The sequence below is a fragment of the Lemur catta genome, chromosome 10 (assembly GCF_020740605.2).
Source record: "Lemur catta isolate mLemCat1 chromosome 10, mLemCat1.pri, whole genome shotgun sequence".
In the NCBI taxonomy this organism is placed as follows: domain Eukaryota; kingdom Metazoa; phylum Chordata; class Mammalia; order Primates; family Lemuridae; genus Lemur; species Lemur catta.
In genome coordinates, this window is record NC_059137.1 from 62,680,877 (window position 1) to 62,969,234 (window position 288,358).

Consider the following 288,358-nt stretch of genomic DNA (forward strand, 5'->3'; position numbering starts at 1 on the left):
ATTGGAGTAAGATGGTATCTTATTGTGGTTTTAATTTGCATTTCTCTGATTAGTGATATTGAACATTTTTTCATATGTTTGGCCATTTGTATATCTTCTTTTGAAAAATGCCTGTTCATGTCATTTGCTTCCTTTTGAAGTGTTTTTTTTTTTCTTGTTTGAGTTCCTTGTAATTTCTGGATATTAGTCCTTTGTTGGATGCATAGTTTGTGAATACTTTCTCCCATTCTGTAGGTTGTCTATGGATATGTTTGATTATTTCTTTTGCTGTGCAGCTTTTAGGTTAATTAAGTCCTGTTTGTCTATTTTTGGGGTTTTTTTTTGGTATTTGCTTTTGGGGTCTTAGTCATAAATTCTTTGCCTACACCAACATCCAGAAGAGTTTTTCCTAGATTCTCTTCTAAAATTTTTATGGTTTCAGGTGTTACATTTAAGTCTATAATCCATCTTGAGTTAATTTTTGTGTGTGGTGAGAGATAGAAATCCAGTTTCATTCTTCTGGATGGGGTTATCCAATTTTCCCAGCACCTTTGATCAAATAGTGTGTCCTTTCCCCAGAGTATGTTTTTGTCTGCTTTGTCAAAGATCAGCTGGTTGTAGGTATATGGTTTTATTTCTGGTTTCCCTATTCTGTTCAATCTATGTGTCTATTGTTATGCCAGTACCATGCTGTTTTGATATTACTTATAGTATAATTTGTATATCAGGTAATATGATGCCTACAGTTTTGTTCTTTTTGCTAAGGATTGCTTTGGCTATTTGGGCTCTTTTTTGGTTCCATATGGATTTTAGGATTGGTTTTTCTGTGAAAAATGACATTAGTATTTTGATAGGAATCGCATTGAATTTGTAGATTGCTTGGGCATTATGGTCATCTGAATAATATTGATTCTTCTGATCCATGAGCAAAGTTAGAATATAAGGTTGTCTTGATTGACTTAATTGGAATTTGGATTCCCTATCTCTGAACTCAAAGTTATTTACAGTGGTCAACGAAGAGAAGTCACTTCCACATCCAAAGGGCAGGACCGCCAGCTGGCACACACAGAGATAGTGGTGACGCATGGACTGGGAGGCTGTTAATGTACTTGCTGGCCTTGTTCCTGGCTCCTCCTAGGTGATTTCATGTACCTGATAAGTTTGTGTTTTACAGTATAAGTAATGTTTCACAAACGTCATTCCAATAGTGGGATAAATAATGACTTAGAAGCATGGTGAAATTGGAGATAGGGAGAGCAGTTAGGAGATTATTGTATGAGCACCTAACACCACGTAGGAATGGAGGCTCTGGAACGTAGAATTGGTGGATCTTGGGTATTGATGACATACTAAGGCAGGGATTACATCCCAAAGAGATATCCCAAACACCTGGCTATAATAATTTAATTTTTAGCATATGCTGTAATAATAAACATCCCCCAAATCTCAATGACTTAACACTATAAAGGCTTCCTTCAGGTTCATGTTACATACCAGGAGATTCAAGCAGAGCAGCTTCCTCCATCTACTGTCCTTGCATCTGCAACATGTGGCCTCTAAGATTTCCCAGAAAAGGGGAAGATAGAGATGGAGGAAGGATACCAGCTCTTAACATTTGATCCAATCTCACTTCTGCCTACAGCTCATTGGCCTGAACTAGTCCCACGGTGAAACTTAACAGCAAGAAAATGTGGGAAATGTAGGGGAGTTCGTGGAATACTTGAGCCCTCACCAGCTTACGGGTGTAGATGTAGTTATTTTATTGCCAATTTTTAGTAGCTCTGAGCCTAGATCTCTTTAACAGCAGTATTTCAGTCTCACTGCAAAGTCTGAACATTGGTGGTATCTCTGTGGCCTCTGGGACAAATGTGCCCATGTTCTCTGCTGGGCACATTAAGGTGCCTTGTAGCTGCCCATGTGCCTAGTGGAATCTCTGCTCTGTTAATTGAAGCCATCTTCTGTCATAGGCTGACTGTGTGCTCAGAGTTCCCAAAAGGGCAGAATGCTAGAAGGAGCAGGCAAAACAGCCCTTTCCTCAACTCTGCATTATACTTGATTCCAAGTCCTGATATGGCAGTGCTTGTGTCTAGAGTCTCATAGAGTCTTATAAGCCTCCTCAACTCTTTACTCTCTCCCACAGGGGTGAGGACAGGTGTGGGCAGGTACATAAAGGCCTGTCCCAAATCATTTTCTTAATTGTCCTTGTCCTGCCCCTCTCTCTTCCCCATTTGACCTCTACCTCAAAATCTCTCCTTTCTCCTTCCCCAAAGACCAGAAGTCTCCATGAATATGAATGGATCCAAATAGTTATGGGGAGGGGAGCTAGCCAGTTGTACTCTCCAGAAGAACCTCAGGCCTGCCAAGGTAACTGACATGGAAACATAGGTATTCCACAGAAAAGGCCAACTCATTTCAGTTGCTAAAAACTGCATGGCGAGCAAGATGATGTATAAGGCAAAGCAGCCCCAAATGTGGTGCTTTACATTTATTTTTGAAGTGTGTTTTGTAGACCCTGCAGCCTACAGAGCCAAGGTTTTATTGTCTTCAGGTCACCTCTGGTTTTCTTCTGTTGTCTGGTAAGCTTCTGTTGTTGTCTAAGACACTACTCTAGTGTGAAGATGGCCTTAAAAAATAACAAAAATAAGTAAACATACGCATGTAATGTTTGGTTGAGAGGGTAGAGAAGGATTGCAGGATAGCTGCAGTTCACTCTATTAAAATGGAAACTAGAGTCAAGGGTTTTTCCTCCTCTAGGTCACCTGTGCAACCTCTGGGAGAGTCTGATCTATTGCTGCTGCTGCTCTTTTCTAAGAGAATATGGAATGTTAGAATTGAGAACGGGTTTAAAGTTCACCTAGTCCAACCTGTCCCATTTTACAGGTAGGGAAACTGAGACACAAATGGCTTAAATAAATTTTCCAAATTATAGAGCTTGATAGAACCAGGACAATGAAATACCTAGTGCTCCTCCTTCCCCATTTCCTCTTCTATGCAAATCCTCTCTCCCCTTCTTCCTATCCTCTCTTTTCTCACACATTAAAATCTCCTTGAGACAAAGAGTATGAATAAAATAAACAATATAAAAAGTAGCTAGTCATGCCCCCTCATAACTCAAATAAGTTTAAGGCATTATCTGTATATCTTAGTGTCCATCGGCAGACGGGTGTTCCTGGGGTTGTCAGCAGATGTAGGAAATGGGGGTCTTACTCATAGTTGAACATGTTTTCAGCCCAGTGTACTCTCAGAAGAAACAGCCATGGCATCGCAAATTTCTTCGTCATTGCTTAGTACTGAGCTCTCGAAGCATGCAAGCCCATGTGTGGAGACTCGGTGCAGCTTTATCAGCAGACATACTGAAGAATCAACATATAAGAGAGTCAACAGGAAATTAACATGGCATATCTTCCCATTCTGTGTATGTAGTTCCCTAAATCTCACCCCAGAGCAGTGTGCTATCCTTCTTACTGAACGATGGAACACTGGACGCACATCCTTAGACAATGTGCTGTGAAATTTTTTTTTTTCCCAAAAGTGACAGGGTGTGTGATGATCTGGGGTTAAAAGCAATGCATAGGCATAATTATGACGAGGAGCTAGTCACTTAACCTCTCTGACTTTCTTTTTTTTTTTTTTCTTTTCTAATTATAAAATGGAAGAATTGAATTAGATGACTGCAAAGACACCTCCTAGCTCAGAAATTTCAAATCCGTAAACATAAAGCCACCTGCCTCACATTGGCATTAAATTCATAATTTTGCCTCATTAGTGATCTGTCCTAATCAACCCAGAGAAAAAGAGTGAACAGAGTTTTTATCTGAGGTGTAGACACTAGGAAAACCTAGTCAAAATTCTTAGGGGATTCTTAGTCAAAATCCCCTTCCTCAGAAAATATTTTCAGTTTGCTTTGTGGCCACAAATCCTCTTGCTCCTAACTTGCTGGCTTATTAATATTTAATTTTAAATCAAATGAAAAATAACTTAGCTTTGAACAGATAACCTACATTAGAGCTGAATCCACAGCTTTGTTAAAAAACATTTTTGATTGTACGTGAGAATCATATTAAGCTCTACATATCCCAGGGACTAAGACTTCTAGAAGTGATGTGATGTGAAATCTTGTCTTAAAACATTGACAATCTCCTAAGATGAGGGGTATAAATTGGAGTTTTTATTGGAGCCTTTCTTTTGTAAATATAATAGCCAGTTGTGGGAGATAATGTTCATAGTCAAGTCTGGATGAATTTATCTAGGAAAGAATTTAGTTGGCTGGTTCTTTAAAAAAAAAAAAAAAAACATTATTTTTAACTTAGTGTATGAAAGCCTGTATAAACAGACGTCATCTCTGTGTGAAAGAAGATGCCCTATTCTCAGAACTAATGGAAAGTGTGATCCGTGTAGAACAAGAGTTATCTCAGGCAGTTCATTCATTTCTTCAACCACACATTTTTTGAGTGCAAAAAACCTGCTAGCATCATGTGTATATATTTTGAATATAAATAAAGATGGTGTGTGTGCTTAAGGGACTCATTTCTACTAGGAAGACTAGCAGGTTCTGAATCTGCACCATCTATAATATAGACACAAGAGATGAGAAGGACTGGGGAAGACCACGAGTGACTGTCTCAGCTTGGGAGAGCTGGAGGTGTCACTCAGAGGGAACACATGGACTTTGTCTTCCAAGAATGGATGATAGCCATGGGCAGTGGAGATGTCAGGGAAAGACATTTGTGGTGAATGTCCTCCGGTTGCCCCTTCAGATCCCATCCTTCTCACCTCTGCTTTGTGCTGAGGCCAGGGGACCAGCTGACCTGGATGAATCCTATCAACAGGGTCTTGGGCCCTTTAGCTTTAGTTTTGACCAGTCAGTTGGTAGCCCCAGCACGCATTTGCAGGAGGAGGAAAGTGAGGTCAAGGTATTTTATTCCCCTGGTTTCATTCCTCAGAAGTTGCTTCAGGCTGGTTGTTTCTCAGTCCAAAATTAAGCCAAAGGTCACTTCTCCTCTCAAGGTGACCTCTACAGAGCCCTCTCCTTTTGGGTCCCAGTAAATATCCTCCCCTACTCTCTGCCAGCATATGAGTGGCAGCTTCCCTACTGTGGCTGACACTGTGTCACTGCATCAGCCCTTGAGGTTCTCCTACCCAGTACTTCCCCTTTGTAAGCTACCTTTGTACATAAGTCCCTTTGGACATCAACTTAAGTGTGCCACTTCTTCCACGTTGGGACCCTGACTAATATAGCATTCAAAACTGAGTGGACAGATGGAGCAAAGACAAAAGATTGACGAACTGTTGTGTGTTTGGAAGTCACCATACAGTTCAGAGATGCTGGAGTAATAAGGGGCTTCTCTGGTGGGGCAGGAAAAGCATTAGATGTTTATGCACTGGGACATGAGAGATGACAGGATCAGATCTGAGTTTAGAAAGCCCAACTTGGCGTCGGCGTGGAGAATGGACTGGAAGGAAGAGAGAGTTAAGAGACTCCCCTGTGGCTCCAGCTGCCTGCAGACACTATTGCTGTGGTTCCAGGCTTTCTTGGGTGACTTCAGTCTCTGGGCTCCCAGAGCACACCTCCTTTCCTCTGGCCCTCCAGCCTGCTATTGCTGGTTTAGGTTATCTTGGCATCCCATATTTGGCTCTCAACTCCGCCATCACCTGGGTAACCAATGCCCTGTAGTAAATTCCCTCTTTTATAAATACTTGAAGTGTTTTCTGTTTCTCTTGTTAGACCCAGATGAATACAAGGGCCTTAATAAGCCAGGACAATGAGGTACCGAGGAGAGACATATTTCAAGGGGATGAGCTCACTGGTGGCAAAGAGTTGTAATCTCCCCGTAATCCAGAAAGCAGTTACTATCTTTAATGAGAGGCGATATGGTGGTTTTTACACAGATTCCAGAGCAAGCTGCCTAGGTTAGGAAGCCTGCCTCATTGATCCCATGCAAGGTTTTAAATCTGTGTGTCTTGTTTTCTCACATATAAAATGAAGATAACAGTACCTCTTTTATGGGGTTGTAAGCATTAAATGAGCTAATACGGCATGTGTAAAATGCTTTAAAAAGTTCCTGGTGGGTATTAAGTGCCAAACAAACACTAGCTGTTGTTATTTGCTTAGAGACTCTGGGTTGGCGCATGAAGGGCTGATGCCTCCCTGAGTCTCAAACACCAGTAGTCATCCACATATTAGAATCATAGATTTTAGCTGCCATATCCCTTTTAAGGATCACAGCTTGGAAGTTGGAGGAAGCATGCACTGATTGACAGGGATGCTGTAAGGAGAAATAATTTTCCAGGGGCAAGCAGTGGTTACCATGGTTTCCAACTGGCAGAAACTTCAAGGTCAATTCCCTGAAAATATTTCACTGCTGATATGAGCAGGGTGGTTCCTCCACATTCCTACTCACTTCCTCTGCAACAGGACGAATTGCTCCAATGCTGAGCCCTGCTTTCAGGCAGGGCAGCAGGAAAGAAAAATATGAATAAGTAGAAATCAGAAAACATAGCCATCCAGCTGACCACTGGCTATGAAGGCAAATAGAGCCGATTCCCCGGGGGAGCCAGAGAAGGGAAGTGTCATGTGGAGAAATGAAATTTTAATAACTACAGGGGGGGGAGTAAAGCATTTTATTATAAGACTCAGGTCTGCATTGATAAAGATCACTAAGGACAACTTATACTATTTGAAATTTTAGCTCTACTCTCTGAGTGATTTATTTCTACTTCCCCATAAATGCATAGTACCAAGGCACCAGAGGAAATCGCAGTACACAAAGCTCTGGTAAAAGCCACAGCACGACCAACCACCCAACTTAACTCGGTACCCTGCATGCATTTCATCCTCAAATCAATGAATGCTCCGTCCTTTGGAATTAAACTCCTCTGACAGCCCAGCTGCAACATCCATTAAACATTTTCCTCGGTGGAGTATCTGCAGTTGTTTCTAGGAAGCTTTCCCACAGGGCAGGGGATTCCTTTCAGAAGCCTGTTCTCAAAGGGAGTAGCTTCCCCACAGGTGTTCAGCATTCTGGGGCAGCCCCATTAGCCAGGCTCTGAAAGTGGGTGTGTGCATCGTGGCCAAGCAAGAGGAGTCATTTTACAGAAGATCTAAAAGATGTAAGTTTCCCCACTACAGAAGCACTCTGCCTAACTGAGTAAAATACAATAAAAAAAAAGGAAAGAAAGAAAAAAATCCTTTACCAATCTGTAATGACTCAGAAAGTACCACTACAAATTGACCAGTCATTCAAATGCTTTTGAAAATGTTTTTAAATGGCAACTTAGAGAAGTAAAAGCAATGTTGTTTTCTACTTAGGCAACATTAAACTCTTTCTCTAGGGAAGCTAGGACCTAGCCATCTACTTAGCTATATTAGAGACTAAAAAAAAAAAAGTTGTGATTAGGATTCATGATGTTTTTTAAATGGCCACAAATTCTTTGCTGCTGCTCCTTTCAAGAGATGGAGTCTATTTACCCTGCTATTTTATCTGGGCTGGTCTTGAGGATTGCTTTGGTCAATAGAATGTGTTTGAAGTGAAGTTGTGAGACTTCTTTGTCTGGTTTCAAGAGGCCTGTAGCTTCCTCTCTAACCCTCTTGGATGCTGCCCTGAATGAACAAGTTTGAGCTGGTCTGCTGGGCAGGCCACTTGGGGGAGAACTGAGGCACCCTGACTAACATCTACCAACCACCGGTAATGTGAGCGAGGCCGTCTTAGACCACCCAACCCCTGTCGGGCCACCAGATGGCTGCAGCCTCATGAGTGACCCCAGGCTAAAGCACTGACCTGCAGAATCATGAACAAATGAGATAGTTCATTGTTTTAAACCATTAAATTTTGGAGTGGTCTGTTACACAGCAATAGATAATTGCCACAGGTTTCATTTCTGGTTTCGTGCCTGATTTACCATTAATAAATCTTATAGACAATGTTAAGAGAACTGGAGAAATTATTTAGAAAATGTACACAATATGCCAAACAATGTGACTCCCAGATATTTTTATAAAAATTATCTATAAAACTGACAAATTCTTACTTACCCTAGGACAATATAGTTATAGGCTTGTTGATCATCTATTATTATTCTATTACTATTATCTTATTAATATTATTCTGATCATAGGTTTATCTAAACTCTCTTCCTACGTAGTAAGAATTCAGCCCAAAGAGAGATTATAGGAGGTCATCTCTAAGCCCTTGGAGTATCATGCAGGAGCAGAGTGTCTTTGTTTGCCCGGGTGTCTTGGGTCAGCCATGTAGTAGTAACGTGATTTAGGGTTGGAGCTTTGAGCCACAACAGTATAATTTAGGGTGGGGACTTTGGATTATACAATATCAACTTGGCTTCCTGAGGGGCTAAAAATTGAGGAAAGCAGTCACCTGTGCCTGTGTGATGGGGCCCCAGGAAAGACTCTGGGCATCAAGGCTTGGTGAGCTTCCCTGGGTGGCAGTACCCCGTGCATATTGTCATACATTGATGCTGGGAATGTAACACTTTCCATACTCCATGGGGAAAAGATAACTAGAAGCTTACCTTTTGGTATGTTTCTTTGACTCCACCCTATGTGCTTCTTCCCTTGACTGATTTTAACCTGTATCCTTTGCCTGTAATAAACCCTAACCATGACTATATAATGGCATTCAGTGAGTTACATGAGTCTTTCTAGTGAGTTATCAAAACTGAGGGTGGTTTGGGGAATCCTTGAACTTGCATTTGGTGTCAGAAGTGAGCATGGTCCTATGTGGACTGTTCTCCTAGCCTTGCAGTTGGCTAATTTTTGCACCTTCCTTCAAGATACAATTCAACTCTCCCTCTAGGAAACTTTTTCTGACTACATTAATTCTATAAAAAAAACAAACAAACAAAAACGTGCGTCTGAATTCTTAGGTTGTGTGGGGCTCACCTGTACTGTCTCATGGTACTTGGAAAATGGTTTCTGGCTTTGCTATTGATCATGTAAACCTAGCATATGTCAAGTACTAGATTTTAGTGCCTTGAGGACTCAGCCTATTTCTCACACCCTTTCTACTATCCAGTACATTGTTTTTAATTAAACATTGAGGAGTTCAACAAACAAATTGCTACCTGTAATACCAACCAGCAATTTCTGAAATTTAGGTTACCTTCATAGTATTAATAAGGCTAAAATAATCACTCATTTATTGAGCATCTCTGAGCTAGGCTCCAGAGCTTGGCAAAAACCAGTAAACTAAGTCCCTACTTTCAGAAGCTTCTATTCTGGGAGATAAAGATAACAAATGAATTAACACATGTATGCTATCATATTAGATAGTGATAAGTGCTAGAAAAAACAAGCAAATAAGAGAAAAAAGTGTGATGAAGGGTAACTAGTTTAGAGAGGGTAATCAAGGGAGGCTTCACAGAGGAGGTGACATTTCAATGAAACAAGGGAGTGAGCCATGTGGATAGGTTTGCAAAGCTGGTCTTAAAATGCCAATTGTCTAGTGATTTCAATAACCAAATTTGTTTGGGACTGTGGCTATCTAATTCCTTGAATGGTGGATGACTTTTTTTTTTTTTTGAAGTTTTTTAATGAGTAAGGAATCCTAATCTAGTCATAATACATAGATACATCTCATAGTGCCTTTAAAAATAAATTACTGACATGTAAACAGTTTGCATATGCAAAAGGAAAAAAAGCAAATTGACAGGTGACTGAAGACAAACATAATAGTCTTTATGTTCCAAATTTCCTGAGGAGACCCTTAGGGACAACTTATGTCTAAATAACCATCCCACTGAGGAAGAATCCTTAAATCTTTCCGGATAATAGCCTTCGGTAGACTGAGGCATGTGAGGCTGAAGCCTGGCAAGATGTCACATGTTCTAAAGAGAACTGAGTGATTCAAATAGAAGGATCTTAGGACAGGTTCATGTAAAGAATAACTTTGTGAATGTACATCGTAAAATCCAGAGAAAACTCTCCTATACATTTTCACTATGTTTAGTTTCAACGAACAAACCAAGGGCCACTTTTTTTTTTTTTTTTTTTTTTTTTGACAGGAGGAAATCTCATTACAAGGAGAACTGGGGAACGAACGAGGTACTCTGAGAGAAGGAAGGTATGACTTTTAAAGATGGCTATGGTAAGAGCCGCCAATTTCTGCTTTCTGATTTCGCTTGGTCTCTGTCATTGCTCCGCTTCCTTGTGATGAGCAAGGAATATATAATGGGCATCCTGTCTGACTATGAGAATCTTTCTGTGATCTGGAATTCCTCTCTCCACAAGACTCTATTATCTGGCAATCTTGAACATACGTCGTAGAATAATTAAATGTCACAAAAATCCTAAAATACCTTCTGAATCATTAAAAGAGGTTTAAATTATGTCAGGGCAGCTGTGGTGTTGACTATCTTAGTGGATTTTAGTTCTTCAAAAAATGATGATCCGGGTATTATGTGTGTAGTAACTCTTGACTAATCAGAATAATCATTTGCTAGGATTACCATTCCCCAACTATGCTGCGGAACAAAGAAGTTCTCAGGTAAGCTTTCCTAGAGTTTACATTTCTTGATGTAAAGACAAGATGTCTTGATTTGAGCCCATCTGGACATGGCATTTTACAGCTGAAGTCGTGTTTTTAAGTCTCTAGAATGCCACCTTTCCTTAATGTTTTCTCTCTTCCTCCTCACTTGTCCAGAAAAGTGGTGAAAGTATTGTTGGGAAATGGCACCATGAGAAAAGTTGAGAAAATAAGAGGCAAATGAGGCTTAGAGAAGTTGCTGTGGAGCAGGAAAAAAGAGGGAAATGCCTTGCCCTTTTCTCCCCCTTTTCCCTACCAAACATACACGTGACTGGTATTGAATGTGTTCACAGCACCTTTATAGACAAATGGACATTTTTCCTGGGTACCTGGGGAATGAGCATGCCATAACTATATTTGTCAAATGGGAGTCATGCTAAGAAACCCAAAACTATAAATAATTTCAGGGTAAAATCTTAGGAACTTATCTATTTAGCGTTAAACACCTCTATATGCCCTATACTTGGCTAAGTGCTGTGAAAGACTAAAAAAGTATAGCAGATAGTCCCTACTTAGAATTTAGCATTGAATTTAACTCACATACTTGGCTAAGTGTGGTGAGACATGGAAGATAATGCACAGATCTTGCTTTTCAGGAGCTCATGGTTTTGTAGGAAATGAAAAATATGCACCTAAAATATTTAAACTGTGATCCTAGGCAGGAAATGTAAGTGCCAGAAAGGTTTGCATAGAGTCTAAATAGTCGCTTATTGGAAGGGAAAGCAAGAGTGGACTACAATGAGATCCATTGGTAAGGAAGGACTTAGCTCGTACCTGTGGGATCTTTGTTCGTAAACCACTTTAATTCATGAGGAAGTATGCCTACCATAAATCCACAAAGAGAAATTGAGGGAAACAAACATACACAGGACAGCCATGCTATAAGATGGGCTAAGGCACCTCTTGAAAATATAATATAGCCTAAAAGCTTATTAAAATCTGAAAAGAATTTCAAAATGTTGAACACAGAGTTACCATATGACCCAGCGATTATACTCACAGGTATCTACCCAAAAGGATTGAAACATATGTTCATACAGAGACTTGTACATGCATGTTCACAGTTGCATTATTCACAATGGCCAAAAAAGTAGAGACAAATGTCTACCAACTGATGAATAGATAAATTGTTATATCCATACAATGGAATATCATTCAACAAGAAAAAGGAATTAACTACTGATACTATAACATAGATGAACTCTGAAAACATTATGCTAAGTGAAAAAAGCCATACTCAAAAGGTGCTATATTGCATGATTCCATTTCTATAAAATATACAGAATTAGACAAATACATAGAGTCAAAAATCAGATTTAGTGGTTTCCAGTGGCTGGAGACACCAGGGAATAGACTGTGACTACTTAATAGGTACAAATGGAGGTTTTTTTGTGGGGGGAACGTGCAAATGTTCCAAAATTAGATAGTGGTGATAGTTGCATAACTTGGTGAATATACTACAAAAAAAAAAATCACTGAATTGTACACTTTATTTAAAAGGATTAATTTTATGGTATATTTTATCTTAATAAAGCTATTATTAAAGAAAAGAAAAGCCTGGTAAGAATAACTCTTTCAAAGTTGCTAAGAATGCTAGCTCCTAAGAGTGAAATTATGAAATAGACACCTTAGAACTAAAGAAAAGACATGAGCAGAATATAGGAGATTCATGGAACAAGATTCTGTCTAGAGAGTTTTGCTTTTCTTACGGTGTTACAAAGAATTACAAACAAATCCTATAAGATATGCCTGAAGTAAGGGGGAAGAAATGTGGGGTATTACATGTCATTTCACACTGGTCTCTTAAAAGCATGGAATCATTATTTGTAAATGCCTTGTTAAAGATATGTCAGAGTTATTTGATACTTTAAAAAACTTAGAAATAATTTCAAACATACAAAAAAGTATACAATTATTACAGAAAACATTCATATATATGCTTTACCCAGATATACTGATCATTCACGTTTTTCTCCATTTGCTTTATCACCTGTACTTGAGTGCTTATGGACTCTCCCCTTCCCTCCCTCCCTCCCTCCCATTTCTCTCTTCTTTCTTTTTATTTATATATATGTTTTATATATTATATATAAAATAATACATATTTATATAACTTCATTTACATTTACATATATATCTCAAATATACACAATTATGGATATAATTGAGAATAAATTGCAAACATCATGTCCCTTTACCTAATAGATCATTGTCCAGTGTATATTTCCCAAGAATAAGGATATTATCTTACAATGTCATATACCCAGAATAAAGTTATCAACTTCAGTAAATTTAACACTGACACAATACTATTACATAATCTACTGTCCTATTCCAATTTTGTGAACTAACACAGTGTATTAGTTATCTGTAGCTGTATAACAAATTATTCCAAAACTTAGCAGTTGAAAATAGCAGACACGTATGATCTCAGTTTCTGTGGTTAGCAGTCTGGGCATGGCCTAGCAGGGTCCTCTGGCTCAAGGTGTGTAGGTTAGACCTGTGGTCTCATCCGAAGGCTCGTCATGGGGCGGATCCACTGTGCTGCTCACTCACACAGCTGTTGTCAGGATTCAGTGCCTTGCTGGCTGTTGACCAGAGCCCTCAGTTCTTCACCACACGGTCCTCTCCTCAGGGCAACTCACAGCATGGCAGCTGCCATGGTTTCTTTGGAACCTAATCTTTGAAGTCACACTCCATTACTTCTGTCATATTCTATTCATTAGAAGTGAGTCATTAAGTCTAGCCCACATTCGGGGGAAATGATTATACATGGAGCTAATACCAGGAGGTGGGATTATTAGGAACCCACTTAGTGGCTATATATCAGACCCAGGGATGTTTTCCAGTATAAAACCTAGTCCTAAAATCATATGTTGCAGTTAGTTGACATATCTCTTTAGTCTTTTTTTTTTCCTTTAAGACACATTTTTGAAAAAACAATTCCTCTTTTTAAAATAGAATTCTTCTCATTTGGGATTTGTGTGATGTTTCCTTATTATTAGATTCAGGTTATGCATTCCCAGATAAATATTACATGAGTAGTGTTGTCTTCTCTTCAGGGTCTCACGTCCAGAGACACATGATGCCTATCTATCCTTCTATTGGTGGTGTTAATTTTGATCACTGGCAAAGATGGTATCTGATTTCTCCACTGTATAATTACAATTTTTTCCCTTGCAACTAAAAGGCAATCTGTGGGGAGACACTTTAAGACCATGCAAATTGCCTGCTCCTTGCCAAAAATTTTCTCTAAATTTAGCTTCTGGATGATTCTTGCCTGAAACAGTCTTAACTACACAATGGTGGTAAAATGATGATTTTTTTTTTCCAACTCCAGCTCTCCTTCCACATCTACCAGTTGACACTAGCTGTGTGTACTAGTCAGCTCAGGCTGCCATAGGGAAATACCACAGACTGGGTGGCCTCAACAACAGACATTTATTTCTCACAGCTGGAAGTCCAAAGATCAAGGTGCCAGCAGGGTAGGTTTCTCCCGTGGCTGCTCTCCTTGGCTTATAGATGACAGTCTTCTCACCATGTCCTCACGTGGCCCTTTCTCTGTGTACACCCCCCACACACACCAGTTTTGTTAGATTGGGGCCCTGTCCTTTGACCTCATGTAGCCCTAATTGCTTCTTACAGCCTCTATCTCCAAATACAGTCACACTGAGGGTTAAGGCTTTAATATGTGAATTTTAAGGGGACACAATTCAGTCTATAACAGTATTCTGTTTAAAAAAAATTCCACTCCTTCTCACATGTTTGTTTCTTTCTTTCTCTGCTAACTAGTATATGGAATGAATTCATATTTTCTTTTTCGATGGTTTAAAATTTGCTACTATCCTTAATTATTTTGGCATTCAAACTGTCTCAGCCTTGGGCGGGGGAACATCCCCTCCAGGTTGGCTCCTCTGTCCTCATGACACACCTCTTATGTCCTAGAGTAACAAGATGTTCCCGGCTGTCACTCAACAGAGGTGGTGGTTGCGCAACACTGGGAATGTACTAAGTGCCACTGAGTGATACACTTTAAATGGTTAATTTTGTTATGTGAATTTCACCTCGATTAAAAAAAAAAGTTCCAGGCTCATCCTGAATCTTTCCTGCCTCAACCCTGGAAACAGTTCTTTTTAGTTAGAACACTGCATTAGAAAGCAAGGTCCGGCTGCTCACTGCTACTGGCTCTCTTTGCTTCAGTAGACCGAGCTAGGAGATAGATAGAAATCACATAAATACATATACATATTTCAGAAATCATGAGTCCGCACTGCACTTGGTATTCCTCTAATTGCAATCCATTCCTCTCAATCCATGTGTCCCCCTCTGCATGTTTATAACTCTCTTCTCCCACATTGAGAACTCTGGTTCCCAACATCAGTGTATTATTTGCTCAATACTATAAAATATCCAAAATAGCTTCAGAATCACTCTCTCCATGCTGCTACAAAAACAAATCTATTAAAAAGAGTTTACTATTTGTTTACAATTATCCCCAACTCCCACCCTAACTAAGTCTAACAAAGTATCATCTAATGTTTGCTCATAAATTACATGGATTGCTTGTTTTTCCTCTTTTCAGTATGACCATTCATTTGAAATACAATTGGGTCCATTTTTTTCAGTTTGGTTTTAATTTTTAGTATTTTTTCTCCTTTCCCATATTTGATGGTTTAATTTTTTAAATATATAGAACATTGGTGAGCTTCTAAAAATCAAAATCATACAAAAAGCTGTACCACACTCCCTCTCATATTCCTTCTACCCTGTTCTCCATCTACTTTTTATAGTTGGTTCATTTCATCCGACTTCATTATTTTCTGGTTTATTCCTCCTATATTTCTCTCTCTCTAAGATATGCAGATATATGTATTTTCTCATTTTCCCTTTTTCTCGAAAAAAGCATACTATATATACTCTTTTGCAGTTTGTTGAGAAGAAACAATTTCCCTGAGCTTTGGAGACCAGCAGGCTTCCCTGCAGCTTCACATTCATGCTGCAGACTTGTGCCTTTCCACACAGAGCCAGTGGGGATCAGTCAGCCCCAAGTCTGCAGTGAGCTGGGTTCATGGTATAGACCTTTCTTAGGTAGGCTCCACGCCTAGCCCCGACAAAGGGCTGGGCCCCAGCATTGCACTCTTTTCTGTGCCTTGTCTACACCCCATGGTTTGAGGGTGCAGACCAATGCCTTAGCTGACCCTTGCAGTCCCTCATCTCCTCCCAGCACAGACACATGACCTCACTTTTCTTTGTTGCCTGGTTCTACCCTCCCTCACACAATCAATCCTCCAGGAACAAAGCTTCCTCCCATACTATGGCACGGTGCTCAATGCCTTCCCTTCTCCTCCACCTCCCAGCTCACCTTAACTAGCTCCCTCCCTCCCTCCCTCCTCCCTCCCTCTCTCTCTCTCTCTCTCTCTCTCTCTCTCTCTCTCTCTCTCTCTCTCTCTCTCTCTCTCTCTCTCTCTCTCTCCACCCTCCATACACACACACACATTTTTTGAAAGGCTTAAATCTTTCCATAACAGTGGGGGGCTCCTAAGGAAAAGAGGAAAAAAAAATTTAAAGTCAGCTGCCTGCTGGGTAATTCATCATTATTAAACATCAGGCATCATTCTAGTAGAGGGTGGCTCTTAATCCCTTCACTTCTAATTTCCAGCGTCCTGCACAGCCCCCGGGGAAAGCTGCCTCTCCCAGATCAGCAGCTGGGGGTAGGGGGTGTCAGCCAAGCCAGGCGGAGGTCCCAGTCGGTTGGGTATGATGACCACAACGACTGTAACCACGTGGGCTCCTGGGCCAGGTCCTTGGGCGGCAGCGTTTTGCCTTCGCCCCAAGCCCCCACACTTCAAAGCTCGATAACTTCTAACAGTCCACCTGTGGCTGTCTTACAACAAAACTACTTCCAGGAAAAGGCAGGGATACGTGACGGCCCGAAGAAGTCAAGCTACAACCGGAGGACAGCCACAAGGGAGAAAGGAAAGAGCAAGCTAAGGGGGTCCTCATAGGGTTAACACAGCCAAGCACACACAAAGGATGGGTGAGGGCGAGGCAAAATGAGAAATCGGGTGCAAAAAAAAGAAAACCTCCACCCTTTCTGTTTGCATCTGGAGGTACATTTCCATTTCAGAGTAAACCCAGCTACAGATGAGGGTAGCTGGGAGCATGTCCCTACTTAGGCAGCTGAAAGAAGGGATGAAAGACCCTCCCAACGCCTTTGATGCAAGATGCATATCCGAGCACATTTTGAGACGTGCCAATGTGGCACGTTCTGCCTGGGAACCCCGGCGGCTCTGGGCTGGCTTCGGGAGGGTGAGAGGGAAAACGGTGCCTGGCGTACCCCGGACCTGGAACGGGCTGCCGGAGCAGCGTCGGGCAAGACCCGGAGTGGATCTTGGGGAGCAAAGCAGGCGCTGCTCCGGTGCTCAGCACGGCCCCTCGGGCTCCTACCGCCTGCGCACGCCGCTACCCCCGCCGCCCCCGGGCTCGCCAGCGGTGGGAACCTGGGAGGGGCCGAACATGCTGTTCAGAATAATTTAGGAGGCAGAATATTCTTCCTGCTTGGTAGTGTGAAATCACTTATTTATGGCTTCCATTCAGACTCCGGTTTGCAGATAATCCCCCTTTCTAAGCGGTAGAACTCATGAATGTTGATCTTGCAAATCAAGCTGACACTAGCAGCTTTTGTCCACCGGGGCATACATCAAGGCCTGCCTTCTCCCCAGCACGTTTCCCCCTCATGGCCCCTTGCGTCTCAGCCTCCCGGATTCATGAAAGGCGCGCTCCGCCCCGAGGCGACCTGGGGTCTCCAGCAACAATCTGGGGGCTTGTCTGCCAAGCACGCGGGGCCCACTCAGAGCGTCCTGTTATGGGCCCCCAGGAGAAGTCCTCAAGACAAATGGCCCCGACCGGAGGAGGTCACCCGATGAAGGGCTGCAGGAGCGCTAGACACTCACCCAGGGGCCTAGGAGTTCGTCCTTAAACACGCAAACCCGGACAAAACCCAGGCTCCAGAAAGGAAGCCATGAGACAATCACATTTATGTAACTGGAGGATCGAGGATAGAGAGAAGACAAAGCCAGCCAGGATGCGTGGATCTGAAATAATGAGATCAGAGGGGGACGGCAATGTCAACTATATCCACAGAAGCCATCAATAAAACAGGCTTTGCTAAAAGCCAAGCAGATCGGTTGATTTTTAGAGTGGCTCAGTGGTAACTCTGAATCATGGGGTGATAAGATGCTTTTTTATTAATGCTAATGAGCTAATGTTTATTAACTGCTCAAGGCTCCAGAGGAATAAGTGCAAACTCGAAACCAAATATGCATTCGAGTGTTGTCTGATGAATGTGACTGCCGAATGAAATGAGAATATAGTCATAGGCACCCTCACTCTTAGGAATCCAGACTCATGAATAAAGATAATTCATGCTTAATTTTAATTTTATTATGTTGCAGTCTCCAAACTGGTCTCTATAACTGAGACAACTTATTAGGCTTCATAAGGGCTCTGTTTACCTGTGTTTTTCACCATTCAGTTAAGAGCCATTTGGGTGTTGAGGTTGAGCTGGGGGAAGGATATGCTTATACACACATTTGTATTTTTAAAAATTATCTTGGTTGCTTGGTACAAGATGAGTAACCAAGGTGGTCAGGATTTCTACTGGCCTGGTAATATCTCCTGCCTCTCACCCTTCACAGTCCCCCAATTTACAAGCCCTCTTCCCTCCCGAACCCGAATGAAGGCCTGGAAGGAGTTGAAGACCTGTAGATGTCAGGCCAGTCCTCCTTCACCTCCAGGTCCCAGCAAACAGAAGCACTGATTCTTGGCATTTCTTATTTGACTTTCGGTGCTTTCCTGTGACTCTGACCACCACAGAGCTCACCACAGAGGAGTTCATAAAGGATGGTTGAAGTCTAGTTTTTTGAAAAGGAAAGATGATCAGAGTGACATTTTTTGGTTGGCGCACATTTCTCAGGCAGAGGGAATATGGTGAGTTTGGCCACCGTGGGAAGAATCTTCTCCCTGTGCCATTGTTCACTCTTTCTCATCAGTTACTCCAACTCCGGAATCCAATGGTCAATAGAATGCAACAAGTTAACTGCTTTCCTTCTGTGGGATGAACTCTTCAGGAACAATTAAATTATCGTCAAAGAAACAAATCGATCTTGTCTTTGCTTGTGATTCTTACCTGCACAACTTCCTGGATCTTGGTGTTTTCTATTTGTTGGCTTTGACAGTGACCAGATTGTGGGTTATTTTCATCTGTATAATCTCGCCTCTCTCTCTCCCCCTGGCCTTTGAAGAATTGGCCTCTGCCTGACACCACATGGCTCCGGTGAATCAGGACACATAACAAATAGAGCACATGACCAGGCCAATTCTATTCTCTTCCAGGGACTGGGATCTTCAATGGGGAGATCCAGGATATAGGAGGGTAGAGCAAATCATCTAATGACCACACCCTGAGGAAGGAGTTCTTTAGGGCTTTGCACCCTAGAGCTGCACTGTTTCTGGTACCTTCTAAGACCTATTCTTAAACTTTTCCTTTTTATTTTGTAGGCTACTCCACTTCCCCTTCAAAAACTTTTTTTTATTGTTGCTTAACTTAATACATTTATATACATAAAAGAGCAAGTTTAAAACCAGATATTTTTTATTGTGAAATACAACATGCATCCAGAAAAGTTCAAAAAAATGTATTACAGATAATTATAGAGTGAACACCATGTATGTGATTACTACCTGGGTCAGGAAATTGAATATTACTAGTGTGCCTGGACACCCTCTCTCTGCCTTTCCTTAATGGTAACAACCACCTTGCTCTTCCCTGACCACTCTGCTGCCATTCTTGATAATCATTTCCTCGTTTTGCTTTATACTTTCATCACTTATGTATGCATCCCTACACATATTGTTTAGTTTTGTCTGTTTTTAAAATTTGTGTGAACAAAATCTTTTGGGTCTTTGTTCAATGTTATATTTGTGAGAGTAATCCATGTTATGTGTAGAAGTAGGTTATCATTTTTATTGCTGTATAATAGTCCATTTGTAAACATAGCACAGTTATTAAATCATTCTATCCCCCACCTTGAAGAACATTTGTATTGTTTCCATTGGGGATATTACAGACAATGCTACAGTGAGCATTTTTATGTCTCTTGATACATGGGAGCACATTCTCTAAGGGAGATCCCTAGGAGTGGAATTGCTGGGATGCAGGTTTTTGTATATCTTCACCTTTACTAGATATTGCCAAACTATTTTTCCAAAATGGTTGAACCAATTTATAGTCCCACCTGCACTATATGGGAGATCCTATTCTTGCACATCCTCTCCAAACTTGTTATTTGCAGCCTTTTAAGTTTTTGCCCATCTGGTGACTGTTTTTACTGAAATTACTAGATAAATGATGAAGTACATACCTTTTCATTTATTTATCAGCAATTTTGTACCAAAACCTAATTACCTTCTCTCTCTCTCTCTCTCTCTCTCTCTCTCACACACACACACACACACACACACATAGTAATATATGAATAGTTCAATTTATATAATCAAAATAAACATCACATTTCATGTTTTATTAGTCATTAAATTCAAGGAAAATTATGTTCAAATTTTCTTACAGAATACACTTGTTTAATCTGTATTATCTCAGGTATTTTTTTTTAATTTTGGGGGCTAATTAGAAGCTCTTACTCTTGAAATGATTCATTTGATTTTCCACTTGAAGATCTGCCTAACTTCACTAAAACTTGATCTTAATCCCTGCTCTTAGAGATACCTATTCACTTTATGCCTACTGAATGATATACATTTAACCATAGATGCTAGCATAAAACTGAACAACTGTCTTTCAAAAGAGGCCTGCTACAAAAGAAATCTTCTGGAATTATTCTTTGACCTTATAGATTTGTCTGTTCACATCCAATGAATGTAGTATGAAAATAGAACATCAACCAGCCCCACCTGGGTACAAGCAAATGTACTTTTTGCACAACTATATTTAGACATTCAGCAGACTTCCTCTTCTCCCCTCGCTCACCACCAATTTTTATTCTGTGCTTTCCTCCCTGATCAATAAAAGGATAATGAGGAAACATAAGGTATAACGACACTTAATGAGACACTTCTGGGTGCTAAAATATTAGGATATGGGTTTAGAGTCTGCTCTAGCCCAGGAGACCATCTAGAATAGAGATGGCAAATAGGTTTCATTTCATGTGTCAACTCCAATTTGCACTAATGTATGGAAAAAATTCCAGAGTGCCACCTGGGCTTAGGAAAGGGTGTCATGACAGTTTAGTCACGTCTGCCATGATGTGGGTAGATAGTACAGTCACCTGTAATCTAGAGCAGTGGTTCTTAAACTTTGGCTGCCCTAAAGGGGACTCAGTCTGAGGAGTCCCCAGAGTTTTACATAGAGTTTGTACATACACCAAGCCCAGGCTCCAACCAGACCAATTGCATCAGAAACTCTGGGAGTCACCCAGGCATCAGTATTTTTCAAAACTCCTGAGGAGTTTCCAGTGTGCCCCGTGTGTGAGAAGCACAGGTAGAGGGCCGTGTTACTTATACTGTTTTCATTATGGATACCCACCCCAGCCTTCCCAGGAAAGCTTCCCATATTCCTTTTAAGATAGGTTTTTTTTTTTCCCTAATTGCCTCCTCATGAAATTTCAATACCACAAGCATACTACATATGTGTTTATGTACTGTATCTGTATATGCACTTTATACATAAAAAGGATAAGACTTTGTCACATGCCTCCCCTCTTCTAACCCTTAACCAATTTTCACCCCCCTTGGGAGCAATACTGGCCCTAGTGAGAATATATGACCTAAAGAATAAAAATGAGCTTTTAGAGAATTGTTTATAATGACAAAAATAATACTTGGTACTGTTTGAGATTCGGGTATTAATAATTTACTATGTGAAAGCAAACATGGCACCATAAGAGTGACGGTAGAGGTACAGAATTCAGCTTTGTGGCCACTGATCCACTTGGTTATGTTGTCAATAGTTGTTAGAAATAATTGAGGGATAATGTTAATTGAGCAGGGCTCTATCTGATGTGATGGTCCCCTGCTGCTGGATAAGTACTGCAGGAAAAGTGGAAATGTTTACTTTTCTGGCAAAAACAACTGCTTCTATGGTACATATTCCCAATGACTCAGTCATTATTTCTGTTTTCCATTATTTAAAAATTTGATGTTGTTTTTTTTTTCTGTTGGAGCTTTGTGCCTTATGGTGATGTCTGATTGCTTTACTGTTACTCACCAGCTGTGTAAAACTGTTAGCATGAGTTTTAACCTAGAAGTGGGCATTTGTTCATCCATAACCTATAGTGATCTTTATGTATTTTCACTTTTGCTTTATAACTAAAAAAAACCCTCAATATTTTATAAGATACTTCAAATAAATACAAATTTAAAGCCTTATAAGTAAGGCAAGGGACACATATGCAGGACCTGGGAGACCTAATTCCCTTTCCTAAAGTGTCCCCTCATCTTGGCAGCTGGCTTAGTGCCAACCCTAACACTCACTTGCTTTGTCATCTTGGGCAAGTCACTTAACCCGCCTGTGCCTTGGTTTCATCTCCCACTTAAAGAACTGAAAAATATCTGCTCTACCACAAAGGCTTCCAGTAAGAATAAACAACATACAAAGCTATTTCATAAAAGTAGAAAGGTGCTACACAGATGAAAGATAAGGGTGATTTAATGCCATTTAACAATGATTTATTAGTCCCCTGGGTTCCAGTTGCTACCCTTAATTGTGCAGCCCAAAGCCAAGATGCTCATTCAGCTCTCCGTGAGATCCCGCTGACAGCCCTCCTGCCAGGTCTCATTGGTGGTTTTCACTATGTGTGATTCTTGTTCCCAAAAACCAGAGTTGGACAAGCCGTCAGTGGGAATCAAGTGGGAACTATTCAGACACTGAATCCTGTGTATCACAGATGGGTTGCAGTTTAGAGCTGTCTTTGGTTTTAGAATCACCAGCTCTTCCTTGGCACTATGATGTATGAGCACGAAGCTGCCTCAGCGTCTCAGTGTGGTCACAACTGGGCTCCGCGCACTCCTCCATTGACACCAATCGGTCGGTGCTGGGTCCTTTATTGGAGAGGAAACACCGTGAGGGCAGGACTTGCAGGCTCCTCAAGGGGCCCCTGTGCCCCCAGATTCCTGATCCTAATCACATGCTGGCTGGTGGGAAGAGGGGGCTGAGCGTGGGTATTGGATAGTTCTTGAGGCAGAGGAATCAGCGCACACAGAGCTTTATTAACGCCAATGTCGTTATTAACCAACTGTGTCATCTTAAGCTCTCCTCTGAAATGAGCGGTTCCCACTTTCCTTCTGATTTGTCCTCAGCAAATCCTGCCCGAATCCAGGGAAGCAGGGCTGACATTTTTCTCTCTAACGTCCCAGTATCTCTTTGCACTCCTGCCCTCACCCCTTTCTGCTCTCAGAAGCCCCATGGCAGTGACTTTTAGGACTTTCACGTAGTGACACACACAAATGCAATGACAATGCCCAAGCTGAACCTGCCATCAGAGCACACTGGGCACAAGAGAGATGAAGATTTCCCCGGCTGCTTGAGCCGGTGACCAACGACCCCTACTGCAGCGGGGAGGACTGCCAGTCGATGTCCAGCCTGGGCTCAGCATTGACAGGCTTTAGAATACATCTAGGGCCCTGAGAAAGGACAGCCAGGCACAGAAGGGGACAGCTGAAAGAGTGACTTAATAAAGAGCCACATGAGTTACCTCAGCCTTGGGGAAAATGAAGTTTGCTGTAGGAGGCTCCCTTGGCAGGGGCTCCCAGGCGGCATGCCAGCTGCCTTAAAAACCCTTTCTGCTCCTTGCAATTAAAAAGCAACATTCTTGTGTGCCACACTGTTAAAAATGCAAGCAATGTATTCCAGCAAATATAAGTGGCAGGTCCCCCGATCTCGAGTCCATCTGTGGTGGCGCTTTTCAAACCCTGCACTAATGGAGAGATGACACAGGCCAGCTGGTTAGAGCCGGAGCCTGAGAAGCGGGGAGAGACGGGGGAGTCACAGCCTTGCTGCTGGCAGCAAGACCAACGTGTTTATTTTTTAATGATGAGCACTTCAACACCAGCGGCCTGTTTTCTGCACTCAAGGCCTCCGTAAAGTTCAGCTCCTCTTAATTGAGCGAGACAGGCAGACTCATGTAGCACGGAGCAAGAAACTTGCAGTAGTAGTCTCACAGTTGTTTTAATTTAATTTACTTTATGTTCTTGAGAGAGTTCAGCAAATCGCACACAATCCCAGGAAAGAGAGCTGACACAGCAGTTTCACTGAGCTCAGAGACTCTTCAAATTAGAGTAACTCGCCCAAGTACCCTCCACATTTCATTTTTCAGAGATCCCAGTGGCATTAGGTGCTACTCTAAAAAGGGCAGCCACTTCCTCTCCCGATTTAATCATCAGCATCACATTTTTATAATGTAGATAAATCTGGTATAATCTTCGCTGCACTTAAGGTTGGCTGTTGACCTAGAACACTCCGGTAATTTTTTTAGGAGATAAAAATCTTCTAGTGATGTTGCAAGTCCTTACAACAGGTATCAGCAATGAGAGCTACTCCCTAAGCCCAAGCCCATCTAAGGCACGGCCACCCTTCCCTGCCCTGACACAAAGTGTTACCTGCCCCCACTCACTGTCTTCCACCTTTCCTTCCCACGGAGAACAGGACATTCACATACTCCTTCCCGAAATCCTGCCCCTCACCTTAAATCACAGCAGATCAGAGACATAGGCACCTCAGTTTCCAAATGTTTATCTCCTCTAGTTGAAAAATAATTTTCTAAATTATTGCTGAAACATAACCCTTATCCTCAATCCTCATCCATTGGCATCCATGGCAACTACCCAGCTAAACATGATGACTTATCCTGATATTCACCGTGTTGATTCACAGGAACTATGTAGGACATCTCTGAACATGCCCGTGCATCGGCATCCTGGAGCCTTTTGAGTAGAGTTTAGCTCTGGAGCAGAGCTTCCCAGCCTGCATTCTGAAGAGTGCAGAAAGTGTTAATATGTGTTAACAAAAGTTCCTTTAAAAAAAAGGGTTCCATAGTTTAATAGGTTTGGGAACCATTGAATATCAAATGTCTCTTTTGGAAATTCTCAATGCAAATAACCATAGTAAAAACCTTCAAAGTTCCCACGGTAAAGAAAGTTTTCCTCTATGCAGCATTTTCCAAACACATTTGACCCCAGAGCACCTTTTACCCAGACACCCTGAGAAAACACAACTGTCGGAGGGCAGGAATAGGACATAAGTATGCCTTGTTAAATAAAGTTCAGCTATGGAGTGTGCAGCAACATCCTGGACCTGACCTTACAGTGTTAATTGTAGCTAGCATTTACTGAGTTCATATGTGCCGAGCGCTGTGCCAAATCCTTTACCTGTGCATGACCTTTTCTCTATTTTAATCCTTACAACAACCCCACAAGGTCAGTAGGTCCTATACACATTCAATTTTATAGCTAAGGAACAGAGAGATTGAGTAACCTGCCTAAGGTCACACAGTCTTTAGTGAAGGGAAGAATGAATACTGGAGTCCAGGTCTCTCTGTTGCCAAAGTCTGTGTCCTTAACCAGAAAGTTCTGTTTCCCTGTGGAGCTCAGGGCCACCTCCGCAGAGATGTGAATGAGGACTAGTGTGGATCAGGAAAACAGAAGTTGTCCGGAGGGAGCCCTGGAATTGAGAAGGCAGAGGCTTTCCTGCTCCAACTCCACCCAAGCCCGCCATCGTGACCTACTTAGAATGAGTAACTACTGCCGTGAGGCTCCGACTTGGTCAGTATCTCCAGTGATGAGGCCCGAGTTGAGAATTCGGAGCTGTCATTCTTGTGTTTCTCTCATGGGTCTGTGTTGTTCTTCCCACAGTAGGGGCAGAAGCAGAATTTAGATTCTGCTTTAATCGTTCAAAGCATTACTGTGTGCCCAGGACCTGAGCCCCCAGCTAGCTCACTGTTACTCTAAGTGTGGTCCTCACAGCAGCAGCATCTGGGTACTTGACAGAAAGCCACATCCTTGGGTCCCACTCCAGACCTACTGAGTCAGAACCCGTGGGAGGGAGGTGCAAGGAATTGTTTTAACAACATACGCTAAAATTTGAGAAGCCCTGATCTGATTAGCCCAAATCTCTCATTTTGTAGATGAGAAAACTGCATCCCAGAGAGGTCAAGTGACTTTCTCATGGTCCTGGCGTGAGTAGGGGTAGAGCCAGGTGGAATAGAGAGCTGTTGGTTTTCCCTGCCTAACATCCATAGCCCTTTGTTTTGGTAACAGTACCCAGATTCTACTTGGGGCATCCCCCTCCTCCTCTTTCTGTTCCTGTGGTCTGAATGGGGCTAAACCAGTGCTTTCAGATTCAAAGATGGGACATGATCCAATCTGGCCAGAGTAATTTATCCAAACTCTGACCCCAATCTGGCCACAGACACATGCTTCAGATATGGGCATGTGACTGAGCCAGGCCAGTGAGACTGAGTTATGGGAATTTTATTGGAATCTCAGGAAAGGGAAGCTTTCTTTCCATTGAGATTGAGGACTATAAAAATGGCCTTGGTATCATGAAGCCTACCGTAAGAGAAGTCTCATAAGGAAAGCGTTTCTGGCCTTGTTTGCCCTACTCTGAGCTCCAAAACCTTGACTGGGTCTGTCAGCTAAGCCCCAGTTAGTCCAGGGGTACCTACTCAACACCTAGGGGAGATCGTTAACTCAGTATTTTATGATGGCAGACTTGTTGATAATGGTGACACCTTGCTCTGGATTGAGAATTGTACTAAGTTTACTAAACATAATGATATTCACTGAACACTAAAAGCCAAACTGTGGGCTCTAATGGGAATCTTTCAATCCTCCTTATATAGTGATAATTCTTAACGAATGTGTCCAAGGTGACAATTCTGGTCTGGACTTCCCCACTAAATAGAAGTATGGATGCCAGGTATTATGGAATTCCCTTCAACACGCTATAGAAAGGAAGCAGTAGTTCAAGGTTTTTCTGTTAATTATTCTATGTTATTATGTAAATTATGGAAGTACTTCCAAGTATCAAAATATTTTCACTTTGAAATAAAAATCTTAAGTACTATTTCCTCCCTGATCTGTAAATGGTCTGGATTCAAGAAATCTATCTCCTATCTTTGCTGTAAAACTAAGAACACATTTATTGAGCATGATGTGCCAAGTACTATGCTAAAACTTCAGTAGGTATCATCTCATAATCCTAGAAAACAGCCCTTGGAGGGATGAGTTATATTAGCTAGCATCCTATGAGCACTCACTAGATGCCAGACACTGTTTTAAACACTCAACAATGTGCTTAAACACATTAACTCACTTTATTTTCCCATCCTATTACAAGGATTACGTATTATAATTAGCAGCAGAGAGGAGCTTCAAACCCGGCCAATCTAACACAGAAATTGTTCACTGAAGACTGTATAGTACTACTTACAAGGTGCCAGTTCAGGTGAACAAAACAGGCAGGAGATAAGACAGATACTCAACCTCCTTTTGGTGCCCTCTTCAGGTTAGTGAACCAAATACATTCTGGGTTAGAATCTTTACCAGTAAAAATGTGGGTGGCCTAAAATCTTTAAAGTTTGTTTTGGATCTATTCTAAAACACTGGGAATTTTTCTTGTACATGTTTTTGAACTACCTCCAAGGCTGTGAGCCCCCTGAAATGTCTATGTAAGAGGATTTCAGAAGTGTCAGGCATACTGTTTTAGATGTGAAATTAGGAAATTTGAGATTCTAATTTCATGGCCAGTATGCTATATTTATTTGGATTATGTGCTTATTCAGAGCAGATTTTAAAGTCTGGGGGTTAATAGAAATTATTATAATGCCCTCTCCCAAAAGGTGCCCCTGGGTGTCCAGATATGCACCATTGTTTCAAGAGTGTGGAAAAGGAAGAAACTGCTGCTCTTGGAAAATCTGCATCAGGTTTGGTATGATATTAAGAGATTTTGCCTTTCCTAAATTGTGGAGGTCATCTCACCCTCCAGATAAGCCCAGCAGAGGCTGACAGTGAAGCCATACATGACAAAGAAGGTACCTGTGCTTCAGCCCTGGATCTAAATAATTTAGCTAAAAGCATTTCCCACTTGTAATAAGATTTTGGACTTTATTTTAATCAGCAGGTTTTTCCTTTGAGAGGAATCTCAAATCTCCCTCTAATGAAGGCCATGCCATGTTTGCCTTGGGAAAGAAATAGAATTCCCCGGAAGAAGCTATCACTTAAGAAATAATTGATTGACTATTGCTCTGGATTTGATTCACTAAGCTAAGAACCTGCTACACGACTTGCAGGGGGTACAAGAACATGAACTGTGTGTGGTTTTTCGAATTTGGTAGCCTGAGCAAGGTGGAGATTGTGTAGCAGTGCGGCAGTGTTCTTAAACCCTGTTTTGATTGGTTTAATGTTCACAAGCCACAGAATACGGAAATAGAAGAGTCATGAAATGCTTTTCTCCTTTGGAAAAACTGTTTCAGTACCTACAGATATCACCACCTTCATTGTACCCTAGTGGTTCAAAATAGCACTTTGGTTACAAGGACAGTCCCCAGTAAACCTTCTAGTTCTTCCAGCTGTCGTTGCTCTAATAATTGTGATATTTAACTCTTGAGCTCATCTTTTTGTTTTATTTGGTTTTTAATGGGATGCAGCAAAAGCAGTTTTTCTTAAATTTATTTTTTAATTGGCAAAATTATTTAATTGTGTATGTTGTATACAACATGATGCTTTGCTTTGTGTACACTGTGGAATGGCTAAATCAAGGTAATTAACATATCTATTACCTCACTTATAATTTATTTGTGGTAAGAACGTTTCAGATCTACTCTTTTAGCAATTTTTAAGTATACATTATTATTAACTATAGTCATCATGTTGTATAATAGATCTCCCAAACTTATTCCTCCTCCTATCTAACTGAAATTTTGTATTCTTTGACCAACATCTTCCTAGTCATTCTCACTCCCTGCCAGCCTCTGGTACCACCATTCCACTCTCTGCATCTATGAATTGGCTTTTTTAAATTTTACATATTCCACATATACGTGACATCATGCGGCATTTTTCTTTCTGTGCCTGACTTATTTAGCATAATATCCTCCAGATTCATCTAATTTGCCACAAATGACAGGATTTCATTCCTTTTTAGGGCTGAACAGTTTCCCATTATGTAGATATACCACATTTTCTTCATTCATCCACTGATGGACACTTAGGTTGATTCCATATCTCGGCAATTGTGAATAGTGCTGCAATGAACATGAGAGTGCAGAGATCTCTTTGACATATTGATTCATTTTCCTTTGGATATATAGCCCAAAGTGGAATTGCTGAGTCACATGGCAGTTCAATTTTTAATTTTTTGAGGGATCTTGTACTATTTTTCATAATGGATATACTAATTTACATTTCTACCGATAGTGTACAAGGGTTCCCTTTTCTCCACATCCTTACCAACTCTTGTTATCTCTTTTTTTATATTAATAGTAGCCATCCTAACAGATGTAAGGTAATATTTCATTGTGGTTTTGATTTGTATTTGGACTTTGATTAGTGATGCTGAGCATTTTTTCATATACCTGTTTGCCTAGTGTATGTCTTCCTTTGAGAAATGTCTTTTTAGATCCTTTGCCCATTTTTTTAATCAAGTTGTTTTCTTGCTATTAAGTTCCTTATATATTTTGGATGTTAACACCTTATATGATATGGAGTTCACAAATATTTTCTCCCATTCTATAGACTGACCCTTTAGTTATTGATTATTTCATTTGCTGTGCATAGCTTTTTAGTTTGATGCAATCTCCTTGAGCTCCTCTTTGAAATTGTGAATTTTCCCAGACACATGATAGATAAGGGAAGAACTGTCAGAGGAAATGACAACTGTTATTGACATCAATATACTTTGCACAGTTTAGTTATGAGAACATTGTGCGGAGAGATCATGATACCTGCTCTCACTGAGTCTTTTGACTTTCCCACGTTTCTGTAAAAATGAAAATTTTACTTGCCCTATGTCCTGTGGGGACATGTTGGAAGGAACAATTACAATATTTTGTGTATTCTGGGCTATTAATCTTTTGAGAGGACTGTGGAAAGACTGAATCATCATCTAATTCTGCATAACCCACTTGGGTCCAGTTTGTATGCTTGCAAGTAAGAGTCTTCCCAGAAAGTTCAAGTTGAAAGGATTGCTCCAAAGGGGAACTGGAATTTTACTGGCGATCTATAAAAGAGACCATTCTATGGCCAAATCCCCTAAAAGCTGTGACTGTCAACTATGTATTCTAGATCCAAGTTTACTTCCAAGGTCTCAGTGGTTAGGAGTTCATTGATCTTCACACTAGCATTCTAGTAAGAATGAAACTCATTCTCTACTTCTCTTACCATGACTTCTCAATTCTTCTCCTGCTTTCATTATGTTTCCTTACTTTTCTCTATTTCCATTAGCACTTCCACTTACTAATGTTTCTCATTCCTGAAAACATGGGCTTTTTCAAAACTTTAACTTGTTCATTATCCCCATTCTTATATCCTTTCAGCATCAATTTCTGCTTCCACCTTGTTTTTTTTATATTTTTCAATTCAAATTCATGAAAGAGAGCAATTGTTTACCTGGTTCCTGTACGGGTAGAACTTTTTAGCCCAGGCCACACCTCATAAGCCATTGTCTCACTTGCATATACCTTGACCTTGAATCAATTGCCCACTTTGGCTTCAAACAAATTAGTTCAGATGGGAGAAAGTTGGCTTTATATGGAACATATGGGCCTATCCAGAGGCTTCCATATAGAGGAGATGTCAAAGCAAAGTGTCTAGTTCCTGTGTGGGGTAGGAGCAGCAATTTAGAGATGTAGGCACCTGTCCTCAAAACAGGGACTCTCTTTGTCATCAGATGGGTGCTGGGAATAAAAGAATAATAACACTAAGGCCTGTTCTAATACAATGAGTCATACTTAATGAGGTTAAAGTGAAAGAGGATGATGATAAGAAACTCGAAGTAGTGATTGCAAACTACTCTTTTCCAAAAGTTTGGTTGATAGAGGGAAGAGTAGTTTAAGGTGATTGCAGTGTTTGTTTGAGGATAAGGGATGCCTGAGCATATTATTAGATGGCAAAGCCATAGAGGATGAGGGAAAACTGTTGGTGTCTTTCAAGGTACTTCTTCCCATGAAATTTATACATGTGTTCACACATGGATTTATTGGTTTATCCCATGCTCCCTATGTACTAGGGTCAGTACTAGGCTCTGGAAGAAAATAACAACCTCCTCCCACCCCCAAAAATCTACCTTTCACTCTCTCTTCTTCCCTGAGCTTCTTCCCCCTAAACCACTTCTAGGTGTGCTTCTGCCTCATGCTCACCATCACTCAAATCCAGGTCTTCCCAACTTCATCACTGTCTTTGTTTTGAAGAAGGGTCAGAGGAAGTGTTTCTGTAATGTGTTCCCTGCCCTAGGCAGAGCTCACAGGAGCCTGATGATTGGTGCCTCCCAAGGGTACCAGATTGGTCCCCTCCCTCCTCAGTGATGGATAAGGGGAACTGAGGGGCAGAGTGAGGCTGGCAGCTACTCTGCCCAGCCTGAATGACAGACTTTACAACCTGCCCTGGAATTTTCTCATAATAAGGGGTCAGGGGAAGGGGAGGCTGCAGCCCCTGGAAGCTCTTTTTAGTATAACTGACATCAGGAGGTTAGAGCCCTAAGACATGAATTAAAACCTAACTCTGCTCTTCCCTAGTCCCGTGACATCAGACATGTGGCTTACATTTCCTCGTTTGTAAAATGGGGCTAATAATATTTCACTGGAGTGCTTCTATTAGAACAAAATTAGACAGTGCTTTAGAGGTGAGCTTCAAAATGGCCCAGAGAAACTCATAGCAATCCATGTTCTCAGTCTTCAAAGTCTGGAGGTTCCTTGCTGTCTCGGGGAGTGAGGAGAGTCGAGACCAAGCCATTACTAGCAGTAGGAGTCATTTCTCATCACTAGAACTGAAGCAGGCCCAGACACACTGCAATGGCTCAGAACAGGGGGTCCTCGTGTTGCTAGGTGCCCAGCAGCCTGGATATGAAATCTGGGGTCCCCGTGGTCTGCTGATCCCAAATGCTTGCTGACTGGCTGGCCTATTCTCCAGATAGCTGTTCAGTTTCGGTATCTCAACCCAGCATGATCCAATAGGTAAGGACATGAGGTTCTAGCTGTTTTGCTTTTTACTTTGTCTTTAATCATTGAGTGGGAGTCAAAAACTCACTGCCTTGGCAAGAAACCCCAGGCTTTGTAAGCAGTCCTTCCCTGAAAATCGGGTCACAGTGTTTCAAAAGACAATTTTCTAAAGAAAGAGGTATTTAAAAGAAAACACCCAAACTTGCTGGCATTTTCACAAGGATAGTATTGATCATCCATGTCAACCTTCCTAAAAAACTGTTTGTCTACCTTCCACTATTGCTATTTGCAGTATTGAAGTGGAGGTATGGGGTGAGACTGACCTGTGTAATAAAGAAACCGAACAGAGCTTCAGAAGCATTAAGCTTCCCTTGGGGGAAATAAATCATCACTGGGACTTAGGGCATCAGTAGAAAGATGAGCTGTCTGCACTTATGCATTGGTACCTTTCATCATAAAAATCGTAGAATATTAGAGCAAAAAGGAGCCCTAGAGCTTCTGTCAGTCCAGCCCCTTCATTTAAAGGGCATGGTAGAGACTCAGAGACAGAGGTGGAATGATCTGCCCAGGGCAGTTCAGAAAGTGAAAGCATTAGGACTTTGAACCCATGTCTTCAGACTCTCAAGCACAAAGCCCTCTCCACCACATTTGTCTTATTGGCTAATTCTAGGAGACATGTTGAGCTTTGTAGGATGAAGGCAAAAGGACAATCCTCCCCCATGTTCTTACACCTGGGGACATCACACAGAGGGGCTGAGCCCAGTGGAAGTGGGAGGGAAGCATCAGGAAGTTGAGCAGCTAGCAGTTAGCCTAGGGCAGATGTGTTGGTCAGTAGGGCAGAGCTCTCTGGGGTGTAGGACGTCTCTGGGAGGAAGGACAATGACTGTGGTTTTAGGACATTACTTCGGAGAGGCTTGATGACAAATTTCTGATCAGTCACACTCCTCAGACCAAAGAGTGTAGGGGCAGCGAACAAGCGTGCCTTGCTCACTTGTGTGCCTGGCATGCTCATTCATGTATTTACCACGTTTATGGAGTGTGGCGGCAGACGTGCCAGGCCTATGCTAGGTGCTAGGGAGAAGATGAGGAGCAGATATTGCTGTTGGCTTGGTCCTTGTGGAGATTATAGTTCAGTGGCAGAAGCAGAAGAGGAAATTGTCACACACATAAATGTCAAATTACAACGTGATGAGAAAGCAAAACTGTACATTTCCACTCATGCATCATTTATGTGTGTGTGCATGTATCGAAAATGAATAAGGAGAAACACACCAAACTCATTGTGGGAAGGAGCCTGAGGGACTCGTGCTTTAAGTGAATTGTAGGAGTTTTTAAAAACAAAAATGCACTGACATGTTAGAAATCAAAATAGTGGCCGTTACCCTTGGGAGGAGGTGTCGTCACAGGAAAGGGGGCTTCTGGGATGCTGGGAATGATTTGTTTCCTCGCCTGAGTGCTGGTTACACAGGTGTGTTGATCATGTGAAAATTTACGGGGCTGAATTTTCAAATATGACTTTTCTGTATGTGCTACGTTTCCATAAATTTATCCAAATTGTGTTCATGTGATGTTTTGATACTAATAAAAATTTGAAAATTACCATTGTGTGAAACGCTGCAAAGAAGCTTTGCAGGACTATGAGCATGAGTCACTAGTGGGCCGTGGAGTCTCACCTTGTCAGGGGGATTGCGGAAAGCTTTCTGAGGATGTGAGTTCTGAGCTGAGATCACAGGGTGGGGTCTGTGTGAAGAGGGAGTAGCATGCACAAATGCTGTGTGGCAGGAGGGGACATGGAACAAACGAGGAACTGAAACAGCGTAGGTCAGACAGGAATGTAGAAACTGAGACTGTAGATGCGAAGTGGGTGGGGCCAGATCATTCAGGGCCCTGTTGCCTGCTTTAGGAATATCAGTGTTGGTCCTAAGAACCATGGTTAGCTGCTGAAGTGCTTTCAGCAGCAGGTGCCATAATCAGGCTTGTTTTTCAAAATGACCTTTCTTGCTTCTGTCTAGAGAATGGATCGGAGGGGCCAAGTGTGAACAGGGGAGAACCGTTAAAAGGCTAATGCATAGTAGACCAAGGTGTTGGTGGCAAATGAGATGGTGAAGCAAATCCAAGGGAAGGGACTCAAGAGATACTAAATGAAAATAGCACTGGGACTTAGTGATGGAGCGAAATGAGAGAGGTAAGGATGACAGCTATCAAGAAGGATTCCTGGTGATTCAGGACAGGGATGGCCTAGAGCTGACATGCAATAAATATTCACTGCATGTTGCTGAAACCAGTGGGTGCTCCTGGGCTGCCTTTCTGCAGACCCCATACGATGCTTTGGATTTGAGATGATGGCTCCTGAAAGCATTTATCAGCTCATCACTTCATCCAAACAACTCCTTTGGGAAACCTGATGTTGTTTTATTCTGGGCTGTTCTACCACATACTCAGAGACTAAACCCATATTAAATTGGAATACAACGCTCCAGAATGAGACTGTACTTCTGAATTTTATTTTCAGTTTGGCCATCTTAGCTCCCACTTTGACATCAAATTAAAACAAAACAGCCTGTGGCTGATAGGATTCTCGGGAAGAGAAAGAAAGGCTGGGTGAGAATCTTCCTAAGACCTCACTAGGAGAGCAGTGTCCTGGAGAGCTGATCCGAGGGCAGGGAGCTGAGGTGTGGGGACCACCAACCCTGTAGGGGTGTGGGAAAGAGCTGTGATAAGGAGAAATAGAGGCCAGGGGAGTGGTTGAGGAGAACAGACAAGTGTAACCTAGCTGCCCCGACTTCTCCAGCCTTTGGTGGTCACATTTCTTCCCCTTTAATGCTCAAATGACATGAATCTAAAGCCTCATCCCACTTGACCTCTGGAAATCCAGTTTTTGTTTTTGTTTTTCTAAATTTCTTACTCAAGGTATTTCTAGAACTTTTTCATGATGCATCCCAATGCCACACACATGTCCTGGTTGCCTATTGACTGTGCCTAAAGACTCTGTCTTTTAGGACAGAGGCTGCAAGTTCACATTTGCAAATTTGAAGGCTTCACATTATGGCATGTGGGAATTGTACCCCCTGCCTGAACTTGAGCAGTGCTCAGCTACTTGGACACATGTAGTGTCCTTTTCCCAAGCCTGGATACTGGCCCATTCCTTAATCACCCAAAGCACAGAAAATAGGCTATAATGTTCAGAAAAATGTACCGAAGGTTTGGGAATAAGTTGAGGAATCACGAGTAGAAAAGACTTCAGTTTAGACACAGGATGTTGTAGGTCCAGGGTCCTCATCATAAAAATCTCTACTTAAGTATTTCTCTGCTTAGAGCCAGGCAGATTGCCATGTTGCAGAAGATCCCCTTCTTTCTACAGCAGTGCCTTAACTGTACCTCTTCTACCCAGAATCCAAATCTCTGGGCTTTGCAGGTAGGGAATAAAAAGTAAGGGAAGGAAACTTACAGTTTCCAGTCCAGCATGTAAGAAGCTTGGAAGTTGCCACTCCATCCTAACAATAGGTAAAAACCTGAACAAACTAAAAAAATCAACAACTGTTCTTAGATCCGTCAGAGATGTGGGCAAACTGCCGCCCCCAGAAAAGGAGAGACCAACAGGTGGAAACAGAATCACATCTTACAGGAGCAGAAACTCACGAGCAGAAACCTCAGTGGAGACCAGTGCTGGGGTAGAAAAACCTGAGCTGCAACTGACAAATTGCCAATGGCTCAGTGTAAGTAAGTCTGAGAGTTAAAAACTCCAGGGGGACTCAGTCATGGGGGAACCCCACACTTTTGTGAGTTTTACCTCCAGGAACTTAACTGGGTCTTCACAGTGAATATCAGAGAAAAATCCCTGTTGCTTCTGGTAAGCAGAGAGGAAACGTAATTATTTCAAAAATATACCAGGGCGTGCTATTCTAAATAATGCCTGCCCAAAAGAGAAGCTATTTTACCAGAGCCTACACTATTGGGGGTTGTCAGAATCTAACCAACTTATGAAAAAGTAAATACCCAATCCTAGTCCATGATAGCCATCCCAAACCACCTAAGGGGGTGACGGTGGACTAAGAAGCACTGGTGACATTCACAGTCCAGAGACACAGGCTCGCTTAAAGATTGAGACCTAATCATAGGACTGAACTGTACAATGCTACAGAACACTTCCCCTCCCCCTACGCCTTACCACCACATTACTAAAGTCCTATTTACCACAATTTATTTTGTATAGTACATTATGTCCTGCTATCAGGAAAAAATTACAAGGCATATTAAAAGGCAAAAATTGGAGTCTGAACAAACAGTAAGCATCATAATTGGAGTCAGATATGACAGAGATGTTGGAATTATCAGATTGGGAATTTAAAACAACTATAGTTAGTATGTGAAGGGCCTCTAATGGATAAAGTAGACAGTATGCAAGAACAGATGGGCAGCATAAACAGAGAGATGGAAACTCTGAATCAAAAAGAAATACTAGAGATTAAAAACACTAATGGCAAAGTTAGTCCAGCCCAAAAGTTGATGGGCTGGACATGGTTGAAGAATCACTGAGTTTGAGGATATCTTAATGGAAACTTCCAAAACTGAAAAACACAGAAAAAAAGACCAAAAAAAACCAGAACAGAATATCCAAGAATGTGAGACAACTATTAGAAGTGTAACCTACGTGTAACTGAAATACCAGAAGAAGATGAAAGAGAAACGAGCAGAAGCCATACAATCATCCGTCAGTATCCACAGGGGGGCTGGTTCCAGGACCCCTCACAGATACCAAAATCTACAGATGTCCAAGTCCCTTATACACAGTTTGCATATAACCTACGTACATCCTCCTGTACACTTTAAATCATCTCTACGTTACTTATAATACCTAATACAATGTAAATGCTATATAAATACATATTATACTGTATTGTTTTTTATTGTATTATTTTTTACTATTTTTTTCCAAAGTATTTTTGACCTGCAGTTGGTTGAATCTGCAGATGTAGAACCCATGGATATAAAGGACCAAATGTATTTGAAATAACAATGACTGAAAATTCCCCCAGATTAATGTGAGATACCAAACCATAGATTCAGAAACTCAGAGAATACCATGCCAGATAAGTTTGAAAAATAAATTACTCTTAAACATATTATATTCAAATTGCAAAAAATCAAATGAAAAAAAAATCATGGAAGAAGCAAGAAGAGAAAGAGTTCATATAAGGGAGCAAAGATAAGATTATATCCAACTTCTTCCAGAAACCATGCAAGCAAGAAAAGAGTGGGGTGAAGTATCAAAAGTATTGAGATGAAAAAAAAAAAACCCACTAACCTAGAATTCTGTACATTGTGAAATTATCCTTTAAAAGCAATGGAGACAATGTACACTATTTGGGTGATGGATACACTAAAAGCCCTGACTTCACCACTTCACAATTTATCCATGTAATAAAATTACACTTATGCCCCATAAATTTATACAAAAACAAAGGTGAAATAAAGTCTTTCTCAGACAAACAATAATTAAGGGAGTTTGTTGCCAGTAGACCTGCCTTGCAGGAAACATTAAAGAGAAGTTCTTACGAGACAAGGAAAATAGTTAAGGGTAGAAAGTCAGATCTACATAAAAGAAAAGCACTGGAGAAGGAATAACTTAAATAAAACAAAAACATTTATTTTTCTTATTCTAAATTGATGTGACAGATCATGCTTTGTACAAAATAATAACAATGTATTGTATTATGTATGTTTATATAAGTATGATTATATGTGTCTATCCACATATGTATGTGTATGTATAAGTGAAGTGAATGACAACAGCAGTACAAGAGACAGAAAGTAGAAATAAGGATTTTTTTTTAAATTATAAGGTATTTACACTACCCATAAAGTGGTATAGTGTTATTTCAATATGAACTTGGATTAGTTATAAATGTATATTACAAACTCCAGGGCAACTACAAAAAAAAATATAAAAAATAAGTATAACTGATGCCTTCTTAAAAAGGAAAGACAATAGAATTATTTAAAATGTTCAATTAGAATCACAAAAGGCAGAAAAAGAGTAGGATGAAAACAGGAACAAAGAAGAAAGGCTATGAATAGGGAACAGTAACAAATATGGTAGATAATAATCCAAGTATATCAGCAAAAACTATTAAAATGGCATTGGTCTAAATATACCAATTAAAAGACAGATTATTGTAATGGATCAAAAAACAAGACCCAACTGTATGTTGTCTACAAGAAATTCATTTAAAATATAAAAACACATACAAATTAAAGGTAAATGCACAGAGAAAGATACATCATGCTAACACTAATCAAGAAAATGGAAGCACCTATATTAATTTCAGACAGAGCAGAATTCAGAGCAAGGAAGTTATCAAGGATAAAGATGGACATTACATAATGATAAAAAGGGGTTCATTTTCCAAGAAGACACAATAATCCTCAATGTGCATACACCCAAAAACAGAGCATCAAAACACATGAGGCAAAAACTGGTAGAACTGCAAGGAGAAACAGATGAATCCATTATTACAACTGGAGCTTTCAAACCCCCCTCTACCAGAAATGGAGAGATGCAACAGCTGGAAAATCAGTAAGGACAGAGGTGAACTCAGCAGCACCATTAATCAACTGGATATAATTGACATCTATTAACCATTTCATACAACATCAGCAGAATACACATTCTTTTAAAGCTCATAGAGAAACCAAGACAGACCATATTCTAGACCATAAAATACAACTTAACAAATTGTAAAGAATAGAAATTATGCAATGTCTTCTTTTAGACCACAAAGGAATTAAACCAGAAATCAATAACAGGAAAAAAAAGTTTAAAAACCCCCAAACATTTGGAGATCAAATAATATATTCCTAAATAACACATGGTTCAAAAAGAAATCTCAAGAAAATTGTAAAGCATTTTGAACTAAAGGAAAATGAAAATATAATTTATCAAAATTTGTGAGGTGCAATGAAAGAAGTCTTTAGATGGAAATGTATAGCATTGAATGCACTTATTAGAAAAGAAGAAAGATATAAAATCAGTAATCATATAAGTTTCCACCTTAGGCAACTAGAAAAAGAAGAGCAAATTAAATCAAAAGTAAGCAAAAGAAAATAAATAATAAAAATTAGAGCAGAAATTAATGAAATTGAAAATAGAAAGTCAACAGAGAAAATCAACAAAACCAAAAGATGGTTGTTTGAAAATATCAATAAAATCAATAAGCCTTTAGTCAAGCTAACTAAGGAAAAAAAAGACAATAAGAATTACTAATATCAAAAATGAAAGAGGGGACATAACTACAGATCCCATGGCCATTAAAAGGATAATAATGGAATACTATAAACAACTTTATGCCCCCAAATGTGATAAACTAGATGAAATGGACCAATTCTTTGACTAATACAATATGCCAAAACTCACATAGGAAGATATAAACAATTTTAAAAGTCCTATACCCATTAAATAAATTGAATCAGTAATTAATAACTTTCCAAAAGAGAAAGCATGAGGTCTATCAGGGCACACTGGTGAATTCTACTAAACATTTGAGAAAGAAATTGTACCAATTATCCACAATCTCTTTAGGAAGATAGAAGCAAAAGGAATACTTTCTAACTTATTTTATGAGACCAGTATTACCCTAATATCAAAACCAGGCAAAGCTATTACAAGGGGAAAAAGCTACAGACCTAATATCTCTCATGAACACAGATACAAAAGTTGTTCAATAAAATATTAGCAAATTGATTCCAATAATGTATAAAAAGAATTATACATCATGACCTACTGCATGCTGAGGTCCTTTTCAATCCTCAGATGCTTGAGGACTTTAGATAAGTGAATCAAAAGAGTATAACATAATTGGTTTTCAAAAGATGCTATGGAAATCACATTTTTTTTTTAGCATTATTTACCTTTGGTCCAACTAAAATTCCCCTAGATTGGAAGGCTAGCACTTGTCATTCATTCAGTCAGTCAGCAAACATTGTGCCCTCAGTTCCAAACACTGGGCCAGCTCCTAGGACAGAATGATGAGCAACACAAACAAGGGTTACTACGTTTATAGTCTAGAGAACATAGCACTCTACAGTCTGACACTGAAGGACAGACTGGACAATTACTTTGTGAAAAGACTCTTGACAAAGGAATGTGAAAGGTATTTCTTCCAGGGTCACTTGAAGGTAGATTGACTCAAACTCTGTTACTAACTATAGAAGAGGGAATAATCCAGGGTCAGAAGAAATGGACAGTCCACACTTTCTCCTGCTCACTGATAATTCCTAGCCTCCCCTCCGCATGGTCTGGAATTATATCATTATTCTATAACTTATAAAGTCTATCCGTTGATTCAGGAGTCAGGTTAACATGCTTCTTTAATAATACAGAGCAGTGTCTAGTGAGGGCTCGCATTCTAGTACCAAGAGTGATGCTGAGGCAGGACTATAAATTATCAACGCTTGAGCCTTGGCCTTTTTAGTCAGTTCTATTTTTCAAAACAGGAAAATAAACTATTTTTTTCTCATTGACTTCGATCCCTCTTGGTATTTTTTTAAATAGCAGACATTAAGAGACTTTGCATGTTGCATGTCTAGTCACCTCTGTCTGGTCTTGCTTTGTCATTAATTCTCAGTTTGGGAGATGGATGGGCTGTATGGCTATCCTAATTCATGATACAGTACTGTCACTAGCCTATAAATAATTAATGAAAGGGGACTTTTCTAGTGAAGGAAACTGTCAGGCGCATTAGATTTAAGTCCAATTTCAGTTCCCTTCCTGTAACTTTTTATTGAAATTTTTACAATGTAGAATCAACTTTCAGTAATGCAATAAAATGACACTAATTCAGACAATGGGGGCTTGGGAGGGGGAAGGCCAGTTAGAATGAATGAAAAATATATTTTTTGAAGTGAAGATTTATTCCTTTAAAGAAATACCATGAATTAAACTCTGCTACCAAAGGTTTTTCCAGCGGAACTGTTCTAGTAAGAGACTGCTTGGTTGCAAAGAGAGACTCACTCTAGCCTAAGTAAAGGCATATGGATGGATATAGCAGATGTCCTCAGTGCCCTGCCCACATTTCCTTAGCATTCACTGATCCTACATGCTGATGGCTTCCTTTTCTATTTTATTTTATTTATTTATTTTTTATTTCAGCATATTATGGGGGTATAAATGTTTAGATTACATATATTGCCTTTGCCCCACCCAAGTCAGAGCTACAAGCGGTTTGGAGAGCTCCACCTAGCAGAGTGAACAGCCAGGTTTTATAGGACAAACATGGAAGCAAAGTAGAGGAATCATCTGATTGTCTATAGTGAGGCGTCTGCCTTATTTGGGCTTGGTGTGGTGATTTGGCTGCCTGTGATTGGGTGAAGTTTGGCTGTTTGTGATTGGCTGAAATGTGGCTATTCATGAAAAAAACGTACTTTTGAGTTAAAATTTATCAAAACTTACATACACAGACACAAACTATACATGGTACTATTTACAGTCTAGAGAAATGTAAAAAAAGTAAAACTGCAATATTCAATTATAACTGCATAAAATTAACTGTAGTGCATATTGTACTACTGTAATAATTTCATAGCCCCCTTGTTGCCATGGCAGTGAGCTCCAGTGTTGCAAATATCCGCTTAAAACACCATGCGATGCTAATCATCTCCACGTGAGCAGTTTGTTTCTCCAGTAAATTGCATATCACAGTACAAAGTGATCTCTTGCAATTCTTGGGTATTTTTTTATTGTGTTTAGCATGATATCAAAAACCTTGAATAACACTATGGAACCCATACAAAGTGCCACTGGGAGAGCCTGGAAGTCCTCTATAGAAACAGAGAAACCATGAGATCACAAGAAAAAGCGGAATTGCTCAATATGTACCATGCATTGAGGTCTGCAGCTGCGGTTGCCCACCATTTCGAACAGATGATTCATTTTGTAAACAGATGACATAAACTTGAGGTATTGATAAATACAATACAGTGCTGTAAATGTATTTTCTCTTCCTTATGATTTTCTAAATAACATTTTCTTTAGCGGACTATGTTTTAAGAATACAGTATATAACATATGTAACCTACATCCATATGTATAACTGTTTATGTTATCAGGAAGGCTACGGTCAATAGTAGCTATCAGTAGTTTTGGGAGAGTCAAAAGTTATACACAGATTTTCAACTGCAAAAGGGGGAAGTTGGCATCTCTAACCCCTGCATTGCCCAAGGATCAATTATACTCTGTTCATACCAGGAGCTAAATCAACTTTTGTGGAATGAATGAATGATAATATGTAAGATAATATTTGATTTGTTAAGCCCTGGCTTCTCTTGTGGGAACTTGAGCATATGCAGGAAACAGGGAGATACTGACAGCTACAGGTCAATCAGTTTATTTGTATTATTGAAGATTTACAATCATTCTGAAATACTCTTTCCCAGAGATAAATCTCATCTCTGAAGTTGACAGTGAATGGGCTTAGGTGTTTTTGTGTTTCTGTTGATTCCAGCCTGATTAATGTCTTAGATCTAGGTGCCATGCACGTAATGAAGAGTGACATGTGCACACTGGGAGGTAGCCTTGCAGAGGGATTAAAAACAAGGAGGGGCTCTGGCACCACACTGTCTGCTTGAGACCTGGCACAGCCACTTGCTGAGTGACCTTGGACAAGTTGTTTAACCCTCCGTGCCTGCTGTCCTCGTGTGTAAAGTAGGAATCATAATACACTCTGCTTTGTAGCCTCATTTTGAGGATTATTTCCAGATTGTTTCTCTTTTGGGCCTGTGCTCAGGACATAGTGAGTCACAATAAAGTTAGCAAGTATTATCATCATTTAGTAAAAATTAGGTGAAAAGCCTAAAAAAATACATCACTATCTAGTAAACATAGACTGTCTTTTCCATGTGCTTTACATATTTTCAAGAAAGATAATTCTTAAACCTCGTAGTGAAAATGAAAAATACCAGCAAGGTTTGCCATTACACAGATAGACTAGGGTGAGGGTGTGAAAGAAGAAAACTAACCCTCTTTGAGGGTCGTCTACCTGCCAGGCACTTTGTGTACATTTCCTCGTTTACTCGCACAGTCCATGTCATTCAGTCCAGATCTGTGCAGCTCCGAATCTCACCATGCCACTCTCCCTCCCAAATAAAATGAACCCCCTGCTCCTCTTCATCCAGTGAATTCTGTAAGAAAGCAGGACCATGGGTTTGAGTCCATCTCAGCCATTGTGACCTTGAGTGATCTCTCTTCGGTCCTCTATCTCCTCCCGTTTTCCATCCTAGCTTTCTTTACTTTCCTTCTGGATGAACTCGTCTAAGAGCAGCTTCAGACCAATCAAGCCCTTAATTGTCCTGGTCCTATTTTGCCTTATCCCTCGGCCCTGCTGGCTGTGGCTGCTTCAACTGCCAAACCCAATGTGAAGCAGCTAAACCAGTGCGTGAGCTCGGAAGAACAGGCAGCCCAGCCCCTGGGTGTTCTCTGAGCTGTACACATCCTCTTGCCTCTGATTTGTTTTCATTCCACGGATCAGAGAGAACACTGTATTTTTACTGTGGCTCCAAAGGAAAGATACTGTGTCATTACTGCTTTAGGCATCCTACTGTTTGGGAATCTTTCCTATGTTCTCAAATTGCAGTAAAGCAACTGACTTTTGAAAATAACAAATTAATTTGGGGTTTGTTACGTCCATAGGCTTGCTTCTTGAAGAGTTGTTTGATGGAAGTGTGGGGAGTGACTCCATCTTTGTCCATAAGTGTCACTAAATATACCTGGTATATAGCCAGGTTAAGCAAAATATTGCTGGTAAATAAAGTTGTGTAGGGGTTTTCCAGCGAGTTTTTATCACCTACCTGATTCTGGGCTATTTCATTTGTTGGCATATAGCTTACAAGCAATATCCTCACTAGTGAAGAATAGGTGTTAAGTAAACAAAGAAGTATGCAAATTCTGGTCATGCTTACCAGCAAAGGCTTTTCTCTCAATAGACTGAATTCCATTTTTCAGGATTCAGTAAGCTGGACAAAATATATCAGCATGTTCTTTCCTCTTTTTCTCCCCTTACCTAGTCAGAACTAATGAAATACCATTTATTTAATGACATATGCATTGCCTGTTTCCATTGCTCTGCGGACTTAGTCAGGTAGTCTTCTTTCTTTAATTATCTGATTCCAAAGAACATTTCAATAGTCTTTTCAAGACATTCTGAAGTTATTATCTCACTTTTGAATAAGAGTTACTCTTCCCCTCCAGACACATAATCTCTAATCATTTTCTTCAGAATAAAGTTGACAATTCATTTGTCTCCTAAGCAATAAGACATGACTACCTCTGTGCATAATGAAGGATTCCCAAGGCTGAATTTATCGTGAGGCACATAGCAAAACTAATTGCGTTTAACCACAAAAGTCTAATCAGCATAAAAAATTAGAATACAGACATTCATTGAATGATAGCACCAGAAAGGACTTTAGACATAATGTATTACCAGCTCAGCTTGCAGATGAGAAAACTCAGGCCCAGAAAGAGTAAGAAACTTCTGAAGGTTACAAACTAGCTACTGGCAAAGCTGAGTCTAAAATCTTGCTTTCTAGGATCTTTATATGGCGTTCTTTTTTCTTAAGCTCATCTACTTTCTCATGTATTTTGCACTTTGAAAATATATTTTTGAATGTACTTCACAATAAATATAATTTCTTGGAGGACATATATATTTTAAATTTTGTTGCAAGACCAGGGCAAATGCTACTTACACCATGCAAGATTCCCAGCTCTCTCTCCAAGCTGGAAGAGCTTTTTCTTTCTGAATTCCCATATGTCATTCTTTACCTATCACATGCCACTTGTATCTTCCTCTCTTTTATTACATTTCCTTGGGTCCATGTCTTATCATCTCCACTAGACAGTGAGCTCCTTAAGAGCAGAATTGGTCTTTTACATCTTGCAATTCCCTGAGTGCCCAGTACACTGGCTATGTCAGTGTGGATATGGAATCTCAATCTCTTTCTTCCTCTTTTTCCTCCTCTCCTACCCCTTTAAACTTTTAGTGCCAAATTCCAAGAGTCTTTAATATTGACTCTTTTATTCTGAGGAAAGAATTTGCTGTTTATTTTAAGCCAGTAAGATAATGGTGCAGTGTAGATGATATAGGAGTCTGTAACTTGGTAATGTAATAATATTACACTTTATTTCTCTATTTCTGGTTTTCAGTAAATTCAAGTGGGGTGAAATGAAGCTCAAATTCAAACTAGTGGAATGTTTTAAATAATAGAGGAGTTTTTTTTTTTTTTGCACCACAATTTTAAGAGAAATTTAATTAAAATTTGCAATTTGCTTTCTTGTTATTGGTTCTAGAATTAGGAATAACGCTAAGATTCTGTTGCAGCCACCTAGGAGAAAGTCAAAGGTTTTGGCAATATTATTTAAAGAGCTGTTCTGGCTTCTAGCTGTTTTATGTCTTTATTCATTCATTTGGTCAAGAAATATTTATTATATATCTGCCATGTGCCAGTCTGATACATGAAAACACAGCTGTGAGTAGGAAGTGCCTTCCTTCCTTCAGGGAACTCCTAATGATGGGCAAGACTCAGAATGATGGGTAAGAAAGATGAGCTAGTGACAGATTATAGTCAGGTGTGAGAGCTGTGAGGTGAGACGCACAGGGCTCCTGCGAAAGCACGTAGAGGAAGCACTTATCTCAGTCATGAGGACAGTGGAGAAGGCTTTCTGGAGAGAGTGACATCTCAGCTGAAGCCAGAGGAGTAAGTGAGAATTGGACAGGTTGGAGTAGTGGTGTTGGTAAGAATGGAAGAGAGAGAGAGAGAGAACCACACCTGTAAAGTTTCAGAGGCAAGAGAGGGCTTGATGCATTTAGGTACTGAGAGGAACCCAGAAGGTCTGGGATTTGGATTGGCAGCAAGTGGGCCTTCTTGACCTTTCAAGAAAGGGCCACCTGCAACTTAGCTCCTACTGCTCAATACCAGGCAGAAATTTAGCCCTATATTGTCACATTTACAAATTTTCCAACAGAATCTTAGAGCCTGGATTTTTATGAGAAATCTGCCTATTTTTAAATGTGGGTAATTCATTTAAAAATTTTAAAACACTGTGGTCCAATAAAATGATCTGCCAGTTGGATCCAACCTATGGCGATCAGTTTAGTCTGTGATCCAGAGCCATGATTCTCAGAGTGCGGCCCAGAGACCAGCAGCAGCATCACCTGTGAGATTCTCAGAAATACAAATTCTCTGGGCCCACCCCAGACCTAACGAATCAAAAACTCTGTAGGTGTTAAAGTTCAGCAATCTGAGCTTGAAATCATCCAATATGATAGCCACATGTGGGCACTGAACACTTGAAGTGTGGCTAGTCCACATTGAGATGTGCGCCACATGTAAAACACTATTTTTTAAACTGTATAAAAAATATAAACTGTCTCAATTTTTTGTATGTCCAATTGTCCTGGTTTTTTTAAAAATTTTATTAATAATAGATTAAGGTAGTACAAATGGTTTGGTTTTTGTAATGATGAATTGTATAGTGGAAAAGGCTAGGCTTTTAGTGTACCCATCACCTGAATAGTGTACATTGTACTCAACAGGTAATTTTTCATATTGTATCGCCCACCCAGCCTCCCCCTTCTAAGTCTCCTATGTCCATTATGTCACTCCATATGACCAGCATCCCCATTGCTTAGCTCCCACTTGTACGTGAGAACATGCAGTGTTTGCTTTTTTGTTCCTTGGGTTACTTCAAGTTGCTGCAAAAGACATTATTTCATTTGTGTGTGTGTATGGTGGGGGTGTATAACATTTTCTTTATCCACTCAACAGTTGATGGGCACTTAGGTTAGTTCCATATCTTTGCAACTGTGAATTGTGCTGTGATAAATATGAGTGCAAATGTCTTTTTTATAAAATGATTTCTTTTCCTTTGGGTAGATCCCCAGTAGTGGGATTGACAGATTGAATGGTAGATCTAGTTCTTTGAGAAATCTCCATACTGATTTCTATACAGGTTGTGCTAATTTACATTCCCACCAACAGGGTATAAGCATTCCCTTTTCACCACATCCATGCCAACATCTATTGTTTTTGATTTCTAAATAATGGCCATTCTGACAGGGGTAAGGTGGCAGCTCATTGTGGTTTTAATTTGCATTTCTCTGATGACTAGTGATGTTGAGCATTTTTTCCTTTTTTTTTTTTGGCCATTTATTTGTATCTTTTGAAAAATGTCTGCTCATGTCTTATGCCCACTTTTTTAATAAGGTTATTTTTTTCTTGCTGATTTATTGAATTCCTTATAAATTCTGGATATTAGTCCTTTGTCAGATGTATCATTTGCAAATATTTTCTCCCATTCTGTAGGTTGTCTGTTTACTCTGTTATTTCTTTTGCTGTGCAGAAGCTTTCATTAATAGTTTATTTAAGTCCCATTCATTTATTTTTGTTTCTATCATATTTGTCTTTGGGATCTTAGTCATACTTTACCTAGGCCAATGTTGAGGACAGGTTTTTCCTAGATTTTCTTTTAATATTTTTATGGTTTTAGATCTTAAATTTAAGTCTTTAACCATCTTGAGTTAATTTTTGTGTATGGTGAGAGATAGGGATCCAATTTCATTCTCTGCATGAGGCTATCCAATTTTCCCAGCACCATTTATTAGATAGGGTGTCCGTTCCCCAGTATATGTGTTTGCTTTGTAGAAGATCAGTTGGTTACAGGCTTTGCTTTATTTCTGGGTTTTCTATTCTGTTCCATTGTCTACTTTTATACCAGTTCCATGCTGTTTGGGTTGCTATTGCCTTGTAGTGTAATTTGAAGTCAGGGAATGTGATGCCTCCAGATTTGTTCTTTTTGCATAGGATTGCTTTGGCTATTCATGCTCTTTTTGGGTTCCATATGAATTTTAGGATTGTTTTTTCTACTTCTGTGAAAAATGACATTGGTATTCTGATAGGAATTGCCTTGAATCTGTAGATTACTTTGGACAGTATGGATGTCTCAACAACATTGATTCTTCTGATCCATGAGCATGGGTTGCTTTTCCATTTGTTTGTATCATCTATTTCTTCATCAGTGATTTGTAGTTCTCCTTGTAGAGATCTTTCACTGCCTTAGTTAAATTTATTCATAGGTACTTTAATTTTTTTGCAGTTATTGTAAATGGTATTGAGTTCTTGATTCTCAAACTTTGTCGTTATTAGTGTAGAGAAATGCTACTGATTTGTGTACATTGATTTTGTAACCTGAGACTACTGAATTCATTTTATCAATTCTAGGAGTCTTTTGGACTCCTAGTGTCTTTAGGGTTTTCTAGGTGTAAGATTATATCATCAGCAAACAGATGGTTGACTTCCTCTTTTCCAATTTGGATGCCCTTTATTTCTTCCTTTTGCCTGATCTGGCTACAACTTCCAGTATTATGTTGAATAGAAGTGGTGAAAGTAGGCATCCTTGTCTTGTTCCAGTTCTTAGGGGGAAGGCTTTCGACTTTTCCCCATTCAGTGTGATTTTGACTGTGGGTTTGTAATATATGAACTTCATTATTTTGAGGTATGTTCCTTCTGTGCCTAGTTTGTTGAGAGTTTTTATCATGAAGGCATGTTGGATTTTGTCATATGCTTTTTCTACATGTATTGAGATGATCATATGATTTTTGTTTTTAAATCTATGTGGTGAATCACATTTAATGATTTGTGAATGTTGGACCATCTTTGCATCCCTGGGATGAAACCCACTTGATCATGATGAATTACCTTTTGATGTGCTTTTGGATTTGGTTTGCTCATGTTTTGTTGAGGATTTTTGCATCTTTGTTCAATGAGGTTATTGGTCTGTAGTTTTCTTTTTTTGTCGTGTCCTTTCCTGGCTTTGGTATCAGGGTGATACTGGCTTCACAAATAAGTTAGGGACGAGTCCCTCCTTCTCCATCTTTTGGAACAGTTTCCAAAACTGTTAATTTGTACCAGTTTTTCTTTGTGGGTCTGGTAGAATTCAGCTGTGAATCCACCTGGTCCTGGGCTGTTTTTAGTTGGGAGATTTTGTATTACTGATCAATCTCACTACTTGTTATTAGTCTGTCCAGGATTTATATTTTTTTCCTGATTCAAGTTTGGGAGGTTGCAGGTTTCCAGGAATTTATCCATTTACTCTAGATTTTCTAGTTTCTGTGCGTAGAGGTGTTCATGTTGGTCTTGGATGATCTTTCGTATTTCTGTGCTATCAGTTGTAATGTCTCCTTTTTCATTTCTGATCAAATTTATTTGAATCCTCTTTTTTCTTTTCTTGGTTAATATAGCTAATTGTCTATCCATTTTATCTTCTCAAAGAACCAACTCTTTGTTTCACTGATCCTTTGTATTTTTTACTTGTTTCAATTTCATTTAATTCTCTGATGATCTTTGGTATTTCTTGTCTTCTGCTAGCTTTGGGTTTGGTTTCTTCTTTTTTTTCTAGTTCCTTGAGGTGTGATATTATGTTGTCAATTCCTGTCCTAACTTTTTGATATAGGTATTTAGTACTGTAAAATTCTCCCTTAGCACTGTATTCGATGTATCTGAGAGATTTTGGTAGCTTATGTCATTATTATCATTCATTTGAAAAATTTTTAAATTTTCATCTTAATTTCATTATTGACCCAAAGATTAATTAATTCAACAGAAGATTATTTCCACTGATTTGTATAGTTTTGAGATTTACTCTTAGAATTGATACCTAGTTTTATTCAACTGTGGTCTAAGAGGATACTTGGTATGATTTCAATTTTTAAAAATTTTTGAGACTTGTTTTGTAGACTAATATTAATATATGGTCTTTTTGGAAGATGTTCCATGTGCTGATGAGAAGAATGTATATTCAGTTTTTGGGTAGAATGTTCTGTAAATGTCTGTTAGGTTCATTCATTCTAGAGTTCCATTTCAGTCCAGTGTTTCTTTATTTTTTGCCTTGATGATCTGTCCGCTTCTGTCAGTGGAGGGTTTAAATCTCACACAATTAACGTATTTCTGTCTATTTCTTTTCTTAGTTCTAATAGTATTTGTTTTATGATTCTGGGATCCCCAATGTCAGGTGCATATATATTTAGAATTGTTATATCTTCTTGTTGAATCAATCTCTTTATCATTGTATAAGGACATTCTTTGTCTTTTCTTACTGTCTGTTTTATCTGATACAAGAATAGCTACTCCTGCTCACTTTTGGTTTCCATTTGCATGTAATGTTTTTCCCACCCCTTTACCTTGAGTGTATGAGAATCTTTGTGAGTTAAGTGTGTCTCTTGTAGACAGCAGGTTTTTTTTTAATTCACTGTATCCATTTTTATTCATATTGGTGTTTTTTAATCCATTCTGCCAATCTATAATCTTTTAAAAGGGGGTATTCAGGCCATTTACATTTAATGTTAATATTGATATGTGAGAGATACTCTTCCAGACATTATGTTGATTATAACTTAGTTGCTTTGTATTCTCCCTTGTGTTATTGTTTTATAAAGTGATTTTTTGTTTGTTTGTTTCTTTCTTTCTTTGTGTTGGTTTTCAACTTCCTCATGGATCCCATTGTGCCATATCTGAGTCTGGTTGTGATGCTTCCTCTGCTTCTTCAAAATGTGTTTTTTATCTTTTAGTGTGCTTTGTAATTTTTTTTTGTTGTTGCAAGCTGCATATGAGGTGCAGGGTAAAAATAATTGAGATAAATGGGCCTTAGTGTGAGTTTTTATGTTTATCTGGCTAGGGGTTAGGCTGTGTTTACTGTTTGCTGTAACTATAGGTGTCAGAAGCTAAACTTTCCTCTGGTATCCTTGTTTTTCTCCTGCAAAAAAATGAGTTTAAACTCTGTTTACTTGGAGGAGAATATTCATTGTACTGTTAAGTGAGCAAGGCAAGTTTCAGAGAATACTGGCATGCTTTAAAAAACAAAAAAACAAAATACCTATATTATCCTTAAAGTAGAGCAGAGAACTAAAGCCATCTACTCTCACACAGCTTATACTGGCTACATTAAAATGACTTTACTATTCCATTATCTTCATTACCACTTTAGTATTCCAGGAGACTCTTGCCCAGGCAAATCGTTCAATATAGGGGCTTCCTGAAAGACACATCAAACCTTCAGTAGAAAGCATCAACTGATAGTTATGCTCTAAGATTCTCTGATTGCTGTTGAAAATCCTCACCCTGCCATTACCATCATAACCTTTACCCAATCCTAATCAAATCCCTGCATTGAAAGACACACTTTAAATTTCAATAAAATCTGACCTTGACCTTCTCCTTCAAAGAAACTACCAAACTCCATCAAAGTGGTGGTCTCTTACCGCAGTAAGCAGTAAATCCAACTTAATCTTATTAACAGGTTGTATTTGTAATAGTTGCAGAGCTGGCATTTTGATGGACTACATGCCTGTATGTGTTGATGTGGGCACAAAGAAAGGTGCAGAAGTAACCACACCAGACTATTAAAGCCTGGTGGGGGGCAAATTCCAAATTAATTTTCTTTGTATTAGTTCTCTGGTTGTGGTGGACACATGTCCATTTTATAATCCTGGAGGAGGAATTTAATTAAAATTTTTACAAGAGAATTAAAAAAAAATACATATATTTGCTTGAGGGGCTATGAGTCCATTCTCTTTGAGGTTTATAATCCCACAGTGAGCCTTGCTTCATAACTGCTCTTGGGTTCACAGATGAGGAGGACTATTTTCTTATACATAACAAAAAACAGTGTTTAGAAGCAGGAAACTGGCTTCCCTGTAGTCTCCAGACTTAGTTGCCTTGCTTTATTCAACTTGGAAAATACCATTGGAAAACCCTTACTGAAAGTGCTGTAGAACACAAACACCTTCTTGCATAAAGGGGCTCAGTCATTTAGAATATGTCACTTGCCTTCCATTAAGTTCAGTGTCCTAAACACCAGGGATGAATACAGCTCACCTAGGCCAAGGTCTAGCAATTCTAGCCCTATCAGTCATTGTTTCTCAGCCTATGCCCATTATTTTTCATTACCCTCCCCCCAAGCAAAACAGAAATTCACACACTTTATGACAGTACATATAGACTGAAATTGTACTTTATCTAGTTTGATGTAGCTCTTATTTAGTAAATTTAAAAAAAGAATTAGACTTGCCCATTCCTCCAAGATATCAGTGTAGTAAGATTGATTGCTAATATAATGTTCTTGTGGGAAAAACATTTATTCATAAGGGGAGAGTATGTTTCTACCTTTCTGTTAAGCAAACCAAAGATATTTCCCACAAGTATTACACCGTATCAATCTGAATGAGGTTTAAGTCAAGCACAAATGAAGATTGCTGCTTTGTGACATACATGACAGAAAAGCTGTTTCAGAGAGAGAAAAAATATTCATCTTTTTCTGTTATTCCCTTTTATGTTGACTTTCTTTTCACTAGAATGACAACTGGGTACTGGATGTATATCCATGTACTAGTGATCTAAACCAAGACCACAATATGGTCTCATATGGTTCCCCAGGAATGAAATAATAGAGATCAATGCTTGAAGGGCACTTAGAAGCCATCTCTGGTCTATTTCTTGATTTTTGTGAATCTTTCTGGATTTTTTAATAAAATTTAATTTGCAAGTCATTTTTTCTAACATAAAACCTTTGACAACATAGAAGTATACCTCAACTATAAGGCTTGGAATTATAGGACAACTTGCTTATTACTCTTCACATTTTGTAGAGGAAATTGAAACTCAGGTAAGTCTGTGGCAAAGCCTAGAATAACCCACATACTTGATTTCCAATTCAGAGTCATGATCATAGTCTCTCATAAAAATCAGGTCTTTAAAAAGTCTTATATTCCTGCTACAGTGCATCTGGTTCCAGTATATTCTGACTATATGATATTTTTAATGAATATCAAGAAGTTCATATTTAGAACATCCCATTCTAAGGGTCAGACCCATGAAAATAATCCCATTTAAGGTAATATTGCTAGTTATCTGGGCACAGCCGTAATGCTGGCAGACCCAGCCATGATATATGCCAAATCAATTGCAGAGAAGAGGCAGAAACTAGAGCTGAGGGACTGCCTCGGCTACAAGGCCAGGCTGGGGTAGGGGGCAGTCAAGACATTCTGTTGGGATGTGGAACTGGAGGACTTGGCTTGAAGCTATAGCTGTACACTAAGCATACCCTGTATAGCACCTGTGGAGATCACAGGGTCTAAAGAACTCTTCTTAGCAAGCCCTTGGTCCTGTCAATGGGTGGGACACATGTGAACTTGATCACTACCTATACTCATGGCAGACCCCCATCTGGATGGGTGGATCATGACAGTAGTGATATCTAAGGTCAGCTGGGTCTTAGTAGCCTTTAGGATCCAAATGTAGCTGGGGTCTAAGAGCCAGGGCCCTGGTGTTTGCGGAAGCTGGTGAAAAGAGTCCGGGTAGCAAGGTCCAGCCAAGAAAAATGGGTCTCAGAGGAAAGCTCCATCCTTAGCCATGGGAACCAGATGACTGAGCCAGGACTTGTCTGTGAGCCAATTGTGTCAGCAAGTGCTAGGTGAAGGGGTACTGAGGCTAATCAAAAAGATCATTTCCAAGCCTCACTCACTGGGGGAAGGTGGGGAAGATGCAAGGCATGTGAGTGCTGGAGTCAAACAAATCTAACTTCCAAATCCAGCTTTTGGTGCTCAGGCTATTGCTATTTAATCTCTCCTATGCATTATCCTTATTTGTAAAACGGGAGCAAGAATTACACCTTCTCTAGGACGGCCTGCCTCTTGCTGGCCTGTGCTCACCCTTTGCAGCCACCGCACACCGTGAAGGTACCTGCCGATCTTCCCCAGCTCTCGTTTCCACTATAGCCAGGGAGAACAATATACCAAAGACAGCAGCAGAAGGGTTAGAGAACATTCTTCACACAACAGAACTCCTGATCCATAGTTTTGATGGCTTTAGAATAGCAATGCCTCTGAGGCCAAGACAAGATTGCAAAGAGCACAAAAAAATACAGAAAATATAGAAGTAGAAGCAGGGAAGGAAGATTGCTTTCTTTGAACTGGTATGAAATCATTGCAGCCAGAAAAGCTAATATGGTTTACTCTCTTGTGGAGGTCTATCCTATTGCAGTTAGCAAATCCTAGAAACAAACCAAGAAGGGAAACTCCTTGATGTTCAGATTAACTGGAAATTCAGACAATGAGAATTGACATTTAGAAAGACAAAGGAGTTTCTCAGGAGTATTGTACTCTGTATAGATCAAATTTCCTTCAAGATTCAAATTAGGATACAGCTTTGGGAAATCCTCGTGTTATTTAAGCCAGGATCCTGGAGTTCTCCTCAACCCATTCTAAGGAAGGAAGTTTTTACCATCCCATTAGTGATAAAGGAAAACTACTTGATCCTATCACCATCAGTTCTTTAAGAAAGAATGTGCCAATCTTTGTGCCGGTTTTTTAAGATACTGAGACAAATATGACGATCAAATGTAAAGTGTTAAACTTGATAAGATCCTGGTTAAAAACAAAGAAATGTAAGACAATTTTAGGACAATTGGGAAAATGTGACTATGGCTTGGATATTAGATATTAGGGGACTATTGTTCACTCCTTTTGGTGTGATAGTGAGCTTGAGGTTGGCCAGCACATGCTCTTACTCTTAGGAGATATATGCTGAAGTATTATGGGTGAAGTGTCCTAATGACTGAAAGTTATTTTCCAATGGTTTGGTCAAATAAAAGAGGGGAGGGATAAAATATTAATTTTTATTGTTGAATCTCAGTAGGGAGGGTATAAGGGTGTTCACTAAGCCAGTCTTTCAATTGAATCTTTTTGAAATCTTTCAAAATCAAAAGATACAAATAGCTGTATAGATTTTCTGGCTAATGAGTAGAGTTTAAGCCATTAGAAAAGGCTGAGTAGGGACTTCATGTGGCTTGATCCATGGAAGTATTTCTCCTGCTGTTTCATAGTTCAAAGTCATGGATCCAATAGACTCTTCTCCCTTGTGACCCACTGGGATCATCCCAGGAGAATGGCTCTCCTTCTTTTTTTTCCCTACCAAGTGTTCCATAGCAAGAGCGTGCCCAGCCCTCTGCAGGAAACTGCCACTTCAGGCACAAGGGTTTCAATCCCCTAGAACTCAAAAATACGAGGTAGCATTTATCGAGCTAAATTATCTCTTTATTAGGAAAGCACCAACACCACATTCTTCGAAATTACTGGAATTTTATTTGCCTCAGGCTTATGACTTGCAACCAAAGACATTGTGCAAAGAAAGCAAAGATTAAGTACACTTTAGGGAGGAGACGATACACATTGGTAACATAGGAGATCGGGTTGACAAAAGAAGCCATCCAATACACTATATAGATTGCAATATTCAATAGCGTTTTCAACAAAACTTTTTTTAAAATCAAGAGCAAAAAAATTAAGTAATGTTTACAGTAGACATAAATCTTATACAATTCAAAAAGCATTTTTTCCAGATCATAGAGCATAAAATGGAAAAATGTATATGTAGGTGAAATCTAACTACTGTACATTTATCACCTATTAAATTTGCTTATATGTACCACAGTGTAAAAAAAAAAAATACCGAACAAATAAAAACCTTGAAAATTGCCTGATGAAAAATAAAATAACCAGTGGCTTTTAATGGCTTCTCCTGGTTATCAGTGCTACAAAAGACAAAAATCTTCTCATCTGAACAGGTGATAAAACCAGGCACAAGCAAACCGTTACCAAATTAGACCCACCCATAGAAATATACTATCCACCCACATATTTTCCATCAAAAGCTTTTTTTGTTTGTTTTAATCTTTGAGGCCCATTTGGTCACAATATGTTACAAATATTTGTGTGTGTGTGTGTGTGTGTGTGTGTGTTTTTACACCATGATATCATATGTTTGTCTGGCACTATCCTAAAGCTAGTTTATAGATGAGGATGATATAGAAACGACCCAGTGCCCATATGACAAATGCACTCACTGGGCAGAAATGAGACGGGGGAGGAAGGAATTCAGTTCCATCAAGGAAAAAAGGTCCATACTGATCACTCATCATCAGTCCCACTTGCTTCTGATTGTTCCTAGAAGTAAAAAGACAAAATGAAATAAAATCACATGGGAGCAAAAGGTATGATAACAAATCATTAAGAGACAAAGTAGTTTGGAAACAGTTAACCCCCCCAAAATCTTTCTGTGAGAAGATAGGAACACATTAATGAGGCATCAACAGCCTCTAAGCTTAAAAGGGAGTTCCTTGTTGAAAATCCCAAAGCACTACCCACCATCTATGCCAGTGTTTGCACTCTTGCTTGAAACGTTTATGGCTAAAAATTTCTACTTTTAGCCCTATGTTTTTAGAAATTCATGGGAGGAAAAAAAACATGCATTTGATGTCTACGCACTGGTAAGTCTTCTAAAAAAAAATCACAATATTTTAAATGTATTTGAAAATGCCTGTCTCAAGAGTCAGTCTGGGGTTGGGTAATAATTCTGAAACTTTTCCAAAATGGCACTGTGTTGAAGAGAAATCAAACTAACATATACAGTAAAATGAAAAATTATCTTTCCAGGAAGAATAAAGTATGGGCAGCAAGGAAACCCAAGAAAGTGAAATGGGTACAATGCAGGGTGCTTTAAAAGGCAAGGTATTAGAAGTTTCTGCCTACTGTTCTACCTCATTGCCCAGTCAGGGATGGTGAACTAGACTGAGTTATAATTCAGCTTCTGCTGTTTACTTGCTACATGACCGGAGCAAAACACCCACAAGCTAAGTACTGGTTTGTATAATAGGTAATATCTCGAGAGTGACATCTAATGATGCTGATATAAGCATTAAATATGCTACCATACAGGAAGGTGCCTGTTTCAGGGTTTAGCTCAATAAATGCTCCTTGAATTTTCCAAATATTAAAAATAACACCTCTAGGTACTTAAAAAGTCATTTGAGGCTTTTTTTTTTTTTAAATGACCCCTTAAGAATCAACTCAAACCCAAAACTCTGACATCAAAACACTTTTTTTCATTCTTCCATTTAATCGACTGCTATATGCTAGGCACCATGCTGGGTGTGGTGGATATAAAATATTAACTGGCCATGGAGAGAACCATATTTATAAGTAAGCATGTGGGAAGATTAAAAATGGGGGAAAAGGGAATTTGATTTAGTAGTCTTTCATTTTTGAAGACTATTAAAAAAGCAATAAACAGAGCCCCGAATTCTTTGTTCTAAATCATGCAGCTCTGTTTATATCCCTCCATAATGAAATCTCACCAAATCCTGACATTTCCCTCCCCAGATAATAAAACGAAAAGGCGGAGAGGGCATGGCAGGGTGAGGGGCAGACCAGCGGCGGGAGGACTTCTCTGCCTTCGGTCTGCGCCAGCGTCACTTACATGTTCATCCTGCTCCTCGTCGCTGTCAAAATCGCTCACTACAGGTTTGGCTTTTCCTCGATTTGGCCTTTTCTTGCCTTTTCCTTTGTCCCGGCCTTTCTCATCTTTTTTATTGAGCTTGATTTTCACCTTAACAGATTTCGCTACAACAAAAATACATGAAACAGACACCAATGAGGCATCGCAGGGAAATCTTTTTACAAGCAGTGAAACAATCGCTGACCTACAGGCAACGAACCCAACATCCCAGAGTGCCTGGCACAGAGAGCTTTTACATTAGAAAATATAAAGGTAAAAAGGAGACCAATAATTTTACTGTGTAGGTAACTCCAGCTGACTGAAACAAAAAGAAAATTCAAATACTTGAATAATATTTTTAACAACACAGAAAGGTAAAAAATGGAAAGTTAAAACAGTCAAACACATGAATTTATAAGCCTCCTTTCCCCCATTTCTAAGTCTCTCTCCCTGCAGTTCTCTTTCTGGCGATTATTTCCAGAAACAAAATGTCCATACCTGCAAATCCATCCATTTCTCTGTGGGTAGTGTGCATAATTCTATATATATTCTATAAAAGTCTCTATAAAGAATTCAGGTGTATATGTATACACACACACACACACACTTGAGTTATTTCTACAGTTATTCCAAAGGGATCTTTATACATGCCCATATTCCACACTTTGCTGTTTACTCACATATGTGGGACATTTTTATGTATCGCCTCATACATATCTGCTTAATTCTTTTTGACACCTGAACATTTTCCATCATATAGTACACTATAATTTATTTAACAGTCCCCCCGTGTTAAAGTTTCCTGAGTTTTTGTCAGTATAAACAAAGCTGCTATAAACCTATTTGTCAACATACCCTGGCAGAATTTGAGGGAGGTAGGGTGGACATATCCATATGGTAAATTCCTAACAGTGCTCTGTCAAATTAGCCTTGAGAAATACTGCAGCCACTTCTACTGTCATAGAGCTAACCCTTGGAAGAGGTAACAGTGCGTATCGCAAGGAACAGAGAAAATCTGCTCCAAGGTATCTACCGAGACAGGCATACACAGAATACCATTTTTAGTATGTGATGAGGAAGTCACTGAGAATGTGGGTGTCTCGCTCAAACCAGCTTTGCCTAGAATATCATGTTTGGTGGTTCTTAAGGCTCCTAGAAATAGATACTGCCATGGAAGGAATCAGCTCTAGAAGGAATTAGAATTTTTCAGACTTCTTTTGTGAAGTGCCTGGACCCCCAAAACATTTGCAAAAATGAAGTAGTTCATAGAAATGTAAGCTAACCAAAGACGTGAGAGTGGGGCTGTTACAAAGTGTAGTGGGAGCAATGTGCCCTTCCTCACCCCAGGTGGGGCAAAAGCTGGCAAATCCTACTACACAGAATAGTATTCCCAGTCCAGGCTTCTATCCCTTATGCTTAGATGGCTGCTGCTTAATGAGCTACAAGGTGGGGGGCCCTTTGCTTTGGGTGGGGTAACTCAGGACACCAAGAAGACCGGTGATGACAAGGCCTAACCTGTTAATGGAAATGCATAAAGATGTGTGGGGACCTCTAAAAAAAAGATGCCAGCAGGCAGTCATACTGGGCATTTCTACATAACCTGGAAAGACAAAGTAAAACATCTCTGTCTACATGGGTGTGGCTCTTCCTGACAAGGAAGTACAGAAGGGTGTGAGAGGGCAGAAGAATGGCAGTAAGGGCAAGAAAATGCATCCTGGAGACCATAATCCAAATGTGCGCTGGAGTGTGGGGCACTCAGTTGTCAGGCCTGTGTCCCTCAAGAAGCCTATCAGGCTGATAAACTGGACCATCAGGTGAGCTCTACAAACAGCTTCCTAAGGTTTTAGGATATGACCATAGGCACCCAGGAAAAGTCCTAATTACCAAGTGTGGTGGGCTCTCCCCACAAGATGTCCTAATCTTGAACCTGTGACTATGTCATCTTACATGGCAAAAGGGATTAAGATTTCTAATCAGCTGACATAGAGATGGGGAAATGATTCTAGATTATCCAGGTGGGCCGACTCTAATCACGTGCATCCTTAAAAGTGGAAGGAGGCGGCAGAAGAGAGGGTCAAAGAGACGCAACATGAGAAGGGCTCCACCTGTCACTGCTTGCTTTAACGATGGAGCGAGGGGGGACACAAGCCAAAGAGCGCTGCCGGGAACAGCCCTCAGCTGGCAGCCAGCAAGAAAACGGGCACTTCAGTCCTACAAACACAGGGACTTGAACTCTGCTAACCACCAGGCTTAGCACGGAAATGGATTCTTCCCTCGAGCCTCCAGAAAGGAACACAGGCTGCTAACATCTTGATTTTAACCCAGAGAGACCCATGCTGAGCTTGTGACCTACAGAACTGCGAGATAGTAAGTTGGTGGTATATCAAGCCACTAAGTTTGGGGTAATTTGTCATAGCAGCAACAGAAAATTAATACAAGTCTTAAGGAATTACAGAAAAGCTAAATGGGATAAGAGGGCAGCTATGTGAAAACAGGTTAGAAATCTGGCTCTAAGATAATGAAATATATAGCAAAGATAGATTACATAGATGTATTCACCAAATGCTAAAACTTAGGGAATAAGCAGATGAAATTGAGAAACTTTAATAACAAAAGGCAGAATCACTAAGAAGAATAATAGATGAAAATGTCAGGAAAGAGACACTTGTATATATTGAAATACTCATTGCTATGGGAAAATGTTCATAATAAGTAGGAAAATCATGGCACAAAATAGTGTGCTATATACTTTTATAAACAATATTTATATAGAGAAAATTAGAAGGCAACTTCTGAAAGTTAAATATATATCAGGATAAGGAATTACAGAAAATTTTTTACTTTTTAAAAACTATTTTCCAAGTCATCTGTACTAAATGTATAATTAGAAACAAACCTGATACTTTTTTAAAAGCAGGTTACATAGCAGAGCATACCTTACTTTGAGCGGAGGTATGGGGTAAAAACAGGTAAGAAGAAATTTTAGACTTCTGAAAGCAGCCTTAATCTTTGGAATATTAGTGCTATATCAACCAGGGCTGGGACTTAGGGAAAAACAATGGAGACACCTGCCTTGCACATAAACTTAAGGGGGCACCAAAACTCAGTAATCAATTATTCTAATGGAATATTTTTAAAAACTCAAAATTAATGCCAAAAAAATCCATGATGAACAAACTATCAACATTTTAAATAAAAGACAGGAATCAGTATCATTGCATACCAAAAAAACCACCAAATTCTCTGATAGATAAAGTAGACCACAGTTCCAACTCAGTTTGAATCACTGCTTTAGAAAACAATTGTCAAAGTGTGGTTGCTGGCCCAGCAGTATCCCCTGGGAGCCTGTTAGAAATGCCTTTTCCCAGGTCCCACCACAGGCTATTGAGTGAGAAACACCATGGGCAAACCTAGAAAGCCAGGTTTGCAAACCACTGTGCTAAAGAACAGATAGGTGGTATTAGCAGTAGTGTTGATAGAAAATGTGTATTATACTAACATTCAAAGGTAGCATTAAGAGAGGATTTGCCACGAGCCTGGCCCTGTGCTCACTGTTTTACATGGCTGCAGGTCATTTTTATTACCCGTTTTACAAATGAGGAAACTGAGCGTGAGCAGGGTTAAGTAGGTGGCCCAGCCAAGGACAAAGTGGACTAAGGACTCGAATGCAGAACTGCCAACTCTAAAGTCTCTTCCATTAGCATCTGTGGAAACTGACGCAGGCGGGAAGGGGCAAAGACAAGGAAGAACCAGATGCCTGGGCTTACCTTCAGACTCTGACTCCTCTTCATCTTCCTCTTCCTCTTCTTCATTGCTTTCATCCTCACTCTCTTCCTCTTTGGCAATTTTCTGCCGAGCACTCTTAAACACTGACTGTAAGACAATGGAGTCTTCGTAGATCTAAATGGTCAAAATGGCATCTGTTAAAAACTGTGAGGCGAGGGCCTAAAACTCACCACCGCAGCACCCTTTTCTCTTACGCAACACACCAGCTTTGTTTGACATGAATTTTAGTTGAAATGTCATCATTGGCTTTTATGCCTACATGAAAACTCAATAGAAAAATACCAGACCCAAATATAGACATACATATTGTTATAGGAGAAAGTCCAAATGTAGTTGAAATTATTTCAAAGTGTGTGTCTGTGCTCGAGCATTTGTACTTGAGGGAGAATAGTGGATAAGATATCCTTCATCTTGACTACAAAAATAGTATTTATAAAACCACATTTATTCGAATTGTTCTATCAAATACTGTAGTAATACTGCGGTAAAGCAACCTTCTTTAAAATGCAATTGTGAGGCTATTCCCTATAACTGAGTTTCTCAGTACTAGCCAATACTTACGGAATCAACACTTTTTTTTTTTTCTCAGTATATGTACATACCTAAGCATAGCCTGGGTAGGTGCTGAGATAGAAAGTTCAAAAGTGGTCCTTTTCCCCAAAATGTTGAAAACAGAACTACTATATGATCCAGCAATCCCACTTCTGGGTATATATCCACAAGTAGGGTCTTGAAAAGGCAGTTGCAAACCCATTTTTATAGCATAATTCACAATAGCCAATAGGTGGGAAAAACCCAAGTGTTCATGGATGGATGAATGGATAATCAAAAGGGGTATATACATTTAATGGCATATTATTCAGCCTTAAAAAAGATGGAAATTGGATGAAACTTGAGGACATTATGCTAAGTCCATAAGTACGTAAGCCAGTCACAAAAAGACAAATACATAGAATCTGAAAGTAGCATGGTGGTTACCAGGGGCTAGGAGGATGAGGAAGATGAGAGTTGTTATCTAATAGGCACAAGAGTTTCTGTTTTGCAAGATAAAGTTCGACAGATCTGTCATACAACAATGTGAATATACTTAACACTACAGAACTGTATGGTTAAAAATGATTATGATAAATTTTATGTCTTTTTACCACAATTAAGAAAATACTTAAAGGAAAAAAAAATGGTCCTCTCTAAGAACATATTTTTTTATTGTAAAGATGACCCACACTCAAAAAGGTGACTGAGCGATTTGTGGTAAGCAACAAATGAATAAAGACAGTGAGCATGAGAGGAGAACAAAAGCCCCCAGAGAGAGAAAGCACTGATATGTGGCCATGGGGGCAGCATTTGCCAGAGACCTCAGAGGTGAACTGGATCTTAAAGGTGAGGAGGATTCCATCAGGGGAGAAAGGAGAGGGGGGATTCACAGGAAATGAGAATATGAAAGATGCATCTGGGATTGTGTCAATGTCAGTTTCCTGGTTATGATATTGTACCATGCTATGCAAGATGTCACTACCTTGTGAAGATGTACAGGGTCCACAGGTCTCTCTGTATTTATTATATCTTACAACTGCATGTGAATCTACAATGACCTTTAAAAAATTAAAAGAAATGCATCCGAGGAGGCAGGTGTTTTATGGTATCAGTCTGGCTGGACTATGGACTGTTTGGTTTGAGGAATAGCAGGAAGTGACAAGACTTAGGTTAGACTTCAGAGAACAGTCTACAGAGATGAAAGTCACCCTAGACAGTGCATGGGGGACCTCACAGCTGGGGGGCAGTAAATGGACAGGGTAAGAAGGTGGTTCAAGAAAGACAAACAAGTATCCCAGATGGACTGGGAAAGAACCTAATCAATAGGCCATGTATCAACCCATTTCAGCTGTGAGACAGTGAGGACAGAGAGGTTGTGGGGCTGGATGCATATCATAGTAATGCCATACTGCCAACAAGAATCCAAAAATCTATCCACAGACTAAAGCGGTCATTCACAAAAGACTCTTCTCCATACTCTCTACGTCCTGGCTTTCATCTTAACTTTGTCTGGGGAGTGTCTAGAATACCAAGGCTTTCTTTCAAGACCTACTATTTTGGTCAAGGTAGAGTCTGTTCAAGAAACATTCTGACAATTCCTATGTTCTCCAATTTGATGACTAGAATTGACATGAAGGCAAAAGAGTAAGATCAGAAAGGCTTAAGGAATTTTAACAGTGTTTTGACACTGCCCTGGCTGGGGGACATGCTGACATGTTGTGTTCTCTCTTCTTCACAGGTAGGAGAGCATTAGGCCAGATACACAGATTAAAAGACAGTGAGTTCCTACAAAAGGTGACAGTAATTGAGGTGTAATTAAAGTGAAAGTGTCCTCCCCCTTGTTATTTTAATAAATTCAGTTCACTTATATATGCTTAGACTTGCTAATTATGGAGAAAGGGGAGTAAGAAGAATTGCAGTTGGGCTAATAAAAAGAATTTTTTTAAAGCAATTAGAGGTAGTTTTTTTTTTAAAAATATATATTTTGTTTTCTCTTAAATCACAGTAGTTTCAACTCCTGATGCAAGGTTACAATCAGAAAAATGTAGGTAAATATAATCAAATACACCATCTCTACACAATCAAAAGTGGTGCTGCCAGCCTCTCAGCATCACCTTAAATGATTTACTTGAATTCCTCCTCTATTAGAAAACAAGCCTTGAAGGAAATAGTTAGGAGCCAGTACAGCGATAGTACAGAAGTAATCTGAAACTGCTAAAGCTTCAATTTACTTACACAGAGGTAGCATGGAAATACAGGCTTTTGTCATTTTCCTTCTGCCAGTGTAGTAGCAATGATTCAAAGGGTAAAAAATGAAATATTTTACTTAAAAGAACTGAGCACGTTTAAGGCTAAAAACTTTTTAGACCACTGGAGACAGACCTGGGATCCCTCCAAGTTGAACGTCTGAGCGTTGTGACAGAGAAGCATGACATCTTTCTCCAGGTCGCCTAGGCTCCGGTACTTATGATTACGAATTCTTTCCTGATGGAAATTTTGGATAAGATAGAGAAAAAGAAAAGGAAGAAGAAAATGCAACAATCATTAGTTAATAAAGACTGATTTTCTGTTTGTGTTCACAGAATACAGCCCTGCCAGGGACGCGGGACTACACCACCCCAGGGAACAGCATTCACCGAGACCACCCTCCCACTAGTATTCCTTCTGGGGGGGGTGGGAAGGAGCACATGATGCAAAACAAGAAGAGCAACTGGGGGGAGTCTGAAAGGTCCTCAATAAAATGTAACACAGTATATGAGCTCTCAACATAATGCTTAAGTAACACAAGGAAAGGCGTACGGACATCCAACCTTTCTGGGGGCAAGCCCTGGCTGGGTGGCAGGGGTGGTCAGACAGGATGCCACGCTGAGTCCCAGCTGTAACCACTTCAATGAATTTATGCTTTTCCTTTATTTGCCTGAATAAAGTGGGTAAACAAAATATCTACCTTTATTTTTTTGAAATCCACTGGTTTCCTAATTAATTCATAGTATTCTGGTAATTCTTTCCTTGAAGGTAACTGAATGAAGACTTCACTGAGCTGTCGCCCTGAACTGTAGGGTGGGGGAAACAAAGAAAAACAAACCAGATCAAACACTACTGAGGAAAGGTTTTATTTCAGAAAATGTCAACAAAACAAATTACATCCCATGCATATTGACATGGGGCTCTTCGAGTCAAGGAAAATCCCACAACTGTACTGGAAATTAATGCCCCTCATGCTAACTTCAAAGTCATGTTAAAATACAATCTGGTCTCCACTTCTGTCACATAGATGATATGGGAAGTCCACTGTGGATTTCTCTTTCAGACCCAATATATCTCTTCATTTTGACAGAAATATTTAAAATATCCTATTCAACCAAAAATTTCATTTGTAAATGAATTGGTTAAAAAAAAAACCCAGACTTTATTTCCATACTCCTTTGTCTTCAAATTCACTTTATGTTTACAAAGTAACTCAAAATAATGTTAGAATATCCTCTCAAATGAAAAGCTTCTGTATGTACCTAGTGTCTGAGTATTTTACACACCGTGAGCCACACACACTTTTATTATTATTTGCCGGAGGAACCCCTTCATCTTGCCTAACTGCCCTTCTGTGTGTGTGGAGCAATTTGGGCAAAAAAAGAACGCATCTATTTAACAGGTGTGGATGCCTTGGGATTAGTGCTTGTACCTTCCCCCAAATTCATGGTAGGTTTACTTGAAAGCAGGTTTAATAGCAACAAATGCTTAGCATTTTGTAATTTTGAAACACAGGCTACAAAGCACTACAAGCTTTTAACATCACTTAATGTTGGAAGCAGACATGGTTAAAGGAACAAAGACATTCATAATTTAGGTTCAAGATCCTAATGTCTGATTTGGCCCACCCAGATCAATACCAGTTTGTGATGTATGGTTCAGTCATTTTTCACAAAAACCTCGCTCCCCTTACAATGCCGTTTCTACTTCCTTTGTGAAGCCAGAGATATCAAAAAATCATAAGTCACTGCCATGCAAATTTCAGAAGGTGAATCTAGGAGTTTGTGAGAATGCTAGAAGGCAGTGGCAAAGCATAAGTGACAATATGCTGTTTTAATCCACAGTCCCAGTTGTATAATTAAAAAGTAATCATAATGACAGTTATCATAAAAAAGGCATGCGCAGTAACTCAAATGGTTGCTTAGCAACCAGTGGGGAAAATGCTGAAGTGCAAAGGGGCCTGCATAAATTAACTGAAAATCCTCTGTCAAAGGAATGGGCTAGTTTTTCTTCTACACTGGGTCACTGTTTTTGTTTTATGTTTTAATGCACGTATAAGCCTCATGAATCCTAAAATCAGGCAAATGAGAGGTTTAAGAAGACTGCAGTTTACTAGGGCATTGGATTTTTAGATTATTGTAGTAAACGCCAAGGTGTTCTCTCAACCACTCCTACTCCCCACCCCCCTCCTAGGTCGAGAAATGCATTTGTGCTGCCATAACTTATGCCACACGGTATATGGGAAAAACTCTACTGTCACCTTCAATACCATGATTTCTAATCTATTCTTTTTCTGCCATTCTGAGATTTATACATGCAAACATTTTACCTGTTTAAAAAGGAGCATATGAAATGCAAGGGGAGTAATTTATAGATATTAATTTTTCTGTTGCTACGAGTGACTTTATAATTAGTGCTCTTTATAACCTAGCAACAACCCAAAAGTCAGATCTCTTTGTAATTGCGGCGTTAACACCTGATCCTCCTCCAATAACATCATGGTGTCATTTTCTACATTGCCAACAGATGGTGTCATTTTTCTATTGACGGATTACAGCACATCTTTGCTTCGTACCCCTGTGATGGACATACTCTTAATTCCAACTGTGCTACTGGCAAAATAAGAAAATAAGCGGTTTGGACCAATAGTGCAATAAAGCTCTAGGGGGCAAAATGGCTGAAACAATCTTGATCTGACATCTCTGAACTCAGGCCCTAGAAATTCTATACCCCACCCCATAGAGACAAGTCCAGAGTTGTCTATGCTCATAAACAAAAGACCTGAATGCTCCGAGACTTGGGGCCAAAACTGTAAAATAAGAAACAATTTATTCTGTTTCAAAAATAAAAGCTCACTGGACTTAATATCTCTACTCCACATTTTTTTCCCCTTCCTAAGAGTAAAGGACAAGGGCAAGAGGAGGGCCTGGAAGCTATCTAAGGAAGACTTCTTGGGACTGCTGTGTTGCTTGCATCATCACTCAAATATCTCAATCTGGCTTCCAAAGGCCTCCAGGATATGTCCTTAACTCTCTGCAAACCCAATCTGTACCACTGACCACCTCCTCTCCTAGTCGGGACAGCCTCCCTTCTGTGTACCCCCACATATGTGGCCAGTCCCCTCTTATGACCCATTCCAGGTCTCTAGCCCTGATCCGTCTCTCACTCCATGGCTGGAAGGTTCTCTGTGCTTTTTTCCCTCTTGACATACTTCACTATCCATCCAGGGTTAAGAATCTATTCTCCATAAAAATGGAGGAAGGAAATTCTTCTAAATATTACACTAACTCTCAGTCTCTCACTTAATTCTTCTACCTATGTTGTTTTCTCTCCTCCCCACAGGGTGGGAATATCTTACACACGTCAAACCCTTCCCCATTCCCTACCAGAGCAATGGCAGCGCTGGGCAGCTTCCCCAGGAAAAGTCGGGAGTCAGCTGCATCCAGCTCTTATATCACCTATAGAACGCACTGAGGTAGCAGGAGCATGCACTGCTACAGTTCTTTATTTTTTTCTTAAATTATAGGTTTAAAAAGAAGCAAACAAACAAAAAAAGGAAGTGAAACAGCTTGATAGAGTTTTCAATTCTTGGCATTTCTATTTCAAACTTGAGCTGAGCAAAGGCTTTTTTAATATACCTTTTCAGATGTGGTTTTTTTTTTTTTTTGCAGTTAGAAAGTGTTTTTTCTTTTTAAAGTAGAAAACAATGGACTAATTGTACAATGGTTTACAGAAGGTGTTCTGTTTCTGTTGAAATGCTTATCCTACTACCAAGGTATTTTCCATTACGTCATTTTACACAATTGGAGGCCTAAGCATAAATTGGTACCTCAAAGTACACTGCTTCCCAGGACAAAAGGGAGACCCCTCTCCCCGAGTCCACAGATGGTCTGTGATTTCAGATCGATTTTGCACAATTATCTATCTCAGACTGAGTAGGACTCTGATAAGATATAGGGTAGGTGGAGGAGGAGTGCAACCTGAAATACGAATTTGAAGGAACACACTGAACTTAAGAGTTTACAGGTGACGGTGGGCACCTTTTCTCTCCACAGACGCGAATGGGCATAGGGACATGGCCATGATGTCATAGCATGTGAGATGGAAAAGCCCTACATACCACTGTGTAAATGGTGGTCTGCAAATCCTGCACGCATAACTTACACATACACACACACAACTGAGCTTTAATTTGTTATGCTTCATCTGGGAAACAATTTTTTCCTCACTGCCTCCACAAACCAAAAGGAAATAATTCCACATCTATACTACTGTGACTCTAAAATGGTGACCGCAGACATTATAAACTTTCCACAGACGTCAGCTTTACCTTTGATTACATGTTAGGCTGAGGGGCATGCTGAAGACTGATATGCTAGTTAAGAAGCCTTTTTCTTTCAAATACTGCCTGTTACATCTTTGGGTGATTTTTTTCCAAGCCCAAACCAAGACTGATACTGGGTGACGGTCTTTTTGTTTTTTCCTGTTTTATGATTTTTCTTTTCACCTGCACAAGCTTGACCTGTTGACAAGAATTCCTACTGGATACTTCTGAAAAAGAGATCTTAACCAAAGCTGAAATCGTTTTGTTTATATTAGTTAATAAAGGTAGAAATGTGACTGCCTTGCCTCCATGAGAAAATGATGTCATGATTTAGAATACCCACTTGGGGTTGGAAAGTTATCACAGTCTTAAAGGAATTAAACATAGGAAATCATTTGGGAAGAAAACTTTAAAAATTGGGCCAACATTGCAGGGCAGTAGGTTTCAGGGTCAGGTTCCTGTGAAGTTTAATTACACACTGAAAAATTTCCTTAGCCCATAGTAAGTAGTATCTCACTTATCAAGGGAGCTCACAGAAATCTGAGCCAGTCATGAACCAGGTGTCACAAGGATCTGAATTCCGTGTTCACTACAGAAATCTCTCATCTCAGTCTTAATGAGTATTTACTGGTGATAATTTCTAAAAAGCTTGGAAATCTGATCTCCCAGACTCCTAAAGCGTATAAGAAGCAACAGCAAAACACAGTGGGATGGGGGTGGACTTGTTTTTGGTAAGGAACTGGTAGCTGTTAAAATCGCCCTAAGGGTCATGAAGAACTGTAGATATATAATGCCCCTGAGTTATCAGGAAAAACAAGGTTGCACCAGACTAATGCAAAGTAAACACCCCCAGGTCAGGAGACTGGAAAGGACTCTCTCTGCCCAGTAAGAAAAACAGCAAGACTTTATCCAGAGTCTTAAATACAATCACACTCTGATGCATGATTTTACTTTTGGTAATCTACTCTAGGCTGAAACACAGATAAAAGATTTATATATAAAGATGTTTATTACAGAATTATTTAAAATAATTAAATAATTCAAAGTAGCCAAAATGTTTAGCAGTTGGAGAAAGGACAAGTAATGGAATGCTGGAGAATCTAAAATTACGTATTTTTTAAATTATATGCTTTAAAAGAACGGAAAAATTGCTTGTCATTAAATAGAAAAAAAAAACAACAAACCCAAAACAGGATATCAACTTGTACGTGGAATATGACTTCAACAAAGTTTTTAAAAGGGTCAGAAGGAGCTATGTCGAAGCATACATAATAATGTACTCTTACTCAACAAAATGAAGATTTACAATTGCATGTATTAATAATTTAGTACCATGTTAGCCATAAATAGGCCTCAAACACTTCAGTTGGGTTACCTTCTTTGACAACCTAGTATAAGTCATAAATCTAATTTTATTTTTCCCAGAAAAATGTCTCAGGGTCATATGCCCAACTTTTATTTATATCACCATAAAAAGCATGTTTTACCAATTGGCACTTTTTTTTAAAACTCTACCGTATAAGGCCAAATAAATACAATAATTATATAATTTTTTTAAATTTATTACAACCATCAGAATCTACTATACAAAGTTCCTATTTATTTCTCTAGGATTCTCTCACTGCATTTATTACTACAAATCAGAGGTGCTGGCAACAGTACATGAGATTCAGATAGTTTTTTTTTTTTTTTACCCCCGGACAAGCATTTTGAAGAGAGATCTTTGAAGACTTCCCAGCATTCCAACAGTTTGACTTCTGGAAATACTGACTGAGGACTGGTTTCCTGCCCTCTTTTTCTCACTTGACATTTCATAACAGCAGATAAAGGTACGGAATTCTCACTGCCCATCTCAGTCTGACAGCTGAACAGCCTGCTGCTTCCTTGGCCAACCATTTTACCAACTTTTGCCACCTCACCTGCTCATGACTCAAGAACGCCTGCCTTTTGAAACATAAGAACCTACTTTCCCTTCCACTGCATGGTCCTTTGATCCTTCCTGCGTCCCCACTGCTTAATGGTAAAAATGCTTCAAAGCTTTTGGCTGAATTGTGGACCAAACTCAAAAGCACAAAGCTCTCGCAGACAAACAAAATCAAATGCCTCTCCATCTGTGCCCGGGTCCCACACGTTGCTTTGTTAAACAGTGGGTCTTGGCAGGCATCGGAGCACTCTGCTTCCTCCTACAGTGGCCCTTTTGGTAAATTCTTAAGGAAGACATGTTAGGTATGATTCTAAAGGAATGAGACAGATTTCTTCCTCCATGAATACACAAGGGCGTACATATCCAAAGAATTACTATCTTTCAGGGCAATTCATTTTTGATTAAAATGTTTATACAGTGGTTTGGAAAACAATTCGTCAGCCTGGAAGAAAACCCCGTTTTTGTTATTTCCAGCTGGGACTCCCTCCCTTCTGAGAGAAGGGTTATTTATGCTGGGGCTGGCCTGGAGCTTGGGAGGCAGAGACTCTGGGGAGGGGCACTGGGGGCCAGGCTAACACTGGAAGCTGAGGGGAGGCCTTCTGTGCCACAGAAAGCAGACGGACAAACTTTATTTGCGGGTTGCCCACCTGCTGTGTGTGGGTATAACTGGCTGAGCACCATAAATAAGTGTCAAGTCACCAGGAGTCACAGCAGCCTGTTCCAGTAAACGTTTAAAGTATCAATATTTGTAATGAGGGCAAAATACAGTCCTGGAATCCACACCTCCTGCAGCAGATTCTCTCTGGGCTAAATGTAATAATTGAGCTCTAATTCAGCATTTCTCAAAGTGTGCTCCATGGAACACTGGCTGAATGGATTATTAACAGTGTTTCCTGAAAAGGGGGTTCATTGTTCAAATGAGTTTGGGAAACAGTGGGTTACACAATGTTTAAACAGCTTACTTTACAGCAAGACTTCCCAGAGCCTCTAACCCTACTGGGAATTTTCAAGAAGGAGCTGTAAGGCTCAAGTTGGAAGCCCACACTCCGGAAGTGCCATCCCAGACAACGCAGGAGGCCTCGGCCTCACAGGCTGCTGCTCCACAAGATAAACTGTCAGCCCGGACGCGGGGTCCAAAGTGTGGGAAACAGAGAATGAGTGAAGAAAGGCTCTTCACCTAGAACTAAAATTCCTTAAAAGTGGATCTACTCGGTCACACTGCTATTTCGTGGCAATTTCTCTGTAATCAAATAATTAGAGCCACTAAATGTGAAGGTGCTTGGGCTTGAGAGCCATTGTTACAGTCTTTCTCCCTGGCTTAAAGAAATATGGAGTGTCTGGTGCCAAGGATGCTAAAAATAAATGTTGTCTAGAAGAGCTCGTTGGCTGGTCCTGAAGGGGCAGTCAATACTAACAACATAATCACAATGTTCAGAGCTGTTAATAGCCACGGAGGGAACTTAGCTGTGCTGAGTCTGAGGGCCTGGGTAACTGCATAGACACACGTGTGAACACACATGCACGCACAGTACCTTCACGCATGCCAGCTTTCCTTCCACCCGCACTCTGTAAATGGCACTGCCGCTCGCTGATCACTAGGGCAGAGATCCAAGAGCTGTCTGAGTTCTCCTCCTCCTCCTCGCACATCCAGCCTGCCCCTAAGTCTTGTCAATCATACCTCCGAGTATTTATTCCCTTGTCATCCTACCCACTGCCACTTCCTGATTTTAAGGACATCTCCTCCTACACCTAACAACAAACATCCTCCTAACTTAGGCCTCCTTCAATCCGTCCTTCACATGCTACCAGAGTGACATTTCCAAACAGGAATCTGCCTGTGCCCCCACTATCCCCTCTTGGCTCTCTATTTTGCCCTGCTGGTGTCGCCTCCCCTCCCCCATGTGACAGACATCACTGGCTGGGCACTGCACGCTCACACCCGGAGCTCAGGTGTGCCCTCCGTCGGTCCTCTCAAAACAGTGCTCTTAGCAGTCACTGCAGTGATTGACTGACCTTGAGACCCCAGTCCTAGAAGAGAACGTTAAAATTCCTCAATTTAGTGTTGGAGGCCTCCGGGATCGGCTCTGTTGCTTCCTTCTAGCCTCACCTGGGCTGTCCTCCTCCTTGTCCCCAGTGACCTGGTCACACTGAGACGTGCTTTCCACGCCTCCATGGCTGCCCACACACTCGGGCCACCAAGTGCCTCTGCCCTGCCCGCTGTCCTCCCCTCACAGTCTGCTTGGGAAGCTCCCAGTCTGCCCACAGCCAATTAGAAGCTCTCCCCAACCCCGTTGTCCGTACACCTCATTCACACCAGGTACTTGCGTTATTCGTTTCGACAGCTCTTTCCAAATGTGCTTTAAAGTACTCCATTTTATTTGTTTTTTTCTCCATTTTCAATACTTACACAGAAACTGACATGCAGAAAATGCTCAGTGCTTTTGAACACATGAAGAAAGGACTTAAAAGAAAAAAGAACCAAACTGCTCTGAAGGAAGGGTTAATTTGTCATAATACGATCTCTGAACACCACGTCGCTGGCTCAGGCTTATGAAAAAAGGAAGCACGTGTGACAGCCAGGCAGGGACGAGACAGACTCCAGAGGGCCTTGAGGAAGCAAATGCCAAGCCCCTCGCTACGCCTCTGGAAATGACAGCCTAAATGTGTCTTTGGTGAAATGGATTTCTCTAGGTCCTAACTACATATGGTCACATCATCTCCCCTTGAAAAGCCTAGGAGTGACGCTGGGGAGTTGCAATATCCTTTAAAGTTATTAATCCACTTTTCATGGTCTTGTGACCATTTTGATGGAAGAGGGGACAGGGAAAGAGGAGCTCAAGCGCATGCCTTGAGCTGGGTTGTTTAGCCCATACCATGCGATTTAGACCAGAGGCTTCCTTCCCAGGTATCCGGGTAGAAGCGTCTGCCCAACTGGGTTCACCGTTTAAACTGCCCAAACTTACAAAGTCAAGTGTTTGTTGTTTCAGTCTCCAAATTCAAACCCACACTGAGCTCTTTCTTACAATGGTGAAAACAGAACATGATTCTTGATGTTTCGCAGAAGACAGTATGGTTTGTGGGCCTGGTTTCCAGGATTAATTATTGCTTACCGAACAGTAATTAAGAAAGATCAAAAATCGACAACCTTGCCTAACACTCATCTCCACACAGAAATGGGTAGGTATAAATCACCCCCATTGTTTATCTCCTTATATCAAGAAGAATGTCACAACTGGTGATCAGCATTCACACTAAAATACAGGATACAGCCTCAATTCTTTTTCCCTACTTTGGATCCTATACTGGTGGGGAAAAAATGCTATAAAGAACGTTATTTGGGTCAGTTGACAAAGTTGGAACATGGATGGTAAAGCATTGTATCCATAGTTCTTAAAAGTACAAACTGAAAGGAGAAAAGAAATGTTATTTTTGATATATTATTATAACAACAACTCCTAGCCCTGGTATATTATATACATCTAATTCTCACAATCTCTCTAGAAGAAAAGCATTTCTGCGTTCCACCACCCGACAGCAACAAAGGCACACAAAGGTTAAACAGACCAGCTTAGGATGCTCAGGAACCCCACACAACAGGTAGGCCCAGAAGTCACACCCTAAAACCTGACCCGCTGCACAAACAGGAAGCGACTCAGCAACTGCCCTCCGCAGGGCCAGGGCAGTGATCAACTCCAGAATGCAGACACGGCGTGAATATGCAGGCTTCATGTCTTGCAGATCAAGTCACCACAGGTGCTGGGCATTAAGCTTCTAAACCGACACAGCACAGAGTTATAGGGACGGCAGAAGGTACAAGAGAAGCTGCTCTGGAAGGGAGGAGGCAGCAGAAACCCATCCTCAGCGTGGTGCTGCAGCAGCGCAGGCTTTCAGGGAGCTCCCAACACCTCTGCAAGAAGTGCACGTACAGAGCAGGACACACCCGGGTTAAAACACAGCAAACCTCAGAAGCCACGACAGGTGTTTAAGAATATCTGTGCCTCCATCCCCCACGCCAAGTAGGGGTGACAAGGAGGGAAATGGAGAAACCTGCTTCCAAAGGCGGATTCTATGAAGCGGTCTATTTCATGTACCAAGGGATACCTGTATTTAGAGATACCGGAATACAAGACAGATCCTGACCTGTTTCCTTCTATTTCCAACTGAGAATTACTGGGCACCTTCTCCACGTTACACCTGCGGTAGAGTAGAAAGAACACTGGAGTCAGAAGACCTGGGTTCTCATCCCAGCCCGGCACCTTCTTCCTCGGCTGGGCGACCTGGTGTAATTCATTTCACTCTCCAAGCCTCGTTCTCTTCACCTACCTACCTTGTTGGGAAGATCACATGGGGTTATGTTTAGAACCTCGTTCTGGAAAAAGAGAGTTCTCCGAAAATGGGGAAAAAATTGATTTCCCAACCTCTCTGGGACTTTTCCTGCTTCTGCCAAACACAGAAATGCCGGTTGCCCTGGTCCCATTCCCTCCACACATGTCCCATTCATTGTTCCGGCAACAGTGGAAGACAGCCAGCCACTTGCTAGGGGTGTATGTGATCTAGCCTATGGGAGTCTAGCCCCTCTTTTGTAAAACGGGCATAATACTTACCCTGAACTGCTGTGAAAACGAAATAGGATAAAGTGCTTTGGTAAGGAAGCCTGCACAAAGACAGTGGTCCAAGCATTGGCCGGTTTGGGTTCTGCATGCCGTCTACGTAATCAGCTCTGCTTCTCAGAACTCTATTCTTTTTGAATAGATCACTAAATCCATTGATCTTCAAGTGGAAATAAAAATATACCACCACCTGAGGCCTTCAGCCCCCTACGGGCCTCTAGGGAAGCCTCTTCAGTCGAGGACTTTTGAAGCTGCTACATTGGTGTCCCTTTGTGTGGTGGCAAGGAAGCAGCTGTCAGGCTTGATGGATCCTGGGAAACCCTCCAAACCCCTTAGACCTTACTCCAGGCATAGGCAGCACCCTGTGGCGTACACATCCTACTCTCAGCCACTTACAAATGCCCCCTCGGAGCCACTGCCCCATTCTGCTTTAGAGTGGGGGGTGGAGAGGCGGTGCAGAGAGAAGAAAGCATGAACCGAGGAGTAGAGGGCTGACAGTGCACACGCTGTATTTCAGATGTACAGAAGCTCTTGGAATGTCTGGAATATAAGGAGAGCTGGAAGGGGCGTGTTGGAAAAAGAAGTTGGGACGGTCCTTAGGTGCAGACTGTGTAAGACAATTCTCCCATGCTAAGGAGTCTGATCGTTGTCAGGTAGGCAATGGGAAGCTACAGAAGTTCTTCAGTAATGGTATGCTGTGACCAGACAGGTGCATCGGCGAGAAAGCAGGCTGAGGAACAGACTGGAGGCTGGGCTGGGCTGGGAAGGGCCTCATGAAGACAGTGTGTGCAGAGGCAGGAGGAGGGGTGCCCGGGGGGACGCTGCTGGGTGTGTCGCGGGGACTCTATTTGAGTGCCTGTCATAAACAAGGCATAGGGTTGGGAGAACATTTACTCTTTCATGTTTAGGACCTTGGAATGATGCTGGTGTTGATCAAGGGAATACAGAAGCTGGAACAGACCGTATCATCTTGGAGCGTTTAACAGTGAAGGACGAGAAACCTAGGAACTACAGGTGACCTCTCAGACATTTTACTGAATACGTTGTAAATAATTCAGAGAAGAAAGGCATGGTTCTAGGATCTGAGACTAACAGAGACTACAATTCAACAGAGATGTGAGGTTCTGAACAGAAAAGATTCTGGCAGAATAATTTCAAATCATTCTGATAAGGAGGACACGTAGGTCAGCAAGCTGGCTCAAGAAAAAAAGTACAAACAAAAAAAATCTGAAGACAAAACAACAAAAAAGAATATTAAAAAATGACATGGATTTGGTTTAAAAAACGTGTGTCACTACAGATCTATCTTAGAAAGGCAGTGTGGACGCCAGAATGAATAGTCCATTGGATGACCATCAGTGTGGGAAAGCCTTCAACACAGTAAATACCTAAGTGCACTTTAGGGAAAGCACTTTGGAGAGCGAGCCTTGGAAACATTTTTAAATAAGAGCCCAGCCCGCTGGAGAAAGGACTGATTATATGTGAGCCCCTAAAAACTGGTTCAACCTTACTCAAAATGAGGAAAATACTACAAATTACTTTTGGTGTGTATAGGAATCAAACAAGTGTAATTAGTCCTTAGGTTTGAAGTTTCCCAAATCCTTAGAAAGGTGCTATATAATGTAATGAAATGTTGGCTCTATTTTCCCAGGTAAATGGCATTGTAATGTCCAAAAGTGACTCTAAACACCAGATAATATCATTATATCCTCATGTAATGGGGCTCACGTGACCCCTCCTTCCCTGAATTCCCCAGGCCGGCTCTGCCCATTCAGTAATACCCAGCAGAAAGCTCTTTCCTCCACTGTATGGTGAACAGGGGGCAAATACCTGGAGTTTTCACCCCATGGCCAGCCTCAACAGTGCACTGCTGGAATAAGAGAACAACGGGGGGATATTTCCTGGATAAACGAATGATTTTCTCTAATGTGAGGAAAACTAAATTCAGAACAAGCTGAGGCTGACCACAATTCCTAGGATACCACCAGAGCTTATTAAAATTAGGGGCAAGAACATATTCCCTGTTAGGGGAAGAGATCAGAAACTGAAGAGTGCCAGGAAGGCAGGAGTGCCCCACTGTGCACCAGGACCGTGCGCCAGGGCTGTGCCCACGGAGGAGGCTGGCCAGGAGGGCATCTCCTGCCTCCTTCACCTGCCTCCCTGCAGCCATCTTCAAAGGCTGGACCCGATGTCCAGACCCTTTACAGACAGCAGGGCTAGTCGCCCTGTGCAGTGCTCCTTCAAAGAAGGCATCTTCAAACAACTGGTAGAGAGGGAGGAGGTGATGACACCCTGCTCGTGTTCTGTTTCCAGATTCTTCAGGAAGGAGAACAATGCTCGGGTTTGAAAAGCAAGGCATCATAAATGCTGAACAAAAGCTCCTGATAGGAGAGTTGATAAAAAGAGCCTATCAAGTCACTTCAAATAAGTTCAAGTGTCCAGTTGCAATCTAATTACATCCTGAAAGAGTGTGTAGATCGCTTCTGCTAATAACGCTTAGGAAATCACAGACAGCAGAAATGGAGTAAGATGAGAGATAAGCAAATGTCCCAATTTCAAAATGAGAAACAAAACCTGAGACTGTTATGCTTGATGCTGACCCTTGGTAAAAATTTAGAATAAATTATTTAGATGCCACAGGGCTATTTAGAAAAGATAAATACCATCATTAAGTACCAGAGGGGGTCTCTTAGAAAAAGCCATGGCAAACTAACCTCATTTCAGGTTTTTGGCGGGGTTTCTAGGTTGATACGTGGGACAGGCTACAGCCATAGTGTATCCTGGTTTTAGCTTTTCTTGAAAAGCTCTAGAAAGGATAAATGTGGGTGACAGGACAGCATGGCCATGTGAGTTCACTGATGGTTAACCAACTTTGGGATTACTGGTTAATATAGTGGTGTCAAGCTGAAGTGATTTTCAGGGGCATGTCATAGAGTCCTGTCCTTTGTCCCTTAGAAGTTTCTCTGTAATAGCTTAAATCTTCAGATGACAAAAAACATGGAAAGTGGACATCACTTTTAAAAAAGAAATAAAAATTCAGAGTTACAGCAACAGGCAAGAATCACGGGACAAAAGCTTATAAAAGGAACTGCACAGGGATAAGAATACAATCAGGAGGTACCGGTTCAAAACCATCAATGCTTAGCTGAAGGCTAACCTTGACAGCATTCATTTGAGAACAGAGCTGTGTGTGTGTGTTTTGGAGTGGGGACTGAGGGTTTTTCAACAAGTCACATGTTCAATATGCGTTAACTGTGTGTCAAGGTTGCTGGAAAAAGTAAACACACTCTGGAGTTATGCTAACAGAATCCTGGCATTCAGAATAAGGAAGCTAACCACCCTGCAATTAGCTGTCAGAATATCTCTGAAGCTCGGGGTACCATGTTTTCTTTTTTCTTTTGTTTGAGATGGGGTCTCACTATGTTGCCCAGGCTGGAGTGCAGTGGCTATTCACAGAGGTGATCACAGAGCACTGCAAGTCTTGAACTCTTGGGCTCAAGCAATCCTCTTGCCCCAGCCTCCCAAGTAGCTAGGATGACAGGTGCACACTACCACGCCTGGTTTGGGTGCCACGTTTTAAATGTGACACAAAGACAGTAGCATGTTCCTGAGGAGGCAGACCAGTATGGCCAAAGTCTAGGCATCACTCAGAGAGCAAAGTTAAATATTTCAACCTGAAGAAGGATGTCCTGAGGTGGATATGCTTGTTTACAAATATTTTAAAGGACATTTCTAAGAATGAGAACAGATTTATTCTCTGAAGTTCCAAGTAGAACACACAGCTAGAAGTCAGAGTGCTGAATCCATTTTAATGGAGGAAAGTAATCATGTGTTTAGGGCTGTCCTTCAGCGTCATGAACTGCCTCCCGGAGCAGTGAGCTGATGCTGGAGTGTCCACATAGAGGTTGGGTGACCATTTGTCACAGGTGCAGGAGAACACATCTGGGTTGTGGCAAGTTGGACCATGCAGAACTAAAAGTCCCTTCCAACTTTAAGAATGCCTCTAGGAATCTCTCTTTCCTTTATCCAAGTAACAATAAGCCATGTCTCCAGATTTGGGATAACTCCACTAAACCCTAGTCTTTACCATCTTATTCTACATCTCATCCCAGGGGCAATTTTCAAGGGTACAGATGCAAATCAGGATGACTCCCTTTTCAAAGAAATAGAGAGTCTCAGGTTAAACATTACATAAAATGAGAATATGATTTTTAAAAGCCTTCTAAATAAGCACAAAACAAAACATGCTTAACAAGTCAAAACAAAGCCTTCTAGTACTACTTAATATGAAATATTCTATCTGGGGAAATTAAATGATGGGAACCAGTAGGAGCAGACCAGTACTACCTCTGACAGCAGTTACTGCAGAAGGGTTTTACATTTATGAATCACACAAAACTACTGGCTCTTCTGGGTCACATTTTTAAAAGTACCCTCCTTTTAAAAAAATGAGGCCTGGCACGAAATACAAAAGCAATAAATAGATACATAAATTATCTTAGTTCTTTACAAAAATATCAAGATACATCTGTCCCAGATTCACGCAAGAACTTTTAAACAACTGTCTCATGAGAGCTAATTAATTCTTCCTATATATCAGTTAAATATAGATGGTAGTTCTTACTTAATACACTGCTAATCTACATGACTGTCACAGCCCTAACATTGGACCAAGGTGATGGGAGGGAGATTAGTACAGGTGGTATTTCTTTCACAGGTAGGTTGAGTTTCTAAAATAGCAACTGACTTTAATGGTACAAAAATCTCCACATAGTGAGATGTCCATCTTCCAGTAGCATTTTCTAAAACCAACCAAAAATATGACACTGTATCTAATTAAGGCCCTCTAATTTGAGTGCCTCCTACTTGAGTACCAAGTTAAAGAGAAATACAAAATATAAATAGAGTAAGTGCTTTTTCCAGAGGATAATCAACATGAAATGTACATGAAACATGCAGTGGAAGGAGATTCAGCACACACTCCCCAGAAAGTACCTAAATGTGGGAGCTAACAGAATGGGCCTTACAAGGGTACTTTTTAAGGAAAAGTAAAGAAAGTAATTAAAAAACTAAATAAAACCAGGAAAATGGGGAAAAAAGCTGCTTAACATCTGCATGCTGAAATATTTAAATACCCTTTACCTATAATACAACTAAAGGCATGCTCGATGCTCAATGATCAGTCACCATGAAGCTGCATTTTGTTTCTGGAAATAAAACCATGGAAACCAGGACCAGCAAGGACACTTTCTTTATCCAGTGCAGAGGTCCATTCACCCACCCAGCTAGCTACAAATAGTCTGAAAGGCTAATTATTAATAATTCAGCTGTTCAAAGAACCTCAGTTCTATTAACTCATTGATGACTCATAATGACTCTAGAGGCAGTTCCAGTAATCATCCCATTTTTTGGATGGGGAAACTGAGGCTCAGGGAGGTTAAGTAAATTACCGCATTGTCCCACAGCTAGAGAATGGTGGAGTCAGGATTCAAACGCAGGCAGTTAAATCAAGACAAGAGTTTGCACTCTAAACCATTGTGCTATGCTTTGCTGAGGTTTAAGGGCTATAACCTCATACCGCTCTGTATTTTGGGACGGTTTCTAGGAAAGTGGTCAGCCTGCAGCCACGTAAGCCAAGAAGTCACAAACTCCAAAGACTGTGGAGCCAGCAGGCCGTGCAAATGAATGAAGTGAGCCTGGTGTGAAAAGCTAGATAAATTGCAACTCACACTCCTTACTGGAGAGATGATAGAGAGTGATGGGGATTGTGGCAACCCAGCGCCCGCTATCCAAGTAAAGGGGGTTCCACTTCTTCACCCCTCTGATTGTAACCTTAGGGAAAGCTGGGCAGAGTGCTGCCACATTTTTAGGTTTTTCGAAAAACAAGGAGGTGGGAAGGGACCCCTGACGTTTTTAGAAGAAATCTCTCTAGGTTTACGTATTGGCTGCCACCACCACCTGTTCCCCCCAAAAAACCCAACAGCATAAAACCAAATAAAGAACAATCTGTTGGCAATAGGTAGTCCAGCTGTTGGTGACCTCTTCTACATCACTAAAGGAAGATATAGCCATTGTCTTGGAATAAAGGGCCTAGCTTTTAAACCTCTAAGGATTTTTCTTGGCCCTTTTCAATGTTACAACAGTCCTAGACAAAGTGAGCAAGTAATGAACAAAATGCCTGTTGCATGTCAAGGCACATCTGGTCAGAGAAACAGATGTTACATTCTCCTGAGACAAAGGCAAGAAAGTTCGAGGTATATGCAGAGTGACACTCTCTACTTAGTAATATTTTTCTTTACACCAAGGACTGGTAAAATAAGGCATCATCCAAGCTAGCTTCCTGGAAACTGTCCCTAAATCTATGGCAAATTAATAAGTGGAGCTGGGGGTGAACGGAAACTTGACAGAGTGTTACTGATTCTTGGTTTACAAGGAAGTTTTCATGTTCACTCTGGGCAAGGAATGGACTTGCGGTAAAATTTTCTTTCCTGGATTGCAGCCATTCCCCTATGTCAATGAACAGCTGATCCAAACCCAATATAATGGGGCTGCCTTTTGTGGCCACTCCAGAATCCTTAAAAGGGATGCACTTTTTTTTTTTTTTTTAAAGGAAGGAAAATAGTAAACAATGGAATCTAAGAGACCTAGTGGGCACAAAGGGGCAAGAAATCCTGACCCTTTCACAAACATCTCCTCCTACTCCTCTTTCACCATTTCTGAAAATGCCTGGCAGATAAGAAAGGCTTAACAACAAAACTCCACGGTGGAAAGTTTCTTGCTTTTTATACTACTTGACTTTTTAACAAATTTCTCCTTCCTGTTATAATACATGCACCAAAAGCCACAGTAAAAAACGAAAAACACAACTTAGTTATTCATGTTAAGTGCTTCCAGGTGTACAGAGCAACACTAGTTAATGCCAAACATTTTTGGTAAACAACTGCTTCTCGGCCTGTTGGCTAAGATGGAGGATAGTATCTGTTGTTATCAGTTTAATATCCGATACATCCTCTATTGGAGGACAATATAGTAAATGTATTTTTGGAGCAGGGAGATGCAATAGGATCTTGCTCCATCCACTCCATGCATTGACCACCATGGTATTGCAGTACCTCCAGGAATGATGCACCCCCTTGGGGGAATGAAAAAAAATTTTAATAACTAAAAACTGATTAATACCACTATGCAATTTAGAGAACTAAAATGTCTGTTTGTTTCCTATCAATTGTTCCACTGAAATGAGACACCGTCTTTAAATGAAAACACTATTACATGATTATCAAGTGGAAACAGAATCAACTAACCACAATCAACTAACCAAAATGTAGCCAAACTAGTTGGTCTACTGTATAGGACTGACTGACACCACAAAATGTCTTTGCTTTGGTTTTCAAATAATTATTGTTTAAAATGTTCTGAGGAGAGTGTCCAGCACAGTTTTCTCAAAGTTCACATCCAAAAAGTTCCAAAGAAAAGATAAATTTCCTGAAAAATCACGCTATATAGTATTGTTAGGAAGAAAGAGATGGCTCTGACAAGTGCTTAGAAATTCAAGCATTAGAATGAAAGAAGAAACAGCATTTTCAATGAAGCATATGCTTGGTTTTAAACAGAGCCTTAACATGAAATATTTACCTTAAACATATTAGGACTCTTCTTTTTCTAACAATTCAATCAAAAAAAAAAAATAATTTCGTTCTGTCATCCCAATCCCTTCTCACATAAATGATGGTATTTCAGAGGTCCTTAAGAATCTTTTTAAAATTTTGTAATCTAAACTCATTTCCAACTATCTTAAACAATACCTGTTGAAGCATCATACAAAAGTGGCCATTTTGAACATGGCACAAGGTTACTCATACCTTTGCAGGGAAAACCATAAAACACAAAGTAGAAAGAACCTCCAAAACCCATGCGTTCAACTTGATAAATCTTGCTCTTTAGGTAGCATCACTCACAGTCTTGGTGATGGATGCCCAAGGTGAAGGGACGGAACACTCACCTATCTTTGTAGTTGATCACAGTGTCGATGATGGCGTTCATCTGCTTTGTCAGTTTGGGGGGATTTGGTGACAGCTTCTCAGCTGGAGGGCGGCCTCTTCTCTTCTTAGCCTTTTCCACATCTTCTTTTGCAGGGTCCTTTTCCACATTTCTTCGTCTTTTTCGCTTTTTGAGCCGTACTTCCTCTTCCATTTCTTCCAAATTGCCGTCTTCAATGGCCTGTTGATCAGAAAGGAAGAAGAAAAATTCAAGACAAGAAAATAACCAAGACAAAAAAGATGTGTGTGTGTGTGTGTGTGTGTGTGTGTGTGTGTGTGTGTGTGTGTGTGTATTTATATATAGCTTGAACAATGAGAATAAAATGAAACAAACTAACAAAAAAAGTTAACAGTAATCAGTGGAGGAAGAAGAAAAAAAGGAATGCAACCATAATGGATAAATGCATCTTTAACCCAAGTCTCTTTTGGGAGCAAAATAACATTGAAGGCCGGAAATACTCACAGTGAAGGAGAATGTGACAAATATTAAAAGAGCTATATGTTCAAGTATTTGATAACTGAATCCAAATAAAATTTTATCTCAATATCAAAACAAGACCCTAACTGTTTCATTACTGTAAGACGGGGAAGGTAAACAAAGATGAGGAGTGGGTGAAGAAAAATATTTTCCTAAGAACACGTCCGTACAATCATACAAGCTTTGACCTTTTTTTGAGGTTTTTACATCAATTTATTCATGATTCACAACATAGAACAAAATTCCATCCAGATTTTTGTTCTAACGTAGCAATTAGTAAACAAGGAAACGGGAAAGTACAAAGCCACATTCCTTGGTAAACGCACTTAAATCATCCGATAAAAGAACACACACACTCACAAACAATAAACACTTTTTTCCAATTACCTGCAAACGCTTGCTTTAAACCAGAGCCAGCAGCACTAATGCAGAGAGATAATAAAATAGCTATAAAAACAACCAGGTATAAAAGAAACCTGTTCATAAAGGGCTAAAAGATCCATGTGACAGACCCAGAAGTTTCAACTTTTTTTTCTCCCTTGTAAATCTCAAACTCAAAAGAAGAAAAATAAAGGGGGGGAAAAACTGAAAAGAAACCCCCATAAAACCACAAAACCCAGATAACATGTGAACATGGCAAAGAAATTCTTAAAAAAAAAAAAAATCTTTACATTTTGAGATTGCTTTCTCACACAAAATAACTGATGTTGTTATTTGTTCTTCCTGCCTCTCAATATTGCCTCCAGTATGCAAATGCTAATCAATCCTTTCTCTAGCTGAAAGAGCTCTAATCATAAGGCAATTACCTTCATTTCTCCACAGCACCAAACATGGCTAATATTTATGATCATGTGAGTATAACAATCAATATAAAGAGTGATTACAGCTCAGACATAATTTCTTTCACTTATGTACAATGCCTCCTGAAAAAGAAAGGTTTTTGTGAAGAAAACCTGGTACAGAACACAAAACAACCTGGCGTATTAAAAATGCCAGTGGGATTAAAAGAAATGTTTTCTATGCATCCTCCAATGTGCAAATCCATAGAAGCAACATGCACACAGACAGAATCCTAAGGGACAGTCTGAGCCTAGGCCTTAATAATCAAAAGACAATTTCCATCACGATCCTACAGTGTTCAGATAACCACTATGAAGGAGGCAAGATCTGATGAGTTATAAGGAAAAAGGAAAAAGGAAAAAAAAAAAAGCTCCACATTATTTCATTAATATTCATTTGCCTAAAAGCAGGACACCCACTATACAGCTAAACACACTGCAGCTAAGCGAAGATTAAGAAAAGGAAATTGTCCCGCATATCTTGGAGGCTGAACATGCTAATAATAAATACAGCATGCAAGGCTGTCAACAGTTAATGGTATTGCTCTTCTCAAGCACCCAGTTGCACACAGAAAAACGGAGAACACCGGCTTTTGATGTGTTACACACCTACACATGCCTGGGATGTAGTTCTACTGAATCTTCAAGACGGCAACGAAAAAGGATATTTACCTTACCACTATCAGCAGGCCGGCTATCGGAAATCACAGTTAGTGGGGATAAAATTAACAAGCCAGCAAAGCAGCGAGCTGCTAGTCTCTTCATCAGCTGATCAGGAAAAAAAAGAGAGCTGGGGAAAGGCTATGTTTTCATATACAAGTAATTTTATTTTACTGAAAATTTAATACTGAAAGGATTGTGGATACTCAAATCTGCTGTTTCATTCTACCTACTACAAGGCCCGAAGCCTTCCTCCTTCAGCCTGTTTTAATATTGACAACTACTTATCATATTTTTTCTCCCCTTATTATTCCAGGCAGCAGAATTAGAGATTTTAGCTCAGGTGGTTTCTGATTCTTGCCTGCATTTTAACAATTAAGCCAATAAGAAAACAAATTAATATTCAAATTTATTTTTAAAAATTAAAACAAGGTATGCTTCTTTTGGTATTTTACACCTCATTTTAGTGCTTTTTTTTTTTAAAAAAAAAAGCTGCATGATTTTGGAGCAGTCTAAAATGATTTTTTAAAAGGAAGACAATTTTTTTTTCATTAACTGCATGTAAGTAAAAAGCAATGTGCATGTTCTCAGTTTCAAATATTTTAATACAATATGTTAGTCTTCTCTTTAAAGAAAATCTCTAACTGTGACACTTCAGTTTCAGTTTCATGCTGTAAAATTTTTCATTGTTTTTCTTTTCAGTGGGATAAATGAAGAGGGGGGAAGTTGTGAAAAGGGTATTTCTACAGTTACCCCCCTTAATTTTGAAAAAAGGGAACAAAGCATAAGCTTGTGATATTTGGTCTTTTAAATCTCTAAATCTGTGAGTAGCTAAGAAGCGAAAACAAATTAGATTGCAAACAGAACTAGTGAAACAATATTTATTACAATTGCTAATACGTGCAGATTCTTATTAAATTTAGGTTCTGGAATTACAAGGAAACACACAAAGTACTGACCATTATTCCCCTTAAATTAAGGTTTTATGCAGGAATGCAGAGAGCTACAAAACATCTTCCCTCCTCCCCAAAGACCCCCAACACATCCATATGCAGTGCTTTATGTTCTGTGATTTCTAAGGGTCTTTTTCTAATGGAAATCAATTCACTAAATACTTCCCAATGCTTTTCGCACAGAAAGAGTAGAGTAAGGTTACTCCTGCATGGAAGTAAAATCATTTATGGAGATTTTAAACTGTTCTTTTGTTTTAAAAAATTATTTATTAAACTGGCTCAACTGACTCAACTCAGCACTGAAGGTGGGGGGGGGCGCACAAAAAAAAAAAAAAAAAAAAAGGAAACACAAAAACTTGCTATACAATCCTAAAGTACTACCCCAAAAAAGAATTCCCTTCCAAACCTTTTACCAGCACAATAATGAAATAAATCACAGAAGCAAACCCCCAGTTTCCGACTGGTGACGTGTTGCGCAAGAGTGCGAGCCCTAATTCAACATACAGGCGGCTCCCATGCCGAACTGCCTCTAGATTTAATGAAGTGAATAGGAAGGAAGTCGGGGGAAAAAAAGTGTACAAATAAGAAATTAACACTTTCCTTCCCTACCGAAATGGTGAGAGGCAACTACAGCGAAGTTTGGTGAGGCACCTCTTTTCTTAAAGGCACACTGCACCCATTTGGCTCCGGATGTCAGGGAAAAAAGCCCATAAGGTGGTAAAAAGCCCCAGTCAAGTTAAAATAGTTAAGCATATTTCAGCCTGCGTTTTTTTCCTGAATGAAGCTGGGAATTACTCCTTCCTCCACTGGATGGCAACCTTTTTCTTTCTCTCTCTTTCTCTTTTCTTTCTTTCAATTTTGCTTAAAAGAAAAAGAATACGTTTTCATGACTCAGGGTGTGCAGGAACGGGATGCAGACTGGCTCCCTTTTTCAATTAGCTCTCAGGAAAGCGGCGTGTAGGCTTCTGACAACAGAATGCAGGAGACTGTCACGCAGGATTAGCTGTTCTAAAGCAAACACTTTGCAGCTTGCAAAGCACATGGCAGACCCCGGAAGCGGCCGCACGTGGGTCCAGCCTCGGCCCTCGGTCATCCTGACACACACCGACTACACCTCTTACTGCCTGGTGGAAGGTCCAGAAAGTCGGCGTCATGCTCTTCCCGACCCGGTGGAGTAAGGAGCTGCGGTTGTGCGTGCTTCACGGCATCACGCAGCAGAAGGGATCCATGATTATGAATAGGTAAACAGGGACACGCAAACAAAAAGCCCCAGGCCAACCCCTGCGCATTGTTTCCACCTCCGCATCTCCAAGTCCACCAGGCAGTGTGGCACGGCCCTAGGGTGGAACAAACCATCTTAAGAAACACTGGAAGAAGCAATTCTAAAGACAATTCTAGACAACAATGCGTGGGGAATTTCTTGGAAGTGAAATGGGAAATTCAGTATTCCAATACTAACCCTGATGTTTAAACACCCTGTGTCTGTCCCCTGACACATGCTCTTTCTCCCTTAGGAACTCTAGGGGTTTCCAGAAGAGGACCCTGGGGTGCTGCTGGGGGTGGGGGTGGGGCGAATGCAGGAGAAGACAATTACATTATACTAGTGCTTTCTGGGGACAACTCACACATCACCAAACTTGATTCCACTAATCAGGAAGGCTAAATCTCCCTCAAGCCCTGCTGAGACCTGACAGGTAATGATCCCCCAACAAGAAGAGCAACAGCAATAAAAAAAAAAAAAATTGAATTTTAAGAAAATTTGAAATTTCACGTGTGAGAAATTTTCTTACAATAGAAATACTAAACAACAACAAAACTGAATGTGAAGCTCTTCCTCAAAGATGACATACTACATCATTTTAGTCACTTAGTCTAATAAATACTGTAGCACTTTTAGGGCTTTGGATAATGGTAAGTTTTTGATTACTTTTATCCCCCAAAGCAGCAACCTGTTAGAAAAGTATGCATAAAATCAAATTTCCTAAAGTGAAGTAAGCCAGGCCCAAAAGGACAAATACTGTATGATTCCACTTACGTGAGAAAGGAGGGCAGTGGTCACCAAGGACCCAGGGGTGGCAGAAGGGGAGAGGAGTTAGTGTTGAATGAGTACTGAGTTCCAGTGTGGGGATTATGGGAAAGTTCTGGAGATGGATGGTGGTGATGATTCCATAACAAATGTGAACATATTTAATGTTACTGAAATGTACATTTAAAATGATTAAAACAGTAAATTTTGCATTATGTGTATTTTACCACAAGAAGAAAAGTCTCTGGAACAAATAAAATTCTCTAGATATTAAGGAGAAAACCCCAACAACTGCAGGTTCATACGTGTTCTTAACGCCTCAGCACACAGCACACAATACTAGCGAAATCTCACTAGTTTTCCTTCAGAACTAAAACCTCTCAGCATTTCAACAGGTAGCATGTTCAGTCTTGCCCTGGGCGATGGGGCTAGAAGCCTTTTCAAAAATCCCTATTTATTCATTCAAATGTTGTTAAAGAAATATCCATGATGTAAGACAATACCTGTATATAGGACATAACTATTCACAAACTTTATAATTTTGTTAACAAATGCCTCAACTATTTAAGAGTTGAGTTGATCTGAAGGCTAAGGATCTTTTAGCATACTTTTTTTTTTTTCCACTGTGGTGGAATAAACTGATGACATTAATTCAGTTGACCCTCACTTATTTCACTCACCTGTCAGGCAACCTGGATGTCAACTGTGTGCCCAGCTCTCCCTGAGCTGGGCCTGAAATATACAATGCTGGCCATCCAGGGAAAGCAATTGAGCCTCAGCTTAACTGAATTTTCTGGTACAGTGGGTTTTTCAGTTTCTTGTTCAATAACCTCAGATTATTTTTGCCAAAAAAATGAGCCAAGGTGCTCTCTTTCCCTCTATGGCACAAGGAAACTACGTAAGGAAACTCGGGGCAGGACACAGGGAACCACAGCTTCCACATCTGAGACAATGTAAATTAGTACACTATTTTGAGTACAAGCGATTTGAGGTTGGGAAGAGGAAAATGAATATTTTCTTATATCTGCTTTTTTGTCCTGAGCCCATTTATCCAGTTACCATCAACTTACAACACAGCCAGGATTCCACCTGCTTTTCTCTTGAGCAGGGCTCCTCAGAGGGGCCTGGCTGGGCCCTTCTGTACTTCGAGGTTCTCAGTATATTCAAAAAATGAAGTGCCAAAAAAGGGTGGCATAATTTCAACACTTAAAAAGAATAACTTAATGCTTTTAAGACAGACAGGTAAAACACAATGGTTAAGAGCATAACTTCATTTAGAACTAATGGCAAATGGCAAACTGGAGGCGCCTTCATGAATGTGAGGCTTGGGCCAAAGAAATGGCTCTCTTCTGGGCTCCCCTGTGACAGTTCCATGAGAAACTGGGCTTGATCCAGGGTTACAGGCTACTACAACAAGACAGACTCTCTGCTCCACGTGCCCATTATGGTTAAGAGTGTCAAATTAACGACAGGGTGATGAGAATGCAGCACTTGTTCTGCTGGAGGCAGGTGCAGGGAATGCCCATTAATAGCCCAATAACGAGGGAGGAGAACACACAAATAAAGCAACACAAGAAATGGAAAGTATAGTAGCTTGAGGCTATCTGATATGGAAAGAAAGAGCCCCAATCTCAGTAAATCTTCAGATATTAATACACAGCATCATTAATACTTCTACTCCTATTGCTTCTGCTGCTACTACCAGCACTGTGGTCACCACTACGGTCACCAGCAACAGCAGCAATGGCTAATACACTGTTTATGATGTTGTCAGGCACTCAGTGCTTTACCTACATTTTACTCATCTCATCTTCACAACCACCCTATGCGGCAGGTACTATTGTTCTCTTCATTTTACAGATGAGGAAAGTGAGGCACAGAGAGACACAGAGATCTTGCTTCAGATCATACAAAATTAAGGAGCAGACTCAGTATTTGAACTCTGAAAATTTGGCTGCATAAACCACACCCTTAACTTTCAAGCTATTTTACTTTATAGCACAAAACAATAACTGCTATTTTTAATGACAATTCTGAACCATCAGGAAAAGGCTGAGTTATACTTGCCAGCCTTAGGTGAATAATGCAAGTAAAAATATAACACAATACATCTTAGGAAGACTCCCAGCAAAGATCTGACTCTCACACACACACACACACACACACACACACACACACACACACACACACACACGTGCGTGCGCACCATCCTTACTTTGTGTGGGAGTGTGGGACCATGAAAATAACTATGCAAATTGAAACTCTACAAAGCCATTTTGATGATCAATGGGAAAATTATGATTGTTCCATGGCCTTTAAAGATTTATGTCAAAACACTGAAAACTCCTATTGTCAGTTACACATATACAGAAAAATGAAAAAAATAGTAAAATGAACAATTTACTTAGTACAGTAATTTAAAATACTAGAAATATTGAGCATTAAAGTGCCTTATTTCTTTGTAAAAAATTTATCAGAAGTATATTGGACAGTGCTTGCCCTCTTGTCAAATAACTTATGATATGGAGGGAACATCTTTTCTATGCCGAGTGGCTAATTGCCATACTCCTAAATTTGGATCAGCATCCGACATTTTGCCCTTTCAATGCCATGAAATATCTGAGTTCCTTTAATGTAAAGATTTTTTTTTTTTTTTTTGCCAGTGCCACTTCCTCTGGGACATCTTCATCTTTTTTTTCCACAACCACATTTCTCACTTATGTCAGTAAGTTCACCTTCACTAAGTTCCCTGTCTGAATATCTAGAATCTCTCTGTTACCACCACTTTGTGGTCCTACACCTTTCTTGACATAAGTTCTTGACAGGGGTGTCTTCCAAAAGGCCTATCTCATCAGCATTAACTATTCCACGATCATCACAAACCTGCCTTAATCCTTGGATTCGGGGCACACATGTCACAGAAGCACCTTTATCTGCTCTAATACTGTCACCAGACAGTGTAACACTCATGCCGAGTTCAGGAACAATGAAACCAGCCTTTACTGGCAGTAAAAAGTTCTACAGGCTCCATGTAATTACCATTTTCTTTTAATTCAGCAACTAACCTCAACACTTTGCCCTGAATACGAGTCAAACTGATCAGGAATTTAAAAATTATTATGATCTTCCATCCAAAGTAGATGTAAATACTCAATTTCAACCATAAGTGGCTTTCTCTTTTAGTGCAATTTAAATTATGTTGAGATGACTTTACCTTGCTTTCTATATACATTCATCAGACTTTTTAAAACATGGTTTGTTTTGTAGTTTCATGCAGGCCTAGGTCTCATGCTATCTTCACCTTGCTGTTGCCATTTCCAAATCTCCTAATCACAACTGACTTCGCTTCCTGCGTTCACTTCTTATTGCTTTGCAGCACTTTCAATTTTGGTAGCCAATTCCCTCTCCTGATGAGCTATTTTTGTAAAATGTTATCTGAGTTTATCCCTGGGAGACAAGGAGGCAACATAACTACATGCTTTGCTGTCTGTGCACTGACTAACAGATGCTCACTGACTAATCACCAACAGACTTTGAAAGAAGTGATATGATTGGTCACTGATCGTAATGTGCATCTGTTATGTACACAGTGATTAGTGGGCTGAAGAGTCAGCAGCAAAGTCTGTACTTCATGTGCAATGACTCACAATTGCTATGCTATGGTGGCTGAAATGCATCCCTCCAAAATTCATATGTTCAGGTCCTAACCCCCAATACCTTAGAATGTAACTATACTTGGAAATAGAGCCTTTGAAGTAAGGTAAAATGAGGTCATACGGGTGAGCCCTAAGCCTATATGACTACTGTCCTACCAAGAAAAGGAGATTAAGATGCACAGAGGAAACACCATGTGTAGACCCAGCAAAGAGGCGGCCATCTGCAAGCCAAAGAGCGAAGGCTGAGAAGAAACCCAAACATTCTGACACCTTGATCTCAGACTACTAGCCTCCAGATTATAAGATGATAAATTTCTGTTTGAGCTACCAGTCTGTGGTATTTTGCTATGACAGCCCCAGCTAACTAATACATAGTATAACTGAAATTTACTGTGGGAGACCTTGTGTTTAACTATATTTGGTGATAGAAAATTTGTACATATTGGAATGGTGCAAAACAAGGCTGCCTGTATGCCCATAGACACGTCCCTTTGAACAAGTGATGGCAGCCTCTCTCTTTCATGCCATCCTAGAAGGGATATTGCCCCACCCACAGCACCTGCTGCTTGGGTGGCCACGTTCTATGTCCGGCAGCTTCTCCCTGTCCTGGTCCCACCTGATGGAAATGGGAATGGTCCCCTGTTCTCAGACTGGCCTGTCTCTAGGCTTTGCAGGGCCTGGCATGAGGGTCTCTGTATAAACACAAGTGAGTGATTGGCTGAGCCAGTCAGTTCACCTCTCTTAGGAATTTAACTGCAGGTGTGAAAGAATATGTCCAGATGGTGTGGGAGTTGGAGCTGAATAAAGGTCACGAGGTAGCAAGCAGGCCAGAGATGTTACGAGTAGAAACCATGAATAAGCAGAGGACAACAAGAGATGCAAAAAGAGCATACAGTGTGAAGGAGAAAGAGACTAGCTGCTCTCAGGGAGGCTGTAATTCCTTGTACATACACGCATTTGGTTAGGCTATACACAGACACATGCTTATGCACTCACACGTATGCACATACACAGATGTGTGCAGATGCACATATACATACACACACGTATTATGAGAGGAGAGTATCAGTGGAGGAGTGTCTGGCTCCAGTTAACGTTGAGAAGCCAACTCGGAAATATATAATCATTTCAGATCTAGTCTGTACAGTGCTAAGTATGTATAAGGTTATTTGTCAAGTATGACTGTCCTGCTTGATTTAATAAAGCTAAAATTCAAAACAAAATTTAGCTAAGAGTTATACATATGCTGCAAACACAATTTGCTATGCAATAAACTTCAAAGTGAGGCTCTAACTTTAAAGCACCAAGAAATAAGAACACAGGTAAATATGACCAGGTTTTACTAGCAAACACAGTTAGCTGTATTCTGGCCTTGCATGGCTTCCATAGCTTTTTGGTATTTTAAGCTAGGACTGACAGTTTTGCTGGGAATTCATGGTTGAAATCCACACAGAGTGGGGTGGCAGAGAACACGGTATCGGGAGACAGGGCTAGCTAGCTGAAGTGTGGTCAGTGGTTTGCAGAGTAGACAAACATAGGGATTGGCTCTACTGGGCAGTGGCAACATATATAGAAAACATCCCCTAAAATGCAAACCAGAAATGGAGTGTCTAGAGAAAATTTTAGAGTGTTCACCTGACAGTCACTAAATCTGAAGGAAGTTAAACAGGCTTGTTCAACTGACCTCAACTTACAAGACTCTGCCCATAGCATAGACCCTTCTTGCCTGGGCCATTTTGCTCTTCCCACTTGGCTCAAATACCAGCAGTTAGTTGGGTTCCCAAACACGTTGATGCTGGTTACACTTGTTACTGGAGCTACATAATTCCATCTAGATATGAGTTACATAAATGGATGAAATGTAATTGTGAAAAAAATTGGGTTATTTCTACAAAAAGTACAACAAAAGACTCTGAAAAGGTGGGTTTCTTTAAAAACAGCAACAACAGCAAAAATGCTATTGAATTTGGTGCGGGCTAGACTGTTATAAACTGGGGAAGAATCTGTACTCAGCATGCTTTGTTAGTATCCAGATTCTCACTCATTCTAAAAACACCAAAGCTGGAAATCCTAAGTGATATGTTATGGGTGTCATTTACGCGAGAAAGACTACACAATATTCCAGTCAGCAGACTCCAAGAGGCGACCTCAGCTTTACATTGAAAAATGTGGCACACACACACATATTACATTCTAATTAAAAATTTCATCTACATGTAAGTGACTATGCATCATTTTCTCACTTTAGCAGATATTTTCATTGTCCAACGTACCACTTATTTCAGTTAAGAAGGCATCTGCTGTTGTTTCTGTTTGGAACTGGGGTCACAGGAAGATTGTATTACCTTCCTTGCTCTTTTTCTCCACCTACTCCTTTTCTTCCCCAGTAAGACTTAATAGCTTGACTCTGTATTTTTTCTAAATAATTACGAGCCTTAGTTCCATTGGTCAGATAGTAAACACTTCTTTCACCTGGTTATTGTACTATGCACGTTCCTACGTTATCCTCAGTATATTAATTCCAAGCCTGCCTGTGTGGAAGCTACAGATCATCTCCATGATCTGATCCTTCCCAATCTGATCTGCTGTATTTCCCACTGCTGTGGTCTGAATGGTTGTGTTCCCTACAATTCCTATGCGGAAATCCTAATCCCCAAGGTGATGGTATAGGAGGAGGTCGGACCTTTGGGAGGCGATTAGGTCATGCATGGGATTAGTGCCCTTATAAAAGAGGCCCCAGAGGGCTCCCTTGCCCCTCCTACCATGTGAGGACACAGGCAGCAAGAAGGCATCATCTAGGAGCCAAGAAGTGGAATTACCAGACATGGAATGTGCTGGCACCTTGATCTTTGATTTCCCAGCCTCCAGAACCATGGGAAATAAATTTCTGTTTATAAGCCACCCAGCCTGTAGCAGCCCAGACTAAGATACCACTTACATGAACATTCTATAAGTGACAGGAACACAAATCCAATGCCTCCCCATAGCATGCTGTATTTATCCCCACCTTTGTGATTACTCTCACTTCTCACCTGGAATGTCTTTCCCAATCCCCTGTACCTGTGCACATTGCACGCATGCTTCAGTGATCAACTCCCATTCCACTCCAGCCCCTAGATGTGCCAGATCATTTTTTTCCCCTCAGAGACCATGCCTTACTTTTTCTCAATTCTCCTATAGTACATAGCACAGTAATGGGGGAGAGAAAGTGAGGTACCATAAATACAGTTGAATATAAATTCAATTTTTAGATAGGGTTCCCCGGGAGAACTGCCTGTAGGTGTATACCTATTTACTGAACACTAATAATGAATCCAAGTATTAATATATTTGTTCTAGATAGTGCCATGTTAATCTTCGAGTATTACATGATAAACTCTAGCATCCAACTCACTGTATCTTTTCTTTATCACCCATGTCTCACCTCCCCTGTACTGTCAAGCTTTTAGAGTCACATTTACTGACGATTCTATATCCTGGCCACACCATAAAATTCCTTAGCACCCAGAAAGTCACTAATATTTTTCAAAAAGTTGCCAAAAGCTTCCTAATTCCCACATCTTAGTCTCATCTAAACCCTGTTTTATTTACTCTTTCCTCCATCTCTCCTTACTTAAAATCTCTCCTTCCTATAATCTTGCTGTAGTCTTATGTTTCCCTATCTTTCCTAACCACATTTTTCTCTCCTTAAATGCAGATTCCCCAACTTTTCCTTTGGTCTTTTTTCATTCTCATGGATTGTCAATAGGCAGTCAAATGTGGCCCCACTTGCCCCCCATTATTACAGGGGTATAAATGTTTTAGTTACACGGATTGCTTTTGTACTGCTCGAGACAAAGTCATACGTGTGCCCATCACCCAGATAGAGTACACTGCACCTGTTAGGTATGATTTCACCCATCCCCTCCTCCCCGCCCCCACCTGCTTGATTTCCGTTGAGTTTTACTTCTGAGTGTACAACAGACATCACTAAGTCCTATGTCCTCATCAGCAACAGCTGAGTTTCTTAACGACCCCGGAAGGACTTACTGCTAGAGAACTTCACAGCAGCCCCCCAGAGGGGATGCAAGGCGAAACTCAGGAAGGCATTAATCTCACCACTCCTAAGCAGGGCCTCCCTGCTAGACTCCTGCTGAGTAGCCTGGACACAGACTCACAATGCTCATCAGTCAGTGCTTTTGAGGAGCCCTAACTACTGACAGGAGGGCAGGAGGTACCTGAGAGGAATCCAGTCTCTCATTCTGGGTGTAAAATCTTCCATGGAGATCCAATTTGCCCCTATGGCTTCAAATAGGACCTTGTCGAGGCTCAGAAAGCAACGTCCCAAAGACTGTCCCTTCGACAAGGTGAGAGGTCTTAGAAGCTGTCTCAGAATCAAAATCCCTTTAACCTTGCATTGTAGCTGCACCTCCCACCAAGTGCAGGGAGAGACTAGCTCTGGAATTTCTTTATCTGGCCAAGAAAGCTTCTTTCCAAAAGAAACACAATTGCCTTCCTCCCCTCCCTGAAACCTCATTATTTATGTCAGAAAAGACTGAGGAATGCAAACACACCTGAAAGGACTTCTTCACAAGATAATACCTGCGTCTCAGGCCCAAATTCCCCAAAGTTCAGTTACAAGTTAATTTCTGTCCATTCATTCCCCTTATGATTTGCTGTCCCTTGGAAGAACTGTCCACATGGTCCATCTTCCCCCTCCCCTATGACAAAGGGTATATACGCTTCTATACTATACTGAGCCATTGGGTCATCATTCTCCTGTGATTCCCCCGTGCTATGCCTGTTAAAATAAATTTTGTACACCTTTCTCCTATTAATCTGCCTTGGTCAGTCGCACCTCCAGAAGGCTAAGGGAGTTTTCCCTTGGCCCCTACAACCTCAGTGCATATGGCTTCCAATATTCTCTCTAGCCCGTACTTCTTGGAGTTACCAACTGGGATTTCCACTATCCTACCAAATCAAGTTTATCACTTTTCCTCCAACTGACCAAATATTTCTCTTCCTGGATCCCTCCTGTCTAAAGGTAGCATCATTTCCCCCCAATTATCCAGGCTGGAAATCTTTAAAATCATCGGTTTCCCTTCTCACTTCCCTGCAGTCCTATTAGTCACCACATAGTTTACCTTTAAAATGGTTCATAAACAATCTTTTTCCTCTAGTCTCCTCTCTCATAGGGTCAAATGGCATCCCTTGTGGGTTTTCCTGCCCTCTCCAGCCTTTTCAATTCAAACACTTATCTTCTCCCTGCATAAGGAGGGACACATCATTCATCCTTCCATTTCAAATATGGTCAGGCTTTGAATTCTTTCTATAAAAGAGAATGAAGCCCGGATTCTTCGGTCATTCATAACCTCCAGGGTCTGGCTCCACCCTCGTTCTTTCCTCCCCACTTCTATTCCTATAAAAACTCTTCTCTCAACACACAGTATGCTTGGGTCACTTATTTCCAAGCCTCCATGTGCTTCCCTTAGCCCGGAATTCTGCTCCTGGCTCCCTCTTTCCTACCCAAAGTAGGCTCGTCTTTTAAAAAAGGGCTAAAATACCATCTTTTATAATATCCTATCTGGTCTCTCCTTCCCCCCCCCCCTCCGTACTATCACAATACATTACAGGTATTTTAATTCAGTTTGTTTAATTCTGCTTTGTGTAAGTTCACTTGTTTTAATGTCTGAATCTCCAATGTCAGCCTGAAATCTGTTTTGGAATTTTTTTTTAAGTCATTTTAATCAAAATAGCTTCCAAAGACACTGAAATTGATGACTTACTCACCAAAGGGACCCAAAAATCTTGCTGAAATAAAATTAAGTCTTTATTGTTTAGCCCACTGCTTTCTCAAAATGACAGGGCTTACTGAGGAAGCACATTCTAACACCTGGCTTAAATGATTACTATTCAAGGGAGGGCCATACAATTAGACAGTGAATTAAAATAAGCCAGGGCCAATATGAGTAATGGGGCAAAATGAAGATCTTTGTTTTTAGTTTGCTTGCTCCAGCCCATCTCCTTAAACTGTCTTTATTTTAACTAGTAACTATACAATCTTCTCTCTTGCTTTAGCTTCAAGAGTTAAATGGCTTAACAAAGATGTTCCATTCTACAGCCTATTAAATAAAATTTATAGGGTAGGGGGCACTGCTTTGGACTGAATTGCACTAGGCCTAACAGACCAAACCAAAATGTAGTTACTCATGCTGAAGTTCCACACCCACAAACTAAGTTGTTTATCTGACCTTCTTAGAAATCAGGAGAGAGATAGATAGAGAAAGAAATAATAGCCAAACCCCAAACAAGCCAGTTTTAGTCAGCATGATAAGAAAGTGCCCTCGGCTTTAACTTTTACAAGAAAAGCAACTTTGAAACAACCAGTCTGCTTTCCCCTATGTTTCTGCCATCCTCTGCGGCATGTTCATAAAACCCACCTCCTCTGCTTGGCTCATCAGAACACTCATTCTATTTTATCCTAGAATAGTAAAAGCCAATTAAGATTTTTTTTCCTTTTTATTATTTTTATTTGAGGTCTTCCTGTGAGGACTGGAAAACCTGCTAGGTGAATTCTAAAAGAGCTGTAACACTTGCCAATTAAAATCTTTAAACTAAGCTTGTAACTGTGTCTTTTCACAAGGCAAAAAGGACCTCCCAATGTTATCCCTGGCCTGAGGAGCCATGAAGATCAATATCCATTAGCTCAAGGGCAGAGCAGCCTCTGCAACTCGATTGAGGGGGGAAAGCCGAGGAAGGGCAGAGGCCCTGCATTCCCCAGAAGCAGCCGACCACAGGGTGCAGGGACTCACCTGTAGTCCCGGCAAGCCCCAGAGTCCTGCCTGCTGCCTGGCGGGATGAAGTCCATGCAGGAGCCCCTCTCCAGGAGGGGCCGGGTTTACAGCCTCCTGGGGAGGCCTCCCGTTCCCTCCAGGAGGCTGTCTTCAGCGCTCCGGCACAAGCCCTCCTACAGCCATGGAGACCACCTGTTGCTGATCTGACTCGCGTTCCTGCGCCTTTTCAAGGGGCCAGAGCTCATGAGCCAGGAGGAGGTTGGCTCGTTGGGCAAAGCAGCTGTAAACTGGGATGTGATTTCCTTTTTACCAAACTCCCACAGTCCCTCAGACGTGTGCAGATGTGCAGTTTCAAAATATAAAAGGCAAAATTCAATATTTGACATTCACTAAACAAATACTCCTATCATGAACTGCTAAATACAAACCATACTGCCTACCTGTGAGGCTTAGCTCCTCATCTGCAAAATGGGAGAGATAATACCCACTGCAAGTTGTTAAGGGGATTAAAAAGCGCTGTGTGTTTATGGCATCCAGTCTAGCACCGTCTGATACAGAGAAGGGAGCGGGTAGCGTACCTTCCCAGAGAAAGGGTCTGATTTGGTTCAAGAAAAGTCCTAAAAATTCTCTGGGAATGAATTTGGCTTAGGAATTCAGTCCTGGGGAGGGAAATGGCGTGATGCTTGCCAACTTGATGGCAGTAAGACAGCACGGACTGTGTAACACAAGAGGCAAGAAGTCATCCCTAAAAGAGAAGGGAAAACACTTTTGCCCCTTCTGTGAAACACCAAAGTCCTGTTTAGAGAAAGGAAGCAAAAACTGCTACTGCAGTGTGGGAAGGCACTTCCTCCTGTATCCCTTAATGGTCCTAAAAAAAAAAAAAAAAAGTCTTCTGGCACCAAGTGTCCAGTAAAACAGGGTGTTCTCAAGACTGAATGGAAGGACATGCAAATACCACTAACAAGGGCTGGGGCTTGATAAGGGGCCATGAGTTGGGATTTATTGAAGCTACTACAAAGGAGCTGAGCCTCACAACAGGTTAAAAATAATTCTGAATGTAATGGCACCAAAATAAGCTCTGTGATTTTACTTGACTGCTTCTCCAACCTGGATACATGAAGGTCAATAAAATTATAGGTGATTCTATTTTCTTTCTTCACTCTTCTGTATTTTTCATTATGCTTTTATGACAAGGAAATGCCTCCAGATAAATTTTACATGGAAAAAAAAAAAAAACCCCAAAGGTCCAGGTGTTTTGGGTAATGCTTATAAAAATCCAGAAAGATAGAACTAATAAAACAGTCAACCATCAGATCATGTAACCAGATAAATGGCGACAAATAAAAATATATATCAGTGAGCTCCTAAACTGGGTTTATTAATTCTCTTGCAGAGCAAATGTTCATGTCAGTGATTTCCCCCTGGAATGTTGACACCACAGTCTGTTGGTACTTTGCAATATCCTTCCCTATGCTTTCCAATGATATGCTGTGACATTAGTGGATTTTTTAAAAAAAATTAAAGTAAATGCAAATGAATTTGGTTTTGATAATTTTGGGAAAACTTGATATTTTTTTTTATTCTTATTTCAGCATATTGTGGGGTACAAAAGTTTAGCTTACGTACATTGCCCTTGCCCCCCGCCAGTCAGAGCTTCAAATGCATCACACTCATTATGTATGTATACACCCATCCCCTCCCCCACCCACATCTCCCTGACACCCGATCAATGTTATTCCTAAATGTGCTCTTAGGTGATCATCAATGAAACCAATTTGATGGTGAGTATATGTGGTGCTTATTTTTCCATTCTTGGGATACTTCACTTAATAGAATGGGTTCCAACTCTTTCCAGGAAAATACAAGAGGTGCTATATCACCATTGTTTCTTATAGCTGAGTAGTACTCCATGGTATACATATACCACATTTTATTAATCCACTCATGTATTGATGGGCACTTGGGTTGTTTCCACATCTTTGCAATTGTGAATTGTGATGCTATAAACATTCGGGTGCAGATATCTTTGTTATAGAATGTCTTTTGTTCTTCTGGGTAGATGCCCAATAATGGGATTGCTGGATCAAATGGTAGGTCTACTTGTATCTGTTTAAGGTATCTCCATATTGCTTTCCACAGAGGTTGCACTAGTTTTCAGTCCCACCAACAGTGTATGAGTGTTCCTGTCTCTCCGCATCCATGCCAACATTTATTGTTATGGGTCTTTTTGATAAAGGCCATTCTCACTGGAGTTAAGTGATATCTCACTGTGGTTTTGATTTGCATTTCCCTGATGATTAGAGATGTTGAGCATTTTTTCATGTTTGTTGGCCATTCTTCTGTCTTCTTTTGAAAAAATTCTGTTCCTGTCTTTTGCCCACTTTTTGATAGGGTTGTTTGATTTTTTTCTAAAAATATGGAACGCTTCACGAATTTGCGTGTCATCCTTGCGCAGGGGCCATGCTAATCTTCTCTGTATCATTCCAATTTTAGTATATGTGTTGCCGAAGCGAGCACAAAACTTGATGTTTTGATAAACAAAATGGATCCATTTGGGACCTGTTATATATTCTGCTAGGTAATGAGCAAGGGATCAAAAAAGTGACCAGGGTGGGTAGCTTCTTGATGACAGAGTGCTAGAAATTCTTGGTCTTGGTCTGTGCAGAATTGCTGAAGCCCCCAACTATTACACCTTGTGCTAAGGAAAGCAGCGCCTGTGACAGGGGTGCTTCTTTTAGAGCCCTACCACGTTGGCGTCCTGCCATCATGTCCCACGGGCACACAGGACTCGCTGCAACGCTGTAAACAACCAGGTGAGTCCCCGAAAGCTCTACATGCTGGGTCAGGTACTGAGCTACACATATGCATGAGAACCCTTTGTTTGTCAAACCTGCATTTTCCAGAGAAAGTCCAAAATCCGAGAGGAAAAAAATCTCTCACCCACACCCCTCTGAGTTTTAGTTCCTGAGACCTGAGACTCAGAGTTGGAGCCAGACCAAGGCAAACCCACATCATTCTTTCTAGGGTGACCAAAGGCAGAGCTGAAGAATGACAGGGCAGGAGACACGGGCTGTGCTCTCTTCCCCACCCCCGCTGTTCCCCACTTCATGACTCCAGTGTATAGATAAGGAAGCCCCAGGGGTGAAATGGCTTATCCAAGACTTCACATTGCAAAACTTGGGCAGATCTGGGTGCAGAGCCCTGATGCCTGTGCCCACCTACCTTCCACTAAGTTATCCAAGGCAAAGTGTGGAAGAGAAGAACAGAGCCACTGGTAGTCTTGTTAAAGCTCAACTTTTGAAAATATCATCTAAAATAATTTTTGGAAAAATATTCTACAAGGTCCCAGGGAAAGAGCTTCTAAAAAATAGCATCATGTCTCAGGAATTTGCTTTCTACAATGGGTGACGAGCAGGGACTTAAATATTGTTTCAGTAGGAGTGGCAGGAGGAGACTCAAGCTTTGCCTACAGCAAAGGGTCCTGGTCCCAACCACTGTTTTTCATGATTCTGACAATTTGTTCTTTAGTAGAAAATAAGAAAGGAAGTCATCTAAAAGGTACATGGCATCACACTTTAAATCAGCATACTCATTTGGGGAACTTTCCTATAACAAAATTAAAAAACCAAAACCCAATTAATTCAGAACTTTCTTTTTGCCTTTTAAGTTAGCTGTGTTGTTAATCTAGTTTTTGCTGAAAAAGAAATAAGAGCGTTCAAGCTAGAAGACGGCAGTTATAAAATTGATGGGAATTTCAGAGGAATAGCTGGGTTGAAGCAATGATTGTAATTTTTAATGCATATCTAAATAATCTTCATTAATATGTTCTGAAATTAGAACGAAACCCTCAAATTTCTGAAAAGCTCAAGCACTTTTATGTCAAAACTGTGTGCCTTTAGAATTCTTTTAAGTACGGAATCTTTACATGAAGGCACAGATCACTGGAATCTAACAGGAAAGAATCACAACAGTTTCTACCTTGACCTATATTAGTCAAAAAAACACATGATTCTACTGACTTTGCCAAAAGGATATGGACTAGAACCAAGTCTCCTCTCCTAGCCCTCGTTTCTGCCCAGTGCATTGACTTATTCACACGTCCGTACTGAGTCTTACAATGAGTTCAGTGAGCAGCTCCAGGTACTGGGATACAGCAGTGGAGAAGACAGGCGAGGCCTTGGCCTTCTTGGAGTTTAATACTAGTGGAAAGAGACAATGAAATGACTTTTAGGTAGCGGCAATGACAGCAAAGAACGTTAATGTAGGTTATGTGACAGTTACTGGCAGGGGCCTGCTATTTCAGAGAGGGTGGCCAGGAAAGGTCTCGCTGGAAAGAGATCATTAGGATGAGCAGGAGGCAGCATGGGAAGGTTTGGGAAAGAGGCCCCCAGAAGTGCGGAGGACCAGAAGGATGGTCCGGTAGGGTGGCTGCCCAGAGACTGAGGGGAGGGGAAAAGAGTCCAGTGCGAGGCAGAGGCCTGGTGACACAGCCTTATACACCACGTTAAAGTGTTTGGACATAACTATACTCACGATGGGAGGCCACTGGAGGGCTTTATGCAGGAGTGGTGATCAGAGCCGATACCTGTTTGGGAAAATTCCCACTGACTTTGCTAGGTCGCCACCTGAACGGCTGCTGTGAACTGAGGAAACCCATCCTCCAAAACGCCAGAAATCTGCAAATGTTACACATGCCAGACCCTTATTATTTTGGCAACTAAATCCTTGAATCTCTTTTTCTTTTGTCAAAGGTAAACGACCATGATGTGCTCAATTTCTCCTTCACTTGGGGCCAAGCTGGGTTGAGAGAGGCCACACGGGGCACAGGTGTTGCTGTTAGAAAGGCTTGCGCCTCCCAGCTGCAGCCAGGGCCATGAACCCAGCTGCCTTTTGTGTCCGGAGGCCACGCTGTTTGGCCAAGGAGGCAGCAGCCCTTTCCTCCTCTGGGAGTCTGAGGATGGAGTAAGGAAAAATTGTAAATATCCTTAGAGGGGACACTAAAACTCCAGCGTTAAGTAGAATATGTGTTGTTTAAACTCTGATTTCCTGAACAGTCAAAAGCCATACAAGTAGGAGCCTATTTTAATCTATTAATTCACACCTGTGTGTACTTGGAGACCTGCTCCCAACAAGCGCTCCAAGGTGGCTAACTGTGCACCATTACCTCTAGTACTGTCTCCTCTCTGGCTCTTAATTGCACTAACGAGGCAGGCCAGCCACGACTGTAAGGAAGAGAAAGTTAACATTGCTTTCCCTAGGCCAAGCACAGTATGGGGCTCAACCTAATCAATGTTCAATAAACGAATTGAATTTACTTTGTTTTTTTTTTTTTTTTTGAGACAGAGTCTCACTTTGTTGCCCGGGCTAGAGTGAGTGCCGTGGCATCAGCCTAGCTCACAGCAACCTCAGACTCCTGGGCTTAAGCGATCCTACTGCCTCAGCCTCCCGAGTAGCTGGGACTACAGGCATGAGCCACCATGCCCGGCTAATTTTTTTGTATATATATTTTTAGTTGGCCAGATAATTTCTTTCTATTTTTAGCAGAGACGGGGGTCTCGCTCTTGCTCAGGCTGGTCTCGAACTCCTGACCTCGAGCGATCCGCCCGCCTCGGCCTCCCAGAGCTAGGATTACAGGCGTGAGCCACCGCGCCCGGCCTGAATTTACTTTGAAACAGCCTCTGTGAATGTACTCACTGGTAAGAAAGCAGGGGGTGATCACCATTAAAACAAGAGTAAAAAGTAAAGCAAAAGCAGCTGCATGTGATTTCAGAGGTTATCTGTACATACACGGAAGGGACCCCGCAAATTAAAGATAATGCAACCCAAGCCATGTCCTAGCCAGATGGGCCACTCTAACGAAGGCAGACTGGATGGCTAACGTGACAGTTAATTCTGTGTGTCAAACTGACGGGGCTAAGGGATTGCCCAGATAGCCAGTAGAACATTGTTTTTGCATGCGTCCCTAAGGATGTTTCTGGAAGAGATTAGCATTTGAATTGGTAGACTGAGGAAAGACCTGCCCTCACCAATGTGGGTGGGAATCACCCAATCCTTTCAGGGCTGGAATGAAACAAAAAGGTAGAGGAAAGGTGAATTCCTGCTCATCTTGAGAGGTGAGATCCCCATTCTGCCCTCAGACGCTGCAGCTTCCGGTTCTTAGGCATTTGGAATCTGGAGTAATAGTGGTGGCCTCCACCCCGGTTCTCAGGCCTTCAGACTTGGACTAAATGACAGCACTGGCTTTCCTGGGTCTCCAGCGTGCAGATGGCATCTCATGGGACTCGGCCTCCGTAATTGTGAGTTGATTCCCATGATAAATCTCCTCTTCTGTATCTCTCCTGTATAGCCTGTTGGTTCTGTTTCTCTGGGGAACCCTGACTAATACAGCTTATAGACAACATAAATTTATTTTTCGTAGTTCCAGAGGCTAGAAGTCCAAGAAGAGGGTGCAGCATGGTTGGGTTTTGGTGAGGGCCTCTTCCAGCTTACAGACTGCCGGCTTCTTATTGTATCCTCACATAGCAGACAGAGCACTAATCCCATTCATGAGGGCTCTGCTCTCATGGCCTAATAACCCTCCAAAGGCCCTACACCTCCTAATACTATTGCAGCAGGGCTTAGGATTTCAACATAGGAATTTGTGGGGGACACAAACGTTCAGTCTGTTACAACCCAGGACAGTCAAAAGACCTGGCCAAGATCACATACTTAGTAGGTGGCAGTACAAGGACCCACATTCCAGGCTCCTGACTGCCAGCCCCAGTCTTCCTCCTGCAGGCAAGCAGGGTTAAGGAGGAAACCGGAGTAAAGCTCGTTCACAGCTGGGTGAGTACAGGGTGGTGCGCTTGTCACTTGTCATGAGTAAACCTGCGGCCAGGTCCCGTAGCACACGCAGCAAGTAAACACAGCATCCTCTTCCAATTCCACCACCGAGTAGGGAAGGTGGCCTTTTTGGTCCCCTTTACCTTTTGCCTGTCACTCCAAACTTTTTCTTCAAGACACACAAGAGATTTTTTTTTCCTTTCTTTTCCTATTACCCATTAGGTTTTCTCTGAACTAATTTACTACTTTTTCTTAATAGGTAATACATATTTTTTGAATCTTTCTTATATGCCAGGTTCTACGTTACACACATTTAAACCTCAGAACACCCCATCAAGCAGGTTCTATGATTTCCCCTAAGAGGACAACAAAGCTATGAGAGGTTACACAAGGTCCCCAAGGTCACAGAGCTAATTAGGTGGAGCTGGAATTTGAACCCTTGGTTCATCAGATTCTAAGGCTTATACTCTTAACCATTATCCTAAACTCCCCAGATGGAGAGCCATCAAAAGTCACAGTTCTTTTCCTGTGATGAAGTCACCCCGCCCTGTCTCTGCCTTCCTAAAATGTACCTTCACACCCCCACCCCATGGATGAAGATTTTCTTTGTGTAGCCTCACTGATTTTTAAAAAACTAAAAAAAAAAATGCACAGAACAAAAACCAAATCTTGATTCAAAAAAGCCAGCTATACTCCTAAAACCATTTATTCCTCTGCAGTAGTTTGCTCTACCTCATGATAATGTGAACTTATTGGGGCTTCTTAGTATCTGCAAGCCAGATCCAGTTTCCCACGGTTACTTTCGATGACTCACTTTGATTTCAGACCTGAATGCCGACTTCAAAAGATAAAACTCAAGATCAGAAATTCCAGGCATCAATGTTTTAAAAATCAATCAAAACAAGTCCCTCTCACTTCTCAATCTTTAGTATTTACTTTAGTTGGCCCTCTGAGGACTATTTCTTCTATTGAATTTATTCTACCAAATTCTGACAAAAGAGAACACCTTAAGGTCCAATTGCTGTAAAAGCAAACCAGTCAATGGATTTAAGAACAAAATAAAAAGTGTATAAAATTATTAAAATTCGTATACTACTGTCAAATATTTCCCCAAACAATTCACAACTCTTTTTCCCATTAATTAGTTCAGTACTTCCAACCTCAAGTATTGAAGAACCTGGAATTTGGCAAAACCCAGATCTATTTTCTAGGGCCTTAGCTCTCCCTTGTGTATAAAAACGGAAATGCAGCTTGCTAGAAAATTTTGCCCCAGTAAATCTGATGACCCAATTTTAAAAGCTCAAATGCCATTTGCTAACAGAAAACAAGAACGATTTTTTTTTCCAAGTCATCTTATAGCAAAAAGCAAGGAAAGATTATTTAAAGCAACAAAACAAAAGCAGCAAGATATTAAAAGTATTGCGCACATTATGCTTTAGATAAAGGATCCAAAAAAAGAAAAACTCTTGCCAGTATAAAATATTTTAGGAGAAAAGTATGTCTCCCAGAATCACTAAACACTTTCAGCTGAAATATAGCAGAGAGATTCCAGCCCCTGTCTCTGATTTCAGGCCGGATCAGACTTAATCCAGCCCAAACAGAGGAGACATTATCTTGTTCCAAAAATTTCCACAGAGAAAAATCTACAGTCTCCCTCTTCATACGTGGAGGAAATATTTTATTTCTCATTGTGTATTTCAAATATTTTGTTTGAAAGACCAATTTTTTAAAATCTTTCTTCATACTTTTCCCAGTTCTTTGTCACTAATTCTCCATGGATTTGTTTGCCTTTTCCTGTGTGGTGTTCAGCAGTTTGGCTGCCTGTGATGACAGGCCCACTATGGGAGCTTTATCCTATATTTGCATGCTGGTGTGATGTCAACTTTTTAAGACACCAGAGTAAATTCCATACAGAGGTGTTACATTTTACTTTATTGATTACCCACCGCCCTACTCTTACATATTTTAAGAGTCTCGTATTTGGTTTTCTCCTCTACAAACTCTGGGAAGAAGAAGACCCCAAAATCCTTTTAGTGGTCAGCACACATGATTATGGGGACCCATTCAGGCACACAAATCGTGGGAAACTCAAGCTCTCATCTGGTGACAGACCAGTCAAGGCAAAAGAGGGTGTTTCGTCTTTCCATAAGGCTCCTTTTGACTCTGTGTCTTCTAAAATGTGCGGTATCTATGACCAGATTTAAAGATGCCAGGAAGTGAGTCTCCTTACCATCATCTACACAGCATTTATTGAGGCCCAAGTGCATGAGGTATTACAAAACAAAGAGGTGTCTTCTTTCATCGCCAGGAGTTTATGCAGTGTACCAAAAGAAGCATCTACATGCTTATACATAAGGACTCCATGCAGACAGATGATGCCATGGAAGGATAACAAGAAACATCAGCAAATAAGAGATTTTTCAAAATTACAGTCTCAAGACATCAGATCCACTGCAAGACAAAGGCATATTCTCCCAAGTCCATTCGCTCCATTGGCTGGCAATTGCACATTATCCAGAGCACATAATCTAGATTGCATTCCAATTATCTTCAAGTGCTGTGGGGCAAAAATCACTCATGCAGCGATTAAACAAATTCAGGCATATCACTAAATGTTTTAAGGGAAGGGAAGGATTCTGAAGTTGGCAGGGGAACTGAAGGAACAGGAAGAAGAAGGCATTCTAGAAATCACCCTCCAGCCCATTTTTCAGCTCTGCAGTCACCACAACCTTGCAGAGTCTCTGCCTCCATATCGATGGCTGCATTATGATGCTAGAAGCATCACAGCTGGTGTGTGCATGGCTGAAGTTCAACCAAAAATGCTGGCCCACTGGGCTCATCAGAAGTCTCTGCCAATTTAGGTAGATGGAATGCCTGCTCTCACACATAAAGAGGCAAAGATATTTTTCCAAGAAATTATCAAGATGAGCCAATTCTTGTGCATGTGCAAACACATGCATATGTAATACAGCTCTGCTATCACCTTGGGTACACCATGGGAAAGCTACAAAATAGCCACAGAATGTTTTTAACCATATTAATATTCTCTTCTACATGTTCTACAGGGGCCATTCCCTCTAGAGCGACCCATTGCCTTGAGGAGAATTAGAATCAAGTTGATATGCAAAGTCAAGAAAGACAAATATAACCTCTGACTTCCCAAATAGGATTGTGAGCCCACCACCACAGCGATCTAAATGAAGCGTCACTGATAGAAGAGTTCCTCAGTTCTAGAGGCTGTTTGCAATCCAGAGCCAAGCCTCGTGGACAGGGACCCTCAGAACAGCACTGGAAGCCACGGTGCAGAGCCTGAGACTTGGGGGACACAGTGCCTGGGAAGTTGTTGCCTGACAGGAAGGCAAGGAGAGGAGTCTTCTTCCATGGAAGGAGAGGGAGCAAAGAGGGAGAGAGGGAAGAGGTGGAGCCTGAAGATATTGCTACCTGTTATATAATGAAGAATCCGTCTGGTCTTCATCCTGGGTTCCTGGCATGGAGTTTCTACAAGGCTTGGCATTTCGTGAGGTGACTTGTGATGGGCCCCTAGATGGCTTCAGATGGGGCTTCAGAAGGACCCACCACTTTACTAGAGGGTTGGGACTGTGAGCCGGCCTGACCTCCAAGGAGAACAGAGAGGCTGGAGACTGATTTCAATCATGTGACCAATGATTTATTTAATCACGCATACATTACAAAGCCCCAGTAAGGACCCTGGACACGGAAGCTCAGTGGTGCTGGAAGAGCAATGCACCCTGATTCCATGAGGAGAGGGCAAGGGAGCTCTGGGTTCCGCCCAGACCTGGTCCTCTGCCTCTCTTCACTTGGCTAGTCCTCTTGATGTTTTTATATGTTATAATGAAACCGTGCAAGTGCCAGCAGTACCTTTCCAAGTTCTGTGAGTCATTCTAGCAAATTATCGAACCCAAAGGGTTCATGGGAATCCCTGAATTTACAGCCAGTAAGTCAGAAGTGTAGGAGACCTAGGGACCCCAGAGTGTGGCTGGCATCTGAAGTCAGGGTGGTCTCATTAAGGACTGGGCCTCTAACCTGCGGGGTATGTGTTAACTCCGGGTAGGTAGTGCCAGAATCGAACTGCAGTTGGGGTTGAAATAGAATGCTGCCCCTTCAGGGTCCAAACCTGGGGCGACTGAGGGGAGTGAAGTGGGGAACAAGAGAGTGAGGAACTGACAATGCTCAGCAGTGGATTTACTGGGAAGCTAATGAAGTTTGGGCTGCAGGTCTCTCACTCGCAAGCTCCTTCCCATGCTCTGAGAGGGCCCCTCATTGTGTTCATGTGGTCACGTATTTTTAAAATATTTTTAAATTTAAGACATTTTGAAGGGCTTGTTTTAAAAAGCTCCAGGACCCACCCAACCATCAGATTCTAGAAGCTTCAAGTTTGACAACCCCCTGGTGGTGACTTAGTAACTGTTGAGGGAGAACGTGCTTCATGTTCTGGCACAGCGTGGGGAAAGCGGCCAAGAGTCTGCAGGCTCCCAAACAGAATACAAAAGTTCTGAGAGCACTGTGAGACCAAAGAGGCCAGGGGCCTTATGGGGCAGCTGAATGCAGAAACACTGCCAACTAGAGCCTGTGGCTAGGACCCCAGACTGCAACAGCACCTGTCATCGAAGTCTCCAAGAGAATGAGAAGGGACCAACTGCATATCAAGACCTGGCAGGACAGGAGCAGGCCAGCAGCCCTGTGCTGAGACCAGAGGAGACCTGCAGGGAAGTGGGAGAACCAGGACGCCTGCACCCAATGCCACGCTGAAAACACCAGCTTCCACCTTTAGCAGATGCCGTCTTGGGAAGGAAAATGGGGTGGGAGCCCCCAAAAGAAGAAAGAAGCAGCCCAGAGGGTAAGTAAATGTTGAACTATCTCCAAAAGATGAAGTTAACCTGAGACCAGCTAACACCAAAGACATTTAAGTTTCCTCAATGGAAACAAGGATTTCAAGACAACTTATGGAAACAAGGATTTCAAGACAACTTAAAATACCTTTTTTTTTTTTTTTAACTGAGCTGTGATTGAAATTGTGATCCTCCTCATCAAAAACAACATTATGAATACAGGAAAAAAATGTTGAATTCTTCCAACTAAACAGATTCTCTTAAAGGACACTGTGGGAATTTTTAGCATACTATGATTACAAAATAAAACCTGTTTGTGATGAAACTCTAACACCATTTGCAAAGAAAGTGGCCATATCACTTAAATTTAACCTCCGAGTGCTGAAGCAAAGACTGCTAGGTATTCACCAAAAACCTTGTTTTCCTGGGCTCACAACCAGACCACAGTTCCCAGTCTCCCTTACAGCTGGAGTGGCCCCATAACCAAGTTCTAGCCAATGGAACGTGAGCAGAAGGGATGTGGAACCATTTAGGCAGGGCCTGCTAGAATTCCACACCCACTACTCCATGCTGTTCTCCCCACTTCCAGCTCATGAGGATGGAGATGACCAAGCTGGCAGAGGCTCTGTCAGCCTGGATCCCTGAATGACCCCATGGAGAACAGCTGTTCTCACCAACCAGAAACACCCACTACTATCAACTTTTCTGTGAGTGAGAAAGCAACTTTAATTTAATTTTTTTTTTTTTTGGATAGGTCTATGGAAAGGGCATGGGAGGTCCATCTGTGGCAGCAGTGAACATTCTCCTTACCTGTACTCTTATACATCAATCCAGTGCTGTTTCAATTTGGCAGTCAATGGACACTTATTAGTTGCACACTGAAACCCTAAATTCTAAGAAGATACAGATCCAGCTTACCGCCTAGTCAGGGAAGCAGGCAGGTTGGCAGCTACCAAGAATACTGGGAAATGGTGACAGAAGGAAATGCAAAGAACTGAGAGAACACAGTGCAAAGTGCGAGTAGCATTCGCCTGTGAAGGCACCACAGAGGAGGTGGCAATTGAGTTTGGCCTCGAAGGATGAGGAAATTTCAAGATAAAGAAGAGGGTAGGAAAGTTCATTCCAGAATGAACGCGAGTACACAAACATTTTATCCATAAGGCTGTGATGCTAAAGACAGAAAAAAATATATATTCTGTTCGTCCAATTAAGGACAGTAAGGAGCAGCTATAGGGAAAGAGGATTCCATTCAAAGGGAGGAAGAACTAAAAATCAGAGCTGACTGTGAACTAGAGGGACCATGCGGACAAAAATGTAGTGTGTTTCCTTTCAGGGTTGGCCAGCCTCTTGGCACAGGGACTGCAGAGAATGTGATTTAAGTAAGGGACGGGCAGTCGTTGCTCCATTCAGCTGCCTTCCAACTCTGGGATTCTACGTATCTCCGATGCCTCTGCCAAACAGGCTTTGTACAACATTGCCAGGAAAAAGAAGAATTATTTTAGCCCTGTTACAGCATTTCTTACAGAACAGTCCTTGCCAAACTGCCTTTCAAGGCTATGTTGGCTGGGTTCACGCAACATGTTAAATCCTAAGCCAGTAGAGAACATCTTCACATCCAGGCCCATGAGAACCCCTTAATATCCATTTATTATCAAAAAGCTTAATAGGCTGATATTAAATAGGATTGCTGGTGTTGAACAAAAAAACACATGACAGTAAATATCTATTTTGAATGTTTAGGCCATGGGGCATTCTGTGTTCAGTACGTGTCCTAGTTAACAGCAAGTCGCCAGTTCACACCAAATATAGACATATGGTTTCCAAAAGATTAGATTATAAAATGATATATTACAATAAAGCTGTATTGAGAATAGTTTTATCCTTCTTGGATGACTTAGTATGTTGCAAGGCACTGTAGGGTTAAAATTATAAAAATCCACAGTGTAGTTTCGTAAAACAAACTAGTTTTCCATTTTTAGATGTTTATGTTATAGGTAAAAGAAGTCTACTAGATGCACTAAAAAGAGAAATGCTATCCTAACATTACTGGTAAGTTAGTAGCTTTTCACTTTCCTCTTATAAGGTCATACTTTCATTTTCACAAACATTTATCGAGTCTCTACCATGTGCTGGGTACTGTGCTAATTCTCAGCAATATAAATTGAATGAAAAAGAGGAAAAAAATTAGGCATCAAACATGAAAACTCCCTAAGAATCATAATGTTATTTTTCTTACAGCAATTCCCAATGACTATAAAAAAAGATAAGCTCAGCTACATTCTTGCCCAATAAAGAGTTATTTTGCTTGTAATGTTTAGAGATTATACATACAGACTTTAAAACCCTGGCCTAGATTATTGTTGTCTCATATGCTGTAATAATATTCCAGGTATTTGATTTATTGTTTAAACAAAAGAGAAAGGGAATAGAAGTTTCCTGAGCTCAGAAATGACTATTAAATGAAAAAAACCCATTATAGAATGAATCTTAATTATACAACTACAACCTCAATATAGTGAAATAAAGAAAATTCATAAAATTATATTCTGAGGCCATTCAAATGGAATATTTGGCTGGAAATGACAGTAAAACAATCACACACAAGTTACATTTTATACACCATTGCTCAACCATAAATATGAGTGATGCTTTGTTAGTCTCTCTCTTTTCAGAGTCACACAGACTTCAATCTTGTCGAAATTCAAGTCACATCCCTCTCATCACACAACATCCTGAGTAAATTACATCTCAAGTGGTGCCAAGACCTGTCTGCCTTTGATATTCAATCTCGAAATACTTCCCACTGCCTTTCTACCCATCTACCTATGTATGGCCTGGGTCCTAAAATCCATGTTTCGCAAAGCTTGGGAACTGTATTCCCTTTTGATAAAATGAACAATTCCCATACAACAGCTTCTATTTGGTTTGGTTTTTACCCAACTGCACTTACTATTTCCAGCATGCGTTTATTGGCCTTGTCTGGAATGCATGTCCTAGGTTGCTCTGCCTGTCTAGGTACTAAGTCCGCTCCCAATAATGGAAAGTAGAGCTAAACCCTCAAATGAAAGGTTCACACGGGCCTCCACAATCAACACACGTGACGCCTGTGAGCATTTTGATATTTCGGTGCTCTCTGAGGAACATTCTGAGATTTCAGTCCCCAGTCAAAATGAGAAATCACCATTTTCCACAGGGAAAAAGAACACAAACAAACTCTAGAATAACATTGCCAAACATCAGTGACCCGAGTCCCAGGCTCCAGACTGTGTTTGCAATGGACAGATCAGACCAAGCCGGAATCAAGCACACAAATGCACCAGCACCCACTGATTCTGTTCTTTCTAACCAGCTGTGTGCCCTGCATAGTCATATAACCTCTCTGGGCCTCAATTTCCTTGTCAAACCAAGAGAGTACAAAGGCACCTTCCAGCTTTAAATGTGCTATGGGTCTAACAAAATAACAATGCAGTTAGAAAGCTCTGCTGTCCCTGGGCCATCTCTGCAGGCCTTGCAAAAGTAAAGCCCCGATTAAGATCGTAAAATGAGGGGGAACAATTAAAAAGATTTCTAAGGTGCCCTTCCACATTGTGATTGTCAGTTGGAGAGGGTGAGGCGTGACCGGGCAATTGGTCATAAAACATTAGTGGGTCTCACAGCTCTCATAATCCTGTGCTTCCAATGGCCAATCTGCTCTAGCAAAAAATTCTTCCTGATATTTTTTCTAAGCACTGCCTTGCAATGCAGAACGCCCTCCCTGCAACAGCAGGACGACTTTACCTGCTGTGTTCAACAGCTCCTTCCCTTTGAGGGGCAACGCGTCCCCCTCAGGGAATTCCAGCTCTAGGTTTCTCCAAGCCAACAAAAACACTCTACCCAACACGGGCGAGTCAGGAAAGCCACACTTACCCTTAGCCACTGCTTTTCGGTGAGGGCATCGCTGTAGTCCACGTCACGGCGCTGGCGAGACCCCCTCCCAAATATCTTCTCCTCCTCTTCTTCGCACGTCAGCCTTTCTACTTCGGCATCATCCTTAATAATCCAGGACGGCAGCTCATCTTCTTCCATCAAGCGGGGCTTGCGCTTCGGGTTCCGGGCATCTTCCCGCCGCCGGTCCATGTCCATGCGCTGGAGATATTAACGACAGTGTCACCAAAGGGAAAGGGGTTTCTGTGTGGCATAGTGTTTACAGTACCTACAACTTTCCCAAATTGTCTCCTATGGCCACAGGGTCCCTTTCAGCTGCTCATCCTGGTTGAGTTGTTCTAGCTCATCCCTAAAGTACGGTGTCTGGGGAGAGATTCCATAAAGCCAATGCCTTCCCCTCCTCTGCATCCACCTTTTGAAATTTATTTGTACATTTAAAAAAAAATACTCTTTAAGAACTCCTTTTCTTAGTTTATGTGTGTACAAAGCTTCCCCTTAAGTAACAGTGGGAAAATTGGGAATGCATTTTAAAAATATGAGCTCCGGCTATATGATTATAGTTGCTTCCTTGGAATATATTCTTTGAGCATATACAAGAAAGTGCTCATTAAGAAAATGAACTTTTATTCAATAGGGCTGATGCTTTTAATGAAATAATCAGGAAAGGAAAAAAAACCACAGTGACCCAAGTGACAAAATAGCCACCTGTGGTTGGACATGTGGAAAGAAGATAAATGGTTTAATTAGTAAGTCAGCCACAAATGCACTAAATTTTCAATCCACCGTGGGCACTGTGAGGGGAATGCTCCTCAATTCTCTACTTTTTAAAAGTTGAGCTCTTAGGAAAATATTACACCTCAGAGAGACAGAGCTCAGAGGTAATCTCACCTCAACCGATCAGGTTATAAGTGCAATGGCTCCCTTCCATAGCCTTCAAACTGCCTATTCCCCCATGTCCTGCTCTCTTTTTAAAAATTCAGTTCAGTTGTAAATAAACTAAGTGCCACATATTTGGCTTTAATCAATAACTAAACATTCTGATAGATTAAAAAAGAGTAAATAAAACTGTCACTGAATTTCTATACACATTAATTATATATTATCACTAGCTAGATGTATTATTTCCATAATCAAATAGACCATTAATCATTACATTATTTACCTTTTCCCTCTTCCTTCGGTTCTACCGTACTGAAACAGAGTTCGATACAATTTTTTCTTAAAAGCTAAGACTGACAAAATGTAAATGAAATATCTACTACTCAGACCCAAATATGACCTCTAGAACTGATTTAAAAATGAGAGGTCAGAGCCCCTTACACTATGCTTCTTCAACACTTTTGGAAATCATTATGTTCCCAGAATCGGGTAGGCTTGGGGCATGGCGAAGTCCCATTGGTAGATAAATGTGGCCATCCTGCTCTGTCATATGCTATAGTTAGCTCACGACACTCTGCTTCCATCCTGCCTTCTAATGCTTTGGTATCAGAAATGGGATCCACTAAACTCTCATAATTAGCACACAGAGGATGCCTTGTTTATAAGAGGATCTAAAGAGAGGCTTCATGAGGCAACCTCCTAATAGTTATTAGGTAGCTAATAAGAAAAAACATTGTTTTGTTAATGTCCTGCACTAAGATGACAAAATATTGCCACTTCGGTTTTTGGTTATACTATACTACTACTATTGCCTATCCCAAAGCCTGTAAAAGGGCTAATGCATTTATCCACGATTGTGAAAATAAATCTCTTCTGATATAAAAGAATATTATATGCTTGCTTTTTCTTTTAAGAAAGGTAGGTGCAATTAAATAAGTTAAGCTTAAAGTCTTAATGAATTCATCTCTCCCTAGAGATTTCTATCTGTAGAATACTAACACAGATTCTTAAAATCATCATTTCAAGAAAAAGTCTAACTTAGTATTTAGATTCTATTATACATAAACACGTTTGTCTTGAGACCTGATTAGAAACTTTATACTTACAAGTAAAATTATTTTTAAAATAATTTTTTAAAATTTTAGAATAATTTTTAAAATTCTTGCCTCTCTAGAGAACATAGCATCTAAAAACTTAATGTCTGTATGTTGGCAAAATGTTTCATATATGTCTTGATCTGTCAAAGATCTTTTTAGGTAAAATTCATAAGTAATCAGTATGAAAGATAACTTTTTCTGAAGTCACATTTTTAGAAGGAGAAAGCCAGACAAATGTGTAAAATAAAGGTTTTATTTTAAAGAAACTATCTGCTTATCCTGTGTTGTTTACCAGTGTCTCTGATATAAAATCAAATAATAAGTTTATATTAATTTTACAGAGAGAACTAACTCTCTTATAATATTAGATAAAGAGTTTAAATATTTGAAAACCAAAGATTTATCTTAGCTCACATTCCATTCTTGTTTCTCACTAAACTTTTTAATAGGAATAGCTGGCAAGGATTCACATTTTATTTCCTGCCCCCTGGTGGAGGTGCTAATGAACAGTGAATTGGCCAAAGGCAGACAGTGGATTTGAAGATTTTTTAAAAAACAAAACAAATGCAAAATCTGTCTAATCCCCCAAATAGATGCCAACCTTTAAGAAACAAGCAGAAAATTCACAAAATCAAAGTGCCTATGAAAAAAGCGTTCCCTGATCAGCCTCACCTGTTACGAGCCTGTTCTTTGGGTAGTAAAATATTCCCAAGTTAAAAGAAGGCTGTGCTTTGGCCACACATTCCAGTTTTTTCTGAGGCTTTCAATTTCTGCAAATACCCAGCCCAAAAGTAAGGGAGGGTAAGTACTCTTCTCCCCGTATTTCAGGGATGCTGATGGAATTCTCCATCTCTGGGCCTAATCTAATTTGGATCATGGCAGGCAGCGTCTTGAGAGTAGCTGAGGCTACAGCAGTGCTGGGTTATTGCCAATCAGCGATCATCAGCCAGGGAGGCTGAGGGCCTCTTGCCTGTGTGTTCCCCAGTAATCTACATTTTAATAAGTTCCTCAAGGAGCGAGAGGATGTCTATTGCCGACGTGTATACCTAACCTCCCTAAATGGAGAATTCTGTAATCTACAAATGTGCTGACCAACAATATGAGTTAAGAAATTTAGAATTTTATGAATGCTCTATTTGACCATGCTCTTACATCTTTCTTACTGCCATTTCTCTCCAAAATGACTTTGCCTGGGTAGGGTGGTTCCTTTGGGGGAGTGAGCTAGAAGAGGTAGAACATAACCCAAGTTAGGAGTTCAGGAGTTATTCCTACAGCTAACTGAATTTTCCTGAGAAGGAATTAAATGTCTTTTATGGGGAATCATTACACACAATCAGTACTCCCTAGACAAAAAAAATCACACATGAAAAACCAAAAATAACATAAGCCTCCACACAGCTGGAGCTCCACACGCAAAGACTGTCTAGGCTGAAAAGGCAGAGATTGCAAACTCTGTGGGTCATATTTGGCCCACAGTAGTGTTTTGTTTGGCCTGCAGTGTTATATAATAATTTTTTAAAGATGAATTTAGTTGCAAACATTTTGAAATCTAGAGACTGCATATAAAAACCTAGATTTCCAGCTTCTCTTGAAAATTTGTAACTTCTGGCTACATGGGTCTCACATTGCTACCTTGCAGCTCTGTCTGCCCCCTTACACAAAGCATCTCCAGTGCACCTAACCCTGTCCACTTGCCTCACTCAGTTACTTACCTGAGACCTGAAGGTGTTCAAATTTGGGACCTCTGATTTTAGGGTTCTGCAGCATTTGGCCCCCAAAATTATGGTTTTCGTTTATCCACTCCCTCCACCATCAGGCTAAATGTCTTTTATAAAGATCAAAGTCATTAAAGGTACTGGAAGGAACCTCTTAACTTTATACATCCTGATCCATCCTGCCGTCTTCACAAAGCCTGTAATTTTGCAGATATCATTGTTCATTCAATAAATATTTATTGAGCAACTACTAAGTGCCAAGGACTGTTCTGGTCATTGGAAACACAGAGAGAAATAAGACAGCTGTAGCAAATGCCTCAAGAACGCAGCGAATATCACTTCGGGGAGCCTCCTTCACTAGCCAGGGGGCTTGCAGCTGGCATTGCACATAAATCAAATTCAGGTCTCAGTAAAATTACAGAGGTGGTGTGTTACAGAATGTCAAGGTTGAAACCACGGACATCAAATCCTCAAATGCCAAGGTTCTTTTACACCTACTTTGTACCAGTGAAATCCAACCCGTTTTGATCTTTAAATGAAGGTGATACCTTTATGCACACCTTGAAGGATCCTATTTGCTCAAGCAGGCTCGCCTCAACAATTAAAAGAAGCACACCTGTGTTATTTTAGCTGTTGTTACCCACCTGTCCCCACGGGGAGCATACTTGCTTTGATCCAGTAAGGAGATGGCTAGGGCATAGTTAGAAACTCTAATGCCTACAGGGACCAGGCAGGTGTCCTCAATGGTGCCGGCCTGGGATCAGAAGCAATCTGGGAGTAGAGGGGGTCTGTGGTAAGCTGTGGACCACGTGGCCGGTCCAGTGGGGGCAGCCGCTACTCAGCTCTGGCCAACTGTTTCCACACACTGATGTGGGCCTGGTATTGCCCGATCTCATTTTTCAAGAGAAGCCAGAAATCAGGATTCTTTTTATGTTGGCAACGAATGGGATATTTAAAAAAAAAATCTCTGCGTGGGCCAAACAAAATATGTCTGCAGGCTAAATCCAGCCAGTTTGCAGCGTCTACACTGAAGGAAAGGCACGGGCTTCACAAAGGAAGCTCCGCCAGGGCACACAGGCCCCAGACATCTTGGTTAACAGAAAGAGGGGCAGGGGAAGAAGGGATTTGTTTTCATGATTTTTTGCATTACCATAAAAAGATCAAATTCTTCTTCTCGTCGAGCGATCATTTGGTTCAGAGTCTCATCGTCCGGTACCTCATCTTCTTCCTGGGGTTAAAAACACAGTGATTTAACAGGCTTTAGGGGAGAGGCCGGACAGCTGGGGCATGCATGGTACAGACGGGTAAGGCAACTCTATTCCCCAGACCAGAGGGGTCCCATTTCTCAAGCCAGAAAAAAAAAAAACAAGGGAAGGGTTGCTGGGTTCAGTACTTGCTGTAATTATTTTGCAAGCTTTTCAAATGATCTTCCCAGAGAAAAGTCTGTTCAGGGAGGAAACGTGGTTCATTAAAAGAAATACTGGTTCTCCTGGGTGTGTATCTTGATTCTGTTACTTTTAAAACAAGTTACTTAATATCTCCCCGCCTCAATGACTTCATCTGTCAAAAGGGCGTGACATCTACTTCACAGGAGGATGTAAGATTTAAATAAGAAAAACCACACGAAAAAATGAAATTAATTCTTTTAATGTCATTTACCTTATCCCAAATAAGGTAAAAAGCCTTACAAAAAACATGAGTATGTGAAACCTTGTGACTATGCACAGAGTAAGACAATAAAAATCACATATATGTGCCAAATATATACCCTTTCAGATATGTTTAATCAATGTATCTCTGTGGGCATTATTATTGCTAATGGTTAGAGCTATAGCTGGGACAAAAGGTATCAATAACAAAAAATAATTTAAATAATGTAGAGAAAACAGTTACATAAGGGCTAAAATTTTAATTAATTAAATTAATTTTGTTAAAGGAAGGCACATTTTCTCTCTGCTAATTCCTCAGAAATAATCAGTTCAAGTTGTTCAGAAATGTTATAGTATGACCTCCACACTTTTAAAAAATGGTTCTAAAAGTTGGGCATATACTACAGGACTTATCTTTCAAAATTATTTTTATCATATGTTGAGTGGGCTTGTTAAAAATCTAATGGGGAATTTCAGTGTATCAGCCGAGGGAAAGAAAGAGGAAAACACAGAGCTTCAAACATCCAATTTCACAAATCATATGTTCAAAATGAGGCAACTTGTTTTAGAAAAAGAATATGAGTGTACTAGCAGCTTAAATGAGATGACTGTGTCAGTTCCCAAGATAATGTCTTTCATGCTGTAGGAACTTAATAAGTGTTAGAAATGAATGTAATCCTATAAAGTAGAAAACCTATGATTCAAGATAATAGTTACTTCTGAAAAGCCTTCTATTCTAGTTTACTTCCAGACTGATTAAAGTCAATTTGTCTAACTATTACATTTCATCTGACAAAGACACAGACTGGTTGGGAGTGGGCTTAGACTTCATGGTACAAAGTATGCAATTAATGCATCCTTTGGTGAACAGGTGTCCTGCTCTGCCTTATCCTCTTCCTAGAGCCACATGTTACTCTCTCTTCACCTATACAATGGAGGTCTTCAACATCTCCATGCCAAAGATGAAAGGATTATCCCAAGAAGGCTGCCCATGGTGACCAGACCTTTACGGAGAACCAAATGGCTGGGAAATGCATGATAAATATTCCTGGGTTCTTTGTGCCCTAGCACTTGGAGGCACGTCAAACACAGTGACGATGGCCTATGCTGCCTTGGATATTCAGGACTGGAGCCCTTGACTGCAATCTCTCAGTGTCCCCCCCAAACAGGCCACCTAGAAAATGACAATGTTTGTGTGACACATTGGTGGCCCAGGAGGGGTGTGGAGCCTCAGCAAGGCTGCTCACAGCTAGTAGCATTTGGCAGGGGATTCCATTGTCAACGGAAAAAAAAACCAAACTCTGTAAAATAATTTTAAAGAGATTTATTCTGAGCCAAATTTGAGGACCATGACCCAGAGCCACACCCAAGAGGCCTTGAGCAAGTGGACTGGCTGTGGCTGGGTTACAGTTTGGTTTTATACATTTCAGGGAGACAGGGCTTACGGGTAAAGTCATAAATCAATACATGGGAGGCATACATTGGTTTGGCCCGAAAAGGTGAGCCATCTCAAAGGGGGGTGGGGGACTTACAGATTATAGGTGGGTTTAAAGATTCTTTGGCTTGTAATTGGTTAAAGACATGAATGAAGCTTTGTTGAAAGGCTTGGAATGTTTTAACATAGGAGCTGTTTATCAGAGATAAGCCACCGACATAGATTTGTTGTGTAAATTGAGGACCTGTAGGTTTGTCTTGCATAGCCTTAGGCCTGCCAATGGGTTACAAAGGATGTTCCCCAGAAGGGAGGGCGGCATGATAAGGCATGTCTGACCTCCTTCCTCCTAGCAGACAATTTAGTTTTAGGATATTCCTTTGGCCATGAGGGGGTCAGCTGGGGGGGCGGTGAGCCTTAAAATTTCATTTTGGTTCACACCACTCTAGGCCCCACCTGGAGGCCCTCTGGCTTTGGAGAGATATCCCTGCAGCTTAGGAGGGCAGGCCACCTTGCACCCCTTCTTAACCAGGTCAAGTTCTAATGTCACGTGGTCTGCATAAAACAGATAAGCAAAAATGCTGAGGAGACTACAGGCTAAATATCAGCTCTGTCCACATCTGCTTTGTGACAGTAAATATCATTCACCATATTGGGTTTTTTTTTTTGAAATGTCCAAGTGTGTAAACAACAACAAAAAAAATCACCTTACAATTTAAGTCTATATCTGTACCGGATATTCAATTTCAAGAATCAGAAATGGTGAATTATTTGAGATAAAAATTTTTTAAATGTGTGTAGATGTGTGAGTGTGCATATGCAGTTTTCATCAATTTCATGAAACTCAATGGATGACTAATCAAATATGTAAGACTGTCAAATTAGGAAGCATAATACAAAAGTGCTCTTCAGTTTGCAAAAGGGTTCATTTCAGGATTCCTTTAAATATCAAGCTCTACTTCACATTTAGATTTGTTTCAAGAAAAAAAAGTACAGACGATCCTCGACTTAACGATGGTTGGACTTATGATTTTTCGACTTTCAGATGGTGTGAAAGGGGTATGCATTCAGTACACTCCTTGACTTAAGATGGGGCTATGTCCTGATATTTTTGACTTAACAATGGGTTTATCGGGATGTAACCCCATCATAAGTTGAGGAGCATCTGTATATAAGACCTTAAAAGCAATCTGGTTCATAATTTATAGACGACTTCAAAAACACATATCCTATTTAAGGCAAAAATAAAAATCTAATATATGCAATAAAAATAGTATTCTATATGAATATGTAAGGTAAACTTACGCTTCAATTTATAAGTATGGGTATACAAAAAATATACGTTCATCCCCAGCCAGTTTTATGATAAGAACTGGCTGGTACTGGTATTTTGTAGTTTGTTAGATTACATAAATGTGTATTTCAAATCCATTTTGGAATGAATATTTAGTATAAAATCACTAAAATTGGCGATCTAAAAAAAAATACAAACGACAACCCAACGTTCCCCTAAAATAAACATAATCAATGCATTCCTTCCACAGTCTGGGTGAATAAAGACTGTTGAACCAGTATTTTTCGCAGCCTCTGGTCAGCTCTTAAAGAGCAATTTGTAGTAGGGGTTTAGATCAAGCTTTCCAAGTGCACGTACAGCTGAATGAGCTAAAGACAGCTGTGAGGGCTTGTCCTACGGAGGTGTTGAAGTGCTGTGATCCCTGATCACAAGGCAGCAGAGAGACAGAGGAGGCGAGGAAGAAAAGGCAAAGAGGGCCCCTTCCAGCTCTGTCTCCTCTCATCCAGCTGAACTGTCCCTGCAAGCGTCCTCCCTGCAGTTCCGCGACCGCCCCACAGAAGGCAGCATTGACAGCACAATAACGCAGCTGGTTGTCCCTCCCCGGGAACAGGAGCACCCGCAGGCCAAGCCTTGAGGTCCCCCTAGCAATGACTTTTAAGACACTCCTTTGGATAAATTTCAGAGGCTTTCTGTGCTTGGGATCTAAAACAGCTGCTAATTTATTCATTTTAATTAACGCCAGCCCAGAAAGTTCTTTAAAGAACAAAGGGGTTATTCTTACTCCCTCAGAGACAAAAGGTCACTGTTTGATTTCATAAACTCGGGGGCTTTCCGTTAATACCTCATTTTCCTCTTCGTGCTCCAATATGGCCTGCAGGAACGCCCTCCGCTCGTGGCTTGAAGACTTCTGGTCAAACATCCCGGCCTGGATCACTTTCTGATCCACGTTCAGCTTGTATTTTGCCGCCGCGAGGATCTTTTCCTCTACACTGTTCACGGTGCACAGCCTCAGCACCCGGACCTCGTTCTGCTGCCCGATGCGGTGAGCTCGGTCTTGGGCCTGCAGATCCTGTTTGGGGGAACGACACGCTTTGAGGACTGAGATGCCTGCCTTGGCCTCCCAAACCAGTCCCTACCCAAGAGAGAAACACGGGAGGGGTATGCATTCTGCCTTCACCAAGGTAAGATTCTGCTTACGTTTTAAAAATATGCAAGCTACCTTCTTTGGAGAAATTCAAGGACGTTTTTAGTTGAGGAAACCTGAGTTTCAATTAACCAAGCCAACCTATATACATCTCAGGTTTTGAAATCAAGATCTCAAAATGTTTTCTCTTCTTAGGTTTGCTATCAGAATTAGACCCTAACTAAACAAAAAAGACAACACTGAGATCAGAATTATGACTTAGACTATTACCTACAACTAACCTTAAGTTGCAAGAAACACCTTCCCTTTGGTATGATGTGTTAAAGATGATTTTTAAAACATCATTGAATTGTACATACATAATATATATGGTGATTCCATAGCTAGCCAATTTCCTGGGTCCTAACCCTATCAAAGACTCAGTTTTTAGTTTGAAAAATCAAAAGGATTGACAGTGGGATAGTAAACTGGTAAACTGGTAAACTTTTCAGGATAGAAATTTGTCACTAAAAAGTGTTAAAATTGGGTATGTCTCTGACTCAGAAATTTCGCTTCTGAAAATTTATCCTAAAGAAATAATCATGGATATGCATAAAGATTTAGAAATAAAGATGTACTTTCACAGTGTTACTTATTATTAATATTTACAATGGTTTTTTCAATAAAGGAAATGAACATTCAACAAAACACTCATTTGGATAACTTTCAGAGGCTTTTAGATTGGTTAAAGAAATTATAGTATTCCACTGTATGTCTGTACCAACATAATATCATAACAGTTATAATGTAGAAGATTTAATAACATAAAGCCATAGTAAGTGAAAACAACATGTTAAAAATGAGCAGTGAACTGTCTCTGTAATGGGCCCAGTAGTCAATATTCTAGGCTGTCTGTCCCAGGAGCAAAAACTGAGCAACTGTTCTTGTCAAAGGCTAATAATTTTTCCCCTTATTTTATATTTATACCTAAAAATGTGAAAACCATTCTTCACTGACAGGTCGTTAAAAATGAGATTGTCTAAAAGGCAGGAAGGACAAACGCCAACATCCCACAATGTTTATATATCCAGGTAATAAGATTACAGGTGTTAATTTTCTTCCTTTTGCTTTTTTCTACTGTAGATGTTTTACTCTTATAATAAGAAAAAAAGGCTTTAATGAAATCTTTAAATAAAAACCTTCATAAACCTATGAAGCAGTTACCTAATTTTACAGGTATCCAATAAAAGCTTCTTGGTGTGCCACTTATATTCACTGTGGTGGTCCAGGTGATAGTATCTGGGCCAGTGCTAATTAGTGGTTTGCACGTGCCCCCAATACGCTGTATAGATTTTCAGGGCAAAGGTCTGCTCCCTGGATCCCACATCCCTAGCACCACAGTTTGCGCAGAGCTGGTGCTCAGCAGCTGTAAAACCCATCCTCTTGCCCAGAGAAGTTTTCTGGTCATCTGTGTAGGAGGAGGAGGCAGCAGGCAAAAGTCTGCCCAGATTTGTTTTTGCTGCAGGGACCTTTAAAATTAAGTAACTAATTAGGCAAAAGTTTGTCCTCAGAAGATATCTGAGTAAGTGAATATAAAACGTCACAGTGCTGAGCCATGAGCACAGCTGGGGCCCATCCAAATTAGATTATTTTCTAAAGAGGAGAATGTGAGGTGGATCATTAAAATGCAAAAGGTGGGGGAACTCCAAACTTCCTTTTCGAGCCCTTAGTTTGATCGTCTCTCTCAACCCCGCTTCACCGGAACTGCTAAGCCGCAGTCAAGGTGACTCTAGCTCTGCACCATCAACCTTTCCATCACCTCCTGCAACAGGGGCAGCAAACTGTCTCTGTCATGGGCCCAACAGTCAATAGTCTAGGCTGGCCCAGGAGCCAAAACTGAGCAACTGTTCTTGCCAAAGGCTAATAATTTTTCTTCCTATTTTATATTTATACCTAAAAAGGCGAAAACCACTCTTCACCGTCAGGTTATACCAAAACAGGTGGCAGGCCAGTCTTGGCCTGTGACTCGTAGTGTGCTGACCCCTGTCCTAGAAGATATTGATAAAGCCACAAACATGCTAAAACGTAAGTGGCAGCACAATACAATAGGTGAGGAAGCAGAGCACGTGGACGATATACAAACAGGATAACAAGTTCTCGAAACCTTGGGAACCTACTGCAGTTGGTTTTGTTGGGCCATGGTGACAGTGGTATGTGCTTACGTGTTTAAGATCATCCATCTATGTGGAAAGCAGCAAAAGGCATTAGTATTTCTAGGCTGGAGAAGTTTATGGAAGGTGAGCCTGTGAGTCTCTAAGCCAAAATGAGGGGGAAAAGAATATTATGACCAAAAAATAGGTATAATTACTGAATGGATTATTATTTCAAAAGTCGTAATTAGTGGTCTGAAACTTCCTCAGCCTGACTCAGGTGTGATAATACCTGAAGCCAAGACGCTGGCCTGAGAAGAGGGCCTGCGAGGTGATTGTGGCTGGGCATTCTGCAATAGCAGCTGCAGCGCCCCGGGTTAAAAATACAAGTTAACAACCCATGTTTCTAATCCACAGTTTGGAAATGAGAGTCTTGGTAACCCTGAGGAATCTGACTGCTAACTCCACAATCACGAGTTCTATCTTTGCTTTTAGGCAGGGCCTATAGTTAGTCAAGTTAAGGCCTCTACAATCTGCCAAACTATGTCAAATAAACCTCCTGTTCTATTCATCTGCCTTAATTCTACTCAACATGATAAAGAATAACCACAGTTCTTCAGTGCATGCTGAAATTAACACAGCAAACAGAGATCCACAGCTTTCATTTGGGGGCTATGCAGTAAATATGCAGGGGTGCAGGGTGGAAAGAGCTCAAAGCCAGGATTCAAACCCAATGACAGACAAGGGTTTGAATGATCCTGGCTGTGCACTCATACGCAAGCTAACACTGACTGGTTTCCTTATGTGTAAGATATCTTGAGAATTACCTAAACTAATGTATGCAAAGTGCCTAATAATACCTGGTATAGTTGTTTAATAAAAGTTAGTTCCTGTACCTTTTAAATGAAAACTCAGTATTCATCTTTATCACTCTAAGGTCACCAATTTCTAAAAATGAAAAAAAGATGGCCCAAACTAATGGTCCTGTTTAAGTGACAGACGGAAAATCTGGTCAGCCCAGTGTATCGGACCTGGTGGAAGTGAAGCCACCTGTGGCAGAGAGACATACTTGCAGATGCAGGTGGGCCAGTTTGAGGAAGTCATGGTAAAGTAGACCAGTGGAAATTTGGGGTCCTGGGTTTTATTGCCAAAGTTTACATGTAGTTAAGAGGGAACTGTTCTGTGTTCTTGCAATTTACTTTGATTCTGGAGTTCCCCTCTTAGTTACTGGTCACAAAAATTGTACCCATGTTTTTAACAGAGCTAGAGAGGGAGCTAGGGAGGAAAAGAGAAAAGACAGGGGTGGTGGGGAAGATGTCCCGGCATCCTTTTCCATGGTAGATTAGCATTTCCTGAAGCAGTGATCTCCTTTGCCTCTTAGAATTTACATGTGCCAGTGAAGGTAAACATCTCAGACTCAGTAGAAATGTTTACCTTAGAAGATAAAATCTAACAAACTCTCCGGTCACCCACAGGACAGTCTTCAGTAAAGACTTAGGCACCAGCAAGTACAGTAATCTAAATGCCCAACCACATTGAGACCCCTGGGAGAAGAGGAATCACATATTCCTCCCCCCTACATAGCCAGCCTAGCTTAGTGCCTGCTCTATAACAAACACTCAATAAGTATTTGTGGAAAAAGTCCTGAATTCAAAATGGTAAAAAGAAAAAACTGCAAATCTCTCACATGAATATGAATTCTACCTGAGCCTTAGGATGCAACAGTTTTATATATTTATAAAAAGTATAAATATTTTCTGAGTTGGGCACAATGGCTCACGCCTACAATCCCAGTACTGTGGAAGGCCAAGGCTGGAGGATCATCCCTTGAAACCAGAAGTTTGAGACCAGCCTGGGCAACACAGTGAGACCCCATTTCTACAAAAAATTTAAAAATTAGCCGGGCATGGTAGTGTGCACCTGTAGTCCCAGCTACGTGGGACACTGAGATGGGAGGATCACTTGAGCCCAGGAGTTCAAGGTTACAGGGAGCTATGATGGATCGATTGTGCCACTGCACTCCAGCCTGAGCGAGAGAGCGAGACCTCATCTTTAATCAATTAATTTAATCACTTTTCTGAAGACTTGGAACTTATACACTCTGTGTTGGTGGCTCCCAACCTTTATCAAGGTCAGAACATTTCAACAGGAACTCTTCTTTAATTTATTCACCTACAGAGAATGACTGGGGAGCATATGCAGTGGTCCAATGCTAGTGGTCACCTAAAGGTTTGGAACCGCTGGTTTATTCTTCAAATCAGTGCTCCTCAACATCAGGAGAGAACCTGTGTCAGCATCTCCTGGGAGCTCTTGAAGGAAGCACCCAACCCACTGAATAAGGACTGGGGGTGGGGCTGTAGGGAATGGGAAGCGGGCACGTATATTTCTTAAAAGCTGTCTTAGCTTTTTTTTTTTTGAGACAGAGTCTTGCTCTGTTGCCCAGGCTAGAGTGTCATGACATCAGCTTAGCTCACAGCAACCTCAAACTCTGGGGTTCAAGTGACCTTCCTGCCCCAGCTTCCCGAGTAGCTCGGACTATAGGCATGTCCCACCACACCTGGCTAATTTTTTCTATTAAGTTTTTCTATTTTTAGTAGAGACATGTCTCACTCTTGCTCAGGCTGCTCTCACATTTCTAAGCTCAAGCGATCCTCCTGCCTCGGCCTCCCAGAGTGCTAGTATTACAGGTGTGAGCCACCGCGCCTGGCCACTCTCTTAGAATTCTAATGCAGCCCTGAACGGTACTTCCTGCCAAAAATGACTGCTATAAGCCTTTTCTACTCAATCTTCACAACGACCCAGTGAGATAGTTGGTGGTACTTTTGAAGAAACCATGGCTCAGTGAGGAGCCTAGGTCAAGTTGATACAGAAGGCACATTCCTATGTGAGAGCTGCAGTTTTCCTTTTTACTATGTTGAGTTCAACATTTGTTCTGATATGAATCAAATGCTGGCCAATATCATTCTACCCAATATCCTACAGGCAGGTGCGTTACCTCCCAGAGTAATTTAGGAAACCAGTGCCATAAGAGGCCTATTCGGATTCTTTTTTAAACCAACCATCAAAGTATTCCTTCAAAAGGATAACTCTAAACTTACAATAAAAGAACTTACAATAATAAATGTTGGACAGAATCATTTTTGATGATGATTTTAAACAAAACACCCAAAACAAAAGGTTAACGATCACATACGAATTGTTTGGCCTTGGGGAAGTGCCTAGGATTCAGTTTCCTTGATGGTAAAGATGTAAACAGTAATATTAACTACCTCGCAGGGTGGCTGTGAAAACTAAACGAAACGACGCACCTGGAGAGGCTGACACAGAGTAAGGATCCCATACGTGCTAGTTGCTGTTGTTCTTATTATTTTAGAACATTTTTGATCATTCCTCCCCAAATGTACTTTGCTCAATGGCAATCCCAGGAGACGCGATTAAAACTAATATGAACCGAGTTTTTCTACCCCAAACCTGACCTCTTTAAAGGCATATATGTAGGACAGCCTATCTATGCTCCGGGGGAGATAAGAGCCCTAAGAATCAACTCCAAAGGAGAAATGGCCCACTCATTTAGAAATCTGCTCTGTCCAGTAGATGTGAATGATGAGACTGATAATCTCTTAGCTCCTGTGCAGAGGGAGGCCTGGGCACCTAAGTCGGGTGTGCAGACCTGATGGGGATTCCAGTCGCTGTCGAAGATGACCACCGTATCGGCCGCCTGAAGATTTAAGCCCAGGCCTCCAGCCCTTGTGCTCAGCAAGAAAATGAAATACTGGGACCCAGGTTCATTGAATTTCTTCAGCAAAGCGGCACGATCTTCAGACTTGGTGGTACCTGAGGGGATCAGAAAAGTAAATTTGCCAATTAACTCCTGTCTGAAAATGGCTCAGAACTAGACAAAAAGGCCGGCTGCCTTGAAAAACACACCCAGACTCCTCTCAGCACCGGTGAGATAATCCCCAGGGTTTTGTACTTTTGGAAAGAACTTTGAACATTGGCAATTAAAAAGAGAGAGAAACCGTTTAAACATTTCTGACTGGGCACCTTCGCAACTTGACAAATTTTACAGAATTCTTACTCTAACCTAAAACTTAATGAAAACATGTTATGGATTTATTTCTGTACTTTAACATATCAAATAATTTTTAAAGCACACACATATACCTAACATGATTCTTATAATGGCTTAAAGCAAGTTTGCCAATAGGCATTAGAGTGAGGACTAATTTATGCCAAGAGAGTGGAAACAAAAGAAAAGCTGATTTCTACTACTTTTCCATTTGGATTGCTACTGGGTATGGCTTGGCTGGGAAAACCATAAAGTGTGAATGGAATATTTTTATCCTTGTTAGCAAGACTTAAAGCCACAATAATCCAAAAAATATATATATATAAGGAGTCTCCTAATCTGTTTCTCACATTAACATTCTGCTCTGTTGAGTTCAAAGGATGCTAAATTAAAACCAATCAAACAGAACAGCACGTTATACACCTGGGGTGGTTCACCCAGAGTCTGAGGAGGCTCCAAAATAGTTAGCAGAGGATACCAAACTGCAGAGTTCGGTGCTCGCTTCTGGGGCACACTCGCATTCCAAAGGAGCCCTTGAGTCACTATGTAGCTGTAATGTATTTTTATGGCCATTTTATGAAATGCATTATGGGAGGGGGAAAAAAAAAACCCACCACTATTCCACCTGAACATATTTCAGCAGAAAAGCATAGGTGCTGAGTTTTGAAAAAGGCTTTAGGCTGTTGGGAAATGTATATGCATGTTACATGACAGCCCTGACTGGTTGCTATACAAATATTATTTCTACATGTTCTGTTTTTTAAGGATGAAAATATATGAGCAATTTACTCCAGAGGATTAAAGCATTTAAGTAACTATAGCTAATGGAATCAAGTTACTATGAGGGTCAGGTTCTCAAACATGGGAGGAATCTGTTTTTCACATTTAATAAAAATAACAATACCCTCCTGATGAGGGGGAAAAATCAATTCCCTGCATATAACAAATCGGGACCAGGAACAAGGGGTTTGAGGGGCTCTCCTCACTTGATGAAGCACCGTTCTTTAGATTCAATTTACTAAGTTAGACTTTGAGTTTAGCCAACCTGTCAAATCCTGCCACAATGTTTTGTCTGAATTTAGATTTTGGGGCAGGGGCACTAAATGTGCTTTGTGGAGTGAAATTTCAAACATGTGAAATTCCTTTTTTTCTTTTTATTTTCAGAATTAGCTTTCTGAGATCAATGTGAACTATTTGTTCGTGATGCTAATGGAGACATGTTCTGTTTTGCCATGAAACAAACCTTCTCTCTATATCGTCTCTCTAGCTGCAATAATTTTTTAAAAATTAGTCACATGGATTAATGGTTCACATATTTATCCCCTGCCTTAAACTGAATGAAAAGCCACAGAAACCAAAAACTATTTCTAAAATGGGAAAAGAGGGGGCTTCCAGAGATAATGGCATCTGTTTTCTGATAGCAGGGTACAAAACTGCCCATCTACGTACTCTGAGGGTAGAAGTTCAACAGTGTTGATTAACTGAAAAATAATCAGTTAATGACCCCATGTATTAAGAAATAAACTAATTAGGGGACATGCCTACTGGGAAGAAATAACCCTAAGTATAAAATAAAGCACTGAAAACCAAAAGGTATATCAAAATTACTTGGTCAAAAGAGTTTTCAGGTCCTATGTCAGATACTTCAAGCAAACAGACCGACCATATATCTGGAGTGTATGTAAACTGTATAAATAGCTGGGAACCTGACAAATTATAAAAACAAACAAGATGAAATCACTTTTCATGCAAGGCTATGGAATTTCTTATTAGAAGGTTCAGATTTGCTGAATTACCAATTCCATTAGTCAAAGATTCCCAAGTCAAGCTCTTTGCTGACCATCAGCTATCTTTTTAATATTGCTCAGGAAGATTCAAACCACCATGTAAGACTTTATCCAAAGGCAAATATTCCTTGCAGGTGGCAGAGGATTTAATGTGCTCAGTACTAGCCTCAAGTCTCATGGACTTTTAGACTTTGATGTAGTACATAACCAAGTATAGGAATACAATTAATACCAAGGGCAACTGTGTTGAAAATTACAGAATTTGCCAGAAGGAACACACTGCCAGTCTTTCATGACTACTAATTTTAACTCAGTTTCCGCTGCTTTTAGAAAATTTTGTCTTCTGGGATAAAACTTCATCACTTGCTCTCACTCAAAAATCATTTCCAGTGAAGATAAAAACTATAACAGAATATTAGCTAAATCTATTCATGCAACCATAATCTTTGCAGAAAAAAATATGCTTAACTTTCATCAAGTGACTTTTTTTTTCCCTGAAGTCAAAATCTGAGACATCAAATTCAGCAATGAAAATGTGAAGTCATTTTAACACTTGAGTGATGGGGGTGGAGGGAGAGAGGTGCAGTTGGAAGTGTGTGTGCTAATTTATCGATACGTATATTGATTGTTTGTCCATCAATTCTGTCCACCCCTAAAATGAATGGCTGCTGTTTCTTATGCAAAGAAATCTGTATAGCTTTCTTCTCAATTCCATCTGTAGCATTTTATGGAACTTGCTTGTCTCCTTCAACCTAACGGTAAGAGCTCTGAGTAGGCATGGTGAGTGGTTCGTTCCTCTTCTATTGCTAGTGCCTGGTCAATTAATCAACTTAAAAAATTTTAACTAAGTTCAAAATCATTCATAAAATGCTGTAGCTAGAAAAGCAGCCTGTATTTCCAGAGATGGGGTATATCTCGCTGGATCTGCTAAAACTGAGCTAATTTGGAATCAGAGAGATCCAAGTTAGAAGCTGGTTTCACTATTTACCTTTGTTTTCTCATCTGTTAACTGGGGATCATAAGAGCACGTTGGTAAACAGGGATGACAGTACCTTATGTGTTGAGAAAATTAAGTTAATGCACAGGAAGTGCCTTGCCTAGCATTCCACATGGAATAGGTGCTCCATAAATGTTAGCTATGACTATTATTATAGCTGTTGTGACTATTATTATTAATAACAATAAGGAGAGCAACCAATAGACTATTAAAGAGAATCTCTCAGGCTGGCAAGAAAACATTAGAGTGATTTGTTTCAAGGAAATCACTTCTTACCAGTTTTATAGATTCAAACATTTCAACGCGGCAGTCCTCGGAGAGCTGAGCTTCAAAATGAAGTGCCACAAAGTAGCAAACAATGGTTATATGTAGGACACCTGTGGGGGCTGTAAATCCAGGGGAAAAAAATAAAGCCGAGATGCCCCTCACCTGAGCAGCAGGTAAAGCAGGCTTTATGTTTTGAAAGAAGCTGCTGAACTTTCCCCTCCCAGGGAGGGAGGGATCCAATCAAAGGAGAAGAGACAAAAGAGGAGATTTGCCAAAAGAGACAGACTGTGGATAATATGGCTGTATCTATGAATTTAAAATGAACATTTACTTAGCCATCCATTGGCTTTCAGTGACTTTGGAAAGGACAGGTAGAATGATTTTAAATAATCAAATTTGTCAGAGGGTATAATTAATTTAAAACCTAATAATACCCTAGGAGGCAGACCATAAAGTGAATTCACCTAACAACTCAAGTAAGAGACTGTATGGCAAGCTGGAATTTGGTATATACCCAATTATATCAAGGGCATAAGAGAGCCAACATGTTGGACTGAAAATAAAACAAAGTCTTGTAATGGAACATAAACTTTAAATTTCCCACTTAGCAATAATAATAATACTGCATTAGGTAAAAGCTGGTATTAGTAGTACTCTACTCTGTTGTACCCAGGGATTAAAACAGCATCCTGCCTGTAAATTAGCTCCTTTTCCTGCTTTCCACCCTTTGAATGCATTATCCTCTGCCATAGTAGAAAAACTTTGATATCCTCAATCTCTAATACATTATGGCTGGTACCCAAATCATAAATTTAGGGGGTACCCCTAAAATCACATTTTTTTCCATTCATATTTTCTTACTAATTTTTAGGACATGGTGTTTAAATTTCACTCTTAAAATCAGGCAAATATTTTATATAGTTTGCAAAATCTGGGAAACAATGAAGTCAAATCTCTTGACAATATAATGTTTTAGGCAGGTCCTAAATAATTTTCTATTTAGAAAAAGAGAAAGGTAATGATAATTAATGATAATTGATAATTAAATAGTCTTAAATGAACCATTAAATTGTTAGTGAAGAAAAGTGACACAGCCTTTATCCCCTTAAAGTATTCCTTTACAGAAAGAGTTAAAGGCTGGTCAACATATTCTATCTGGCACGTAGGTAACAATCAGACCTGAGATCGAGGAGAATTTTAAAATTTTCGGTTAGTTTAGTTTAACTGTGGTGCTCATAGATCACTCTAACTTCATTTGAGTTGGTCTGTATGTGGGACATACAGCTGTGCAAATGATGTCAGCTAATTTGAAGCTGGGGGATGTAAAAACTTCCATCTAGAAAAACTGTGCCCCACCCTGCTAGTCGGTTCTTCAATTTTAACCCGCCTTTTCGGCTGCGATTGGATCCAAGTGTCCACCATCCCTTCATTTGCAGGCCTCTGAGCCTAGCACCTTCTGCACTTACCGTCAAGGCGCAGGTAAAGGAAGTTCCGAAAAGCAAAGTAATCCTCCATGATGGTCATGAGAGACGTCATCTGGCAGAAAAGCAGCACGCGGTGATTAGTAGCTCTCAATTTTGGCAGAATACGATCAAGTAGCTCAAACTTTCCTGAGGCCCGATACAGCTCGGCCCTGAACCCAAAAATGCAAAACAAGAAGACAGTATTACTGCTGTCTTCTTGAAGGAGCCAGTACTGCTTTGCTTGTCATATAGGGTCTTATACATAGTAAACATTCAATACGTAACTGTGGAATGAATATCAACTCCAAAGCAATGAGAGTATTTAGCAGAAAAAGAAAATATAATGTATTCAGACAAAACCCATAAAGAGTGCATTGTGTATGCTAGGTATGAGGACACATTCTAGAAAGGAAAGGAAACAGTTTCATGTTTCTAATACTTTCACGGTCTCTCTCAATTCTCCCTCTATCACTTCTCTCTCTCTCTCTCTCTCTCTCTCTCTCTCTCTCTCTCTCTCTCTCTCTCTCACACACACACACACACACACACGTGTCATATTTCTTTAAGTCCCTCCTTAAGTATATAAAATTATTAATTTAGGGCACTTAAGATACATTTAAATATTTATTGAATGTACTAGGTACCAAGCACAATGCTAGGGATGTGTATAATGATAAGCAAAATACAGTCTCTGCCTCCAAAATGGATAATTGCAGTAATTACAAATTGTGCTAAGTACTATAAAGAAAAATAGTAAGGTGCAATGAGAGAACTCAAGCCACATGTGATACCCTCCTTAGATTAGAGCAGAGCAAACTTTGGCCCTGGCCCGCGGCGTGTGTCTATAAGTAAAGTTTTACTGGAACACAGCCACGCTCGCTCGTCTCTGTTTTGTCTGGCTGCTTTTGTGCTACAGGGGCAGAGCTGAACAGGTGTGGCGGAGACTTTATGGCCCACAAAGCTGAAAATATTTACAATCTGGCCCTTTACAGAAAGAGTTTGCCCACCACTGGTTTACAGTGTCAGAGGAGACCTCCCTGAAAGATAATATTTTAGCTAAAACCTGAAATAATAAGTGTTAAGATGTCCAAGTGAAGAATGGGGGGTGTGAGGTGGAGAGGAGGAGATTCCAGGGAGAGGAAAGAGCATGTGCAAAGGCCCTGAGGAGGAAAGGAGCCTGGAGAGTCTGAGAAATTGAAAAAAACAAAACAAAACAAAACCAGAGAGTGTGGCTTAAACACAAGCGAAGCAAGAATACTGGGACACAAGCACAGAGAGGCAGAGGGTGGGCGTGGGCACAGGTACTGCAGGGCTCTATTAACTATGCTGAATGGTTTATTTTCAGCGTAGTGGAAAGCTGTTGATGGCTTTAAAGCAGGGGAGTGACAAAACCTCGCAAACCTTTTTACATGGATCACCATGGACCCTGTGTCAGAATGGACTGAGAGGGGACAACAGTCCTGGCTTGTTGTAGCATCCAAAAATATAATGGGAGCATGAGAGGGAGAGGATGCCATGATACAGAGAAAGGCTGAGGTAGGGCCTTTCTCCTCTGCAGTTAATTCACCACTTAGTTCTTTTATCAACAGAGCTATGGTATATTGTTGAAACTTTAGGGTGGATATTGTTTGGAAAACTTGCCAGCACACATGCAGTCTATAACACTGAAATGCATCATGGGGTAGTTGATTTTATGACGCAGAATATGTTATTTCTTAAAGATCTCTTTTCAAAAGTAGGTCTTCCTGATGTCCATCCCCTACTCTGAGAACTATCCTCCAAATACCCTCTGTAGCCACGTTTTCACCACGCAACCCTGGCCAAGCAGATGGGAGCAGGAATGACCACAGGACCCAGAGGAAAGAGAGGTAAGGAGAGGCAGGGAGAGCTTAGTGGCATTGTTTCTGGATGGGTTTCAGTTCCTGGTTCTTAGCCCAGCGACACTGTCTGTCCTTGGGATCCAAGAATGACACCTATATCCTAATAATAAAATTTCCCCAGTGCAAAATAAGCAAAACAGAGACTTTCGGCTAATGCACGGCATGATTCTCTTCAATATCCATTGCTAATGAAAAATGTTTTTTATATGGTCACACTCTAACAATTTACAGTAAAATCGGACACATTTATAGCAGATGAGACATTTCCTATCATGCACGTTCATGTTAGATATCAATGTGAAAGTTAATAAGACAAACTCTTTTCAAGCCCAAGCTACACTTTTGGTTATAAGTAACAACCTTTGGAGCTTCAACAACATTTTTAGAGCACGAGGATACCATTAAGTCTATTAAATGAGATCTATGTCCTTTGAATAGCCACTTGCTCAAGGCAAGTAGTGATTTATGCCAGTGAAGTAAAAGAGAATGCTGATATCATTTTGCTTAACAACTTCTGCACCTCTGCTGAGGAGCAAGGAGAGCTGAGAAGGCTGGAAGTGTGTATCTGCAGGATCGGAAACACTAGAGAAAAGGTGTTCAGGTAGGATCAACAATGTTATTTTTTGCAATAAAAAACATTTTAAAATTTACCCATTGATGACTCCATTTGAATAGCCCAGGTGTTCAGCAAAAGATTCCTTTAATAGAGAGAGAAGAAAGTGATTTTTTAAAAAATGTAATTATTAACTTAATGATTATTCTTTTAGTGACATCATCCTATCTATTTCTACAGTATAATTAAAACAAACAAAATAGTTAATGAATAAGCAAATACTCATTACAGGATGAATCAGAAACTCAGTGTCTTTGAGTTCAGACTTTTGTTCCAACAGAAACGTATCCTATGAGCTTCTTCAAGTCTCTAGACTCTCGTACTCAGATGATACAGTTAGTTTACTCATCAAACAATGTCTGAGCATCCACTGGCCCATGGCTGAGCCTGTAGTTGTTTCTGGGCATCCACCCTCCAGGAGTAGCTGCCTGCAAGGAGTTCAGAGTCTAGACCCGAGGAAGAGCTCAATACTAGCAAATCAGGATTAATATGTAAACACAAATATATGTACGGCAGAAACATTTAGCAATGAAAATAATATGATTATATAATATGTTGTAACTCTTAGTTTGGTGAAATCCTAACATCCCTTCCATACTGTGTTTCTCTCTATTACGAATAAGGCCCTAAATGTATACCACCCCTCAGGTGTGTCCCACTTCTACTTTTAGAATACAGAATTTATTCACATAATTCCCTCCTTGCTGACTCAGAGGAAGAAACAGATGACTGTTCTGCACGTGATTTCTCCATTCCCACTTTATGGGAACCGAGACCATCCCGGGGACAGAGAGCAAGTCACACCTTCATGTCAGCCCCTGCTGTCTCCCTTTTCTGCTCTCCGTCCTCCCCTCATCCTGCAGCTCCTCTCCCAAGGGGACTGGCTCTTTCCCTTTGGGCTTGACAGTGACTCTCAAATATGCTCATCATTTATGGCAGGCCCCAGCCTCTCAGGGTGCTACCCTGCAGCAAAATTAACACTGATAAACAAAGGCCAAAAACAGGACTCCAACCCCTAGAACCACGCCTGTACTCATTGGGTTCCATCCCTGTCTCCAAGCAGGGTTGTAAAATCCAGAGATGGTCAGTGTCAATGGATGGTGATAAGATTAGACGTCAGCATCATTTTAAAAATACAGTTTTCATTTCAGTTTAAAGATCCCCAGGGAGGCAGTGAGACCAATCTGAGACTGAGCTTTTGGTATGATTTGGGATGAACAAAGGTGTGTGGCAAACAAAACACAACAAAGGCAAATGTGCGCCCCATCTCTGACCCATAATTGTCAATAGATTCACCAATAACTGTGGATTTCTTTTTTCCACAAATAGACTCCTGAAAGACTTTTTATGTTAAAAATAATTGCACGTCGATGTCTGCCTTTCTACTGACTGCTGCTTAAAGTGTAAATACACAGGCATTGGAGGGCATGGTCCTTAAATTCAGCTTCTTCTACAGTGTCCCTCACCCTTCCCTGCACCCCAGACAGCAGCTGGAAGACAGAAGGCATCATCTCCCTTCCTCCCGACGTGGCCTAGCAGGTGTCCAAGGGTAATTTTTTTATGATAACCAAAATGAAATAAGATTGACACTTAACATCCATAATTTCTAAGTCCCCAAAGCCTTCTACAGACTGGAGTCTGTAAAAGGAAAAATGGATGGTGAGTGACAGGCGAGTCTGACATCACCCCGGTCATTTTCATCATTAAATCTTTTTTCCCGTCCTGTCCCAACCCAACAAACACCCACCACTAAATCATTGATACCTTACATCTATTTAACACACTATCAGTTTATAAGATGCTTCACGTTATTGTTTAAAAGCTGATCCTCCTGCGAGTCTTCTAATCTGTTACTACCCTGGATTATAAATCAAACAAACCACAGCTTGGATATTCTGAGTGACTGACCCCGAACCCAGTTAGAGTAGCCTGAGATCTGAACTGTTATTGCCCACTGGATTCTCCTTCCACTATATATCAAATAACTGATTTGTTGCTGAGATTTCTTTTTTTAAGTGTTGTTTTAAGATGACTGTTGTCATTTTACTTAGGTCTACAGATACTCTCCCCTATGTCTATGGATACTCTTCCCTGGGGACCTGAAAGGCAAAATCAGGGTCTTTCTAATTCCCCAGGACTCTAGTAGAGGGAAACCGTGTATAATAAATACTCTGACCCAACAAGTGCAATTGCCAAATAAAAGCAAGAAAAAAAAAAAAAGACTATTTGAGGTCAAGAATATTTCAAGTCAATTTTTATACTGTGATTAGGTCTTAATTTTCCAGGAGTTTCTATTTATATTTTTAAATAAATTGGTGCAGACACTGGAGGCCTGCAGTGATGTTCTGTTTCCTGTTCATTCTGCAGTAGAAAGCAGGCACGACACTGGCAAATAATCGCCACCAGGACCATTTGTCTTAGCAGCAACACTGAAAAATGGAGACTGCAATTGTGGCTTCTTTTCATTCCTGCTCAAGTCAATTGCTCCTACTGGGGTGAAACACTGTCAATTTAGGAAACTTACTCACAGGTAGTAAGCAGGGCAAAAAATGTCCTCTTTCCTAAAAATAGCTTTCTAGAGACCCAAGCATCAGGATAAAAGCACGGATTTACATTGTCACAATAGAAACAAGAAAAGAAAAATATAAATCAAAGTAACAGACTACAGTTAGTGTCTTTCACAAAGAAAATATTTAAAAAACATCTTTGTTGTTAACAGTTATAAATACATTATTTTAATATTGTTCACAGTATCCTTCTGAGGAAGCTTGATGTATTTATCATTATCTTCAGTTTCAGAGCTCCTACCATAACAAGGTAATTCACAGTCCTTATCAAAACCTACATAGCAAGCCATTGCTTACAAAATTTTCTCACTACTTGAAACTCTGTTATAAAATTCCAGATGTTCACGTGCTTGGTGCCAATGAGAGAGAATCCACAACCAGAAAATTTATGTTTGTTAATTCTGCTTGTTGAGCTATCAGATCACTCAGTTTCAGCCTCCACAGACACCGGTTAAACCTGTTTTTGGTTTTGTTTTTGGTTTTTTTTAAGGGCATTTGGAGGATTAGCACAATCAGAACCAAAACACATTGTGAAGACTTACCTCGATGTGCTGAAACATATATGGGTGATTGCAGATTTTTCTCAACTGCATGATAGTGTTCATAAGTGTCTTAGCACCTCCTTTTCCCTAAGAACAAGAGGAAAGGGAAAAACAGAAAAAATTACTAATTTATCAGATATTTCCAATGTTTAAAAACTGGGCTTCTTTTAGAAAGGACAAAATGCCACAGGTCTTCTCAGTAACACCGTGTGGTTCAAAGCTCCTGTTATTATATAGAAGTTTCTGGGTCAGACAGAACATCTTTCTTGTGATTAACTCATCCTACAAAGAAGGTGAACCTTAAGGTATTATGTCCAACTGATGGTTTTGTGACAGGACTGTCTACTCCCCGGGATTCTGGAAGAAAGAAGTGCAGAACAGACGCCCAGGGAGCGAAACTGGATTTTAAAACCTTCTAAAATGCCACCCTAAGCTTAGGCAGAATATATTTTCTGCAGAATTGACATGAGCAGAGCTAACTATTTTGGTAATATGAACATACTCCTTCTTTCTTCCTGTCCCAATGCAGTTAAGAGCTTCAGAGATTTTCTTTGGCAGCTACAGTAGCTGCAAAAGAAGCCTAGCGATTTACTTTAACAAATCAGCATCAGCAGGGATGCTTCCTGGGAACAGTCAATGTCAAAGCCATGAGAAGACACAGCCCAACACCGCGAGTTGCATCATCCTCCGCAGCGTACCTTCTTATCTTTCTCAGAACCATCTGTGAGGAGGATCCCCTTGGCTTGCATATGGCGATACAGAATCTTCTGCAGAGCTGACATGTCACACTTGATCACATATTCCACCTGGGGAAAAGAGAACAGTACATAGGCAAGAGCAGCGGGGAGCTGGTGCCTGTTCTAAGAAGACGGCTGAGACACGGCTACTGGTGTCACTCCTGGAAGCATGAAGGTATCCCTGTTTCCCCTTCTTGGATTCTGGAGTTGGGGAGAGGTGGGATGCAGGTGGTAGAGGAGATAAGGGTCATTATTATTGGAGGTATGATTAGGAGGGTGGTTCCTTCAAATGGTTATATATAATTGAAGCTAGAGTCATGTTTTCTGAAATTTCTTTGTTTCATATTCAAGAGAGAGAATGGCTGTTAAAACTAAAAAATGTTCCATATAGGGTATTTTTAGTACTTCTCCTGCTTCCCAACTACACCCTTTCATAGGAACAGAATGATTTTAGGAAAAGCAGTGATTGGCCAATATCCTATGATTTTCTTTGTAAAACATTTTTTAAATGGTCACATGTGGCCATCCCCAATACTAGTCTTAAAATGAGATTTATAACAGCCCTAAGGTGACTGTCATTAACCTCTGCTCTTGAGAAATGACAGGATATAATCTAGTGAGGACAACAGGTGGAGAAGAGAAATTAGTCCCAATTGGACACAACTTAATGAACATCCAAAGAAGGACAAGGCCTCCTGTGCAAGTTGAAATACCATGAAAATCCAATTTAAAGCTCTTAAAGGGAATTCACGTGCTCATGGTTTATCACACACCTGCAATGCTTTACCATACTCCTAATGCATAAAATCTGCCATGATTATTTCCCATTATTGTTTTTCTTTATTAAAAATAATCCCAAGAATACAAATGTGTAATTTTCATAATAAACATGAGATTAATGCCTAGAAATATGCAGAATGTGATTAAAAGTAAATCAGCAAGCTGACTAATGTTTAATAAACTGATTAAGAATGATCAGGTTCTTTTTGGCTCCGAAGGCCAGGGACAGGAGGTCACAGTTGAAAAGAAGTTGAATATTCATTCAATTGTTGCTCTAGAAGGAACCCGTCAGGCCGGACGGAACCACAATTAATAGTCTTTTGCCACTCATTTTAATGCATTAAATCAGATTACAGAAAAGCTTGCTCTTCTGTAGAGAAGTTAAAGAAGAACAAGTAACCCAGCAAAAACATGCTGTAGTTTCTAATGACCTTCTTGGCCAAGGAGAAAAAAAAAAAATCTCCAACTTTAATAAATAAATATGCACTTAATATAGGCTTTGTATCTTAGGCACCTGATTGTGTTATATGTTTAAAGTATTTCTCCCTTTTCTTTTGTGAAAAATTTTATTTTTTTCCCAACTTTACTGAGGTGTAATTGACAAATAAAAATTGTATATATTAAAAGTGTACAATGTGATGTTTTGATATATACAAACATTGTGAAATGATTACCACTATCCTTCTACTTTTTTAAGGACTGTTAACTCACAAAGAAACTTGATCATGGTGAAGAAAAATGTTAACTCCAGACCTTTAATAGTAATAATAATACAAACTACATCAAAGACTAATATCATTGAGCTCTTTCTGTGCACCAGGCCCTGTGCAAAATGCTTCATGTGCCTTCTCTCATTTACCCCCTACCAGAGCTCTATTGAGACAGTCACATTTAGTGTCCTCATTTTATAGACAAGGAATCCGAGCATCAGAGAGGTTGAGCTACTGGCCCAAAATGACACAGCTATTCATTGGTGCAGTTAGGATTTGAAATAGAGTCCACTCTTTTAAGCTCCATGCTAAGGATGGCCAAGGAGACTTTCAGGCTTCCTACCTCTACCTGATGTTCACCTGAACCTGAACCTCCCTGCTGGCTCATTCAAACCATTCTGAGTGTGGAAGAGATGGTTGATGGTTGTTTTAAGTGCATTAGAGGATGGTAGATCCAGAATTAGGGACAAAACCCTCAACCCCCTTTCCATTAGTCAGCTACTGTTAAGAGCTGAAGGTGAAGGAGTCTAGAAAGCCGGAGACATGCATGATGATGCCATGGAGACACGGATGCCACGCAGCCTCAAAAAAACAGCAGAGAGGCGAGCTCCCCTCCAGGATCTGACAGCTACTCTTATTAAAAGGTGGAGTCTCCTTCCTCACACAATTAGGGGATAATAGAAGCTGGTTTGATACACATGATCACAATCACTGTTACAAACTTCACAACTATATTTTATATTTGTTTCTAGAACCTTCCCAATCAACTCCAAGCTATTTGGTTTGTTTTTGTACTTTTTCCCAAGCCTGGGATGTCCTTAGTCTTAGGGCTCCTTTCTAAATCCTACTCATCCTCAAGGGCTCTTTTTAAGACCTTCCTCAATTACAATCAGCCAAAGCCAATTTCCCTTTCATTTCCCTCAAGGAAGTTGGTCAGTAAGCTTTTTTGATGGTGCTCCTCTATCACAAAGACGTGCTAAAGCACATCTCCCAATATCTGTCTATATGTTTATTTATATATTACTATATGCATGTACTAATATTAACGTCAAGATATGAGTTACTTTTAGGGCAGGGGTCAATGTTAAAGGCAGTTGACTTACATCCATATTTCAAGGTGCCAAGTTTGATGACATCTAATATTTTTGGTCAATTCCGGCCCAATTACCCTACGATGCAGTTGATGAAAACCCACAGTAGGAATGGGTGAAGAGGCAGGATGGCCTTTTTCCCATTGTTCACCTAGGCTTATATTATTCATCTTGTTTTCAACCCACGCTTCTCTGTAGAATCCTTTTAAGCCCTTCTGGGGACCAGGGGTGTTAGTTTAGTTAAAATCAGATCATACTAAATCCCCTTGTCTGGATACAGGGAAACCCACAGTGCCTCACAGTAGGCAGGAAGTAAATGAAGCAGGCAGCGAGGATGAACGGGCTGCCAGGTGCTCCGGGTAGGGGAGGTCCTCTCTCAGCCTTCCTCTGGGACAACTACACAGTCTACTGCAAGCACACAACTGACTTGCTCACATGTAAATACCTACCACAAAGCATCTGTATATCAAATACCAGTAAGGCTTATTTTTCTATTTTTAAGAGAAAAAGAATATATATAGGGTTGTTCAAACATCTTTCTGCACCCCAATAATAGATTACTAGCAGGCACCCTCTCCCATACAGACCCCTGCGTGTGCACTGGAGACCCCTGCCCTAGGATACTTCCATGACGACAGTGCCTTTCACTGCTGCTGCACCGTCATTCGGTGTGAGTAGACCTCATCTCTGTGGCCAAGTCTGCCGGCCTCTCACACCATGCCTCCCATTTCCGATGTCGCCCCCGCACCTCCCTCCCGGCCCATTGCAGTGCAATGCACGGAGCAGGCAATCGGTAGCTGTGGGTGGGGAAAAGGGACGGGCTGAAGTAGACACGCTGGCCGGTGGTGATAAGGGGAGAGGGGTTTCTATGATAATCACGCCAACTTCCACTCTGTTGGGTCTGAGTTTGTCCCCTGCCCACCAAAAACTGTGATAGCGCCTGTTCAGAGCAGGAATGTGAAAACGCCTGAAAATATACTAGTGCAGCAGCAAATGAAATTTGTGACTTCCTAACAGGAATGATTCCCCCAATATGTTAGGCTTGTGAGAGCCACTGGAGCTGTTTTTGTTCAAATTACACGTAAAGCTGAGGTGCCAGCCTCAGGTACATGACCATTATCTCCTAAGGATTCGTATGTTAGTAAATGGCCTCATTGGTCCCTACAAGTACACAAAGGAGAGGATTATACTGGCCCAGACAGAGTCTCTTCTCATATAACCCTTAGAAATATTTGAGTTTTATTCATAGTTTCTACCCGAATACTATTCTTCATTTATGCTTTCCCTTCCAAAAGAGTGTATTATTGGAACAACAAACCTAGACTACTGTGTGTGATATGTTATCACTTTGTGAACTGAGATTTTTTTAAACAATACAATTCAATTTATGAAAGTCCCAGGTTCTGGAATCTATGGCATGAGAAAGGCTCAAGTAATGGTAATTATACTAACCATTACAAACCTTTATATAATGAATACACAAACTGCCTATCTAAACAAAGCTTGTTTGGTGTTTTATACAAGTTATACAAGAATCAAGGTTGATTTTAGGTAGGTCAACCTCTAGTTAACCTCAGACATAATATACATATTTCAGCATAGTTAGACATCAATATATACACAGCCAATGACGATTACAAAAAGAATCCCACTTACTGAGCTAAAGAGTCTGGATTTTATCTCGGAAATGAGGGTAAAGAATTTTCAAGATTGCTTATAAAGTTATTTTCTGATCTATACTTATAAAGTTTGGAAAATGAATTAAGTACAAAGGGGAAAACAAAATGCACCTATAATCCCACTACCCAGAGATAAGCATAATTAACATTTTGATGGCTCTTGATGATATGAATTAACAAAAGAGTCAGTACCGACAACCTTAAATAGGAGCCAACTCGAAAAACCAATGTTCATCTAGCTTAAGTTGTTTTTATATAATCCCTTTTCTATTTGGCATTCTTTCTCGAGTACAAGAAATGGACTTTGTGCCAGCAGCTTGGTGGTGGTGGTGGGGCACGGTGCATTCCCTTGCTCATTAGGTGCTTCATTAGACTAATATTAAAACTAACTTTCCTATGTAGTAGAGCTGCATTTATCCAATTGTGGCCTTTATATGCCTGCTTTGTTTCACCTGAGAACATGAAAAGATGCTCAACAACATCAGACATTGGAGAAATGCAAATTGAAGTTACAAAATACCACTATACACCTATTGAAATGGCTAAAAATGTTGGAAAACTGACAATACCAGGCACTGATGAGAATGTCGAGGAACTGGAATGCTCATATATTGCTGATAGGACTACAAAGTAGTTAAGACAGTTGAGAAAACAATGTGTAAGTTTCTTATAAAGTTATGTATGTGTTGACCATATGACCAAGTAATCATCCCACTAGGTATTTACTCAACTGAAATGAAAACCTATGTTTACACAAAAACCTGTACACGAATATTTTTGGCAGCTCTATCCATAATCATCAAAACCCAAAACAACCCAAATGTTCCTCAGCTAAATGGATAAACAAACTGTGGCGTACCATATAATAGAATACTATTCAGAAATAAAAATGAACCAACTATTGATACATGCAGCAACTTGGATGACTCTAAAAACACATTATGCTGTATGAAAGGAACGAGATGCAAAGGGATACATTGTCAGATTCCACTCATATAAGATTATGGAAAACGTAAAGCTATGGGATGGATAACAGATTAATGGTTACATGAGGCTAAGAGTAGAAGGAGCATTTGACTAAACAGGGGTAGCACCAGGGAATTTTTCTTTGAGGGGGGCATGGGTGACGGAATTTTTCTGTATTTTTGGTTGTGAGCGTGGTTAACATAACTCCATGCAATTGTCAAAACTCAAAACCACACACCATAAGGAGTAAATTAAAAACCACTTTCCTAACTGACTCTTTTCTTCATAAAAACATTTGAGAATTACAGCTTTGGAAGAATTTAACCTTTTCCTGCCATCAGCCATAATTCCTTCCTGGACTCTTCATACAGGCTGAGTAAGACATGTATGTTGTTTGTGGCTTTAAGTAGGTGGTGGCAGAAGAAACCTCCTTACCCCCAAGGATGACACTTAAATTTCTAACTCTCCCTAGGTAATAAAAATCCTAACAAAGTAGGAAAAGTAGGAAATGAACATCAGCCAAGCTATATCAACAGCCACATACTCACACGAACCCCTTGAAAGGTTTATGGGGACAGAGACATGGGAGGGCTACAGAAAGTGCAGCAAAGACAAGAGAACAGTGAGGAAGAACTTGAAGTGAATAGGAAAATGGAACTCCCATGAATAACAGAAACAGCAACATGAGTAGAAAATAAGGAACGTGGTAGAAGCAGCTGTCCCTGTTTGGGTGCTCACCACGTGCCTGGCATGGTATTAGGAGCCCTACATCCATTTAATCCTCACAACAATTCTATGAGGCAGATATTATTTATTTTCCAGTTCACTGATGAGAACACTCAGATCCATTTGGGTTAAATGACTTGCCTGGGTTTGCATAGTAAGAGATGGAGATTGTCGGGGACCCAGGCCCATTCTGATGGGCAGAGCCCAGGTTTCTACTTTACCAAAGTGCTTCCAAGAAAAGGTAACATCGTTACCTTTAAAGGTGTGGATACCTATAAAGGCATACATAAATAATGCCATACATGAAGTATTTAATATATTTATATTTAATATAACACTTGGAATTAATGAGTATAAGTATAATTTATGCAGGAGGCCTACTCTTGACAATCTGAGGGTAAATACATATTTTATAAAAGTTTATCATCCTTCAAGGGTAGTCAAGAAGCTCTCCTGCAGAAAGAACTGTAAAATAAATATTTTCATACAGCAAAGAATTGCTTTGTGATATAATTAATCACCTCAAAATCTTTGTGCTGCAAAAATTTGGATTTTTCTACAATGGCTTTTCTTAAAACAGAACACACTTTCAACTTATAATGTGTTTTTAAAAACCTACATTAGCCAGTCCTGGAAATGAATAAACAGGATTATGAAGTTTTATGGGATGAGTAAATGAAGGGCTTCAGTTAATCACCTTTTATTTTATACCTCTTCTAAAGAAAAAAGAAAGTATGGAGCAAATTAAAATCTTTAACATTCCCTCTCTATAACTTGCAGGATCACAGTAACAGTATGCCAGGAAGTAGTTGAAGGCAGCCACATGACCACTACACCCAGTTATCGATTCAATGACTAAACTCCACCTTGAACAGAAAGGATATTACCCAGAAACCAAGAACACAGGAAGGAAAAGGGACCATCAACAGCATTCAATACCCAAGATGCATTTACCAACAAAATAAAATACTTAAACATTTATCCTTTCACTGGGCTAAGCATGGTATAAAAACAACTTTTTATTTTTAAATTTTTTTCCTGACTGTTAATCAATAAAGGATTAGGGAATAAAATTCTCTCTTAGCAAAGTGATCAACTTTGTACACTATCTTGCCAACTCCTGCTTAAGAATGAACGGGATGAACCAATCTGTCCAAAAATAGAGTTGTTACCCAGAAAAACCACAATCATGCAAAACTAAGATATTTCAGAATTGGCTCATTTAAAGAAACAACTCAAATCAAAATATCTCTTGCAATAAATAGTATACAATGCTAAACTATCTTTAAGAGCATGGAACTTAGAACTCAAATGTGCATGGATTCTAAAATGTGAGCAGAAACATATTAAACCAATACACAACCCAAAAACATGGAGCTAAGGGCTTAAAAGACATTCAAAAGCACTGCAAACTCAGTTTCCATAAAGCAGTCTGAAAAATACTCAAGTGTTCACAGGAACCTAATTTTTATGGTGCAGGACAAAAACCATGTCCCAGACTAATGAGATGACGTGTTTGTAATTTGCAGGAACTCTTATTTTTCACTTACTATCAGGTGGTGACATCACAAACAGCAAATATTGAATAAACTTCTGGGAAACTTGGCAAATGTTTACTATGCCCTTCAATAATGATACAAGTCCCAAAGTCAAATCCTTATTTACCTTATAAGCAAAACAATTCTGTAGTGCCTGCAGAACTCAATGAGCTCAGTGACTTAAAAAAATCTAAAATTAAAACGTAATGAGACTCAATGAACTTGATAATTTTATAAAATCTGTCCAAAAGCTTTTGGAAATCAGGCTGAAAATACTGTAATATCCCTTCTCTCTCTAGCCCTATCAAATAAAAAAAGCACTTTAAGATATTTTCAAGATACTTGCGGCTAAAATACAAGCCTGCTGTTTTAGAAACATAATTTCAGGGGCAGGTACTTCATATATTTGCAGGGGGGAAAAACACAACTTTTGAATTTGCAACATACTTTTTCTGGAAGCTGGGATTCAACTTCTTTCTTCAGTCTTCTCAGTAAAAATGGCCTCAACACCTTATGTAGACGCCTAATGATCAATATAGTTTCTTCTTCATTTAAGTCCACCTACAAAAAGAACCTTATATGAATTGGATTTTTTTTTAAAAAAAGGATGCTTCATATAATATAGCTTTATGTTACACTTATTAGGTGTTTCAATACATTCAATTTTACATGCATTAAAGCCAGGTTTATGCCTGTTATGTATACTTCCAAATTCTCCTCCCATCTGCCTACCAAGTGGTAATAAAATGGCCTCTAAATGGGTGTCTACATCTTAAATGCTGAGTTCTGTGGAAAACGACCCAGAAGCCACCAGTGTTTAGATTGGTAGTGTTAACCCAAAATTTCATGGGACATGTCTGGCAATAAAGGCTGATTGAAGACTGAGATAGACTGAGAGAAAAAGGACAATGGTCCATGTGTTCCTACTTAAAGCTGAAGCCTTAAGTTAGACCCTTAACTTTAGTTGTCTCAGAGGCAGAAACATTCTGAGGGAACAGGGACTTGAACATATAATAAAAAGAGGAAGAATAAGAATAGATCCAATTTATGCTAGTGGGTCTCTAAGTCCCTACACCTTATCTCCTTTCCTTTTCTTGGCCCTGATCTGGTTCAAGTGTAGTCTTATTTACAAAATCTGAGCCTGGCAGGCCAGCTACATGGGAGGCTGAGGTGGGAGGATCGTTTGAGGCCAGGAGTTTGGGCCAGCCTGGGAGATACAGGGAGACCACACCTCAAAATAAAAACAAAAAGAACAAAACAAACCAACCAACCTCTAGGGGGCAGAGTTGACCGACACTGCTTTCTACAAATGGGCAAGCAAACGACTTAACTACTGACCAATGGCAAATGTGCCTACGAGGTACCTCAAAATGAAAGGGCCCAAACAGTTCAAACATACATTTTCCTAAAGCATTCTTAGTGGCTTTTCATTCCTATAGCTAAGGAACCACTGATCACAATGACATGTGCCCACTTCTTTTCTTACAATGGCCCATGCCTTCCTTTCATAAATGATCCCTAAAAGAAAACGCTGAAAGAAGAGTAAGAAATTTGAAAATGGCTACTCCAGGAGGAGTATGTATGTACACTCAAAATACAAGCTCACACCAAAACCTGAAAAAAGCGTGTACAGAAAATTAGTGTACACTAGTTCTGTTTAACACACAACCTCTTTATGTGGAAATACTTTAAAGGGAAGTCCAAGTTTATAACAAGGAGAGATTTGTTTTAAAGCTTGTATGCAGTCGGTTGATTTGGTTTGGTTATGTTAATTCAACACATATCTCCATGTTCATCCTCCCTGAGCCCACTGCAGTTCAGCACTGCAGCAGTCAGGAACATTCTCTGGTGGCCTGGTAAGCACGTTGGCAAAAGACAAAGGGGTTAGGGTGCCCCATACACCACTAAATCCATCTTCTGGAAAAATAACTCTGGAATGAGACCATGTCCGCCCACTGACCAGCTTCATAAAATAGGAGACATTGTAAACCACCCTGTGGATTTTCGTGGCTCTAACGTTCTCAGTTTTAGGCACTTTCATTTCATTTCATTGCCATGCAGTAGAAAAAAACAAAAGTTAGACCAGTACCCTTTCACCAGTCATGGCAAATGGAGCATTAAACCACTGTTCGAATGTGCTGCAGCTCTTGAAAATTGTGGGGAGGAGGAAGTTGAGGAGGGCCCAGAGTTCAGGGAGCTTATTCTGCAGCGGGGTCCCAGTCAAAAGGATCCTCCTGGGGGCCACATAGTGAGTGTTCAAGACCTGAGTCAGCTTGCAGTGGTGATTCTTCATTCGGTGGCCTTCGTCCACTATCATGTATTTCCACCGAATCTACAACACAAGAGGAAGGACCAACGTATGGTAAGTAAGGGGGTATACAACTAACTCCAACAAGCATTGATGGTGTGGAAAACCAAAGAGAACCCACGCTTGGTATATGACACGGTGTGATGCTCCTTAAGATGAAAGAATATCAAGAAACAGACCATTTCCCAGGTCTGGCAGATCACGTAAGACGTCATATAATAAGGGAATGTTAAAGCAGCAACGTCCTTTACAGGCCATGTGACCCCAAATCACCCTATTACAAAGAAGGGAACTTAGGTCCAGAATGAAATGGTTGAGCCAGTGTCTGGATCCTGCGTCTCCCCATCTAAGGCTCCTACTGTTGAAACTTTATCATGACAGCTATGCCAGATTTCATGGTCATATACCTCTGCTCATGGTAGGTACAGAATATAGGTAACCACCTGAAGCAAATGTTAATGACTAATTTTTCCAAGACAGCACTGGCGGCATCTATAGCAGAGATGCTCTTGGCTTCATGTTTTCTTTTCTATTACTCTGGTTGGCTACTACCTCTAGGGCTTGGCTCACTGTTTTGTTTTCTTTTGTTTGACTCGATTGCTAACATTTAAAAGCTGGAATATTGCACATAAAAATCTGGACATCCAACTTCTTTTAAAAAAAAAAAATGAGCCACTGGGTACCCTTAGTTCACACATATTCCTTACCTGCCTAGGACCCCTGTTTTATCTAAAATAAAAGGATATACTCATTGGCAGAGAGGGCTATGAAAAAATATCATTCCTCCATTTATGTCAACACTGCAGGATTAAATACAATATACTCCTTCAACACAACTATCACTTAAAAAGTCAAGAATACTCATATAGCACAATTCTCTTTCCTAAGTCTACACAGTCACTGTCCCTTCCCTCTCTCATACCTCACCCTTTAGCACTCTTCAAGGCCACTACTCAGTTTTTTAAAGTGAACACAACAAGGAATGTTCCACTAGGCCTATCCATTCCCTACACACAGTGGCAATGGCCAAGAAAAACATCTGGTGCTCGTATGTCCCCTGGTCCCACTGCACAACGCCTAGAGAGAGCAAAGGGAGGAGGAAAGTATTCTGCACAATCCTCACCTTCCTCATTAGAAGCTCCAGTCATGTCAGGGGAAAAGGCATAAAATCATCAGTCCGGCTGGGATGTACAGGTAAAAGAAACTACTGGCATTTTTATTTTTCCCTTCCTCCACCACCTCTAAGGAAAGTGTTTAAGAATAATTAAAGTGGTAAGACCAACTGCTCCAAACTTGCCAATAGCATGCAAAGAGGCCAGCAGACAAAAATGTATTTAAATAAATATTCTAAATCTACTTTCCTACCTAATTTAGTTTATGAAATAATAAACTAGGAATCAGAGGCTTTTGATTTTGCTATTGGGTCTACTACTAATTAGGTCTTCCACGTAGAAAAAATTACTACCCCTTTCTATAGCTCCGTTTCTCCAGTAACAAATAAAAGCGCTGTATCTCATTACCAGGTGTTTCCAATGAATTTTGAAATATATATGCAGAAGACACGATATGAATTTTTTTAAAAGGATCTCAAACGTACAAACACATTCCCATAGTAATATTGAAAACACATCATTTCTGACACTGCCAAATTCATCTCTGAGTCTGAGGAACAGGAACACAGCATTGTTGCTGGTGCCATCTCAATTATTAAACCTCCCCTGGGAACAGATTTCCTTTATGCTATTTCCTATGAAGCCACAAAGGGAACTATCAGTTCGCAGAGCAAAGGTTTAATGCAGAGATAGAACAGACCCAGAAACAGAGATTCTGTTCAATTCTGGACATAACTTAGTTTCAGATTATAGTGCTTTCAAAACACCATGGGGTAAAAAAAAAAAAAAAAAAAAAAATTACCAAAGAAAAAAATTAAGTTTTCATTGTTTGTTCCATGAAAGACAGTACTTCCATCAGTCTCCATGAACATATTAGGAGACAAGATGATACAAATAGAAAAACAAATTAGGAGACATGTAGGTCACAGAAACAACTCTTTCTCAGCTCCAAATAGTCACGGCAACAGCCCTGAGTAATTCGAACAATGAAAGCCTAGTATTTTACCAGGAAAAACCTAAAACAGGGATACCACAAAAGCTGCAGCTCGAATAAATGTTCATATGGTGGAGACCATATGGAGAGGTGCCTGCTCGTCTTCAGAGACACAGAGGCACAGAGGAATGAAGCTACGCTGACAATATCCCAGGGCAACAAAAACAATTATTTCTTTCCTGAGCATGTTCAGGGCTGTTGGTGAGAAAAGAATTGCAGAAGGAACCCAGGTGAATTTTTTTAAGAGATGTAAACTCATTAACTGTGAGAGGCGAGGTAAGAGCCCTAGGATCACACACACACACACACACACACACACACACACACACACACACACAAATAGCATGCATAAAATTAAAAACCATGACCAAACTATATCGAACACTTTGGAAAAATAAAAAGAAAGAGAAAAAGACAAGTCATCTAACGATCAAATTAAACTATTGAGTACATTCATCTGGTGTCAGACAGATGGGAGGGAGGAGCAGGGGATGGGTACATTCACACCTAACTGGTACGGTGTGCATGGCCTGGGGAATGGACACACTTGAATCTCTGACTTAGGTGGGGCAAAGGCAATATATGTAACCTAAATATTTGTACCCCTATAATATGCTGAAATAAACACACACACACACACACAGACACAAACCAACTTAAGGAATACTTTACACTTTAGTGTGATGGACCATAATTAGAGATAAAAGAATTTCTTTTAAAGCATACCTTTGCAAGAATGTGCTTGTCTTTTATAATGTACTCATAAGTAGTCAAAAGGACGTTGAATTTGCCACTCCGTAGCTGGGGGACAAGAGAGCGACGCATGGCAGGAGTACCCTGAATGGAAAGAAAACTATGTTACCCAATGGGAGTATATATGTGTGATTTCTCACTATTCACAGCTAAATGACACCCAGACACGTGACTGAGGAATGCATACATGCCATTGTCACACACTGATCCATTATCCATGAAGAAAGTCTTGGCTATATGGCACACGTCTTGACACTTTGCAGACCCTTCCCACTGAAGACCGAGGGAGGGGATGCTGAAGAGGAAATGACAGTGACCTTGCGGTGGCGGAGAACCTGCTGCTCTGCTACAAGACTCCATCGCCATGGGAGCGGACAGCAGGCACCCAGGCCCCGGGGAATCTCCTGCCTTGGCGGGAACAGTCGGCACAGCAGCAGCCCACAGCGAGCCAGCCAGCAGCACGCAGAATGTGCGGTATTTGTCATTTGTATTACTCTCATCAGAAACCTCGCAATATGATAATTAACAATTTTCTTCTGGATTTCACTATCTGAAAGTAATTATGGTTTATTACAGTAATCTTCTTGGGATGATTAACTCTCACGGTTTAGTACATGATGTACATGACAAAACTTTACAACCAAATACAGTTCACAGATGTGCATATGGAATGAAGAAAATAGGGTCTATTTTTTGCATTTCCACATTTATATATAAATACAGCATTCCAAACCTTGTAAGAAATTTTCACCACAGAAGGAGCCCATTTGTCAAATTCATATGTCCAGTTAGATAGAGTCCTATAGAGAAAAAAAATACAGAAAAAAAAAGACATTTGCATAAAAATCGGTGGTTAAAAAGATGTTCTTATTCATTTCTCAGGCCTCACCTTTAAAGGGGCTAGAGAATATAAAATATCTCAACTACATGTTTATTTTAAAGCTGTGGAAATTAGAGATAAGTTAGAAATAGGTTTTGCCACAAAGCATCACAAGTTTGTTTGTGGTTCATAAAAAAACTCACATAAAAAAATTAAAGAACGCACAAATATAGAGAGCAAAAAACTAAACTTTAATATGATATTGAAACAGCAATTGCCAGAGTGATTTTGGGAATCTTCAGAAACAGCCATGTAAGTTCAGAGAAAAGTTGAATCAGGAAAAAGAAACTATAAAACCACATGAAAATATTAATAAATCTGTCAAGTGGGAGTAAGGGAAGAAATATTGAATGACTTTTTTTTTTAAATCCCTGAAAGTGTCACCATTACAACATACAAAATATAAAGTGCAAATGATATCTGAATATTATAAATACAGATAATTCATATAAAAAGATCTGCAAATAGTCCCCGTTAGACAAAATTTGAAGAAAATACAAAAACAGAATCATTATTCTTCCTCAAAGTCCAAGTTCATATCATCACTGAGATCTATAGCGAGACCTCAGTGAATGTGGTTACAACCTAACACCCACAGCCAGATGCGCTGGCCTCCCAGGGAGGTGGCTGCGAACCATCATTCCCTCGCTCGGAGTGTTCACTAAAGACCTACTAAGAGCCGTCCAGCGGTTCAGCATTGAGGATGTGACAGTGAGCAGCAAGGACCTGTCCTTATGAGGCAGCAGACTCACTGACACAGAAAGTGCACACACGGAGGTACTTTAATGCAAAATTCATGGTTATGATTTTGATTTGGGTTCTGCTTTACAAAGATACAATAAAGGAAGATTTAAGAATATATAATCTTTTGATTACATGTAAGGTTTTATATATAATGTTTGTATATATAAAATATTTATTTATATACATATATATATAAAACCTTTTGGATATGGAATAAGGAAAAATCAAAGAAACCTTAAAACACACACACACACACACACACACACACTCCTTTCCCCTTCGTGAACCACTTAAGGAGTAACGACAAATAAGACCCACTATGCAATGTGCAGGCCGTGTAGACTGCAATGCTAATGGCTGATAAAATCACTTGGCCTTATGCTTACACAGCCAATCAAAGAGGCCAGGGTGGGGTGGGGTGGGAAATTAACACCTACATTCAGATTACATGCTCTTAGTAATCCTACTACATGCTGCAATTCTGCCTTAAGTGAAAAACAAGGACAAGCCACTACTAGGGGACTCGACAACATACAGAATGACGACTGTGGAATAAATGACTTTACTTACGAAAGGGGAACAATGATGAGATAGGGGCCATTGAGTCTTTTGTGCTCCATCAGATAAGTGATGAGTGCAATGGTCTGTATGGTCTTTCCTAGCCCCATTTCATCAGCTAAGATTCCGTTCAAATTGTTATTATACAGGGAAACCATCCATTCCAGGCCCTGGAGCTGAAATGAAGAGTAATTGCTTCAATTATCCAAGATCTGCACAGGTAATTAATACTAATACAACTCAAGTGAGGCTGTGGCTTCTTAACTCCTCAGTGCTATATGTTGGGTTTCCCACCATCGGAAAGTTGGGGAGGCACCAACGCAGACGGAATGGAAAATACGAGCCAGTAATCATCCCTGCTGCCTGGCAGGTGCCGAGTGTTAATCAGATTTAGAAATGATGGGCTATAGCATACTGGTGGGATTTTAAGCAGCTTTACTGCTCATCCTTACTTAGCATTTCACAGTATATGACATTCTAGAATTATTATAAATGAAGAAAACCCAAACCTAAAATCTCTTCCAACCACTCCAAGAACAAAAAGCCAATGTGAGGATTAAAGATAAACAAACCAGAAGCCAGATTTGGCATAGATCATTGGACATAGCCTTTTTGGTAATGAATAGACTACGCCCTAGGGTGAGACCCCCCTCAGTGAGGAAGGGGACATTTTTCTTCCTGGCAGAGAGAAAGTTCCCAGGCAGCACACCGAAACTTTGCAATGTGGGGACTTCCCAAAGCCTGCACACGCTGGAAGCTGATTGCCTGGAAACACGTTCAACATATCTTTAAAGTACAAAAGCTCTGCATCACAGAGTCAGCTTTGGATTCCCCACATTAAATACAAAAGAAAGCCTGGGTGAAAATACAAAATTGTTAAACCTCCATCCCACAACCACCAATTCCCTTCCACCATCATACCACAGATGCTGGATTTAAATGGTCAATTATACATATACATATGTATATTATATATAAAATTATATATATTTCTGCTAAAGTCAATTTAGCTTGCTAATGATATTGTATTTAGGGAAATGTTAATATTAATTTGTTTTATGTAAGAACAAAGTAAATGAATCATTTATTTAAAATACCAAGGTAAGATGCATGCCTCCCTTCAGAAACTTGCATTCAGAGAGGAAACAATAAACAAGGCACATATGCACATTTCCCAAGAAGTAGTTGACAGTGCCAACGTGTAAAATTTTATTGCCCAGCATTTTTCTTAGAGAGACACTACAATGGTTTGAAGAACTACTTTCATAAGCCACTTGAGGTACCTTGTACCACGTGAGACTCCAAGACATCCTAAGGTTTTTGCACAACTACGGCAACACCAAGAGATAAGCAGAGAAACAAGAAGAGCCTCCAAGAGAACAGACGAAAGACAGAGACGGGAAGAGGGGAAATAATTGCAAGCCACAAGTGTAGATGGGAGAAATTGTCTGCAACGTGACCACAAGACCACCAGACCTTTAGAAAAGTCAACTAAATACAAGAATCATTTGGATACTTCGTGGGAGTAGATTTTTTTAAACAAAAATTGGTAAAGGGACTGAATGTTGCATCTGTGTTAACTCCAGATAAGACAGAGGCAGAGACTAGACAGAGGGTACTAGAAACTCACAAAAGTTGCAGGAAGTGATTTGGACTTTCCCAGGCTGTGGGACTGGGGGGCGGGGAGGGTTGGATACTGAACCAAGCTTATGTGTCTCTCCAGGAAGCAGCAGGAAGGCCTCAGCTATGTCAAGGGTAAGTGAATATTAACGATCCAAAAGCCTGTCAAGGAGCAAGAAGGCAGAAAGCTTACACATGCACAGAAGGATCAGGGAAGGCTTCGGGCCACATTTTGAACTGTGGTGGAAGGAATGGAAAAGATCTCAATCAGGCAGATATGGGTGGTCAGATTGGAAGAAGCAAGAACCTCATGAGGCAGAAAGCCAGAGGGAGACAGTGCAAGGCACGTCCAGCTCAGCGAGGGGGGAGGCACAAACGTCACATACGCAGGTAGGAGAAGCCAGGGTTGAAAGCAGAGTGAAGAAGAGTGCTTACAAACGTGTGGCACGGGAGGAGAAAATCAATGTAGCACTAAAAGTTATTTAGGAATAATCTAACACACCTCCCATAAACAGGTACACAAAAGTTTATTAGAACATACTCTGAATTAACATCTATGATAGGTAGGCCACATGATGAAAAAGATGAAAACCACTCTGGACTTCATGAAAGTGGTATGGGCTTTGCAGAAAATGTGACCTTACTGAGGCCAGAGCAGTGGTCCTCCCTGGAGGCCCTAAGACCTTTGCAAGAGATCCACAGGGTCACAATGACTGTCATGATAGTAAGGCATGACTTGCCATTTTTACTGTGTTAACATCTGCACAGACGACACAAAAGCGATGGTGGGTAAAAACTGCTGGTACTTTAGCACGAATCAAGGCCGCACTATACTAGCAATCACTGTATTCTTCACTCCCACGCAATGGCAGCAGACATAGCACCAAGCGGTAAGAGTGGAGGGGACCTGATGCCAAAAAGTTTGAAAACCACTGGTCTAAAGCATGCACTTTGTAAAGTATATTCTAGAAGACATTAGTTTTACAGGATGTTAGGGGATGATATATAAAAATAGGGTTTGGTGGTCAAAGAAGTTTAGGAAATACAAAGTGTATGTTAGACAAGTTACTTTACTGCAGGATACCAATGTGCATCCTGGATTATACATTTGTTTTTGCAGAGTCACTACGGTGCTGATGTGTGTTGTGAATTACCAAGAGGGATCAAGGGGTCATAGTTGGGGTGACCATATGTCTAGTTGGCTTAGGATGGTCCAGGATTATGCCTATTATCAATAATAAGAGCCTCTATTCACTCTCACAAGTATCCAAATTTGGAATAGTAAATTATATGATAAGCCTAGTTACAGCTGACAGTATTTCCTATATTTATTTGGCCACAAAACTTTTTTTTTTTGAGGAACAACTCATGGAACAAATGTTCAAAGGAACACACTTCGGGAAACCCTACAAAGTGGTAGAAGGTAGAAGATAGGAATTAACCTCAATCCAGACAGGTCAAAGGAAACATTTCTATGTTTATAGCCTAGTTTTTAATCAGCTCACAGATGCTCACAACTTTATTGTGTCTTAATAAAAAACACAAATGTAGTGGACAGCTACCCCTAGGCGGTTGAACCCATAGCATAAAACTATAGCCACAACCAAAAATTTTAAAGAAACACTTCATTTACTTCAAGATGAGGCATGGATGTTCCCTACACTGACAGAATGTGGCTGGGCTTTCCATTTTGAAGAGATGTACAATGAAACTGTTCTAAATGTTAAGCCAGTATTTCTTAAGACAAAGTACATCCCAAAACCATAACAGAGAAAACTGGTAATGGTATGCCCTAGTAGAGATGGTAACATGGAAGTACTTCAAAAGAAGAATGACAGGCACAGCAGGAAGGATCTCAATATTACACAGGATGTGACTAAAATGTCTCACCATCATGAAAACCTCTTCTTCAGTCAATGAGCATGACATACTTCAATCAAAATTAGGTAAAAGATTACTTCTTGCCGACACAAACCACACTCATTACCTGGTAATGCTTTAGGGTCCCGTTAATGAGGAGGGCGGACTGCTTCTCCACCCTCTCTGAGATGGCGTGAGCCACGGTGTAGTAGGACTGGGAGCCCCTGGCGCTGTACTGCATGCTGTATTCGTCATCCACGTCTTGCTTCGCTGTCCTGAGAAAGGGACCGTGCAGAACCACACACAGACATTTGTGTGCATGTGTTATTTCATTTCATTCAAGAAATAAGAAATGGATCGAGAGCCTAAAATAGCTGCAATAAATACGGTTTATTTGTCACCCGCTACATGCCTTGCAGTTAAAATATACTACCCATAATCCTCACAAACACTAAGCACGGTAGGCACTACCATCATCACTCTCATTTTATGCATGTGGATAACTTGAGGTTCAGAGAGGTTACTTCATTTGTCTGGGTCACAAGAAATGTAGTGAAAACAGGATTTGAAAGCAGGTCCCCTTGACCTCCAAAGACCAATAAGAGCCTGAACCCTACACCTGCAGATTAACACTTTGCCACTGAAGCTGTCCTAGTCTGCTAGGATACAAAGGTGAATCCTATTCACAGAGCGCTGGCTAAAGTTTGAAGGACAGGTGGGAGACAGCAGCAAAGGGGTAGGAAAGAGGAAAGGTAGGCTTCTATCTCCTTTTCCTCGTTCACAAGCTAGTATTTGCTCGTACAGGCAGTGAAGAGCCATCGAGGGGTTCTTAACACCTTCAGTGAAGGCGCTTGGCAGACTGGTAAAATGAAGGTCCCTAAAGTGGGGCACAGAGCTATGGAATAAAAGGGGAAAATGTAAGAATGTCTATTTCTGGTTTTTAAAAAATCTCCTCTTTTAAAATGTGCTCTTTTGCATATTGTTTCACAACAATTTCCTTTTAATAGCAGAGCTATCCACACAGAGAAGTGAGTAGGCCGCCCCTACAGAAAATGAGACGCTGAGCGGGGCACTGTGCAGCAAGGGTGGGGAGGGTTCAGGGACGGGGTGGGGGCTGGCGGCCGACTTGGCCATGGCAGTGAGGACGACTTGGCCATGGCAGTGAGGACGACTTGGCCATGGCAGTGAGGACGGGTTTCTGAGCGAGCACGGATGCCATTAAGGGAGACAGGAAAGGCAGCGAAGCAGCCAGTTAGGGAGGTAGGTGTGATTACTTCAGTCTGGGAGGGAAGTGCAGAGGACACGTGTGAAGCCCAGAAGTGAGCCTGAGCTGGAGTTGCAGGTACAGGAAGGAAAAGAAGAAGGGAGTAAGAGAAGAAGGGAGGGAGGGAGGAAAGACAGAAGGAAGGAAGGAAGATAGATGAGAGCCGAGTGGGGACCTCTGAGTGCACAGCTTCAAGCAGAGTATGAGCATGAAGTTAGCTCTCTTCCTTAAGCCCAGTTTTCTAAATGGCAGCTTATAAAGCATCATCCTCATGCAATGCATTTCCAAGGGAAAAAACTCTGAGAGATACACACTCGATGATCTGCTTAGCATCCTTCTCAGAAACTTCTTCGCTGTTTGGATCCAGAAGTATTTTCTCTTCAGTCTCTTGCCTGCTGGACTCTTCCTCCTCATCCTGGGGAAGGGACAAAGACAGGGAGAAAATTGCATTTTAACAAGGGATTCTCTAGGAGGCATTTTCTGAAAAAGGGATGAAATAGCATTCAACTTCAAAAACGAAAAAGTACATACAACTAAGGGAGGATGTAAATTCAGCATCTCCTTAAGCCAGGCAATACGCCATCCCCCTGCTATTTAAATTACTGAATGAGAGAATGAAAGGAGCCTTCTGGAGATCCCCCAGAACCCTTGCTCCCAAGAAAAAATAAGTAAACACCACAGCAGAAAGATGGATATTTATCATTATTTGGTTATCAAAGAGTCCTGTAGACCGTATCTGCCTCATTTACTTAGTAGCATTAGCTATTCCTCTCTCCGAAGCCAGACTTTAGAGATCCAGTATCCTCCTCCTCATACACACGTGCTCCCTGATGATGCCAGGTAGACGTTGATGGCCCCACATGTGTCCTCTGTGGAGACCTGAAGCTTGCAGGCACACTGCTTTCTGTGGCTGACTCACGTCACACATTTCTGAGCTCTGAGATAAAAACTGTCCATACCTTGGCACAGGACTCCACACCTCCCACCTCTGGACTACGTACCACATTCACCTGGCCAGTTTGAAAGCATCACTACATACTCATTTACATCCACTGCTAAGTTGGTGCTGAAGGTTAAGTGTTTCTAGATAATTGAGCAAAATTTCCTTTAAAAGCAGGTTTAAAGAGAACCATGCTTTTCCATAATTCTTGAATGAAAAGAATATGAACTGACATGTTACCAGTGCTAAAATTCACCCTGTGTTAACAGATCATTTAGAAGCAGGCAGTAAGCCGAGGACTGGGCGCAACTTTACTTCACTTTCTGGGTGAGGAAATGAAGCTCTGAGAGGGGACGTGACTCTCCACAAGTCACTCGGGCTCGCTTGTGGCAGGCCCGAGGTGAGTTCCCGGGTCTCCTGTCTCCCAAGTCAGAGTTCGTTTGCTTCCCAGCTGTCTAGGGCTGTTGCGCTTGTCGGGGTCTCAGGGTGGCACCTGCTGGTTAGGCAGCCTATTTCGTCTCTCTGTCCCTCTCTGTCTCTCTTACTCACAGAGAAGCTTCTTCTAATGGATCACTTATGGACATACTCATCCAGGTAAACAAGACACATTTTAAAATTGATTTTCCAACCTTTAAATATCTCAGAGATAGAGTAGCTGGGGAAAAAAATAGCATGGCACAGAAAGTATTTGCTCTTTAATGGTTATGCTTTTTTTTTTAATGTAACTCTTATTATTTTTCCTTTTTATAAAAGCGGGAAGTGCTCATGGCAGATTAATTTAGCAAACACAGATCCATGAAATAGCAGGAAAATAGCCATTGTCTTAAGATCCTGGTAAAGGCTGCTTCATACAGTCCTTAGCCCCTGTGCCATGGCACTCTTTGGACTAAGATTCTCCCACACTGGAAAACATCAGATTTAATGACTACACATTAACAATGCTCTAATAAAGAAGATCAAATCTTTCAACTCTTCTCTTTGTAATTATTACATATTTCATAGTTTAACAAATATCTTGTTTCCTAATTTCTATTAAATGTATCCAAAATTCCCATTTTAGGTGCTAGATATATTAAGTATTCCTTCTAAGAGACTGAGAAATGTGATTCTCTTTGGGTTACAAGTATATCCAAGGAATTCAAATGAGAATCAATCAGAAGGATCAATAAACTCATTAAACCAAGCTCATGTTGCCCTTTTCATCTAAGTTCCCAGACTTTCAACTTCAACCAGACTCTAAGGCCTAAAGGACTGCAGAAATTTTTAGGCAGCTCTCAGCGTGAACCACTTGGAGGCATGGGATTGCCTTTCCCAAAACAATAAGCAATCCATCTTCAATTTTCCCCGAAAGACCATTTCACCATCTCCAAGTTAATGCCAGCTTCTCATTTCTTGGCTCCAAATGAATTCAGAATTCACCAAGCTTCCCCATCAGCCAGGAGCCCCCAAGAGATCACTATACCACAAGGCATGCCTCATCAAAGCTTCTGCAAATAAATCCTTAGCCCCACTTGTCACCCGAAAGCCAACCCTGGAATAAGAAGTGATAGATGGACACAGGGGCTGGGCCTATATTCAGGGAGAAGTTTCTTTCTCTACCAACTTTCTTCTCCCTTTCTTCCTTTTTTTTTTTTTCTCTTAATTATTTCTTATTTTTGGCTATGTCTATGGAATCTCTACCAACTTTCAAATCAAGAAACCCCAAACAGAGATACATACATACCTCCTCCTCATAATCAGAATCACTCTCTTCACTGTCGGATCTAGGAGCAACTTCGTAACTAAGGAAAAGGGGTGGGGAAGAGAAGGGGGCTTAGTTCTTTAAATTATAAGACAGTACAGACACACATGACTTAATTAGCATGTTGTATGGACAAATGACAAATGCAAAAAACAACTTCAACCATCTCAGCAAAGACCATGTTGTTTTAGTTTTAAGATTTTACAAGGACAACCAAAATCTAAAACGCCAAAACACCACTAATGCCGCTTTCATGCCATACCCAGGATTCATCTCCAGCCAGGCGTCCAGCTGGCTCGCTTTGGGTGCTTCTGGTCCAAATAGGACCTTGCCGGTTTCCGTGTGAGTCACTTTGACAGGGAGGTCGCTCATCTGACTGCTCTCATCTATCGGCTAGAAAGGAGGAAAAAAAAAAAAATCACACCACCGCTTGATGTTAAGACATTCTCCTAGCTGTGTGCTGGATATTTCTCAGCCTTTTGGCTGCCCAGCATCTGAAACCTTTCTCTGCGTTTGGAAATTTCGCCACCTAACGAGTCTTGGTGGGAGGTGAGAGGCCACCTCCCACAGAAGAAACTGAAAACACCACCTCCCTAAAAGCTAAGGTACAGGCAAAATCCTTAGCCCCACTGACTGGATGCATCCCCAAGGCCCTGAGTTAGAAGCCATAAGTTCAAGGGACTGAGGACAAACGGTCACACTGGGGGAAGGGCAGACCACAGCGGCAAGAATGCCAGGGAAATGGTATTGGCCGTACCAAGCTCCAGCCTCCTCCCAGCAGAGCCATGTCCTCACTGGACCAGTTACACAGTATAATATTGGGTGGAGCCCTCAGTCAGGTTCTCTAGTAATCCCAGACATCTGATGAACTGTCTAATATCCTATTAATAAATCCCCTTCTTATCTAAATCAAGCAGAGTTGATTTTGGTAATTTGCAACTAACAATTCCCCAATCCCTCAACTAATATTTCCCAGATAACAACTATTACAAAGTTATAGTTTCAGAGAGAATGAGAAAAGAAAAAGGTATCGTAACCCATGTCACCTCATTAGTGGCTGGTTTGGCTTCAGAACCAGTGTCCTTTACCCAAAATCAAACCACTTGGTGTCTAGCCTAACCACTGGCACCTGTGATAAAGGGTATGCTAAAGAAAATAGCTCTGTTTCTTTGGAATCTGAAGAATGGACCAAGACTGAGCTGAAGTTCATTACCACACTCTAGCAAAATGGCTTGCTCAGAAAACTAAAAGAATACATGAAATTGCAGAGGTTGTGTTTAACCTGCTTCAGAGAACAAATTGTCTTAAAAGGCCTAAAAATGGAGTGATCCTATGCAAATGAATACTACTGATTATAGGGTGATCCTATACTTCTAGAAGCAGACCCCCAAGGAAAATATTTGTTGGGAAATGCTTGATCTATGAGTGGTTCAAGTATCTATCTCCTGAAAAGTAATGAAATGGAATGTCTGGATAATTCACTAATTCCAAAATTTTTCCTAAATTACTTTTTTTTTTTTTTTTTTGAGACAAGGTCTCACTCTGTTGCCCAGGCTAGAGTACAGTGACATCATCGCAGCTCACAGCAACCTCAAACTCCTGGGCTCAAGTGATTCTCCTGCCTCAGCCTTCCGAGTAGCTGGGACTACAGGTGTGCACCATCACGCCTGGCTAATTTTTTCTATTTTTCATAGAAACGGGGTCTTACTCTTGCTCAGGCTGGTCTCAAACTTCTGGCCTCAAGTAATCCTCCCACTCTCTGTCTCCCAAAGTGCTAAGATTATAGGCATGAGCCACCTCGCCTGGCCCCTAAATTACTTTTAATTGAGGTTAAGCAGAAATGATAGGGGAAAAAAAAGGATGCTGTAGGTTATCTTCTATTATCTTGTAGGAAATGACCAAACCACCCCCCCCCACAACATAAACCCAATGGTTCTTTCCCTCTACTTTCTCAACAAAACACTGTCAGAACAAGAAACAATATATTAGTGATTATCCACAAAAATCACCTTAAAAAAATGAAAAGGCTTACTCCAGACTGTCTTTTTATTTTTTTGTGTATGTTAAAGCAATGGTTTCCAACACCATTACTTTCATGCCAACACTATGCTTCTTCCTCATTAATGTAAAAGGTCATCTATACGCTCACAAGATAAAAAAGGGAAATCTACCATTTGCTATCATTTCCTTTGGAAAACTCATATTCTGTTATCTTGAGCCATGATAATACAGCTTGTTTTATCGCTAATGTCATGCCTCAAAGAAAACTGGAAATCATCGTGGCTGGAATTAGAACCTTGGCAAAATCACTGAATGGCACAGAAGAGTATAATAAGAACATTATTTCAAAACAAACTGAGCAAAGGTCCACTTTGGAAACCTAAGCAAACAGAACACATGTGTTAAGATTAAAAGAAAAAAAAAAAAAGGTGCACATAACAGGCTCAAGATCAGTAGCTAATTTTCCCAAGAGATAACAGGAGATAAGAACACTATTACACTAACATGCTAAATCCCTCCCTGCCTGCTTGTTAATTACAGGCCCTACGTGAGGCATGCTTAGGTAAGACTGGGCTTTTGCAAATTAGAGTTGTTCGTAAGTGCTCTAATATAGAGTATTCTTCCCCCATAACAGCCCACTGAGAGTTTCTTACACATTAGACATTTATCCTGATCCTTTCTTTCCTTGTGATGGATTATAGTGGTTAAGCAACATTTATTGTTCAAGAGCCTTCTATTCTGCACGGAACAGTGGTGAAACCTTTTTCAGCATCTAGGCTGAGTTCACAATACGACTCACATGCACAGTGATTCTAGAATGAGAAGAGGTGACACCCCGCCCACCCCAGCCCTCCAAGCACATTTCTCAGCATCTGTGAGAGAAGGAGAAGGTGGTTTGAAACAAACCTCGTTCTCAAGCTGCTTTGGGGGTGTCCCTCCTTGTTGTGAACCACTGGCACAGAGCCTTGAGTTTTTCAGAAAAAAAAATCCAATACATAAATAATTGTATCCTCATGATTCAGGATAATATTAGAAATAGTAGGAAACAAAATCTAGGACTAGACTGATGAATATACACATAGAAGCTACATTGTAAGCCTATAGAAAATGTCAACAAAATGAGTTAACCACATATGTGAATTGTTTAGTTTATGTATTTTTATAATTTCAAATTAGTAATAAACTAGGGAAACTGGGTCATATTTTATGTTTCTGTATCATTTTCTGGGGAAATGTAATTATAGAATCATTTAAGATTATTACATATTCCATGTGTTCATAAATATACGCTTATATGTGGGCAGAAAATTCTGGAATGGTACACAAAAAATTTAATATCGATTGGTAGTCTGAGATGGAAGTAGATTATTTTTCACTATACCCCTTTTGTATTATTCTAATTTTCTCCTATGCTAATGTACTACTATTTTTAATTAAAATTAAGTAGCTGAGTAAAAATAAAATTAGTATACACAAAGAATGGTGTTGCAAGGTACAGCAAAGACTCCATTGAGCAGAACACAGTAGAAATGGATGAAAACCCCTCACCTCTCCATCTGGTCCCAGGGCAGACTCGCCACCTTCCGCATTCTCTTCAGCCTTCTGCAAAACAACAATATCAAATGTTATGTGTCCACCAAGAAGATGGACTTCATGGCGCTCTGGTCTGTGACAGAATTTCCTCGCTACCCATCATCATCTGACACAGCATAAGTGTTAATGCCTTTTATTTTTACTTCTCTTCACTATCTGAGACAAAGAGTGTATTTTATTAGCAACTTGCAGAGAGTCATTTAACGCCAGATATGATCCGAGACCAGCACACTAGAGATTTGTGGATTGTGTCTTCAGGGACCCAAAGAGCTTAAGACATGGCAGCATCAAGACGGCGGTCAGAATCTGAAATGTTCTTCTCGTGTTTGGCAGTGTGAAGACAAATCCTGACATAATTAGCTCAACTTTCCTATTCCCTAAGCAAGTTTTCATCAGCAATGAAGAATAACATTCTAAAAACGTCCATCAAAAATAAGCTCTGAACTCCTCCTGGGTCATAAAAATATAAAATAATACAAAACTCTGTGAGTTCCCTGGATGTTTTTCATTCTGCCTAATTGGCTTTCATAATATACAGCATTTCCACTGTGTGTAAAATTTGATGCAGATACTGTAATCTCACAAAAAATTCTGTGATCTACTATCTCTTAAATTTTCCAATATTTTAATACATTAGCCTCTATGTGCCTCAAAGACAAACTAAGTGAAAAGCTAAAATTATGTCATCTTTTGTACTCAAGTTTCAACTGTAATATACACAAAATAGTCTAAAATTTCCTCCATTTATGACAATCGCTCTGGCAAGTGAAACCTTTAATATCACCTTTACAGAATCTTTATAAAGTTATTGCTGGAAAGCTATGCTACTTCTGTATAGTACAAGAAAAAATAACTATAGTCATTTCCTTCATCAAGATATTTAAGAAAATGAGCTTTCCTCCCTTGGGCTCTTTAGTTAATTAAAGATATATATAATGATAAGGAATCAATATTAGCTCAACTTCGTTTACTTAAGACATTGATTCTAAAATACATTTTTGCCTTTCATGAAAATAACTCATAGTCTCTTGACAAAACAACTTTCATGAAAACATTTAACATTAAAAATCTAGCCTTTGATCCATACTGAAGAAAAATAATTTCATAAATGTTTGAAATTTTTGAAGTTCTTTTATTAATGTATAAAATATATGTATGTATGTATATACGTATAATATGCCAAAGCCCTAGGCATAAATATGTGTAAACGTGTGTATGTACACCAAAGCACAAAGCATAAAAAATGTAACTTCTACCTACAAGTAGCAAATGAAATACTCCCTTTGTTTATGATTTTCCAAGAATTTAATTTTGTGTTTATGCCATCACAAAGTGAAAATATTTACAAGCTCAAAAGGACTGACCAGCTTCAAAGAGCATCAAGCCCTGTATCTAGGCTAGGGATACAGGACAATGGCAGAAGCCCTCAGTTCAGAAAAGAAACCATCCCTGCTACCAGTCACTGAAGGTTCCATTTTTGGAATCTCAGGCACTATACTCGAGGGACTGTTTTAATTAATGGGAGAAAGTCAATTAATCCCACCATTCTTTCCATACAAACTAGAAATAAGCTACAAATTTGGCCACAAAGAAAATCAAATAAGACAATGAATAAGCCAATTTCAAATATCTAGCAAGTGGAATTAGATCACCATTTGAATGAATAGTACATTAAAAAGCCTGAAGCACCATACATTAATAGAATCAAAACTATTGTAAAGGATACTCTCCAATGAATATACTATTGACTAGCTAGATTGTTATCTAAAAACTGCCTTATAATTAGGCCCTTCCATTACTGAAAATCCCCTAAACTATTTTTAAAAATTCCATTAGGTATCAAATTTGTGAGTCAAAGAAATATTAGATATAAGACACTTGGTTCTGGAATTAGACCACCTGAGTTTGAATCCCAGCTCTGTGACTAAGTGCAAGAGACCTTAGCTGTATGATCTTGAGCAAATCTTCTCTTTGTAGCCTGGTTCCCTCTTGTGTAAAACAGGGATGGTAGCAGTACCTGAGTTACAGGGCTGCTGCAAGACTGGATCACTATCTGGATACATATAATCCAATGTTGCAGATATACACGCTGTGAGCATCAATCTCCACAACATACAAGAGTCAATGGTGGTCCAAGGGCTGTTCTTTTATGTCTGCAATTAAGACTGGCTGTAACATAGCTTGAAAACTGCTTTATAAGGCTAGGAGGTCAGGGATTTCTGTTTGTTCTGTTCACTGATGCATTCCTACACCTACAGGGGTGCCTGGTACTTTAAAAGCACTAAATAAATACTTGGTGAATGAAGGAATGAATGAATGCACCAAGAACAATGCCTTCCACTTAGCATATAGTCCTTGAATTATTATTATTGTAATTAAGTGCCAATATATTTGCAAGTCATAAAATAGTTAAGAACACACACCCACAATTTGTCATTGAACTAGTGCTCTGTGAGACTTCTGCACACCCTGTCCTTAGGCGCAATTCTGCTGTTATTCTAAGAGGTGGAAGCCAGGTGGCAGTCTACTGTATGGCCAAGAGATGTCAATTTCTCCCACCCTACTTTGGATTCTTTCAGTTTGGTGACATCTCTGGTTGGTGTGCTTTCATAAATCCACGTTCTCACATCATACTGATACTATCTCTCAAAACAAAACAAAAAAGAAAAAACTAACCAAAAAAAGTCCCTTTTTTGGGTCAAAATTAACATCCAAGAGACTGTGATTGGTGCTACTGTTTGAGCTAACTCTGGACAGTCTGAGCACCTGGTGACATGGCCTGGTACAAATGCAGCAGCTGCTGCGGCATCTCCTGCACCTGAGGAATTTTCACAAACAGTTATCTGTGCCATGTATTTGCAAACCCATGCTGTCAATATTACTGGCTAATGCCTGAGCTTATTTCCATTGATTAAAACCAAACCAAACCAAAACAAAACACTACAATTCATTCATTCATCAGAACTGAAGAAACTTTGTACTCACTTCTTCCTACAAGCAAAAAAGTTTAGAACTAATTATGCTTATGCAGGGAGGGAGCAGTATAATTAACCTAACCATGTAAGGGGACATGATATAAATTATTCATAATTAAAGATTATTCATCACTAAAAATCACTCAAACTAAAGACAATTTGGGTTCCCGATTTCCAAGGCCAATGTCAGTTCCTATCCTCTGTTTAGGAACGTTCACAAAAAAAGCCACGTGTGTGGCTACCCAGCTTCTTTGCAGAAGGTATATAAAATAATCAACAACAGGGCTGAGGAGGGAAGGAACCCCCTAAATATGAAAATCTCACGTAAGCTGAACTCAAGAAAATAGACTTCAATGGGGCAGTTTATTTAGATTACCACAACACAGGCTATAAATAGCCTCATTCTGTAAAGAAACAGTTTTATATCAAAAATTTTACAATCTATATTATAAAGTGAATGCACTTTATCCCCCAGCGGGTGTTGTTATAATATGCTGAAACAACATTCAAATGTGCTGGCATCTGAGGGACTCATTCTGCTTCACTGGAAACCTAAGCTTTCAGAAACCACTTGGGTTATTTTTACTGTCATTTAAGTGGACCTTTGAGCATTAAGATAGGTGATCGGGCAATAAAAAATGCCCAGGAATATCAAATTAACAGACATTTGCACATTACTTGGGTTGTTTCTTACAGAAAAAACCAATTGGAACATTTTGATTCAAGTAACTGGTCAATCCAGTTAAACAGGACTTTGATCCAAACTTCTGGTTTCACTCATTTTGACACTGAACTAATCAAATAAATCTAATCATTGTGGCACTGTATTCACCTATGCTTTAATAGTCTCTACACTCAAATGTGCAGAATTACATTGGAACCTTTCTTTTACCTATGAAAATCTTGTGAGAGAAAGCTGCAATAAACTAACCATATAATCTCTTGGGGAAAACAGAGATAAAAAAATTGAGAAGAATCAGAGAGAAACTTGAATTTAAAACAAATGTCAACAACATTACTATTTTGCATCTGATACTCTTTTCTATTTGATACTTTTTTCACCAAAAATTATGCCCTGTACACCTGTACACACTTTTCTGATTTTTTTTCATATCCAATTTTTTTTTTTTTTTGGAGACAGAATCTTGCTCTGTCGCCAGGGCTAGAGTGCAGTGGCGTCATGATAGGTCACTGCAATCTCAAACTCCTGGGCTCATGCGATCCTCCTGCTTCAGCCTCCCAAGTAGCTGGGACTACAGGTGTACCACCACGCCTGGCTAAATTTTTCTATTTTTAATAGAGACAGGGTCTCGCTCTTGCTCTGGCTGGTCTCAAACTCCTGATCTCAAATGATCCTCCCACCTCGGCCTCCCAAAGTGCTAGGATTAAAGGCATGAGCCACCATGCCCAGCCTGATACCTAATATCTAAAAAAGATAAAAATACATTTCTTATAATTATATTGATCAGTACATTAGGTCAAGAAAGCTCCCCCTCCAAAAATCACAATCCTGATATTTTGTAATAGTGGTTGACATGAGAGACAGAGAGAAAGAGAGAGAATAAAATAACTTTTAGAAATAAAAACACCATAATGAAAAAGATATCTGGCGTAGTGTCCCATGGATTCTGAGGATGTGCCCACTGGTGTCAAGGGTTTCCAAGAAATGTCACAGATAAATAACAAGAGCATAGTTCTACTAGTATATCCCATTGAAAGATGTGGAAAGGAGAATTAAGTATTTAATTTTGGGTGACGTCAACAGCCAGAAGCCGAACCCCTGAAAAGGCTAGGCTTCTAAGAAGTAGGCGGGGTGCCCCTGGCATGAGCTCCTAACCACAGCTTAAGGAAAAACACACCCTAAAGCACTATGAGAAATGCCTTACTGTCATCAGAAACCTTTGTAAATTAGAGGCCATGTAATTAGAAAATTCTCTTTGTAGGAGCTGGAGGATTGGGATGGTAATAAACAAGAGTTCACCAAAAATAATAAACCCTCACTTTTCTTCTGTATGCCTCAATAGTCAAAGAATCTGTCATTGTCCTAAAAGACATCCTGCCTACTAATATCCAATTGATTCCCAACTAGAAAAAAATAATGGCTAAAGTAGTAAATTGCACCACTGTCCATTGGTTCAACATCACAAAACATATGCAGTAAAGGTTAAAAAAAAATTTGTTTTCAAAAATACTTAACCACATAACAATAATCATGATTCCACTTTTATATCACAGAATTATTTGATAAAATAATATTTACTGAGCACTTACTATGTACCAGGCAGTGTTCTAAATGCTTGTAATCCTCACAACAAATCTATGGGGTAGATGATGTTACTATCACCTTCTTACAGATCAAGAGACTGAAGCAAAATGTAAAAGATCTTTTAATGAAATAGCTCACAAGGGAATAAGAGCAAATTAGTATATGTGTTCTTATGCAGTTATGAATTTAAAGAATTACATGCTAATGTGATTTGGACAGTGGTGCAATTTACTGCTTTAGCCATGTTCAATCCATTTATACACATCCTGGTGGCTTTATGTAGCTCTGTCCCCTTTTTTATCCTGCAGTCACACTGTAGATATTAGAGAACAACCACGGCAGAGAACGGAGACCTGCAGGTCATGCTAAATGCACATAATAGCACACTCACTCTGTAACACTGCAGACATGGGTTTAGTATAATTAGATATTTCAATACTTCGAAAATTATTCCTCCTCTGATGCTAAAGTAGATATACATGGTTTACTTCTTTGCCTTCCATTTCAAGGGCATTAATAGAAGATCAGGTTGAGAATGAGAAGTTTCAAAGTATTTATAAATGTAACACTTCATAGAAGAAAAAATTAAACAAGGTCATGACAAGTTAAAGGAAACCTACCCCATTATTCACTAACAACAAATGAAAACGATAAACTCCCCATGAAAAGACAGAGGCCTTCTCTGTTATGCTGGGGAATTAAAACCAAAAACAAAAACAAAAAACTATATACTAGTTTAACACTAACAGTAAGAAGTAATCCTTTTCCAATTAAATTACAAGGTCAACATTTTCTTTAATAGCGCAGTTTTTAGAGCTACCTGTCTCTTAGCTGTCCTTCAAGTATTGCTACCAGGTCAATGCTGTTAACTCACTGCATAAAAAAGGGTTTTCTCAAAACAAAGGTTTCCTGATACCTTAGTTAATTTTAAAAAATAGATACAGCATGATGTTTAATACTGTGGGAAAACGCTGAAAGGGACAGCATAGAATTTTTAAGCTTATTGACGGAGAAGTTTTCCTCCACCACAGAGAAGCTGGAACAAGCAACTCTCAAATCATTCACTCTAATGGAAGGAAGAAGAACTACAGATAATCCAGTGTGTCAAATAATCAGCTTTTGAAAGCATCCTTTTCCTTTGCACTTGAATAAAGGTGCATTTGGAACTGAGTAATTCACTTTAAACTAAGTCTTAAAGCCCTGGTGAAAGAGACAGGTTCCAGGAAGGGCTAGGAAGGGCATCGGTTTCTTTTCATATCCCACTTCTCCCAGCAAGATGCCCAGGAAGGAAATACAGCCCCTACTCCTTAGTCCTGCAGAGGGCAAGTAGTGCTCAAATGCTAGGCATGCGACAGAAGAGATATATGGCTAAAGAAGAAAAAATTCTGCACATTGATCGAGTCAGATAACCAATGGGAGATACCCAGAGATATGTACAAGGCCGACTGCAGTTGCTCTGGTATTTAATATTTGTTTGCCAAGAAATCAGGTCTCATCTCCAATTTGACACCCAGTTTTCCTCCACACTGTTCATCCCAGTTTATAATTATATATTTGGGTGCACGTCTGACTAATGTCTGTCTGTCTTTCTCTCTTTTTCTCTCTCTGATCAAATTGTGACAGAGGACAGGATGCTTTTCCTCACCATTGCACCCTCCTCCCCCCAGTATTCTAGCAGATGGCCTAGCTCATGGCAAGTGTTAATATCTGTTTAGCGAAAGCATGAAATAGAATGAGTGCTACTAGCAAACCTGAAGGCAAGGGTGTAGAAGGGGAGCACCAGCCTATGCATCATGCAGTGTAGGCAGCACCACCAAAAAATACTGTGACAGGTCCCTGCTCTGTACAGATTAACACAGAAATACAGGCATAACCATCAGCTCTCAATTATATGTCTTTCCTTGCTTATGATGATACACTATCTATTACCATGGCAGGAATCTTTTAATTATAAGCCAGAAGTTCAAATCTGGGTCATCAGCTTTTAATCACAAAGAGATGTAGAATATGAACTTTGGTACTAAAAACACTAACAGTGACAACCTCTGCAGAACACACTGCTGAATTAGGAAAAACAAAAACTGCCATTTAATGGGGTCCACTTATGGAATATTATACAATTGTATCTCTTTGCCTATGTTCTCCTCACTAACTCTGAAAACATCTTTTTTAAGGCAGAAATTTGGAGCTGGAATTTTCCACAGTCTATAATGCTACACTGACAAGAAAATGAGGTACTCCTTATCAACGAAATGTCTAAATCCAAGCCTTGAGTCATCCCTTGTTCATCTTCACAATAAGGTAAGCTATCTTATACTAAAGAAATGAGGTGCTAGAAGGAGCTTCCTTCCTCATTTATTCCTCCTCCTTAATTATGAAACAGGTAGGAGAATTCAGGAGCCAAGAAATTAATTATTTTTGGAGAAACATTTTGCTCAATTATTTAGTGTAGAGAATAAATGATGAAATGCTACCAATGCTCAATCTTTACAATTCTGATGAAGATTTCCTGTTGATGTTTGTACCTGGCCTCATCAGAATTTATCATGAAAACAAACTATCAATCAAGAACTAGATTACTGGAGTACTGAAGCTTCTTCGAAAGGGATCTAAATTCACAAGTCTATGCTTGAACTAAGGTGTAATATCTGCAGAGCAGAGATTCTAAGTCTTCCCATTCATTTCTCATGATAATTGGAATATATTTTACATAGGACTGCTTTTTTCTGTAACTACCTAAAACCCTTATCTGCACACTTACCTTACTCTGAAACCAGAACAGCAGAACTGAATGAAAATTTCTGGCATTGCCATCTGTCCAAATAAACAGGCTGAAATTTGTTCCAAAAGTATCCCAAAGCTATCTTATACATCTTCCTTCGGCTTCTTTCAATCTGTACACTGCATTTCCTTCTTAATTTCCATTTCCGTGTCTTAACTCAGCAAGCCCCTGTCACAATGGCATCAAACTTAAGCAAACACTTATTTGTGCCCATCTTTTTCCTTTCCATATTGGCTGTGTGTGCTTAATTTAAAATACTGTATTACAATGAAAATGTACACTGCATTGTTTCAGTTTCGTACATCTTATCCATTATGCCCTTTTCTCCAATACATTGTCTAGTATACCTAATCAATACTTTCATGCCATACCCATGTATGCAATTGTTGCCATTCAATAATCGAAACCTTCCATTAGTATACAAAGTGGTACTTATTAAAGAGCAATAGTCGCCTTAATTTGTCCCTGCCTATACACCCTGGACTCAACCACCGGCACTAGGGTACGCACCTTCTTCTTCCTCCTCCTCTTCTTCTTCTCTTTGGCGGCTTGGGCTTGCTTGTGCTCCCAAACCAGGTTGGTCAGATTGGCCACATACTCATCGGTCTGCTGCAAAAGGTAAGCTAACCGCCTGTCTTTCTTTTGATCAATCAGCTTTCTATACCCCTCTTCATCTTCAGCCTATTAAGGGAAGAACAGCTGAATGAGAGCATAATACAAGCTCACAGACAATTCCAGCCTCCACTCCTCCCACCTCTGGACAGTCTGAACTTTGACTCGTGGTGAGTGCAGCAAACCAGATAAGCCAAGCTGCAAATGCCACCGCACAGAGCTGGGGATGGGCAAACACACAAAAGTGCGACGTCTATGTCCCCAGACAGTGGGGTTCACGGCACAGTCATGGCACAAAGCCACACTGTGTATGTGTGTGATCAACACTCTGAGTTAGCTCTTTGTATTCCTGTGTTGCTTCGACTGCACAAAAAAATGTTAAAATTTGACAATTCATTATTTGAAGTTTATTTTTAACTTTATAGTCTAGAAATTTTCAAATATTGAAAGTAGAGAGAATGATGCAATTTCTCATACAACCAACATTGCTATAGTTTGGATGTTTGGCCCCTCCAAATCCCGCCTTAAAATCTGATCCCCAGTGTTGGAGGTGGGACCGGATGGGAGTGTCTGGGTCATGGGGGCAGCTCCCCCATCAACAGATTAATGCCTTCCCTGGGTAGGAGGGAAGGGGGGAGGGAGTTATCACTCTATTAGTTCCCTTTTAAAGAAAGCCTGGCACCTCACTCCCCTCTCTCTCTTGCTTCCTCTGTTGCCCTGTGATCGCTGCACACACCGCCTCCCCTTTGTCTTCTGCCATGAACGGAAGCAGCCTGAGGCCCTCAGCAGAGGCAGATGCTGGCGCCACGCTTCTTGTACAGCCTGCGGAGCTGTGGGCCAAATAAACCTCTTTTCTTTATAAATTACCCAACCTCAGGTATTCCTTTATAGCAACACAAAACAGACTAAGACAAACACCAAGTAACAAGAATTAACTTGTAGTGACTTCTGTTTCATTACTCCCCCTCCCCCAAATCCTTTCCCCAGCCCCAAACTGAATTGTCTTGATGCAAATTCCATACAGACTATCCTTCCATTCATAAATATTCCAGTAAGCCCTTCTAAAGACAAGAAATCAAATAATGAGCTTCCAACAAATAATTTCTTATACTTAAAAATAACTTTCTTTTTGGCACTACAAACATTGCAGTTGATAGGAAAGGTCAAACTGAGGGGATTTTTGCCACAGATGTGCAGTGAACTTGACTGAAGACAAGTTACTCAGACTGAAGTCTGGTACCACTGAGTGATAAAACAGACACAATAATTCCTACCTCCACTTCCCATTAAGCAACATTATTAGGTTAAATGGAATAAAACTCTGATGTACTCTGAGCCATTTCGAGAGAAATCTTTTTTATACAGCCCAATAAAAGGACACTCTTAAAACATTTTTCTCATGTGATGCCAAAATAAAAGGAACACACTACAAAATCTTTAAGAGGCAACTCTACTGCAGAAAAGCTTGGGATCGTCAGTCCAAGGGTGTCACTCCGGCATTTGCTCGAGTGACAGCAGCTTCATCACTCGGTGTAGCTGCTGTCTGCCCTGTGGATGAACATGAGCCTCAAATGCTATTATAACTCTAATTGCTTTTGGTTATGGTTGAACTCACTTGAAGAAAGAGTGATAAAAAACTTCAGTCTCTCTATTATCTGTATATTCCATCATTTAATTGCAAAAATTAATGATTTGCAAATGCCTAATCATTAGTGTCAAACCAATCTGTTACTGAAGTTCTAATATAGTTTCACTTCAGTTGAATCAGACAAATTTGACTGCTTACTGCTCAAATTACTATGAAATGGTCTCCCTAGCTAGTCGGAAATCTCCTGGATGGTCCCCTCTCTCCCAAATATGGAGAGGGAAGCCGGATAAGATGATAAGATTTAGTACTACCTGGACACAGAGCCTTTTAAATCATGCTGTTGATTCCCTGGAACCCAAAAATTTAATGAAAACTGTAATACCAGCAAGAAAGACAGTGTCACGTATAATTTTCCAGGAATGTAACTATGGGCTGAGACAAATGACCTTATCTCCATTCACTCAGGCATTATGTCCCAGATAGAATTTGCAGATCTACTATCATTATAGATCACACTCATTTTTCTAAAATCCAATGTGCTCTGAGGTTCAATTCCAAAAATAAATGGTCAATAAAACAAAATACTCAGCCCAATGATACAAACCTATCCTTTCTGTGTTTATATATCCACTAAAAAATAACAGTGCAAATGTAATGATTCAGAATAGCCATGTTATTGTCAAAACAAAAATTAAAAACTAAATTAAAAATCACTTTCTACACTGTTAGAGGATAATTTATGTCATAAAAAAATGATAAGCCTCAGAAGCTTCAAAAGAAAGAACTTCTTAGATTCAAAAACACAACTTAATGAGTTATTCGTTCAAAAAAAAAAAACTTGGTCATTAATCTCAAAGAGGCCATACGTTTAAAAGAAATGCAACTGCCATCCTTCCAGATCAGGTTATCAAACTCCTGCAAAACACAGTACCTGACTTTATGTGAGAAGCTATAATCTGTAGGCAACACCATTCTAGGACATGGAAATATTATACTCATCAGTTGTAGCCCTAGCTTTGTGGCAGGCATTGTCTAGGAAAGAAAAAAAGATTTTACTGAATCCCCCTGAAGTTCAAAAGAAATGTATTAATATTTTTGGTAAGCAACGTTCACTTTTTCCTTCTATTGCCATTTTTAACATTCTCAGTGCAGACAGATGTAAGCTGAGCATTTTCCCGGGCTCCTGCAGGGGGGCCTCTTACCATCAATCTCCGCATCCTCTCCTTTTCAATCCGCTCTGTCTCCTTCTTCTGCTCCCTCTCGGTGTTGGCGTGCCAGGTTGCCACTGCTTTGGAAAGCTTCTGGATCTTCCCGGCCACAGACCGATGGTATTCCTTAAAATCTTTCGCATGTTGCAAAATACTGTTCAGGTATTCCTAAAGGATCCAAAAGGGGAGAAAAGGACTCTTAAAAGCCATTTCCCAATGTTCTGTGAGGTATCATAGCAGCCCAAGAAAACTCTCAGTGTGTATTTAACACAACTGAGAGACTGGAATCTATTCTGGGACAGGTGCCCTGGTGTGTCTCTGCAGCTGAGGTGTGGGCCAAGGGGCCTGTGGGAAAGGTGACCTCCTCAAGTTTGTTTTGTTGCAAACCTTGGAAGAGAAGCGCCTTCTCAGCCTCCAGGGTGTGACACGTAAAAACAGAAAGACCGAAGACTGAAAGAGACCTACAAAACGGCCATGATAAAATTTAAAGCAAATCACTCACTAAAATAAGCCTGAGGAACAAGGCTGTTTCCAGCAAAAATTACATCATAAAAGTAATGTTTCTTCTGCTCTCACTTAGATTGTGACCCAAAATAAGTTTATACAAAGCTAAAAACTGCCATACAGAATTTGTATCCACTTTTTAAATATGTACCCTATTTATGCCAAAATCTAACATTTTTTTTAAATGAAACTAAGCTAAGCACCAAATTAAGAACAAGAAAACAAACAAAATTTATAGGATTATGACATAAAAACAAATCCTACATCAAAATATTTCCAAACCCCTAGAAAAGAATGTTTTTAAATATCTGCCTCTGTGAAAACCTCAACTGGGCCCTTCAAAGAGGCCAGGATACTACATTTACAGTTGTTATAAAAATAATTTTACTCTCTACTTTCCATTTCCAAGTTCCTTCCAGAATTTTGTTCTAGGAAACCCACCTATGCCTACCCATTCAACAGCTTTCCATAGGATTATGATGAACATGACACCTGTTATTAACCGAACGTTTGTGTCACCCCAATATTGATGTTGAAATCCCAATCCTCAATGTGATGGTATTAGGAGGTGAGGTCTTTGGGGGGTGGTTAGGTCATCAGAGTAGAGCCCTCCTGAATGGAAGGTCCCTTGTAAAGGGACCCCAGAGAACTTTCTTGGTCTCTTTCCACCACAAAGAGGGAGTCAGTAGTCTGTAACCCCAAAGAGGGCCCTCAGAAGAACCTGGCCATGCTGGTATCCCAGTTTTAGACTTCCAGCCTCCAGAACTGTGAGAAATAAATTTCTGTAGTTTACAAGCCACCCAGACTATGGAATTTTGTGATAGCAGCCCAAATGGACTAAGACAATACTTGTCTGGAATTCAAGAAAGCTGGGTCCTAAACCTCACCCTGCAACTGACCTGCTGCCGTGTGACCTTGGACAAGTCATTTCCATGTCTTGGCCTAAGTGTACTTGTCTATAAAATGACATGGTTGGACTATAATAAATTCCAAGGAATCTTTCTTTTCTGTGACATCCCCACCACCCGCAAGGGTACATTGGTCAGTCATTCTGACCCCATCCAACCATTTCATTGGACATCTCGATCAAAGTGAAAGTGAGCAAAGCCCAGGGTCTAAGGACCTGGTGTTTCTGCCGGCGTTTCCTCTCCTGCTCGATCTTCTGCTGCTTCTCCAGCTTCTCGGTCATGCGAGCCTCTCTGAGGGTCTGGCGCTTGCTCCGTTTGTATGCTTTGGAGTTGAGAGCCGTCTCCAGGGTCGTGTCCCTGCGCATGCAGGCCACCACCTCCTGTCTCAGCTGTCAAGAGCAGAGCAGTTAGAGAGCCTGCCCAAACCGAAGCCGGATTCCTGAGTCCTGACCTTCTCTCATTTCCATTTAATGGAACAGAATGGGGACACTACAAGTTTCTCAACCACCACTGGCCTTGTAGTAAACAAAGGAACTAGAGTCATGCCAAATTTAAGCGATACTTTCAAGGATTATATACTTTTCCCCCCAAATAATTCAGATCAAAAGTAATTATAGTACTGTAACAGTACAGTGAAAAAAAAAGATGTGGTCTTGGCTTTTAAATAAATTCATTCTGTTTAATTATTCTAATGATACTAATTAGTTAATAAGCTTTTAAATTTTTTTACTTTGTTTTAAACGTCATACTCACATTCTTCTTTGTGTTAAGAGATTAATTTTAATGACGCTCCGAGAACAGAATAAAAGAATTACTTTCTGTTCATGTACAGTACAGTACATTGTTGAGCAGAAGGTACTCAAACAACGTTAATTCATAGTTTCATACAAAGGATGGGAAATACAGCTTTTGGCTTCCTCCCACTCCAACAATGATATTCTTTGCAAGATATTTAAATTTTATATTGTATCAAGGTCTTATTTTAGATTATGATATATATAATATTTTATCCATATTGCATGTTATATGGTGGTCAGGGGTGGAGACTTGGGAATATACATTACAATAATCATTCAGTTGAATCTGAAATCCCATCAATTACAGTAAATTTAATTGGCAAGCTTCATAGATAACAGATTTTTTCAATAGTATCAAACAAAAATCAGAGACCAACAAGAGTCCAGCATAGTGATGCTAATTTGAATGTAAGCTTATTCTTGAAAATACACTTGGTTAGTATTGATTGAACACAATTTTCATCGCTTAATTCATATTATGAGGCCACCAATAAGAAGGGAGTAAATGGAACTTGGAGAATTTTTCTTTTTTAAACTTAAGCAGAAATCTACTCTCACAAATCTATAGTCAAGTAGCACCTACTCACCACTGATGCCCTTCTGCGCTCTTACAACCAATAAGGCACATGTACACCCAAGTTCGTATGATGATAACAAGTGGAGTGGCCTGTGATTTTCGTCATATGTTCCAACAGGACAAATCAAGCAATTCTACACTTAAAAACTACTTTTATTCATTAATAATTTGTTTTGCATGCCTCTGACTTTAACAAAACAAACCTATTTGCCTAACAATGAAATGTTCCTTATTCCCACCGGCTTAGTGAGGCAATCTGTGGACTAGGAAACCTGTACCTTTTGGGTGCATAAGACAAAACTCAGCAAAGTGAAAATTAGCTCTGACTCATTCTACTAGTCTTCCTACTGATTTAGAAATCAGAAAATAGGTCATTATACGGGCTTTTAATAAGTAATTACTCTATAAACTAAAACAAGAACAGATAATTCACTGATGAGTCAATATTTGGGTCTAATGTGATCAAAGACTCCAAACTTAGGTATTAATAAATAATTAGGCTATATGACACTGTTTTAGGTGTTTCTATAAATGATGAGCTACTTGTTAAAATTATTTTCTTATATGTTAAAATTATGTTCATAGTCATGGCTAGCATTTTACATTTGTGCTTACAAAGAAGTTCCAATCTGCTATCTTCCTGTTTTTCCTTGGAGTCATAAAAGCAAACATGAGTTATCCCCATTTGTCCTCAAAGTTTTTCATCCAAGGTAACAAAATGCCATAACTCTGACTTTGTAAACCATAGTACAGGAGAAAAAAATGTTTCCAATATATGGAAGAGAAAAGCAGAATACTAAGCAGTTCATCTTTATTACTTTTAGCTGTACGCTGTTGGTCTAAAAGATACACTACTTTACTAAGTTTATATCTTTATAACAATACTGAATAGACTAAAGGAAACACACAGATCACACTTTAGGAACAATTACATTTATTTCCTACATCTCAGATTCACTGGGGAAATGGTATTACCTGACGCTGGAAATTGAGTAACCGAAGTGCTTTCAGCTCCACAGTTGCTTTGGTTCGTAAATCTGGTGGCAAAGAGCCAGGCAGATTTTCCAGTTCTTGTATCCTATGAGCTATGCGAGCCTGAAGTCTAAAGGAAATAATAAAATGGAGGAAGGGGGGAGGTGGAAATATACATTACAATTTAGTCTTAAATGGTAAACACTGACCTTAGGTTTAAGTTCATGGCAAAACATATTCCAGACACTGACAGTCAATTTCTTACACCCAGCTAGATTTTCTGATGTTAAACAGAGAAAAGCTACTTTTGCATTAATGCCAACAGGTGCTGTACGTTACTTAACACTCTGTTTTCCTACGTAACCTCTCTCCAACACCCAGGAATGAAGGCTCATGCAATTATCTAGGGGAAAAGTCAAATGTTCTTGCTCGTAGCAGAGAGAGAAAATGAGACATGGAAACATTTGACTTGCTCCCTAAACTCCCAGCCAGCCACAGTGCAGAGCTGAGACAACAGAGTTTTTCTTTCTAACTTCTAGTTTTGTCCTAAGGCAACTGGGCCATTTGCCCTCTTTGCCAAGATGCTGATGACAACAGTCCTTAAAGTGGAGTGGGCAAGAGCAGTTTTAGGTGCTGAGGCCACAGAAATCAGTCAACCCTAAACATTCAGAGAGAGCCTGCCAACCACAACCACTTCCTCTGTGCACAGTGCTTACTTGAGAAAAGAAAAGACAAATGAGGCATTTTTAAAAATCAGAGGCAGCAGTAAACAGTACTTAAAAACTAAGACTTTCTAGAAAAGGATGCTGAGGATTCTTATTTTAGATACCATCAAAAATATGACTACAGGTACTTCCTCTTAATAAAAACAAAATAGAAAATAAAAGACATCTCACTTTCTTCATTCATTTGGAATACTATTAGTGTTACACATGTAATCTGCTGGTTTTAGAGTTTCCTGGATCCTATTCTTACAAATAATTATATGCCATTTAAATCCATTTTTGGAACTACTTTCCCCCTAAATTTGGTACAAAACTGTCTTGGAATAGATTTCAACAAAGAAAGAATAGTAATAAAAGAAGTAACTTAGTTAAACTAAGTTAATATTAATGGCACTAAATTAAGTACAATTAATGTACAGTTTAATTTCTCTCTCTCTGTCTCTCTCTCTCACACACACACACACACACCCTACAAGGTAAATGCTATAATGGTCCCATTTTACTGATGAGAAAACACATAAGACATCATAGAACTAAAAGGAGGGAGCCAAGATTAGAACTCTTGTTTGCCTGATACCCAAACCACTGAAATGATATTATAGATAATTAAAATGCACGATCTGAGAACTTTCCTGAACCTTCACTGTAAAAGTTGAAAATTAAGAATTCTGTTAAAAATGGGTATCATGTTTTTTTCTAACCTTTATGATGTTGCATAATAACATGAAAAAGTAAAACCTTCTGTGAGTTAGATGCTGCAAAATATCTTAATACATAATATGGCCCAAATATCAAAATGAGTGTTTTTTAAAAACCTACAGGTTTTTGGTTTGGAGGGAAATAAAACATCATTGTTTGCCAAAATTTGAAAATAGTAGTAAGGGAAATGATTCATTTTTCTTTGACTTCATTAAAAATAATATTTATGACAGATTCCTGTTTTATTTGCTGCATGTGTTTTATTGATTCTGAGTTACTATCATAATCATTGCTGCCATGCTGCCATTTTAACCCCAAATACCAATATAAGCAACAGCACTCTTAAATGGTCTCACAATTCAAGAGACTAACAATTTGTTAGTTCAAATAACAATAATAAATTTTTATCATTTTACTCTTTTGGTAAAATTGTTCAAACTCTCCCAACTTTCTCCCACTTTTTGTTTACTAGTGATACTCATGGGATTATTATCATGTTTTATTTTTTATTTTCACTATATGAAACAAACATCTACTTCATTTACCCAACTCATTTTCTAAAACACCCACATAGTCCCTAATCTGTAAATACAGCAACAGATGATGCATCTTAACGAGTAGGATATTAAGAGGAAAATCCACTATGGATTTTTTCCAAATATATAAGTTAAAGGAAAAAAAAGTAAAACCAAAACAACTCTACTTTTGCAGGATTATGACCATATAAAAGGAAAATTAAATATTATTCAATATTATATTAAATGAAATGATAGCCAACAATTTGGTTATTCTACTTCCTTGGTTCTAGATTCCTTGCAGATCTTTCTTACTTGAATATCCTAGAACTCAAACTATGCCTTGGTACTCTGGTTTATTCTCTTTGACAAAGTGAGTCAGATGCTGAATGAGAGGAATAGCTGTTTTATCTTCCAAAGGACTACAGAACTAGGAGTAAATAAATAATTGTAGGGCAACTGGGCTGATAGTGTAGAGATTAAATCACACTCAACTGGAGGGTGGGAAGTGGGGGGGTGGGGGGATGTGAGGAGGTGGGGAGTGGGACTTGGGGTACATGGGGGGTTGGGTGACTAGGGCTTTGGAGTGAGTGGGAGCTGGGGGCAGGGTGCACTTCTCCCTGAAATGACTGCTTCTCCAAAGAGCCTAGTAATTTGTCAGTGAATCTGATTTCCCAGCACAAAAGAATCTCTCTTTTATGAAAAGGAGGCAAGAGGTACAAAGTGCAAACTCTAGGAGAAGAAGAAAGGTAGATTCCATAGTAAAATTATAGGCATTCTATTCAGTGGGTAAGAAAGGTACAGGAGGGGCTTCTTCTAACGTGGAAAATTGTATCTTTGTTGTTGTTGTTCTTAATAGAAATCTTCATTTTAAATAATGCTCCTCTCCAGACAATTTCATCTTCCTGTCAATGGGATTCAGCAGGTAGTCCGATAAAGAGATTCAGGATTCTAAACTTCCTGAAACAACAACAAGATGTAATACTGCATAACTGCAGGAGACTCATTTAGTGTCCTCACAAGTACAGAAAATTGAAGCAGAATTAGGTCACTCAGGTTTTTCATACAGATTGAACAGTAAATCAAGAGGGGTTACTGTTCTGGCAAGAAAAAGAGTTCCATTAAAGGCAACAGATATTTGTTCAGGTCCAGAGGAGAAGTTTATGATTCCTGTAGGAGAGTTATTTGAAGAGAAAATGACACTGGTACATTTTGTTCCTTCAAGGAGCTGAGTGACACTTAAAAAAAAGAGAGAGAGTGTGTGTATGTGACTTTCTGAAACTCTGCTGGTAAAGTGGCTATTGGTAATTTTCGAGAAGGAATTTTCAGGGTGGCAATGGAGACAAGGGCAGGACAAAACAATCACAGGTAAGCAGCCTCGGCTGGCTTCCCCAAACAAGGAGGGTCCACTGCTGCTTTCACACTAAGTTCTGACTTGATTCCAAAGACAGCTGATATAATTCACAGAGGCCCTTCCCAAATAAACCCCTTCAAGTGTGAAATACATCTTCCATGCAAACATTTGTGGAATTAGTTTACATGCCAACGTGACAATTCCTGAAGTACTTTTATTCAAGCCTCTAACTCTAAATGGAAGAAACTGAAGTTAGGCATATTAAGAGGGCAAAGAAAGTGTGCCAGAAAGACTTTTTAAAAAGAAGCACATGGAAATATCTCTCTGACACTACAGAGGGAAGCAATAAAGTTCCATTGTAAGAGAAAGATGGTCAAAAAGAAAGAATCCAATTAAAATGGGAAAAAAATGTTTGAACTAGAGAGCTTGTACAGATCTGAGGCAACATGTTCACATGCAGAAACTTATTTATGCTCCTACTGAATAAAGAAGGTCAATTTGTCAAAATTCTAATTTCAGGATGAATAAGGCAAAGCAGCCAACTGACTTAAAAGTAAAAAAAAAAAAATGTAAGATTCTGAAAATTTCCTGTCAATTTTCATAGACAAGGTGAGTGATATTACAACGGCCAGAGAAACTGACATCTGTTAAAGCATTTCTGACAGATGATTTTTGCTCAAACTAAGTTCATTAAATTGTAAAAGAAGATTTTTTTATACCTTGTTCAAATCTTTGATCAGGTGATAAAGATGCACTAGACCCTTCCAGTTATCAGTGCAAAAGGCTAGAGTAAGCCGTTCTGTTACAGAGGGTCAAAAGAAAAAAGGGTTTCTTTGCTGTCTTTTATAAGTGCCTAAGGGACTTAATCTAACCTTTTTAGGGGATGAATTTAACTAATCTCTGCAGTTGAACAACTTACCTTCACATAGGCAGAAGCCAGCTATTGTCCTATAGGTAAAAATACAAATCATGCCCCTGCAATGGTGCCAATGCAAACCTATGCTGCTTCTCCACATGCCACGGGAAAATTTAGGCTAAAGGACTCACCAACTTTCTGGGCCAGGATTGCCCAGATCAATCACTCAAAACTCACACAGCTTTACAAAGGAGTAGCCATCTATCAAATAATAATAATAATAATATGAAAACCAGCCATCCTGCCACATCCTGCAATGCATATAATTCAAAAGATACTGACAGAATCTTTTTTTTAATTTATAAACACAAAAGTGGAAGACAAAAGCTTTGGAATTGGAATAGGCTAAATAGTTCTACTTAATCCTGTACACTTAATACTGATCCATTAAGATCACTTTCAAAAAAGGTCCTAAAAGGAACTCATTACAAGAAAGTCCTACAATGTAAATTCTGGCAAAAATGATAAGGAACATTTAGAAGCCATTACAATAAAAAGCTAAAACACACACACACAGGCTGAATAAGGAAAAAACACCTGGACATATATAAAATTTCTAAATGTAGAGAACATCTATTTAATGAGGGTAGTTTAACAAAGGTACTGGTAGTTCTGTACCATTAGGGCAGGAAAAAAATATTACCTCTTAGGAAGTCAGAATTTTAGAGTCACTGCATGATACCTCTATATCTCATTACTGACTCTTTAGCTTTTTAAAACGCAACAGCAACTTAAAAAAGCATTGCACATAAATACAGTCTTTCTGCCCAGGAGTATGCTAGCATTTAACTTTATAACATACAGCAATTATTCACCCAACAGAATCTGCTATCAGCATTGAAATATCAATTGATGATGAGTATCTAGCTCTCTAGGTGTACACAAAATGCTGGAAACAGCAATATAAAAGCTCTTCATGGATGATTAGTAATAGTAATGAGAGTAAAGTCATACTCTTCATTCAAAAAACTGCACACATCTAATGGCAATTATATATCTAATTTCTTTCAGAGTTAACTCTCAAAGCTGGTAACTTAGCATTTCAGTTTAATTACAAATAAGTGGTATGCTTTTCAATAACGATGAAGATAATGTTTTAAAAGAGAGCCCAGACATTGCTTAGTAACATTTTCTGTAATTTTTAAACTCTAATTTTCTTTTAAATTAAGTTACTATTTGGCAGCTAATAGTAGCTAATATTTACTAAATGAATCAGTATCATTTTATCTTCCCAACTCTTCGAGAGGTATCTTCTTTTAACATATGGGAAAACTGAGTCATAGAAAAGAGATAAAACTTGACCACAGTAACACAGCTTGTAATGACAGAGTATGCATTCTGGCAGACTCCAGAATCCACAATCTTAGCTTTGTTTTATTTTGACTCAGCACTTACTGGACTCCCTTTTGGGTTGACGTTAACCATTTACATCAGGGGTCTGCTAACGACAGCCTGCAGGACAAATCCTGCCCACAGCCTGTTTTTATGCATAAAGTTTCACTGGAACACAGCCAGCCCATTATTGTCTACAGCTGTTTTCACACTGCAAGGGCAGAGCTGAGTCCTTGTGACAGAGACTGTAAGGGCCCACGGAGCATAAAATATTTACTATCTGCCCTTTACAGAAAAGGGTTGCCAACCCCTGATTGTGGTAAATATGCCAATCAGGTAAAAATTAAGTTTCTGGAGTAAGAGTTTAAATAAGGAGCCTCATCTGAAGACACTTACATAGGGTTTACCTGGAAAGCTGGTCCAAGCTATAGACCGAAGCACACATGAATTAAAACACAGAACATGTTATACCAAGCTACCGAAGTATGCTTTAGTATGAGACATAGCACTAACCTGCAGGTCAGGCCAGCACAACCCACTCAACATCTGACCACCTCAGTCACCATTCAAGGACACAAAGACAAACAAGGACAATGCGTTGCATAAGTGAACGCATTGTGAGATGACCACTTTCTTGGATCCACAGAACTCCAGGCTGGAAAAGGACCTTGAATCCCCCAGTGCCTGGCATGTCACAGGGTAGATATGATAAAAGTTTTCTGACTGAATGAGTGAAAATCACGGTTTGGCCAACCCAGTGCCATCATGGCCCCGGTCCCCCAGTGGCATACAAACTCCCATGACTTTGTTCTGCAATCATTCTCCTACCGTGAATTTCTGTCTCTGCCATCTCCTTTAGGCCCTTCCCTTGGCCCATGACAGAACGACCGCTACAGGAGGGGCCACCTCACCCCTGGGCTTGGTGGCACTTGCTAGAACACCGCAGGTGTGCCTCTCCCCGGTGGGGTGCGCTACCTGTATTCCCGCTCCTGCAGAATCTCCACCGGGTCCAGGCCTTGCGGTTTCTGGATGGGGCTGATCCGGCTCTGCTTCTGCTGCAGCTGCAGGATGGGCGAGGGCTGCCCCGGGGCCGGCTGCGGCACCGAGGGCCCGGGCACGGCGGCTGCGGGCGGCTGCGCGGCTGCGGGGGGCGCGGGCGAGGGCCGGCCGCTGGGCGCGGGCACCGGCAGCTTCTGCGGGGTGCTCGGGCCGCTGAGCTCCGGCCCCGGGCCTGCGGGACAAGAGCGACATGGGCAACACCTGCGGGACGGCGCCCTCGGGCCACACCTGGCCTGCTGCCGCCCCCCAGGGCCCAGTGATGGAATCACCAAGTGTCTTAAAGACCTAAGGGGAGGAGAGGGAAAAGGAGGGCAGGGAGGAAGAGGAGGAAGGAGGCGGAGAAGGGTAGGATGAAAGGGGCAAAAAGAAAAGGAAAAAAAAAAAAAAAGAAAAAAAAATCTGGCATCTATCCCCATAGGGAAATGGCATTCACTAATGAACATTGGTGAAAATAGTCCCAAAATGACTCTTAACAAAATTGATTAAGGGGACAATGGCCAGGTTTTAATGTAGCTCTAGAGTGTTTTTGTTTTTGTTTTGTTTTGTTTTAATTACATGTGCATTCAGAGTTCAAAAATGTAAGGGAATCCACACAAGTCAGGTGTAATTTGGGTGTGGTCCTAAAATCACATCCTGCAAATCTCACCGCAACTCCTTCTAGGGCAGACCTCTATCCCAATCTGGAATAGCCCTGCTCTTAGAACCAATACTTGCCAGTAGGGCAAGGAGTTTGCCAGTCTTCTGCTGTGAGCTAAAAGGAGCACATATTTTTCTTTAATGCCCTATAAGGCATATTTCAGGCTCAATCAGTGAATCTCAGAACTTAATTTTTGTTTTTACTACATATCAGAAAATATTTCTAAAAACATTCAGTACCAGCAAAAAGAAAAAAAAAATCTGCTCCTTCCACCTAATAAAAATTAGCAAATATTAAGATTCAACCGACCATTTTTCTCACGTTATCAGAATAAAATGACTTGTAATCTTCAAGCTTATCAAAATATATTTAGTAAGTTAATTTAAAGTAATTGTCCACATTAAAGTTCAGGAGTTTAAATTAATTGCCAAGTACAGAACTAAAGTTTTTTTAAAAAGTGTTCCGTTTCTCCTCGTTGGTGAATTTTTAGTTACCTTAAAATCATAAATAAGATTAGTGATGCTACCAGATGAGTTAGTAAACTAAAAAAAAAAAAAAAAAAGAATCTCAGTAAGCAGACGTTAAAATTTCTAAAAGGCTCTCAAATCTTCCAAGTATTTTCTATATCCTTTCTAAGAAAAAATAAAGTTATTAAATGGTAACAAAAATAATGGCCCATAAACCTCAGAGCGACTTAATAATTAACCATACAAAGACATACATTATGAAAAATTGAACACATTTATTTCCTTAGGTCTTTAAAACAGGGTACCACTTTTCATTTGGGTTGCTTTAGGCGTGATCCAGGTGTGATCCAGTCCAGTGAGAGCAGGTACTGATTTCTGACATTTATTTTAATTCTCTATGATTCTATGAATCCTCTTAATAAACTCAAGAAGCTGGTAAAATCAAATACATTTGAAGACTTGGTATAAGCATACTAAATAATGAATTTAATACACTGAGGTCCTCTAAAAGCCACCGCCTTTAATAAAAAGAAAATTCAGGTCTTACTGATAACATCATAAAAATTATTTTAAGTTCAGTTCTCAAAGTGTTTTTCTTCCTTTCAAAGTTCAAATAATTCATCAACAAAAGCCATAACACTGCGGTAGTGTTATACAATTCACTTACTCTGGGCACCCCTTTCTTTAGCACTACTGCCTTCAAATATAGATGCAGAAGCCTATGACGACTCCTTGAGGTATATTCAAGTCACTATTTTTAAAACCATGTCTAACAACAACAAAAAAAAAGGTATGCAGAGTATGTCTGTCACCCCTGGTTCAGAATCTAGTCATTTTTAGTCTGTGACTCCAAACTAGATCTGATATACACAAGGATAGCCTTCTCCAAACACCAAATATAAGGACATGCCAATCTAGTTAGATTCACCCTTGACCTTGGGAGACAGAGGGAGAGCCAAACATGAACTTATACATTCAAATCTCCAGTTTAAAAGTACTACAACCTGCTGTGCACTAAACAGGTACATTTAAAACACCCTGTATCTTTCCAGAAGTAATGGTAAGTTTCACCTCAGCTCCATCACCTACTGGTTGTGTGAGCCTGAGCAAGTTACTTAACCAATCCATACCTCAGTGTCCTCATCTACAGAATGGGGACAATAACCATACCTATCTCATAGGGCAGTGGTAAGCATTCAGTGAGATGATATGTCTACATGCTCAAACCTTACCTCTTTGGTCATTTTTATTGCAACCAAGGGCACAGAGGTAAAGAAGCCTAATTTAATTTTACTCAGCTATCCAGAAAAACCCCCTGGCAAAAGAAAGGAAATTTCCTTGTGGGAAATTCGGTACCATATTAGCTGGCCGCTTTGGGAGTACTCTTTTCTGCACAAATTTCAAAGTGTTAGTTTAATACAACTGCTCACCACAAATACACAGATAAGTCAGCTTGCCATGTGCTTCTTGCTAATCTGCCATCAGAGACACTTCGCAGCAAACTCCACTTCCTAACTAAACACAACAAGTTCCTTTACTGTGTGGGTCTGTATTCTCCCCCTCCAACAGATTGTATTATATAAAAACTTCTACTTACAGAAGCTAGGGAATCGAACAGTTAGCCATGCCCAGAACGTAACTACCTCTTCCTTAGGTTTCCATCTGTCCCTCAGGCAGCTTACAGGGAGGGTTCATCTGCCTGACTGGGTTTGCAATCTATCGACAGAAATCACCTCCCCTACACCAGACACTCATGTTTGCCGCTTGATAAGACTCTTCCTTGGTATCTTCAAATGGAAGGCAAATCACATTCTTCAGCTTATCTCCTACTCCCTCTCCAACATAAACGATTTAGGCCTAATTGTCAGAGGTACAAAATGCCATCTGCTTTTCCTTCAGTCCTCACCTTAGGAGTCAAAGTAGATCCATGCTCTGGCCCTCCAGAAGGGAGTCCCAGCACAGCTAAGGGAGGATCTGTATTGGATGCACCCCTATGCCTGTATTGAAGAAATAGGGCAACGAACTTATTAAAACACCTCAGTCTCACATGCACAGAATTTCTGTGCATTCAGAGCTCCCACCTGGTCTTCTATAATAGTATACAGGACAATAGTGCAAATAAAATTTTGTGCATTAAATAACAATTTCACTGGTTTCCACAGCTTGGAAAAAATAAATGTAATGAAGTGCATTTAAATCGAGCATACCAAGAAATCTCAGATGCCAAAAAAAGAAAACCCAACAAAGTGGGGGGACAAGCACTGAAAAAAAAAAAGAGCCAAAAACTTCCATTTTCTATTATAAGGTCCCTCTCTCATACCCAAAAAAAAGCAAAACTTTTTCAGTTCCCATTTTTTATTTTGCTTGAATCTCTAAAAGGGAAAGTGAATCAAAATGAAAAGAAAAATGACGGGTTAGATTTGAGTGGTGCCCATAGCAGGTAAGGGCACATTCCATTATAAAAGTGGCTGACACTTCATAGGGGAAACCACTGCAGTTATGTGTTCAGTGTGCAATGCCTCAAGTCTAACCTTAATTCTCTGGTGGTAGCTAGGATGATGTCACTCTTAGTGAATGATAACTTTGGAGTAGGTTTGAGGCAGACCACTCCAGCCAAAAAGATTCTCTGCACACATAAGTAACACTAGGAAATAAGACAAAAGAAAAATGGGAACATGACTACCTCCAGATAAGTAAATATACTAAAACTTATTTTTTCCTAAAATATTAGCAAGGGTATTTTTGAGCAATTATACTTTTTTTACAAAATGGAGAGGAGATAATAAAGTCTAATATTATAGTAACTTTAAAAAGAAAATTTTGCCTTATTTTGACTTGTTCTAAATGCCAGTCTAAAAAAATGTCTTTGGCAAGTAAGGCTATCTGTCTCCCTAATGAAATCTGAGACCTGGGCCCAAGCTCAGCAATGCTGTCAGATGGAAGATCCTTCTCAGTGGCAGGAATGGGCTCGTTCTATTTGAAGGAGGTATCTTCTTTCCTCCTTCATTCACGATCTCCTGGTCTACTCTGCCATAAAACCTTCTCTGCCCAAATATTTTTATTTCTAATGAAGGCCCAACTGTTGGAAATTAAGACACGAGCAGTGAGTAATAAATGAATTCCCTTTAATGACAGGGATATGATGAGGGAAGATGTAGGTACTGAAGCCAGGTTAAGAAAAAATACAGCCCTCTCTTCTGAAAATGATCCAGAAAATGCACTCAAAGATGAGTTTATTAGGACATGAAGTATTTATTATGTACAAGCGTCCAGATAACTAAAATGTCATCATTTAAATTTTACCACTTTGTTCGGTCTCATCATTTTAGGTCATTTTTAAAAATACCTATGCTTGTGGAGGTCTGCAACAAGGTGGCACCTGGGACCAGCTGCAACAGATAGTGGACTATGCCCACATGACAATGTCCCAAACCACTAGGTTTTGGGAGGTTCAGTTTTGCTCCCTCCTCCCCATCAGGCTTTCAGCTATTTGGTTGTTACCTGCTGGCCTCTACTCGAAACCCTGCTAGATAGCATCCTCATAAACTGAGACATGGGATATATAAAGATTATCAATTTTTCTGGCATTGTGTCTACAGTAAGAATAAAAAGGCTTTAAGTAAGGAGGAGCTAAGATATTCTGCCTCTTTACGCACAGGGGTAAAATGCTTGCATTCTGGTACACAGACTTTGTGACAGATTCTTTTCCTTGTCATGAGCCTTTTTCCAGGAAGGAGCCAGCATGGGAAAGTCGTTAAGAACATGAGCTCTCAAGTCAGACTGCTGGGGTCTGAATCCTGACTCTCCATCTATTAGCTATGTGACATGTGCCAGGTACTTATCACTGAGAATGGAGCGTGAGTGGGCCAGTAGGCACTCAGTGAGCATAAGCTACACATGTGTATATATATGTACACACACACACATACCTTTTTCTTCTATCTGGCTGCATTCCCAAGATCTAGAGTTCTGCAGTTTTAAAGTCTAAATACGTTGGGGTTCAAGCTGCTATTTTCTGCTTGGTTTCCTCGTACAACCTCTCCTCCAGCCCCACTGCTCAGTGCTATGGGATCCTCCACCTACTAAACGGTTCCACACCGAAATTGGGAGATGAAATGACACTTTCCTGCTGTTTAAAAACCCATTGCTAGGGGCTGATTTGTTTGTGTCTCTCCCCCCGCCACCAAATTCATAGGATAAAATCCTAATCTCCAGAGAGATTATATTAGGAGGTAGGGCCTTTGGGAGGTGACTGTCATGAGGATGGAGCCCTCATGATTGGAATTAGTGCCCTTATAAAAGAGGCCCCAGAGAGCTGCCTCATCCCTTTGTAAAGAAGCAGTGAGAAAGCATCGTCTATGAACCAGGAAGCAGGCTCTCACCACACACTGAATCTGCCAATGCCCTGTTCTTGGACTTCACAGCCTTCAGAACTGTGAGAAATAAATTCATTGAAATTACCTATCTTTAAAGTAGGCCAACTCTTGGAGCTGTCTCTACCAGAAAAGAAACATTTATAAACTCAACAGGTAAAATATTAAAAAGAAAAAATCCTAATCTGAACTCATTCCCATTATACAAATCCCAAAACCTAGGAAGAGTACCAATATCCCAAACTAGTTGTTTGCAATAACCAGCATGTCAGGACTTGCCCAAATGAATGGAAACCACTCACAGGAAATGGTAGCAATGTCAAGCAAATATCCCATTCCCTGGAATCCAAGGCTCGCATTAGAGCAGCTCCATAAACTCACTGCTTTTCCAGTTCTTAACAAAAGCCTTCCTAGAGGAAACGACTTCCATGGAAGATCCCCCCACAGTTCCCTGTACCCCTGAATTTTATCAGTGGGATCAAGCCAGATCAGCAGGAGGCCATGCAAAGGATGATGTCATCTCTACCCACTGCATAATGTCATGGCTTCGGATTTTATCCCAGTGTGTATAAGAAATAGGCCATGTGGAATCTGTTACTCTAGTATGAACAAATGTTATCGATGTTTCTATCACGTAGTACCTCTTTTGACAATAATGATGATGATGATGATGATGACAATGATAATTTACAGAATGATCCCACCTGGGGAAATCTACTTTATGCTCTCATGCTAAAAATGACTATTTGTCCTCTGAGAAACAGGTGAGCAACTTCCTTCCACCAAATGGTGAGAATTAGGTATCTCCTTTTGGCTCTGTCAATAAGCTCAAGTCATCTTTGAAGCTCAGCTAAAGCAACTAGGAGAGCTTCTGTGGTCCCCACATTGCTGACTTCAACTTACTTCTTTTTCTATTTTCCCTTGTTTCTGATTGTTCTACTTGATAATTATTTTATTACAGGTATGCTTCTTGTAAGCCTCCCCAGATGCTTTTCACAACAAATAAGGGTAGAAATAAATAAATCAACAAATATATAATGGCTCTAGAGGGGCTGATTTGAGGAGTGAGTTTGGTGGATGGAATGCACTGGGTACCAGGGTCCTTAACCTGGGGTGTGTGGATGGGCTTTTGAGAAACCTTGAACCTCTTGAAAGAGAATGCAAAATCGTGGGTGATGGCGCTTTCTCCCTAGGTCCACGGCTTGCCTGAGAGCCTCTGAAGTTTAAGAAACACTGCTCTAGGACTCTGTAGCAGGAGACCAAGAATCTTGGCCATCTGAGTGGAGCAAGGAAAGAGAGCCAGGGAGGTACAACACAAGGCTAAGTCAGCCCCGGGCTTGCACCAACCCAGCGCTTCTGTGTGTGAGCAGTCTTTCTTATCCGAGCTGGACCGTGGCATTATTCATTTGTTGTATATTAACCTACCAGATGGTCTGTTGTAGTTGACAAGGGCCGGCTGCTGTTGCTGCGGCTGCGGCTGTGGCTGCTGCTGCTGCTGTTGCTGCTGCTGCTGCTGCTGCTGCTGCTGTTGCTGCTGCATGCCAGGCAATGTCCTTTTCCCCTGGACTGCAAGCTGCAGGGTTTCGGGCAGGGGTTGGCCCCGGGCCAGCATTTTGTAAGCTAAAATCTGAGCTCGAAGCTGATGCAGCTGGACGGGACTGAAAGGCGAGGGACCTTTGTTGGGCTGGCTCATCCCCTGAGGATCACCGGGGATGAGGGGCCCTGGCTGGCTCGGTGGCATCTGGGGTGGGGTTGGGCCTCCTCCAGACATAGGGCTGGAGACGTGCTCTGGGGCTCCCAGCGGAGATGGGTGCGGTGACATGTAGCCTAAAATAGAACACACGAGGTGATCACAGGCTGCCCTGACAGCCCTGAAAGAGAGGTATTCCTAAATACTCTGATAATTTTCTACAGCAACACTGTCTTAGAGAAATGCAAATTATAAATAATGTAATAATTATATATAGTTTTAAAATTTAATATATAATGTGCTTATACATGTATAAAATTTAAAATTTTCTAGTAGCCACATTCAAAAAGTAAAAAAATTGAAGTTTATTTAAATCATATATTTTATTTAAACCAACATAATTAAAATATTATCATTTCCAAACATAAAAATTATTATATTCTACATTCTTTTTTGCATAGTAAGTCTTTGAAATTCAGTAAAGTATTTTACACTTTAAGCACATCTCAATTTGGACTCACCACAATCAAGCCATCAATAGCCACAAGTGTCCTAGAAGGCAAACTGGTAGTGATTGTTGTATACCTAAAGGACAGGCCTCAGGGGATAGTGCTATCTGTTAAAAGCAGCTACAACTGAGCGAACAAAACCTGAAAGTGTCTAATATATCTCAATGGGGAATGAAGAATGTCTTGTGGGGAGAGTAAATACTTGGTTTATTATTATGCACGTTATGAATAACTTGCAATTATTGAGGGCCTACATGCTGTAGGCATTCTGCAAGGAGGTGAGTTACACTCAGCTATCTCCATTGAGTTCTTCCTGGAAGCAGAGCCTGATCCAAGGATTGAGTGCAGACAATTTACTGGGGAGGTGCAGGGACACGGGTAGCGGCACGCAAAGGTGATAGAAAGAAGGGAAGGCAGACAATAAAAGGTGCATTATGGAGCCTGCTGCTGTAGTGGGTGTCTGAAGATTAATCCAGTGAAGATGCTCTGGGATATAAGGTAAGTAACTTGTCTCCAAATTATCCTAGGAAAGGGGATAAAGAAGCTGGGATGTATGTACTCTTAACAGTCATCAGTCACTGGTTATTTCACTGCCTCTGGGATCACTATTCTCCAGGGACCTTCCCAGGTGGAGGTAGGGAGGGTCTCAGTAGACGGAAGTAACCCAAGACAGTGGTTCCGGCCAGGAGAAATCAGGCTGGGGGGGGTGTAGCAATGATAAGGGGCGCCAAGAGGATGTGAGCAGAACATACATTATTTCCCCCGTCCTCACAACAACACTAGGAGATACGTACTGTTACCTCATTTTTTAAAACTCGGAAACTGAGGCTCGGAGAGCAAGTGAGTTACTCAAAGTCACACAATTAACTCTTGGTAGCTCCAAGATTTAAACCAAGGTCTGTCTGATTTTAACATGTATGTCCTTTCCATGATGTAACAAAAGTTTGGTTATACAATAATAAGTTAAGAACTTAAAAGTTTTAAAGATCTTCTAGATCCACTTAACAATATAACATAAAAATCAGAGTGAACTGTTTGGTTTATAACAGATCTAAATGGGAAATTTAAAAACACTTTTCTAGGGAAGGAAAATCAAAATGCATAGAAACTTCGAGGAACTTGCATAGCCTGGCCAAAGGAGATGACTTGCATAGCCTGGCCAAAGAATTCCTAGAAAAACACATGACTGGGTGGTGTTGGAGGGAAATTCAAGATAAAGGGGAGAACACAGTAGCCTACAACAATCTGAAATGTTGCCTTGAGTTCAAACAAAGTGCCAATTAATCAAGTCAAAGATTCCTAAAACACACTGTTACATACATAGATGAAAAGTCTTTGCCCTTTAATAAATGCAGTCATGGCACAATTATCATAAAGGTTATCACATAGGTGTTTATTAGATACCTGCTGTACGTGTGAAGCTATGTCAAGTTTGAACTGAAAGAGCTCTGTGCATCTATGCAGAATCACAGCGGCCCCAGAATACATAACCACCACTGACTAGGAATTCACCATCACCATTCATGAGACCAGAGAAAATCAAGGACACAGTGACTTTCATCTCCAGTTGCCATTTAAAGAGGGAAGCAAATTTACCAGGATCCCCTAAAACAAGAATGGGTTTTTGTTCTATCCATTGGTGAGAAGCAGAGCTCCATTCAGAGAAATCCTGCCCTGAAGGGAAATGGAAGAACCGATAAATATCACCCCTCAAATCCTTCCTCCTCAAGAGAGCACAAAAACCATGCTGCAGTGAGGCTGCTAGTTGGTCATGTAAGTTAGCCAAAAAAATTCCCCTGAAATCAGCCTACAAGCCTGGCAGAAATGTAAATCCCAAAATGCTGTCAAGTATAACAATAAACATTGAGAGACTATCAGTTATGTACACTTAACTTCATCATCAACACTCTTCCCTCTTCATGAGGCCTACATTGACCCTTTCACTGTGACACTAGTGCAAAATGGTAGTTTGTTCATTATGACACCTGGTCTGGCCAGTCCTGAAGCTACCACAGGGGGAAAAACTTTCCATCAAAGCTATTTATATTTTCATGGTAGGAGGGATCCCGCTAGGGATTAAAATGGGCCACATGTCTCCTGGTTACTGGGCTCTCTTATTTCCTAAGGTTGTCAATCATAAGCTCACTCATGACAAATTATAGGAAGCCTAAAACAATGGACCAAAATATCAGGCCACCCAGTCTAAACTCAACTTTCTAACACTGTTCATCAAATCACTCTTTTAAACTACGAACGAGGCATCTTTGTGAGGGTGAGACGTGGCAAGGCAACATTATGAAGGCCAGAGAGATGCTTACATTAAGGACACAAAGTCAACCTCTGAAAAAGGGAACCTGGTCACTGGAAAAATCAATACGAACAAATTTTACCTTAAATTTGATAAGAAAGAAACTAAGAGCAGAATCAAAGTCATTTTTGAGCATTAATCAATACGAGAAAAATCTCACCTCAAATTTGGCAAGAAGAAACTGGAGGTGGGAAGAATTACTTCCCAGAATTTACAGGGGATGTTAATAGAATCACTCTGTCATGGTTTGATATTAAAAAAAGTGACAGTATCTCAGCTAACGAGAGAGATTTTTCTTCTACCTACATGAGTAGCATTCCATAAAACTTGAAGAAAAACAGAATCTAAACGATACGACAACATCACATATTTTGGTAATTATCTTTAGTTGAGAAAACACAGTGAAGAAATTGCCTCAGAGTGAATATACATTTGTCTGTAGGAAGACAGTGTTGATGCAGAATCTACTCTTTTTGAAATCTTCTTTGATTTCCTCATTCAAAAGCAGTTGAAAAGTGGCAGTTTTCCTTCCCTGGTCTTCAAGAGCCATTATCTCCCCAGTTTCACCTCGCCTCGGAGAGAAGCAATAACCTCTCTCCTATTAATAATCTTGAACTTTTAAGTGCCAATTTTATATGAATTTTCTCTTCACATACACACACATGAACCTGCACACAATACTTAAATATTATATACCTGCCTCTGAAGGCTTTTTATATCCAATGGACTAAAAATAAACAATGTTATCACTGGGGCCATAAGGTACACAATTCAGCATTTATTGAAGGAAATGATTTTGCTTCTCAACCAATACCCTAAAATATCCTACTAGGTTGTTAGGTAGTTAAAGTTGGCAGCCTTCTGATCAATACCACACCTCTCTGTGTACCTGTGTGTTTAGAAATGGCTTCCTACAATGAGTTTTTAAAAGATACATGCTATTACCAACTCTAAATTCTTTTTAGACCATTACATAGAATCGGACTACATTATACCAATACTGCTTTATTCAAAAATATATCTTTAAATAACTCATTCCCCAACCTACGATCCACTTTACTATTTTAGAGAATAATATTAAATGTTAATTCTGATCCCCTTTCATGCAGACCTTTGCATTTCAAAGTGATTATAACTTACTGAAATTACATTTAGAAATTCAGATCTACTTAAAATTGTTGACATTTTAATGCATAGATTTATTTCCATACCAAATAGAACAAAATTTACTAAGTATCTATCCAGTCATGTGCTTGACATCATGCCAAGTGTTGTAGATTCCAAGATAAATATGACATCATTCCTAAGTCAAAGAGGGGAGCCAGGCGATCAGAGAAATTTTAAGAGAAATAAAGGTAAAAATGCTCTCAATTATGATCTGTAGATTTAAAGTGTTTTTTTGTTTTTGGGTTTTCCTAGGGCCCCACCACTAGAGGTACTGCAATACCAGGAGCAGAAAGAGCAAGCACCTGGCTTCAGTAATTACTGAATATAACTCATCTACCCCTGCTAGGTATTAAAAATAAGATCTACATTTATTAGCTCTATGAACACACCTGGCTCCTCAGAATTTAAATGATCAACCTGGAAGTGTTGTCTTAATTTCTTCGTAACAGTGAATGGGTCAAATTTTTTCTTCCTGCACTACAAAAAGTCCCAATGCTTCAGGTTGCTTTTCTGACATGGTCAAGATTCTGTGAGTCATCTGCAACAATCATGCCTACCTGCCACCAAAATTCAGATCAAAGCCTGGGATATTCAAAAGCCTATTCAAATGTTAGTGAAGAGACATTTCTATGCCTCTATGACTGTTCTATTTATATTTCAACAAGAAAAGACCTGTAAAGACATTTCTCAAAATCCTCCCAACCAAAAGTCTTCCCTCAGGTGGACAGATATCTGATCATGGATGGAGGAAAAACTCACACACATTTAATTACATAGGATTATATATAGCAGCACGTAAACCATAAGCCTTGAATTAGAATGTGTACATATTAATGTTTTTTGATGCTAGATTAACTCATGCCATTTGCATTTTGAAATGACCACACAATGATTTTGAAATCAGGTCACAGGGTATTAAAAGGCTTTAATGTATCTTAACATGCCTTCAACAGTGAGGGAAGGAAAGAGGATGTATAAGGCACAAAGGACAAAATAAATATACCATATATTAATTTGGTCATCATTGTAGGTTGAATTGTGTCTGCCCCACCCCCCCCACACCCAAAATATGTTGAAGTCCCAACCCACAGTACCTCTGAATGTGACCCTATTTAGAAATAGTATCTTTGCAGATGTAATCCAGTTAAGATGAGGTCATACTGGATTAGGAAAGGCCCTAATCCAATGAACAATATCGTTATAAAAAGAAGAAAATCTGGACACAGACAAACATAAGAAAAATGACATGTGAAGACTGAGGTAGAGTTTGCAGTGATGCATCCACAAGCCCAGGACTGCCAAGGACTACTGGCAACCACAGAAGCTAGGAAGAAGCAAGGCAGGAGTCTTCCTTAAAGCTTTCAGATACAGCATGGCCCTGCTGACACCTTAATTTCAGACTTGGCCTCCAGAACTGCGAGAAAATAAATTTCTATTGTTTTAAGCCATCTTGTTTGTGATAATTTGTTGTGGCAGTCCTAGAAGACTACTACAGCCACCCACCAGCAATGACAGGTAATTTCACTGTCAGAAAAAGTGACCATGTATAAGCATGCAATTCAAGGGACACAGGTGGCTCATCTCAGCTTCACATCTATGACATTGTTGGGAGGCAGACCTAGATTCTCTTTCTGGCCCTATCACTGACTAGATGTGTGAACTTCAGGAAACAAAGTAAATTTCATGAGCTTTAGCTTCCCTATCTATAAAATTGGGTAACATCATTTACCTTACAAGATCACGATAAAGATTCTGGATAAAGTACAGGGAGAACTTTGCATAGTGCTGGGACACATGGTGGCTAGTAAAATTTCTAAAACTTCGGAAATGAAATTGCCCATATAAATCATAAAGTTGAGTTGGTGAGGATGGCGGTAGATTTCTATAAGGAAAAGAAACCTGCAGGATTCAACCTTCCTTAGACACATTCTTTGGAAGTAATCATTAAAATATCCAATAAGAAAGACTTAAAGACCATGGCATGGAACCAAAATCAGATATGCAGCAGACACAAACCCTGGCTGTGCTGATCCATCGGACTCTGGGGAGGACCCATGCCCGGGTGAGGTGGTCGCATACCGGCGCCCTTCATGGATCCACAGTGGATATCTTCTACAATGCCCTTGTCATGCATACCATCCATGGGCTGAAACATTTAAAGGACATCAGTTAGACACCTTTTTAAGGTACAATATTCCTATCTAGAGTCTTAAGACCCCTCCCTAAAGTCTTCAAAGATGTGGCACAATCATTTATCACCCATTCTATGGTCATACATTTTTACATTTCGCCGGTAGGGGCAAAAAAAAAAAAACCAAAAAACCAAAAGACTAAATTAATAGGATTGGCAAAACCATCTGTAAGTCAAAAGTTAAGGCTCTAAACAGTTGATTTTTTGTTTTTTTGGTAATGTCAAAATCTGCCAATAAAAATGAAGTTCACAAGGTAGACAAATACAAGCTGTTCTCCCATGCCCTTGTAAGTAGTCTTGAAACCTGTTATAGGATGAAGTTAGCCTGCAGTATGAAGGAAGACTATTTGAAATGTCTGCAATGATCAATTCTTGGGTCATTTTTTTTTCCCCCACTGGAGGGAAAGGAACTATGGAAAGTTTAAAAGTTGAAACCAGAAGGTTCCATGGCAGTTGGGAAGAGAAGAACAGACAAGGCAGAGCAGTGAATGGGGCTCAATACTGAAAGGGAAGGAGTGTGAAACAGATAAAGGTATACTACAGAGGTAGGAAGAATGGAAAAGGTTGAAGTCATGGTTTGGAAATAAATCATGAACACAGGGGCCGAACCCAGGACTTCAGGCCTAGTACATGACAGACACACAATAAATAGCTATTGAATTGACGTTAATCCAATCCAGAATTGGGCAACGGAGCGTGTGTTCAAAAAAAGGAAAAGTCTATTCCTTCCAAAACTGTAATTGCAATTTTCAAAACAGCCTGAAAGAAATATTTCCAGGAGTTTATAGAAACCAAATGACTTCAAGCAAGAAAGTATGAGTGTTTGCAGTTTTGGAGAAAAGAAAGTTAATTTCTGCAGAGTCAAAAGCATGTGCTTGAAAAGAGGAAAAATTTACCATAAAGAGGATGTTCAGAAGAAAAATGGGAAGAATCTGGTATAAAGAGTGTCACTGAGTCTGTTAAATAGTAATAATAGAGAAGAAATCAAAGCAACACAGCAGATGTATTTAGGCCACTTGTTTATTTATTTCCCAGTAACGTTGAAAAGCAAAAAGCTGAAGCTCAGAGGAAGGAGGAGGAACAGGACAAGGAATAAAGCTGCCTATAAAAAGAAGGGAAGACAGTGAAGGCATCTGGTCAGCAGGTGTGAGCTCTAAGTGCTCAGCCGTGTCCTCACGCAGGGAACTATCTGAGGAGCTGGGGCTAAGGAAAAGCAGGATGGCAAAAAATAAAACTTGCAGCATGACAGCAAAACAAAACAAAAAAGACAGCAGCCATGGGGGTAGAAAATATGAGAAGGTGTGATAAAGATGCTAGGTAATGAAACAGAAGCAACTAGAGGAGATTATAATCAATAAAAAAATCCAGTAAAAAAAGAAGTAACATTGATCCAACACTCACTCATTCACTGAATTTTTAAATGCTTAAATAATAATTAAGTTTAGCTAAATATTACCTTTAAATTTTATCTTTCGTTTTGAAGATCAAACACCTTTAAACCATTCTGAAATTATGTAACCTGCTTGGGTAAAGTTTTAAAAGTGACAGATCAGATCTAGAATACAGCTCTTAAATTAATTTAATCTAAACACACGACAATTTAATGACTTCCATATGTCAATACGTTTACTATGTCCCCTAAAAAATATGACACAGATAACAAGCAGCTTTATTTCTCTAGGTATCTGACGAGCTAAAAAATGAATTAAAAAAAGGGGGAGAGATCTTGGTGAAATTATAAGGGTATCCATTGTTAAATGAAAAAAGAAAGTTTCAGGGTAATTAACAGAGACAATATGATCCTATTAGTGTAAAAAAAAGCAAAAAAAATGTACGTATATGTATATACGTACTGTGCTTATGCAATATTTTTACTGAACATGAAGAAAAGTAAGGTGCAAAAAGCATATACAACAAGCTGTTACCTGGGGTGAAGCTAGAATTTACCATTTTATTTATCTCAGTATCATTGTACTTTTCAAAGTAAACATATGTTACTTTCTAAGATTTGAAAATCATCAAATAACAAAATTGTTAACAAATGGATCTTCCCTTTCAGGCTCTGATACCTTACCTTAAATCTCACCTAAATTCCTACTCAATTAGAGGAAAGACTTACTCTTTTCTGTGGTAATCTCTAGTCTCTTCCACTGCTTGTCTACTGTGATGGTTCGTTTTACCATAACAGTGTCAACTTGACTGGGCCACAGGTGCTCAGATACTTGGTTAAACATTGTTTCTGGGAGTGTCTGTGAGGGTGTTTCCGCATGAGATTAGCATTTGAATTGTTAGAATGAATAAGGAACACTGCCCTCTATAATGTGAGTATCCTTCAGTTCATGGAGGGCCTGAATACAAAGGAAAGGAGAAGTTGTTCTTTCTCTGCTCTCTGCTTAAGGTGGGACATCAGTCTTCTCCTGCTCTTGGACTGGGACTTACACCACTGACTCTTCTGGTTATGCTTTCAGACTTGGACTGGAACTATACTCTCAGCTCTTTTGGATCTCTCTAGCTTGCTGACTGCAGATGGTAGAACTTCTCAACCTCCATAATTGTGTAAGCCAATTCCTTATAATAAATCTCTTTATCTATCTATTTAGATAGATAGATAGATCTCCTCCTGGTTCTGTTTCTCTGGAGAACCCTAACTAATACACCTACTTAATATCAAGAGGCAGCCCCACAACCCTATTCACCTGTGATGTCATCCAAAGGAGTGTAAAACCTCTGCTTGTTTCATTAGGCAAATCCTTCAGGAAGAGTGCCGTGTCCTCACAGATTTCCCTTGGCCACTGCTAACTTTCCAAGCAAATTGTCGCAGAGGACCTTGTTTACTTTCTCAAAAGAGTGCTCTCTTTTTGCATCTCCTGTGAAGGCATAATGCCAAATTGTGCAGATACGATCGTCCCCAAAGCAACAATCTGAGTCTCATAAATAAAGGATTGTTATAACCTTAGTCCGGAAACAAACAACTGGACCTGAGCGCTGCAAAAATCAAAACCTTCTTCTAAAACCAGAATAAAACTATTTCACAGAGAGAAGTGCACTTTAAGGATTCCCTAGGAACTATTTAATTTCAATAGAGGTTTAAAAACAAAACCCTTTAGGAAAGGAATTTTATGCTCTTTGGGATTTAATTTTTAATAAGTATCAACATTTTTAGGAAAGAATTATTTTCAGTGTATTCATTTGTAGATGATGTAAGTTATTCAACACAGAAAAAAAAATAAACAAGACTTATACGCTAGCATACACATTCACCAAACCAAAACACCGTCAACCCACAAATCACAGGATCTGTCAGAACTGCATAGTCTATCTTAGTATTTTAAAAAGCCAACATCTGATCTTCATGATTGGTACATTTGTAGCAACAAAAGTACCTCAGAATAATATACAAGATAACACAAAGATCTCACTTGATTCTCTTGCTGACAATAATAGAAAAAAGGGCTGGGGTTATCAGGAATATTAACCATCCATGAATCAGAAGACGAGGCTGAATGGGAGAATAAACTCTTACCTTATGCATTTGGTGCATGCCCTCCTGTGGGAAGTCTGCAGACCCCATTGTCGACATAGGATGCGAGACACTTGGAGGTCCAGGACTGGGCCCCATCATACTGTGGACGGAACCTGGGGATGGGCCTGGCCCTGGACTAGGTCCAAGAATTGGTCCAGGGGAAGGTCCGGGCCCTGGCGAAGGCCCTGGGTGGGGCATCGCACCAGGGTCTGTGGGTGTGGACATCTACTTCTCCTGCCTCTGCCAGTCAGTAGAGTAATACTAAGTTAGAAAACAGGAAAAAAAAGGCATGTTTTAAACATGATGTTAAGATCAGAATAAAACAGTTGCTAGCATTTGATGGTGCCTTTTCTGTAACAAACATCAAACAGAACTGCCCTGTCTAGTCCAGATGTTTGAGTGAGTGTGATATATATCCGTCTGCCCTAGTCTTTATGAAGACCACTTGTTTAAAAAAAACACACACTCTAAATGATTCCCCAGAAAGATATAAATCATCTAAGATACAAAAAGGCTCACTGGAGAAACTCAAATTTAACACATAAGCAGAATTCTAAACAAGTTTGAAATTTATTACTGAAGTCAACAGATGCTCTCTATTACTCACTGGTTTGGACACCTTACAAAGTCATTAACCCCCCAAAGCCATTAAAAACATAAAACCCTTTTTTAAAAAAAAGTATCCAATCAAGACCCATTTTCACAAGTGAATGGGCATTCAAAACTTCACAGAGAACTCAAGATAGTTAAAAGGGGGAAAAAATACAATCTCATAAATTGAGAATGAAAGAAAAGTTCCAATCATGGAAAAAGCAGAGACTTCGAGAATCAAGACAAATATGGGTTCAAAAACCCACATATGCAATTACTAGCTAAGTTAACGTTTCTTCTTCAGAGATTTAAATGTAATGGTATGTGTAAAACACACAGCTGTGTGCCTGGCACAACAAGCAGCCACTCTTGTTTAGCTTTATTTCCCCCACCATCTCCACGGACCCGGAGTGATGAGAAGGGACAGCTTAAGATGTGGTCCTCCTGCCAGTTCATTGATTGGGACAGTTAGGCCAGGGATTTGTCCCAGGCCTCACTTTGGTCAAGGATCCCTGAGAGAAGTCATCCATGACTACTGGATCAGAGCCCACCACAGACTAGGTGTGGAAATTCTGGTTCTCTGATTTCAGCAGAGCAATATTCCACCACCCACGCGCCAAGGCTTCTTGGCATTCCCGTTGGGGAACGGCCTCATAGAGTGGGTACAACTGCAGCTTGGAGAGGAGCCAAAACAAGTAAATAACCTGTTTTCCAGATTCTGATAGAGATCAATGATCCCAGCAAGATAACTGAATGCCACTGGTGATAGTAATTATTCTGTGTTATGATGTTACCTTGGAGGCACACACCTATACCCACAAAAACTTTTTTGCTGTCAACCTCGCAAAATACAGAATGAGATACCCTAAGCGATTTGCTTACCCATTGCTTAGTGGCAGAGATGCAACTAGAGTGTAGTGGCCCAGTCGCCCACAGCAGGGCTCTTTCCACAGTGAAACAAGGAAGGGGTTGGAGGGGAGGTACAAAAAACCCACATTCATTCCATTCCCAGCTACCTACTGTCACCTCTCACTGAATCTCTAGAGTGTGAGGGCCAGGAAGGCAGGGTCTTGCCGCTCCTCCCCCCTGAATCCCCAGCACCTCCAACCGGCATGTAGTTAAGTACTCAAAAAATGTCTGATGAATAAACTGCAGACAAAATTTCATGGGCAAAGTATTAACGGAGTCAATTGATTTTATAAATAAACACTAGAGAGTAGTCAGTGTTTGAGGCATGTTCTAAAGAAATCTTTCCAGTGTAGGCAAGAATTTAGGCCATTCTGATAAATAAATTAGGGCTAAAACAGGAAGCAATGAAAGCAAAGTGACTGTAAGCAGGGGATCAAAGATAGGACTAAGAGAACCTAGTACCAGTGGTTTCTAAAACAAGGGAGCTCCTGCTGAATTACAGCCTTGAATTCACTAAAGAGCTAAAATGTTATTATTTTATTCTTTGTGATTAACAGAGCAGGCAGAAGTAACTCTTCTTTTTTTTTTTTTTTTTGCCTTTCTACCCCCTCACACACAGGTTCAGTCAGCATTTTAAATTTAGGAAGCTGACGTCAATTCATGGGTACTACAAGTTATAATGTTCTTTCATGTATATCAGCGACTAATACACTCCTTTATTTTTTAGTGAATAAAAGGAAATTGCTCACTTCCTGTTATGGTTTACCTTGAAATCAGCTTCAGTAGGGTATTATGGTAATACACCACAAGTTTGAACAACAAGACAAATACTGAAGTTAGCCTGATTTTCCTACCTTTCAAGTTTTAGATTTTAATACAAATATTAGCCCATAATACTACTTTCTGCATGTGTTATCACTGTCATCTGGGAATCCTGGAGAATGTTATCACTACTTGTACACAGTCCCATAAAAATGCTCCTCATTTTTTATTAAAGGAAACCATTAAAAACTTCTTAGAGTGAAAAACAGAAGAGAAGTGGAAAATTACAGGTATAAAACTGGAATGTTAATATAGGAACATGTTATACAAGAAACTATTTAATAAGAAGAGAACCCTCATACGCATGGATGTCAATGACTATGTACGGCTCAGAGTGACAGTATAGTTTAACAAATGAGGAAACTTGCCCTGCGCCACACATCTAATGAATGTCAAAGATATGGACTCTCATGGAACTTGAATGTAGTATTTGCTGATGTCCACAATTGGGAGTCCAGAGACCTGGGTTCTGGTCTCAGGGTCACCACCAACTCTGGGGCCCTGGGAAAAGTAGTTTTCTTCTGGGATCTTGGCTTCCTCTAGGCTCGGGATGGGAGTGTCTGGAAGGTGTCCATCCATGACTTGACGCCTACTGTTCCTGGAGCATCTCAAAGACTTCGTCCAAACCTGTATGCTGGAGAGTTCACTAATGGGCCTCCCTGGCACAATCACAGCTGTCCCAGAACCCGCCCCCATCTACCATCACCCAAGTGTACCCAAGAAGGGGTCCTCTCAGTGATGAGTCCTAGCCTTTTATTCTCCCTCTTCATTTCTGGTGGCAACTTTATTTGACAGTTCAAGTACATAATCACAGTATGTACACAGTATAAAGAAACTTGGGGGTATAAGCTACAAAGAGGTTCGAGTCACAAGCAGAGGCGTATGTTGTTATTACTAAGTGAGTGTGGCCAAGGCTTAAAGTCCAGTATTGGCAACCCAGCTTCTCCCTCAGCAGCCCTGCTGGTATCCTCAGGAATCCTTGCCCCTTTCTTCTCCAAAGCACTAAGGAGCCAGTGGGGATGGGTAGTGAGGTCGGGGGCCTGGCGGGGGAGGCATAGTAAGGGTGGGGCAGAGGAGCAGAGGAGCGGCCTCAGGTAAACTTAATAAGGCAGTGGTAGGTCTGTTCACATGACAACACTCAAAATCTATTTTTATTTTGTGCTGGGGGGAAAGGGAGTTTTACATTGTCACAGAAAAGAACAACCTGTTCCACAATTATGAGGCTAATAAATGAAGACAATGTGGGGTGGGGGAAGGCTCATCAGTCTCCACCCCCCAGCACACACACACTGCTGGTCCCCCCCCTCCCCCAGAATCCTCCCTCTACCTCAGACCAGGACTCCCTGAGGGCCAGGCCAGCTATGTTCTTTGGCAAGAGTTTGTCAGCAGTACACCCTTTTTTTCATCCTTGCTTTGCCACCTTCACAACTTGGGAGTGTGTGTTTTTAAAAATAAAAGGCCCCAGAGGAGCTTCCCAGAACTCCCAACACCACCGTCATCCTCGTCAGCCCCAACCTCCTTCCTCCCTCAGCCCAACCGCCTGAGCTGAAAGACTCAGCACACCCATCTGCATATTAAAAGGAGTTCAACTTCATGGAATTTTAAGGGTCACCACTCCAGCCATGACAACCATGACAAAACTTATGCCTTACTGTCTAATTGCAATCAATGGAAATACCAAAGACCCCCACATGGAAAATAATATTTAAGCACACCCACAGGTGCCTCATAACATTTCTGGTGACTTGAACTGGGGAGACATTTTGTCACACCCCTACTGAAAAGCAGTAAGACAGGAAAGGACAACACAGCTTGCCCAAAGTAACATCTGTGGCAGGAGAGAAACCCCCAAGAGAACTTTTTATCTCTTGACTCCCAGCCCTGTACTGCCGGGCAAGCTGTCCCCCAGGATGGACAGTCTTCACTTGGGCCAGAGCAACATCCAGAGGTGGGAAGGGGAGGACAAAGAAACAAAAACAGAAACAATGGGAAAGGTATTTTGTAAACACTAGGATTTGGCTGTGACACTATATTAATTTATCATGGGAGAGAGAAGTAAAGAGAAGTCCTAGAGAGAATGAGATGAAGACAATGTCATCAACTGGAAAGGTTGATTATGTTTTATCAAACATCCAGAGGATGCGTTTTACTTATTTATCCCATCCCCTTTGAGTATCCACCGGGTACAAGGCATGCAGCACGTATAAAAAAATGATCACAGGGTTTACGCCGGGACTCTGAAAGTCTGACAGGGAAATAAGATTTGTGCATAAATAGCAACGAGGGAAAAAAATGAAAGACCCTGCAAGACGTGGAGGGGTACGGTTAACATGTCCAGCACAGTCACAGGGTAGGAGTGAATACTTTCAGCTCGGAGGGAAAGTATTAAGAAAGGTGCATTTCAGCTCGGCCTTAAAGTTTAAGAAAAAAAAAAAGTTTCCTAGAAGCTTTTGTTTTCTAGTTACAGAAAGAGTTTAGGGAAACACACCAACCTTCGCAATGCCTCTTAAATCGCTCTTCACCAAACTTCACAAGGAAGCATGGGGAAATCTTCGATCTCCAGCATACCTTTTTTCACTGCTTGCTTTACCGAAAGACTTTGAGGTCCGGGTTAAAGGTGAAATATCAGAACTAAAATTAGGTCCAGTCCATATCCCTAAGAATATCTCAAGTCTTTTAAAAGTTTTCTGGTTGTTACAGGAGAACTATGAGGCTCAGGAGATAGTTAAGATAAGAGTTCTTTTTCTGTCTGTTTGCTGATTCAGAACATCTCCCCTGACCTGAAGGACTGCTTTTTGTTTTCCATGTAGCTTTCTCCATAAATGCATTGATAACTCACCCACAGAGAAGTAGCAACATCTCCAGAACTGGGACACAAGCACTGCTATTCTTAATGGGGGAGGCAGGGCATGGGGAAAGACAACAGCAATGCAGATAAAGGAAATAAATCTACCAGAAGTTCCTTTTTTAGAGGCCAAGGTTGTCTAGATAGGTGGTGAAACATTACCAAGGCCCTCACTGCCTCTTGGTCTGAGACGTGCAACTTTAAACAGTGTGCAATATGATTTGTGCCACGGATAAAAATCACATTGGGTTTAAAGTTAACACTGTAAGTTGCTTGATCAAGACCCTAGAAAGCATTGTAAACATTTCCTTAGCATTTTCGTGGCGGTTTGCATCAGTGTGCCATTTGTTTCAAAGTCAAATGTGTTCTTAAAAGTTGTTGGATTAAAACTTTGCTCTGTTCTTTGGGCTTCCGTGAACTCTCCAGCTTTCAATCAGGGAAACAAATTAGGACGCGTGTGAGCTGTTTCCCTCACTTTAAATAAACTGCCTTGGGAACCATCCCTGCCCAGCTCAGACCTGGCAAAGGCTCTGAGGCAGCTCTGTGCATAACAGAAGATAACAACAAAGGTGGCAGCGGCTAATTATTCCCCCATGAGCCCCAGGCACAGCCTCACCAGGATCCTGGCTCTTAACACTGTCAACCCTGTGGATACCATGAGCTACCCTCTGAGAAGAGTCTACCTGTGATGAAATTCCATGGCCTCCTCAGTGAAGACCGACCATGTTCCCATGGAGGAAAAGGGAATGTACGAGAAAACCCAGAAGTGCTAGAAGCCCTTTAGAAAGCAAAGCATCCCTCTAATCCAGGACTCATGTCCATGGGTAGTTATAAAGGTAATCATGGGTAACTACCACTTTTAAAATTCAGTTGAACCCAAACTGCTAGGCAGTTGGTCGAAACAAAAGCCAACAAACAAACCAACAAAAGCTAGTTTCAAATCATGACGCCCTGAAAGACAATACCTCATTTTTATTTACACCCATGGCTGTCCTGCCTAGGTTAAGGCCCTTTTGCAAGGCCACTTCATTTTGGATGCTGATAAGAATCAACGATAGCCACTTCCTTTTCTGTCTGCCAAGATAATTCTATTTATACATTAAACACATAAAAGAAGAGTCTGAAATACATATTTTAAAAACTTCTGGTGGAAATGGCACACTTTTACTGAGGAGTAAAACTCTACCATCACATGCTGAAAGAACCTGGGTTATATGATGGATGATCTTTGCTAGGTCCAACTGGCCCTGACTTTCACAATAGCAAAAAAAAAAAAAAAATTCAACAATGAACGCTTCAAGTTCATTGCAATTAAAATGGATAATAGCCATTTATTATGTTAATTTGCCTGTTTCTTTCAATTAACATAATAGTTCACTTAACTTCTTTGAGTTTCAAGTTCTTCCCCTACAAAATAGGCACAACAGTAACTGGCTACAACCCCAATTTTAATAAGAATCAAATAAAATATTAGGTATGAAAATACTTTGAGAGCTAGCATATACAAATGTGCATTATTGAGGGAATCCTTTTAACAGCTTCAATTCCCACATTGGAGTTGAATCCACAATTGACCAGATTAATCTAAAATATTGCTTTGTTCATGAATTCCCTCTCTCAAAACTTCTGAGAGAAAAGCCTCCTATACACATTGGATAAAATATTCATGCTTTAGCCTGGAAGTCGAGTCTTTCTACAATCTCTGACTTTATCTTCTGAAAATTCTCTCCAACTGGAACCTCTTGCTCCAGGCAACCAGGTCCAAACAGGTACATTGGTTTTGCCACTGCTTCTTCAGGCTGGTCCTTGTAATCGCAGGGCTTCCTAATGACCTGAGATGATCTGCAGCGACCACCCTTACCCTGCCGTCCCTCCTACCACAACCCTAACCTATCTCAAAGACTTTACCTGCCCCATTGACTCAAGAAAGCTCTTGATCTCTCTCTGAATCACAGGACCCGTCCAGTTTACCATTTGCTATTCATATTAAATATGCTATTATGAATATGCTGTTAAATGTTCAGGTACATTCTTTAAAAACACATAAACTCTCAATTACAGATAATCTAATTCGTACAGAATTTTGGACTTTGCTTAATGGCACTTTGGTACAGCACAACAGCAAACCACAAAATAGTTGTGAATATTTACAAAGCTATTAACACGCCCAATTCAAGAAAGCACAGGGGGAAGATGGGAGAGAGCTTTCCACACGGACATTCAATTCCCACATGTGGTAACTCACCTCCCAGGATAGTAAAAACTGAAATATACCACATCAAGTAGGTAAAGAAATATACAGTCATCCTGAACAAGAAAAACACAATCTAAGTGCAAACTGATACAGAATTTCCCTTCGATAACCTGTAAACCAACATATGACAATCCTTTTTGGTTAGAGATTTTCTTTCCCATTTTTAAGTAATTTAACTCTCAAATTCTAAATTCAGTTTTTTTAAAAAGGAGTTCTAATCATATTAATGGTTTGTGAACTTTAGATTTTATTTCAATTTCTATGGATTTCATTCATCAGTTTATAAAAGGGCCAGTCCGTATGAATGATGCTTACATTGATGCCAGTTCACCTAAAAATACAACAGAATATTGTGATACTTTTGAATATTTTAAATCATACATGCATATAGCCTGATCATAATTGTCCAAATGTCCTGAAAGTCTTATATAGCTAATAAAATACCATAATTCATACTAGGCTTCAATTACATAAAATATTATGAATCCAGAACTCCAGAAGGGCATAATTCATGTCAGTGTTTCAGTCGAAATTCTTTTATTCCATATATAACACATCATTCCAAATGAGTGAATTAATGCTGTTTATATCAAACATTCAAAAGACCCAACTATTTATTTAGCTCCCGAATTTCATCAGCTCTATTATGTTTTGCTGAGGTATAATTAATTATTCAAGTATCTTTTACTATACCTTTACAACTTTTATAACTTAAAAGCTCTAACAAACATATCCTGACCACTTTCAAGGAAAAGTGCTCTATTAACATGACTAATAATAAAGTCATAGCAAACAGTAATAAAGCTGTAAAGTTTTTCAAATCCAGGTTACAAGATCCCACTTAACTTGGTGATACATATCTTAGGCAAATAAATATGCTCTCTTCCATAATGACTCTGGCAGAACATAGTTTTAGACTCCTATACTCCCTGGTACCTATAAAGTCACAATTTTCTATATAGAAAAAATAAACACCCTACGTCTTTCTAAATACTCTACCAAATAATGTATCACTAACTGTATTTTCTATAAACAACTACTTATGGAATGACCTGAGACTATTTACTGGCTAGAGATTACAGTTCCGTAATAAGAACTCTTCCAAAGAAGACAGAAAATTCAGCAGCCTCTCTATTGGCCAAAAACAATCTCCAAAATGCAACATTTAAGGTAAAGAAAAAATTTAGAAAATACTTCTTTTACAAAAGAGAAGAAATCAGATGTAGCCCCCAAACATGGCTTTTCATATTCGGGAAATTTTCTGTGTTCACCAGAAATACTGCAGAAGAGAAATGAGACTCATGTACAGAGTTTTCTAAGGCCACTCATGTTAAGCAACTAATTGTCTATGTTGTCCCTTAAAATCATCTTGACCCAAAACAGTGAACATCAAATCTTCTGTTGGTTAAAATAAGGTCCTACCAACACTCCCTCAACTTGCTAATGCCAGGAAATAGTTCTTAGCATTGTATCTGTGATAATTCAGTTGTCCTCAGCAGCATGTCAAGATGTCATAAATAGTGATTTATTATTTCTCTGGAGTATCAAAAAGCTGCTGACCTAGGAGAGTTTGACAAAGGCCTTGTTTACAAAGGAGGACTTCTAAAGGAGGAAAAAAGAACCATGAAAACACTAGAGGACAGCATCACTTTTATTATTTATGAAAGTCTTCTTTTTTATGGTCTTGTTCCAATATATAATAAGCCTTTAAAATAGAATGTCAAAATACTACCGTAATATAATGGGTATAACAATTACCTTCTAGAAAAGATTGCTTGCAGAATGATTTCTCTTAATCAAAGAAAATAAGTTTTAAACAATTATCTGCAAAAGTGTTACTTTCTAGATATACCCAGTCAGGAATACTTAAAACAGAATTCAAGCATTAACAATATAATACAAGCAGAGGCACCTTTTTTTTTTTTTTTTTGTCAATTCTAAGCCTCAGGTGTTGGTCAAAGCACTTTTCAAGAAACTTGACAAGAAATGCTCAAAAACCACTTTACAAATGAACAAAAGAAAAGATCTAAGGCTGCTTTGAACAAGCTCTTGTGGTGAATATTTTCTGTGAAACACCACAGTGCAGCTAGTCTGATGCTGGGCTGTAGCTGGTCTCACTCATAAGAGAAAGGCTGCATTGAAGGAAGCCCTCCTTCACCTCGCCTCATCAAGGGTTCTCATACCCCAAACTCCAGATTTATTTTAAATATTCTTTACTAATATGGCATCTCTCTTTAATGATCTCCAGAGCTATTGTGTGTGGTTTTTTTTCCTTTCAGTCTATTTCAATGAATATCTTTTGGACCTAACAGGTGTCTCTAAATCCCCTTTTTCCAAGAGCAAACATTTGAGTTGTAAGAGACATTTTTGAAAAAAAGAAGAAGAAAGAAAATCCAGGAGAATAAAAGGGCAATTAGATTCCTAAAAGAGAAAGTGTGTTCAATTTGCATAACAATGCACCAACTAGGATTCAAACCTGCCACACCTCTTAACACTTCTCCAGCGTGCTAGAAGTAGCCTGGAAGCCCAACAAGTCTGGTGTTGGCCAACAAGCTTCCGGTAGTGGCCCCCCAAATAACTGGTGGGATATATTACTGAAAACATTTGTATGTAAATATATAAATACACACACACACACAACATCGGGCATGGCGGCTTTTTTTTAGTAGCATCCTCAGTGATTTCTGAGTCTTAGGTAGTTTGACAGGAATTTTCTGTTACTCAGCACCCAAGCAACAATCTCACTATTCACACAAGCATTCTGTTCATATAAGCGAGGCATAACACCAGGTGTAAATTTAAAAAGTCCTTTGAAATGGAAGTTTAAAATTTAACTCTGCTATCGGTAACGCATAAATCTTAAAAATAACCAGTCAATGCAGGAAACAAACGTGTATCCTTAACGTCTTCCTTGTGCTCTAACGTTATACATACAAAGGAATACATGCCTAATGACCAGAAAGGAGACAATGATGACACCCCTCCAAAAAATTATTAACCCGAGTCGCTTTGCTTTTCCAAAGTACCAACCTCCATCAGGTTAGTGAGGAGGTAGAAAAGGAGATAATCTTGCAAAACTCTCCCAAAAGTTATATAAACAAAGGAGAGGAGAAGCCCAGTATGGGCTTTGCACCCATGTGCTACTAAAATTACATAACACCCGGTGCAGACATTGAATAAGGAATGGATTCTGCACAACACCCCCACTCCCTCGACTTCCAAGCCTTCCTCCTTCCCTTAAAAAATCCAAACGTCTGGCAAGAGCGAGTGGACGACGTCGAATATTTATATTATTGCCGGAGTAAATCCTGCGAGAGTTGGAGATACGTTTAGGCCCGAAGTTTGAATGTGCAACAGCCCCAAGGCGCTGCGACTCACACTCTCCGGACCCGGAGGAGAAAGAACTGACAAGCGACAGCAGCCAGCAAGGCCTTCCTCTTCTCCCTTACGGTGCCTCCCGCTGGAAAGTTTTCCACGCAATCGATCGGAGGACAAGGAGCCCATTTCCCCCGCCTGCCTGACTTTGCAGGAAGGCGAGCTGGGAGACCGGAGGGGGCTGGCAGGGAAAGAGCTGGAAAGCCCCGCACACAGCGGGCGGCGGCGGCGGCGGCGCAGGCTCCTTACCTGGGGGACGCGGAACAAAAAGGGGCGCGGGGCTCGTGGAGCGTGGGGTGGCTGCACGGCCGGTGGCCGGGAGCGGGTGTCCGCGCCGCAGCCCTAGGCCAGCGCCCGAGCCCGCGGCCCGACCCCCGCCGCCGCCGCCGCCGCCGCCGCTTCCTCCCTCGCGCGCGTCATGTCACGGCGATCAAACATGTCTGTGTGCGCTTCGCTGCTGTGACTTCCTGATTCTCCGCTGCTCGCGCGCGCACACACACACACTCACACTCACAGCCACACGCACGCACCGCCCCCACCAGCCCTCGCCACCGAACCTCGCCTGGTCCTCCCCGGGCTCCCGGGGAGGGTGCGGGCAGGAGGGACTGGCCGCGCCGCTGCTCCCGACGCACTGTCCCCGGCGCGCACAACACACTCACACTCACGCGCAGACACACTCACGCCGGCCGAGAGGGCGCGGAGACGCGAGCTGCGGGAGCTCGCCGCCCCCTCCCACCCCTCCACCCTACTTAGCCGCCCTGCCAAACTTTTTTTTCCTTCCTGATACACGTCCAACTTCCCTCCACCCCACCCCACCCCCCAAGCAGCCCAGCCAGCCCCGCGCTCACCACCATCCGCGGCAAACAGCAACCCGGATAAAAATAATAATGCAATCCAGGCGGCGGAGGCGGAGGCGAGCGAGCAGACACTGGCAGGAGGCGATTTCCCCGCGTGTACCGGAAACCGGCCCGAGTGCCCCGGCCAGGGCGCGGGTGTCCCCTGGAGCCCGCACTGCTGCGCCCCGCCCCGTGCGGTGCAATTGCGCCCAAGCTGCGAGGCCTGGCGCTGGGCACCCGGGGCACTGTGCTCGGTGTGCGCCCTGTGGCCGGAGGGCTCCTAGGGGCTGGCTCGCCGGACCGGTTATTTGGGGAAGTGCATCGCGACACCTTTGTAGATGGCATGGCCGTGTTTTGCAACGCAAACGGGAGAAGGGAAGGCGGCCGGATGGAGGGGGAGAGCAAAGGAAAGGCTATAAACCAGGTTGGGATGGGAATAAAGCAAACTCGAAAGCTGGGAGCGAGAAGGAAGGGGTGCGTGTCATCGTTGGGAGGAGGCTCCTACCCGGTCTCCCCGCCTCCCGCCCTCGCTACCCTCCCCTATTCCCTCCCCACCGCAGCCCTTCCCCTTCCCAGGCGAACGCCACTGCCGCTGCCCGGGTGCGCGCGGGTCCTGTTTGTGACAGTCAGGCAGAGAGGATTATCCGGATCATGGCCTCCCCGGTCCGCAGCCGCCGAGGTTCTCTCGGGTCCCAGAGCGCCCCTAGCACCCGGACGATCGCAGGAGCCCCACGCCCGCGCCGCCCGCGGCGCTAGCCTGGGGAAGACGCGAAGCAAAAGAAAACAAACCCAGGGAGGGGGAGGGCAGGGTAACGGAGCCCAGCGGGCACCTCCGACCTCCTTCTTTGGGGCCTCCTCCCTCTTCCCCAGCACTGCGGCCCGGGCCGGACACCCCGAACTTCAACACCCGAGCCTGCGCAGCCGCCAGGTACCCGGGGCAGGGACGTCCGCAGCGCCCCAGGCGCAGCTCCCTGGCAGCCGCTTCACCTAAAGGCCTGCCTACAGATCAGTGTCCCCATCCCCGCCGGAGGGAACGCGGAAAGTGGAGGTGACACCTCCGATCCGGCACGCACCGGCCCCGCGGCTGTGGCTGCAGCCTCCCCAGCGCATCAGCCTGGGCTTCTCCCGCCGCGATCCGCTCGCGTCTCCGCAGCCGGAGCCCTTTAAACAAGTCCCCGGGAAGCGGGTGGCAGCAGCGTTCGCTGGCGCCCTGCCGCCAGCCCGAGCTCCTCGCCCTCCTTTCCCGTTCCCCTTCCAACTCCTCCGGGGAGGATTGCTCGGGATGAACAGTAGCATTTCCATCCTCGTCCCCAGTCCCCCAACCTTTTCCCTCCTTCTGCCACCCCCACCCCTCGCTTTTAAGGGGATTGGGGGGATTGCAACCTGGCGGAATGTGTGTGTTGCAACCTTGAGTTTGCAGCGCATCGCTGACTGCCTACCCAGGGTCAAGGCTGTGGTTTGTTGGGATTTTTCCCCCTTGGCCCCCTTGAAGTAGTAATTATTACTGTTATTATTAGAACAGCAAGGTTCGGCTGAAACTTTCTCGTTTCTTCCACCGCCGCCTGGGAGCTGTCGTTAGAGCATTCCACCTGAGGCCCGCGGGGAGGAGGCGGGCTTTTTGTTGTGGCGGTTGGCCCGCCTGTTTGTTTTGGTCTCCGTGCATGCACAATAAATAATAATTAGGATAATAATGAATAATCCCGGGCGAAGGCGGCGCGGTGCCGGAGGGGTTTGTGCGGCGGCTACAGCCGGGAGGCCGACGGGAGGGGAGAGGAGAAAGGAGTTGTAAGTTATATTTACCTTGCTCGCGAGGAGTGTGCTGGCTGAATCTCTTCCCTCTCTGAGTCACCCAGAGTACAGAAACAGAGGGAGAGAGGACTAGATTATGAATATGACTTCATTGATGACAGCCATCCCCTCCTCTTCCTAAACTCGGGCTCCGCCCCGCGTCCCACCTTCGCCGCCTCCACCGGCGCCGGAAGACGCGCCGCAGTTGGCCGCGCGCGCCGCTCCTCCCTGCCCGCCCGGGCGCGGGTTGGCGGGACGCGCCTGTCACTCGCCCCGCTCAGCGACTCCCGGAGCGCGGGGGGAGGAGGGGGCGGTGTGCAAGAATGTGGATCGAGACGGCTCTACTGTATGCGTGGATCCGTGTGTGTCTGCAAGGCGCTGGCTCTCGGGCCGTGTTTGTGCCTGGAGCAGAGAAACTGCGCAGGACGCAGAGAGCCCCAAACCCTGCTGGAGTTAGGCGCCCGTTGTCCCTTCCCCGGCAGTCCTCCTCCGGGGCCGCTGCGGGACTCCTCCAGGGAGGCTGGGCAAGAGGAGGAGGCAACGCAAAAAGGGAGGGCAGCCGTAGTAATAGCGCGTAGTAGTTTGGGGGTATGTGGAGAAGGTGCTGGAATTTAACTGTGCCTCCGCCTGCCAGTGAGAGCCTGCAGAGAGAAAGGGAGGGGACAGAGGGAGGGCTCCGAGTGGCACCAAAGCTGTTTGAGGCACAGTGTTGACTATGGAAAAAACGGGCATTGTCGTGACGGTTGAAACTTTTTATCCCCCCTTCCAAAGGCTGTCATTATAAATCTGCCCCCTTTTTCCCAGTAAAAAGGAAGGCGGGCACAAAGAACGTCCCTGCCAAATTTGTCTTTTCTCTGAAGGACTGCAAGCCTTCAAACGCCAGTGAGGGAGACACAGCTGAGAGGCTGAAACGCCTTATAAATAAATAAGCCAGCCCCAACCCCTCTGTTTACTTCGTGGACTAGACAGCACTTTAACCTTCCCTCTCATGTCATCCTCACGTAAAACATAAACCAAAATATGAGAGAACAACCCCGTGGGGGCCGGGCGGGCGGGCTGGAGGGTAGCTGAAGTACGGAATCTGCCTTTGATTTAAGAAGGGGAATAAATCTCTTATTCTCTACAGACTGTAGTTTCTTCCCTCCCACCCCACATTTAAGACCAATTAAGGTTACAAACTGTAATCTGCTGGCACGTCACGCTTTTGAGACCTCTTGCTCCAATTTGCCTTGAAATACAGTACTTTGGCGGAACCAATAGGTCAGTGTTTGGTGAGACAATTTTATTTTTAGTTTATGAAGTGTGAAAGAATGTTAGGAGATTTTAAATCAGGGGTCTATTATTGTAGACTCAGATTAATGCAGGTGCTTGACTCTTAAAATTAAAACTCTTCCTACGTGGTAGTGTTATGAAAAGTATGATTTATCCCTTATTTTGTAATGTAATGGTTTAAATTAGTCATTCAAAGTGCACTGTGACTATCTGGTTGAGGATTTTTCCTCCTATTTTAAGACTGTTTTACTGTTGCAAAATTGACTCTATTTGAGCAACTGGGTCTGAAATGCTATTATAGGATGCTTAAAACTGCAGGCTGGATACGTTGAAGACAAGAAGCAATGGAAAGAATACCAAATACTGCATGTGGTCATTAAGTAGAAAGAATTGTTTACATGGCTCGTCCACGCTGGCTGAAGCAGAGCCTGCAAAGTCACCATTTTCACAACAACCAGGCCTGTTAGTGAGCACCCGTCCGCACTATAGTTTTCTAAGATCTTGTTATTTGCTTGTTGACTTAAGTTTCATCGTTTGCTGTCTATCCCAAACTGAAGCTCAAGACAACAAAAGATAGCATATCGAAGAGAAAATAGAATATAGTATGCCATGAAGAACTGTTGGGAACTTGTTTTTCTACCTGAGGGTATGACAGTATAACTTAAGTGGGAAATACATAGTGAGAAATCTTAAACAAAATTTGTAGTGTAGTAAAAGTATGACATGAATACTAACTTCTAACTGCCTAATAAGTAGCAACTAAAAATATAGCCAGATAACCTAGTTGTCTATAATAAAGGGCTTTAACCTAATGGCAATGCTTATTACACGGAGTAGTATTAGGTTTTAATTTTTTAGGGCCTAATTTGTTTCCCTGGCATGCCAACCTTGCATGCCAGTTTTCAGAAATTGATGACTTCACCTTTATTTCCTTGTGAGTAAATACCCTTTACCCACTTAAGATTCTACCTCCACTTACCATGCCAAATTTCAAAAAGAGAACAATCATCTTAGTAAATCACTGCAGGAGGAGACTGGTCACTCCTGCTGGCATTTTGTCAGAGGGAAAGTAAAGAAGAAAATATTCCCTTTGTTATATGTGTATATCCTTCAGCTCATATAAAATTTTGATGCAGTACTTGGAGGGGTTGGTATCCATGTATTATATGCACAACTATGGGAATTGAAAAATAAAATCTATCATTGGGAGCAGAGATTAAATATAGATATTGCATCTCCCTCTCCCCTCTCATTGGTCAAAGAAAGCATCACCTTTTCCCTTCAGGTCTTTCCTCTGAAGAATCGTCTTGTTTGTAGTTTGCACTGAAGCAAGTAGGAATTTTATAAAATAAGGCCTAAACTCAGGAAAAATGAAAAGGCAACACCATTCGCTTTGTACAAAAAGAAGATTGTGGAACATCTAGTATGAGCTTCATCTCTGAGGTAAAGCAAAATTTAACAATTGATGTTAAGGAGGAAAGTGATGGATTCTTTTGTTTTGCAGAAAATCACACAAAAGCAAATATAGTTAGAACCTAAAAGGACTCCAGGAGGCTGCACAGAATGTTATATTCACACGAAGCTTTTCTTTTTGGACTTTGATGAGTCATAATGTGTTCTCTGAACTTGCTTTTCTCTTTCTAGTTTGGTATCAAGGGATAGAAGTCACTTTTTCATGTCTGTGTGGCCACATTCACTTGTTATGTAAGTCTGCTTTGGTTGATGTTCTGTATAGATAGTGGGTTTGAAAATTGGTATCTAGTTACAATAGCCTCATAAAGAAAAATTCCATGCACAAAGTTAGGAAGCTTCTAGTCCCAATAGACAAACTATTAATGCTGACTGAAATGTTGTCTAGCTTCAAACAGGAGTAGGTAAGACCATTTAGGGAAGGAGTACTTCATCTTCAGTAATGGAAACTAAACTTTGACAAATTGAATCAGCTGACATTTAATTTAATGAAGAGTTTAGAATTAGCAAGTAAATTTATTACAGAAATAAACAGTCCTCTCTCTCCTTTTGTCCAATGGGCATTCTCAATAGATTTTGTCTCTCCACAATCATTCCTCCAAAATACCACCTCAATTCTCTTTGTGATCATGACACTCTCTGGTTTAAAATCCTTTGTTTATTCCCAATCCATTTGGTGATATATTTCACATTTCTTAGCATGACATACAAGGCTGTGAATGGAGAGGTCTCTACCAGCCTTCTTGACCTCCCCAAAATGCCTGGGCTCAGGGCAACCTGGTCTACCTGTTGGTTCCTAGGGGGCCATATTGGACATAACTTCCCTCTAACTGAAATGCGGGACCTCGGCTCACATCCTCAAGACTCAACTATGACCCAGCATCCTTCCAGAAGTCCTCTCTGCCCTCTCCAGGCAGAGGAAGCTGCTTGTCCCACTCTGCTCCCATAGCAACCAGTGTGTGTACCTCCATTATAGCACTTATCACTTTGATGCAATTATTTGTTGTATCCTCCACTAGATAGTTAGTGCCTGGAGGGTGTTTCAGTTCATCTTTGAAACCTCAGCAATTAGCTGGATGGCTAGCACATTGTATGTTATTTATATTAAAAAAACACACACACCCAACTTTGTTGAATGAAAAGATGGGACATAGATAATAAAATTTTCTGACATAGAGACTTTAGCAGATCTTCACTATTAGTAATTATCACGTTAATGAATAAGATCACAAAGTGTTCAGGATCTTTATGTTATTTGCCAAGCTGTAAGGGCTTGGAAAATATTTTTGGTTTTTATTTTGTTTTGTTTTGGGGAAGGAGAGAAAAGTGGGAAGGTGAAGAGAAGCTACAGGTCGTATAGAAAGAGCATTGACAAGAAATTTTGTTTGTTTTAAAATTAGGGTAGGAGTAACATCAATGCATACATGGCATTTGTGTAATAAAGTAGTAATAATTATAATAGCAGTTCCCTTTTATTTCTCCTTTAAATCACATGTCAGAAGTTGTGCAGAGACCTTTACATATGTTGTTTAATCCATTTAACCCTATGAAATATCATTCCCCATTTTACAGATCAGGAAACTGAGAAGCAGTGAGGAATTTGCCTAAGGCAGGGTCTACAAAATGGAGTGAACGAGACAATTCATTGTGATATAGGAAAAACATTAGAAATTCTATTTCTTTTTCCTCTAATGATTAAAAAAATGTAATGATGTAAGGACAAAAAAAAAGACCTTTCTATATGTTTATTATACTCATTTACCCTAGAGTCTTTACGTGATCCCTAAGTAAACTAGTCATGTGTCATGTATTGTACCTGAGGAATACTGAGAAACAGGAAGCGCCACACAAGAGGGGTGATACTGGCACCCCCTCTGTTTCTTTCATTGGCATTGGCATCTTCTTTAGGCATTGACATTGCCTCAAATTTACAGATTCTGCATTAAATGAATTCATAAGATGTTATCTAGTTTTACCCAATCAACTCCTCATTTGGGAAGCAAGGGCTTAAAAAGATTCCTACAAAGAAATTGGTACCAGCAATGCAAGCACAGATGAAAATTAGGATCAAATTTGCCACTTTAACCTTTCAGAATTCTTTGCCAGCCATATTGAGAAGTAAAACAATGGCAATCTGATTAGATTTAACAAGAAATTGGCCAAAACATCCACAATTATCCAAGACTACTTGAAATTTGGATTTATATTAACTATCATGAATGATGAATTCTGATCTAGGCATGTATTTTGCTTTGAGATATTAGCTACTGATAGTATGATATCATGATTAGTAAGACAATTAAACTTTTCTATCATATTCATTGCATTCTTTCATAATTCCTATTTTATGTATGTTTTATAATATACTTTATGTTAGTACTGAATATTTGATTATGAATAAATATACATAGATCATGTTATATCCTTGTTTTTTCTTTTTAACTATAAGGGGAATGTCATCAAACAACCTGACGATGACTAAATGATAAAGTCAGACTTTTTAACTCAGCTTGATAGGACTCCAGACTCAGAATGAGCTGTGTTGGTTATGTAAAAAATGCCCAATAATTCGTCATCAGCACAAGGTTCTTAATCCATGATGGAGGCTTGGTTGGGGTGGAATACAGATGCTCTTTGATGTATTTGAGAATCCTCTGAAACTGTGTTCAAAATTCTGTGATCATATTAATGTACATTTTCCATAGAAAGAATCTGTACATTTCATCAGATTCTCAAGGAGATCTTCCCCAAAAGGAGTAAGAATTACCGACACAGGGGTATCAGCAGCATCCATGACCAAGGTTAATTTTCTGACAGGAAATTAATCCTCTCCATAACTTTTATAAAACTAAGTGTGTATATTTTATACATCCAAACATGTCTACCCTTTAAAAAAATTCTATAGAACTCAGTATTTCTCTAGGTAATTCAAATGCATTCTAACTGCCCAAAGGAGGACTTCATTTTTCTCCAGAGATGGGCTTTCTGAGGCCTTATTATTATTTAGAAGGATTATTCTGAAGGATTTCCTCAATAATACTACATTATATATTGTTGACTAGATAAAAAGGATTTTTTAAGTGTTGTCATCAATTCATCTTTGAGGTAGTGACACATCTTTGGGCACTTGTATATGAGGAATCAGAATGTGCATTCAGGTTCTAAAAACTTTTTTGTCATAAATTGTTCAAATATTTTTACTTTTGTTTGGCAGGCCATTGTACCAACTACCCTTTGATTTGTACTGTGTTTCTCTGATTGATAATGTGCTTCTGTGCCAATGTGACACCGTAGCTTACCTCTGAGCCCCTCAACTAAATATGTGTATTCATCTCCCATGCTGTTGTATTAGATTTTATTGCAGTATTTTACTTTTTGACCACCTTCAGCTATTATTGAACTTATCTTTTCACTTACTATTCATTGCCTTTTGTTTGTGTGTGACCCTTTTCCAGCTTGGCTTATGTTATGTCATTCACCAGATTCTTACTTCAAGTTCAGTACACAAAAGCACAATTCACTATTGTCTTATTTCAGTCCTTTTTTCTATACTTGAAGTTCTATGAAGTTCAAGAGACAAGTAGAAAATAAACCAGGAATATATAAAAACAGAAACAACTACTGAAATTACCTTAGATGACCCTTTAAAGGAATTGAGATAAATAATCTGCTCTGGGGGAAAAAAAAGTTAGTCACTCCACGGGTAGGGATAAAATACATTCCACAACAATATGGCTTTCTTTTGGTTTTGAATGATATTATCAGCCGGAAAGTGATGAATGTATAAAACAAGTATAAGAAGTTTGGGGAAAGGGTTGCGTCTGGATTCTGCATGGGGCAAGGTTTAATGCTGGTGGGAAGCTTTTATCTCCCCTGCAGATAAACTCAACGGAACAGTCACTGACTTCAATGAGTGCTGGGCATAAAGGAAAAGCTCACATTTGGTCTGGAACTGTGCATATTCAATTGCTTATCTTACCAGAGACATTGTGATATCTGTTGGAATTTTACTATTATGAAGACTATTTGGAGCCTTTGAATAATAGACTTTTTTAAATATGGGAGAAAACAAGGGATTCACTGATAAAAGAACATCATAACATACTTTTTCAGTTGTTTAGTGTTTAGGACTTAGGGTTTGGGGGTATATCGGAATCTCAAAGAGGTTGACACCTCACACTTTACCTATATTTCATTAAACTACTTTAAAAATATATGGACCTATCAGGGGCAATTGTTCTTTATGTGATACCTCAATTTTATGGTGTGATTTATCAACTATTACTAACTATAACTACCATTACCTGATATTCTGCAGTTCCCTTGGCTCATATAAATGGTTATTATTTTCCCAGGAACTTAAGACTAGACTGCTGAGTTATTAATATTTTTTTCTAATGGTAGCATAATAAATAACCACTTATTAATTGAGGAAAATAAAGAGTGAAGGCATAATTTAATGAACTAGATAAATGACTATTCTTTTAAGTAGCCTTCAAATGCTAACATCACTGGTCTTTGAGCTATCATAGACTATATATCAATGTCTTACTTCAAATGGTAGCACTGTAACTTCTTTTAATAGTCACTGGTTTAAAAAAATACATGCCAGTCTCAGAACCTCTGGTTCTGTGCATAATATACTAGAACACATGGTTGAATGGATTGCCCATGGCTACCTACCAAGATTGGAATCTTGATCTTCTCAGTCCCAGTCAGTATACCTTCTACTACACCACGCTGTTTCCCTTAAAAGAAGAAAAAAAATAAGTCTCCAGGATCATGTTCTGCAGCTCAGTGATAGCCATCAATGACCAACTAAAGCAATGGCCCTAGCATCATCCACTGCATGCTATCCAATTTATTTTCATCGACAGTGGCTTTCAAACTTTTCATAACTACTCACAGTACAAAATGTATTGTATACCATGACCCAGTACACACATACTTACTTACATGGTGAACTGTATCAGTCAAGGTCCAACCAGGAAAACAGAAGGAATGTAATCCAGAGAATTGGTTGTACAGATGATGGAGGAGCTAAGAAGTCAAATAAGGAATTGAGTAACAACAGTAAGAAGTCATTATCCGCCCCCCAACTAGGCTAGAGAAACCAAGGCAGAACTAACAGAGCCCAGAGGCCAGAGTCTCCTAGTAAAATCTGAAACCGTGGTGCTTCTGATGGTGGAGATATTAATATAACTATTGCTAGTGATGCAGCTAGAGGCAGAAAGAAGAGGGGAACATTCTGTCTTCTTTCTTCTTCCTGTCTTCCAGCTGTCCTGTCTCTTGCTTTTAAGGATCTTTTACAGGTCAGTCTCCCATGGGCTGACTGCAGCTGACACAGGAGCCTGGGACATGCAGCCCACAGGAGACACAAGCCTCCTCTTGCCTTATACATTTCAGCAGAAAAACGAGGCATGGATCTGAGAGCCAAAAAATACGGTAACTAAAACAAAGTTTCTTAAAACAGTACTTACCTAAGTACGATGCCCTCTGAAGCTATTTTTGATTTCTTTCTTTCTTTTTTTATTGTGGACACACCTCACTATGACTCATAATTTACACTCTTTGGGCCAATAGGAAATATACATTTTAGAAACTTCTTGCCCTTGCCTAAATATTCTGTTTTTAGGGTGAGCTATTATTACTAAAACATGAGTCTCATAATGAGGATCTTATGGATTACATTGTATGATTCTTAGTCAAATAAACATTTCTACCAGGCTCCTAAGCTTGGCCTATCTTTTTTGATAAATGGATAACAAATAAACAGTGATGGATGAAATAAAACAAACAAATCAATCTCAGTTTTTCTTTTTCAATAAACAATGTGGAAATAGCCAGATATTATGAATATTTGTCAATTATTAATATTTCTAAGTTTTCTGCACAGATATCGTAATAAAGAGTAATTATGACTTTATAACAGAGTCATTCTTTGTAGGTTATGTTATTTTTACAAACATATTGATAGTACACAAGCCAGAATTAGTATGTGTTAACATATCCCAACAACTGTGGAAAAATATTAAAGGTAACATTTAGCAAAAATTTAAGGCCAATTAATAATATATAAATATATCCAAAATTGCATATTCAATGGTTTTAGGCTTTTGGAAATCTAGTAAAATGGACACACCTTAATTCAAAGTGATTAACAAGAAAATTTTAGTTCATAATTACATTTTTGTGTATTATTTCACATATTATAAACAACAAAATCTATAAAATTCCCCACCTTGCTGAGAGTTTAGACTGTGAAATTTGCTAGTAATATTTCCAGGACTGAATGTTTTAGTGGATCATGATGGATTTGTTGGCTTCTGGTCATGGTCAAGGGCATGGTATCTGGTTCTTGCTAATTTGTAATACAGTATTCAGGGCATTTTCAAAATAGGGTAAAAATAACCAGAAACTGTCTCCATCTAAGACTCCATCTATTAACATAAACATTGAAAGAGAAGATCACTTAGGCAACTTGTAACCTAAACACCTTCTTTTGTAGGATTTAATTGTCAATGAATAATAGTAATTACACTTTTTAAAAAGACTTTAGTTTTACAGAACAGTTTTAGGTTCACAGTGGAATTGAAAGTAAAGTGCAGAGATTTCCCATATACCCCCAGCTCCCATACATACATGTTTGTTCCCCATTATCAGCATCCCCCACCAGAGTGGTACATTTGTTATGATTGATAATCCTACACATCATAACCACCTAAAGTCCATAGTTTACATTACAGTTCATTCTAGGTGTATACATTCTAAAAGTTTGGACAAATACATAATGACATGGATTTACCATTATAGTATCACACAGAGTATTTCCACTGCCTTCAAAATCTGCCTATTCATTTCTCCCCCAACCCTAACCACTGGCAACCACTGATCTTTGTACTGTTTTTATAGTTTTGCCTTTTCCATGATGTCATATGATTGGAATCATACAGTATGTAGCCTTTTCAGATTGGTTTCTTTTACTTGGTAATATGCACTTAAGTTTCCTCCATGTCTTTTCATTGCTTAATAGTGCATGTCTTTTTAGTGCTGAATAGTATTTCATTGTCTGGATTTACCATAGTTTATGTATCCACTCACCTATCAAAGTACATCTTGGTTGCTTCCAAGTTTTGGCAATTATAAATAAGGTTGCTATAAACATCTCTGTGCAGGTTTTGTGTGGACATACATTTTCAACATCTTTGAGTAAATACCAAGAAACACGATTGCTGAATCATATAAGAGTATGTTTGGTTTTGCTACAAACCACCAAACTACCTTTCAAAGTGGCTGTACCATTTTGCATTTCCACCACCAATGAATGAGAATTCTTGTTGCTCCACATCCTTGCCAACATTTTGTATGATTAGTGTTCTGGATTTTGGCCATTCTTATGGGTATGTATTGGCATCTCATTCTTGCTTTAATTTTCATTTCCCTGATGGCATATGATGTGGAGCATGTTTTCATATGTTTATTTGTCATCTGTATATCTTCTTTGGCGAGGTGTCTGTTAAAGTATTTGGCTCATTTTTCAATTGAGTTATTTGTGTTCTTGTTGAGTTTTAAGAGTTCTTTATATATTTTGTATAACAGTCCTTTAGCAGATGTGTCTTTTGCAAATATTTTCTCCTCCCAGTCTGTGCCTTGTCTTCTCATTCCTTTTACATTGCCTTCGTGCAGACCAGAAGTTTAAATGAAATCCAATTTATCAATTATTTCTTTCATGGATTTGTCCTTTCATGTTGTATCTAAAGAACCAAACCCAAGGTCATCTAGATCTTCTCCTATGATATCTTTTAAGAGTTTTAAAGTTTTGCATTTTACAGTTAGGTCCCTGATCCACTTTGAGTTAATTTTTGTGAAGGAAGTAAGGTCTTTGCCTTAGATTCATTCTTTTTTGCTTGTGGCTGTCCAATTTTTCCAGCACCATTTGTTGAAAAGACAATCTTTCCTTCATTGTATTGCCCTTGCTCCTTTTGTCAAAGATCAGTTGAGTATATTTATGTGGGTCTATTTCTAAGCTCCCTATTGTGTTCCTTTGATCTATTTGTCTATTCTTTTGCCAATACCACACTCTCTTGATTACTATAGCTTTATAGTAAGTCTTGAGGTCAGATAATGTCAGTCCTCCAACTTTGTTCTTGTTCTTCAATATTGTGTTGGCTATTCTGGGTCTTTCGCTTCTCCATTTAAACCTTACAATCAGTTTGTAGCCATCTACAAAGTAATCTGCTGGGATTTTGATTGAGATCGCATTGAATCTATAGATCAAGTTGGGAAGAACTGACAAATTGAAAATATTGAGGTTTCCTATCTATAAACATAGAATACCTCTCCATTTATTTAGTTCTTTGATTTCTTTCACCAGAATTTTGTAATATTCTTTTGTAATCCTCATATAGATCTTATACATATTTTGCTAGATTTATACCTAATTATTTCATTTTGGTGGATGTTAATATAAAAGGTATTGTGTTTTGAATTTCAAATTCCACTTATTCATTGATAGTATATAGGAAAGTGATTGACTTTTGAATATTAAGCTTGTATCCTGCAATCTTGCTATAATTGCCTATTAGTTCCAGGAATAGTTTTGTTGATTTTTTTCAGATTTTCTTTATAGATAACTTTGTCATCTTCAACCAAAGATAATTTTATTTCTTGCTTTTTAGTCTGTATACCTTTTATTTCTTTTTCTCATATTATTACATTAGCTAAGACTTAATTAAACTTTTAATCAGTATTCTTCTGAATCATCATGACATTTTCTCTTTCCTGAACAACATACACCATGCCTCTCCCCCAGAACAAAAAACAAAAAAACAAAAAAACCCTCCACTTTAGTAATGGATGCACTGCCAGACTTCAAAAGCATTGCCATATATGACATCTGATATACTACTGCTAATAATGAAATAGGAAAGCTACTTGGAAAAGCCAAATAACACTGAGGGATATAAGCATCAACATTTGCACATTCAGACAGTTTATACATTGAGAAACTGTGGAAAGTAAATATGAGGAAATATCACTGAAGTCCTTTCCATATCAATTTTGAGAATCCATAAAAATTCATAGTAGCCCTGCTGATGTCAGGGCTCGGCAAAACTGGGAAAAGGGTTGGCCATCATCAGGAGGAATTTGGGCTCATAACCTCCACCCAATGTGAGCTCCTCCTCTTCAATGAGGTCTGCACTAGACAAGTCAAATCACCAAATCACCAGGGAGCCCTTTTATCTTCACTTACAAAGTGAGGAGACTTGGGCCAAATAATCTTTAAGGTTCCTGCTGTCTTAAACTCTGTCTCGTTTCCTCATCCATAGATTGGAGATGATACTATAATGGCACATAACACAAAGCATTGTTATGAAAACTATACAAAAGATCATAGATGTAATGTACATATTATGTTGCCAACACAGAGGAAATAATAAATGAAGCTACTATTATTTTTTTCAGCTTCATTAGTCCAAGAAGGTAGAAACAGTGACTTTTCTCTGCCCTATTTTTTTTTTTTTTTTTGACTCTTAGAAGTCAACTTCTTTGTAAACTGCTAACTTACATTGGTCTCTTTGACCTAACAGGTCTTGCCAGTCCTCCTCCTTCTCAAGTAAATTGTGTTCAGTCCCTTCCACAGACTTCACATCCTCCTCCTCTTCTGCACCCTCTTGGGCAAATCCCCACAGATTAGCCCTTCTTGCTTTGAACACCTTTTCCAAATTCGTGGCCACTCCCATGCTCACAAAACAGGGTGTTCAGTCTTGACTACTCTTCAAAATTTCAGTTCCATGTCTCCAGTTGCCCCAAAGCCATTCACATTTAAATGGTTTTACTTCATTTTACTATGTCTAAAGCATAATTCATCATTTTATCTAAAATTAGTGTCTCCTTCAAGCATCTCTTTTGCTGTCAATAATTTTTACTATTAATATTTGCATGCATTTTCTAATTGACAAATTATGACATCACCAAAAATGTGATTAAAGAAAAAAATCACCCGAAATTCCACCAGCCTCACCCAATCACTGAGATAATTTAGTTGTACTTCTTTCCAGTCTTTCTTATTGCATAATTTTTTGTGCTATCGTAATCACAGTTTATAATTCTAATTGTATCTTACTTATAATTTTAAGTATTCCATAAGGATTTTTTTGTGTTGAAAATGCCTTCCTAATAGACTATTGTTTTACTGTTCATTTTGCTTTCAGAAACTCTTTCCTCCACTTCAATCTACGTGCCTGGCTAACTTTAATCTTATTCACAGCACTATTTTACCAATCTTTCATGTACTCAAGAACCTTGGGTGATTCTTTACTGTTCAGAAGGCCTTCCTCAAACAAGAGTCTTTCCTTTCCAGACTCATCTTCTATTTCAGAACTTTATCTTAGGCCAAACTACTGATTATTGCACTTACCAAACTGATAATTGCCTCAGTGCCTTCCTTCACACCGTTCCTGCAGCCTATACTGCCCACTTCCCGTTCTATGCTTCCTCTAGCTCAGGTGCTATTATGTCTCTCCCCCCACCAAAGGCTTCCTCAGCAGCCCCACCCATTGTGGTTACTCTCTTCTGTCTTTTTAACAATTTCCACTTGTTACCTGAGCCACTCACTTGACAAGCTCAGGACCGTATCTTCTACCTCAACGCGTCCCCAGAGTTCACTACAAAGGGCATGCTCCAAAAATATTTATTAATGATGATGATGATGATGATGATGATGATGCCTACTGTCATCACAGCTGTTCTGCTTTCTGTAATAATGAGGAAAGCAGTATGAGAACATCAGGAAGAAAATTCTCCATAGTCCTCCTTAAATGTGGCCAAAAGTCCCAAGAGATTTATATACATTCTACTCCAATAGCATAGACATAATCGATGTTTGGAAAGAAGGAGGGAAGTTGGGGGAGGGAAGGAGAGAAGGAAGGAGGGAAGAGAAGAAAGGAGGAAGAAAGAAAGGAGGATAGGAGGAGAGAGAGAGGGAGAGAAGAAGGGAGGAAAGAAAGGAAAGGAGGAGGAAAAGAAGAAAGGAAGGAAAGAAAAGAATCAAGGCTTATTTTGCATTTTTACATAATGTATTTTATTTATGATATAGCTGAGATAAAAGTGAAACATTCTATTATAAAATGTCTTGAGACTCAGACAGCTTAAACAGTGGGTAGCAGAAGAGTCCAAATTAGGACTCCAGGCTTTGTAAATCCAGCCAATGCATTTTAGTCATATCATAAGCAGTATACATGATGACTAAAAGATTGGGTTCCCAGGTGGTGTTGCCTAGGATAAAATTTTAACTGCACCAACTAGTTGCATGATCATGGGCAAGTTCCTCAACTTTTCTGTGCCCCAGTTTACCCATCTGTGAGAGGATGATAGCACTGGTGTTCTAGAAAATGTTTAGCAAATGACTCTCCCCAAAAAGCTCTAATTTGTGGCGTATATTAAATTCCATAATGTAAGTACTCCCACAATAGCTGATTTCAAGCTATCAACAGGCTCACAAAATTCCTGAAAATTTAACAATTGGCTTTTACAGGGTACCTTCCTTACAGGGTTGTTGTGAAGATTAAATGAGTTAGCGCATGCAAAGTGCTTAGAACTGGCCCTGGCACATCATATACTTAGTTTGACAAATATTGGCTATTTTTATTGTACCATTTTCATTTGCCTTCTTCTATGGAGGATAGAAATAGTATTATTGAAAAAAGCAGTTGCCTTGATTTTAGTTCATTTCAGCCTCTTCCTAATCACATGCTTTCTGTTCACTACTGCCAAGCAGCCCCATTGACTTATTTGAATTTCCTTTCCCTTTCCTTAATTCATCTTTTTTTGGAGCATTCTAAGAATCAGAGAGGACTGGCTTAAAGCCACATACCAGGAAAGAAAAGAAGTTATAAAAAGTAAGGATAATCCCAACTGAATAATTTTCCCTGAATAATCATTTTAAGAAAGACTTAAGTACTAACTCAAATAACTAGATAGGAAAGATTGTTTGGATACAATTACTCTTTTGCCCATTTTGGGGGAGAATATGAATTGTACTCCACCTAGCCTGTTTTCAAAATAATTATATTCCTTGGTGTTCTTCCTAACACAAAATAAATAAAATTTTTTTTTTTTAAAAAAGAATCCCAAAATATATTACTCGGAACAATGTGACTTTCTGCTTTTTGATTTCTATGGATATATCCATGACTTACACTTATAAAATATATGCTTACAAATATCATAATTTTCTGGGTGTTTCATGAGAACTAACATGTAGGTGATAAACATTTGGTACCTATAGAAAACATGGGATTTTCCAATCTTTAAACCAAAAGTTGGCCAGTGAAGAGCTCAGTTCATCAGCTGAAACCTCCAGACCTAGCATGTTTCTGTAGAATATCTTGCTCCTTCTTTCTCAAATGTTTGTCACTTCTTTCTTTTACCACTTCTTGATTCCTCATTTGCTTTTCCTACTCATAAAGGGGTTTCTAACTTTGCTTTTGCAAACTTTATTATGTTCTTAGTTACTTTCTCTTTTGTTCCTTTCCTCCTGTTGCCTATTAATTTGTCCTTTCTCTCCTGACTATTACACCTAACAGTCATCTTCAACTGTTCTGGGATATTCAGATTACCAAGTGCCTCCTTTTACCATTGGAAATGCAGAAGACACTGAAAATTTGAAGCTGCAATCCCGTGCAAGCACCTGCTTGAATTCTCCCTATTTAGAGAAAACAGAAATCTCTTCCAACCTTTTGCCTACCATTTATCTCCCTTCCCTTCATCCCCTGGCAACTACATTTCTATTTTCTATCTCTATGTTTTTTTGTTTGTTTGTTTTTTGTTTTGAGACAGGATCTCGATCTATTGCCCAGGCTAGAGTGCAGTGGTGTCATCATAGCTCACTGCGACCTCAAACTCCTGGGCTCAAGTGATCCTCCTGCCTCAGCCTCCCAAGTAGCTGGGACTATATGTGCTTGCCAATAGGCCTGGCTAATTTTTCTATTTTTTGTACAGATGGGGTCTCCTTGTGTTGCATAGGGCTGTTCTTGAACTCCTGGCCTCAAGGAATGCTCTGACCTCAGCCTCCCAAAGTGCTAGGACAGGAGTGAGCCACCATGCCAGGCCTCTGTCTCTATGATTTTGACTACTTAACGTATGTCATATAAGTGGAAGCATACCATATTTGTCATTTTGTGACTGGCTTATTTCACTTGGCATAATGCCCTCAAGTATCTTGTGTATTGTAGCATATGATAGGATTTCCTTTTTAAGACTGAATAACATTCCATTGTATAAATATACCACAGTTTGCTTATCCATTTGTCTGTTAATGGACACTTGGGTTATTTCCACTTTTTGGCTATTGTGAATAATACTGCTATAAACGTGGGTGTAAAATATCTATCCCAGTCTCTGCTTATAATTATTTTGTGTATATACCCAGAAGTGAAATTTCTGGATCATATGGTAATTCCATTTTTAATTTTTTGAGGAGCTGCCATCCTATTTTCTATAATAGCTACACCATTTTACATTCCCACCTTCAGTCCACAAGGGTTTCTATTTTCTTCACATCCTCACCACCATTTGTTATTTTCTATTTTTTAATTGAAAGTAGCCATCCTAATGCATGTGAGGTGGTATCACCTACCATTTTTATATTACTGATCTTCATTAAAAACTTATATGTTTTCAAACAAAAAGCTAAGAATAGCAAATTCCTATTAATCACCACTTTAATCCTATGTTCATAATTTTCAAAATCTCTGCTTTCATTTTTGTGCTAAGGCGCAAGACTTTGTTTCCACGGCCAAATCGGGGACCGTAAAATCTGTTTGAATTCTGAGGCATGCTTGTTGATAAGATCTCTCTCTCCACTTTTTTCATGGTAAAAGACATCCTGCAGGACTGTCCTGGTTGGTAAACATTTCTCTCCAGCCAGAGGGCAGTAGGCTACTTCTCCCTTACTACAATTAACCTGTTTATGGTTGACCTTTCTGTTTCCTTTTTGTCTGCTTTACTGAGATATTGTTTATACTTAAATGTAAAATTTTATGAGTGTTAACAAATCTGTACAGTATTGAAACCACCACCACAATCATGATATAGCGATTTTAATGGGTTGTTATTTGACTTCTCTGTCTTCATTCAACTAAATAGAAAAGCGCAGTATGTATACATTACTGTTAGCAGTAGTATAAACTACCATTCATAGGTAATAAACTATTACCTATTATCTTATTATTGCTAAAAGGTTCTTTAGAATGCAAAAGGTATGGAGAGGAGCTAATAGGAGAGAACAGGAGAGGAGAGGAGAGAGAAGGAAATAGTATGTTTATTCTAAGTTAACATATTTAAATAAGAATAACACTAAACTCTTATTCCATGATTGTTGGTTATTCCTCCACTTATAATAAATGACTATATCCCTGTGGTCTTAATAATCTTTCTCTCATTAAACACTTTTTTCCCTATATGGTGCCTATAGACTTGTAGGTAGCTTAGCTTGCTTGCATGTTTGCTTCCTTCCCTCTTTTCTTCTTTTCTTTCTTTCCTTTTTGTTTCTTTTCATAGATGCTACTCTCTGAAATGTGGTTACTTACTTCTTCTTGATCAATAATCTATTTTGAAATGTCATTTCTCAATGGAGTTACATTTATATTGGTCATATAAAATTCATTTATTTTTGGGGGAATTTTATTTTTCATTCAGCACATTATTGAACATTTACTTTGTGTAGGGTATTCATTTGTTCTTCTAAGAGTTTTATTTACATCCAACAAACTCTTACTGAGCATTTACTATGTATAGGACAAGTCTTTACCTTGCCTTGCTTAGAGTTCAACCAGAAACAAGTTTCCTCCTTTTCCTGCATTATCTAGAATGGCTTTTTCTATATTCCACCCACAACTGTATCTAGCATTTATTAACATTTCCTCTTTACACAAATAGCATTGTGTTCTTTAGACCAAGTGCTGTTTGGAATTTGTCAGATTTTTTTTCCGCTTTCCTCAGAACATATTATTGGCCTTTATGTACTATGTTTTGCAATTTAACTGTTTTAATTAGAGGTCCTTTAGCAATCCCTTAAAACCCATATGTCATGATTGTGGTTGTGGTTTCAATATTGTACAGACTTGTCAAAACTCATCAAATTTTACATTTAAGTATAAAAAATACCTCAGTAAAGCAGGCTAAAAGGAAATAGAAAGGTCAGTCATTGGAATATGTATTTAAAGACTCCTATCTGAAATCCCTCAGTCTGCATAAATCAGTTCTATCTTGGTGTTTCTGAAGTTTCAATCTTAGGATCTAATGCTAACACTAACATGATGTCTTAGGTAAGGTCCATACAAGTCCTTGACTCTACAATGCCCAGTTTCTCCTGAAATTCCAGCAGTTCTTTGCATCTAATATATGACCAGTAAACATTACGGAACAAAAATATAGGGGTAAATTTTCATAATTTTGGATTTGGCAATGGTTTCTTAGATATGACACCAAAAGCACAAGCAACAAAAGAAAAAATGGATAAATTGAACTTCATCAAATCAAACATTTTTTATGCTTCAAAGGACACTATCAAGAAGCAAAAAAACTGTTCACAAAATGGGAGGAAATATTTGAAAATCATGTATCTGGTAGTGGCCTAGTACCCAGAATATATAAAGAACTCTTACAACTCAACAGCAAGACAAACCACCCACTTAAAAAATGAGCAAAGGATATGGAAAACCAGTTAGGACCCTCATATATTGCTGGTGGAAATATAAAATGGAGCATCCACTGTGGAAAACAGTTTAGTGGTTTCTTAATCAGCTAAACATAGAGTTACCGTATGACCTAGAGATTCCATTCCTAGGCATTTACTCAAAAGAATTAAAAACAAGTGCTCAAACAAAAACTTGCACATGAAAGTGCATTCATGCACTATTCACAATAGCCAAAAAGTAGAAGCCACGTATATTTTCACTAATAAGTGAATGAATAAACAAAATATAATATATCCATACAATGAAATATTATTCAGCCATAAAAATGAAGTCCTGATACCTGCTACCACACGGATAAACCTTGAAAACATTATGATAATTGAAAAGATGCCAGACACAAAAGCCCACGTATTATATGATAGTATAGGCAAGTCTGTAGATACAGAAAGCAGATTAGTTGTTGCCAGAGTCCAGGGAGAAAGGAGAGTGGGGAGTGACTACTTTGGGCATGGGGTTTCCTTTTAGGTTGATGAAAACATTTTGAAACTAGATAGTGATGATGGTTGCACAGCATTGTGCATGTACTAAAATACCACTGAATTGTACACTTTGAAATGATTAAAATGGTGAAGTCTATGTTATGTGAATTTTACCTCAATTAAAAAACCTTATAGATGAATTTATTGTTCACTGTCTATGTGCCAGGCATGGCGGGGCTGATTAAGATATTGCTTCTCTGTCTGGACTCTGAGGTCCTCAAGAGATTGACAAATAAAATAATGCAGAATGAAGGTATGTGCTCCAATATAGACACAGGCTGCTAGGGAACCAAGCCCACCTGTGATGACAGCAGTGATGATGGCACTGAGACTTTCCAAATGAAGCAACTGAGCAAAAGTCTTGGCAGATTGATTAAAATTTTTTGAGTGCTCCTTTTATGACTGGCACTGTGCTAGGCTAGAAATTCAGTGATGGACAAAAACAGATGCTGTCCATCACTCATGAAACTCACTTGTCAAGTGAGACACTAGTCAAGTCATCAGCTGCCTGAAGACTAAGGTAAAGGCTATGAAGGAAAGGAACACTCTTTTATGAAAGTGCATATGAGCCCATGGTGCATGTATGACTCCAATATCTTCTCCTCTACTGTCTCATGGGTCCTTGCCTGTTTAACCACCATGGCACAAAACAGATGAAAGAATGCCACTGGAACAGTGTCTTTGATCTGACAACATTTTGCTTTCAGAAGTTCCCCTTTGCTTTCAGAAATTTGATGTGATGCTGCCACCCATCTAATCTACCAGTTCTTTAAGGAGAGTGGTCAGGTTTTATTCCCTATTTCATGTCTCACTCCAATTGAAATGCTTACCTCAAAGAAGGGGCTCAATGAACATTTGTATAAATGAGGACATGGATTAAAAAGGCTTATGTCTCAGTGTACCTGCCACACTCCTAACATTAAGGGGAAAATACCTGTGCATTAGAGAATTATGGAATTCTGAAGACTTGACTGCCTACCTTGCTGATGTCTTGGCTACCTTTTAAGACAAAATGTGGCCCTCATTCTGCTCATGCTTCATAAAAATCTGTCATCTATATCACCAAAGTGTGTTGGTTTCAGTTGGAGTTCCACTGTCAGATCTGTTGTATATACGATTAGGACAAACTAATATGTGGTTTATATGAGTTCAAAAAATTATCTCAAGCTCAAAACACCAATGAAAAGACTATTATGTCAATATCCAAGTAAAATAGGTGCAAAAGTTTCCTTAAACTTGTCTTTCAAGTTGTATCAGCTCTATCTCAAGGTTCTACAACAAAATGAAGGATTTCCTTTTTTGTTCCAATGTACCTGGCTTATCTGAAATAAATTATATTCATCAGACTTCTTATCTACAATGACTTAAGTGGATCCCACTGGAAAATCTGGTTCTGAGACCCATTGCTCAGAACACTTTAGTCTCAGAAAACTTTAGTTAAGACCTAATTCCCAAAAGGCAAACCATATTGAGCATGAGGGTAAAGCAATTACACTGGTGATACAGAGATTAGGACTTAAACATTACCAAAGCTTAATAAGAGCTTTACCAAAGAACAGTTAGATGAAGTCTTAGAAAGGAATCAGAGAAGAAAAAAGTTTATTTTATGTGTGAACACTAGATAGCCTTATCTAAATATGTGTGTGTATGTGTCTAACATTTATACATGCATATATTTCTTAGAAGGCTTGGTCTGCTAATTATAATACAAAAATATGGAAGAAGGGTCACACAATTTCTTTTAGAATTAATTTGTACAATCCAAGAAATGTATGCTAACATCTTTTCCTAGCAAAATCTTGTAGAGCTACATGATTATCATTTTCCTCCATGAACAAGGCTCCTTTGAGAGTAGCTGGCCTTCTTGTTGGTGAAGTAACAGGTGGAAATGGGAGAGTGTAGTGGAGATAAGTGGCAAGAGAGGAGTAAGAAGGAAAAACAAGGCTCAGGCAATGTATGGGCCAGCAAGGAATATTGTGGGGTGCAATGCTCTATCTACCTCTCTAGATCCACTCTCTACTCCTCTGTACCTTGCTCTGTGTCCTGGGGGAATCTGACCTTCCTGGACTGCATTAGTAAGCAAACTGGTCTTCTGTCTTCCAATTGGTAGCAGTGAGAACTCAACCACCAGCGGGAAGTCTGGGAGTGGTGGGGACAGTGAGGTCAGGTTGTCTGTTCCCCTGACTGAACTTCCAAGCAGCATGCCCCCACCTCGGGCCATAGTTTTTTAGGGGCAGAGAAGGAGAGTGTCATCTTTTGTGGCCACTTGCCCTGGGTTCTGGAACCTGCCCCTTCTTCACCCTCTTAGGCCTATAGGTATTAATGGTTCTCCAGTATTGCTAGCCTTGAGGCGCTTCACCATACCCTGTTGATTATTTTGAACTCTGTAAATACCTTTGGAAATATCCCTTCATTAACGTGCCTTGAATCCCTTTTGAGTGTGCCGTCTGTTTCTTGATCGGGGTCTTGAATGATACAATTGTCTTCTAACATAAATGGAGCACTAAGCTGTGACATGATGATCTTGGAAAATCCCAAAAAGATAGGGTAACAGTTTTCACTACCCTCTTTCTTTGGCCTTAGTAATAAAAAGATGGATGCTTAAAATGTAATCTGTGGTTAAGTATTGATGGGAGAATGTTACCTTCATTAGTGCTCACTCTCCTCTGGTAAGCCCAGCTCCCCAATTAACTATAAATAGAATTATGAAACAACTTTATAAGTTAACTTTGAGATGCCTAAGGGATAGACTAGTGGTAATACTTTCTAAGTGTTCAAAGATGAAATTGTTTGCTTCAGAGGGCAGTGAGTTCCACATCACAGGAGGTGTTCAAGCAGAAGCTGGAAGAGCAAGGGGTGGCTTGTGGAACTTGCTGATTTGAAGGTCATTTTCAACAGGTACTTTTGTGATTCTAAGTTTTAAGCCATAATATTCTATCATCATAACATTTACTATGAAAATGTTGGCTATTCAGTTGGATATTTTAGTAAAATAGTACATGACCAATATACACAGTCATTTAAGCAAAAAAACAATCTTGAAGAAAATTCTGTCTTGAGTATGACATGGTGGAATCCTAGTTGCTAGGCATACTTCTGTTTTACTCCTGGCTCGCAGTGAAAAGCTACATGTCCTATGGAAACCTAACATCTCTGAGTCTTGGTTTTCTCACATTTTTCTCATAGAGCAATGGTGAGAATTCAATGAGATAACATCTAGGACAAATTTAGATACTCAATAAAAGTTTCACATTCACCATTAAACTGTTCTTCCGGCTCCATTAATTTATGGTGCAAATGTAAACAAGAATGCATTTACGGATTGAAAAATGACAAAATAATGATCAACACATCTACTTTTAGCAATCTTACAACATTGCATGACATGGTGAATACATTGTATAAAAGGGAGTCTTCCCTGAGAGAGCAGGTATTTTAAAATACTAGTAAACAAATTCTGTTTATACCGTACTGCTATCAACCTTGTAGCTATTTTGTACTTAGAGCATCAAAACAACATTATAAGCCAGGCATTATCATCTCTATTTATAAAAGGAAGAATTTATAAAGGGCAGAAAATTTCACTTATTATCCTATAGAAAGTGGTTTTTTCACTAACTCATCCAGACATTTTACTCTTGTTAGGGAAACAAGATTAAAATTTTAAAAATTAAAAAATCAAATTACACATGGCAGCATAGACATCCTACAGGAGTTAAGCCAAATCATCGCTATGTACATTTAGGGATTTATAGAGCGGGAAAACCTCTGTGGGTTGGGGTAGTTGGGCAATTGCATAAACGTATAGTTTATAGGTTCAGAGCACAGACTCAGAAAAGTGGATCAAATCCTGGCTCTTTCATGTTCAAATTGTGTCACTTTGGACAAGCTAGTCAGCCTTTCTATGCCTCAGTTTTCCTCATCTGCAAGATAGAGGTTATAATAGACCCTACCCATTGGGTTAGTGGAAGGTTTAAACGAGATAATGTAGTTAAAGTGCTTAGCATAGCCCCTACTGCTGAGAAAATGTTTAATAAACAGAGCTATTATTATTGCAAAGTAACAGAGTCCTGGAGGAGAGCTAATTTGTCTAGAGTCACAGAGCTGGTTAATGACAAAAAAAGAGAACAGAACCTAGTTCCTGTCCAGTGTCCTTTTGTTATAAATGAACCATAACTTAATTAGGTTTTGAAACATGGGTGATTCAGCTAAAAGAGAGAATAAGGGCTATCTGGAATCTATGGTTGTTGCTTTTGTAGGAAACAGGCACATCACAAATACCTACACAGAAAACATAAATAAATCAAATTCCTTCAAGATGTTCTTGTCTTCCTCCTATGTGTGAGACTGTCTGACAGTTAAACATCTTATCACATGGTTCGTTTGTGATTTGAGTGACCAATCCCCTTAGACAGTTATAAAAAGGCACAGGCTTACAACACATTTGGCTCTTATTCTGATTAATGCCACAGTGAGGCCCCATTGTAGACAGTTCTGGCAGGAAAGAAATGGATGCAGAGATTAAAGAACCAAAGTAAAGCCTACCATCGTCTTTGAGATTAGCCTGTGCCTGGGTTTATACACACTCCTTAGCTATTTTGAGTTACTAGCACTTATCACTCTCAGCCTCAATTAAGAAAGCATTCTTCTGGTCACATAATTTAACCAGCAGAGCAGTGACCTTACAACCAGTTACTATAACATCCTTGGCTAATAGGACAGGCTCTATCACAATGGATTAAGGCTGAATGAATTTAGGCAATCAAGACTTAAATAACAGTGAAACTTTAAACAAGATGGAGCTTAACACGATTCTTTAGCCTTTTCCCTGCTTAGATCTCTTCTGTTAGAAGCATTTGTTGTTCTTTGCCTTTTAAAGTCATTGCACTTGGATCCCAGTCAATTCCAGTGAGCACAGGTTGACCCAAAATCTTTATTGGGCTCTTGCGGCACCATCTTCCTGACTTTTCTTGGAATAAAAGTCGAGCCTCACTGGGTTTAGAAACTGCTTTTCTGGTTAATGAGGACTGCACAGTTTTATTCCTAATTACGGTAGTCCCTTTTATAATGTCATGTTTCTAGAAGAGATTGGAACATTTGCATCCTTAAACGCCAAGCTAGCAAAACAGTTGTAGCATATATTAAACTCTAAGTAATTATAATATTCTATTTATTTCTTTCAGACTAGGAGAGAGACTTCCACATGAACTGTCTGCAGATTCCCAGAGAGTATCACAGGAGGACAATCCAGTCCAATGTTTATGAGATAGGATTGAGTCAAGAAAGCTGAATTTTTGAGGACTTGTATATTAACACGAATCATGAATAGAGTCTAGGAGATGCCTTTCTCAGATCTGCCAGCTTGAGAAATCTACTCATCCCTCTCCTTTCTTAAAGAATAAGGTGACTTTTCCTGCTTCTCTGTTAAACATGAAGAATTTGAAACTCACTGGTTTAGAGGCCTTGCTTACATCATACTTGGATTTTAGCCAATCTATGTGGTATTGATATGGACTTTTCAAAGTATATACCCAGAAACACTTCTCTGCTGATTTTTGAATCTTTTTTGGGAGGTTTTGCAAATTCAGTTTGCATCCCTTTAGTTGATTCCTCTCTGTTTTGATTTTACCCAGTTACTTAACTTCACCCTTAAAACCAGGAGGAGTTTGGTAATTACTTTTCCCCTTTAGCAAGTATGATGGGTAGGACCTGCATCTCAACAATGGTGATAGAAAATAGAATGATCTACTCTTCCCCTACCAGGGGTTGCCTTCCATGCTAATTCAGGCAAGACTTACTTCTAGGAAGAGGCCAGCTTGGTATGACAGAGTCTGGCTTGATGCCTGGCATTGCTATATATGTCACTTTTGAGTCTCAACTTCCTCATCTGTGAAATGGGGTGATAGAACCAATCACTTAGGTCTCTCTAAGGATCATGAGATAACACATATAAAGCACTGATCTTGGTGCTCAAGGAAGTGCTTGCTACATGTTAGTTGCCTTTCCCTTTTTCTCTAAGGCAATCAGATGTATCACTTAAGCGTCTGCTTGCAAAACAAAATTTGCAATGGAAACCTCAAAAATAGTTAACCAGTGGACATGTTCTCTGGTAAGTAATTGGGGAAAATTGGAGAAAATTCTAAATATGAAACTTGTTTCATGTAATTAACCTTAGACCTTTCAGGCAACAGACAGCAAGAATGGCCAGCATAAGCAACATGTGATCTAGCAGGAGTTAGCATTTGCCTACTGACCACCAGGAAATGATAGCAGGCCATAATTACTGTACAGATGCTTCTTATGAAATGCTGGGCTGGGTGATGTCAGACCCCAAAAGAAGTATGCAGAGGTTTTTTTCAAGAGCATCCCAAAAGGGGCATAGTGTAATAAAAATAATATTGGCCTTTGACTCTGAATCCTGTTACCCATTAGCTAATTGAACATCTCTGAAACCCAGTTTTGTTTTTTAATCTGTAAATTGGGAAAGGGAATTTCTAATTGCTTCATAGGACTATTTAAAACAGAGATTCTCAAACTTCCATGTGTGCACAATGTACCTGAAGATTTTGTTGAAACTCAGTCTGGTTCGGGAGGCTTGGGGCAGAGCCTGGAATTCTGCATTTCTCATACCTTCCAAGAGATGCCAGTACTGCTGCTGGTCTGGGGAACACACTTTGAGGAGCAAGGAGTTAGAGGATTGTATGAGATGTTATGCACATAAAAAAGACTTGTTAACTCCTGGGTACAACAGGCAGAAGGTAGTACCATTAGTAGCGGCAGTATTCGTGTACACTATTCTACTTAGACATTTTCCCTAATGTGTAACACTACTGACTTTCACAGCCTTCTGTTCTACATTGTTTGTTTCAGTGCTTCTGCATCAATAACTAATTTTAGTATGGTTGAGATGGGGCCTGTGGAATGTACCATGCCTCCTATAAGATAGATATTGGAAGAAAGAAAAGGAAGGATAGAAGGAAGGAGGGAGGAAGGGAGAAAGGATAGAAATATGTTGTGTTTTATGAGTAGAGGTGGATGCCTCCTCTTAGAGTCAGGGGATGTGATAGAAAGAAGGAAGGTAGCTGTTGAGCATTTGAGGACAATGGTAAGTGAAGACAGATTAGTTCAAGGTATTTGCATTGATGATGGGGAAATTTGGGATGATCCTGTGAATAGATATGGCTTGATAAATTTCCAGAAACTATTTGTGATGCCTCATCTGGCTATAGCTACTCATAGGCCCTTGAAGAGAGACAAAAACATGGAGAAATTATTTTTGTCAAAAACATCATTTTTTGATTTGATCCAAGCCCATGGACCTTATCTATAAGTGAGCAGCATCGTTTATTGAGCACTCATTGTGTGCACAACATGCTACCAAGTACAAGTCCTCTTTCTATGGAACTTGACCTTGTGGTTGTGCCACTGCACAGCCAAGCTGGTGTCAGGACCTGAGAGCAGGGCTACTTTGCCTTCTCATCATTTTGGCAAGCTGGCTTTCCCTCCTAAGTTTTAAAAAGACTTCAAAGGTAATTCTTAGTTTACTTTTTACTAATATTTGAAATAACAGTAAAAAAGATAATCTTTGAAAGGTAAAGTCCCCTCAGGATTCTTTATTCAAATGACACCTTTCCACGTCACCCAGTCTCAAATGGCACCCCTTCCCCCCCGTCCCCCAGGCCTCACTCCAGCTCATGTTCTCCCTAACGCTTACTGCCATATCAGGCACTCTACAGTTTTCTTACTTATTTTGTTACCATCTGTCTTCCCCCCTCAGGCACAAGCTTGGGGATTTTTTTCACTTCGTCCACTGCTGTATCCCAGCAACTGGAATGCATTTGCACATAGCAGGTGCTCAGTAAATATTTGCTAAAGGCATGAATAAATAGTGAGAATTTATAGTAGGTAAATGCTTAGCAATATTTTCTTAAAGATCTTTAGAGAAGGGACTGTGTGGTTTCATACTTATGGAGGGCGTCCCTAGAAACCGTATCTAATTTTTCATCATTTAATTCCTTTTCTCCCAAATAAATAATTTTCTGGTTTCTACTAAAGATGAGGCCCACTATTTCCCAAGATTTAAAATGAACATTTATTGAACAGCGAGCATGAATAGGACACCTTTTTTTCTGTGTGCTTCCGAAAGCCAGGTGTTTATGGAGCCACCGAGAGGGTTCCCTGGAGAATGATCTACCTGAGAGCTTCCTGCAGTACATAAAGTGACTGCTGAGTAGGGGATCTCTTTTTTTCTTGGTGACCAGGGAACCAAAGGAACAGAATTAGGGAAGATGGCTAATTTTACTGCAGGCAGGCAAGGGAGAGCTTCTGATGGATCCTAACCTATTTTCCACAAACATCCTGGATAGAGGATGCCTGTAGCATCTCCTGAGGCAGAGAACCGTGATGAGAAAGATCAGTCCCTAACTTGAGGTTTCCCAGGGCTGTGCCAGTTGAGTCCCAGTCAAGCCCCAATCAAGATAGTGCTTCCTTCCTCTGGTAGACCACCTATTTTTGGATGCCTTAGAGCTATGGGCCTTTAGTTTAACTCCAGGGTTATTTGGAAGCTGCTGAGATGACCACAGTTTACCGTCTTAGCCCTTCACGGGTAGCACTGATGGTATCTGACAGAGCAGAGCATCATGGGGACCCAACTTTGGAAATGGTTTGGTGAGAGCTGAGCTCCAGCCTGTGAAGCCTATTTTCTGTCTTCATGCAGTTTTAAGATTTAGCCCAATTTCCAGACCATCCCCTATCCAGGCTTGAAAATGGCTTTATTTCACACTTTGCGGCAGGAGGTAAGTGGGTTTCTATGTGAAAGTGATGGTGCCAAAGACATTTACGAACATTAAAAAATGTCTGAACATGGCTTAAAGCCACTCAGCCTATTTCTCATCCTGCGCCGTGCCTTGTGGAGCGTATGCAAGTTCAGAGCTCTCTTTGAAATCAGTAGCAGTTATGAGCTTGGAGCAACTCTGTGGGGCACTGAGCAATATAATAAATGAGCCCCTTTGAAGCCCAACCATTGTAGCCGGGCTCTTTTTGTGCTATCCGGCATGGACTTCTCGGGGTGTTCTGTGGAGGTGGGAGTGGCCCACCAACACAACGCCCTCTGGTTGTCAATTTTGGTCCTGAAAGATGGGAGGGGTTTGGAAAAGTAAGTCCTCCTATTTGCTTAAAGAATTGATCTAAACTCTTTTGCTATCCTTTCGCTATCAACATCTGGAATAAACCATCGCATGCCCACATATCTTCAGTTTAAACAAAACAAAAGCTGCCTTTCATCAGCATTTACTTACTGGCATATGCAGCAACAGAAACAGCAATAATAGCAATAAGAAAAACAAAACAGAAACAAAGCTATTGTCTGCCAGGGGATAAAGCAGACTTATTTGTATATCAGGGGTTTTTCAGATTATGTAGTTAAAAGCAGAGAATATAATTGAGATGTTTTTTATGTTTCTTCTGTGACATTACCGGCCAAGTTGATATTCTGATACCAAGATGAGATTTCTTAAATATTCTTAAAATGGAATTAAGTTTTTTATTTTGACTTTTGACTAAATATTTCTAAATGGCTGGTATACATAGTTCAAATAACTACATTCAATAAGGTAAGTATGTTCAGGTTGCCTTTAAACATAGTTAAGAAGAGGGGGGATCATGATGGCTGAATAGAAGCATTTCATGCCAGACTCCTCCACTTAGAAGAACCAGAGTAGTGTAAAGTTACACTTCAAGTACCTCATCCAAGACAGAATGCTGGAATTCAATGGGGAAGGGACATGGGACACCAAAAGTGGGGAAGACAAGGAAGAGAGGCAGCCCTCCTGGCCAGGATCAGTAGGGAGCTGGGAGTGACTTTCTAACACAGGGAAGGGGTGAATGAGAGACTTCCAGCTGTCCTCATTCCCACTGTGGAATTGTCCAATGCTGGCCCTGAGAGAATCCCTCTACCCTCTCAGTCTCTGAACTAACAGAGGGAGCTGCTGGGAGACTATGGGATGTAACTGCTCCAGGGAGGAGCTCACACTGTGTCCCACACCTTTTCTGAGAAAGCAAGCAGCTATAGCAAGGTGCCATTTTCAAACCTAGCCTCTGGCAAATTGCACACTGTTTCGTGACCCAGTAGTACCAAGACTGGGGCATTAGGGAAACTCTGGCTGTCACTGCTGAGACAGGGGAATGAGCTGGGAATTCTCCTGCAGCCTAGGCTAGGAGGTGAGCAAGGCCTAGGTGGCAGCAGTTGGTGCAAGGGAGAGAATGCTGCCAGAATCTGAGACAGGGACATGAATGGGGTTCATGGGACTTGGTCATGAGCTGGGTGTGGGCTTCTGCAGCCAGGGTTAGGGGGTGAGTCCCCCTGGGGCTAGAGTGTGAAAGAAGTATGTTCCCCATGCACCAGACCAGGCCATGGCCACTAAGGAGGGCCCCATCTTCTCCAGTGTCATGGCCTCAGTGCAGCTGCTACTACCCCTCACTCAAGCTTTCCACCTGGGGAAGATTTCCCTGCCCTCATCCACCATGGCTGGTATCTTCTCTCATTATTGGGGGGCCTGAGGACAAGGCCCAGCCTGGCTTTGCCCTCTCTCCAAGACAGCACATAGCCTGGGGTGCTGGGGACTGCCCAACCCAATCTACCAGTGACCTGAGTACTCATTAATTCTAAGAGTACTCATTAATTCTAAAAAAGCTCAGTGAGATAAAAGAGAATTCTGAAAAATAATACAAAGATATCAGGAAAAAAAAATCAGGATATGAATGAGAAATTTACCAAAGAGATATGTATTTTTAAAAAGAACCAAATAGAAATTCTGGAACCAAAGAATTGATTGGAGGAAATGCAAAATACATTTGGAAGTTTCAAGAATAAACTAAATCAATCAGAAGAAAGACTCTCAGAACATGAAGACAGGTCTTTTGAAATAATCCAGTCAGACAAATATAAAGAAAAAAGAATAAAAATAAATGAGCAAAATTTGAGACATTTAGGACAACATGAAGTGACAAAATTTATGAATTATTGGTATCCCCAAAAGCAAAGGAACAAGGAAAGGATAAGAAATTCTTTGTAACAAGACAATAGATGAAAATTTCACAAGTCTAGCAAGAGATTTAGACATTCATATATAGGAGGCTCAATGATCCCTTAGCAGAAAAAAAATGCACATTATAATCAGATTGTCTAATGTCAAAGGTAAAGAGCAAATCCTAAAAGCAGTAATAGAAAAGCATCTAGTCATCTATAGAGGAAACCCCATTAGACTAACCGTGGATTTCTCAGTAGAAATGTTACAATCCAGAAGAGAATGGGATGATATATTCAAAGAGCTGAAAGAAAAGCTACCACCCAAAAATTCTATATTTGGCAAAATTATCCTTTATAAATGAAGGAGAAATAAAGTCATTACCAGACAAACAAACACTGAGGGAATTCGTTACCACTAGGCTGACCCTTCAAGAAATGCTCAAGAGAGTCCTAAAAACAAAAGGAAGACATTTACTGTCATGAAAACACATGAAAATATAAAACTCACTGGCAAAGTAACCATACAAAGGATGAAGAGAAAGGACTCAAATGGTACTACTACAGAAGTCCATCAAACCACAATGACAAACAATAAGAGACAAAAAAAGTAACAAAGATTATATTTAAAAACCAGTCAATAGGTCAATAATATGTCACATGTCAATAATAACCTTGGACATAAATGGATTAAATTATCCCTGTAAAATGTATAGAATGGATAAAAAAAAGATCCACTATATGCTGGTTACAAGCAACCCAGCTTACATGTAAAGATACATATAGGTTGAAAGTAAAGAGATGGAAAAAGATATTCCATGCAAATGGAAACCAAAAGCAAGCAGGAGTAGCTACACTTATATCACATAAAACAGACTTTAAGTCAAAAACAGTCAAAAAAAGACAAAGAAGGTCATCATATAATGATAAAGAGATCAATCCAACATGAAGATATAATAATTCTAAATATATATACACTCAACACTGGGGCACATAAAGCACTCATAAAGCATATATTACTAGATATTAAGAGAGAGATAGGTCAGGCGCAGTGGCTCACACCTGTAATCCTAGCACTTTGGGAGGCTGAGGTGGGAGGATCATTCAAGGCCAGGAGTTTGAGATCAGCCTGAGCCACATAGTGAGACCCCATCTCTACAACAAATAGAAAAATTAGCCAGGCATGGTGACACATGTCTATAGTCCTAGCTATCTGAGAGGCTGAGGCAAGAAGCATCCCTTGAGACCAGGAGTTTGAGGTTACAGTGAGCTATGATGATGCCTTTGCACTCTAGCCCTGGCAACAGAGCAAGATCCTGTCTCAAGAAAGAAAGAGAGAGAGAGAGAGAGAGAGAGAGAGAGAGAGAGAATAATACAATTATAGTGGGGCACTTCAACACCCCCATGTCAGCATTAGACACATCATTGAGACTGAAAATCAACAAAGAAACATTGGATTTAAACTGGATTTTAGGCCAAATGGACCTACAAACATTTATAGAACATTCTATCCAACAACTGCAGAATATACTTTCTTTTCATCAGCACATGGAACATTCTCCAGGATAGAGCATGTGTTAAGCCACAAAACAAGTTTCAAAAAATTTTGAAAAATCAAAATTATATCAAGTGTCTTCTCAGACCACAATGAAATAAAACTAGAAATCAATACCAAGAGGAACTCTGAAAAATACACAAATACATGGAAATAAAATATTATGCTCTTGAATGACTATTGAGTCAATGAAGAAAATAAAATAGAAATCAAAAAATTATTTGAAACAAATGAAAATGGAAATACAACATACCAAAACCTGTGGGATACAGAGAAAGTAGTCTAATGGGGAAGTTTGTAGGAATAAATGCCTACATCAGAAAAGTACAAAGACTGCAAACTAACAATCTAACAGCACACTTCAAAGAACTAGAAAAGCAAGAACAAACGAAACCCCAGATTAGCAGAAGTAAAGAAATAATAAAGAACAGAGCAGAATTAAAGGAAACAGACTAAAAAAATATAAAAGAACAATAATACAAAAAGTTGGTCCTTGGAAAGGATAAACAAAAAAGATAAACTGTGAGCTAGATTAACTAAGAAAAGAAGAGAGAAAATCCAAATAAACAAAATCAGAAATGAAACAGGAGACATTACAACTGATACCACAGAAATACAAAAGATCATCAGTGACTGTTATGAACAGTATAGTTATACACTGACATATAGGAAAACCTAGAGGAAATGAATAAGTTCCTGGAAACACAACACAAGTTCCTGGAATTAGGAAGACATAGAAAACCTCAACAGAGCAATAGCAAGTACCAAGATTGATTCAGTAATTAAAAGTCTCCCAACAAAGAAAAGCCCAGGACTAGATGGATTCACAGCTGAATTCTACCAAATGTACAAAGAAGAGCTAATATCAATCTTCTTGAAATTATTCCCAAAAATCAAATAGGAGGGAATTCTCCCTAACCTCATTCTGTGAGGCTGGTATTACCCTGATACCAAAACTAGACAAAAGACATAACACAAAAAGAAAACTACGGTTCAATATTCCTGATGAACATAAATACAAAAATCCTCAAAAAAAAAAAAAAAAAAACTAACTAGCAAACTGAATCCAAAAGCAAATAGAAAAAAATAATAACCATGATCAAATGGGATTTATACCAGACACACAAGGATGGTTCAAGAAACGCAAATCAATAAACATAATACATCACATCAACAGAATGAAGGACAAAAACCACATAATCATCTAAATATATGCAGAAAAAGCCTTTGATAAAATTCAACATCTTTTCTGATAAAAACCCTCAACAAACTATCCATGGAAGAAACATACCTCAAAATGATAAAGGCCGTATACAACAAATGCACAGCTAACATCATATTGAATGGAAAAAAGTTGAAAGCCTTTCCTCTAAGAACTGGAACATGATAAAAATGCTCACTTTTGCTATTCCTAGTCAGCATAGTATTGGAAGTCCTAGCCAGAGCAATCAGGCAAGAGAAAGAAATAAATGGCATTGAAATAGAAAAAGAGGAAGTCGAATTATGTCTTTTTACTGATAATATGATCTTATATCTAGAAAAACCTAAAAACTCCACCAAAGCTCTTAGATTTTACAAATGAATTCATTAAAGTTTCAGGATACAAAATCAAACTCAGTAACATTTCTATACACCAATAATAGTCTCATCAAGAAAGAAATCAAGAAAGCAATTTCATTTATGACAGACACACACACACACACACACACACACACACACACACACACATACAAAATACCTAGGAATAAATTTAACCAAGAAAGTAAAAGATTTTTCCAAGGAAAACTACAAAACACTGATGAAAGAAATTGCAGATGACACAAACAATTAGAAAAACATCCCATGCTCGTGGATGGAAAGAATCAATATTTTTAAAATGATCATATTGCCCAAAGAAATCTACAGATTCAATAAAATCTCCATCAAAATACCAAAGTAATTCTTCAAAGAATTAGAAAAATCATAAAATTCACATGGAACAAAAAAGATGCAGAGTAGCCAAAGCAATCCTCAGTAAAATGAACAAAGCTGGAGGCATAATATTATCAGACTTCAAAATATATTACAAGGTTATAGTAACAAAAACAGCATGATGTTGGTATAAAAAATAGACACATAGACCAACGGAAAAGAACAGAGAAGCCATACATAAAGCCACATATTTGCAGCCAACTGATCTTGACAAAGCTGACAAGAACTTACACTGGGGAAAGGACATTGTCTTCAATAAATGGTGCTGAGATAATTGGATAGCCACATGGAGAAGAATGAAACAGAACCCCTAACTCTCACCATATAAAAAAATCATCTCATAATGGCTTAAAGACTTACATGTAAGACCCAAAACTATAAAAATATTAGAAGAAAATCTGGACATTCATCTAGGCAAAGAAATTATGACTAAGATCTTAAAAGCACAGGCAACAGATACAAAAATAAGCAAATGAAACTTAATTAAACTAGTTTCTTCACACCAAAAGAAATAATCTACAGAGTGAAAAGACAAGCTGTTGAATGGGAAAAAATATTTTTAAACAATTCATCTGAGAGGAGACTAATATCCAGAATACACAAGGAACTCAAAGAACTCAACAGAAAAAAGAACCCAAATAATCTCATTAAAAAGTAGGCAAAGGACAAAAATAGACATTTCTCAAAAGAGGACATACAAATGACCAACAGGTATATGAAAAGTGCTAAACATCACTAATCATCAGAGAAATGCACATCAAAACCACAAGGAGATATCATCTTACCTCAGTCAGAATGGCTATTATGAAAAAGATGAAAAATAACAGATGATGAAGATGTACAAAGGGAACTCTTACACACTCTTTGTGGGTACAGCCACAATGGAAAACAGTATGGAGATTTCACAAAAAACTAGAACTACCATTTGATCCAGCAATCCCACTACTGGGTATCTGCCCAAAGGAAAAGGAATCAATATATCAAAGGGATACCTGCACTGCCATGTTTATTGCAGCACTATTCACAATAGCAAAGATATGGAATAAACCTAAGTGTCCATCAATGGATGAATGGATAAAGAAAATGTGGTTTATATTACATAGTGGAATACTATTCACCAACAAAAAGAATGAAATTTTGTCATTTGCAGCATCATAAATGGAACCGGAGCCCATTATCTTCAGGCCATTATCTCCAGGCACAAAAAAACCCAAATATTGCATGTTCTCACTTATCTGTGGGAGTTAAAAAGCTTGAATACATTGAGGCAGAGACCAGGAAGGATGAGTGGGGGAAGGAGGGGCATGAAGAAAAGTGGGTTAAAGGGTATAAAAACAATAAAATAGAAGGAATAAATTCAATGTTTGATAGCAGAATAGGGTGACTATACCTAACCAAAACATATTGTACTCAGGTGTGCACCCTAAATACCCTGACTTGATCACTACACACATATACATGTAACATAATTTCTCATGTACCCCATAAATTTGCACCAATAATAAGATAAATAAATAAACATATTTAAGAAGACTGAATTATATGGCCCAATTTTTCAAGCGTAAGTGTGAATGACTGCTTGAATGCTATCTCCTGCACTGGATGCAGATTCAACTAATTTTTGCTGAACCCTTTCTTTATTTTTCACAATCACACTGTGAGATCAATATTGTTAACTCTACTTAGCAGATAAAAGAACAGAGGCCAGAGAGTTTCAATGGCCGAGAGCTGGTACGTGTCAGAGCTGATGTCTAAACCCAGGCCTTTTGACTCCCAAATCCAGCCCTTATTCCACCACAAAATTTTAGCTGCTTCTCAAGCTACAATAGTCCATCCCTCTCTGCAGTTAAGGTAACATGTTATTTATTCACAGTGAAAAGTATTTGAGCAAATAGAGTCAGGGCTAAGTCCCTGTAGGGGCTGATCAAGAATGATTGTAAGAAAAGTCAGTATCAAGTGAAATGGACTTCAAGAAAACTTACATTTCTAGATACAAATGTAAGATAAGAAAGTTCCAAGTTCTTTTACCATCTTTGAAACTATTCTTAAGACAGGGACAAAAATAGACAGAATAGTCTTTATACTTATGGATTGGTATAAGATCTTCTTTAGTTTACTTTCTTAAATTCCGCCTCATTTGAAAATGATGCTAAGTGGATATCAGATAAATAAATGAAGTGTAGATAAAGAACAGATGGAAAAATAACACCACCTGGAAAAAAGAGATAAATTAATAAATGCAAAGGCATGCCACTCTGAGGATGAAGGCAAAACACAAAACCAAAACCAAAAAATATCAGTTGTAAGGTAATAATAATAGCTAATATGTATTGAGGGCTTATGATTTGCCAGACACAATGCTAAAGATTTTTACATTGATTGTCTCATTTAATTCTCACTACATCCCTATGAAGTCAGTAGCACTATTTTTGCTATTTTATAGATGAAGAAATTGAGGCATAGAGAAGTGAACAGGCTCAGGACCAATCAGTTAATGGATGATGGATGGTGGATTTGAACCCAAACATTCTGTTTTCAAGACCATGCTTCTTACCACCCCTAGTTTTACACCAGGTAAAAACATAAACACATTGTCACTACTCATGAAAAATCAATTGTTTCCTAGCAGTTGAGTCTAAAGAAATGGTTCTTTGTGCCCTCATGAATGCAACATGAGTGGCGTAGAGGCTAGTGCCTTTCTTTCTGAACATCCTCCACGATGCTAACAGTGCTGAGAGACTTATGGCTGTTTCTCGTTGGGTCCCTCAATGCAAGCCAAGGCACAATGCCAAAATGCAATTCAGTAAAAATGAGTAATAGGGGCCAAAACAATATGGTTCAAGTATTTAGTTGGATGGTTCACCTTGATCTTGAGATATAATCTAAACAATCTGGAGAGATGGATGGATTTCATGTCCTTCAGGCAATCCTCCATGGAGCCTCCCTAGCTGTAAACATTCCTTGAGCACTGCTCTGCTGGATGAAAAAGAAAAATCACAGCCATATAGCATGGAGACCATAAATCTGGAGTGAAACTAATCTCAGTTGTGTCTTCAATGTTACTTGGCAGTCCTATTACATGTCCTTCTCCCATTTCCCTCAGTTGCTATTTCAAACTTTCACCACTCTTCGGAACTTTCAATCTTCTCTCTTTGGGATGACCCTGCATCTAACTTAGGGACCAGGAGCTATGGAGAGTGGCTTCTGTCCTTTCTCTGCCCACTCGCCCATAAGACCACCTGCACCTGCAGCATCTCTTCCCTTGTCCTCATCTCTAGCAAAAGACAATTTTCCTCTCAAAGGCAACTCCATCCACTGGGGCTATGGATACCATTCCACCCTGTTTCCTTAAGGAAATTTACTTTAACAGTGTTCCTTTTTCAACTTCAACACTCCATGGGTTTTTCTCCATTACCGTAAGAATATGTTCATCTGTCTCATTTAAAAAAACAAACAAACAAACAAACTTAGCTCCAGAGGCTGAGGCAGGAGGATCTCTTGAGGCCAGAAGTTTGAGATCAGTGTGGGCAACATAGTGAGACCCCATCTCTAGAAAATAATAAAAAAAAAAACTTAGCTGGGCCTGGTGTGCGCCTATAGTCACAGCTACTCAGAAATCTGAGGTGGGAGGATCACCTGAGGCCTGGAGTTTGAGACCAGCCTGGGTGATATAACAAGTCTTGTCTCTTTTCTTAAAAACAAACAAAGGAACAAAAATCAAAAACCAGACAAACAAAACCTCTTTAATGATTCATTTTTAAAACACCCTCATGCTTCTTCTTTTGATATCTTCTTTTAGAAAGTGCAACCTAAATTTACTATCTAGGATTCCACATCATCCATTCGCTCCAATCCATTCTAATGTTACACTACCCACATCGCTGCCCAGACTGTCTTCCTTCACCTCCTCACCCAGTGGAATTATCATGGGTGTTATTCTGACTCTTCTCTTCTTGGAGCTCTGGCGTTGGCTTCCATGACATGTCTTGCATCTCTCTCACCTGGTTTGCCTCCTCCTGCACTGGCTATTTCTCCAATGCCTTGGTTGGTTTCTATTTACTCTGTCCTCCCCTTAAATGTCAGTGTCTTTTTTTCCTACTTTATTCACTTTTGGGAGGATCTTGTTCCTACTACTCTTTTACATCTAAATCTCTGTCCTGAGCTCTAGTCCCATATTGCCTGTTGTTTTCTAAATCATTCCACCTACAGGCCCTGCAAACTCAATATGTCCAGAATTGATCATATTCCTCTCTGCTTTGGTGCCTGTCCCCAGTTACTACACAAAACCTGTTCTTCCTCCTATATTCTTTATACTAATTAATGTTTAGACCTTTCATCCAATTTTCCAAGCCAAAATTCTGGGAGCTTTTAAATCCTTCCTCCCCTTCTAAACAACATATCCTATTTATTCTTCTCCTTGCATCTCTCCCGTATTGAATGGGCCATGATTCCACTTGATTTGGTCCATGAACTCCCTTAACTACTGCAATACAATCCATGACATTTGCCTGGCCTCCAGGAACACCCATCTCCAATCCCCCTTTTTCACTGTGGCCCTAGAACTCAAATGCAAAAATTTAATTATGTCACTTTCTTGCTTAGAATTGATCTTTGGCATCTTGTAACTCACAGCATACAATTTAAAATCTTTTATCTACATAGAAAACACCTATTCATGTTTCTTCTTCCTCTGGGAAGTTTTCCAGGACAGATTTAGACATGTTATTTTAATCTGCCACTCAACTTTTTGGATCATCCAATTTAGTAATTCTCATTGTATGTGTGTGTTTGCAAGTCTGATTCTCCATTTGTTTCAATGCCTTGAGAACAGGTCCTTGTACCCATAGCATGTAGTCCACTAGTAGGCACTCAATAAATATTTAGTGAAGAAAAAAATGTGTGTGTGTATATATGTAGATATATGTTAAAGTATATAATTGCAGTGAGTGGAAAAAATTTTCCTAGGGAGTCTCAAAGCATACCCTGCCAAAATTAAAATTGAAATGCCTACTTGATTGCATACATAACTTTTTAGACATACTTAGGGATGTATCCTGACCACAATTTATGCTGTAGTTAGAATGTGTTCCACTACTGGGACATGCATACATTTTTAAGAGCGCTATATCATGGTGGTGATAGTGCTTAATGTCCTTGACCAATAAAGTCCCAACTCTCCCAATGAATTAGCTGAAGTAGACAACTGGAAGGAGAGTAGGTGAGGTCTGTGTAAATACTCTTCTGAGACACTTTCCTTTAAGGAGATGGGTTTCAGTATTGCTAACCTGAGACCCCTCAGCCCCTACAGATTTTTCAGACATTCATGCACAATCCACCATGTGCCAAGGCCAAGGATGCACAGGCCCCTTTAAGCCATTTCCAGCCTCTCTGTTTGGTCTCAGCGTGTAGGGACAGTGGAGACCTGCGGTGTTTTTGTTTCCCAGTGTGCTTTTTCACACTTCTCGTTCTATGAACTTTCTCTTTAATTTCTCTCACCCTAACTAAAGACCAATATTCAATGATTTCCTCACAGTAACTCTCTCTCCCTCTCAAAGGAAATATTTTATACAGATTTGAAATATTGTACATTGAGTAATCAAAAAATGTTAAGATTTACTTGAAAAGTTAAGAGATTGTTTGTAGTTACTGTTGTTTTCACCAGCAGTGGGGAGACAGATGACTTGGCCTTGACACCCATTTCTGAGCTGGGTAACCTGAGGCAAATCTCCTAACCTCTCTTTCTCTTCCTTTGTTTCCTATTTGACACAGGTTTGCATTCCCGGGAAAAGGAACCTCTAACCTAATCTGGCTATTGAGGGTCTTTTAGTCTAATCTCTGTGGAAATTCAACCTGCATATCATTTGTTACTTCAATCATTGTACAATTAACACACTATTAGCAGTTTATTGGCTGATATCTTCATCTTTGCCACATTCTTTAAAATTGATTTAATGGTGGATGAAGCCAGGCTTAGAGCATGCTTCATCCGTTTGACCTTTGACCTGACCTGGAACCTCATTAAAATTTGAATTTTGATGGTTAGGTGTATTTTAACCAATAAACTAATTACTCCTCCTCGGTTTAACCATTGAAAGACAACCAAATTGTTCTTTTGAATCAAAAGGAAATCGGAAAAATAATAAGAGAGAGTCATAGGAGAAAAGGATAAAGGTAGCAAGAAAAGAGGGAAAAAGCAAAGTGACAATGGCTCTCAAAGTGAGAAATGTGCATTATGGCAAGTGGTGCTCATTGGTCAAGACCAAAAGATTTAACATTTTTAAAAAAAGATGCTCACACTTGTGGCTAATTAGTGCCATGAAGAATCAGTAGTACAACTGGCGAGGCTAAATAAGGTAAGCCTTTTTTATCTGCCTCACAAAATTGTTATAAGAATTAAATGTGGTAACATATATGAAAGCAATTTGCCAGTTATAAAGTTCTCCAAAAACGTGTAGTGTTGCCAGAGAAGCTGTTTCTTAGAGACCATCAACTTTTGGGTCAGTAATTTCTATTGTGGCTCCATGGGCTTTAATGAATGAGTTTCAGGAAGCATTAGGCCTCGATCAGCACTGCAGAATTTGCCCCCATAAGAATACCAAATATACCACCTGCAGAGTATTTTATTTGCTTTAAAGGCCAAAGATCTTTTTCTTATTTTAAAAAATGCAAAAGACTTTCTGTTTTTGAAACAATAAGTGGCACTGACATCTCTCAAGACTGAAAGCACTATTGTTTCGTTTTAAGCACCACCTGATTATTAGGTGAAGATGTTGTCGGCAGGAATGAATAATTAGGTAACTCTTTGTGGGCACATTTTATTCAAATCCCAAGGGGAATGTGCAATTGTAACATCTCCTCGGATTATTTCACAAACATATGGCGAACGAAGCACCTGAGCCAGATGTACAAGCATATTATAGCATGTCTGTTTTAACTTAAAACTGTGAAATACATCAGATGGTGAAGTTATTTTGGTCATGAACATCCATCATGGAAATAGCATGGAAGCATCTTTTCTTTATTGTCCATTTTACTTGGACTGGAAATAATCAAGAACAAAATAGCTTAGAAATCATTACTTGCAGTATTAGATTCCAGGTAAAGTTCAGGACCTAATGAAGTATATAGTCTGAATTTACATGGGCCTCAGACACCCCCACATAGTTTATTAATGCTTATTACTAATATTCACTGCTGGCAGGTCTGGACTCTCAGCTTACTCGTGATTTATTTTCGGTTCTTTTTTTCTCATCTCTGTTTTCACTCCTCTGGAGATGCATATGGGTAATTTAATATGGAATTTTTTAATAATGAGAATACATTCTCTACTGATTCAGGAAGGAGTTTTTGTTGTTTTTTATTTTTAAGCCTATTTTATTATTATGACATTGGTTGTTTATTTTACTAAAGAGTCATCATCTGGTATTGGCTTCTTGGAATCATAGTAATCTCAGCAGAAATGCCCATCCCATTTGCTAGGGGAACACTATATTTCAGAACGAATGGTGTGATTTTTAATTTGAGCTACTCATGTTTCAGAATTAGAAGATATAGATGCCATCGAACTCCCAAGTGTACAGTAAGAAAATAAAGAATACACAGGCATGGGCAACTATATTTTCCCTTCAATACATATGTGCAAATTCCATTAGCATTAATGAGTGCTCTGTATGTGCGCTGAAGAGAATGTGGACCAAGTCACGATGCAATCTATTACTTTATCCAGTTGGAAAAAAGGGGCCTATATCTTATTGCTGAGCTTTTCCTGAGAATTAGAAATACAGAGTGTTGAGAGTGTGCAGACAGTATGGTGGCAGTGGCTCCGGGGACAAGGCACTCAACTTTTTATAGCCAGTATGGCATAGAGCGGAGATTTTGGGGTTGAATTACTGTGGTTGGCAAATGTTGAAGCTGACACTGGAGATCCACAGAGTCTTGGATATTCTGGCTTTGTGTTGCATCAAAATAAGGAAACAAAATATTTATGAACTTAATTCTGCCTCTCAATTCTTTTCCCCTTTGAAATGGCAATTCTCTGCACAATGATATGTATAGATGTGCGGCTCAGATGCATTCTTAGCCAATGCCGTGCTCCATAAATGTGGTGCACCTGTGTTTTCTTGGTCACCCTGCTGTCACCGGGGTGCCCTAAAGTGCTCTCTCCAAAATAAGTGAGTAGGAAGCAGGACAAGGTGTGTGGGGGAAAAGGGTAAGATCTCTCCCCTCCTCCCCCCTTTTTTCTCTAATTTCTTCTCATTTGGAAAGCCTTGGAACATAGATTTAATTTCAGGTGAAGATGTCATGTTTATCCCAGTCCAGCGATGTTGGTAAGTCCCGATGTGGGACTGCAGTGACCCTGTGTGCCCTCATACTTCTACCTATCTCACAGGGATGTAGCTATATTTATAAAACATACATCTAATATTGCAGAACTGCTAAGGTCAGGGCATTCTGAGCCACACGGTATCGGGCAAAGCACCACCCAAAACTGTGCCTCACGCAGCAGCCCCTTTGTAAAGCTGCTAACCCCACAATCTCCCTCCCGGACCAGTAGGGCCTCGAGTGTATTAGAGACTCCGGACTTTAGCAGGCCTGGCACTCTGCTGAGTCTGAGAGATGGACTTTTAGCATTGGGAGGAACCACAAAAAGCTAAACAAAATGACTAGCAACGAAGGCAGATGACAAAATAAAAATACGGATTTTGTGCCCTTACTTTCCTTTCCCCTCTGAAGATTTAAACTCCTGGTGGTAAAAGCAATAATGTTGTGACCTGAAAGGGCTGAGGTGCTGTTGCCAGTGGTTGTTTAAAGAATCATTCCTCAGCAGCCAGCACCACCCGCTCTAGCAGCGGCGGCGGCGGCGGCGGCGACAACCACAAAAACTGGAGTTCAGTCATATTGGCATCAGACTCTGGAAAGGGGAGGGCAGGGAGAGAGGGAGTCTATTGGCCTAAAAAGCTGAAACATCTGCTGGAGTTATTAACAGCTTTTTGGCTGAGTTCAGCAGCAGGGCACCTTGTGGTTGATAGATTCTTCTCTCAGCAATTCAAAACAATGCAGTTAAAGCAAATTCCTCATTTTCAGAGCACAGCTTAATGAGGCATACAGTATTTTAAAAATAGTCACACTTAAAATGGCCAATAGCAGGGACTGCAATCAGTGGCCACCTTCCGTACTCTGTTGCGTTAATTTTGCCAGGGCGATTGCATGACATGGGTTTTTCAAAAGACCATGTAGCTCACGGTTAACTCATTTTGTCGGAATTTACATTATTTATGAAATTTATGCAGATTATCCTAGGGTGTATGTATTGGCAAATTTGATCAAAACCACTTAGAGGCCTCATGGCTTTCCCTTCCCAAAAGTGCGCATTAAGCCACTTTAGGCTCAGAAGTCCAATTCCAGGAAACGTTCCAAGGGGCCAAATTTTGACGATGAAATGAAACTGAACATATGGAGACAGCCTGAGCTGGAAAAGGCACTGAGCTGGAAGTCAGGGTCAAGAGTTTTAGCCCTCGTCCTGATACCAACTGGCCATGTGAGTCCTTCGTGGGGGGGGACTCACTTAATCTTTCTGCTTCAATGTCTTCCTGTGTACAATTTTGGGGTCAGTTAGTGGTATATCTCCCAATGTTTCCATCCAGCTCTTCCATCTTGGGAACTGTGGAGTTCAAATGCACTTTTAAAGCATTCATGAATTGCAACCGAGTTGAGACTGCTCACCAACGTGTGATCGCATGGGTGGTATTCGGGTGGGCATCAGACAGACTGCAAAGTTGGATATCTCTGTCAGTCACTGCAAGTGAATGCACCATATGCTGCCACAGACGCGGGCAAAGTACAACCAGCCCCAGCTGGATTTGCTAGCCTGTTCGTTTATCTGGCCAGATGACAGTGTCCAGCCCAAAAAAGAGTCACGCACAGCTTTGCGCCCTACTGATCCAGCATGCTAACTTTGGCAGAAGGTAGGGGCTGGCGAGGGAGAGAGAAGACAGACCCGTGGTGGGTCAACATCTGTGACAGAGCTGAAGTCAGCCCCGCTCCGTTTCATCACCAGCCCAGCACATGGAAGGAGAGGAGAGAAAAGTTTGCCAAGTCAGTTTCCCCAGGCAAATAGATGATCTGATCCTCAATTGCAGAAGGAAATCATAGGAGGCTAGCACTGCCCCCCACCTCCTTTCTGCATGCTGATCCAGGAATCTCTAGGGACAGAGCAGGTGTTCTTATCTATTCGAAAATTATTCTGATTGGTTCTGAGATATATTTACACCCTGATAGGCAAGGGTCTTGTAAATGCAAGGGTGCTTCTAGCCTCTACAACAAAACAGTTTCTACCATGAAGGCTGAGGGTACATGGTCCAAGGTCAAATCGATTTGTCTGGTCCTCTACCTCCAGTGAGAGTTTCAGATTTTACTCAAACCTTCTGGGAGCATTGTATAAGTAAAGTGAATAAAAACCAACTGAATCCTTTCCACACTGCCCAGAAAGGTTGCAGTCCTTGATTCCCGAATGAATTGAAAGGGAAACTTCACAAGGTCCAGAGCCCTTGTGTCCTGCAGATGGAGGAGGAGGGTGTCCTCAAATCCCTTGCTCAGAATCCGCCTGGGTGGTACCAGCCTCAACTTTTAGATGAAACTGTATTTCTATAAAAGAAATAGCTCTCATAGCTGTCAGAGAAGCTGAGAGATGCTTCTGATGGCAGCTTGGGCCTTTGTTGCCACTGAAAACAGAACTGATGTCCTGACTTGTCCTCTGGGCATAGCAGCCAAGGTGCTGTTCTGAGGTTTGCTGTTGCCATAGGAGGCTCACCCATTGCTGAGCAGTTAAGTCCTGGCGCCCCGCGTAACCAGATCCAAGCAGCTTTTAAGGAACCTCAGTTTCGGTGGCTATCAGTCCCAGGGCTGACCCCTGGCCTCTCACATGGGCACCTTATGTGGCCTTGTGGCATAGGTACTCCTCTGTGCACCTGTGTTATAGGGACACTGAGATCTGGTGCAACAGGAAGGGGACCCCCAATGGGTCTGTGATGGGGGAATGCTCCTGCATGAGCAGAGTGTACCTTCCATGGACTCCTGTGGGAAGCCACACCTGAACTCTTCTTCAACAGAGATGCAGATGAGATGGGAGAGGAAGACTCAACGTCTGCTGAAAAGACAGTGACGTGGGTTTCGGAGGACATGGACTGCCCAGCTTCTGAATTCATTGCTGCTGAATTGGGGTCACAGATTGGTCTGAAGGCCCACCCACATGTTCTGGGCTACTTGTTTAGCAGTTTCTTACTGAAGCCTGGGAACTCAGGCTGCTATGGGAGACTGTCTCCAGCACCCATCCCATGGGACACTGAATGGGTAGACACAGCCACAGCCACAACCACAGAATGACCTTAAGCTGGCCTTCTATAGGTTCTTTAAGAGAATACTGAAGTAAGGTTGATGGGAAAAATATCAATTTAGTGTCTTTCTCTCTCAATCTCTCTCAATCTCTCTCTCTCTCTCTCTCTTCCTCTCTCTCTCTCTTACACACACACACACACTCCAATGAATCTATGTCAAAAGGCAAGTGTAGACATGCCCTCACATATTGTGTCACCAAGAGTATGGCTGTTGACTTACTAGAAATACATGTGTGTATGTTTTAAATACAACCTCACCTGTCAAGTCAAGGTATGCTTGAGACCCAACAGAAACTATATTTTGTATTACTAAATAAAAAGCCATAATATCCTATTTGAACTTTGCCATACATGACAACTGACACATTAAAATATAATTCTAATTCGAATGCTTCAAAGGGCATGTATTTAGTAAAATTGAGAAATAGAAATTAGGAAACTCATGGGCTGTCTTTATTTTAGCCAATAAGCTAATAGTTAATTTTGAGTACATTGTTCAACCTCTATATAATCATCTGCCTTTTTCCAAGGTAAATGAAGACTAAACATTGCTATCACTTACTGTTATAAGACATCATAATTTTTCAGAGTTAATGCAAAAATTTGGGGGTTTAACAATAATTGAATTATAACCTAATACCTTACAATTTGTAGAATTGTTTTTTTATGATCTGAAATAAATCTTATAATGATTTGTTACTTAGAGAAATGATATTTCTTAGAACTGCAACGTAGATGAAAGATAAAGGAGATAATGCAATCTTGGTATTCTACGGCAATGTAACTACATCCTGGTAGCATTCTAAAAACAATAGGGGCCGTTTGGTCTAATCTCATTGTTAAATGGGGAGATAGACTCAGGCTGAGCCACTTGTTTAAGATTACATAGTGAGGTTTATTTACAACATATTCCATTTCTCAGTATAGTTTTAATAATAAAACTACACTCCCTTACAAGGCATGTTATCAAAGATATAGTAAGTAGGCCGGGTGCAGTAGCTCCCACCTATAATCTTAGTACTTTGGGAAGCCGCGGAGCTAGGATCTCTCGAGGCCAGGAGTTCAAGACTAGCCTGGGCAACAGTGAGACCCTGTCTCTGCAAATAATAACAGTAACAATAATAATAATAATAATTAGCCAGGCATAGTGGCCTGTAGTCCCAGCTTCTTGGGAGGCTGAGGCAGGAGGGCCACATGAGCCCAGGAGTTTGAGATTACAATGAGCTATGATGACTCCACTGTAGTCTAACCCAGGCAACAGAGGGAGACCCTGTCCCAATTAAAAATGTACATACAGTAAGTAACTAAGATAGGACTCTAAGGCACATTCTATTCTCTCTCTTTTTACATACTCCACCCAATACCTTTCTTATTTATAGAGTGTCTACTCTGGTCTATAAAGGAGTTGAAAATTTTGCTCTAAAAATCCTTCAGTGGAAAGTCTGTATGGATACCCTGTATTTTTATCAATTCATCAATGAATAAATAAATATTTTAATCTACTGAAATATATAAGAATACAAAATAGCTTCAAATGTAAGGAAGGGACTCTGGGGAAAAGATGCCAGTATTGTTGAATATTCTCTGTTCCAGAAACCTTGCTAAGAGGTTTTTAAGTATGTGGTTTATTTTAACCACACACAATCCTGTAAGGTATGTACTTTTTTTTACAGATAAAGAAACTGAGACTCAGAGAGAGGAAGCATATTGCCTAGCCTTATACCATCACTACATGGTAGAGAGAGGCTTTAATCCCAGGTTTGCCTAACTGGCCCTCTTCATGTATCCACATGTACAACATATGTACAGAAGGATATATGTTCAAAGGAATATACACAGTAAGTGTTGGGCATTATAGATAATGCCTCTCGTGAGAGTTCCTAGGAGATTTCACTCGCTATCCCTGGAATGAGTCAGTACTGAATCATGTCAGATTAGACTGGTCAAGTACCATGTTTCACCGAGAAAGTGTGACGAGTCAAGACATGAGGATTGGGTAGGATTTGATAGGCATATATAATAGGGGGGTGGTGATTGACTACAAATTAATCGAAGGACCCAGGATAATAAAGGTTGTCAGAATTGTTATGCTTAGATTCATTTGTTGAAGGTGCCATTGTTTAACACCTACCACATACTTGGCACTATTCTATGGCCTGGGTACATAGTAAGTGAACCGGACAGCCACACTCTGTGCTTCTGGGAAACTTACACCCCAGTGGATGATCTGGGTCTGAAGCTTAGGTTGACAGGAATGGGGACCTCATGAGGAATAACTGCTTTTGTCAAGAAGATAATGAGTTAGAGGTGAAATCAGCGTAGCCCAGGTTAAAATGTAGATTAGGCAGGTGATGGTAAAGAAAAATATCTTAATAGAAAGATCAGGGTTGGGAAGAGAAATCAGAAAGTGCTATACAAGGAGTAAACCACGTATTGAATCACCTCCAAGTTATAAACTGCTGCCTTCAAAATCCCCCTGTCCATGCCCTTTCAGTCTGCCTTTCTCATTAGACTTATCCCACTGTCTGAACCCGCACTTTTCAGTGCACTTTTTGGTGTCACTAAATTTTTGCCTATCAAGGAAACATAAGATTTGAATAATTCTATTTGTTTATAGCACAGGAAGATATCTGATTATGCTTGATTGCTTTAGGAGAGTTATGAAATGTTTTTATTCCATGACATTCTTTAGGACAGTGATTCTCTACATTTAATGTGCATACAAATCATCTGATGATCATGTTAAAATGCAGCTTCTGATTCAGTATATCTGGGATGGGGCCCTTGATTCTGCATTTCTAAGCTCCAAGGTGCTGCTGCTCCTTGGACCTAACTTTGATGCTTTGGCATCGTTATGTTATTAAATCTCACATGGCCCTCTGCCACAGATGAAATTGAAAACAACTGTTTTTGTATTGAAGGTGTAAACATATTAAAGCAAAGATGCTAAAATCATAGGAACTTAAACTCTCTGGGAGAAAAGTCATGTCCAAATCTTGTTTTATAGCCAAGACTATGGAGTCAATGGCCAAAAAGAAGAGCCAGCATGTTACAGGAAATGACTTGGATGGTCTGAGAAAGCTTCATGGAACAGGATGTTTTTGAGCAGGTCAGTATTAGGGTAGGCAAAGAAGGAGAGAAAAGAAATTCACATTTAGGAGATGGCTTCAGTGCCATATTATTCTGATTTATTGTAGATTTGTAACACATTTTGATATCTTAACACCAAAGGCCCTCTCATTACTCAAACTTTTGTGCAGTTTTGTTCTTTGTTTTGTTTTTATTTCATGTAAATCTTAGATCATCAATTTTCAAGAAAAAATATATTGAGATTGATTGGCTTTCATTAACTTTAAGAATTATTTGAAGACGCATCGACATTTCGCCAATGTTAAGTCTTCCTGTTGCTATGTCTCTCCATTTACTATAGCCATTATGCACCTCAGTAAAAGTCTACAGTTGTCTGGAAATAGTTCTTTTTTGGGTGGTTTTATTTCTAGCTGTATTATCTGTATTTTATACACACACACACACACACACACACACACACACACACACACACACTTGTTGTTGCTGTTACTGTAATGATTTTTTAGTGACTTTTGCTTTTGTATGCAAGACCTTTCCAAGACCTTTGCTCTTGGGAAAAATACCTTTTGTTAGGAACTCTCTCTTCCCAAACTGTATTCCAAAGCATCGTAACTATTATAGCTTATTTCCCCATTGTATTTTCTAATCAGTTATTGTTGATACATAGGAGAAACTCCTGAAGTTTGTATACTTAACATATGCATTCACTTCAAATATAATAAGCTCACTAAACTTTATTGACTTCAAAGTTTCAATGGATTCTTTCGGGTTTTTTACATAAATGATTATTCTGAAGGCAATAACCATTCGAACCCATGAGGAACCATCCAAAGTGAAGAAGTGACAAAGCACCACTGGACCTGTGCTTCAGACATGTTACGCTGGTGGTCAGCATGGAATTTGAGAGCAGACCACCTAGGAGCCTAGATGAGAGATGGAGACCTGGGGCTGGGCAGTGGGCATGGAGCAGGGACAAGTGAAGGGTGCACTTCATATCAAGAGATGAGAGATGGAGTGGTGAGGTGAGGTGGAAGAGCTGAAATGACTCTCGTTTTCCCAGTGTGGGAAACTGAGATAGAAGATGCAGGAGAAGTAGATCTTTAGGGAAAAATGGTAAATTCATTTTGGACATCCTTTGAGTGTGGAGTACACAGAAGCTGTCTAGGAGGGAATTGTTAGTGGGAGTCTGGAGGTGAGGAGAGAGCTCTGGGGTGAAGAAACAGGACTGGGCATGTGTAAGTGGGGGATGGTATGTTATTCAGAGAGAGCATGAAAGGTGGAGCAGGATGTGAAAGTTGAGGCCCAATGCCACAGAGATTGGTTAGGGCAAGCACTGAGAACAGGCTGTGGGATTTGCAATTGCAGAAGTTATTAATATTAGTGAACACCGCTTGAGGAGTCCCCAGTTCAGTTGGGGAGTAGAAGTAACAATGATTTTGAGAGAAGTCAGGAAGGGGGCTTTCTGATCTCCTTCTAGAAGCTGGAGGTAAAGAAAAGAGAGAAATATGTAGATAGCTGGTGCAGAGGCTAAAAATTGTGTTTGCTTGGTCTTTAAGGATGGAACTGAGGAAGAGAGTTTCAAAATTAAGTTGGCTTATCCTGGATCTTCATGATTTTTGTCTCAGTTCTCTGATTGAATCATACCATTTGCCTAAAATTCTGCAAATTTATCTTCCTCTCCATCTACCTTATATTTACAGTTTTCTCCAGAAAGTTGTTCAATTGTATTTTAAGTTTCCATTTTAAAGATGCTGCTTGATAGGAAAAGCCAGAATTTCTCTGAAGTAGGCAACCTAGAATTGGAAAGCATCTTGAATCATTTTGTCTAACCTACTCTCCCAAAGTTGAAATCCCCTTTTGGCATCTCTGACATGTATCTAGTGATAGTAAATTTCTACTTCAGAAGGAAGCCAATCATTTTGTTGGACATTCCACACCTAAGAGCACGTCTGTGTTACCTCTGCTGGGATGTGTTTACCAGCAAGTAATAGAAGCCTCCCATTCAAAATCGCTTCAACAAAGATGATACTCTATTATTTTGTCTAATAAGAAGGGCTGAAGTAGGCAAACTTCAGAGTTTGTAAAGTCAGTGTTTCAACATAAAGTCAAGAACCCAGGATTTTTCTGTCTTTTCAATCAGCTGTCAGTGTGTGAGCTTAGCACCCCTCATTGTCACAACATGGCTGCCATTATTCCAGACATCACGCACAATCATCAAATGTCCAGCAGAAGAAAACAGGCCATATCCTGTGTGACTCTTTTATCAGTGAGGAGACCTTTCCCAGAAGCCCTCAGGAGATTTCCCGTGAGTACAAAGGCTAGCAGTGAGCACAGGCTCTGAAGCTACACTGCCTGGGTTTGTATTCTGGCTCTAATCCTTCCATCCTTGGGCAAGTATTTTCATCTTTTTAGTTCTCACTTTCCTGAGCTGTAAAACTTAGACAGTCATAGAACCTACCTCATAGGGTTGTTGTTAGGACTAGCATTAATATATGCAAAGCACTTGGAAAAGTACCCGGCATATAATAAATGCTCAGTAAGCGTTTGGTATCATCATGCACTGAAAAGTTCTAATTGAATCACATGTTCACCTCTTAATTAGTCACTGACAAAGGAAATGAGGTTACTATGATTGGCTTTGATGAATTAATGGTTATCCTTGAAATGGGGGATAAACATGTAAATCTATATACAGATATATAAATAAAACCTGAGTGTTGTTAAGAGAGAGAGAAGGGGTAGATGGCTCTTGGGGAGGGGACAAATAGTGTCAACCACATAATGTACAACTTGGCTATTTGCTTTCATTCAGTTCATTATCAGTTTGCAGATAGTGAGTAATGTTAGGAGAAAAAACCTGAGGCAAAGAATATCATGTTTAATATATACTATTGATATATTGATAATACACATGTACTCAGTCGATTCATGCTTGAATCCTAAGTGAAACCTGAAAATATATTTCAAATATCTAAGAATTAATTGCAATCTCATCTCACACATCAGTTTAAAAGAACTTCTGTATCTTCATCAACTTGCAAAGCTTTTCCTGCCTACTTTTTCTCATTTAATTCTCACAACAAGCAGGTGACATAGGAAGGACAGGCATTACCACCATGTTGCAGAGGATGAAATTGAGGATCTTAGAAATCTAGTTAGAACCTTGGTTACAGAGGTAAGAAGTAGCAGAATTCAAGCTCAAATGCAGATCACCCGTTTCCTAGTAAAAAGTCTTTCTTCCCTATCATAGTGCCTTTCGTATGAAACAAAGACATTCTGGAATGTTTTCTCCAACCACCGTTAGCTGTGGTTCACTCCAATCCTACAGCCAAGAATTAAACATGATGTGCCAAGTTTATGCCAGTGTACGTGGGTGTACAGCTGACCACAGCACCCTTAGCAGCGTTCACACTCAAAGAAATGAACACACGCATTTACGTGTCAATATTCTAAGAAAGGGTTATCTGGTGGCTTTTGTTATTATGAACATTCTTTCTTCAAGTGCCCAGTGTTAATTGCTAACTCCTATTTTTTTTAACCAAAATTGGCAGTGGACTTTTTGGAAATGTGATTGCACAGAATATGATGTATAAGAAACCTTTTCACAAAAAGAACTGAGCAACTTAATAGTTTCATCCTAGAAAGGTAAATTTTGGATAAATCTCTATGAAAAACATGTAAAATTATCAGTAACTTACATTTCTTATTTTTTTTTCAAAAAAAACTTTGTAATGGGGATAGTTAGTGACTTTTTAAAAACTTTAACACTTTAGTAGGAAGTATTTGGCATGCTTTATAAGACTGCTATAATCCTTGTTATTTATGTCATGATACACTCTCTATTTTCACCAGAGCCTCCAGCTGGGGGCCCTGCCCTCTGGACATCTGGTTAGATGCTTCTGCACTCCATTGCCAGGGCTTGTGACAGTCCAGAGGCCTCCCTGTAATTTCTAGGTGTTTCTAGGGCTTACATTTTTATGATTTTCTTTGTCTCTACATGCTAAAATCCTGGCTTAATACTTAAGGTCTTCCCTAAGTGAGCCAGGTATGAGGACTCCAGTCTCTTCACTGGTCTTTCTCTTTCTCTCTCTCTCCATACACACACACACACACACACACACACACACACACACACACACACACACACACACATACATACATGTGTATTTATATATGCACATACACACACTCTAAACATTTCATGAGTTAAATAACCCTGCGGAGGATTTGGAGGTTCACAGGATGGGGTCACACTGAGAATCATATAGACCCTCACTGTCTTTTCAATTCCTATCTGGAATAAATGGAATATTAGTCCTCCTTTCTCAACTGCGACAGATCTCCCAAGCCCAAGCTCCCACATCCCCACTTTCTCGTCCCAGGAGCTTGCCAGTGTATTTTCTCTTAACAATACTCTCTTTAAGCCCTGTGTCAACTGTTAGTATCAAACATCATTTTCCCACTTTTTTACATTTGTAATTCACCTTGTCTGGTGTCTGAACCACAGTTAAGTATAAATAAAAAATATTATTGAGAGTTTACTTGTCCTGACTTTTCTTTCCATTCTTTTCCCTGAGGTGAAATCATGACTTAGAACAGGGGTTGACACATGGCCCGAGGCCCAAATCCGCCCATGCCCGTCTGTTGCCGCTTTGTCTGTGGCTACTTTTGCCCTCGCTACGACAGTGGCGTTGACGAGGTGCAAAAGGAACGGTATGTATGGCTCACAGAGTTGAAAATTTGGGGGATTTGGGCATTTAGAGAAAAAGTTTGCTGACCCCTGATTTTGGCAGCTGTCTTGAAAACACTTTACCTGTCCCTAGGGCTCTATTGTTCACAACATTTTCATACACCTTATTCATCTTGATCCCCTGACACCTCTGAAATACCTAGTCTCCTCATTTTCCAGATGAGAATATTGAACGTGACTGACCCCAGATCACAGGGGTGGTAAGTGACAGAGCTGGGGTTAGTAGAAAGGATCTGTATGTACAGTCCAGATGATGCCCTTTGCAGAGGAGATGGGAGCTGACCTTCAGGTGGCAAAGGAAAGACCTACTCATCATCAGCTCACGGAGTTGAGGAGGGGCCAGCTCCTGAATTCTGAGGTAAATTTGCCGGGGCTCACTTCCCCTCCCCTAATCTGTCAGGGGGAAGGGGATGTTCAAAGGGAGATGAAATAACTGCAGATTGATTCTTTTTACCGCTCCACTCCTCTGGAGTTGGATAAAAAGCAGAAAGCTAGGCACAGATGCATAGGCCCCTCGGAGCCCAGCTGCTGCTTTGGCTTGGTTTTGCCCCTGGGTGGGATTGTCGGCTCGGCCTTCCTACTCCAAATTCAGTTCTCTTTCCACTATATTAAGCACACTGTTGAATAATGATAGCACAAATGAGTGATCGTGATTCCAGGAAAACACAAAGGCAGAAAAAGACAAAAGAAGAGGAGAACATTTTTGTTGGTTTCCAAATCATCCATTCTTTGCCTCCTTGTAAGTGCCCGCTGCTCCTCACAGCAAGTGGGTGGGAGTCTAAGTCCTTTCTCCTTGAACCTGGCTGATGTTAGGGACAGGTTTGAGATGGAAGCGCTGTGCTGGGACTTCTGAGAGTAGGTTATATAAGATGTTGGCAGCTCCCTTCTGGAGCTTTTGGAAGGCTCACCGTGAGACAGTTTCCTCTCAGAACTCACCTACCATGCGGCAAGAAACAAAAGCCTCAGAGAGAGGCCACAGGCAGGTGCTCTTCTCCCAGCCAACAGCCAGCATGGGCGCCTAGTCATGTGAGAGCGCCATCTTGGACAGCCAGCAATGGAGCCTCTGGTGACTGTGTGAGAAATTGCAGGCAGGAAGCATCCAAACATCTCATAAAACTGTGACAGTTGACACATTGTTACTTCAAGCCACCACGTTTTGGCATAGTTTTATGTGTCTATAGAAAACCGAATAAAAGTTTGGAAAGAAAAAGATAATTTAGTTATATATAAGAAACATGAAAATATTTTATGAAAGTAGTCCAACCAATCAAGGAACCCATTATCCAATCATGATCAGAAAAAGAACTCCATAAAATTCATGGGACAAAACAAGGGTCCTTTTGCCTCCTTAATCATTTTGGGGAAGGGGTGAGAAGTGGAGTAGGGATGGGGGTGAGATGTGGGCAGGTGGGAGGGGATTCTTTCAGTGTAATCATGCCTCAAAGTTCTGTTCTCAAGAGAGTTTCATCATGGAGATGCTTCAGGAATAAGAATCTTATTTTATTCTTGAGGAAAATTGAAGTTGAACAGAATGGGAATATCAAAACACTTTCTCGGGAGGAAACCAGGAATGAGGAGCTCCAAAGATTTGACCTAGAGATCTGGGGCGCTGTTTGGGGGAAGAGATAGAAAAGACAGAGGAGTGTTGGGGAGACTCCGGGAACTCATGGATTTCCATCTGACACTGACTTGGCATGGCCTGAAAGGCAGCCCTGTGAGAAGAGGGAAGGAATGTTTTGCTTATCTGCTGTTCTTCAGGATACTGGAAAATAAAAGAAGACTGACCGGCAGCTCACAGGGAACTATGTCTGTGCTTTAAGGTCTCATTAGTGTCTGGATTTCAATGAGCTAGTGTTCTTCACAGGAAGAAGGAGGGTGGCCACCATGCGGAATGAGGAGTGCATGAAAATGTCTCCCTTTGAATTTAGAAGGAAAAAAGGTCTCTCAACAGTATGTTGCTTGAGTTTTGAAAGGGGTTGTGTGTGTGTGTGTGTGTGTGTGTGTGTGTGTGTGTGTGTGTTCAAGAACAAAGTCAATTCTCTGGAACACAAGTAGAATGGTTGGTTTTAATCTCTTCTTCAACATCTCCCACTTCCATTCCAAGCTTGTTCTTTTACTTTCTTTCTCCCTCCCTCTCAATGCTTGATATGCCATTTACCCGTCCAGATCTACTCTGCACTCATTTCCACCCGGCTCTGCACAGGGAAGCAGACTCATAAGAACTTCATCAACGGGTTTGCTTGCTCTCCACCTCCGGTTGAGTTCAGCCAATGGGGAGTCCTGGAAAGGGACCAAGTGGAAGTGTAATAGTGAGATCAGGGTATTTACTCCCCCGGCTCTCTCCCTGGGTGGGGGGGGTCACCTTGGGCCAGTGGTATCCCTTGTCTAAAGGTCCCAGCTCCTCCTATGGCAAAGCTCTCTGCCTGATTGTCATTTTAGATTCCAGTAACTGCTCCCTCCTCCCCTTTTCTCTTGGGCCCAGGACTGGTAACAGCTGTGTTTTTATTAGCCCAGGGTGCTGCACTAACCCTGTGGCTTCCCCACAATGCTATGAATAGTCCCTTTATTAAATTCTCCTGGAATGATCCTAATTTGAGCATGCCATCTATTTCCTGCTAGGAACCTGACTGCTAATGCTTATTCTATACTACTGGTCATCTACATCTCAATATAAATTTAGTTCAACATTTTTCTCTCACTGGGTTATTTGTGATTTTAACTCCAACTATGGCACTAAAAGACCTTTGGTCTCTAGGAATTTCATGGGTAAACAATCAGGTGGAATTTTCATCGTTGGGGGAGGAAAAGGCAAGGAAATTAAAATGTGCCCAGCATGAATCACACCCAAAGGGAGTCTAACATTAATTTTATATAATACCCTACACCTTACCTCCATTAAACCACTAGTCAAGCTCATTAATGGTTAGGTGAGGGTGGAGGGCCAGTGCCCTCTTCCTGGTGGGACAGGACAGAAGATGGATGCAGGAAGACGCCATGGCAGGAGGAGGGCTGTGGCGGGGTGGGGCATATTTCAAGTACAAACCTTTTCAACTTCACGACTGTGCTAAGACTAACCATGACTACACACACAGCTTCTTTAAAGTAGAAAATACAGATTTTCAGTGCCTTCTCTGCAGTGATTTAGTTAGCTTTAAAACCACCGGGTTCTCAAAAAATTTGGGTGATGTTGGTGATACTGTTAAAGATCTCCTGAATAATTCCTGAGATTTTAAATTGAAGACCTCAGCAGTAAATAGTAAAGAGAGATGTCGGATCTCATTGTGTCACTCCCTGTCCCTCCAAAACCTCGAGGAGGAGCCCTCTATTGCTTAGGGAGCAATGTCCTAACCTCAGCCTGGCTTCCAAAGTCCCCTGGTCTGGATTAAGGCCTCCTTTTCAGCCTCACTCCTATTGTTACCCCTTCTCCTCCCTACTCCCCCCCTCCATTATTTCTCCATTCAGCTTAATCTTCAGCTGAATCAATCCACTTCCCGATTTCCAAGCATGCTGTCCAAGTTCCCACCTCAGGGCCTATGCTCTGCTATTCTGCTGCTGAAAATCCCTTCTTTTATATGCCCGGCTCTCCCACTGGCTTTCTTCATTTGTGCGTATCCCTTCTGCATAGCATGGTACCTTGCACATTCTAAGTACACCCAGAAGAGTTTGTGATGTAAATTAAAGTAGGTGATCCAAATGGCAACTTTTCAGGAACTGTTTCTAATTTTCTTTGCTTGAGAAAAACAGGCACGGTGAAGGCTCAGAAATCAGAGAGGTAGACGGCAAGGATTCCATGTCATCCTAATCCTTAACTCTTCTTTTTCAAAGCAACGTCTATTCATCTATTTACTAATCTATCCATCTCTATCTCTAAGTTAGACCCCATAATCATTATGCACGATTATAAGAACAGGAATTAAGTCTAGATTAAAAAGAAATCTTTGGCATTGCCATTTGCCAGTAAAAAGTGCTCCATAAATGCAGACTCTGTTGAAGATTTATAATGTGTAAGCTTTTCAGGGTGCTATTTTGGGGAGGGGAGGACATTATCATTCATAGTTCTGCTGACCTTCTCTGGGTAAAGAAGTAGGACAAGTGAGTCCAGAAGAAAGCCAGGAATTGGAGAGGTAGAGTTGAAAGATTAAACCACTTCTTCTTTTTATTTTTGGATTGGAAAAATCTACTCTTCTGGTGTTAGATGTTCCAAAGAGATTCCTTCAGCAAGCAGTTAAGGTTAGATGAAGCAGCACAGAAAATGTTGCTTCCAAATTTTAGAGTTATTCCCCAAAGACGGGCCCCAGCTCTAACATTTACCCTCTACCTTATAAGAGCATTTGGGGAATCATTAAAAGCTTTTGGTGTCACTATTTTAATTAAGAGTGAAAGTTCTGCATGAGCCAGACATGCTGAGGCTCTGTCAGTAGTGGTCATTGGGGAGAAATGGAATGTCAAATAAATGTGGGCTCTTGGCTACTTACCACGGGGTCCTAGAACCCCTTGTTTAAGGCATGTTTTGAAAGGATATCTCCTCTAGTGAGGAAAGTGAAGTCGGTGTGCTAAAATGGAACATTAGGTGTTCTCTCTAAATCTATATCCATATCTCTACCTATACCTGTAATATTTATGTTCACTGCAATTCTAGAATATATAGTAAAACAATTACAGAGTTTACATTTTTTGATAAAGATTGCAAGAGAGTGGTGAAATTGGATATATTGTAAGCTAGATTAAATCTTAAAATATGACTTATGATAGCATCTGTCACATTTGGAGCCTTAATTTTTAAGCTTTATCCTTGAATACTTTGCTTATATGATATAAGTGGTATTGCAATCAGTGAGATGATAAAATGTGCATATGATTATACCTTCTTTCAAGATGGCACAACATATTGCTTAATTGACAAACTTTGAAAGTATACTTTTTTCAGGTTTTTCTTTATTCTCCCCACCTTTTGTGATAAACAAAGCAACCTTTTTTTCAAAACCCTAATTTATGATAAGACACAATTGCTGAATGAGCAGATTCTGTAACCTAACCACATTCTTTCGGCTTTGGAGGGGATCCAGGGATATTTACTTTAAGTACAGTGCAATCTTACTATAATAAAATACTGTATGTGAAACATTTCACAATAACTGCTTACATTAGGATGTTATGTAGTTAGCCGTTACTACCTCTACCCAGGGTACACTATATCAGAGAAAACACTAAACTTTAACTATTTCCTCCTTTGGGAATCTGAGATCATTTTGCACAGATTAATGTGTGAAATATTCTATGCTCTGTAAAAATGGCACTTGAATACAGATTTTAGTATGCCGCCCTTTGGAGATGGTTATGTGCATAGAAACATGGATTCACTAACACAAGCATGTGACAAGTTCACACGTATTTAGAGAATACTTCAACATGCTAAAAAAAAAAACCCAAAACTCCAAAACCAAAAAACAAAAACAAAGTAATTCACATACAACTTCGTACGGCCTAGTAAGTACGGTGTGCAGGAAATACCTCCAGAGCTGCAGACACTAGTGTGTTAATGTCTTTGATTACTTTCATATGGTACACTTGGAATTGTTAAAACACAGCTGCCACACATCAGAAGGTACTAGAAACAATCTGTTGGACAATACAGAAAAATGGCAGTAAATGAACTTCAGACATACCCCATGCTGGTTACTAGGATAGGATGTACATAAAAAAGGAAAAACAGCAGAAATTCTAAAAGTGCCAAACACATCAGGAACTATTCCCAAAAGTCACCGGCCTTTTGTGGTCTTAAACATCCCTTCAAGATGGAATAGTCACTCTGATGTATTTTTAGTGGACGAAAATATAGAAACTCCCCAGTATTGAGTAAGATAGATTTTTTTCCCTCCCTCAAGATAATTTTGTTTAAGAGCAAAATTTGATGGTTGTGGAGGACTAATTATTATCCAAAGATGGGAAAATCACCTAGCCAGAGCAAATCTCAAGGGGTGAGTTGGTCTATGTCCCAGCTTTTAAGTACCGTGACACCCCATCTAGCACAGGTAGTACCTGTTCTATTCTTAAAACTTTCCAGTGAAGATGATTCAGCAGTGTGTATTAGGAGCTCATTTGGTGTCAAACTAGCCACCTAAAAGGATTTGGAAAACATTAGCCATAATCCCAGTGGGTATGCAAAGTTACTAAAATGCCCAAGAGGGACTTAAATTGTGTCTGACACAGTCTCTTGTTACATTTTTAAAGCAGGCACAATTTTGAGGATCAGAGCTTCCATAAAGTATACAGAGTATTTTAGTGTTGCTAATGTAGTGACAAGTCACCATCTATATTGCTGATAGATTACAAATTCTCATTAGTGATGTGCTGTTTTAACAGCACTGGGTTAGAAAAGGCAAATTCAGGAGGGTAGAGACATCTGATGTTCTAGCAAAATGAATGTTAAAGTATTGATATGTGAAAAGTGTCAGTGTGCAAAGATGTTAGAGATATGAATTTGAAAATGATCTGTCAACACATATAAACAAATCAAGATTACATGCTAAGTTTGAGGCAGAAGTTCTGGTTCTCATTTACCTGGAAAACGAATAAGATAAAAAGTACAGGGACGCCATTTTTTCGTGTTGGCCTATCATGAGTAATTCTCCTAATTGCAGAGACATTGACAATGAATGTTTAAAATTAATTGATTCGCCAAATTCTTAAGGAGCACTTATTATGTGCCAGGCAGTAATATGCTACGGAATACAACTGAGAACAAAACAGACACATTTTTTTGGTAGCTACATTTTTTTGGACATAGATAGGCAATAGACAAGTAACTAGAAAAAAAATTCCAACAAGATAATTTGAACTAAAAAGTGATGTTTATTTTTTAATTTTAATTTTTATTTTTTTGAGACAGAGTCTCGCTCTGTTGCCTGGGCTAGAGTGCCGTAGCATCAGATAAGTTTATTTTAATGTTTATTAAAAACATAAAACTTCATCATGTGAGAAAGTGACTACAGTCAGAGAAAGCCTCTCTGAAGAAGAGGCATTTAAGCTGAGATCTGCATGACAAGAAGGAGTCAATTTTAAAAAGCTCTGAGAGAGATCATTCCAGACACAGGGAACATCAAGTGCAAAGACCCCTAGGTAAGGAAAGCTTGGCATGTTCAGGGAACAAATAAGCCAGGGAGGCCTGAGCATATGGGCAAAAAATGACGTGTTATTGTTTAAGTGGCCTGTATATTTTTAGATTTTAAAGTTTGAGTTTAAAAATTTAAGCACTTTTAGGATACTGCAAGCCATATCTGATTATAAAAATAAGTTTAGTTTTTATGCATTGTTCCAGTTGTCGGAGAAAACACCAGTTTCCTCAGCAGTAAGACTATGATCACTCACATTTTGCTGGCTCTTGCCATGACATGCCAATGCTGGATCCCAGGGCTCTACCAAGTCCCCACCTCTCCACCCCACACATCTCTGGAGGTCCCAGTGAGGCTCACATATGCTCACAAATAAACCCACCTCTGGCCATGTGGCTCTGTGATCCTTCTCTCTCAGGCTCATGCTGTTTCTATGGGGGCTTCCCCTGTGCTGAACCTACTGAGTCCCCAGGCCTGGGGTCACCTCTGCTGGCAATGGCTCATTTCGCTGCCTCAAAACACAACTACCTCCTTAAAAGGGCACCAAAGACCTCCACTTCCTCAAGCCCCTGAGGTGCCCAAACTCAAGGGACTTTTGCAAAGGAGGGGAGAGTGCCCCCTTCTGTGACATTGTCCTGTAGAAGTGCTCAAAAGTGTGGCTGCTTGTGACCACTGTTTCACAGTTTAGTGAAAGTCCTTGCAAGTGCCATTGACAATGCTACTCTCAGCCCCCCACCCATCCCTTACCAAGCACACATGGGTGTGTGGGGTTCTAGCCAGGAGACAAAATGAGACGGGGATCACCCTCCTCTGCTCTGGTATGTAGGGTGCTTGGTGTCCAGCTCTCTGTTCCCCTAAGCAGATCTCTGTTGTTTGGAGTCATGCAAATATAAATTTGACAGCCTGTTCCTTCCAAGTTCCCCACATGCGCAGACATGGCTGATCTCCAGTAGTGGACATTGCTTTCTCTCAATGTGCCACCCCTTGTGTGTCTATGTCAACTCTGTCAAAGTCCCTATTCCTTGGGGTTCACCTGCCAAGGTCATTGTTGTGGACATGTGGAGCCCAGCAATGTGTGAGGCTGCCCCTTGCTTATGTCCCTGGAGTAGCTGATGGCAGGGGAGACACCCACGGATTTCCTAGCATCTCCCATGAGGACATGACAGCCAGCAGTTCCAGTATCTCTTCCAAACCTGCAGTGATATGTTTTTTTTTTTTAGGCATGGATATAACACTTTCTGATTCTAAAAAGTTCTTTTCCAGGCCTTTTGTGTCTTTTATGTCCGGCAGCTGTTGGGGCTGCAAAGTGATGCTCTGCATATACTCTCTGGCCAGATGGAAGGGCTAATCCCCAGGCTACTGCTCCAGCTTCACATTCTTTATGTTGCAGTGCAAGCCAAGCCTCTGGCTCATATCTGTAAGAGCACATCCTCCCTAGTTTGCCCCTATTTCCCAACATAAGGTACATTCAGTGAGCTCCTACTTTTGTAGCACATTACCCTCGGGTGGGCTATCCCACAAAGCGGTGCATTTTGTAAAATGCACAAATGCACTGAGTAATTGGAGGTCTGTTTCCTGCTTGCCAACCTTTGTCCCTTGCAAGGGGCTATCAGCCTGAGAAAGGTATATTTCCTCACAACTTGGCCATGCAGACGGGGTGTCTTTTTTTTTTTTTTGTAATTTGCACAATGATGGGTTATGCTGCTCTGACAGGTGTTGGGAGGAGTGGTTCATTTCTCCATCCTAATTATCCACTGGGAACTAGCCTAGAATTTTCATTGTCTCTGTCCTCCCAACAGCCTCACTAATTCACAGGAGGAAGACAGATCATTCCCTTGTCTCTTTTTTTCTCAAATTTCCTAAGAGAGCTTATCATTCAATAAGCCAGGGTGGCTCCTGCTTCAAGGACCCTAAGTGTTACCCAAATTCTCCAGTATAAAAGGATCTTCACATTGGTATCTCAGCTCACTAAAAGGTGGTCACTGTCATGGCACCATAACTAGAATGGCGAGCATTTTCACATGCCTGCAGAAGCTCCACTGAAGTTGCAAAATGGCTTTCCTCTTCTTTGGGGAACTAAGCCAACGACCAGCACAACTCATGAGCTTCTATCCGCATTTCCACGCCATCAATTGACTAGCAGTTTTGCAGTTGGGGTGAGAAGGTGCTCTTGGCTTTGTTTTAGTATCTGCACCAGGAATCCCCCAACAGGACAGAAAAAAATGCAATCCTTTCTCATAAACTCTTGTCATCACCTACTAATGTAGTACTCTGGGCCTCTGCAAATTCATCCACATGTTTCTCAGAATCCTTAGGTAGTAAGGATTCAGAATGAATTCAGCAACAAGTCAGATTAGTTGCCATACATCATTTTTGCTTTTGTTCTTCAGCTACAGCTCCCTATACCCTGTGCTGGATGTGTAGAACCATGGCTGATGTCTACTGCTACTTTTCCCACTAGACAGTGATGCATCTGCCCAACTGCCATACCAGGGAGACTGTAGCCTCTGATGGGCCCAGCTGCTGCTTTGGCAGGCTGCTGCCCTCCCAACTCATGTGCCACCAATGCCCAAGTGCCCATGAGATGCCACAGCTGTTCAGAATCCCATTGTGAAATGGGGTATGTGCTTTTTTTCTCTTTAGCCTTCTATGGCACAAGAGGGTTCCCACAGCATAATGCCTGTGCTCTAAAATCACAGAATGCACCTCCTGAGCAGCTATATTTTTAACTATAGCACCCCAACTCTCCTCAGGACTCAGACATGGGGGGGACTAGCCTAGGAGCTAATCCAAGTGACAGATGCTCTGATGTATTAATAATCACCCCTCTCTGGCTCTGTTCCTGATCGAGCTTGCGCTTGGTTCTCTTTTCCATCAGGATGATATCTGCCCGGGAAACTCCTTAGCTCATCACCCAAATCAACCTATGGCAGGCCCATCTTGCCAGTGTACCAGATTCACACAGCTCCTTCGCCCCCACTCCCTTACATATACGCTCCAAGAGTGATTAGGCCATAAATTTTTTTTTCTATTTGCTGTCACTCTGTCCAGTTGTTCTATAAGAGAATTTGAAACACTCAACCACTTTGGCAATGTCTTAAGTGACAAAATACATTAACGGGAGAGATGCAATCAGTAATTCTCTTCCACACCCTATTAATGCAGTAATGTTTCAAAAGGTTATAATTAGGATTAATTTGTTTGGCAGTAAATGAGGTCATCATGAATCAAAAATGTGGAATAAAAAGTTAGTATACGTCTTCACTTGCTTTCAAGAATACGTGTAGCGGGTGAGACAGCAAAACATCTGAATTTAAATGGGAGTCATAATTGTTTCTAAAGGCTTAAACTCCCTTACTAGGTGAATGGTGCTACTATTCTCAGTTGGGCATTTTGTACAGGTGCATATGTGGGTTTATATGTGTAAGCTTCAGAGGCCACCTCTTCCCACCTTCAAAAATGCATTGTGAAATTTTCTAGAAGGTTAGCAGTAAAACTGTTAAATGTAGGGGGTGATGGACAAAGGTTTCCATGCTTATGCTATTGGTGAGCAAATTTAATGGACTGATAGGTAGGTAACTCGGTGTTACAGCAATGGTCTCCAAACTTATTTTTAAAGTATCCTTTATCCAACCCTAAAATTGTTGCAAATTTGAGCAAATTTAAAAGCTTTCTTTTCAATTTGTATAACATATGCCCAGTGATGTGTTGGTGAATGTTTAACTGGCTCTCTGGGAAGTTAGAGATGGGGGAGGGAGGAGAAACATTTGTAATATTTGCCTATTTCCGTGGTGTAAATACGCCCATCATCTGTGATTTCAAGATGCCCACATGATGCACGTGGAGGAGGGAAGAAATGTGCAGCAGCACACTGTCACATAGTATTCAAATCATAAAAATACACTAGATTAAGCAGAAGCAGAGATAAGAGTAAAATGTAGTAAACTAATAAGGAAATGAGTTTTGAGTATTTTTTACCTTTGCTGTTAATATAAGTTATTCAGTTGTGAGCTGATATGATTTAATATTTGTTTTGTTTTATTTTATTTTTAATCAACACATAATTGTACATACATATGGAGTATAGCGTGATGTTTCCATAGAAGTACACATTGTGTAATGATCAAATCAGGGTAATTAGCATACCTGTCTTCTCAAACATTTATCATTTCGTGGTAAGAATATTCTAAATCCTCTCAACAAATTATTGTTAGTTATATTCAACCTACTGTATGATGGAACACCGGAACTTATTTCTCTTATCTAACTGTAACACAGTAGCCATTGACCCTCTCCCTCTCGCCATACCCTGTACCTTCTCCAACCTCTGCTAACCACTATTCCACTCTCTACTTCAATGAGATCAACATTTTTATATCCCACATATGAGTGGGATCATGCAGTGTTTGACCTTCTATGCCTGGCTTATTTCACTTAACATCATGTCCTCCAGGTTAATCCATGTTGTCACAAATGAGGGATTTTATTCTTTTTTTATGGGTTATTAGTATTCCATTGTGCATATACACATTTTAAAAAATCCATTCATCCCTGGATGGACATTTAGGGGATTCCATATGTTGGATATTATGAATAGTGTTGTGATAAATATAAACAGATATCTTTTCCTTTGGATATATATCCAATACTGGGATTGCTAGATAACATGGTAGTTCTAGCTTTAGATTTTTGAGGAACCTCCATACTGTTGTCCATAGTGGTTGTACTAATTTGCATTCCTACCAGCAGTATATAAGAGTCCCCCTTCTCCACATCCTCACTAGCATTTGTTATTTTTTGTCTTTTTGATAATAGCCATTCTAACTGAGGTGAGATGATACCTCATTGTGGTTTTGATTTGCATATCCCTGATTATTAGTGATATAGAGCATTAGCTCATACATCTGTTGGCCATTTGTAAATCTTCTTTAGAGATGCATCTATTCAGGCCTTTTGTCCATTTTAAAATCAGATTCTTTGTTTTCTACTGAGTTAGTTTATTCCTTATATATTCTGGAAATTATACCCTTGTCAGATGAATAGTTTGCAAATATTTCTCCCATTTTATAGGTTGCCTCTTCACTCTGTTAATTGTCTTCTTTGTTTGGCAGAAGCTTTTTAATTTGATATATTCCCATTTGTCTAATTTTGCTTTTGTTGTGTGTGCTTTTGAGGTCTTATCCAAAAAATCCTTGCTTAGACCAATGTCATGAAGAGTTTTGCTATACTTTCTTCTAATAGTTTCATACTTTCAGGTCTTACATTTAAGCCTTTAATGCATTCTAAATTGATTTTCGTATAGGGTTAGAGACAGGGGTCCAGTTTCATTGATATCCAGTTTCCCAATGCCATTTATTGAAGATACTATCCTTTCTTCAGTGTGTGTTCTTGGGTCAAAAATAAGTTGGGGCTGGGTGTGGTGGCTCATGCCTGTAATCCCAGCACTTTGGAAGACCAAGGCAGGGGTATCAATCTGTCTCTAGAAAAAAAAAAATAATAAAATAAAGTAAAATCAGCTGGCCATAAATGTGTGGGTTTATTTCTGGATTCTCTGTTCTATTTCATTGGTCTACATGTCTGTTATTATGCCAGTACCACGCTGTTTCAGTTACTATAGCTTTGTAGCATATTTTCAAGTCAGGTAATATGATATCTCCAGCTTTGTTCTTTTTGCTCAAAAATCACTTTGGCTATTCAGGGTCTTTTGTGGTTCCATAGAAATTTTAGGATTGTTTTCTATATCTGTGAAGAATGCCATTGATAATTTGGTAGGGATTGCATTGAATATTTACATCGCTTTGGGTAGTATGAACATTTTAACAATATTAATTCTAATTTATGAGCATGGATATCTTTCCATTTTTAATATTTGTATCCTCTTTAATTTCTGTCATCAATTTTTCATAGTTTTCATTTCATTGTAGAGATCTTTCACTTTCTTGCTTAAATTTATTCAGGGGTCTATATATATTTTTAGCTATTGCAAATGGGATTGTTTTCTTTATTTTTTTCAGATAATTCACTATTAGTGTATAAAAATATTTTTGGTATGTTTCTTTTGTAGACTGCAAATTTACTGAATTCATTTATTAGTTCTAATAGTTTTTTGGCAGAGTCTTTAGGGTTTTCTATGTATAAGATCATATCATCCACAAAATTGGACAATTTGACTTCCTTATTTTCGGTTTGGTTGTCCTTTATTTCTTTCTCTTGCCTGATTGCTCTAGCTAGGACTTCCAGTACCATTCTGAGTAAAAGTGAGCTGGTGAAAGTGAACATCTTTTTCTAGTTCCAGATCTTACAGGAAAAGCTTTCAACTTTTCCCATTCAATATGATGTTAGCTGTGGGTTTATCATATGTAGCCTTTATTATGTTGAAGTGCATTCCTTCTATTTAATTTTTTTTTTTATTTGTAGAGACAAGGTCTCACCATGTTGCCCAGGCTGCTCTCAAACTCTTGGCCTCAATTGATCCTCCCTCCTTAGCCTCCCAAAGTGCTGGGTTTACAGGCATAAGCCACAGCACCCAGTCTTCCTTCTATTTAATTTTAATAATGGCTGTGTTTAACAGCTCACAAGTTTCCTGAAAGTTTAACAATCAACTCTCATGAACTAGTATGAGCTGACTCCAGCACAAAACAGCATATGCTCAATTTCAGGACTGGTAAGATCCTACACTGGAAACTGAGTTAGACATGGAGTAAGAGCACAACGTCTCATGTGTCTTTGTACTACTAACACTGACAAATACAGGTACTTCATCATCTGTGGATTATGTAGGAGTGGGCTTTTGTTATAGTAAAATCTTAATTACTTAGGATCCTTTAAAAAATCTCACAGGTAACTAGATTTTATTTTTTATTTTTTTAGGAAATTACTTGTTCCTATAGTTGATTTAGTGTTTATCTAAAAAGATTTCTAAGTCAATCTATTCATATATTTAAAAAAAAATCTGTATTCTAAAAAAGTCTTAGAGGTAGACATTAGAAATTTTCTATGTACCGTAAAAAACAAACCAACAGAAATGAAACAAAAGCACAAATCAAGGTGAAAGAGCAAGCCTCCATAAGGGAAAACACCTGGACAGCATGTTCCCGATCATCAGCTCTGCCCTGGCTGGCCTGGTCCCCCGTTCCCAGGTGGCCCTGCTCGAGTTTGCCAGCGGACGTCATGGGCCTGGCACAAGGGGCTCTGCAGAAACAGATGTGCAAGTGCTTGGCTTTGGCAGTCACAGCTCTTCCCTCAGGAATTTGAAATGCAGGAAAGAAAGAAATTGTCCAGTTTGTGATGAGAGTTGAAGCTGAAACAAGGTCACAAGGTAGCACCTGGAGTGTGTAAGTTGTAAGCAGAAACCCTGAGCAAGCAGAGGCCAGCAGGGATGTGCAGAGTGGAGACCTGGGGACCTCGTCAGAGGGGAAAATGAGCCACTGGTCCCCAGCTGACCTCAATCCTCATCAGGTGACCAGTGCCAGGCCACGTGGAATCCTTTTAATAAACCAAGGTGCAAATTAAGAAAGAGTGAGGGAAATGTTACATAGTTTATATTACATCATAGGTAGAATCATAATTGTTTATAAAGAGACACTGAATTTCATCCTAACATTTTTAGTGATATTTATTGTGTCAGTCCTTATAAATGCTGAACAAAAGAATGGACAAATGTTTTCAAAGGGATCTTTATAAATAAGGCAGAACATGCTTCACAGAGCCATTTTTAGATTAATCCTTAACTGCAGTAGCTTCATATTATTAAGTAATTCAGGGAAGACATTTTATTGGGAGTTAAGTATTCACGGTTCTGGTATGTTGTTTTTCAAGAATTTAACTTAAAAGTTAGAGAATCCCTGCATATCCTTCACATATCAGTTCTTAAAGGCAGCTGTTTGACAAAATTATAAGGAGTCAGATTTTTGATTTCCTACACCTTCTATAGCCCTTGTTAGCATTCCATGCAGTTATTGATTTTCCTAGTGACAACACTGAGGCAAGGCACTACCTTCAAAGAAAACTTCAAAAAAGTAATATTTCCACAAATTTCTGCAACATGCAAGGTATTTTTGTTCATTATCTCCTATTGGAACCTCTTAACTCTGAGAGGTAGGCAGGCGTTATAATGCACAGTTTTCAAATGAGAAAACTGAGGGTCCCAGAGAGTAAGTGCCCAGTCCCAGAGAATATGGAAGCTGGGACTTAAACCCCAGTAATAATAGGAATATTGGCTAAGATTTGCTGAGCTCTAACCACGCGCCAGGCCCTGTAATAAACATGTATTATCCCCATTTTTTACATTAAAACTAAGAAATCTTCCAACCTCAGTTGCTCTCAAATGAAGAGGTAAAGTTTTAAAATGCTGATTTTAAAATGTATGGTGGTTTGGGGAGCTGTGAGGGAGTTAGCAGCTCAGAGTGGAGGCGGGGCTGGAGGGTGAGGCAAGCTATCCATACACTGCCTGCCGGCAGAAAAGCAAGGTGAGTTGGGTCAGGTAGGGACAGGAAGCCAAAGAAGTAACATTATCGACCAGAGGCAGGCCAATTAGGAATGATTTGAGAATGGGAACCCACCCTAAGAGGGAATTTCTCCAGACAGAGAAACAAATTCAGAAAAAGGAGAGAGAACAAAAATTCAGCAAACTGGCTTTTAGGAAGCTATGTGGATGATGGCTTTGTTCAAAAATAAAGAGGGTATATCCTGGTTTTCCAGAAAGTACAGGCTCTCCCCTAGGGCCTTCAAGAAGTGAACCAGATTTCAGGTCAAATAGAAGACAGTGAGGAAGAACCGATTACAGAATGAGACGGAGATATATTGGGGATCAACAAATATTTATCTTTGCTATCAAATTGTTTATTTGTTGACAGCTTACCCCCTCAAGACTTCCTTATACTACAGGATTTTAGCCTCAGGCCCTAAACGATTGTATATTATAGAAAATTCCCTTTTATAGTGGTAGTTAGAGTTAGTTCCAATGTCTTTGGTTTCGGGTTATCTGAACCGAACTGGCTCCACCATCCTCTTAAATAGAAAACACAGTAAGATTTCTTTCTGAAGCACCTGGGTCAAACAAGCAGTTATTACAATTGAAGACATCTGGGGCTTCACAAATGGAGGCTTTGGAACCACCTCTTTAATGTCTCTGAAACCCACCCATATCCCTTCCCTCCACCCCTGCACTGCTATGGCCTTTTAGCTTATGAGACCAGCATCATCCTTTGCCCGAACTACTGCAATGATTGCCACACACAGAGTCCTGCAGGCTTCCTGCCACCACCCTCTTCCCGTCGGCCCTGGTGTGTGTACTCCTTTCCCAGGGCCTCAGTTACATGGACGGACTCCTACACCCTCCTACAGCCCCGATCTTCCATCTGACCTCCAGGCCCACTTCACACCTGTCCATTGACAATACTAGCCGGCATCTCGCATTGGCACCGCAAACTCAGTATGTCTAAAACGGGACAGGACCATCATCTTCCTACTCCCCTCAGTCAAACCAGCTGCTCCAAGGTCTGAGATTTGTACCACTGCCTTCCTGTTTGCAAAAGCCAGAAGTCTTGAGTGTTAGCTTCCAGTCTTCCTTCTCTCTCGCTGGTACAAGAACCCAGTATAACCGGCCTTTCCATACCCAGATCTGCCCTCTTCACACTAATGCATTCTCTAAATGGCAACCGGAATGCACTTTCTAAAATGCAGATCTGATCGTGTCATTCTTCCAGTGTGAAAATCTCTTAATGGCTTTCCGTGCTCTCAGGGTAAAACGATAACTCCTGAGAGTGATTCAAGAGGTCCTTGCCCATTTAGCGCCTACCACTCTCTCTGTTCATAGTGCCGTACCCTCAGTCCCTTCTGTGCGTGCTGGTCTTTTCCGCCTACTTCTGAGCCTTTGCTCCTACTGTTCCCTTTGCTAGCATCTGGCACGTATCACCTTTGACTTCTTTAACTCATATTATCTTTCAAGTCCAAGCTTAGATGTTGCCTCATCCCGGAAGCCTTCCTTGACTCTAGAGTCTGGGTTAGGCATCCCTCCTATGGTGACATGCCTGTGGAGACTGACTCTTCTTCAGGTAGCTGTTTATTCCCCACTGTAACACAGTGCTCAGTACCGTGTCTGACACAGGGTTGATATTCATACTGTTTACACTAATGCACACTATGTATCCAAAATACCTACCAATCCATTGAATAATAATGACATCAATATAAATTCAGTGCATAAATGAAGACTTATTTTAGGTTTCCCAAATGCATTTTACTAATATGATCGCAGTTGAGAATTGTTGCATATCTTCTTGTAATCTTTTGTCCCAGAGGCATTTTAATGGAAATTTGAGTCATTCTTTTCAAATTCACTTCCATTTACTTTACAAAATGACTTCAGCACCTGTCTCATTCTCTCTTTCCATGCCATTTTTAGGGGCTTTAACATTTATCTTAATAACTTCATTCCTGCTCTCCTTCAACCACACCAGCTGGCCACAACAGAGACAGCACAATTCCACAAAACCATTGCCTGTTTGAGATCTGAAACTCCCTTTCTTCCGTTCTCTCATCGCCAGAGTTAGCATGTCAAATGCCTCTGGCTCCTCGGAGCTTTCCAATTGAGGGGATCCAGATCACCTGTTGTGTCCCTTAGCCCCTCTAGCATGGGCCTTATGGCCAGCCATTTCAGTGATACATTGCTGTCACATCCAAATCCCTCGTTCTTGTTCCATTTAGCCATTCATCAGCTATGGAC

The 288,358-nt window shown here is 40.2% G+C and overlaps 1 protein-coding gene and 3 non-coding genes across 8 annotated transcripts; 1 reads left to right on the forward strand and 3 right to left on the reverse strand.

Annotated features, from left to right (window-relative positions):
• Positions 1 to 54,861: 54,861 nt before the first annotated feature.
• Positions 54,862 to 217,952, reverse strand: SMARCA2 (SWI/SNF related, matrix associated, actin dependent regulator of chromatin, subfamily a, member 2). 5 transcript variants are annotated; one of them, XM_045563426.1, is made up of 34 exons: positions 217,769 to 217,952; positions 204,337 to 204,597; positions 200,639 to 200,768; positions 194,374 to 194,775; positions 187,388 to 187,643; positions 180,875 to 181,001; positions 178,741 to 178,914; positions 177,108 to 177,281; positions 174,216 to 174,386; positions 165,638 to 165,691; positions 162,351 to 162,481; positions 162,071 to 162,128; positions 159,722 to 159,822; positions 158,271 to 158,418; positions 154,676 to 154,839; positions 153,215 to 153,281; positions 152,455 to 152,565; positions 149,404 to 149,646; positions 147,762 to 147,875; positions 139,786 to 139,893; positions 139,088 to 139,174; positions 136,017 to 136,063; positions 133,489 to 133,655; positions 128,573 to 128,736; positions 122,471 to 122,698; positions 118,405 to 118,482; positions 113,546 to 113,764; positions 82,546 to 82,763; positions 74,074 to 74,127; positions 64,386 to 64,491; positions 63,821 to 63,922; positions 60,886 to 61,018; positions 57,101 to 57,243; positions 54,862 to 55,788 (listed from the first exon to the last, which is right to left on the reverse strand). In XM_045563426.1, the coding sequence occupies exons 2-34, from the start codon at positions 204,559 to 204,561 to the stop codon at positions 55,753 to 55,755; spliced, it is 4,740 nt and encodes a 1,579-aa protein (XP_045419382.1). In that variant the 5' UTR covers positions 204,562 to 204,597; positions 217,769 to 217,952; the 3' UTR covers positions 54,862 to 55,752. The 5 variants fall into 5 exon arrangements, with proteins under 5 accessions (XP_045419382.1, XP_045419383.1, XP_045419384.1 ...); XM_045563427.1 differs by lacking the exon at positions 217,769 to 217,952 and adding an exon at positions 215,382 to 215,476; XM_045563428.1 differs by lacking the exon at positions 74,074 to 74,127 and having other exon boundaries at positions 217,769 to 217,858.
• On the forward strand, positions 81,483 to 81,677 carry LOC123646821. The gene has a single exon (XR_006738063.1). It is a non-coding gene; the product is annotated as a U2 spliceosomal RNA (small nuclear RNA).
• On the reverse strand, positions 97,707 to 97,768 carry LOC123646766. Its single transcript, XR_006738020.1, has one exon. It is a non-coding gene; the product is annotated as a U7 small nuclear RNA (small nuclear RNA).
• On the reverse strand, positions 100,378 to 100,484 carry LOC123646844. Its single transcript, XR_006738075.1, has one exon. It is a non-coding gene; the product is annotated as a U6 spliceosomal RNA (small nuclear RNA).
• Positions 217,953 to 288,358: the final 70,406 nt, after the last annotated feature.

What these genes read in the sequence shown, in the direction of transcription:
- SMARCA2 (XM_045563426.1), bottom strand. Translation starts at nt 204,561, where the DNA reads ATGTCCACACCCACAGACCCTGGTGCGATGCCCCACCCAGGGCCTTCG. An exon ending in TACTCAATTTCCAGCGTCAG is followed by an intron (nt 178,915 to 180,874) that starts GTAATACCATTT and finishes TGCTCTTGACAG; the next exon opens with CTGAGACAGGAGGTGGTGGC. An exon ending in ATATGTTTCAGCACATCGAG is followed by an intron (nt 136,064 to 139,087) that starts GTAAGTCTTCAC and finishes TCTCTATTAAAG; the next exon opens with GAATCTTTTGCTGAACACCT.